This window comes from Mus caroli, unplaced genomic scaffold (assembly GCF_978045245.1).
Source record: "Mus caroli unplaced genomic scaffold, Mus_caroli_1 scaffold_13, whole genome shotgun sequence".
Lineage (NCBI taxonomy): Eukaryota > Metazoa > Chordata > Mammalia > Rodentia > Muridae > Mus > Mus caroli.
Genome location: NW_028227268.1, coordinates 39,043,871 through 39,294,144, shown reverse-complemented (window position 1 = coordinate 39,294,144; position 250,274 = coordinate 39,043,871). Strand labels below are relative to the sequence as shown.

At 43.8% G+C, this 250,274-nt stretch overlaps 8 protein-coding genes, 1 long non-coding RNA gene, 2 other non-coding genes and 1 pseudogene across 23 annotated transcripts; 7 read left to right on the top strand and 5 right to left on the bottom strand.

Moving 5' to 3' along the window:
- Positions 1–7,795: 7,795 nt before the first annotated feature.
- Positions 7,796–7,986, top strand: LOC115032726 (U2 spliceosomal RNA). Its single transcript, XR_003838341.1, has one exon. It is a non-coding gene; the product is annotated as a U2 spliceosomal RNA (small nuclear RNA).
- Positions 7,987–11,958: 3,972 nt separating this feature from the next.
- Positions 11,959–20,082, bottom strand: Slfn14 (schlafen family member 14). The gene is made up of 4 exons (XM_021175409.1): positions 19,056–20,082; positions 17,740–17,871; positions 14,804–15,518; positions 11,959–12,781 (listed from the first exon to the last, which is right to left on the bottom strand). The coding sequence occupies exons 1-4, from the start codon at positions 20,080–20,082 to the stop codon at positions 11,959–11,961; spliced, it is 2,697 nt and encodes an 898-aa protein (XP_021031068.1).
- An 11,416-nt stretch (positions 20,083–31,498) lies between these two features.
- On the top strand, positions 31,499–34,223 carry LOC110306259 (uncharacterized). The gene is made up of 2 exons (XR_002379240.3): positions 31,499–31,848; positions 34,103–34,223. It is a non-coding gene; the product is annotated as an uncharacterized LOC110306259 (long non-coding RNA).
- On the top strand, positions 33,892–33,988 carry LOC115032652 (Z30 small nucleolar RNA). Its single transcript, XR_003838285.1, has one exon. It is a non-coding gene; the product is annotated as a Z30 small nucleolar RNA (small nucleolar RNA).
- A 631-nt stretch (positions 34,224–34,854) lies between the features above and the next one.
- Pex12 (peroxisomal biogenesis factor 12) lies at positions 34,855–38,967 on the bottom strand. 5 transcript variants are annotated; one of them, XM_021178164.2, is made up of 4 exons: positions 38,901–38,967; positions 38,282–38,519; positions 37,454–38,007; positions 34,855–36,221 (listed from the first exon to the last, which is right to left on the bottom strand). In XM_021178164.2, exons 2-4 carry the CDS (start codon positions 38,405–38,407, stop codon positions 35,822–35,824), a joined length of 1,080 nt encoding a protein of 359 aa, XP_021033823.1. In that variant the 5' UTR covers positions 38,408–38,519; positions 38,901–38,967; the 3' UTR covers positions 34,855–35,821. The 5 variants fall into 5 exon arrangements, with proteins under 5 accessions (XP_021033823.1, XP_021033825.1, XP_085685866.1 ...); XM_021178166.3 differs by having other exon boundaries at positions 38,829–38,929; XM_085829740.1 differs by having other exon boundaries at positions 38,282–38,513; positions 38,829–38,926.
- Positions 38,948–146,501, top strand: Ap2b1 (adaptor related protein complex 2 subunit beta 1). Of its 5 annotated transcripts, none has more exons than XM_021178160.3 (22): positions 38,948–39,042; positions 48,449–48,508; positions 56,572–56,677; positions 62,437–62,572; positions 65,065–65,310; positions 73,212–73,402; positions 75,581–75,802; positions 76,557–76,677; positions 76,976–77,071; positions 79,754–79,869; positions 81,752–81,917; positions 83,078–83,176; positions 87,020–87,279; positions 91,368–91,560; positions 105,293–105,334; positions 106,146–106,292; positions 108,354–108,499; positions 109,895–110,024; positions 131,056–131,140; positions 132,299–132,385; positions 139,271–139,425; positions 144,046–146,501. In XM_021178160.3, exons 2-22 carry the CDS (start codon positions 48,472–48,474, stop codon positions 144,118–144,120), a joined length of 2,856 nt encoding a protein of 951 aa, XP_021033819.1. In that variant the 5' UTR covers positions 38,948–39,042; positions 48,449–48,471; the 3' UTR covers positions 144,121–146,501. The 5 variants fall into 5 exon arrangements, with proteins under 5 accessions (XP_021033819.1, XP_021033817.1, XP_021033816.1 ...); XM_021178158.3 differs by having other exon boundaries at positions 38,948–39,051; XM_021178157.3 differs by lacking the exon at positions 38,948–39,042 and adding an exon at positions 42,900–43,063.
- LOC115032708 (small nucleolar RNA SNORA17) lies at positions 107,376–107,465 on the bottom strand (annotated as a pseudogene).
- Positions 146,502–150,669: 4,168 nt separating the features above from the next.
- On the top strand, positions 150,670–162,334 carry Rasl10b (RAS like family 10 member B). Of its 4 annotated transcripts, XM_085829739.1 has the most exons (5): positions 151,112–151,359; positions 153,922–154,278; positions 154,715–154,810; positions 159,154–159,278; positions 159,860–162,334. In XM_085829739.1, exons 2-5 carry the CDS (start codon positions 154,063–154,065, stop codon positions 160,128–160,130), a joined length of 708 nt encoding a protein of 235 aa, XP_085685865.1. In that variant the 5' UTR covers positions 151,112–151,359; positions 153,922–154,062; the 3' UTR covers positions 160,131–162,334. The 4 variants fall into 4 exon arrangements, with proteins under 4 accessions (XP_029340014.1, XP_085685865.1, XP_085685864.1 ...); XM_029484154.2 differs by lacking the exons at positions 151,112–151,359; positions 154,715–154,810 and adding an exon at positions 150,670–150,851; XM_085829738.1 differs by lacking the exon at positions 154,715–154,810 and having other exon boundaries at positions 151,145–151,359; positions 153,927–154,278.
- Positions 162,335–162,511: 177 nt separating this feature from the next.
- On the bottom strand, positions 162,512–171,104 carry Gas2l2 (growth arrest specific 2 like 2). The gene is made up of 6 exons (XM_021178271.2): positions 170,317–171,104; positions 168,557–168,798; positions 167,402–167,509; positions 166,254–166,350; positions 165,439–165,688; positions 162,512–164,712 (listed from the first exon to the last, which is right to left on the bottom strand). The coding sequence occupies exons 1-6, from the start codon at positions 170,699–170,701 to the stop codon at positions 163,215–163,217; spliced, it is 2,580 nt and encodes an 859-aa protein (XP_021033930.1). The 5' UTR covers positions 170,702–171,104; the 3' UTR covers positions 162,512–163,214.
- Positions 171,105–179,672: 8,568 nt separating this feature from the next.
- On the top strand, positions 179,673–182,806 carry Pgbdf (plakoglobin binding and degradation factor). Its single transcript, XM_021177144.3, has 3 exons — positions 179,673–179,767; positions 182,171–182,480; positions 182,560–182,806. Exons 1-3 carry the CDS (start codon positions 179,755–179,757, stop codon positions 182,804–182,806), a joined length of 570 nt encoding a protein of 189 aa, XP_021032803.1. The 5' UTR covers positions 179,673–179,754.
- Positions 182,807–182,938: 132 nt separating this feature from the next.
- Mmp28 (matrix metallopeptidase 28) lies at positions 182,939–204,923 on the bottom strand. 2 transcript variants are annotated; one of them, XM_021177141.2, is made up of 8 exons: positions 204,666–204,923; positions 193,528–193,607; positions 193,254–193,441; positions 189,447–189,671; positions 186,724–186,969; positions 186,125–186,274; positions 185,687–185,854; positions 182,939–184,862 (listed from the first exon to the last, which is right to left on the bottom strand). In XM_021177141.2, the coding sequence occupies exons 1-8, from the start codon at positions 204,774–204,776 to the stop codon at positions 184,468–184,470; spliced, it is 1,563 nt and encodes a 520-aa protein (XP_021032800.1). In that variant the 5' UTR covers positions 204,777–204,923; the 3' UTR covers positions 182,939–184,467. The 2 variants fall into 2 exon arrangements, with proteins under 2 accessions (XP_021032800.1, XP_085685863.1); XM_085829737.1 differs by lacking the exon at positions 186,125–186,274.
- A 10,108-nt stretch (positions 204,924–215,031) lies between these two features.
- Positions 215,032–249,848, top strand: Taf15 (TATA-box binding protein associated factor 15). The gene is made up of 16 exons (XM_021177614.3): positions 215,032–215,222; positions 223,427–223,466; positions 226,058–226,109; positions 226,222–226,306; positions 226,389–226,491; positions 228,511–228,701; positions 230,162–230,282; positions 240,177–240,211; positions 240,810–240,842; positions 241,974–242,083; positions 243,962–244,091; positions 245,615–245,707; positions 247,111–247,192; positions 247,293–247,381; positions 247,507–248,050; positions 249,522–249,848. The coding sequence occupies exons 1-16, from the start codon at positions 215,216–215,218 to the stop codon at positions 249,559–249,561; spliced, it is 1,755 nt and encodes a 584-aa protein (XP_021033273.2). The 5' UTR covers positions 215,032–215,215; the 3' UTR covers positions 249,562–249,848.
- Positions 249,849–250,274: the final 426 nt, after the last annotated feature.

The window sequence follows — 250,274 nt, the reverse complement described above, 5'->3', positions numbered from 1 at the left end:
AGCTTCCAAAGACCTCAAACAAAAAGTCAGAAGCAAAGTTGATGTGTTGTTGATGGTGAGGTTTTCCAATCTCATGACCCTCTTTCTTATTAATTGGTATTAAATTGCACTGAATTAAGTGCTTCAATGTGATATTATCATCTGTGGAATGACCTTTGGTCATGGGGCTCCTCTTTACCCTCCCTTGTCCCTTCACCCATGTGAGGGACATAAGTCTCTTCCTACATAAGTCTCCCTTGTGCTTTCTCCCTTTAAAAGCTATATGATGGGGCTGGAAGAATGGCTCAGTAGTTAAGAACACTGACTGCTCTTCCAAAGGATCCCAATTTACTTCCCAGCATCCACATGGAAGCTCACAACAGTCTGTAACTCCTGTTCTAGGGGATTTGACTCCCTCGCACATGCAGGCAAAACACCAATGATGTCCACAGAATAAAAATAAAATTTAAAAAAATCTTTCCAAAAAGCTGTATACCGCATGTGAGAGTAAATACCCAATACTTGTCTTTCTGTATGACTTCATGACATATAATTCTCAGTTCCACTCATTTTCCTGTAATGATGCATTTCATTCTTCCTTATGGATGAGTAAACTCTCAGTTCAGGCTGAGCATGCAGGGAGCTTAATTGTGCACATGCTATGATTTCCTCATCCACTTACCTGCTCAAGGGCCCCTTGCTTATTTCTACAAGTATCAGTAGTTAACTTTGTGAAGAATGTCATAAATTGTGATTTATATGAAAAATTACTATGGTATGGTAATATTTTTACATATGTGACAGTCTTTTCTGATTCTAAACTAACTCTAAAGAAAATATCAAAAGTGTGTCTTTGAATAACTACACAGCAACAAAAACCAAAATGTGGGAAAGGGAGGGCAACGATAAAACATGGTTTTGAAAACGTGTCCCTGGGGCTGGAGAGATGGCTCAGTGGTTAAGAGCATTGACTGCTCTTCCGAAGGCCCTGAGTTCAAATCCCAGCAACCACATGGTGGCTCACAACCATCCATAATGAGATCTGATGCCCTCTTCTGGTGCATCTGGAGACAGCTACAGAGTACTTACATATAATAATAAATAAATTTAAGAAAGAAAGAAAGAAAGAAAGAAAGAGAGAGAGAGAGAGAGAGAGAGAGAGAGAGAGAGAGAGAAAGAAAGAAAGAAAGAAAGAAAGAAAGAAAGAAAGAAAGAAAGAAAGAAAGAAAGAAAGAAAGAAAGAAAATGTGTCCCTGAGCTGGGCATGTGGTCCATGACCTTAATCCCAGTACTTGGAGAGAGGCTGACCATTCCTGTCCATGTAGAGAGTTCTGGGAGAGCCAGGGCTATGCAAAGGACTCTATCTCAAAGCATGCAAACAAACAAGTAAAAGCCAAGAGTCTCTATCTATCTACCACCACCACCCCTGCAGCCAGTCCTTCTCACTGATGAAATCCATGGTGCCTTTAAGGCATGGAAGAAATTCTTTCTAGAAAAGTTCACAGAGTGAATGATGAAGTAAGCAGTATGGTAAGGCAATGTTGTCATGGTGCTGCTGCTCAGCCCTGTGTGCTACTGCTGCTAAACCTGTGGTTTGTATTTTATAACCTGAAGAAGGACTTTACACGTGTCCAAAATCACAGAGGCAAGGTTCTGATTGTGTCAAAATTAAGTGGAGGGCCCCCAGTGGAGGAGCTAGAGAAAATACCCAAGGAGCTGAAGAGGTCTGCAACTCTATAGGTGGAACAACAATATGAACTAACCAGTACCCCCAGAGCTTGTGTCTCTAGCTGCATATGTAGCAGAAGATGGCCTGGTCGGCCATTACTGGAAGAGAGGCCCCTTGGACTTGAAAACTTTATATGCCTCAGTACAGGGGAATGCCAGGGCCAAGAAGTGAGAGTGGATGAGTAGGGGAGCAGGGGGGAGGGTATAGGGGACTTTCGAGATAGCATTTGAAATGCAAATGAAGTAAATACCTAATAAAAAATTGGAAAAACAAGTGGAGACTGCTTACAATGGTATATATTAAATATGGGAAGTTTCCAAAAAGGTCAAAGAAAGACACTAGAAAATAAATACATTTGTTTTCTGCAAGTAGAGTATGTTCTGTGTCTTCAAGAAAAACCTATTTTCTGTTTTAATCTATTTCTTTAATTTACATGTTATATATATTCAATTTACATGTTAATATGTATATATATATGATTTACATGTTGCATATATACACATATATGTATATACATGATTTACATGTTATATACATACATTGAGTCACTGTACTGTAGATTAATACCTACCTGTAAGGGTATTTACAGCATTGAGTTTACATGTGAGTATTTTGCATTAATTGAAATGTTGGTATTCCCTTCATAAAGGATGTAGTGTCCTCATTGTACATCTATATTTGTGAAGGATAAAATTTCCCAACATTTGGCCCTTAGGGTTGATTTTATATATATTCAGTGGTAACCTGTTGTGACTTTTAATGAAACTCATCAAAAGACTGGTTGCCCTTCACTAGAGTTCTGATGATGGGGGCTATGAGCTGGGTTCTCACAGGCGCCAATCACCCTTAGTCATGTTTTCTCTTTTGACCTATTTCTTTATCAATCCGATTTATCTTTAAAATCTACTTCATTTTTCATCTAATCTGTTCTCAGATCTGTGTCTATATGAATACAATCCTTCTGCTTGTATCTTTCTTTGATGAAGCTTCATTGTTCTATTTGGGAAGGTATACTAACCAAAATTTGGATGCCAAAAAAAGGTTCTGCCATTTTAATATGTTTCTAAAATAAATGATCTTTACAAAACATCATCAAATTCTCTTAAAGAATTCGTAGTGGGTTTCCAGAGTAATGTGTCCAGGCCTTGGGGTTTTGATGACTTGGGATTGTGGTTTTCAGAGTTGTGGCTTAGACCTTTGAAGACCAAGGAAGTGAGAAGACACATTACCATAGCTGCATGAGCACCCCGTGACACCTGTCACAGTAGCTGGACTAGAGGACATCCTATCATTGTTCCTCCACACAGCAGCCACTGGGCCTGAGACACATTAGAAACACTTGTAGATGGAGGTGACATCAGTGTAAAGTCATGACAGTCGTGGGGTACATCATGGACGACCTAGGAAGTTCTTGCACTCTCAAGGCTGTGGGAACTCACGGGAGGATCATTGGCAGAGAGTTTCAACAAAAGCAGCATATGTCTGCTTAATGACAGCCTCTTTGGGTGATAGGACAGGATCAGTATTAATCTAGGAAAATAGGAAGCAGGAACCCAAATAAAAGATGGCTGTAATTGTGTGAGGGAAGAGAAGTAGAACAGGAGCGGGCCATGGAGTTAGTGGTGATGACATGCTTGGCTGGAGGGTCAGGTTTCCAGGCAAATTGGAAATCCTTAGTTGAAGAATTATGTGTGAGTGATGGTGAGATGGCTCACAGGGTAAAGGTATCTGCCACCTTGCCTGAAGGCCTGAGCTCCAATCCCAGAGATCTACAGAGTCTGACTTCATCTGAGTCTTTCCTTTTGCAAAGCCTGACACATCTGAATGATGATTTCCCATTGGAAACTCTAGGGCTGAATATTTTCTAATCATTGTGGTTGGAAGGGAAGGTGGATGTAGTAGTTAGGGTTTCAGTGTTGTGAAGAGATACCATGTCTTAGTTAGGGTTTTACTGCTGTGAACAGACACCATGACCAAGGCAAGTCTTATAAAAACAACATTTAATCGGGGCTAACTTACAGGTTCAGAGGTTAAGTCCATTATCATCAAGGTGGGAGCATGGCAGTATCCATCCAGGCATGGCGCAGGCAAAGCTGAGAGTTCTACATCTTCATCCAAAGGCTGCTAGTGAAAGACTGACTTCCAGGAAACTAGGGTGAGGATCTTATACCCACACCCACAGTGACACACCCATTCCAACCAGGTCACACCTATTCCAACAAGGCCACACCTTCAGATGGTGCCACTCCCTGGTCCAAGGATATACAAACCATCACATACCATGACCATGGCAACTCTTATAAAGGAAAAAAAAAATACTGACTGGTTTACAGTTCAGAGATTTAGTACATTATCATCAAAGCATGGCAACAGACAGGCAGACATGGTGCAGGAGAAGCTGAGAATTCTACACCTTGATCCTCAGCAGCAAGGAGGAGACTGTGTGCCACACTTAACATAGCTTAAGCATAGGAGACCTCAAAGCCCACCCCCACAGTGAAATACTTTGTCCAAAAAGGCCACACCTACCACAAGGCCACACCTAATAGTTTATTGACTCTTTATCGACCAAGCATTCAAACACATGAATCTATGGTGGTGATTTCTATTCAAAACACCATAGTAGTTTAAGGGAGAGAGGTAAATGGGGAAGGAAGAGAAAAAAAAGAGAAAGAGAGAGAGCAAACAACTGAAGCAAGGAATCTAGGAAAGAAATGGTTGGAGTCTGAAATGGAACATGTCTTAGTTAGGGTTTTACTGCTGTGAACAGACACCATGACCAAGGCAAGTCTTTTTTTTTTTAAGAGGTATGTATGTATGTATTTATTTATTTATTTAATGTATATGGGTACACTGTAGCTGAACAGATGGTTGTGAGCCTTCATGTGGTTGTTGGGAATTGAACTTTTAAGACCTCTGCTCACTCCAGTCAATCCTGCTCGCTCAAGCCCAAAGATTTATTTATTATTATACATAAGTACACTGTAGCTGTCTTCAGATGAGCCAGAAGAGGGTGTCAGATCTCATTACAGGTGGTTGTGAGCCACTATGTGGTTGCTGGGATTTGAACTCAGGACTTTCAGAGGAGTAGTCAGTGCTCTTACCCGCTGAGCCATCTCACCAGCAGCCTAAGCAACTCTTATAAGGACAACATTCAATTGGGACTGGACTGCAGATTCAGAAGTTCAGTCCATTATCATCAAGGTGGAACCCCATTAAGACTCCCAAAATGGAATACAAGCAGAGGTAGTCAGAGTGAACTATTCAGGATGAGAGATATGTGTGTCACAGGTAGGCGGCAGAGGACGTTGAGACTTCAAGGCTCTTAGTGGTGAGTTAAATGTGCTTTCCTTTTGTGAGGCGGACCTGAACTTTGAGGAACTAGAGTAGACTGCTATAGTTTGGACCTTGAGTATCAACAAGACGTTCATGTTATAAAGGTCTGTCCCTCAGAGTGGTGCTAACTAGGAATGGTGGGTTCTTGAAGGTATGTCCCTTGTGGAGACTCTCAAAAAAAAAAAAAAAAAATCCCATAGTACTGCAAACAGAGCACAACAGGAGCTTGTGTGGTCTCAGAAGATCTTGAATGGAATTGGGCAGCTTTGGTCCCTTCGTCAAAGGTGAACTTTGGCCATGAGATGGAGAACCACAGGTTCAATGCCCCCAGGTGCTGCCCCTGAAAGCACCAGGGTCCATAGGATCAGACAGGAACATCCAAAGCTACAGACCTACTCAACTGTGTCTTCTATGGTCACATCAGAGACCACTGTGACAGCAAGCTGAGGGTCACACACAGGGTGGCCGAGAGGAACTCACATGGTTGCTATGTAGAATCTTCTGAGGAAAGAGAAGACAAGAGAAACATGGACTTTTTTTTAAGATTTATTAATTTATTTCATGTATGTGAATAGGCTGTCACTGTCTTCAGACACACCAGAGAAGGACATCACATCCCCCATTACAGATGGCTGTGAACCACTATGTGATTGCTGGGAATTGAACTCAGGACCTCTGGAAGAGCAGCCAGTGCTCTTAACTGCTGAGCCATCATCCCTCCAGCCCTGAGACATGGACTCTTGATGCTATCCATTGGCCATCAATAACTGAGTAAAATGAGGACTAATGATGTTGCCCAAATTTCCAAGAGAAACCCTTCCAACTGAAATCAGAAGGGAGGCCTATTTATATGGAAGAAACTGACCAGTGTGGGAGGAATAACGTCCTAATGTTGTGAGGTAGTCACCAAAGAAGACTGCGCAGATACAGGTGTAAGCCATGTCTTTATTAGTGGACCAGTGACTACACTAGATGTTCAGGATCCCAGTGTAACATCAAGCCTTCTTTAGGGTGATCTTGTAAGCACAAAAGCCAAATCCTGGGTTGACACATTTCAGTTAGCCAGGAACAGTTAGCCAGGAGCAGAAGCTATAAAGCAAGGTTAGTATATTTTTAGACTTTCCCAGAACGATATGGACTTGGAATGATTAGGCCCTTCTTTCCATTTTGGCAGATACTGTCTCCGTGCTGAGTTTTACAGCCTGAATGATATTTCAATCATGAAGTCAGTTGTGCTAAAGTCTGCTAAGGGTGTGTGTGGTGGTTTGAATAGGAACATCCCCCATAGACTCATGTATTTGAACACTTGGCACAGTTAGAAGATGTGGCCTTATTGGAGCAGGTATGGCTTTGTTGGAGGAAGTGTGTCACTGTGGGGGCAGGCTTTGAACTTTCCTATGTTCAAGCTACACCCAGAGTGGCACACAATTGCCTTATGGCTATCTTTGGATCAAGATGTAGGACCCTTAGCTCCTCCAGCACCAAGTCTGCCTGTAGACTTCCATGCTTCCCACCAAGATGATAATGGACTAAACCTCTTAAAACTATATGCCAGCCCCAAATAAATGCTTTTTATAAGAGTTGCCTTGGTTATGGTGTCTCTTCACAGCAATAAAACCTAAGAAAGGAGACCTACTAAAGTCTGGGGTTCTGTTACACTAAGGGTCCTTGAGAGCAAGAGAAAAGAAAAACAGAAAATAACTATGAGGCCTGAGCAATGTCCTTGAATGTATGTGAACTTCACCACATCCTTCCTGCAACTCCCACTGAACATTCACTGAGGAGCCAGGGCTAGCCTGGAACACTGGGTACCCCCATGGACCAGACCGTGGAGTTCATTAAAGGTCCTTGCCATAAAGCCAACCAAAAGTGAATTTCAGTCTTTTTTTTTTTTTTTTTAAAAAGAAAGGAACTGTGTCAGGTGTGATGACCCACACCTTTAGGATGGTGGGGCCAGGAGGATCTCTGAGTTTGAAGCCAGCCTGGTTGACATAGCAAGTTCTGGGATAAAAGGCTACAAAAAGACTGTATCTCAAAATATACAAGAGTGGAAGCCAGCTGTTGAACTAGGCTGAGGCGGAAGGATCGCCGAAAATTCCAGATCAGTCTGGGCTTCATAGGCAAGACGACAAAGAAAGGAATGAACGAAGGGGTCAAGGGTAGAGGGCAAAACCCCAGAGCAATAGTTACAGAAAAGGAGCTTAAATTCAGAGAGTCCATCTCCCAAGACTCTGTCCACCCCTTGAGCAGATCAGAATTTGTCTTCCCAGGAGTCACACTCAGGAAGGGCACCGGCTCCCTCCCCTCTCTCATGAATCTCATTTCAAGGCGAGACTCGATGCAGGATGAACTAGATAACAGCAGGAGTCGGGAGTGGAGAACCTCTTTTGGTGGGTGTTGTCAACTCTAGGTCTGAAAAATTGCGAAGAAGAACCTGGACGCACTGAGGTCCTCAGTCTTGTCTAGCAGCACCGAGATGATATTCCGCAGAGAGAAGGATGATGGCGTGCTGGGCGGGGCATGCAAATGAAACTTGGTCCTGTCTCCCGGAATTCTGGGAAAGAAAAGAGCAACTAAAACTTCTCTTCCTAGTCTTAATTTCACAGAGTTTTCATGGCGTAAAGGATGTGGACATGATAGAAACTGAGAGTTGGTGTCTAGTGCATGTTTATAAGGCCCCTGAGGGTTTGTGACCATAAAGTAAAAGTGTGTGTGTGAGTTAGTGGTGTGAACGTAGCGGCACTGAAAGTTATCGCTTCTCGGCCTTTTGGCTAAGATCAAGTGTAGTATCTGTTCTTATCAGTTTAATATCTGATACGTCCTCTATCTGAGGACAATATATTAAATGGATTTTTGGAGCTAGGAGTTGGAATAGGAGCTTGCTCCGTCCACTCCACGCATCGACCTGGTATTGCAGTACCTCCAGGAACGGTGCACCCCCTTGGGGGTTCCTATGGTTGTTTGAAAAGTAAGGCTTAAGTTTCCTACTTTTTAAGTTAAGGAAAGCTTCGTCAGGCTGATGGTGCAGGGATGCACCTTGGAGAGATTAAGCCACTAAGCACCTTGGAGTGATTAAACTACTCAGCAATTAAAGGAGGCCATTGCTCTTCTAGAAGCCCTGAGTTTAATTCCTAGGACCTAAATCCAGTGGCTCACAACCAATTATAAATATATTCATCTGTAAATACATATACACATAACTAAAAATAAATCTTTTTTAATGAAGTGCTAGGGGTGTGGCTTAAGGTACATCCAATAGAAGATTGTTGACACTATGTGACCAGAGAAGGCGCTGTGCAGCCACACAGAAGGATGCTATGAAGACTGCTGTAACATAGTTGCCCTGCATCCCTCAGTTGCTGCTACAAAACAACCTTGAAATCTCAGTTGTAAAATGATATTTATTTTCCCATCTGTATAGTTACAATCTGTTGGGATCTGGCTGATCTGGTTGGAATGACTTGAATGTGGCTCTGAGCTGAGTGAAGGTTGGTTTCATATGTTTCTTGCTCATCTATGAGTGACCAGCCATCTGGGCCATGCTCTTTCTGTGCCATCAGCAAGAATGCAAAAGAGCAAACGCATGCTGAGAGCACACAGTCAGCCTCTGTGCTGAAATCTGCGTCTGCATCATTTCTATCCCTCCCTTTCCCCACTCCTGAATTCATGATCACCATTTAAAAAAATATATTACCGTTACATGTATACACGTATGTGTATGCATACATATGCACACACACATATTACATATTGAGTTCATTTAGCTTTGCTCATATATGCATGTACTCAGGGCTGACCTCTTGAGGGTAGACAACCTATGTGGCAGTTCATCTCGGGAGGTGACCAATTCTCCCTGTCTTGGCAGCCATTGCCCTCCTTCACCTTGTCTAAGGATAAACCATGTGGACATTGCCCTGTCCCCACTAGCCGGTCAACTGGTGGTGTCATTATGGTGGTCACGTTGAGAGTTCATGAGTGCAGCTTCCCTGTTGTGTCTAGGAGATACAATCTAGATATTTCTCATCTGTGCATTTACTTTTCTGCCCCATCCCCTTTCCATGATTTTCCCTAAGCCTTCGATTTAGGGGTTGTATTGCAGTTATATCAGGTAGGGCTGGCACCTTCAGTTACGTATTACCTGCATTTTGAACAGTTGTAGATCTCTGTAATAGTCCATCTACTTACTGAAAAAAGAAGCCTTTTTGATGAGGGTGAGAACTATGCTTATCTGTATAAGGATAGCTATTGAGAAAACAAATTATGATTTATATTATAGTTAATTATTGGTTTCTGAAAGGAGCAGTAGTAAGTTCTCCTCCCCAGTCTACAACCTCTCTAGCTGTGGGTAGTTGACTAGGTTTACAGTACTAGACACGAGTGCCCTCCTGTTGAGCAGGTCTTAAGTCCAACCAGTTAGACAGATGTTAGTAACCCCCAAATAAAGGAGCCACTACTGCACCATTGTGGGTACCTTGCCAGGCCAGCCATTGCTGTGTACCGTCTACAGCAGGGTAGGACTACCAAATGCATCTCTTTCTTGGCGGCTTCCATAGCATCTTCTGATAGTGTAAGAGCCAGTCATCAGGGAGAAGACTTTGAAGCCAGGTCCAGGTCAGTTCCTCCATGTCCTATGTCTTGAGTGCATGACATCTTCAGCAATTGGGTCAAACCTTCAAATTCTAGGAAGCAACCAAGGGCAACAAGCAATAGCCGATATTGTTTTGGGGGTCTCTTGGGCTCCCCTGAATAACAACTCAAGAGAATTCATATTTCTCATCCATGATCGTGTGTGTGGCGTGTGTTGTGTGTGTGTGTGTGTGTGTGTGTGTGTGTGTGTGTGTGTGTATCAGGAGTATTATCACCCCAAGTAACATAACTTGTTTAAATTATACATCTATTTATGCACATACATGTATATATTACATGTAATTTTAGGTGGGAATAAAATCATGTGGTCTGTATGTTTTATGAAACATTTCAGTGTTATGTATTACCCTCTCTGCACTGTTCTCTTTTCCCCTTCACTAGTTAAAGCCTCACCCCGATTTTCCTGTTTTCTGCTTCACAGCACTATGACCTGCCATTCCCCAATCTGGAGCATCCTGATTTGGCCCTCATATCCTCCCCTGGTTTCTGTGGTTACTCATGTCTAAAGATCCATAGCTACGAACCACAGAGAAAGAGAACATGTGGTACTTGTCTTTCTGGGTCTGGATGACTTCACTCGGTATATGGTCTAACTCTATCCATTTATCACATGTATAATGGTTTCATTATATATTTACTCTTTCATTATCCGTTCAGTTTTGCAGTTCACTTGGGTTGATTCCGTTTCTTAGCTATTGTGAACACAGTGGCAATGAACATGGCTGAGTGAGCTTCTGTGGGGTATGATGGCGAGTCCTTTGAGCCCCAAGAGTGTTTAGCCGGCAGACTTATGTTTACCTCTTTGAGAACTCTCCACATTGATTTCCAGAGTGGGTGCACCAGTTTGTAATATCTGGTGCAGCCACTACTCGCTATACTGCTGGAGTATGCAAACGGTAGAGCTGTAGGTAGATGTGAAGGATTGGGCACAAGAACACTGTGACAATGCTCTGCAAACGTTAAACGGAAGAAGCAGCTGTGTAGAATATAAAATTTATTGCAGAACTTGCAATGTGTGTAAAATATCAAGCAAAAATGAAAAAGAATACACCAGGGTCATGAGATGTTTAGGAGCTTTTTCTTTTTCTATTTCTTAAGCTGGTGTGATAATATTCTGTTGCCCTCCAACAATGTCTTAGGAGCATCGCACCACAAGCAACTCTTTATCTTGATTATTTTATTACACTAGTTGTAGCATTATGGCAGTGTAGCAATACAAGGAGAGAGAAAAAAGAAGAGAAGAGAAAAAGAGGAAGAGAAGGGATAGAGAGGGAGGGAGGGAGGTGGAGGGAGGGAGAGAGAGAGAGAGAGAGAGAGAGAGAGAGAGAGAGAGAGAGAGAGAGAGAGAATACTTGGACTGGCTGGTTGCTTGCCAGGGATTCTTCTATTCGATCCATGCATAGCACAGCAGGCCATAGGTTCAGACTGCCCCTCTAGCTACTCTGTTCACACCACTTGGCTTCCTATGTTCTTGATGAATGTACAAATTAGCAAAACACCCCTAGTCCACTGACTAACAAAGTTCACACTGTAAAGTAACTAAGTGACACGTTCACTCTCATGTTTGCCTTCTGTGACCTGGTTAGCAGAAAGCCAACCCCAAGAGTCTAATCTAGACTTGATGCGAAAAAAGAAAGAAGAAAGAAAGAAAGAGAGAGAGAGAGAGAGAGAGAGAGAGAGAGAGAGAGAGAGAGAAAGAGAAAGAGAACGAGGAAAAACCAAGGGTGTCTCTGCAAAGCTTGAGCCCCACAGCCCACATGAGATGTTAGCCCAGGTACTGCCTTCAAGACACCCAATCCAAGTAGTTGGTCTAAAGGATAGCCTACCATCACTCCCAAAGCAGCTACAGATCAGGGAATGCATTAGAAACGCTGGGAGTCGGGGGTGTGATCAAGGATGGGGTCAGGAGAGGAAGTAGGTACCATGGAGAGCCTCAGAAACGTAGTGCATTTGAGGGCCGCAGGAACTCCCTGGAGCAGAGAATTTCATAAAATTCACATTCTGCTTTAGGCTCTTTGGACAGAATGAAAGCTGGATTGAGTCGGGAAGATTGGAGGCAGAGAATCAGTCATACTTATCTTGTCACTGGGAAAAAGTAGTGGACTGAGCAAAGGGTCCAGCCACACCGCTGGACCAGAAACACATCTCTGAGGCTCCAGGCCATAATGATGCGCCTTCATTCATTCACTTGTCATATTAAAAAGGAGCTACCACCCATTTGGAAGGAGAGTGTTCTTGTTTGGCTTCCTGTATTATTTACAATAGTTTTAAAAAGCCATCCTTCCTCCATACAGCAGGTAGAGGTGTTTAATGGCTTTTGAGGCAAAGCAGAGTTTATGAACGCCTTCTGAGTGCACAGATTCAGGGCTAAGCCCAAACACAATATTCCTTACCATGCCTGAGAACTGTTCTACACTGTCTAAAATGATACCATCAGCACAAACATCAGCAGCGCTGTTGAAGGCGACCTCCGTTGTCCCACGGGCCATTGCTTTTAGCAACACATCCTTATACTGTCCTCTGTCTTCTCGTCTCCTGTACAGAATTGCTATGTCTTGGGGCAGATAGCCTTCATGGAACAGGCTGTGACATTTTTCTGCCACATAGTTGGCTATTTGTTCTGGTGTCAGGTTAGCCTTGATCTCACACACTCCAGGCAGAGACCCGGCACGCATTGCTTCCTCATAGGGAGCCTCCTGGAATGTTGCCAGGGTGTCTGGAAGGCCCATGGAGGGAGGGTTTTCTTGCATCCTCTTCATTTCATCTTTCATGACCTTAGCAATTTCCACAGCACAGTGGATCTCACTGGTGACCATTTTCCGAGGAAACTGAGCAGAAGGAACTGGAAGGCCACTACCATCTGTGTGCCGGACTTGGAAAGGATCCAGAAAAAGCCAGAGGATCCCGTGGTGAGGGTGTTCATTTGCAGCCTCGTTTGCTTTTGGATGGGTGGTGCTCTTAGCCTTCATGTACCAGTCACCATGTCTACTGCAGAAGTTCTCAGTCTCATCCATCACTATGTGTTTAATCTTTGGGAACTCTTCCCTCATGAAGGTCCTGCGGGTCACAGCTCGGCAGGTGACTTGCTGCCTGTAACCAGGAAGGAGAAAACAGGGTGTCAGGCATAGAAACAAAGATAACAGGGTGTCAGGCATAGAAACAAAGATAACGGGAGCTTTTCTTACTCTCTGAATTGGAAATAGAGGCTAATTCTCCTTGGCAGACCAGGTCACTGACAAAGGAAGTACGACCAAAGCACTCTGCGTCCAAGGTGCCTGACAGAATGCAGAGTTTAGAGACTGTTTGGGTAAATAAATTCTTCATGTGAAATTTTACTACAAAGTAGTTAGTTTAGTGGTTTGTACCTATAACTCCGGAGGCTGGGAATCCTGAGTCCAAGGCCAGCCTGGGCTACATAATGACTGTAGGTCAATCTGGCCTACATAGCAATACTTGATTTCAAAAAATGAACAAACTGAAAGTTAGGACACCATGTTATTCCTACTGGTCCAATTGTGATGGTTGGCAGCTAAAGGACATCTCAAAAGTATCTCCTACTCCTTTATCTTGCCCTTTTGAAACAAGGGGACCACCTCCTCCTCCGGGCATTTCAGAATCTATACATGCAGGAAAGGTATGCGTCCATTCAAATCTTGTCTAGAGCAAGTTTTGTTTCTGCCCTAAGTTGGATCCAATTAATAGGGCACATTCACACAGATTTTATGATACAGGTCTGGGGTTTTTCTCTCTGTGCTTTGCCTTAGAACTCCATTCCTTCTCTTCTAGCTTGGCCTGGGTGGCTCTGGAGGACCGGCTCTGATTTTTGGCTGTCTCCATCCCTCCTCACCATAGGGGTTCCATGGATATTTGGTAATTAGGGTTTTAACTGGTGTGTTTTTAAAAATTTAGCCATAGAGCTCACTCATGTGCATGGTCACACTCAGGCGCACAGTTTCCTACCTAATTCAGCATCTATGTGCGCTCCAACATCACCAGTATGCCCACACCCTAGCTCCACTCCAGTTAGATATGTCACCCTTGTTTTCTGGCATCCCTGTCTTTGACCTTGCTGTGCCCTTTGATATGCTGTGCCCTTTGACCTTGCTGTGCCCTCCTCATCTCATTTATTTCTCTTCTGTTCTTTGTGTGCTTGCTTGATTGCTTTTGATATAGAGTCTCAGGGAGTCCAGGCTGGCCTCAAACTCTCAGTCCTCTTCTTCCCAACTGCTGGAATTACCGGCAGGCACTCTCTCACACTTCCTAATGATTTAGGAGTCAAGTCTCCTTTCCTGGAGAGTGAGTAGCCGCTGAGCAACCTCCAGCTGTGTGAGGCAGGCCTTTAGTAGAATACCAGTAACACAGACAGCGCTTGCATTGCTCATTGTTAAAGTTTTCCTTAGTTTTGTTCCTCTGGCACTATATTTAATACCATCTAACAAATATGCTGCTCAATAAGATTTTTTGAATAATTATCACCAAAACAAAAGTGTAAATTTGCCCTCTTTGGTAACTTGTACAATGTCAAATTTATTTACTACACTGACAGCTGGAGGTATCAGCCATACTTGCATTCATAAGTTTTCTAAAATTACTTAAATATTTTTCACTGGATTTTTATATCCAGTGATATTTAATAAACTAAGCCAAATTGTATTTAAATTTAAATTCCTGGTAGATATAGTGACTAACTGGACAACCAAAACACTAATTATCCAGCAAAAAGTTACTTAAAAAAAGAGAAGTTCATTTCTACTTTCCTTGGATCTAAGGCCACAGACTGTGAGCAAATGTTTCTACTTCTATAGAGAGTCACAGCTGGGCCTGGAATCTTAATACTCAGGAAGCTAAGGCAGGAGGATTGAGTTTAAGGCCATCCTGAGCTGAGGAGAAGGACTATCTCAAAAAACCAAAAATGTCAAGTGTCCGGTGGCAAGTTTGGGATTGAACGTGATAAATGACCTATTCTAGACCTCAGCCACATGTGTGGTTAACTGAAGACTCTTAACTTCCACAGTGAAAACGCATTGTAAAACCTTACACTCCAAACACCAATTACTTTTCTGACTGAAAGACATTTTTTTTTTTTTAAAGTTTAGATGGTAAAATTCTCACATCACAAAATCCCTTAGGGAGTCATTTTCACAAACAAAGAGGATCTCTTTTGGTTTGCAGTGGAACGAATCCTTGATTTTCTCCACCATCTTTATGGCAAGAGCTGTCTTCCTGGTTCCAGGAAGGCAATGGATGAACAGTTCCCGGGTTTCCTGGAGGTTCCTGGAGAGTGTGTTGGCTTGCTCTTCTAAGCACTGCTTGAAGAACTCACAGCCAAGCTGGTCACTTAGCACAGATCTGGAACACAGTGAGACCAGCACCAGGCCCTGTAGCAAATCCTCCACTTCAGCTTTGCTGGACAGTGTGTATGGTCGGGGGTAGTACACAGGGGATTGATCAGGTCTGGAACCTCTGCCGGTCAGGTATATCACCCTTGGAATGACACATATTTTGCCTGTGTAGCCTCCAAGAGTTTGTAGCTGCCTCTTTAACTGAAGGGCGGTGTTTTGAGTATAGTCAGATCTTCCAGTCAAACTGGGGTCTGTTAGGATTGTATAGAGTACCAGAGGGCTGCCAACTGCTACCAGGAGTGCATCACATAGGACCTTCTCTTCTCTCATTAAACCAATATCGCCAGCCCAGCTTCTCGAAAATATCACAATGCCGTGAGAACATGGGTGTGTCTGTGCCTTCAGTAAGTCTTCCAGTCCTTCATGATCTGAGAAAAGCTTCTTACAGAGGGATTCTGGCTGAAATTGTAGGTTTTCTTGTGTCACTGAAAATTGAAGGAATAGAAGTTACCAAAACTTTAAAAAGCACGGGGCTACTCTTGTAATCTGGTGGGAAAGTGTGGCTCTAGCCTCGGAACCATGTTTTTTCCCGTTACAAAGAGAACATTACCAAGGTAGTTACTACAGTGTCTCTAGCCTGACTACGCTAGCTCTAGGGGAAGTTGTCAGGGACAGGTCTACAGACAACAGGCTCCTGGTGCCCTTTTCTGGTTCCAGATGTCCACAGCTGCTGGGAAGATGTTTTTTTTTTCCCCCTAAGGGCCTTCTTCGAGGCTTATGCTTTGGGGGAAGTGAGAATCTTCGTTTAGAATAGCAATTCTTTTGTTCGTTTGTTTGTTTGTTTTGTTTTGGTTTAGTTTGGTTTGGTTTTCAAGACAGTGTTTCTCTGTGTAGCCCTGGCTGTCACTCTGTAGACCAGGCTGGCCTCCGAACTCAGAAATCCACCTGCCTCTGCCTCCCAAGTGCTGGGAGTAAAGGCATGTGCCATCACTGCCCAGCTGAGAATAACAATTCCTAACCAAAAGTCTGAAGGCATTTTATTATGTGTATGCATGTGTGTGTACATGTGTGTGTGTACCTGTGTGTGTGTACGTGTGTGTGTACGTGTGTGTATGTGTGTGTGTACATGTGTGCATGTGTGTACCTGTGTGTGTACCTGTGTGTATGTGTGTGTATGTACGTGTGTGTATGTGTGTGTATGTATGTGTGTACATGTGTGTGTACGTGTGTGTGTACATGTGTGTGTACATGTGTGTGTGTACGTGTGTGTGTCTGTGTGTGTCTGTGTGTGTTCAGTATATGTGGAGGTCAGAGGACAACTTTCAAAAGAAGGTTCTCTCCTTCCACCATGTGGGGCCCAGAGATTAAACTCAGGGTAATGAAGCCTGCTGGTAGGCTCTTTTACCCATCCAGCCATCTCACCAGCCAAGACAATGTCTGGAGACTTTTTGATTATTATAACTATAAGGAGGCTTCTGGCATCTCATGAATAGAAGCCAGGGATACAGCCAAGCAATGCATAATTGACAAAACACTCCCTCTGTGATGTGATTCAAATGTTAGTAGTGCTGAAGCCGAAGAAAATTTGCTTGAAAGTGTGTGTGTGTAACCCTCTGACTCCCTCTATATTAAATAAGCATGGAAAGAGAGCAAACTTCAAGGGGATCTCAGCAAAGGAGCAAGAACTACATAACCAGTGAGCTCTACCACCTCACAGCCCAGCTACTGGGGCCAGAGTGGAACAACCTTCAGGAAGGGTTGTAGAGCATAGTGCCGTCCGACCATACAAACTGTCAACTTCTTCAGAGCACCTTGTGACCACTTGGAGGCCACTGTCAAGATCAGACATGACCTCATGGAACCCAAGCTGGCCTTGAACTTGGTATACAATCAAGGATGAACTCAAACATTTGATTCTTCACTTCCTAAGTGCTAGATTCCAGGCGTGTGTTACCATGCTCTGTTTACATGGCGTTAGGAATCGAACCCAGGCCTTTGCGTATTCTAGGAGACACTCCAGCTACCAACTGAGCCATATTCTCTGTTCATGAATTCTCTATATACCTGTCTCTGATCTTCGATGTAATCCTTATGTGAGTAAAAATCCCACATTAAAATTTTTATTTATTTAATAAATAAATAAGCATGACAAAGTTTTCATATGATAGAGACCCAAGGAACTTCAGCACTTTACATTTTGAAGAATAAAAGACATAGGTGGTTAGAACTCAATGCATTTGGAACTGTAATAGAGATTGAGGACGAGAATTTAAGATTCTCTCTCTTTCGAGCTCTCTCTCTCTCTCTTCCACCCCCCCTTCTGTGTGTGTGTGTGTGTGTGTGTGTGTGTGTGTGTGTGTGTAATTGTAGAACCATTATGTCTGCTAAATGTTACATTTGACATTCTCTAAGAAAAAAAAATTGAATTACATGCTATTCATTCCTCCCAGCCTAATTATCTTTTTCCTTTTTCTTTTTCGGTGCTCTTAGCCACTGAGCCATCTCTCCAGCCCCCTAATTATCTTTTTCAATGCTGAGTATCATACTCAGGACCTGGTCCATGCTCTACCACTGAACTATGCTTTATTTCATTAAATGATCTCAGCTAAAACGAGGAGGGAGTTCATGAACCTGGGCTGGGTGACATAGTGAGATCCTGTCTTAAAAAAAAAAAAACAAACAAAAACAAAACAGAGATGTCTGTACCTGGAAAGAAATGGCGCTGCAGAGTCTCCTTATGTTCCAGGACTTTTGTGAGATGCGCTGGTCTTTTTGGTGCAGACAAAGCTGGTGACATCAGGTGAGCACTGTCATTGGTGGTGGGAAAGCCGGAAGGATCTAAACAAGCACACAGAAATTGGCAAAAGTCAGAAGTGAAAAAAACTCTGCCGTTGTTCTTTCTACAGGCATGACACGCAGCTGTGTGTAGCAGTGTGTGGCAGGAAAGGAAGCTGAGACCTGCTCTGTGGGTCTCAAGTATTTTACCCTCCTGGATAATCCATTTCAGACAAGTGTCCTTCTCCTATCTCTCATGAGGTGATGATCCCCGAGTTTACTTCCAACCCTAACTGTTGGATACAGGTTACTGGTAAGAAGTAAGGGAAGGGCGGGGTGGTGTTGACACATGCCTTCAATCCCAGCACTGGGAGGTAGGGGCAGGCACCTCCAGGAGGGACAGAGAAGAGGAGAATGTCCTGGGGGCTGTGAGCAGCCACATGGCCAAAGAGTGCAGCCCAGGCTGTAATGGTGGTTACAGGTGACTGTAGTCTCAGTAAGATGTAATTGAAAGGGGAAGGATCTCGCTGGGGAAACAGGAAATAGAGCAAATTTAGGACAAGACAAAGGATGGTGCATGGAGTCTGTAGTGACTGACGTCATTAGGAGCAGCTGCTCCTGCAAGCAAGTCAGGGAGCTTATTTGTGAGTCTTATTGGCATCACCAAGGCTGACTCTAAACACGTAAAACCACCAGCAGCCCTCCTCCCTCAGGGTGGTTCCCTATCCCAGGATATCTGCTTTCCCTCATTCCCCATGTTGTGGGGTCTCAGGGGCTGACAGCTTAAAATATTTGCTTCTAGATTTACTGAAATGGTACAGATTCGTCACGCACACAGGCCCGCACACAGTCTCCCTGGAAACACATGGTTCGGTGTCATACTTAAATGGTGCTCTCTAAAGACTGCTTTCCCAGTGTAACTATTCCATGTGGACATGGAAAATCAGCCAACTTTTGTCAACAGGGTTTTATAGTGTAAAACAAGGAACTCATGGCTAATGATAAATGATAACTTACTCCCCAAAATCCATTCTTTTTTAATTTCAAAAAAATCAGATTCAGAGTCTTTGTAAATAAGCATATGAGGAAAAAGAACACAGCTGTGGGAGAGTGTTTGTAAACAAGAGCACGTTTCTGGGGTTTGGGTTTTGGTTTTGTTCTTAAACGAAGCTATGTGACTGGAATACCCTCGAAAGGAAAGAAGGCTGTTGCCCTCAACCTCAGCAATGCTTTCCCTTGCCTTTTACCTGACTGCATGTCCAGCATCATTTCCACCCACTGTTGAACCTTCAGCCTTGTGACAATATTGTTCTCCATGATCCAGGAATCTGGGTCCTCTGCAAACACGACACAACAGAAGGGCTCTACTTGAACGACACAGACAAAACCATACAGGGCCTCTTTTTGATAAACTTTCAAAATCTTAGTTGTGAAATTCACCTTGGGCTTTTCACGACAGAAGTGGTATGTGGGCAACTTTTCTATGCAGTTTTTTATTTCTGTTTTTAGTGAGTCGGGGTTCACTTTTTCTTTCTTACATCCAAACACTTCTTTGCTCTTATCATCAACCCCAATAATTATGTATCCCCCCTGAGTATTGGCAAATGCAGAAACATAATGAGCCAGTGTCTCTTTAATCCGAGGGACAATCTTTTTGGTGGTAAACCTTTTAAACTCAACGTGAGTTGACTCTGTGAAGCTAAGCTTCTCCTTAAAATTGAGTTTATCTCTTTTAAAAAATTCCAAGGCACACATCTTAATATCTTCCTCTTCCTGAATGGTTCTGTTGAGGATGTGGTCCTGAGAATGTAGCCTAGGGGTACCTCTTTGGGCTCTAGACTTTTTCTCTCTGAGAAGCTCTAGGGCACCGTTGGCGCACAAGTTGATGGCTGAGGTCACATCTCTCTGATATAAATTGGAGCGTAAGCTGCAAATCTTCAGTGGAAGGCTGGAGGCATCTGGGCTCCATGACTTCACAAAAATCAGGAGGTCGTGGTTCTGCTGCATGTAGTCCAGGTGCTTCTGTGACCCCGATGGGAGGAGCTTTTGAAAGGAAGTTTCCAGATCCTGCCCCAGCCCGTGGCATCGGTAACTGTAGCTTTTGTCATTGATCTCGGCTTTGATCACACCTCCCCCAGAATTCAGCAGTGCGCACACAGCCTGGACGAGACTCGAGTTCTCATGCCTTTTCAAACAACTGTTGGTCATCTTCTTCCTGTTCTCTTCTCCCAGCGTCACCTTGCCCAGATTCACGGTGATCTCTGCGTAGGGCATTTTCTGTACTCCCAAGCAATAACAGAAAGGTGTTCCTAGAATTAACCAGGACAGAGATGTTTTGGTATTAGTGAGAAGTTCAGAGAATGAAATATTTTCTTCAAGGATATACATTTTTTTTTTAAGGATATACATTTTTGGAGCTACATTTTAACATTGGAAATAATCTTTTAGAAGATAGGTAGGTGGCAAGGGGAACTTCCTCATGCTGGGCAAGCGATCTTCCACTGGGTCACATCCTCAGCCTTCTCTTAGCTCAGTGTTTTCAGACAGATCCTACTGTCTCAGACTCCCGAGGAGCAGGGGCTGCAGGCCTTTCCCACTGGCCCCAGCTTGGCTCCCGAGGAGCAGGGCTGCAGGCCTTTCCCACTGGCCCCAGCTTGGCTCCCGAGGAGCAGGGCTGCAGGCCTTTCCCACTGGCCCCAGCTTGGCTCCCGAGGAGCAGGGCTGCAGGCCTTTCCCACTGGCCCCAGCTTGGCTCCCGAGGAGCAGGGCTGCAGGCCTTTCCCACTGGCCCCAGCTTGGCTCCTGAGGAGCAGGGCTGCAGGCCTTTCCCACTGGCCCCAGCTTGGCTCCCGAGGAGCAGGGCTGCAGGCCTTTCCCACTGGCCCCAGCTTGGCTCCTGAGGAGCAGGGCTGCAGGCCTTTCCCACTGGCCCCAGCTTGGCTCCCGAGGAGCAGGGGCTGCAGGCCTTTTCCACTGGCCCCAGCTTGGGAAGTAATCTTTGCTAGCATTGTTTTTGAACAATTTTGCCAAACAGACTTTTCAACAAGAAGAGCCATAGATTAAAACAGGAAGATAATAGTTTCCATAATGGAAAAAAATAAATTACTGAAGAGTCCGTCCCATTTCCGCTTAAAGTTGGGAAGCACCAACACTGAGCTCAGATATAGGGGGAGTGGGGCTTAGCCTAGGAGCTGAGTGAGTTGTTAAAGAGTGTGCAGAACTGGGAGCTGATGTCAGTAACTCTATTCAAAATGCAAACCGCCAAGAAACAAAGCAGTGGAAAACAGAGGAAGTAGAATTTGGGGTTGTGTGTGGTAGCTCTTGCTATGAAAATAAACATCAAGCAGGAGGATTTCTGAGCTCCAGGTCAGCTCCTGGTCTAAAGAGTGAGTTCCAGGACAGCCAAGACTGCACAGAGAAACCCTGTCTCAAAAGAAAGAAGGGAAGGGAAGGGAAGGGAAGGGAAGGGAAGGGAAGGGAAGGGAAGGGAAGGGAAGGGAAGGGAAGGGAAGGGAAGGGAAGGGAAGGGAAGGGAAGGGAAGGGAAGGGAAGGGAAGGGAAGGGAAGGGAAGGGAAGGGAAGGGAAGGGAAGGGAAGGGAAGGGAAGGGAAGGGAAGGGAAGGGAAGGGAAGGGAAGGGAAGGGAAGGGAAGGGAAGGGAAGGGAAGGGAAGGGAAGGGAAGGGAAGGGAAGGGAAGGGAAGGGAAGGGAAGGGAAGGGAAGGGAAGGGAAGGGAAGGGAAGGGAAGGGAAGGGAAGGGAAGGGAAGGGAAGGGAAGGGAAGGGAAGGGAAGGGAAGGGAAGGGAAGGGAAGGGAAGGGAAGGGAAGGGAAGGGAAGGGAAGGGAAGGGAAGGGAAGGGAAGGGAAGGGAAGGGAAGGGAAGGGAAGGGAAGGGAAGGGAAGGGAAGGGAAGGGAAGGGAAGGGAAGGGAAGGGAAGGGAAGGGAAGGGAAGGGAAGGGAAGGGAAGGGAAGGGAAGGGAAGGGAAGGGAAGGGAAGGGAAGGGAAGGGAAGGGAAGGGAAGGGAAGGGAAGGGAAGGGAAGGGAAGGGAAGGGAAGGGAAGGGAAGGGAAGGGAAGGGAAGGGAAGGGAAGGGAAGGGAAGGGAAGGGAAGGGAAGGGAAGGGAAGGGAAGGGAAGGGAAGGGAAGGGAAGGGAAGGGAAGGGAAGGGAAGGGAAGGGAAGGGAAGGGAAGGGAAGGGAAGGGAAGGGAAGGGAAGGGAAGGGAAGGGAAGGGAAGGGAAGGGAAGGGAAGGGAAGGGAAGGGAAGGGAAGGGAAGGGAAGGGAAGGGAAGGGAAGGGAAGGGAAGGGAAGGGAAGGGAAGGGAAGGGAAGGGAAGGGAAGGGAAGGGAAGGGAAGGGAAGGGAAGGGAAGGGAAGGGAAGGGAAGGGAAGGGAAGGGAAGGGAAGGGAAGGGAGAAAAGAAAACAAACATCAAGCTGGGCATGGTAGCACAAGCCTACAATCCTGGTACTCAGGAGGCTGAGACAGGAGGATCAAGACTTTGAGGCCAGATATATGTGTACACATCTGTAATCCCAGCACTCGGGAGGTGGAGGCCCAAGGATCAGCAGCTTCCAGACATCCTTGGCTATAGCAAGTTCAGTGCCAGCCTTGACTACATGAGATCCTGTCTCAGATAAGCAAACCAATCGGAAAGAATATAAACTCATAAAATCTCGCATTTTGGGTGCTATTTATACAGCTTTAAAGATCGTGTTCTACTCTTAAAAGAATGCAATCGATAATCAAATGTAGACATTGCTTTAGCTCTTCTCACATCTACATTCATAGACTGTGGGAATTTGTCACAGACACCGTGATATGAGGCGGGAAGTTTGCCTTCCAATCTAGTTTTGCCTGGTACTACAGAGCCTCTAAGATTAACTGCAAAACAGAACATTTGCTTATTAACTGAAGTCAACGGTCTTTCTTTGGGACAGAGTACCCATGTGCTGTCTGCACACAGAAGCCCTGCAGAGCTTGTTTACAGTCAGAGGAGAGAGCTACTTGCTGCTGGGCCTGTACCCTGACCTGTCACCAGCTCCCTCTTCAGTAGCCTTCCCTCCAGCATGCTAGAATCACCTGGAGCACTGGTTCTTAGTTTGGCAGCCTCTTCTGTGGATACACATACATGTGCTATTTGATGGCTCTTTAGGGAAAGTTCCCTATGTTACCTGCCCCACCCCTCCATGGTCTTTCATTGTTGTTTAACATACAGAGTTTTTCTGTGTAGCCCTGACTATCCTGGAACTAGCTCAATAGACCAGGCTCAACTTGAAAACACAGGATTCCACCTGTCTCTGCCTCCCAAGTGTGGGTGGTATGCCACCAACACCCACCTGGCTTAGAAGGGATTTTAGAGACCTTCTTAATGCAAGTATCTTGCTGGCTCTTAAGTCTCTATGCAATATTCTCACATCCCAAAAACTTCCCACCCATCCCTTGGCTCCCTCCAGTGACTAGTGATCTTCCAAAGCAATTCCATTCCATGATCTAGAGCTCTGTTAGAAATGACTTCCTCTCTTCTGTTTGCCTTCCTGGTGACTTGCGTTGGTGGGATCTATACCACAAATCTAAGTGACTTTGGGCTAGCACCGTGTATGGTCTCATGGCTCCCAAGTCTCATTGATGTTCCTGAGATGCTCACAGCCGCTATGAGACAACAGTGTTCTGAGGTTCTAGGTCCAGCATCCTTTCCACAAGTCTGGGAATGTCTCCCTCATCTTCCTTAACAAACTTCTCATTACAGTTATATACACCAAACCCTTCATACTCTCCAACTTGAACAGTGCCCAAAGTAGTGTTGAAATTTAGAAAAACATTTCTTTACCTGGTGCTCCTGTTTCTTCCTGGTGCTTCAGCTCATCTGGCTCTGGGTGGAATGTTTGTCTTAAGTTGAGGGCCCTGCTGCCCTGTGATATCTGCCTGGGAGGAACAGGAACTCTGCCAGACTCCCTTAGCCTTCATAACATTGACCCACTGAGGAAGGCTGATAAGGACTCAAGAAGAGTCTGTGTCATGGTTGATTAGCAAACTAAGGCCTCCAGGAATGAATCAGGTCCTTGGAGTGAAGAAACAGGGGGGGGGTTTCAAGCAAGCAGCCAGAGTTCAGTTTCCATCTTCTAAAGGGGATGGGCATCCCTTCCACACAAGGATCTCTTTGTTGGCTAAGTTTGTTTGCAAAGGTCTGTGGTCATTTTATTTTAATTTTTTAAAACACAGTCTCACTGCACAGCCATGGATGGCCCAGAACTCTCTATGTAGACCAGGCTGGCCTCAGACTCACAGAGATTTCTCTTGCCACTGTTTCCAGAGTGCTGGAATTAAAGGTCAAGCTGTATTCATTTTAAATTAGGCTATTCTGTAATGTTCATTGTGAGCAATGTTAGATTATTTCATTAGCGGTTCTTGTTGTATAATACTTTTATCTTTTCCTGTTTAAAATGTTTTTAAAGTTTTTATACAGATATATATATAGAACACACTCACTCCTTCTCCCTAGCCTCTTTTTCTTGCCCCTCTACCTTCCTGAAAGCTTTATCTCTACTTTCATATCATATATACATAACTGATTTTATATATTTATAAATAACCTATATATGTACCAGGAATGAGAGAAAACATACAATATTTTTCTGAGACTGGCTTAATTTGCTTAATAGGATTATCTCCAATTATATCCACTTTCCTGAAAATTATATAATGTTGTTCTTTATGAACCAAAAAAATCCACTGTATCTATACACTACACTTTTTAAAATATTATTAATTAAATAGAACCTCATCATTTCCCCCTTCCCTTTCACTTTCCAACCTTTCCCATGTCCCCGTCCCTTTCTCTCTCTCTAATTCATAGCCTTTCTTTGTTTACATACACACCCACCTAAATATAACCTGATCAGTTCATATGATGTTTCTTATTCGTATATGACTTCAGCTCTGACCACTTGGTATTGGATAACGAATCCGGGAGCTCTTCCCTGGGGGAGACTATTGCTCTGGCTCTTAGTATTTCTTAGTTGTCTGTAGTTGCTTGTCTATGGTTGAGGCCCCATGACATTTCCCCCTTCTGTATCAGCCTGTCTGTCCATGCTGTCCTTGTCCCAGCAGTGTGCTGGTGAGACTCCATAGGCAAAGGTTCTCTTACACTTCTGGGAGATACAATCTTACATCCAATTTCCTGTTCTTCTGATTCTTACAGTCTTTCTGCCCCATCTATACCGCTATGAGCACTGAGCCTTAGGTGCAGGGCACTGGATCCCATTACAGATGGTTGTGAGCCACCGTGTGGTTGCTGGGAATTGAACTCAGGACCTTCAGAAGAGCCATCTCTCCAGCTCCTGTTGTTCACCTCTTATTCTTCTGCAATACACTATTGGTGGCAGGTGTGTGTGTGTGTGTGTGTGTGTGTGTGTGTGTGTGGTGTTTCAAATCATTAGAAAGAGTAATAATGGAAAAAGATGAATGAATGGGAATTTCTTTCCTTAAATCTCCTTAGTTTTAAGTCTCCTGGATATAGTTTCTCAGACCAGGGAAGACCTCATATCTCTGCTTTTATATTAGCAAATCAAATGTTCTTGATATAAAACAACTTGAAACCAGGAACTTGGGAAGCATGTTTCCCTAGATGTTAGGTAAATTATCTGATCATGCTGGCGATGATTATGTAAGAACTCGAGTCCTCAGTTTATTCAAGATGTAGTCCTCCTAAATTTCTGCTCATCAACAGCAATAGTTATGGCTCAGCCCACATGCTCAGCAGACAGAGTGTCAGAAGACTCGTGCGCCCTGTCTCCACCTCACCCTTAGCCCATTCAGAGATGCCTGGAACGGAATAAATAGTCCAGTTACCAAGATCAACGGGCCTGGACATTACCTAACTCTGGGTGAAGTTCTTTACATTCATTCTTTCAGACAATAAGCTACTTTGGGGGCACCTAGGGTGTTCAAATCCCAGCTCTGCCATATCCTGGTTAGTAGACTTTGGTTAAGCTTACCTACACATCAGAATAGTTTTGTGAAAATCAAAGTTAATGTTGCCTTCTCTAGTAAATGACAAAGAAGTGAGATGATACATAAAGATTCGTCCATATATGGCCCTGGGCATATAAACTGATTACTACGTTCTAAACACAGCAATCTTTTTTTTTTTTTTTTTTTTTTTTTTTTTTTTTTTTTTTTGGTTTTTCGAGACAGGGTTTCTCTTTATAGCTCTGGCTGTCCTGGAGCTCACTTTGTAGTCCAGGCTGGCCTCGAACTCAGAAATCTGCCTGCCTCTGCCTCCCGAGTGCTGGGATTAAAGGCGTGCGCCATCACGCCCGGCTTAAACACAGCAATCTTTTCGTGCTAAAATAAAAACTTCCATTTAGTGACTGCCTTATTCAGGTCAAATATGTATCCTTTATTCTCTCAGGTCATCCTAATAACTTAAAAAAGACATGGGTTATTTTCATTGTCCTATAAACGACAAAACAGTTTAGCTGTGATGAGCTCAAGGTTACCCATCCTTGGCAGAACTGAGCGGAACTGGGATTTGAACACTGACCTTTCTGAATCCAAAGCCCAACCACTCTAATTCTGCCACCCCACCTTATGGATAGCTAGGAGAATAACACTTGTCCCATCTGTAAGCTACAGAGAGAAATCATGTACTAACTCTCAGACTCAATGAGCACTCAAGGCAGTAGACATCACCCCTCGTTTATCTTATAACCATTCTATGAGTTGGACACTATTTTTTGTTTGTTTTTGCTTTTTAAAGACTTATTTATTCTATGTATGAGAGTACACTGTAGCTGTCTTCAGACACACCAGAAGAGGGCATCAGATCCCATTGCAGATGGTTGTGAGGCACCATGTGGTTGCTTGGGATTGAACTCAGGACTTCTGGAAGAGCAGTCAGAGCTCTTAACCACTGAGCCATCTCTCCAGTTAGACACTATTATTAACCTTTTTTTTCTTTGCGGAAGGGAAACGGATAGATTGAAAGTCTGTTTCTTCTATTAAGGACTGATGCGACCATGTGCAGTGTGGGCTCATGGGTCTGGGTGGGCCCCGTCACTGCCCCCATTGGCCTGTCCACCCTGGCCGCCACCTGTCTCTAGGGTCCAGGGCCAAAGTCCAGCGAGAAGGCACCAGAAGCACCTCCCTGTGGTATGCTAACTGGCCCTCTCCCTCTGGGCGGGGAGAGGTTACAGCTGCTTCAGCCCTAGAGCTGGATGGGATGGCCAGGGCTCAAGTGAGGTGGACAGAGGAACAAGAATCCGGTTTGTTGCTGTGTCCCATGCTGTTCAGAGACATTTAGGGGATTTTAATCTTGGTGACAGGAGAGCCCCTGCTCTCCCGCACCCGCTCCTGAGTGGCGGCTCTTGGCGGGTACCCTGGGAGCGCCTGCCTCATGTGAGCCCTTCTCCTAGCACTTGTCCTTTTAGATGCTTTCCCTCTCCCGCTGTCTGTCACCCTGGCCTGTCCCCTCCCGGCCAGATGCTGGCCATTGCTGCACCATGTCATTTTTTACAACATTCAGCTTCAGCATTTTTACTATTATAATAAGAAACTGTTCCTCCAAATTCAATAAAAATTGCTTTTCAAAAAAAAAAAAAAAAAAGAAAGTCTGTTTCTTAGTATTTCTCTAATCTTGTGTGTGTGTGTGTGTGTGTGTGTGTGTGTGTATACACGTGCGTGCAGGACCAATGTACCCAAGAGTCACTCCAGAAAGCTAGCTATCTATGTGCTGCCCTGATGAGAATCCTAAATGACATGATGTCTGAGCTAGAGTCAAACTGAGAATGGAGACAGAAAGAGGAAGGATAACTCAGGCAGAGAAAATAGCACACACAAAAGAACACTCTCTTCTCTGTCTTTCAACTATGAGGGTTAAGGATGATCTTAGACCATATTTGGATGGTGTATTGGCTGGTTTTACCTGTCAACTTGACACAGGCTGGGGTTATCACAGAGAAAGGAGCTTCAGTTGGGGAAGTGCCTCCATGAGATCCAGCTGTGAGGTATTTTCTCAATTAGTGATCAAGGGGGAAAGGCCCCTTGTGGGTGGGACCATCTCTGGGCTGGTAGTCTTGGGTTCTATAAGAGAGCAGGCTGATAAAGCCAGGGGAAGCAAGCCAGTAAAGAACATCCCTCCATGGCCTCTGCATCAGCTCCTGCTTCCTGACCTGCTTGAGTTCCAGTCCTGACTTCCCTTGGTGATGAACAGCAGTATGGAAGTGTAAGCTGAATAAACTCTTTTCTCCCCAAGTGCTTCTTGGTCATGATGTTTGTGCAGGAATAGAAACCCTGACTAAGACAAATTGGTACCAGCAGAGTGGGGTATTTCTGTGACCACCTGGCCATGTTTTGGGGAGGACTGTGGAAGGACTTTGGAACTTTGGGCTAGAAGATCCATTCACTGTTAAGAGCTCTGTCAGATGTTGTGTAGGAGCTTGGAAGATAATGTTGAGAACAGTGCAGAAAATGGAGGCCTGGCTTGTGAAATTTCAGAGGGAAGATTAAAGACTCTTTTCAGGGCCATTTCTATTTTGATTGTGAAGATTCTGTGGTTCTGGTTAGCTGGGGCTGAAGAATCAGCTGTGATTAACAAGATACCAGAACTACTAAAGTGAAAACTTATCCTTAGTGGGACTATTGATGCTGGTTAGCTGGAGCTAAGAAATTAGCAGTGATTAAGAAGAGACCAGCAGCCGGGCGTGGTGGCGCACACCTTTAATCCCAGCACTTGGGAGGCAGAGGCAGGCGGATTTCTGAGTTCGAGGCCAGCCTGGTCTACAGAGTGAGTTCCAGGACAGCCAGGGCTACACAGAGAAACCCTGACTCGAAAAACCAAAAAAAAAAAAAAAAAAAAAAAAAAAAAAAAAAAAAAAGAGACCAGCATCATTGAGGTGACATCTTCTGGGAAGTGTTTTCTGAGCGCACAGAGGCTGTGTTCCAGAACTAGCCAAGGTTGTATCTTGTGCTGTGGCTGGACTTGGTAATGTATAAGAGTCACCCAGGTGGTACTGGTTTTGAAGGCATGAAGGGGTCATGAAGAGCAGCTGAGGTTTGGTACTGTGAGAGGCCATGGAAGGCCACTGGTGAAGGTGCAGCCTCAGTTGCAATTGATGGCCCAGGACTGAAGGAATCATGCAAAGTTGTTGAGGCTTGGCACCATCAAGAGAGCCTGTGAGAGGCTATTGGTGAAGCCTAGTTACAGCAGAAAACAGCAGCGTTTGGAGATGCCTGTACCATGAATGACCACCAAGAACAGCAGCAGCAGTGGAGTACAGGCAGCTGTAGCCTAGAGGACGAGGTGTGTGCTACAAAGGGCAGAGCTGGAGAAGTCACCCAAGCCCTTGGAGGAATCCAGAAGATTGTGAGTGGATCCCAGATATTGGACAGTTGGAGATTGATTTTGCTTTTCATTGTGACTGTGCCCTGATGCTTTTCCCTATTGAAGGAAGAAAATATTTTAGTGGATCCCACAGTTAAGAGACTTTTAATTGTAAAAAAGACTTTGGATTTTAAAAGATATTGGATATTTTAAAAGGATTGAACTTTTAATATGTAAAAACTGTGGGACTTTTAAAGTTGTTTAGATCTTGGGGATGAATAATAACTAAGGGTTGAGGTTTACTAGTGATGTGTTTGTGTGTCAAGTTGACAAGGGGTCAATTGTACTGGCTGGTTTTGTGTCAACTTGACACAGGCTGGAGTTATCACAGAGAAAGGAGCTTCAGTTGAGGAAATGCCTCCATGAGATCCAACTGTAAGGCATTTTCTCAATTAGTAATCAAGGGGGAAAGGCCCCTTGTGGGTGGGACCATCTCTGGGCTGGTAGTCTTGGGTTCTATAAGAGAGCAGGCTGAGAAAGCCAGGGGAAGCAAGCCAGTAAAGAACATCCCTCCATGGCCTCTGCATCAGCTCCTGCTTCCTGACCTGCTTGAGTTCCAGTCCTGACTTCCCTTGGTGATGAACAGCAGTATGGAAGTGTAAGCTGAATAAACCTTTTTCTCCCCAAGTGCTTCTTGGTCATGATGTTTGTGCAGGAAGAGAAACCCTGACTAAGACAGATGGCCTAGTATAGGGGACACTTTGTTACTTCCTATGCTCCCTTTCATTTCTTTGAGACCCTTTGCCAATCCCCTGTCCTGTCGATCATCACAATCCTTGTTTGCCATCTCTCCATTTCCACTGTCATTATCACTTAAGACTCTTCTTAGCTCTTGAGATCAGTTTTAGAGTGTTTACACTGTCCCACTCTGAACACACGTGTACACTGTTTCCTTAAATATTACTCTGATCACTTCATTACTTGGCCTCTGAAATATTCAGTCTCCCTCTACTCTAAGTATCTTCAAGTTTGTGCTCTTAGCAAAGTCTCAGCCTGTCTTCCTAATACTAACACAGGAGTCCTTAAACTGCAGTGACTCAGAATTGTTCCTGGAGTGCTTGAAGTATTCTACTGGGGCAGTTATGGGTCACAATCAATTTGGAGTTTTTAACTGTTACTTTTTTACACTGGACGACGGACGATTAACAGAGTCTTTGTTTCTAGAGTTCATGGAATTTTGAGAAGCACCCCAACGATGATTTTTAGCTTTGCCATTTGGAAAACTAGATTTTGCCATTTGGAAAACTAGATTTTTCAGCTAACTCATCTTGAGTTTAATAATTTTCTCAATCTTTCTGTCTCTCTCCCCAGGGTCTTTCTCTCTATACTTCTGACTATCCTGGAGCTCCCTATTAAATCAAGGTGGTCTCAAACTCACAGATATGCTTCTGCCTCCTCCTAAGTACTGGGTTTAAAGGTGTGCATCACCACGCCAGTGGGGAATCTCCTAATTCTTTTTTTTTTTTTTTTTTTTTTTTTTAAGATTTATTTATTTTATTATATGTAAGTACGCTGTCTTCAGACATCCCAGAAGAGGGCGCCAGATCTTGTTGCGGATGGTTGTGAGCCACCATGTGGTTGCTGGGATTTGAACTCTGGACCTTCGGAAGAGCAGTCGGGTGCTCTTACCCACTGAGCCATCTCACCAGCCCCGAATCTCCTAATTCTTAAGGCTCTTCAGGACCTAAATGAAATGCCTCTTCTCCCAGGAGATCGTCCGTGCTGGTCTTGACAATTTGATATTTAGCTGCACTTTTCACAGGGCATCTTTATTTAGAATGTCCAACACCAGGGTTTGATTACCGGCACCCACATGGCAGCTCACAAACATCTGTAACTCCAGTTCCATAAGATCTGACACCTGTTTCTGACCTGCGGGCTCTGTGTTGGCATAGTGCACAGACATGAATGCAGGCAAAACACACATATATAATCATAAATAGATCATTTTTAAAATCTGTTTTTAAAAAAAAAAGTGTTCAAGATAGGAGTCTCTCTCCTCTCCCCATTCTCCATCGAAGCAATGGTAAAATCACTATGCCTAACAGTCACCCGGAGTCCGTGAGTAGAGAATTGTAGGAAGAAGAAAACCAGCATCGCTTTCTGAGCAGAAACCACAGGCCTAAGTCGCGGAACCCAGACCCAGACGCCTAGAAAGCCCGGGGAAGCAGCCTCCACCTTTAGGTCAACTCCACCCCTTGCTTTCACTTCATCTTTCGATTGGCTGCTCTTCATGCAGGCACCGCCTTATAGTTGTCACGTGAAGCTCTGGCTGCCGTGGGATTGGCTTACTGACGCGCGCGGGGCTGTGGGATGCAGGCCCGAAGAGGCGGAGGGGAGAGGACGCGGGAAGCCAGTGTGCTCCGGACGCAGTGTCCTAGTGCTCGATTGGGTCATCCTCTGCAGCGCTGATTGTCCCTGTCCAAGACTGCGGAATGAAGAATCCAGGCTGGGAGCCGGTTGAAGCCCCGACTCCGTCCTCAGTCCTCTTTCCCTACCAAGGATGGCTTCAGGCTCCCGAAGTTGGCGGGTTTGGACTTTTATCTCTTTTTTTTGCTTTGAGAACCTGTGTGTAAGCCCTCTCTGGTCAGCAAAGGAATCTGTGCCGAGCGCCATGAATTAGAGGATGGAGGAATGAGTGCTTGAAGATGCCCGAGGTATGGTCCTTATCCGTGTGACATTTGGAGCTAAGCTGGCGTTATAAATTGTGCTCATGCATTTCTAATTAAAAGCCATGGGATTAGGCTTACCGAGGTCACTTAATTGAACCCTTATGTTCCAGGCTGTTAACACTGTTCCCCAGTTCTTTAGGAACTCAGTGAGATGGGGCTGGTGGGAGAGATGGGGGGAAAACTCGTGAACTGGCGCATAGTTGGCACACCAGTTGCCATGGCTGTGAGGCAGAGAACTAGGTACCTGCTGGCATGGCAGGAGCTTGGGATCAGGTACCACCATGTCTGTCTGGATCTTTAAGCTTAATTGGTTTCACACTTTGCTTTTGTAATTCAAAGGGCAGAGCCTTCCTTTGGGATTAATCGAGATAAGGTTTCCTACGTAAAGTGGCAGCAGTATGGAGAGGCAGAGCTGACGAGCAGGAAGGGTTTCTCTGGGGCAGGGGAACACAAGCTCTAATAATAGATTTGAGAACTTTAATAGTCTAGGTCGGGTGGTCTGTAAGACTCGTTAGGATTATGTTATTAACTAGTCAAGGGTTAAATGGGTTATTTTGGGTTTTTTATTTTGTTTTTAAAAGATTTATTTATTTCATGTATATGGGTACACTGTCGCTGTCTTCAGACATACTAGAGGAGGCCCATTACAGATGGTTGTGAGCCACCATGTGGTTGCTGGGAATTGAACTCAGAACCCCTGGAAGAGCAGTCAGTGCTCTTAACCACTGAGCCATCTCTCCAGTCCCTTTATTTTGTTTTAAAGACAGAGTCTGTATAGCTAGCCCACAATGGCCTCAAACTCAGGATTCTTCTGCCCCAGCCTCCCAAAGCAGTAGGATTACAGGTGTAACCACCACAACCCCTGGCTTGATTTTTGTTGTTTTGGAGGTTGTTTGGTTGTGGTGATGGTCGTTCTGGGATTGACCTAAGGCCTCATTCATGGTTTTGAAATCCCTTGAATACCAAAGTGGTTTGTATATTATTTCCTGGGCCATGGGGAGAAAGTGGATGCTTTAGTGACTGAATTACACTTTTATAGGTTTAAAGGTTATATATATATATGTTGGAATCCAGGGAAAACAGAGGCAGAAGACCCACTGAATCACAGTGTTGTGAAACAGATGAGCTTTAAATCAGTTATTGGTCCTCTGCAAGAGCAGCCAGTGCTCTGAACTACTGAGCCATCTCTCCAGTGCCTGTAGTTTCACCTATTATTAGTAAAGGGTGGATGTTGAGAAGTTAGAAGTGGAAAAATAGAAACCTGGTATTCAGACCACAGTCCTCTTCCTAATTCTGCTATTAAGTGGAATAGAGCTTTAGCAGACCCTAACCTTTCAAGAGTTTTTGACTGAAATTAGGAGATTCTGGTAGGAAAATAATTATGATGTAGAGCTTTGCTTGTTCACTGTACACTTTCCTGTGTTGCTCAAGACTCCTTGGCTCCCGTCTTACCCTCTGGAGTAGCTGGAGCTGCAAGCACGAGTCACTGTGCCTGACATTGTGACTATGTTTTTTATCTTCCTTGGCAGTTGAAGTCTATGTTAAATGAGTAATAGTTAGGAAATCTTTTCTACAGCTACTACTTTTTTAGACTATGTGTCTCTTAACAGATATCCCTAAGATTTTGTCAAAATAAATGGAGGTTGGACTCATGTAAATAACAACAAAACCTTTTTGTTGCTGTTTGAGACAGGGTCTTGTTATGTAGCTCTGAGGGCTGTCCTGAAACGCACTGTGTAGAACTCAAACTCACAGAGCTCCTACAGCCTCAGCTTCCCAAGTGCTGAGATTAAAGATGTGCACCACTGTGCTTGGCTCGAAAAACTTTTGAGTGATAAATGCTTCTCCACTCTGTGTTGTGAAAACAAAAAAGCTCTCTACTCACAAAAAACCAAAAACTTTCTTTTATTTTTTTATAGCAGCTATTTACCACATAGTGGAAAGTATTGAAACTCAAAAGTTGAAGCATGTGAGAGTAGCTTTTTGGGTATGTAAGCCTACATTTGACTGGATATGTGAAATGGAGCCATGCAATGATGAGTGAAGTACAGTCTGACCTGGTATTGCCATTGCTTGGGCGCTGGCTCTGACCAGGGTGTGACCCCTTAATCTTCTCTCTGAGCTGATTCTGCTGACCACATTTGGGTATTTGAACCTCTGTGGATCCTGGCTTATAATGTGTAAGAGTATTTCTTTTGTATCCTTTGAATTACTGATACTTTCATGTTTTCCTTCTTAGGTCCAGGTGAGAAATCAGGGTTGAAAACTGCATGGAGGATTCATCATTTCTGCCCTGAATTGGAATCAATTTCTTATTGACTTATTATTACTGTATTAAAAGTGTTTTTAATTAACCATGGTATTTGTTTGGGTAAGATCTTTATTTTGGTAAGTTTTTTGTTTGTTTGTTTTGCAAATTTTTTTTTAATTTATTTTTTATTTTATTTATTTTTTTGGTTTTTCAAGACAGGGTTTCTCTGTGTAGCCCTGGCTGTCCTGGCACTCACTTTGTAGACCAGGCTGGCCTCGAACTCGAAATCCGCCTGCCTCTGCCTCCCGAGTGCTGGGATTAAAGGTGTGGGCCACCAGTTTTTACAAGAGCTTATAAATGATCATATACTCTCCTTCTGGTAAAAGCTTCAATATTTTTAAATCTACAGGATGGATAATCTATTTTAAACTTAGTAAAGTTATATCATCTTCATGGTGCCAGCAATTATGCTCTCAATTGCCAGCATGAATCACAGTAGGCACTTGCAAATTATTTTCATCTAGCTTGCATTAATGATTTTTCAAAAGCTGTTTCTTCACCAGCTTGTCCATCCAATGTCATAAATCTTCCTAAACAAGCAACTAAACTTTTGTTTCTGGCAAACGTTATTTCATACAAGGTGGTATCTGTGTTGTTAGAACAGGATTTTTGTTCTAATTATTGAATTTGTCTTTTTAAAAAGCAAAACTTTAATAGGTACAGAAAAACTTCAAGAAGTCAATGGTGATCTGAATGGAAATTTATTTAAACCCCTGAAGTAATCTTTTGGGTTTCCACATAATCATGACATCATGGAACAATTCTTTCCCAGAATCATGTATTATTAAAATTTGACTTAAATGTTTCATAGAAACTTTCATAATACCTAGCTTGATTCATATCAACTGAGCAAACTGCCAGTTGAGCAAACTCATGAGAGCAAGCAGAAAGCTTCTGCCCCTCATTAAATCTTCACTAGGTAGGCATCAAGTAAACATTAGATAAGTATTTTACTGCATCTCACCATTGCTTGCTAGTTTCCATTCATATTGAAATTCCCAGACTTCTCCCTATAAACAAACCCTATCACAAGACAGACAGGTATGGATCATCAAGGAAATCTTCAAATGCTGTTAAACTGTGGTAGATGTTAGTAAGTCATGACAGATGGAAGGGGCTTTTCTCTAAAGCATTTCTATAAAGAGAAAGTCCATGTCTGATAAAGCCTCTAATTCAAAAGTAGAGAAATGTTTTCTAAAGAGAAGGCCTGCTTCCCAAACCACTTGCTTTATAAGGTCTAACCTGAGGTTTCCTGTGCTATTTTATCCCTCTTAATCAGTCTCTCACTTTCATTTTACTTTTGACAGTCTCCCTATGGTGGCCTTGAACTCAAAATCCTGCCTCCATCTCCAGAGTGTTGATACTATACTACCACATCCAACCTAAAACCTTACTCTTAAGTGAGGTGGTCTTTTATAACTCACCTCCACATTGGCCCTCACACCACCTATAATCCTGATCCTCCTGCTTAACCAGCTTGGTAGAGAGCAAACCAAAAGGTTAGGATTCGAATGGATACATCCTTTTAACTCCTTAAAGTCAACATAGTTATGAATCAGGGAAGTATCACTGTTGTCTGCCATACTAAAACCGACTCGTGGCCTTGGAGTATAGAACTTGAGCGGTGAGATAATGCACTAAGTTCTTTCAGTTCTCTGGAGAGTAGAGTTTAATTAGATGCTGGACTTCTGTTGGATACCCTGTAATGGGACAGGCTTGGTGACTCCTCACATAATTAAACACACAGCGGTAACAGAATACATAGCCAGAGGTGGCAAGAACCGTATCATTCACTCGAGTTTTACGACAGAGTGGGCACACTGTTTTCATTTTGGGTAAGAGGGGAGAATCAGAGTTGTAGTCTAGGTGTACAGGTGGTGGTGGAGTGGGCAGGGCAGTCAGTGATTTGATGGCTTCTTGGTTCTCAGAAGAGTACCACCAGTCAAGAAACTGCAGGAAGAACACACCCACAGAGAGGCCAGTCGAGAGGGATAAGGCAACACCTCCCACAGCTTTCTTCAGAGCTGACTTTATCTTCTCGCCAATGCTGTTGGGAAAGGAGAGCAAGAGGCAAAGAATATAGTTTATTTGTATGTGGTCACAGAGTAACTACTATAGGTACAGTTCCACACTTGATGTGCTAGAGGGTCTGTTGTAAGCCAGTGTATATCTAAACTCTGCTGTTCTGGTTTTTAAAAGATTTATGTTTGTGTCTGCTTGTTTGTACACACACCACATGCATGCAGGTGCCGTCTGGGCCAGTTGTAAGCTGCCACATATGGGTTCTGGGGATTGATCTCTGTTCCTCTGGAAGAGCAGTACATGCCATTTACATAACCACTGTGCCATTTCTCCTGCTGTACCCCCAAACTGGTTTTTTTTTTTTTTTTTTTTTTTGGTTTTTCGAGACAGGGTTTCAGTGTGTAGCCCTGGCCATCCTGGAACTTACTTTGTAGACCAGGCTGGTCTGGAACTCAGAAATCCGCCTGCCTCTGCCTCCCAAGTGCTAGGATTAAAGGCGTGTACCACCACTGCCCGGCCCCCAAGCTGTTTGTTTTTTTTTTTGTTTTTGTTTTGTTTTTTTTTTTTTTTTTTGAGATAGGGTTTCTCTGTGTAGCCCTGGCTGTCCTGGAACTCACTCTGTAGACCAGGCTGGCCTTGAACTCAGAAATCCGCCTGCCTCTGCCTCCCAAGTGCTGGGATTAAAGGCATGCGCCACCACACCCGGCTCCCCAAGCTGTTTTTAACAACAGAAACTTAGGTTTTGATTTGAGAAAGGCATCAGACACTTAACTTTAGAGAATTTTTAAATGGAAGATAGATAATCCATCCAGAAGAAGCAGTTTACCTAAAAAGTAACTTAATCAACACTGGGATGCATACATGTTGAACTTGTGAGAGAATTAACACTCCACAAAGGTAATGTTGCATCCTTAGTAAGAAGTCTTTAGGATTAATTATATCGCTTTGCCTTGAATCTTTGCTCTGCCATCTTCTGGCTAGTGGTTCCCTCAACTGTTAAATGAAGCCACTGCATTTAATTCAGGTTGTGATGAGGCATAAGGTAATGTACACAAAGCAAATACCACGCATGGGGCTCTTACATACACCAAGCATGCACAAAGGTGTGCCTATTATGATGAGAAAGGTCACCGGGATGGTGGCCCATGCTTTATGGATGTGAGGAATAACTTCTGTGATTTAATAGCTAGGGTAAACCGGATGATTAGTACAAAATTTCAAATTTTGTTCATAAAGGGGTTTTAGGAATGGCCTTACCTTCTGACAGGCTCCTGCATTGCACTGGCTTCAACCAGTCTCTGTTTGATAGCTTGCATGTCCTGAGCTGTCAGTCGAGCTAGCCGAACTCCAGCCAGTTTCAGCAGGGGAGAGTGATGCTCAGCTTTCCCCAGGATGTAACGCAGTTGTTGTGTAAGAAACCAGCCTTCCCAGGCCATGTTAACAAAAGGGTAGGCCGCCAGGAAGGCTCTGTAGAATCGTTTCCAGCGAGAAGAAGGGGGGTGAATAGAGTATTCATCTTCTTCTCTCAAGCTAGAAGTCAGCTTCTCCAGCTTCACTTTCAAATAGGGAAGAAGGACAAGGAACATGGCAGATTTCCAGAGGTGTTCCTTGGGAAGACCAGCACTGGCCGGTCTCTGAAGCTGCAGCGAGCTCCCTGCCACAATCCGCTTTAAGCCATAAAAGTGTTCAGAAAATGAGGCACTAGTTCTAGAAAGATAATGCTGCTGGAGCAGGAAGTCTAGCAGAGTGAAGATTTCATCAAACCACCGCCAGAGGAAGCCGTAGTGCGCAGGATTTGATTCTGCAAGAACCTGATGCAAAAACATTTTATTACAGTCTTCAGTTTGTATTCACATCAGCCCTTTCCTTTTAAATTCAATACACCTGGCTTAAGTAATTGGCTTTTGGGGTATAGTCTGAGTTCCTGAGGTCCTAGGAATGGAGTACAGAGCTCTTTGAATGGATGCCCATTAAGTCCTGGATACAAATGACACATGGCGATCATTGCAAACTTAGGGTTACTAGTAAAATGTTTGGAGTTTTATCTAGTCATCCCTGAAACGTTTCAGAGAAGTAATACCTTACCTTGACCACATGCTGAAGAGCGGGTCTCACTGCTGTCATTAAGCTGTCCTGTGCTACCACCTCAAAGATGGATGGCTGGTCGTCCGCCACCGAAGCAGTTGTGATGTGAGCCCCATGCTCAGCCATAGTGTCTTGTGTGAACTGGGATTCACTTTTCCCACGAACACTCTAGTGAGCATGAACTTGTTTTTGTATCAAACGGGTGCTGAGTCTTAGTCCTTCTGCATGGCACCTGAAACTAAAAATTGAATTTTACAGGAGTGAAAAATCAACGGGGGGGGGGGGGTGGGGGTGGGGGGAGGGGGAAGAGAAAGCTTATATGGAGGCGGAGGGGAGGGAGTCTCAAAGTAAGGACTGTTAACTCCGGAGCTGGGGACGTGGCACGTGGGGTCTGGGGAATGACTTGTCAAATGCTGCACCTCACAGGGCAGAGCGTGACTCGGAGGCGGGGGGTGGGCCAAGAAACGTGTCGCTCGAGCCGCAGTCCCGGAGCTGCGAAGCCGGGCTCCGGCGGCTGCCTGAGAAGCGCCCGTCCTTGCTTGCTGACCTCGGGCACCGAGCAGAGGACCCGTGACGCCACCTGCGAAAGGAGGACTCGGCTTTGTGACCGAAACCGTACCCGGAAACAGAAGCTCCGAGGACCTCCACACGGCGGGCGGAAGACAGGCGCTCTAGCATCGAATGTAGCCCTGAGCCGGAACTCGGGAACTCTATGACCAACTGGGACTTCCGTTTCCGCCCCCCTGACGACGAGGCGACGGGTTAGTGCAGTGAGTGCATTCTGTTCCTGGTTAGATCTGAGCGAAGCTTCCTGAGGGCGGTACTCGAGCCTCTGTGCCGAGCTGGGGTCCCTGCCTGACACCGGTTGCCACGGGAGATCAAGCCAGGTCCTTTCTGCCAGGTGGTGTTTAGCTCAAAGTCGGCCACCTTCCCGAGTATTACAGTCAGTTATCAGCAAGTTTTACTAAAATGACAAAAGATACATTCTCCTTGCCTATCAGAATTTAGGACGGTTACTTTTCCTTACAGACAGCTTAACTTGTCATCCATGTGTAAAATTCAGTTATAGCTCTAGGCACATTCTGCTAGATGAAATTGATTCCTGCCCTCCAGCTCAGTAGGTATTAACAGTATCAATACAGTGCAAGGATCGTTATGATTCTCGAACTGAATAGTAGCATTCAGCTCTAGAGGACCTTAGGGTGTAAACGTAGGCAATTGATTTGTATAATGAGAACCTTATAAAGGGATTGGTTTTAGTTTCAATTTCAATTTTGAAGTTTTTTTTTTTTTTTTTTTTTTTTTCGAGACAGGGTTTCTCTGTGTAGCCCTGGCTGTCCTGGAACTCACTCTGTAGACCAGGCTGGCCTCGAACTCAGAAATCCGCCTGCCTCTGCCTCCCGAGTGCTGGGATTAAAGGCGTGCGCCACCAACGCCCGGCTGAAGTTTTTTATAGTTCTAAAATATCCATACTTCACTAAAGTCGCTGTCAGAAGTGCAGTTGTTGAATTTCTAAAAAGTATTAAGGATTTTTTGTTTTGTTTTAAATAATGTTTGTTTCAGCTTGAGTTTTTTGTCTTGTTTGTTTGTTTTTTGTTGTTTTTTCGAAACAGGGTTTCTCTGTGTAGCCCTGGCTGTCCTGGAACTCACTCTGTAGACCAGGCTGACCTCGAACTCAGAAATCCGCCTGCCTCTGCCTCCCGAGTGCTGGGATTAAAGGAGTCTGCCACCACGCCCAGCTTCAGTTTAAGAGTCTTAAGGTTTATGTATATATCCTTGGCTAGCATTCAAATTGGCTTTCAGGCTCAGCCTTGAGTTTTAAGGACCAGAGAACTACATAAAGCATCTGGTAAATACCGCATGCTGACCAATGGGGTCTTAATTTTAGAAAGATTTTTAGGTGTACTAGTATTTGCTGGCACGTATATGTATGTGCCACATGCAGCCTGGTAACTGCAAAGGTCAAAAAAGTATGTTCGATTCTCTGGAACTGGAGTTACAGACCATGTGTGTGCTGGGAACCAAAGTCAGGTCCTCTGCAAGAGCAACCAGTGCTGTTAACCACTGAGCCATCTCTCCAGCCCACTGAGCATCTCTCTAGCAGTTTATGCTTTTAAGTGAATAGCAAAAACACACAGCTAAGAAACAGCTAAAACAGGTAGAAAATGAAACATTTGCATCAATTAAGGTTTTTAGTTGCAAAGAACAGAAGCAGGCTATTTTAAAACAAAAGGAACTTAAACTCTAGGTGGGGAGGCTGGAGAGATGATGGGCAGGTGAGAGCACTTGTTGCTCTTGCAGAGAGCCTGAGTTCAGTTTTCAGCACCCACATTCAGAGGCTCACAACTAACTGTAAGTCCAGCTCCAGGGATACAGTGCTCTCTCTGGTCTCCTGAGGTACCTGCACATACTTGTACAGATTCAACATTTAAATGGAGTAGCTCACAAAATAAGATGGCTCAAAAAGAACAGGACTATATAACTCCCTTAGAGTTCTCTCTAGCAAGAATTAGTAACATTCCATCCAAGTAACCTTGTTACAGTGAATGAGTGTCAAGTGGTCATTGTGTCCACGAATCAGATTCTTCTGACAGAGGTGCTGGCATATATATATATGTAACCCCAGCGCCTGAGGCAGTGGGCTAACTGGCAGTGAGGAAAGGGGCAAAGAGGTGAAAGGGGGAGGAAGGGGGAAAACACCCATTTGAGCAATCTTGGTTTAAAGTTGAGCAATCATGGTTAGTCAGAGGGTCAAAATTTCCTGATTAATGGACCCACAAGACTACTCTATAAAAAGGAAACTGTAATTATTACATGAGAAAAGGAAAAAGTTAAAAATAGTATGTCCTGGTTGGTTATATAACTCAGTGGTAGGACGTGTGTGAAGCCCTAGGATCCTTTCCCAGTTCTGGAAAGAAAAATAGTGCCAGTTTTTAGTCACCAAATAATACATTAAAATTCCCAGTCTCAAATGTGTAGTCTAATAGAAGGCACATGATTAACATTTCTATTAGAAAGCATTAAAGGCTAAGCTTGACCATCAGGTTTGGAGATCTTAAATATATATTAAACGTAAGTTACATAGGAAATTATTTAATATATGCTCAGTAAATAACTTAAATGTAATTGGGTTAAGTCATCTGTTTTGTTTTTCAAAGACAGTTTTTCTGTGTAGTCCAGGCTGTCCAGGAATTCACATTGTAGACCAGGCTGGCCTTGAACTCACAAAGATCAACTTACCTCTGCCTCCTGAGTGCTGAGGTTAAAGGCTTGTGCCACCACACCCAGTTGCCTTGATTTTTTTTTTTTAAAGATTTATTTATTTATTACATGTAAGTACACTGTAGCTGTCTTCAGACACTCCAGAAGAGGGCGCCAGATCTCGTTACGGATGGTTGTGAGCCACCATGTGGTTGCTGGGATTAGAACTCTGGACCTTCGGAAGAGCAGTCGGGTGCTCTTACCCACTGAGCCATCTCACCAGCCCGATTTTTTTTGTTTTTAATATATAAAGTTTTTTTTTGTTGTTGTTTTTTTTTTTTTTATGTACACAAGTACACTGTAGCTGTCTTCAGACACCAGAAGAGGGCATCAGATCCCATTACAGATGGTTGTGACCCACCATGGGATTGCGTGGGAATTGAACTCAAGACCTCTGGAAGAGCAGCCAGTGCTCTTAAACACTGAGTCATCTCTCCAGTCCTGCCATGAGTTTTTTGGTTTTTGTTTTTTAAGTTTCAAATCTGGGGGGCTGGAGAGATGGTTTAGTGGTTAAGATCCCTGGCTGCTCTTTCAAAGGACCTGGATTTAGTTACCAGCTCCCGCATAGCAGCTCACAGCTGTCTGAAATTCCAGTTCCAGGGGAACAAACACTCTCACATACATACATGCAGGCAAAACACCAATGCACATTAAAAAACAAAATGAAAAAAAAAAGTTGTTCAATAGTAGATTGAGAGGAGCCTGCACCACTAAGCCTTGGAGTCCAGGTATATAGATAGAGAAGTTCAAAGTGCTCTAGAGGCAGAAAGAGGCAAGAGGGCTTAGTTTCAGCTTGTCTGAGTTCCATAGCCCGACGTTGGTCTTTCTTTTCTTTTGAAGCTGGACATGGTAACGAAATGCCTGTACCAGTTTAGTTTCCTAATGAAACCTGTATCCACAACCTGTTTTAGGTACCTTATACTGCTCAAGCCTAAGGGCGGGGCAGGAAGGGGGCGCTAATAAGTTCCTCTAGTCTTGTTCAATGTATGGATTTAAACTCAGATCTGAATGTTTCTTAGCCATCTTTGAGTCGCTGTCTCCTAGTTCATCTGTCCGTCTGTAGTCCTGGTTTCTATCACCACTATGGGCTTCTTAACCTTACAAGCAAATTAGCTGAGGTTTGTGTTTGAGCAAATAGGATATCTCACACAGGTTTCACAAAAATCTTGTTCACGGGAATAAATCCCGAAAATACCCACTTATTGAAGATATCCGGTGGGAAAGCAACTGCGAGTCTCCTGAGTGTATAGGCAACTGCCCTATCCCTGAGAAAGGGAAACCTTTCCGTTGCTGAGGCGACAGACACAACCTGGCCGTTTGGTTCTCCCGCGCACCCAGATGACGTCAGGCGGCGAGATTCTCTTACGCCAAAGCTTCCGGCTCACCATCTTTGTCCCTGGCAAATTGGGTTTTGCGCAGTGGCTTAGATCTAGAGAGAATCGTGACGGGCAGGAAACCATTACACCACCACCCCGGCTGTGCTCTCCGTCTGCCGCCGCCGCCACCCCGCCCTTGCCTCCGGTGAGTTCAAGGCGGCTGGCTTTGGGGTGTGCCCCGACTGACTCGCGGTGGTTGTGAGGGAGGGGAGCCCCAAGCCGGGTCATAAGCTCAGGAGGAAAGGAGAGCCGAGGAGCGTGACGGTTGAGGGTGGCAGGAGTCCTCGGGTGTGACCGTTGTGAGGGAGAAGCTGGGAGAAAGTGCCTCCATCGTGGTGGCCTGGGGCTGCGCTCCGGTGGAGCAGCGGGAGTTGGGGGCTTCGGAGCGAAGCAAGGTTCCGAAGACCGGCTTGGGGAGGGCTCAGGCCAGGGGTGTGGTCGCTGGAAGCCGAGGGAGAACCACCCAGCTCTCCCGTTTGGCATCTTTTCATTGAGAAAGAACCTCCGACGTGTCTCCACGACTAGGGAGAAGGGATTCCCGCGACCGATTGGTCACTGAAACCTCTCTTGTCGCACGTATTTGGGGTTTAGAGGCATCTCTCCTTACCTAGTGAAAAATTGGACAGATTTCTTGACCTGGGGAAGTGGTTAAAGAGAATGGGGACTAAATGTACTTCGAGGAAGGAAGGGGAAACCTGCATAATTGAGTCCACCCCCGCCCCCTGTGTAAGAGGGGAAAATAAATCTTAGCGTGGAATTTTGTTTTTCTTTTTTTCCCCCTCCCTATATTCCCTGGGGTTATCAGGAGCAGTCTAGTTTGGGCAAGGCTGTAAATTCTACTAGAAGTGAAAAAAACCTGGAATTTCCTGCTATTTCTTTATTCTTTGAATTCACAGGATGTATAAGCTTTTTGAGCAGCCCTCTGTTTAGGAGAAGGCTCTTATTAAACTCAAGCAATTTAGTTATGAAGCAGTGTGAATGTGTCATGGATGCTTCGCTGAATTTTTTTTACTTTTAGAAGGGAGATTTTTTTTTTTCTTTTATTTTAGTGGCCAAACCTTTTTTTTTTTTTTTTTGCAACCTTTGTGGTTTAAAAGACAAAGAACACACTATAAGCTCAGTAAGGCTAGTGACTAAGAAGGAAGGTGGCCTCAGAGAGGAACAATTTAAATTATTAACTGCTCTCCTGTGCAGTTCACTGCTTAGCCTTAGGGTGCACTTACAAGGTAATAATAGAAAGCGGCAGGTGAAGTAGGTGCAGCCATCGGTAACACATTCCAGTGATGACTAAGTCTGGCGGGCAGGCGGGCGTGTAACTGAGCAGGTGCCTTGCAGGGTAGACTTCCTGAGAAAGAAAGGGGAGTGTGCACTGCAAACAGCTCAGTCAAGTTGTGTGGTAAATTAAAACAGAGTAAATATCCTGATGAATTAAGATCAGAGAGGTCCCTCAAATCCTTTTCTTCTGGAAAAGATCTTTGTTTTCTTCTCATGGCACACGTTTGAACCATGTTAGACAAGGGGCATTCAGAGGAAGGATAGCATCCCCATTTTTCTTCTTTCCTCCTAGGCTTAAGTTTTCCAAAATGTCCTGGCATTTCATAACAGTTGGGTGTAAGACTGTTGGGCTTCTTCCTTTCCGTATAATCCTATATTAATAAATTAACTTGTAGTTATTCAAATAGAAGCCAGAGGTGGATTTAGCTTTTAACGTTTTATTTCTGACAAGCTAAATTAATCTGAAGCTGCTGCTGTCCTTGTGTTATGAACATTTGGCCAGAAATGGTCTTTATACCACTCATCCTTGTAAGCAGAGGTTACTGCACTGACTTTCTGCTTTAGAGTTTACTGAACTCTGGCAGTATTGACTTCATGTGCAAAGGAGGGCGCAGTGGTCTTGCTAGTGCTAACGCTGGCTGCCATTTTCCAGAGAACCATTTGAAATTAAGACCTTATTAATTTTTTTTTTCTGACTGTATTCTACCCAGCCTATTAATCTTGCTTCACTGCTGAGCTGCTCTTTTGGGGAATTGGAGGAAGGGAAGGCTGGAAGGAGAGAAAGGACTTCGACAACCTATATTTGGCAGAAACTAGGTTATATTAATCTAGATATATAACCTTGTATAGGGAGGCCTGTGAAAGGCAGTGGAGCAATACTGTGGGCGAGGACAAGTCCAGGGATCCTTGCTTTGCCCTGTGGCTGCTCTGTCCTTTAACAATGTCCTCAGGCCACACGATAAGTCAGTCAGTGACCTTTCAGGTTTCATGTTGTATAAGGTTGTGTAAGTTCAAATTCCATTGTGGCTTGTTTATTTCTAGGGATTTCCTGAAAAACAAAAATTTGCCCCTGTAAGATTGAGTTTTGAAGCACTAGGCAAGTTGAAGTTGTGTTTTTCCCATTCTCTTGTGGCTTGTGTGTGTGTGTGTGTGTGTGTTCTACTATAGGCATCAGTGTCTATCCAGCAAGTGTAGTGGGGTTTGGATTAAAAAATAGTTATATGTCATTGTGAGTTGAAAGTCACGGGGACATTAAAGTTCTGTCACTACCACCTCTTCTCCTTTTAATTAAATACTTAAAATTCATGCAAGTATATAATGTATTTTGATCCAGGCCATCCCTGCCCCCCATCCTTCCTTTCTACTGTTGCTTTTGTTTAGACTATCTTCATTTTTTCTTGTCCCTCCCACCCCCTTAAAGCAAGGATAGACTGGATACCTTTTTTCTTTGCCTGTATGATGGTGATTATTTCATCACAATTATTGGCTATGGTGTCAGTTAAATGAGTGATATATTTACCTGCTTTTTTTTTTCCCTTCCTCTCCCCCTTTTGATGATGGAGATGTCTTATACCTGCTAGGTAAGCACTTTAGCATTGAGCTATATCCCTGGTCCAAAATGCCACTGAAGATTGAGCACAGGATTTCTCCTATATATAAGCAAGCCCTCTACTACTGGGCCCTTTATTTATTTATTTTATTTTCACATGGGTATTTTGACTGCATGTAAGTCTGTATACCACTTGTGTATTCAGTGGCTTCAGAGGCCAGAAGAGGGCATCTGATCCCCTTGAACTGGAGTTACAGATGATTATGAGTTGCTAAGTGAATGGCAGGACCGGAACCCAGGTCCTCTGGAAGAACAGCTAGTGCTCTTAACTGTTGAGCCATCTCCAGCCTTATTTTATTTTTAAGATAGACTCTCATTAAAATTTCCAGACCTACCTCAGGTTCCCAAGTAGCTGGTTCTCTTTATCTCTTTTTCTTAGAAAGCAGAGACTTTTGATTTAGGATATATGTTGCAGGCTTCTTTTTATTATTTTATTTTCTGTATACGGGTGTTATTTCTGTGTGTTTTTGTCAGTGTACCACACGTATGTGCCCAGGGAGACCAGAGAGTGTTGGATTCCGATGAGTCTCCCTGTTGGGTGCTAGGAATGAAATCACACTCATCATGAATTGTGTAGGCTGCTAATAAAGCCAGGCCTTAAGGTGACGAACAGAGTTAGAATTTCATGTTATCTGGATATGGTGGCACAAGGCAGAACCAGGAGGATCCCATGCGTAGGAAGCCAGCCTGGTCTTTATAGCAGGTTTCAAGCTTGCCAAGACTATATAGTGACGATCCTATCTCAAAGGAAAAAAATAAATACATGTGAATGGGTAGATATGAGAGCTTTAGAAAACAGAATGCTTTCATGCATTTTTCCCAAGTAAGTGGCTGAAAAACTTTCAAACAAATTTTGTCTTTAAATCTTAGGTTTGAAGTTTTGATGATTCGTGGGATTTTAAATGGTATAACAGCGTTCTGTAGAAACAGTAAAGGTTTTAGCCACAGCTGTGGTGCTCCTGCCGGGCCCTAGTAATTGTTTCTGTACTTTAGCGTTTCCATTTGCATATGTAAACTCATAGATAACTTAAGATTTATATTACAAGTCTTTAAAACAGGGTCTTACTATGTAGCTAGCTCTGACTGGCTCCGGAATTCATTATGTAGATCAAGCTGGCCCTAAACTCAGATCTACCTGTTTATGTGAAGAATTCCTAGCTAGGTGTGGTGGCTCATATCTGTAATCCCCCAGCACCTGGCAGGTAGGGACATGAGAAACAGAATTAAAAGTCATCTTTAGGTACATAGCATGTTTGAGACTATCTTGGGCTACATAATACCTGTCTTTAAAAACAAACAAACAAACAAACAAACAGAAAGAACCATGTGTGGTGTTGTTTGTAAACCTAGCACTCTGGACAGAGGCAGAAGAAGCAGACCTTTGCAAAGTTATGGCCAATCTCTTTTATATAGAGTTTCAGGCCAGCCAGGGCTACATAGGGAGATGCTGTCTCAAAAAGCACAGGTATCTCAGGGGTTAAAAGCACTTGCTGCTCTTGTAGAGGCCCAGTTTCAATTCCCAACACTCAGGTCAGGTGGTTCACAACCATTTGTAACTCTAGGCTTCAGGGCTCCAACTCCTTCCTCTGGCCTTAGTACAGGGGCATACACACAGGTGTACACACATACACATATATAAGTCAATAGTAACAAATATTTAAAAACAAAATTTCCCTGATTTGTCTGTGTTTTATTTAATTTATGCTGTGAATGGATTGATTAGAACATTCTCTGAATTTTTGCTAGAAAGACATGAAAACTTTAATGCAAGTCTCCATGTAACAAATATCAAAATGCTTTTTGCATCCTACATGGTATTCTTTTTTTTGTTTTGTTTAAAGATTTATTTATTTATTTTATGTAAGTATACTGTAACTGTCTTCAGACACCCCAGAAGAGATTCAGTTATCATTACAGATGGTTGTGAGCCACCATGTGGTTGCTAGGATTTGAACTTAGGGCCTTTGGAAGAGCAGTCGGTGCTCTTAACCACTGAGCCATCTCTCCAGCCCCCTACATGGTATTCTGATACTTTCATTTCTTTCCTTTCTGTTTTTTGAGACAGCGTCTTTATGTAGTCCAGGTTCACTTCAAAGTCACTGCTGTGTTTAGGAGGAAGATCTTGACCTCTTGGTCTTCCTGTCTCTATCCCTGGTGCTGGGAGTAAGGAGGCTCATTTTTCTGAGAGCCTTTTTGCAAATACTATTTAATAGGTTGGCAGAATTTTTCTGCTTTTGGGTTTAGGCTGCTTTGAAGTCCATGCTTTGAGTCACTCCATGCGGAGGCAGAGAAGTAACTAGACTTTCCTGATTAGAAATCTTTCAAACTAAGCCTTTGTCTTATGTAATGTCTTAAATGTAAGATGTATTTTCAAAGGTGTCAGGCTTGTCCTTGGAGGCTGCAGAGCCATAGGAGTTGAGATTATTGCCCTAGTCCATTGCCCTTCAGACTTTACCCCTTGAAGTTCCTTGAAGCAAGTTGCAGTTCTTATTTCCCGTGATGCTTGAACCACAAATGGCAGTGGCAATGGGAAGAAGCTACTCATTTTGTTTAAAAGCAGAAATTCTTAAATATAGATGTTCTCAAAATTTGATGTCTTGCTGGAGACATGTAATTGGATCACAGCATTCTTTACTCTTGCCCTAGGTTCACGCTAAAGATCCAGAATCATGACTGACTCCAAGTACTTCACAACCAATAAGAAGGGTAAGTAGGGGAACCTTGTGAGACCTTCCGACTGTTCACTTCAGTTGCTGGGTTAGACTCCCCAAGTAGAATGTTCTGACGTTTTTACACATGCGTTTGCAGTCTCACTAGGAATCTGATGTTTCTACAAATAACTGTATTTTAATAAACTTATTGAAGTGTAGGGGATTTTACATGCTTGCTTTCTAGTGCTGGGGACACACCCTGGTGGGTGCTCTGCCATTGAGCTTACACCTCTTGCTCTTGGCTCGATTTATCCCCTTTGTGGTCAGTAATAGAATACTGGCTTTTACTGAGTGTGGGCTTACAAACTAAGGATTCTTCTTGGGAAAATCTAACTTCCCCAATTGTTTCCACATGGCTCATTTCTAGAAGTATGGCTGGTCCTTCTGTGAGAGCTAGGTTAGTGTCACTGTCCTCAGCTTACTACCACCACCACCCCCCCCCCACCCCCCCCCCCCCCGCTCCCCCAGCTTGCTCTGCTTCTCAGAATCAGAAGTGCGTGCTTTTGGACCCAGCAGGTCTTCTGTTTGCTGAAGTATTATGGGCCTGGCACCAACTACTGTGCCATTTATCACTCTTCTTTTTGGTGTCTTGGCCTGCTTTTCTGGTGTATGTGTCCTACTCTCTAGTGGCTAACATGCGACAACTTTTCTGGCATAGAATTTGTCTTTGTTTGCCTTGAAGTATTTCCTGGTGCATTTGTCTTCAGACTTGGCTGAGTCTGAGTGTGTATTGTGCACATTTTGCTTAGTTCTTTAACACCAGTGGAGTTACTGATTAAGTACCCGATTTTCACTTAAATCAGAGTAGGTACACAGGGTTCCAAGTAGTCAATCTTGGTTTCTAAATGACATTTTTCAGCCAGGTGTTGGTGGCAAATGCCTATAATCCCAGCACTTAGAGGCAGAGGCAGGTGGATCTCTGAGAGTTGGAGACCAGACTACAAAGCCAGTTCCAGGACAGCCAGGGATACACAGAGAAACCCTGTCTCAAAAAAAAACAAACCAAACCAAACAAAATGATCAGAGTAATGGATAATAACCTAATGAATATAATCAATACATGTGTGACTATATTTAGTATAAATTATAATTTAGGCAAGAGTCAGGATGCTAAAGTTAGTAAGTGGGAAGTTTGATAAGGGACGGGGCATTGATAGGGTTTCACAATATCTTTCAGCAAATTCCTAATTACAATGCCAGGCGTGGTGGTGCACGCCTTTAACCCCAGCACTCGGGAGGCAGAGGCATGCAGATTTCTGAGTTCAAGGCCAGCCTGGTCTACAGAGTGAGTTCCAGGACAGCCAGGGCTACACAGAGAAACCCTGTCTCAAAAAAAAAAAAAAAAAAAAAAAAGACTAATTACGGAGATGAAACATATTAGGTCTTTAATGTCAGACTCTAGCATTCAGGGAGCTGGAGAGATGGCTCAGCGGTTAGAGCACTTGTGTGTGCAGAGGCCCTTGCTTCGATTCCCAGCATCCACACTGTAGTTCACAACCATTTATAGCTCTGGATCCAGGGAATCTGGCACCCTGTTCTGACATCTGTGGGTACCAAGCAACACATACACACACTTAAAAACCCAACAAAAATGGTATTTAGAACCTTAATTCATTGTTGACATCACTAAAACCAATCAAAGTAACACCATTTGCCTTTTGATGTGATGTTTTATGAAGTTATCTTGCCAACATTTATAACCTTATTGCAATTCAGGAAACCCATGGCAAATTGGAGACGCTTCTCATAATAAGGGCCCTGTACATCTTATCATGACATAGCACTTGGGAGGCAGAGGTGAGTGGATTGCTATGAATTCAGGGCCAGGCTAGTCTACATAGTTTCAGAACAGCCAGGGTTTTTAAGACCCTATCTTAAAAAAAAAACAAAATCTTATTATAAAAATAAATTGCTTTGAGGATATGACAATAAGTGTAATACTTTTTTTTTTTTAGCATTTTTAATTAGTTTTATTTACTCACATTACATCCCAATCGCAGACCCTCCTCTTCCCCCAGTTCCCTCCTCACACGGCCCCTCCCTATTTCCCCCTCCCTTCTCCTGGCACATCAAGTCACTGCAGAGTTCTTAAGCTGAATGCTGCCCCAGAGGTGGGAATGGGATCGGAATCAGGTTGCTATAAAGGGCATTGAACTGGTGGTGGTGATATATTGATGTTTTAATGTTAATTGTTTAATATTAAAATAAGAAAATTTCCTTATCCTTAAAAAAACAAGTTACATATTCAAGGCTAAAGAGGCATAATGTCTGCAACTTATAATGGTATGAAGAAAAAGTTCTGTGTGTATGTAGAGAATTATAAAGCAAATGTCACAAAATCATAACTGGGGAATACATACAGTTTGAAGATTGATTTTCTTTTTTTAAGTGTGTGTTGCTTACAAGGATGTAGAAGGCCCATAGCTGATATTAGAGGATCTCCCTTTAAATTTTTTTTCATTTATTATTTATTTAATGTATATGGGTATTTTACCTGCTTATGTGTCTGTGTACCACATGCATGCCTGGTGCCTATGAAGGCTCGAGGAGGATACCAGAATCCTTGGGAAGTGCAGTTAAAGTTGGTTGCGAACCTACCAAGTCAGTATTGGGGTCTGTACTGGCTAGTTTTGTATGAACTTGATACAGCTGGAGTTATCACAGAGAAAGGAACTTCAGTTGAGGAAATGCCTCCATGAGATCCAACTGTAAGGCATTTTCTCAATTAGTGATCAAGGGGGAAAGGCCCCTTGTGGGTGGGACCATCTCTGGGCTGGCAGTCTTAGTTCTGTAAGAGAGCAGGCTGAGCAAGCCAGGGGAAGCAAGCCAGTAAAGAACATCCCTCCATGGCCTCTGCATCAGCTCCGGCTTCCTGACCTGCTTGAGTTCCAGTCCTGACTTCCTTTGGTGATGAACAGCAGTGTGGAAGTGTAAGCTGAATAAACCCTTTCCTCCCCAAGTGCTTCTTGGTCATGATGTTTGTGCAGGAATAGAAACCCTGACTAAGACAGGGTCAAATTCAGGTCCTTTGGAAGGACAGCCAGTATTCTACCTTCTGGGCCATCTCTCCAGTCCTTGTTCTGACTTTTTCTATCTAATCTATTTTATTTAGTGTTGAGATAGAGTCTTACCATTAATTAGCCAGGTTGTCTTAGAGCGTGTGATGTACTCCAAGTTAGCGTGGAATTCACTCTCCTGACATACTTTCAAGTGCTAGGATTGCAAATATATATCACCATGCTAGACTGAATAGTGAGTTTTTTAAAACTCTACAGATTTTTTAAAAATATGTATCCAACACTGAAAACCAGTCTTAGCTGCTAACAATGCTTAGTAGATTTGACTAGTGAAATGAGTGGGGTTGGGTAATAAAATGTGGCACATGCAAGATTCTTTTCCTAGTATTTGTCTTTTGATTTATCCAGTTTCTTCTCTATCTTTGTTGTTTGCATCTCACAAAAACTATTAGCCTGCTTGTCATGGTGGCGTATGCCTAGAATCTCTGCACTTAGGAGGCTGAGATGCTTGTGAGGCTAGATTGAGCTACATAGCAAGATTCTGTCTTCAGAATCAAATGGCCACCAAAATGGCTCATCCAGTAAAGGTGCTTGCCGGGTAAGCCTGGCAACCAGAGTTTGAGTTCTGCAGCCCATAAAAGGTGGAAAGAAAGAGCCAACTCCTCGAAGTTGTCCTCTACCCTCCATTCATTCTCACCCACACATAGATCTCACACGAACTGCCGTGTACGCAGACACACTAGTAAAGCCACACCGAAAGAGCCATCAACTCCTTGTTAATTTATTCCAGATGTACACTTTCTGTGCTTTGATAACCAACATACTATCTATAATGACATAGAAAGGTTTTGTTGTTTCATTTTTTTGAGACAGGGTTCTTTGGGTGTCCTGGAACTCACTCTGGAGTCTAGGCTGACCTTGAAGATTTTCCTGCCTCTGCTTTCTCTAAGTGCTGGGATTAAAAGCATACACTTGGCCTTTTCCTAAAAGTTGTTTTAAAACTCACCTAATTCATCAAACCCTTTCTTTCAAAGGGTACAAATGACATTTATAAAAGTTTGAGACGTACAAATTAGTCACAACTAATATGCTTTTCAAAAATGGATAGACTGTGTTCCTTTTGCTTCCTGCAACGCCCACCAGACCCGCCTCTGGAGCAGATTCTTTAAATTTATGCTTGGTTCTGGAATAATTTCAGTTACATCCTGTTTCCGTTCTGCAGCTCCCCGTGCTGCTTGCCGTTCAATTCAGACTTGTGAATCCCTGCTGTTTGCCCTTCACTGTTCCAGAAGTAAATGATAGCAGCACACGGCTCAGTAAAAAAGAGACTGACTCTTTGAAGGCTTGGCCTTTCTGCCAGTTATTTTTGTAGTTGTCAATTAAATGGAATAGTGATTTTTTAAAGCAATTTGCTTGCCTACTGGGGATGGATATTGATAAAATAAGCTTTTATGTGCTCCATTTTTATGTCTCTTGTAGATCTACTTCCTGTCGTGGGCTTCAGGGAGATCAAAGAGTGGTCAGAGTGGTGGATGACGTCAGGGTAAAATGATCATTGAGAGCAGTCTGGAAGGTGGTAGGCAAGGAGGCAACAGTAGTCAGGTTTAACAGATAGATGGAAAAATGGTTGAAGTGATTGCATACCTGTAATCCCAGCAGTCTGAAGACAGGCAGGATGGCCTGAGACAAGAGGCCAGCTTAGTCTACATTGTGTATTCCAGGCCCTTCAGGCTTACATAGCAAGGCCCAATTGCAGACAGAACAAACAACAAAAAAGGTTGGGGTATCCACAGAAGGAAGAAACGGGAGTGGGCATGACCATGTATGTGGTGTGGGGAGCCTTCCTTTCATTCGACCCTCCTTCTGTCTGATGAGAGTTGTTGCCTTTTTCTTATGAAAATGATGGTGTGGGGTAGCCCTCCTTCCATTCTCCTCCTCCTTTGTCTGATTAGGCCTTTTTCTTTTATCCCTTGTGTTCTAAAGGCAGATAAGGCTAGACCTGGAGCCTTAAAGTCTTTGACACTTCTTGAGTAGTCGTTCATAACTGGACCCTTAGAAATGTCCCTAGTTTATATCGTTTTAAGCTTCATTCTTCCTCCACCTTTTTGCTTGTTTTCTGAGACAGGATCTCATGTAGCCTCACCTGGCCTGAAACTTGCTAAGTAGACCAGGCTGGCCTTGAACTTATGACAGTCTACCTTCCTGCCTTTGCCTCCTGAATGCTGGGATTACAGACATGTGCTACTGTGCTGGGCCACATTGACTTTCATGGAATTGATTGAGGCTGAGACCTTAAAGCCAGATAACTTATTAAACTTCTCACTAGGGTAGTGCTTTTTTCCCATATTTATTTTATATTCAGTGTGTGTGTGTGTGTGTGCACCCACACACACACATATATGCCGTAGTATATGTGGAAATCAGATGACAACTTTCAAAAGTTGGTTCTGAAGCACCTTTAACCATTTAGATGTCTTACCAGTCCATATATACTTATTGAGAATTTCATACATAAGTAATATATTTTGTTCATATCCAGCACCCACTTCCCTCTCCAGTTCTTCCTATTATGCCCCCTCCCAACTTCATGGCATGTGTGTATTTATTTATTTATTATAATCTACTGAATCTAATTAGTGCCTCCCTCATGCCCATTTGTATGGGACCTTCTAAGAGCTTGGACAATCTGCCAGTGACCACATCACCAAAGAATAATGGCTTTCTTCCTCCCAGCTGCCATCACCTACCATGAGCTCCCAAACTAAGGCTTGAGCCTTGTGAGCCCCTCCCCCGTCCCTGCTTTAATATTGGCTGGCTTGTTATCATGCACATAACCATAGGCACGGTGAGTTAGTGGATGCAAATGGCCACCTCATGTACAGAAACAGCATTTTACAACCCTCCTTCCTACACTCCATGTCACACACTGTCTCCACTACCCCTTACTCTGTGATGGTCTCTGAAACATGGGGCAGGTGAGGTAGTTGATACAGATGTTCCAGTTAGGACTGGGTCACTCACTTATTCTCAGCACTTTGAATAATTTTGACTCTGCATTAACAACTGCCTAATTGGAACAAGCTTTTCTACGGAGGTTGAGAACAACACTAATCTAGGAGTATAAATGTCTATATGTAGAAAGCAGCTGGACACCATGACCATTTAATAACAGTGATAGATTGCCCACCAAGGCCTATAACCTCCTGAGCCATGGGCTCTTGACCAGGTTTCCAGTACTGTATTAGTTTCTTTTCTATTGCTGTGACAAAATAACATGGCCAAGGCAACTTATAGAAAGAAGGGCATAGGAGGAATAGGAGTGCATCCCCATCATGCCATGCAGACATGCAGATGTGGCACATGTGCAGCAGCCGAGAGTTCACATCCAAATCCACAAACAGAAACAGTAGAATGACACCTTTTGAAACCCCAAAGGCCCTCCCTGAGCGACACACTTCTGCCATCAAGACCCTATGTCCTAAGCCATCCCAAACAGTTGTAGCAACTGAGGACCAAGTATTTAAATATGTGAGTCTAGGGGGGCATTTTCATTGAAACCTTCACAAGTACCAAGCATGAATCCCCTCCTGTGAGTGGACTTCCAATCCTGTTAGAAAGTGGATTATTACCCCCCACCAGTCATGCTACTATATACTGGTGATTTCTTTTTCTTTTCTGACTTAACTGTACTTGTACATTAGGATAACCTACGAATTAAGAGCTCTTGACAATCCAGTTCATTTGGCCCTGACTGGATTGATAGTTTTGATCATTTCTTTGTCTAGTAAAATAGCTTAGTAAGAGAAAGTGTTTGCTATCCAAGCCCGACCATCTAGGTTCTATCCCTGGAACCCACATAGTAAAGTTGCATGTGGTGTTGTATGCATCAGTAATCCCATTATTCCTACTTCAGCATGGGATACAGACAGGAGAATCATTCAGAGTTTACAGCACAGCAGCAGAAACAAGACATCTTAACAAGGTGGAAAGAGAACCAACTCCCAAAAGTTGTCCTTTAGAGCAATTATTATTTTTATGTATATGAGTGTTTTTCTGCATGGGTATATTGTGCCTGGTGCTTGCAGAGGCAAGAGGGCATCAGGTTCCCTATAACTAGAGTTATGAACAGTTATAAGCTACCATATGGGTGCTGGGAACTGAAGCCAGGAAGTGAATGCTGGGCCCTGGAGTCACGGCTCAGCAGTTAAGAGCACTTGTTCTTGGAGAGGATCTGAGTTTAGTTCCCAGCACCCACATAGTGACTCACAACTCTCCATAACTTTTCCAGGGCATTCAATACTCTATTCTGCCCTCTGAGGGTACCAGGGATACATGTGGTGTGTATACATGCAGGCAAAAAACTAAAACACGTAAAATAAATAAATCTTGAGAGGGGTGGGGGATGCTAAGCCCAATTTTGTAAGTAATAAACTATGTGATTTTTGAGCCTAATTTATTAGTCTGTTAAGTTGTATCTCTATTAGTTTGTAAACTCTGATTTCCAAGCCAGCTCCCTACTTTCATTTATTTTCTTCTTAGGTCCTTAAAAGTCTGCTATTCCTAAAATACTGATCCTAATGCTGTTGCAGTGAGGTTTTCTTTTTCTTGTTCTTATGCTTTCTAAAGGAGGGTCTGTGTGGCCTTTTCTTTTTTTTTTTTTTTTTTTTTTTTGGTTTTTCGAGACAGGGTTTCTCTGTATAGGCCTGGCTGTCCTGGAACTCACTTTGTAGACCAGGCTGGCCTCGAACTCAGAAATCCACCTGCCTCTGCCTCCCGAGTGCTGGGATTAAAGGCGTGCGCCACCATGCCCGGCTCTGTGTGGCCTTTTAAAGATGATGATTTAAAGGCTTTAGGATGTATTGATGGGGTCTTTGTTGGTGGGTCAGTTAACATTCTGGGGCTTTGGAATTGCACATCTCTTATAAGTTTAAAGTAACCTTACTTCAGTGGTTGCCTTGTCATCCTGATGTTATTTTATATTGCAATATTCTGTCTGTTCTGTAGTCCTGAAACCATCCCTATTTGTTCTCATGTCTTTTAGGAGAAATTTTTGAATTAAAAGCTGAACTCAACAATGAAAAGAAAGAAAAGAGGAAGGAGGCTGTGAAGAAAGTGATTGCTGCTATGACCGTGGGGAAGGATGTGAGGTAGGGATGATTCTTGCCCCCCTGTGGACAGTCAGCCCTTACAGCTTTCCTAGATGCTGCAGGCCCCTGAGGTAGCCACTTGAGAGGCTGAGGCAGGAGGATGGATCACTTGAGCCAGATTTGGACATCTACCCTGGGCAACATAGCACCAATGTCTTGAAAAAACCAAACTTGTGGAACCTGTGGAAATGTGTTGTTGCTCCATTGCAGACATCACAAGGAAAAGTACACACTTTTATATTAGCTCTGACCTAAGTTGCTTGCTTTTTAAATTTTTGTTGCATGCAGGTATAGCAGAAACCATCTCTAGTCCTGGCACTGTTATAAATCTGTTGCCTGAGGTAGTTTTAAAAGATGATAAAAATATGCTGAGCTCACATATTCTTTTCTTTTCTTTTCTTTTATTTTTTTAAGATTAACTTATTTATATGAGTACACTGTCAATGTCTTCAGACACACCAGAAGAGGACATTGGATCCCATTACGGATGGTTGTGAGCCACCATGTGGTTGCTGGGAATTGAACTCAGGACCTCTGAAAGAACACTCAGTGCTCTTAACCTGAGCCATCAGCTCACATACTCTAATTGGTTTAAGTCAGCGCTCTTAGCTTTGCAGCTCTATATTCTGTTGTTGGATTCAAGGTGGGAGCCAACACTGCCGACATTCCTTGGCCATTATTAATTTTTGCTTCTGTGATTAGTGAGCTGTTTAAAGTGCAGGCTCCACAGCCTATAACGCCCTCTCAGATCATGAGATAAAAGCTGTTTTTATAAATCTTGATTCTCTTTTTCCCCTTTACCATTCTGAGCTTTTCAGTGATGGGAAGAATTGCCACCACCTTACCGTGAACCGAGGCAGTGGTGCTGACGGGGAGAGTCATTCTCTTTTTCACTCCCAGAAAAAAAGAAAAGAGCAGTTCATTCAGGACTCTTGTTCATGATGCAGTAAAATTGTATTTCATCAGATAGGTATTTTGTTTATTTATGTTCTTGTGTGTGCCTGTGGAGGTTAGAGGACAGCTCTCGAGTCTGTTCTCTCCTGCCACCTGAGGTCATCTGGCCCATCCTACCAGCAGTTTCCCTATCTTAAAAAAATTGTGTGTGTACATGCGCCTCTCTGTGTGTGTGTGTGTGTGTTTGCCTGCATATGTGCCTGTTTGTGTGTGTGTGTATGCCTGCATATGTGCCTGTTTGTGTGTGTGTGTTTGCCTGCATATGTGCCTGTTTGTGTGTGTGTATGCCTGCATATGTGCCCGTTTTTTTTTTGTGTGTGTGTATGTGTGTGTATGCCTGCATATGTGCCTGTTTGTGTGTGTGTGTATGCCTATGCCTGCACATGTGCCTGTGTGTGTGTGTATGTATGCCTGCATATGTGCCTGTGTGTGTGTGTGTACACATATACTGAAGCTGTGTTTTTATTATACTGTGATTAGGGTACTGGAGAAATGGCTCAGTAGTCAAGAATAATTTGTTGCTCTTGCAAAGGACCTGGGTTCAGTTCCCAGCACCCAGGAGGTCCGGTGCTCTTAGTACCTTCTTCTGACCTCCTCAGGCATCAGGCATATATGTAGTGCACATACATACATGCAAGCAAAACACTACTGCAAATAAGATAAAATAAACATATAGAAAACAATATCCATTTATTTTAAAAAGACACTAAGCTATTTCTTTATTTTCCGAGTCCTATATTTATATGAAGCTGTATTTTCTTCTTACACATCATCTAAAATGTTCCCCAGCAGAGGTAGTGACATGAGAATCCAGCTGTGTCAACTTAAGAAGGTGCTATAGAGACGTATGAGTGTTTAAACAAGGGGCTGATATGGTTGCTCAGTGGGTAAAGTCATTTTCTGCAGAGCCTAATGACCTATTTTAGTCCCCTGAACCCAGCAGAGAAGCACTTCTGTCCTGTCTCAGACCTCCACATACATGTACAAACCTTGAATCAAATGTAAGACATTGCCATCTTCCTCATTGATAAAAATAACACTCACTTTAAAATAACTTATAAGATAGGCTTAAGATTTATTTTATTTTATTTTATCTTATCTTTGAGACAAAGTCTATTATGAAGTCCTGGCTATCCTGGAACTCACTAGGATGGCCTTGAACTCACAGAGATCCATCTGTCTCTGCTCTCCACACGCTGAATTAAAAGTGTGTTACTCTGCCTGGCTTATGCTTGTTAATTTAAGTGGATTCTTGGTCTATTAAGTCTAAAATACTTATTATTTTGGCCTCTTACAAAATTTTATCAACCTTTGAATTCTGCATAGCAGTAGCCTAAGCTAACAAGTAAAACAGGACTAGCAGAAACCCACCTCAGGACATCAGGATCATTGGAGCATCCTGTCCCACTGCTGGTATCTGGGTTTCTGTTGCTTATAGGGACAGCTCTCAGCTTTTTGGTCTCAAAAGCCCTTCCTTCAGCATCCACTTTCCCCCAGATCTCCAGAAAACCTTTATTTATGTGGGTCATACCATTGTCATTCAGAAAGGAAAAACTGAGAAAATTTGGAAGTGTTACTCCACTTAAAGTAATGATCATAGACCTTTGAAATATACTACAATTTCCCCTTGTTGGTACTGGGGGTTGAACCTATGACCTTGCTTATGCTAGGCAAACCCTTTATTACTAAACTCCTTCCCAGCTCTTTTTATTTCAAGAGAGAGTCTCACTAAGTTACTGAGGCCAGCTTTGAACTCTCCATGAAGTACAGACAGGACTTGAGCTGGCATCTTCCTTCCTTAGCCTTCCAGATGTTGGGGTTAAGCACGTACCAGTGTTCCAAGCTTTAGTCTTCTGGTGTGGGCTGTTAGCAGCACTTAGGACTGCTAAGCGTATATTTGATAATGTTTTGTAGTTACTGACTGGTGATGCAGCCACTCTGCATCTGCATGTTCTCTTAGACAAACAAAAGACCCACTTCTGAGAGAGTTTCCGTTATCTCCATGTGTATGAAACTATACCGCTAAGCGAATAATTGCCTACTCTCAGAATAGAAGTCAAGAGGTTCATTGGAGATTTGATGGATTCTTTTTGAATTTGCAGCCCATCTTCCTTTTTGTAAATACTTTCTATTTTTAGAGCAGAGAGATCGCCTAGTCACCTGAAATCAATATCCAGGATCCACATGATTCAAGGGGAGAAGTGACACTCAAAGGTGGTCCTCTGACCTCCACCTGACATGCTGATACACTTAAATAATTAAGAAAACATATCATGTTTAGGACATAAAGCTTAGGTTCTCTATTCTGCTTTTTGTGTGGACAAGACTCATACTATGTGAAATATACTAACATTCATTTGTGTTTTTGTTTTTTTGTTTTTTTTGTAAGATATGTAGAAATATTTAGAATCTTAAAGTATTTTAATAAGGGAAGGCTATTTGCTAACTTTATAGTGAAGTTAACTTCTGGGTTTTTTTTTGGTTTTGTTTTGTGTTTTTGTTTTTGTTTTTTTCCAGACAGGGTTACTCTGTGTAGCCCTGGCTGTCCTGGAACTGACTCTGTAGACCAGGCTGGCCTAGAACTCAGAAATTCATCTGCCTCTGCCTCCCAAGTACTGGGATTAATTCTGTTTTTTTTTTTTTTTAAAGATTTATATATTTATTATATGTAAGTACACTGTAGCTGTCTTCAGACACTCCAGAAGAGGGCGACAGATCTCGTTACGGATGGTTGTGAGCCACCATGTGGTTGCTGGGATTTGAACTCTGGACCTTCGGAAGAGCAGTCAGGTGCTCTTACCCACTGAGCCATCTCACCAGCCCCCAATTCTGTTTTTAAAATATGACTTATTTTAGAATCCAAACTTGGAACTTCAGTCCTTTTATGCTAATGATGCTACTTTGTGAGTGTAGTTAGACATTTCTTTCTTTTCTTTTTTTGAGACAGGGTTTCTCTGTGTAGCCCTGGCTGTCCTGGAACTCATTCTGTAGACCAGGCTGGCCTTGAATTTAGAAATCCGCCTGCCTCTGCCTCTCAAGTGCTGGGATCAAAGGCGTGCCCACCATGCCCGGCTTGGACATTTCTTATAGGGAAATGGTAAATTATGAAAAGATGGCTAGTACTTGGGAAATGAACAGACTGTTTATATTTGACTATGCCCCGTTTCGTAAATGCATAATACTGAATACAAGTAAATATATTCATAAACTCTACTACAAGGAAATCAGACACCTTAGAGAAATGACTGATTCCAGACCTTGATTAAGAATTTCAAACTTGGGCTGGTGAGATGGCTCAGTGGGTAAGAGCACCCGACTGCTCTTCCGAAGGTCCAGAGTTCAAATCCCAGCAACCACATGGTGGCTCACAACCATCCGCAACGAGATCTGGCGCCCTCTTCTGGAGTGTCTGAAGACAGCTACAGTGTACTTACATATAATAAATAAATAAATCTTAAAAAAAAAAAAAAAAAGAATTTCAAACTTGAACATATGAGAAAGCATAGAAACACTTGAAAACATAGGCTCACATCACAAGGACTTGGGACCTACTTAATTCCTCCTGGCCAACAGTGAAGAAAATGTGCATTAAACTGAAATGTGCAGTATAACTGTTGGAATGCTTTGATACCATAGTGAATTGATGTGGAAATTGTAATTTTTGGTGAGGCTGTTGATAAAGCTAATTATTTTTCTTAGAGTATGCCTAAATGATTATAGATGAAACAACATACTAGAAGTTGGCAGTAATGATGCACATCTGAAATCTCAGCGCTTAGGAAGCTGAGTTAGGAGAATAGTGAGTTCAAGGTCTCTTGGCCTACGTAGTAAGTTGTTTCAGGTCAGCATAAACTATACATAGCCTGACCCTGTCTCAGAGCCAAGTGCTAGGCTTGTAGCTCATAAGAAATATACTTTGTATGATTTGTTTTAAAATAATCTTGGGGTTTGAAATATAGCTCAGTGGCAGAGCACTTCCCTAGCATATGTGAGGCCCTGGGCTTTGTCTCTATCACTGGAGAAAGAATCGAGGGCAACTAGACAGGAGGTGGAATGTGGTCTGAAGGCATATGTGAAACAAGGTGGGGCCTGTGCCAGTATCTGTTGGGCTCCTTCCATTGCTCTCAGACTTTTTGTTTTGTTTTGTTTTGTTTTGTTTTGTTTTGTTTTCCAAAACAGGGTTTCTCTGTGTAGCCCTGACTGTCCTGGAACTCACTTTGTAGACCAGACTGCCTCCAACTCAGAAATCCACCTGCCTCTGCCTCCCAAGTGCTGGGATTAAAGGCGTGCGCCACCACTGCCCGGCTCAGTTTTTTTTTTTTTTTTTTAAAGATTTATTTATTATATGTAAGTACACTGTAGCTGTCTTCAGACACCCCAGAAGAGGGCATCAGATCTCATTACGGATGGTTGTGAGCCACCATGTAGTTGCTGGGATTTGAACTCAGGACCTTTAGAAGAGCAGTCAGTGCTTTTAACTGCTAAGCCATTCTCAAGCCCTGGCTCAGATTTTTTTCTAACAGTTTTTTTTTTCCTCCCACAAAAACTATTGTGAGGGCTGAAGATACAGCTTAGTAGTAAAATGCTTGCCTACTGCACACAAGGCCCTGACCTATACACTACAAAACAGAGCAATTTAGAGAGTTGGCAGCCACTAATACTTTTTATTTTTTATTTTTTTAGTTCCTCATTTCCATGAAAATAAATTATCAGCACTGAAATCATCCTGGAAGCCAACACTGTCATCTGTATAACAGCTTAGCACTGATACTGTTTCACTCAATTCCCTTTTCCTCTCTCCTCAGCTCTCTCTTCCCAGATGTGGTGAACTGCATGCAGACTGACAACCTGGAACTAAAGAAGCTCGTGTACCTCTATCTGATGAACTATGCCAAGAGTCAGCCAGACATGGCCATCATGGCTGTCAACAGCTTTGTGAAGGTAGTTTCCCCAGGACCAAGTCTTTTCTATCTGGTGTAACCTTTTCAGAGGTGACGTTTGATGTAGCTTGTCTCTGCGTTGCAGATAAGCAGCTTGTGTTTCAAGGGATGAACTCGTGGCGGTGAGCAACAATGTTCATGTTGTAAGCATTCTGTACACTAGGGAAACCATATGGCAAGCCTTCTCTTGGAGGGCTCAGTATATCCGTCCTTGCCAGATGAAACCTCATGTTTACCCTCCTAGGCTAACAGAGGTTAGGTGTTTCAGCATATTATTCGTTGCTTGCTGATAAAGAGTGGACATGCTGTCATATTGTTACCTGAGGAGTTGTTTTGTCTTTGGTTCAGCAGGCTTTACAGCAGTGAAACCAACATACATGATTTGTTTTGTTGTTCTGTGTATGTGTGTGAGTGTCGAGGCCAAAAGATGAATTGGATCCCCTGGAGCTGGAGTTACAGGCTGTAAACCGCAGACATGGGTGCTGGGAACTGAACCAGATCCTCTAGGAAAGCAGCACGTGCTTGTAACCTCCGAGCCTCCTTTCACCCTGGGATTCAGGATTTTTTTATTATGGAAATTTAAAAATATTCATGTAGAGGAAGTAGTATAAAAAATACTCATCTTGTGATTTTTAAACAGTTACTGATACATGGCCACTTGTTTAATTTATATTCTCTGAACATAAAACACTCTGACCCCATTCCCCTTTCTCAGCCTCATTCTCATGCTTATTTTTGTTAGAATAAGATCTGTAGGATCTCAATCCCTCCTGCTCTCTGCCCTCAAAGAGGGTCTTACTCTCTATCCCAGGCTGACCCTGAATGCACAGTCCTTTGGCTTCCTCATTCTGCTCCAACTACCCATGTACTAGACTTAGAGACATGTGCTGCAACCCCTGGCTAAGATCTGTCTTTAAAAACACTGACCTACCACTACTGTGACTTCTTTAAAAACTGACAGAGCCACACTTGGTGAGTTGAAGCCAGCCTAATAACCTGACTCTGTCCAAAAAACCCAAATAAAGAAGCACTAATCCGAAGTCTCCATACTGCAACTGAGTGGTCAGAGCTCTCTGTCACTGGCTGTGCTGAGAGTGGCCATTCATATTCATACCCTTTCTGTTACTGACTGTGGTAAGGGTGATAGTGGGCTGTTCATATTCATACCCCTTTCTGTTTGAAACATACTCTGCCCTTAAAAACATCAGACAGTTCCAAAATTAACTTGTTTGAATTTTGAAAAATAAATATTGTAGGATTTTTTTCAAAGTGGTTTTTTTTCCGCTTTCTTCTTTTGAGACAAAGTCTCATTGTTCAGCCCTGGCTATCCTATAACTTGCTGTATAGACCTCAAACTCACAGAGATCCATCTATCTTTGTCTCCATGCTTCTGAGATTAAAGGCATGCACTATCACTGCCTGCCTGCCTTCCCTCCCTTCCTTCCTTCCTTCCTTCCTTCCTTCCTTCCTTCCTTCCTTCCTTCCTTCCTTCCTTCCTTCCTTTTGGGGTTTGTTTGTCTTTAAAAATTTGTTGTTGTTGTTGTTGTTTTGTTTGAGCCAGGATCTCACTATGTAGCCTTGGCTCTCCTGGAACTCACTATTAGATCAGGATGGCTTCAATCACAGAGATCCACCTGCAGGCATGCACCACCATGTCCAGGCTGAATTCATTTTTGATATAGGTATTTGAAGGGCGTATTCTTTGTCAGTGTTCTGTCTGTACTGTGTGTGTGTGTATATATATATATATATATATATTTTTTTTTTTTTTTCCCTGACCAAGAATAGAAGAAAAATGTCTTTTGTGTTCTTAGGGCAAATTCACTAGTTCTCGGGATGGCCATGCCAACTTACTAGGCTTTTGCCCAACCCAAGATCTAAGCCTATTGAACCTTTCCTCATTGTGTTTATACAGCACTTAAAAGATTTTTTCTCTGGAGCTGCAGAGATAGCTCAGTGGTTCAAAGCACTTGCTGCTTTTGCAGAAGTTCTATTCCCAGGTTGAACCTGGGATAATTCATAACCCCTTATAACTACAGCTTCAGGTTCTCTGACACCCTTTTCTGGCCTCCGTGGGCATGGGTACACAAATAAGCACATAATACTGCATACACTTATAAATCTCTTACTTAATGTGTGTGTGTTGTTTGCATCTGTGTCATTTGATGCCCATGGAGATCTGAAGAAGACATCAGAGTCCCTGGAACCAGAGTTATGGGTGGTTGTGAGCTGCCATGTGGGTGCTTGGAATCAAACCTGAGTCCTCTCTAGCCACCTCCCTAGTCCTGATAAGTTTCTTTAAAGAAAAAAAAAAATTCCTTCTAGGCTCTTGAGTAGACAACTAAAACCTTTAGGAAAGGAAAGAATGCCGTGAGAGATTGGATTCTCATGTAGAATATACTAGAAGCTTATGGTTTATGTCAGCTGGAATGTTTGCTTGTAATCACCTTGTATTCATATGGTTGGTTATTTTGTTGTTTTTGTTTTTGGTAGGATTGTGAAGATCCCAATCCTTTGATTCGAGCCTTGGCAGTTAGAACCATGGGATGCATCCGGGTGGACAAGATTACAGAGTATCTCTGTGAACCCCTCCGCAAGTGCTTGAAGGATGAAGACCCCTACGTTCGGAAAACGGCAGCAGTATGCGTGGCAAAACTCCATGATATCAATGCCCAGATGGTGGAAGATCAGGGATTTCTGGATTCTCTGCGGGATCTCATAGCAGATTCAAACCCAATGGTAATACTTTGTGCTTTTACAAAGAGAGAAGCATTGAAAGTGAGCCCGTTCCAAGGCATGCTTAGCACAAGCATTGTCTTGGAGACATGACTACAGGGTAGTCGTAGGCAATAGTTTTGTGTAATGTATAGGTTGTATACTTCATATCCCTAGGTAATTTTGTTTTGTTTTTAGGATTAATTTTTTTCAGGTAGTTGTTTGTGGTCATTTCTTCTATGAAAAAAACTGGGTCAAAGTAATGTTTATTGACCAACTATTGTAATGAATTCTCAAAGAACTCTAGGGTAGAAAATGATTCTGTTCTGTGTACTTAGCAGCCAGAGCATAACACTTACAAGTTTTAGTTTTGCATTCCTTTGTTTATGTCGGTCTGAGGATTAAACCCAGAGCCTTGTGTAAGTATGCTGTTCCTGAGCTACTTTCCTGCTTTGTGTGAATTTATTTCCTTCTTGACATCTTAAAAGTTTGGGAACTGGAGAGGTGGCTCAGTGGTTAAGAGCACTGTCTGCTCTTTCAGAAGTCATGAGTTCAATTCCCAGCAACCACATGGAGGCTCACAACCATCTGTAATTTGATCTGATACCCTCCTCTGGTGTATCAGCAACAGGATGCTCATACAACATTAAATAATTTTTTTTTAAAGTTTGTTCATATGATAAAAGGATCCCAAGTGATTATTAAATTAAACTCATTTAAATTGAGTGATTGGTACTGAGAACATGGAGGATTACTGCCCACTTTCTTTAAGGTGCATCCCCCAACATTCTGTCTCTCTGTGTTGAAATAAGGTTTCATGTATTTAGGATGACTTCTGACTTGTTATGGGGCTGGCCTTGAACTCCTATTTCCTTGCCTTCATCTCTTAAGTGCTGGGATTACAGGCATTTGCCATCACTTGGCTTTTTATTTTTGTGAGACAAGATTTTGCTGTCTTGCCTCAGCATAGGCGTGGGTCACCACACCCTGCTAAGTAATTTTTGTCTGGTACAGTATTTCTTTGAACATGAATTATACTAAAAGACAGTAGTGAGTAACATTAAATTATTTTTTGTTGTTGAATTTTTATAAATAGAATTTGTTTGACACAGGTATCATCTTTTCCTGGCAAAAAGTCTCCTCAGCTCTGCTCTTTGAAGTGGTACTTGTTCATCTTTCCATGGCTTTCGCTTTGTTATCCTTCTAGTGTAGCAGAAAGGCAAAGGAATTTCAGCAACTTTGTAAGATAAGACATAGATGTAGAAGGGCAATAACTTCTGATTAAATATCATCAAATGGATTAGAAGATGAATTTACCCCCTCCCTTTTTTATTTATTTATTTTTTTTAATTTTCAAAACAGGGTGTCTCTGTGTAGCCCTCTTTTAACCCTGGAAGATCTCTCTCAGATCATCTGAGAGCATGCATGCCTGGTCTGTTCTAAGCTTCCCTGCAGATGAAAGATGTGATATTTTTATGCAGAGCATATACTTTTCAAACAAATGTAATAATGGACTTTATTTATCATTGCCAGATTCAATAACTTATCAGTATATTCTAAACTTGTTTCCTCACTGCCTGGCATTGAAGGCATTAGTGGATGATTTCTATTCAAGTTTTAATATATCAACTTGGTAGGTTTATGATAAACTCACAACATACTGTGTGGTCTCTCTCCCACTGAGACTTGCTCTTCATACCCCACTAGACCATTTTACTGTCTGTTTATTGTAGCTTTCCCTAGAGCACGTGTCAGCATTAGAGACCAAATGTGGCACCTCCCTGCTAAACAGAAAGTCTGCCTTCTTGGGAGACTTCTCAGTAGTGATGAACTTTTCTCGGCTGTTCAGGTTACTGCTGTAGAGGAGCCCAGAGTGCAGAGTTGTTCGAGGCATCCTTAGGTAGCCAATGAACACACAGATTCCTCCTTCTGATCTGGAACCCCTAGGTTTTACCCTAACTGTATCCTTTACTCTTTTTTTTTAAGATTTATTTTTAGTTACATGCATACACTGTCACTATTTTTAGACACACCAGAAGAAGGCATCAGATCCCATTACAGATGGTTGTGAGCCACCATGTGGTTGCTGGGAATTGAACTCAGGACCTCTGGAAGAGCAGTCAGTGCTCTTAACTGCTGAGCCATCTCTTCAGCCCTACTTTTTAATCTTAAACACAGTATTACAATTACTGAAAAGTAACCTCAAGTAAAATGCTATCATTGGCCCCCTAGTTCTTCTCTCACAGTGAGATCAGATGCTGGTAACAGGTGGACCAAGTGCACAAGTCACCGGGAACATCAGCGGTCCAGTGTCGCAGCCCTTCTGTACCAGCTCAACTCTACAGACGCTCCAAAGGCTGACTATGGTTCTGTGTTGCCTGAGAAGAGAAATTTAATTTGCAATGCCTGTATGCTAGGCCCATCTCACTTAGTTTCCACGTCTGTCTGAAGTAGCAACTCTTCCATCTCACAGTTTAAGACATGCACTCAGAGACTGAACTGTCTCAATGTGATGCAGCTATTTGTGCGACAGCCAGGATTCCAGCCTGGCTCGGAGGCCCAATCCTGTTCATGATCATGGATTTAAATAAATTAAGTCCTTAATTTAAATTAAGGAATTAAGTGTCTGCATACCCCGCACACTTAGGTCTGTTTAATTTTAATTTTTTCAAAATAGTGTAGATTTTGAATACATAAAAGTCTTTAACTATCTGTACACTGTTGCTGTGAAGTATCCATCTTTCTCTAAAGATGGGTATGAGATCTTATTCTTCACTTGAATGATTTTTGTTCCACTTTTTCTCAGGCTGTCCCACAAGGTGGCAGCACTGCACTGACAGAGACCTTGTCTTAAAGGACTTGAGTACTCTGAGGGATCCTGCTGTAGTGTTCTTACAGTCCTCAGTTCAGAAGGGCTCCCTAGAGAGGAAACAGCGGAACATTTGCAGAAATGGCTTCAGAATCTTCTGATATGAGAATAAAATGTCAACCAAGAGCTGACAACCCTTGGAGTTATGTGGGTCGAGACTAGCATTGGTGTGCCTTGCTACAAGTAATAATAGAACTTCTTTTTCTCTTCTGTCATTTTTGGGGTTACTACTCACCTCATTTTCCTGTAGTTAGTTTCACTGCTGTATTTAAAGCTGACTCAGAGTGTCCTAGTCAACAGAGGAAAGACTAGCTTTGAGCTAAAAGCTCCTTGTCTGTTTAATACTGGCTCTATGCTAATGCTGCTTAGTCTTCCTGTTTCCTCTTCTGACAGTGAGAGACACTGCCTTCAAGAGATGGGAGCATACAGGCTACAGAGTACTCAGTGTTAAGAGTGCACTGCTCTTTCTAGTTCAGCAGCGTCTACATCATAACTGCTTGTAATTCCAGCTCAGGGACTCCCACACCCCTTTCTTGCCTCTGAGGACCCTCCCACCCCCACCCTTTGTGAGTGCGTGTGCGCACACACACACACACACACACACACACGCTTAAAAATAAAACAAATGCTTATATAAAAAGTTAGACCAAGCCTGGTTAACGCACACCTTTAACCAAAGCACTTAGGAAGCAGAGATAAGTGAATTTCTATGAGTTTAAGATCACCTTTGTCTGTATAGACAGTTCCAGGACAGACACTGCTACATAGGGAGACCTTTTTGGTTTTTTTTTGTTTTTTGTTGTTGTTGTTGTTGTTGTTTTGTTTTACTGTTAGAGAAAACTTCCTTAAGATTTGTTTTTCTTATATGCTCTTTATTTTTCTGAAAGTTTCGTAGTGTTCCTAAGAAAAAGGATAATTTCCTAGGGAGGAAGTATTAGTCTTGTCTTAACAGTTTGGATTCACAGTGACACTGAGTAAGCACCTTTGCGTCACTGCTGGGATGCTAGCATGTTTGTTGCCAGGATTGAGCTTGCTCTTAGGGGACTTTTCCCTAAGTCCCTACACTGATGTTGTATTGTTCTTTGGGGAAGGTTCTTTAGGAAGAAGGGAACTCTTAATTTACCACTTTATCTTAATTTATCAGAGGCCTGGTGAACACCAGCTGCCCATTTGCCCACTTGAACTTTTTCTTCGGCTGCCTCAGATGCAGTGTAACTGACTTCAAGTTCATCACAGTGTGGGAAGCACAATTTACTGACCATGAGAATATAAAACACTCCATCTTACCTTGGATGATTTCTGGAAACCCAAGAGTCTGAATTGATTGGAAGATGACAGCGGAGGGGTAGAAGCAACCTTGGGGAGCTTTAGAGGCCAAGAATCCTGCTGCAGGGTGGGAGAGTGAACGGCTCATCTACCCTGTCACTTGGTTGGTGATCTGACTGGTGATGTCTTCTTCCCTCAGGCTTTGTTCAACACGGTTCTCTGATCTGATCTTTCTGTGTATATTTACTGGACTGACTCTTCAGTGTTTGCTTTCTTGTTTAATATGATATAATTACACGTTGCCTATTTAAGCATCAGAGCTTACACTTCATTAGCTGCATTACACACTTGCTTTAATTTCTAATCGCCTGTAATGGTAACAGGGGATTCTAATTCCTCAGTGTGTTGAGTATCCTGTTCTTTCTGTGTCTCTGCCTCCTTCAGTGCTCATGTTTTCTACATTTTCTATTACCAAATTTAACTTTAAACAACACACACACACACATCCACACACACACACACACACAAAGAGACAGGGGGATACATTAACAGAAATGGTTATTATGGTAGGAGGTTTATTTTAGACTGATAACCAAGATGGAATGCATTGAGGGAGCAGTCAAAATAAGCGGTGGACATATGACATTTTGATTTTTTTACTCTAAAATAAAGTTAATCAAGCATGCTATACATGGGAAAGTAAATGTTTCCCCTGCATGTCAAGTATCTGGGAATGGTTATTGTTTTTGTTTGTGGGCTGCTGTTGTTTTCAGGCAGGGTCTCATGTACCCCAGACCAGCCTCAGACTTCTTACATGACTGGAGATGACTTTGAACCACTGCTCCTTCTGCCTCCTCCTCCCGTGCTGGGGTCACAGACATTGTTTCATTCTTCATGCATTCTAGTGTTCCTGAATCTCATGTGTGATTATGGAGTGAGCAAAGGCCTTTGAGAAGAAGCTCGTGTGTATTGTCACAGATGATATATAGGTCTGATTTGTTTTGTGGCAGCATAGTGTCTAATAATATTTACTAAATAAGTCTGATTCTTTTAATCTGGCACTTTTTTGTTCTGATCACCAAAGGAATTCTGTTTCTGACATCTTTGTCTTCTACCTAATGATGGGTATTGCTAAATTATACTGTGTATTAAATCACTGTCTCCTAGATACTTGCTTTCCGTGTTCACTGTCATGATTAGTATACTCTGCAGATTACCTTGGCAATATGATCAATAAAACTGGTATCTAGGTTATAGCCATTATGTTTTTCTCTTGCTAACTGTAAAACTTAGTTTCTTAAGCTTTTGTCAGGGGACTTTAGTAGGAATCAACTATGAATTAAGATTCTTGGAGGATTTTTTATTTAAGTGTATAATCGTTGAAGCTTGCTTCTTCATACCCATTGTTTAGCTAATAAAATATTTATAGTCAGCCTTATCATGCTAATCTTAACATCTGATCTTTGCTGTAAAACATATTTTAAAACATAACTGTACAGAGTCATAGAATAGTGTTTTCATTATGGTATTTGTTTCTGAGTGCTTTTGAAAAAAATTTTTTTAAAGATTTATTTATTATGTATACAATATTCTGCCTGGATGAATGCCTGCAAGCCAGAAGAGGGCACCAGATCTTATTACAGATGAATGTGAGCCACCATGTGCTTGTTGAGAATTGAACTCAGGATCTCTGGAAGAACAACCAGTGCTCTTGACCTCTGAGCCATCTCTCTAGCCCATACTTTTGAAATCTTAAAAAACCTTAAATATTGTCAATTATACTAAAAATAGTCTGTAATTTTGATTTAAAATATTGACCTTGTTTGTAGCTGTACAATTCCCATATCAGAGGATTAAGGTACAAGTGTACTTTCTTGTCCAGGGTAGCAGTTTTTTCCCTTTCTATCTCAGAGAGGATGCATTTGAAAACCATATTTCATGAATGTAGAATTTTATTAACTATAATATATATGATTACTTTCTGTATCCTTATGAAAGGCATCCTCTACTAAAGTGGAAGTTATTGGGGGCTGGAGAAGTGGCTTAACTGTTAAGAACAGTTGTTGTTCTTCAGAGGACCCAAGTTCAGTTCTTATCAACCACAGTTCCAGGGACCCAATGCTTCCTCTGGCCTTCAAGAGCACATGGTGTATAGATGTAAATATAGGCAAAACGTGCGTGCCCAGGAAAAATGTCATGATTGATTATAAATGCATTTAGAGATTTAAGTGCAGAAAAAATGTGCAGTTTTTACTTGATGAATTACAGTAATATTACGACCTTACATTTGTATAGGATTTATGATTTTGGGTTTTTTGAGACAAGGTTACTCTGTATAACTCTGACTGCCCTGGAACTTAGTAGACCAGGTTGGCCACAAACTCTGCCTCTCAATTACTGGGATTAAAGACATGCACCACCATCATGCCTAACATTGGAACTTTTTAAAAATATTTTTCTTTTTTTAATGATTTAATTTATTTTATGTGCTTTGGTATTTTGCCTGGATGTATGTCTGTGTGAGGGTGTCATGCCCCCTACAACTAAAGTTAAAGATAATTGTGGGCTGCCATGTGGGTGCTGGGAATTGAAATAGTGTCCTCTGGAAGAGCAGCCAGTGCTCTTAACTGCTGAGCCACCTCTCCAGCCCAGTAAACATTTGTTTTTGTTTTTAAATATTTAATTTTATTTTATGTGAATTTAGGTGAGGGTGTCAGGTCCCCTAGAACTAGAGTTATAGACAGTTGTGAGCTGCCATATGGGTGTTGGGAAATGAACCTGGGTCCTCTAGAAAAGCAGTGTTCTTAACCACTGAGCCATCTAGCCTCCCACCCGCCCCCCCACTCCCAAAATAAAGATTTCTTAATGCATAACATTATTGAACTTGCACTCTCAAGCTAAAATTAATCTATGAAGTAAATTAAATTTTCCTTGGTTTTTCAGATGAGCAAACTGAATGGTACAAAGATTAAGTGTTCCCCTAGCATTGTGTACTAATGAGTTCTGGTTTCAAGTCCATTTACCTTACTCTGAGCTGTGCGATAATACTGAATAATTGAGAGTGTCACCTCCCTGCTGTCCATATGCATATATAATTTGACCTGGACTTTTCTCTGTTATATAATGCAAATATTTATTGAGATTTTACTTTTTAATGTTTTTGGTTTTTTTGTGAGCTCTCATTCTATAGTCCAGGCTGGACTGGAGCTTTTACTTTCTAGCTAGTCCATGATAGCCCCAAACTTGAAAGGGCCTGGGATTAACAGTATGCTAACATACCCAGTTTAGCTTCAGTTTTTATTATATGTAAGTACACTGTAGCTGTCTTCAGACGCACCAGAAGAGGGCATCAAATCTCATTACAGGTGGTTGTAAGCCACCATGTGGTTGCTGGGATTTGAACTTCGGACCTTTTGGAAGAGCAGTCGGGTGCTCTTACCCACTGAGCCATCTCACCAGCCCTTAGCTTCAGTTTTTATAACTGTTGATGTGTCTTGATTTTAGTGACAGTTTTGAGTGTTGCTGTAGTGGTGAATGTTTCAGTTTGTGATTCATCCGTGACTGCTAATATACGAATGACTTCAATTCTGGAGTGCCTCACTACTTGGAAGCTGTCTATGCTATCATTGCTGGCTTAGTACCTGTTTTGAAAGCAGCCCATCTATTTCTGTCTAACTGGGTAGAGTGCTTAGGAGTGACTTGAGATCTGTGAGGTGATCCTAGAAGATGGTTTGTGTGTCAGAGTTTGGTTTTCTGAGTGTACCAACACGATTCTCTGTTTCTTTCCCAGGTGGTGGCTAATGCTGTAGCAGCATTGTCTGAGATCAGTGAGTCTCACCCAAACAGCAACTTACTTGATCTGAACCCTCAGAATATCAATAAGCTGCTCACAGCCCTTAATGAATGCACTGAATGGGGCCAGATTTTCATCCTGGACTGCCTGTCTAATTACAACCCTAAAGATGACCGGGAAGCTCAGAGGTCAGTCTACCTATGTGGGTGCAGCTGATGGTCTTGCCTGACTGAATAATGTCTAATGTCTGCTCTTAATATGAAAGGCTGTCATACTAAGGCAGAAACTTAGGGGGACATTGCTATCCCTAGCGTATTTTCTCATTGCACTTAGGAACACTGTAACTGCTAAACCACACAAAAAATGCTTCAGTTGTTTCTATGAATAGTTCTGCTAAAGCCTCCCTCATGTTGTCGCCCGTCTCCCAGTTCCCAATCATTTGGGAAACAAAAATTATAAATGTGTGTTCTTGTAATAACATACTATCTCTTCTGTTAGATTCTTCATACTAATTATTGAGTTGAACACTGCCTATAATTCACTACTAGAATAAGTATATTAAAGTTAGCAACATATATTCATCTTGCCATTGTATATAGAAGTCATGTTAGACTACATATAAGGCTTTTGAGAGCATGATCTGCTCAGCCCTTTACCACTTACATGTTGCAAATTTTCTCTGACTGTCAGAATGTCATTAACACATACATACATAAGTACATTTCACTTTACAAAGTTGGAGTTCCCACCAATTTTTAAATTGAGCATGCTGTATTTAAAAGCTCTGTACTAGGCAAAGTACTTCTGAAGAATTGCTGGCTCTTCATTAAAGTTGACATATTTTAATTATGGTAGATAAGAACCTTCCTTGCCTGGCTGGAGCTGATTTCCAAGCTACTAGAATGTAAGTTCTCTTCACTTGTCTGGGAAGTAATTCCTTCTGGACTTAACTAATGTGGCTGGTAGTTTCTTTCCACCAGTGAAAGTACATTTATATTCTGGAGAGAACTTTACCAAGAATTTTATTTTCTGTTGGCCATTGATACTGCACTCATTAATTCACTGAATTAATAATTAATTCAGCAAATATTTCCTAAGCCCATTCTATGTCCTAGGCTCTGTTCTAGGTTGGGAGTAAACAGTGAACAGACAAAAATCATGGTCCTCCTGCATCATTTATTCTGAAGGGTTGGGGTAGGGCTATATGCAATATCGATATTCAGTAAAATATACAATAGGTCATATTTCATTACTGCTAACATAATGTAAGGCTCTAAGAAATGACAGATATTTTAGAGTAAGATTATAAAGAGAATGCCCTCCACCCCCGTAGTTTTTGTTTATTTTGAATCAGGGTCTATGCTGTATAGCATGAGCTGGCCACAAACTTGTGATTCTTCTGCCTCTATATTTGTTTTTTTTGTTTATTTGTTTGTTGAGACAGGCCTCAACTATATATATTCCATGGCCTTTAGCTCAGAAATCCATCTGCTACTGCTTCCGATGAGCTATAATTGGAGCTGTACACACCACACCCGGCAAGATTTCATTTTATTTTTTGAAATCATACTTTTTAAAAAAACAATAACGAATCAGGTGTCTGTAAGAGTGTGGATCTTGTTTTAAAGGCCTGGTGGAAGTCAGGAGTCACATGGCCATAGGAAGAGAGTGAGCAGCTACTTACCTTGTATCCCTAAGAGTCATGCAGGGTGTCGCCCAAGAGCTAGCAAAGTTAGCTTGATTTCAGAGAACACTGCATGTGTGAACATGAGTCTAAGCTTGGGAGTAGGACTAGAAGAATAATTGGGGGAACATTGGAATAATAGTGATATAAAAAACCAAACCTAAACCAAACCAAACCCTCACCTCTTTCTGAGTCTTTCTTATTAGCCTGAAAGCAAGGGGTTGTGTAGTTTTTCCTGCCATGTAATTTCCTCCCCACATTCCAGGTGGTTGACACCTTTCGCTATGATTAATTTTTAGGATGCTTGGTTTGACTTTCTATAGGTGAGATGAGCTGTGAGGCAGGACACTCTAACGTTTTGTGGGAGACAGAGGACTAAAAACAAGAAGGAAACTGGTGTGAGTGTAGGTGTTGGGGATTGCTAGTCTCCTCCTGGTTTGGATCTCCCTGTTGCTGGCTTCTAGAGTCTGCTGAGGTCCCTGTGCTGCCTGTAGTTTGCTGAACATGAGGCTTCTGCGGTGTTGGATCCCATTTTGACCTACGCATGGAGCTTTGACTTTTCTAACTGAATCTTTGGTTTATATTAATACTTGAGCCATGAAACTCTGAAGCCTTACTTGATAGACTGAATCAAGCAAAGGTACTATAATCCTGAATGCTAATTTTCCCTTTCTGCCCTCAGCATCTGTGAGCGAGTCACGCCTCGGCTATCCCATGCCAACTCTGCAGTGGTGCTTTCAGCGGTAAAAGTCCTAATGAAGTTTCTAGAATTGTTGCCCAAGGACTCTGACTACTACAATATGCTGCTAAAGAAGTTAGCACCTCCACTTGTCACGTTGCTGTCTGGGGAGCCAGAAGTGCAGTACGTCGCCCTGAGGAACATCAACCTAATTGTCCAGAAAAGGTGGGAAATGGTGATTTGGTGATTTTTAAAATGGTTGTGATCTTGAAGTGAAGCTTCAGATAATTGCTCCATAGACTGTCGCTCTTTCGTTCTTCACTGTGTGGAAGTGGAATGTTATGTAGCAGCTCTTGCCCAGGAGTAACCGCTTACAGCTATTACCCTTCTCTCCATAGTGACTATGTGCAGTTCAGGGCTGTTTGGGTTTTGTTTTTTTTAAACAGACTCTCACTATGTAGACTAGGCTGACCTCCATCTCACAGAAATCCTCCTGCCCCAACCTCCCAAGTGCTGGGCTTAAGGGTGGCGGTTCCGCTTCCAGCCAGCTTGCTTTGTAAGTGCGTCTTTTGGATGTGTTCCCCATGGAAAGCTTTAGTTGAGAACTGGGTGGTTCTGCCTCAGCAGTTCTCTGTGGTAGCACACACCCTCATACTTCTAAAGGATGCAAGTCAGCTGCCAGATGGAGCTGATGAGAGTAGATGGGCTGAGAGTGTGGTTCATGACAAAACGTTTGTCTAGAATGTGCTAAGTGCTGAGCTTGGCACCCAGCTTGATTTTGTGGAAACGAAAATGTTACATAGTACTGTGACTGCCATACTGGGGGTGGGAGGGAGGCCCAGTGGAGGCTTAGGCGGGACATTTACGAGGGTTTTCCGCCTGAAGAGGGCTGGCAGAAAGACTGATTTGATACAGGCCAAGGAGGGCATGCCAGTAAATGCATTCCATCACCTTCCTTTCTTGTGTTTTTGTATCACAGGCCTGAAATCTTGAAGCAGGAAATCAAGGTCTTCTTTGTGAAGTACAATGATCCTATCTATGTTAAACTAGAGAAGTTAGACATCATGATTCGTCTTGCATCCCAAGCCAACATTGCTCAGGTCAGACCTTAAGCTATCCTAAGTTTGTGCCGGCTGAGAGCTTAAGATCTGGCATTTAGAAGGCCATGGAATTGCTGTTGAAACTCTTTAAAGGGGGCTGACGAGATGGCTCAGTTCTCTTCCAAAGGTACAGAGTTCAAATCCCAGCAACCACATGGTGGCTCACAACCACCCATAATGAGATCTTACGCCCTCTTCTGGCACGTCTGAAGATAGCTACAGTGTGCTTATGTATAATAATAAATAAATCTTTAAAAAAAAATCTTTAAAGGTTATTCACTTCTTGGATATTTGACAGGTTCTGGCGGAGCTGAAGGAATATGCCACTGAAGTTGATGTGGACTTTGTTCGCAAAGCTGTGAGGGCCATTGGACGGTGTGCCATCAAAGTGGAGGTAAGGCCCCACAGGAGATGAGATCACACATATGGGATTCTGAGTGTTCATTATTTTACAGTGTGTATACATTGAGGTTTGTAAACATGCTTAATGAGTAAAATAATTTTTAAAAATTTATTTAATGTACATGGGTGTTTTGTCTGCATTATGTCTGCATCTTGTGTGTGTCAACTACCTGTGTAGGCCAGAAGGGGTTTTTGTACCCCCTGGAACTAGAATTCAGATGGTAGGTTATGGACCACCATGTGGGTTCTGGGACTCTAATCCAGGACCTCTGGAAGAGCAGCCATTGCTCTTAATCCCTAGGCCTTCACAGGCTCAGATTAAAGAATTTTTAACAAAACATCACTGCCCCTGTTTCCTTCCCTTCTTTACTAGATCCACTTGCCAAAAGGATGACTTTTAACTCTTTTGTATTATTTTTATTTTTTTATTTTTTTGTATTATTTGATTATTTTGATACTTCCATATCTATAAATAATTTTGTTATTATTTATTGATTTCTTAGTTATAGATTTTTATCTTTTCAGCATACCCCCTTCCCCCCAAGCATTTTGGGGTGCTCATTGGTTTTACTTTTTAAGACAGAGTCTTACTATGTAGCCCAGGCTAGCCCCAAACTCACATTCCCTCGGCCTCAGTCTCCCAAATGTGGGATTCCAGACATAAGCCTCTACGCATCTGCACCTGGCTTTTATTTTGCTTTCTTTTCCATACATAGCTTTTGGTTAATATGTGTCCTTAGGTATTGTATTTTGTTTTGATTTTCATTTTTTTTTGATGCTACCTATTTATTTTATATATTTATTGTTTGAGGAGGCAGCATGAGCCAAGGTCCATATGTGGAGGTCAGAGGACAGTTTGTAGGAATTGATTCTCTCCTTCCACCATGAGGTTCCTGGAGATCAGTCTCAGGTCATTAGGCCTGGTGGCTAGTGCCTTTATCTGATGATCCATCTGGCTGGCCCTAATACAGTACCACTTACTGATTGTTTTTTAGACTTACAGACTTTCCCAGAGTCTAGATTGGATCTCATACCTCTGTCCCCTTTAGATGACTAAATCTGGAGGCTTGTGACAGTCAAAAGTTTTAGATGATGTTGTGTGGTTCCTTTTGAATTGTGACAAGAGGCACACAATTTAATGACCTGTAATAGTTCAGAGGGATAATTGTTCAGACTTGCCATTGAGTTTTGGGAACTTTTCTCACAATCCTATCCTTAAAAAAAAAAAAAATCACAGTATCAAGAAATCTATTTTATCAGTTTGTATTATATATTCAATTAATAAAAGATGAATAGGAGCCAGATGTGGTGGCACATGCCTTTAATCCCAGCACATGGGAGCCAGAGGCAGGCAGATCTCAAACTCAACCTGGTTGATCTACAGAGAAAGTTCTAGGGCAGCCAGGACTGTACAGAAAAGCCCTGTCTAGAGCCGGGTGTGGTGGCACATGCCTTTAATCCCAGTACTTGGGAGGCAGAGGCAGGCAGATTTCTGAGTTCGAGGCCAGCCTGGTCTATAGAGTGAGTTCCAGGACAGCCAGGGCTACACAGAGAAACCCTGTATCCAAAAAAAAAAAAAAAAAAAAAAAAAGAAAGAAAGAAAGAAAAGAAAAAGAAAAGCCCTGTCTTAAAAACAAAAACCAAAAAGAAAAAAACAATAAACAAAATCTCCTAGAATATTTTGAGCCATAGATAAATGAAAAAAAAAATTGTAAGTCCATACAAAATTCCTAGGAGGTTTAGATACACGCTGTGCTGGAGGCCAGAGAGACGGCTCCGTGGTTGAGTATTTGCTGATCTGTCATAAGGACCAGAGAGAGAGAGAGAGAGAGAGAGAGAGAGAGAGAGAGAGAGAGAGAGAGAGAGAGAGAGAGAGAGAGAAGAGGAGAGGAGAGAGAGCACACATACACACACCCCTACCTACTTCACAGAGAGGGAGAGAAGGAGGGAAGAAAAGGAGAGGGAAGGAAAGGAGAGAGGGGAGGGTGGGAGGAAGGTGGAAGGAAGAGAGAGGCCAGTAAAGAAACGCCAAAAACACCCTATTCAGTGTCTGTTCACTTAAGAATTCCAGTAAGGATCCCCAATGTTGATGTGTTCTTCAGTTATCTTCCTTTCTTCTCTTCCTGGCTTTTGTTTGTTTGGTTTTTTAAATGTTTTCCCCGTTGTCCAGGTTACTGTTCACTCGTTTAACAGAGTTATGTGGAAGATAGAGATCGCTTGCTCAGTGCAGAGCTCTTGACTAGCCAGTGGGAGGCGCGAGGTTTGCTCCTAGCAAAACACACAAAACCAAACCCAAAACTGTTTTCAATGTGTTTGCTAATGAATAAAATCTGGCATATTCCTAGAATTTTTTTTTTTTTTTTTTGGTTTTTTCGAGACAGGGTTTCTCTGTATAGCCCTGGCTGTCCTGGAACTCACTTTGTAGACCAGGCTGGCCTCGAACTCAGAAATCCACCTGCCTCTGCCTCCCAAGTGCTGGGATTAAAGGCGTGCGCCACCACGCCGGGCCCCATTCCTAGAATTGTTAATGCTGATATACATTGTATCATTTAGCCTCTAGTAGCTTTAGCAGAGTCAGTGCCTGTCTGACTCAGGCAATGTACTTGTATGTTTCCTTTTCTGTGTTGAGATAGTGTTTTTGGATTGACTTAAGTGTTGATGTTTCTTTCCCTAGCAATCAGCAGAACGATGTGTAAGCACACTGCTTGATCTAATCCAGACCAAAGTAAATTATGTGGTCCAAGAGGCAATTGTTGTCATCAGGGACATCTTCCGAAAATACCCCAACAAGTATGTCAAAATTCATGTAATCTTCTTTCTCAGATCATTTGGGAAACGTATAAGTAAGGCACTTTGAAATTGACTCGGTAAGAATTATTTTTCTTAATATAACTGGTCATAGTAGATTTTTTTTTTTAATGAAGTCAGAGATACATAAGTGGGTATCAAACAGACACTAAAACTTCTCATTTAAATATGGGAATGGAGTTTTAAGTTGGCCCCATGTGCTGGGATTACAGGCATGAGCCACCATAGCAGCTGATCATTATTTTTGTAGAAATGAGGCTTAGCTTAAGTATATACTTAGCATAGACTAAATCAAACACATAAGATTGTTTGTTGTGTCAGAGTTACCATTACACAGGAGACCTATTTATCCCTAGTTGTCTTGATACACTCACTGCATGCCAGACCAATGATTATGTACTTCCTCCTCTCAGAATGGCTTGCTTGTAAGGTCACTGTTCCAGCCGCCATGCTGTTTGCTCAGCATGGGGCCCCACTGCCTTGTGGGAGCAGCAGAGTGCATTCAATAAGTTACTCCCCTGCCTCTGCTGACACGCCCGCAGGGGCTGCTCCCACGGGGATCATTTACTTCACAAAGTTTTCAATGGGGCTCTTAGTTCATAAAACAAAATACTTTGATTCTGAGACTTGCAGTCCAGAATTAGTGCAGGATTTGGGTTTTTGTGAGATTTTTTTTTGTTTTGTCTTGAGAAGTGTTATTTTTAGAAAGAGGACCACCACCTTTTACTCAACTCCCCCCAAAAGTGAAGGATCAAGTTTCTAAACTGTTACAGGTTAAGGAAAAAAAAGATCAATAGAGAAATGTGTAAAACTTGTGTAAATAAGGGGTTATGACAGTTTAATTTCAAGAAAATAGTCAAAGTCTGGTTTAATAAGTAGGAATAGGGCAGATACTTGGCCTAGTATACTATTTATCCACATTAATATATTCTGTTTCAGTCTAATGTTGAAAATCACATTAGCCAGCTAGATGTGATGACATGGGCCTATAATCTCAGCTATTCAGGAGGCCAAGACAGGACATGTACAAGCTCAAGCCAACCCTTGCAACCTAGCAAGACCCTGCTTTAAACGAGAGGAGAGCAGTAGGCTGAGAATACTGCTCATAGGAAAGAGTTTGCCTAGTATGTGTTGGATCTTAGGTTCAGTCTTCAGTAATAAAATTTTAAATTATGTTAGTTAAGGACATATAGATTCAGCATGGTGAATATGTAGTTATAAGAAAGGTTGATTTTAAACACAAGATAATGGTATTTTCTTATACCACAGGTTAATTTATTCCCTCGTGAACATGTCTGTCTCATGAGCTCTTGTACAAGTTTAAAGCTTAGTTACTAAAACATAATTGAACTGGCTTTGGTGGCACACACCTTTAGTCCCATCACTCAGGAGGCAGAGGTAGATGGATCTCTGTGAGTTCAAGGCCAGCCTGGTCTACAGAGTGAATCATAGGACAGCAGGGTCTACATAGAAAGTCCCTGTCTCAAAAACAAAATGAGTAAGCAAACAAAACACAACAAACCATAATTGAAGAACAGTGGTTCACAGTCATCTGTAACTCCACTCCCAGGGGATCCAACACTGCCTTCTGACCTCTGCAAGTACCAGGCCTTCATGTGATACACACACATACATGCAAGCTAAACACTCATATATGCAAATTTATAAAATTGTACATAAAAAAATATTTTAAAGCATATTTGAAGAAAAATTTAAGCCATGCACTTTTGACTTACTACATTCTGTTGACTAAAAACCTTTGCAGCTTGGAATCCCTTGTGTATGGTTTTTTTTACTTTAGCTTCTACTGTTAAATACAGTTCTTAGTTTTGGCCTTAGTAACTAATCCATTTGTTATTAACAGGTATGAAAGTATTATTGCCACGCTCTGTGAAAACTTGGACTCACTGGATGAACCCGATGCCCGAGCAGCTATGATTTGGATTGTAGGAGAATATGCTGAAAGAATCGATAACGCAGATGAATTACTAGAGAGCTTCCTGGAAGGTTTTCATGACGAAAGCACCCAGGTAAGTCTCTTCCATCCCGTGTTCTTGATCTCTTCAGAACAAGAACTGAGAAGGTGAAGTGTTAGCTAGTTTTTTGTGTATGTTTGTTTGTCATGGTTTCTTCGTCTCAAAAGGGATGATCATTTTGGTCGGTACTGTTTTCTGGATAACAGAGCTGCAGCGCTTAGAGCAGTGGTCATAGACTATGATGGGCATTGGAACATTTGGGGGCTGAGGAGACACAGAGAGCGAGAAGCACCTACACAGTCAGTTCTCACCTGCTGCGGTGCTGCTCCAGAAGAGAGCGAATTTCCCTGCAGTGATGTTGAGCAGTAATCAGGTTCTTATTTTCTGTCACTTAAGGATGATTACAAATTGTCCTTGGTATTTGCTGTTGCTCATTATAGTGCAGCATAGCGAGGTTTGAAAAGATTCTATATAGATGATTAGATTTCTTCCCATCTGTCCCTCTCTCCAACTAAAATTAGAGTCAAAGGCTCAGAGAGGCAGTCAGATTATTAAGCCCTTTCTCCCTGGCATTTGTGCTCATAGCAAATAGAAGTTTGTGTATGTAATCCATTATAGTAATTTAATAGGCCTAATATTAATAGTGGCACAGCAGGCTCCCTCTAATTGGCTCTAATCTGACACAATTCTGTTTTGGCTCCTATCCCAGTATGGCAAATGATGTCATGAGTCCTTCAGACTCGTAAGCTTTGGTCAAAATAAATAATACACGGTTTGGTCAAGAGCCAGTCTTACTACTTTATGTATGTACTATAAAAATACATTTAAAGGCTGGCTCAGAGGACAAGCCTGGCAACCTGGGTTTGGTCCCTGGAACTTGTGTAAAGGTAAAAGGAGAGAACTCACTCCACAGAGTTGAGCTCCGTGTGTGCACACATGCACTCACACACATCACGAATCCAGACACATCATCATCATCATCATTTTTTTTTATTAAAATAAAGAACAGTTGAAAATCTGGCCCAGAAACAAACCACTTTTTATACCAAAAGAGCACCTGGAAAATGAGAGGCTGGTGCATGGTCAATGATTGCTGTGTCCTGCAGAGACTGCTTTCGGCTGCTGTTTGTCACACTGGCTGAGCTTTAACCACCATCAGTGATTCATAGTTGAGGAAATATGAGTTAGAGATGATGTTGAATTTTGTTTTTTAGGTGCAGCTCACACTGCTCACCGCCATAGTGAAGCTGTTTCTCAAGAAGCCATCAGAAACACAGGAGCTGGTCCAACAGGTCTTGAGCTTAGCCACACAGGTGAGAGAGCTGAGAGCATCCGCCACGCTGATTTGAGCTGCTCCCAATGGTTAGACTCGATGGTATTTCTTATGTCATTCAAGGCTGCTGCTGCTATAGTTAACTCCAGAATGAAGAACAACATGGGGAATAAAGGCTTTATTGGTTGCATGTCCTGAACCATAGTCCATTGAGGGAAGCCAGCACAGGAACTCAACCCAGTAGGAACCTGGAGGCAGGAGCTGATGCATATGCCATGGAGGAGTGCTGCCTACAGGCTTGCTCCTTGTGGCTTCCTCAACCTGCCTTCTTAGAGAACCCAGACCACTGGTTGGCCTTTTTCGTAATCAGCTGGGCCTTCTCCCACCAATCAGTATTTAAGAAAATCCGTGCCTAAGTCTGGTCTGGTGGAGGCATTTTCTCAATTGAGTTTCTCTCTCAGATGACTCGAGTTTGTGTCAAGTTGAAATAAAACTAGCCAGAACATTTCCCAAGAAGGTTCACCTGGGGCAGGGTTTAGTTCTGAAAATACTAAAATGATGCCTCAAAGCAGATTCTGCTCAATTGTATCTGGCCAATACAGATTTTAGCTCATCTGACTGAGGCTGGAGAGGTGGCTCAGCAGTTCAGAGAATTTGTTTTCACAGAGAACCCAGTTTTGGTTCTTTCTTAGCACCCACATGGTGGCTCCCAGTTCTATAGGATCCCTCACCTCTTCTTGATCTGTGCAGGCTCCTGTACACATGTGGTACATATACATAAACTCATGAAGACACATAGACACATAAAATAAATTTTAAAATAAAAAAAATTTATACTGGATGGCCTCAGCTTTTGTGATAATTTTGAAATTTTGATTTTGATTACATATTGTTAATATGTGAAAATATGTGAGAGGAAAAACCTACATATGTGAAAATAACACTGAATCTGGTATCTGTGGGTGACTTCAGCTTTCATATGAAGTACTGTGTGTGTACTTGATCTGCCTTTCAAAGTGGTGTCTTTCTCATAGAGATCACTTCAAAGTGCTTATGCAATTTCCTTAAATGTTTTGATATTTGAATTATATGATGCTTATTTCTTTTCTTGTTACTGTGGTGAATACTCTGACAAGCGACTTCAGGAAGAGAGGGCTTATTCTGACTCACAGTTCACATTCTAGTCCAACATGGCTGGAAGGCACAGGAACAGGAGCATAGGGCAGCTGGTCACAGTGCATCTGCAGCCTGGAGCAAAGAGCTGAGCTTCCATGTGTGCTGCTCAGGTTCCCCTCTCCATCTGTATCATCAGGATCCCCCACCAGTGATTAAAATGGGTCTTTTACATATATCAGTTATCATAATCCTGTATCTCCCTTCCCAGCATGCCCAGAGACCTATCTCAGGTAATTTTGTATACTGTCAAGTTAACAGGTAACCCTAACCATCACATAACATTTCTGGTCAGAAGAAAAAAGTGAATTCTAATTTGGGAATGTGGCCATTGACCTTTCATAACAGGTCACAACCAGACCTGGTAGCACAGGCCTGAAATCTCAAATGTTGGGGAGGCTAAGTCAGGCGTATAAAAAGTTCAAGGTCAGCCTGGGAAACTTAGTGAGACCCTGTCTCAAAATAAATTTACAAACAATTGTTAAAGTGCTGGGAAATATACCCAATCATAATATAGCACTTGCCTAGAATGAATCATGTCACCATTCAGATTCATAAAACTCAAAATAATTTTTTTATTTATAGTGTAACTAACATGATGATGAGTCCATCAGATTTAGCAATGTCTTGAATTGAATTTGAGAATAGGCTGGCTTGAACAGGATTGTCAGTTAAGATGTGTATCTCACATGGAATCTGATTCATGGATTAACCATTTTCCTGTCTGTCTCTTCTGTTTCTAATGCTATAGTATGAAAATTTCAACCTCTTCTATATTATTTTGCCAGTTCTGAGCTCTCATTTTCCTATTACTAATTACTTGTTAAAAAGTCACTTATATGTGCTCTTGGAAATATTTTTTAATTTTATTTTAATTTTTATTATGTGTATGAAAGTAGCTTATGGAGCAGTGTGTATAATATGAAACCGGTTCCTATGCCAAAAGCGTGTGTGCTCCTCAAGGCAGACGCATGCAGCCTGCTAGTAATGGTTATTGGAGTGGAGAGTAGAGGTCAGGAAGGGATTAGAAAATTGCCAAGGATTTTCTTTTATTTTATACCCTTATAAATCTTTGTGTGGCATGATTATAATTTGTATGCTTGCTTTTGTTTTTCTTTTCAGGACAGGGTCTCATCTTAGTATGTAGTCTGGGCTGGCCTCGACCTTAGTGAAATCTGCCTGTTTCTGTCTTCTGGATGCTGGGATTAAAGGTGTGTGCTGCTACGCTCAGCAGGTTATAATTTTTTAAGCTATGAATATGCATAAAATCATTTTAAAACTATAACAAAAGAGCACTAAATTCAAGTGTTACTCCTTTTGAAAGCACATACATTTGTATGTTCTTTAATGCTTTGTTGTTGGGTTTTTGGTGTTGCTATTATTTGTTTTAATTTGTTGTACCTTTGTGAACTTTTGAGTCAGGCACTGTGTGTAGTCTCTTTCTATTGCTGGGACTTAGCCAGTGTCTCCATAGGAGATGCATGTAGTAGGTAGTTGAACCGAGAAGGAAGTTACATGGCTAGAGAGATGATGTAGTGGTTAAGAGCAGTTACTGCTCTTGTAAAGGATCTAGATTCAATTCCCAGTACCTTTATGGGGGCTCACAATATCTGTAACTCCAGTTCCAGGGAATCTGATGCAACCATCTGATTTCCATAGGCTCTGAAGTAGACATATACTCATAAGTAAAATTTTTAAAAATTTTTAAGGAATGTTTTAGGAAAACAGAAGTAAGGTATAATATGTATCAAGAAAATTCCTGCTAATTTTCATGGCCATGTTTATTAATTTTTATTAACTAATTAATTTAGAGAGGGTGTCTTGCTATATAGCCCTAACTTGCTCAGTACTCAGTACATATCCTGAGCTGCCCTCAAATTCGTGCAGTCCCCCTGCCTCAGTATCCTGAGTATTGAAATTAGAAGTGTGGACCTCCACATATGGCTTATGTAGCAATTTTGGTTTTTTGTTTACGCTTACACATGAGAGTAGGGAGATGAACTCAGTGGCTAAGAGTACTTACTGTTCTTGCAGATGTCCCCAGTTCATTTCCAGCACCAACATAGTTGCTTATGTAATTCTAGTTCCAAGGGCTTTGACACCCTTCTCTAAGCTCTGTGGGTACTGCATATTCATAGTGCACTTACATATATGCAGGTAAAACACTGGTACAAGTAAAATAAAAAAATATTTTTTAAAGGCTGACACATTTTTATTTATCGCACACGTCATAGTGTGCTTATAGAAGTTAGTTGACAATTTGTGGGGAGTCATTTCTCTCTCCTCCTATCATAAGTCACAGAGGTTGAACTCAGCTCACAAGACTCAGCAGCAGCTAGCTGCCTTACCCACTGAGCTAGCTCATCAGACCTTAATGTCATTATTTAAAATACTATTTTTATTTCTCAAAGCCATTTAACTATTGCTGGATTGATGTGGTTTTTTTCTTCTCTTCTTGCTTTGGAATTTGTGTCTGGGCAAATATCAATATATGTTCTAAGTTCCCTGCCCACATCAATCTATATTTTAAGTTCCTTGAAACATTAGGCTATAGAATTGTAACTATAGACTATTATTAAGTCTTGGTAAAATATCATTTAGTAGCTAATCTGCATAAGTCGCTACCACAGTGCCATGACAGTAAGTCTGGCACCTTGGTGTCTCTGGAAAAGGGATCGATCTAAATCACCTTGCCTTTGCTTTCCTTTAGGACTCCGATAACCCTGACCTTCGAGATCGGGGTTATATATATTGGCGCCTTCTTTCAACTGACCCTGTGACAGCCAAAGAAGTGGTGTTGTCTGAGAAGCCATTGATCTCTGAGGAGACGGACCTCATTGAGCCTACCCTCCTGGATGAGCTCATCTGCCACATTGGTTCTTTGGCCTCTGTGTACCACAAACCTCCAAATGCTTTTGTGGAAGGGAGTCATGGGATTCATCGCAAACACTTGCCAATTCATCATGGGAGGTAAGCAGGTGGGTGGAGGTCTCTTCAGCGAGAAGTGACTTGCTGTTTAGGCACTTTGTCTTCCTTCTGCTCAGTACTGGAAAAGAGCTCGCTGTGCATTCCACACTCTTGCTTCTCTGAAGAGCTTCTTTCTCTGAGTTCCGGTCTAGGAGTACAATAAAACTATAGATAATTGCGATGAATATTATCTGTATTGATAAAGTTTGGAAGTTGCTTAAGTCCCTGGAATCATATTAGATACTAGGACAAGGAGATAGCTCAGTTGGTAAAAGGAATTTGATATACAGAACCCAAGTGGAAAAAAAGCTAGACCTGGTAGTGAGTACTTGTAGTGAACACTGGGGAGGGGGAAACTGGGAAGTTGTTGGGTCTCACTGGCTAGCCAAACTAATCAATAAGCCATAGGTCTCAATGAGAGATGCTGTCTCGCCGGGCGTGGTGTCGCACGCCTTTAATCCCAGCACTCAGGAGGCAGAGGCAGGCGGATTTCTGAGTTCGAGGCCAGCCTGGTCTACAAAGTGAGTTCCAGCCAGAGAACCCTGAGAACCCAGATAACCCTCATACAGAGAAACCCTGTCTCGAAAAACCAAAAAAAAAAAAAAAACAAAACAAAACGAGAGAGATGCTGTCTCAAAAAGCAAGGCAACGTGAGCTGGAGAGACACTCAGTGGTTCAGCATTGTTGGTGCTCTTCCGCAGGACCAGAGTTCAGTTCCCTATGCTACACTGAGTGACTTAGAACTACCTGTAACTCCAGCTCCAGATGATCAGCATCTGGTCTCCTTGGATATGGAACACATGCATCATACACTTAAATACAGACAAGTGAAATGCACATAGATATAGCTTTCCATTATGTATGCCTAGTTTGTGTTGTTGTCACCAAATTAGGCTAGTGAGATCAGTAAGGAAAGTGTATTTGGAGTAGAGCACAGGAAACATGCAACTTTCTACCTCCCTCAGTTTTATTATCAGGAAAGAGGAACACTAATAAATTCTTTTTGGTTTTGTTTTTCTAAGACAGGGTCTTATGTGCTTGAGGCTGGCCAGAACTCATTGTGCAGCCTAGAAGGCTCTTCATGAAGCTAGGACTGCAGGCAGGCCTGGACTATAGGCTCTGGCTTTATACATAGGTCCTTATCAAAGCCCCTTATCCATTCATACTTATTTTTGTCTTCAAAGACTGATAAAAGAGAAATACCCTTTTGTATAAATGGGGATGATGGTTTAGGAATATACTTCAGTTGTAGAGTGCTTGCCTAGTACCTGTAAAGGCCCCTACATTGAAACCCCAGCACCCCAACCCATCCAAAACTATAAGATGTATGTGTGTGATGAATTGCTGAAAATGACATGTCTGTATGGTCCTTCCCTAAATCTTCTGGAAAAGTTAGTAAGTACTGTATTTGTGACATAAAATAAGGCAACCCTTGAAAGCTTGAGCCTGCCTCTTGCAGCGGTTCAAAGGTGGCATTACTGGGCCTTTCAGAAGCACTTGGCAAAGAGTGAAGTGCTGTCTAAGTGCTTATTGTGCTCAGCATTTGCCACTGCTTTACGGAGGTGATGTGAAGAGCTGTCTGACTTAAGACAAGACAACCCTTGAGAGTTTCTTTGATGATATTTGTGCAGTTACTTTACATGACTTCACTGACTACTTGGGAAAAACTGGATATTGAATTTCTTGGGTGTATACTCATGATTTGTTCTTCCATATTTCTCTTGAATCTACAGGACTATATATATCTTGTCCTCTGACCGTATGTACCCTCTTAGAATAGTCTTTCATTGTAGTGAGGAAAACTATGCATTTTTACCTTCTATTTTGAGATACTAATAAATGCACATATTCTGTCATAGTTCTTTGATGGCTCATGTTGTAAGTTGGTGGAATTTCACATGTAAAGATTAGCCTATGTGTTCATGTATTTCTTACTTCATCTCCTTCTGCTCTTATTTGTCCCTTCTTGACATGACTTTACTGAGACTTCTCCTGAGGCATCTTTCATAGATTCTCTTTAATCTCTGTAATCCCATGTTGTTTCAGTTAGTTTTCATGTGATAACTTCTGACAAACACCTTCAGGGAAAAGCGAATAGAAGGGACCTCATCATTTAGGAACTGTCCTTTCATCCCTATGTAGTATGTTATTTGGCCTTAGGTTTCAGAGGGATTTCAGTCCATTTTAATGGAAAAGACCTGGCACCAGGAGTGCTCTATTCATGCAGTAGGAGTGAGAGGCAGCTGCTTGGTCATGTGGTGGCAGATGAAGCAGAGGAGAGCAGGTTAGTACCAGAGGCAAATGTAACTTTCAGCAGCTCTCTCCTAATGGTCTACTTCCAACAACTGTGGAAACAAGCCTCGGGGCATGTCCATGGAGATTGTCTGGATTGGGTAATTTACTTGGAAAGGCCCACCCAAAATGTGGGCTGTACTATGACATAGGCTGTGGTCCCCAACTGAATACAGAGGAGAAAGTAGAGCTGAGCACACTTGTTCATTGCTCTGTGCTTCCTGATTGGGCAGAGTGTTACCAGTTGTCTCCTGCTCTTGCCACCCCACATCTTCCCTGCCATGATGAGCCAGTCTTCCAGCTGTAAGCCAAAGAAACATTTTTAATGACTTTTATTAGGAATTTTGTTATAGCAGTGAGGCAAGTAACTGGCACATTTATCTTATTACGGTGGCAAAATAGGTCACAGAAATATGCCCATGGTCTCCAGGGTTTTCTCTGTCATAGCAGAGAAGTTATGGAGACAGGAACATCCCTAATCAGGGCAGCAGGAGTTTGAGCCAGCAGCTTGCTCTCCTAGAAGAAACAGGAAGCAGATATAACTTTCCAAAGCTTGCCTCTAGTGATCTTCTTCTGCCTGCCAGGCCCTATATTCCCTGAATACTCCACAACTGTCAGAACAGTGTGACAGGCGAGGGACTGCTTATTCAAACTGTAAACCTGTAGGGGACATTCCAGAGTCAAGTCATAACACCTGTTCCATCTTAATCTGACTACTAGCCTTGGTTAATTCAAAAGGTCTGTCTGAACTTTAACAGTGCTTCTCTTCATACTCTGCACTTCATACTTAGGGACCTTAGGGACCAACCATAGTCACTGCTAATAACACCACAAGACTCTACCACTTAACGTTATGCTTTTGTTGGAGCCTCACTTTGAAAGCCTGGCTTGGGTGGTATTGTTTACATTCGCTTGACTAAGAAACTTGGTCGTAAGTTGTCACCGTAGTTAACACTATATGAAGCCTACACTTGATCTTAGATGTCTGATTCTAGATCCCCTGCTCTTACCAACACAACTTCCGCTGGCCATTTACCCTAAGCTATGTGTATACATTTCTGTCCAAGTTTTTTTGTGTAGCTCGGACTGCCAGTTTGACTGCTGGGCTTCTGTAGTTATTTTTCTACATAAGAAAGATAACGCAAAAGAGAATTAAACATCTTGAAGCTGTGGTTGTAGAATGAGTTTTTAGCAACAAAACCAAAACAGACCAAAACCTAAGTGTCTTCTATTTCTCTTTCTATTTCTCTTTACCCTTCCGCTTCCCCATTGGCAGCCTCACTCATCTTTTTCTTTTTCTTTTTTGTTTTTTGTTTTTTTCGAGACAGGGTTTCTCTGTGTAGCCCTGGCTGTCCTGGAACTCACTTTGTAGACCAGGCTGGCCTCGAACTCAGAAATCCGCCTGCCTTTGCCTCCCAAGTGCTGGGATTAAAGGTGTGAGCCACCATGCCTGGCCACTCATCTTTTTCTTAATGCTTGCTTAATCCTATGTTCCTTACTACCCCATGTTCAAGTCTGGTCAAAGGTTCCTTAGGTTTTTTGTTTTAACTTATATTTGTTTGCTACATGTGTGTACACATGTCTCACAGAAGACAGCTTGTGAGCGAGACTTCTCTCCTGCCATGTGTAGATTCTGGGGATTAATCTTGGTGTTACCAGTGGAGCTACCTTGGCCCTGTTTAACCCCTTGATTAGCTTTTCAGTGTTTTATGACCATGCCCCCGGCAGTCACGCGCTGCTTTGTTGCATTATGGATAAAGATGGGTTTTCTCATGCCTTCTCTGTGTGGTTGCTTGCAGCACTGATGCAGGTGATAGCCCTGTTGGCACCACCACTACAACCAACCTGGAACAGCCTCAGGTCATTCCCTCTCAAGGTGACCTTCTGGGGGATCTTTTGAATCTTGACCTGGGTCCCCCAGTGAATGTCCCGCAAGTGTCCTCCATGCAGATGGGAGCAGTGGATCTTTTAGGAGGAGGACTGGATAGCCTGGTAAGCATCTTTGTTTCTCTGGGTTATTTTTACTTCTTGGTAGACTAGAGAACTTGATTTGGCTTTCCTTGATGAGCATTAATGTCCTTTGTAAAGGACAGAATTATCTATCTTTAGAGAGTTCATTACTATTCTGTTTAATACGATGCAGTATGTCTGCACATGCATAGGTTTATCATGTTGGCCTGCTTATAATAGAACTTCTGGTATTTAGCCAACATGTTATTTGACAGTCTTAATTATTAATGTCCTTACCAGAGTTCATTATTTTTCTAAGCTTCTTACAAGTTTTCCTTTGGTCCTGAATATCATTAAAGTGGCTTCATAATGGTCATCCTCTTTTAGGCTTTTAAGCCTCTGCCTTGTTGGGTGTGGTAGCACATACCTATAATCCCATCACTTGGGAGGACAGGCAGGAGGACCAGGAGTTCAAGGTCAACCTCAGCTACAAAGTGAGTTCGAGGCAGACCTGAGCTAAATGAGACTCTGCTTCAGTGTTCACATACCCTAAAAAATACCCTTTATCTTTTAAATATTTATTGGTTTGTGCCTTTTACACATGAGGCAGTTATTTGAGCATTTTGTCTAAAATGTACCTTTGTCACAATTGGAAAGAACTGCTCGACTTTTTCCCCTTCCCCTCACTTCTACCTTTGTCATACTTCCAATTTAATTAGCTTCCAGGATTCTAATAATAAAAGGCTCCAAAGTTCAGAATGTCTGTGGACATGTGCCACCAGTTTCATTGTTGTACAAGATGGAGAACTAACAAATGCAACCGTCAGTGTTTGGGGGAAAGACTAGGAAAACGATAGGTCGCACGGCTCCCTGTAGATTTTACTTAACCTTGGAACTACAGTGTAGGTGTCCTATACTCTGATGACCGTCCAGATGCCTGACAAGTTGACATATTTCCCAGCAACATTGGAAGGCACACACCTTAGGTAGGAAATATAATTTTAGAGATGATAGAAACCATGCTCCTGTTCTCATCTGTATATTACAGGTTTTCTCATAAACTTTATAAGGATCATTGTGTCTGTGGGTTATCCATGTCAGTACAGGTGCATTTAAGCTTTGGCAGAGAATCCACTAAGGTGGAGTCAGACCTCTGTGAGTTGTTCAGTGTATCCAGAATCTAGTCACAGGCCATGCAGGGGACTCCAGCTTGTTGGCACAAGTTGAACACCCCTATTGTGTTTCTTTTGAATATAGGATTTGGGATTGACTGGTTGTAGAAGGAGAATAGTATCTTGGTGATGTCATTCTACATTGTTCTATATATATATATAGCCTCTTCAGACTAAAGGTAGACAAACAATATCATGGAGCTGCCCAAGAAATGGAAGCAGCTCTTGTTGTATTGCCATATCAACTACAGGTTGAGCACTACATCCTGAGGTTTATGCTTTAACTTCCTTTCTGCTTTCCCTGGTCTCATTGAACCTAAGAGGGTAAACACGTTTACAAATGGAGGTGGAAAGGGGGCCCTGGTTTTGATATTTCCAGGGCCACAATATAAACAGGTAGATAGATATTAATATGTAAAGATGAAACTCTATAAATACTGCTTCATATAAAAAGGCTGCTGGAGGAGCTGGGGAGATGGCTAAGTCTTGAAGCATGAGAACCTGAGTTTGGTTCCCAACACCCACATTAAATAAAAAACAAAACAAAACAGGTAGTGGCTGAGCAGTGGTGGTGCACAACTATAATCCCGGCACTTGGAAGGCAGAGGCAGGCAGATCTCTGAGTTTCTGGACAGCTTGCTTTACAGTGAGTTCCAGGAGAGCCAGGGCTACAAAGAAAAACTCCCATCTCCCTGGGGGAAAAAGAAAAAGAAAACAAAAACAACCAAAGAACTAAAAAACAGGTAATGGTGGTACATGTTTGTAAGCCCAGTACTCACAGGCATAGACAGGTAGATCCCTGGGGCTTGCTGACTGGCCAGCATAGCCTAATTAGTGACTGTAAAGGCTCTAAGAACCTGCTTCAGAATAGGAATAGTGGCCTTTAATCCTAGCATTTGGGAGTCAGAGGCAGGGGGATTTCTGTAGTTTGAGGCCAGTCTGGTCTTCATAGGAAATTCCAGGCCAGTTAGGGCTACAACATAAGACCCTTGTTTCAAAAAAGAAAAAGAAAAAGAAAAGAAAAGGTGTGCATCATACTTTTCTTTTTTAGTTAATTAATTGAATGTTTATGGGTGCTTTGTCTTCATTTTATGTGTATGTACCACATGCATGCTTGGAGACCAAAAGAGGGCATCATATCTTCTAGGACTGGAGCTACAGCTAGTTGTGAGCCACCATGTGGGTGCTGGCAGCTTTTACTTTTACTCTGGATCTGTATGTAGTTTAATATATTCACTCAGAGACCCTAAATTCCATTTATGAGAATATCACAAGAGAAGCCTAAATCTGACTGTGTGGAAAATGAGTTTCCAGACATCAGTGGACTGGGCTACTTTTAAAATTGCTTTTCAGGTTATCTAAAGAGGAAAATTAATTAATGTACATAAATAATGCCATTTCTTAAATGAATCCTTGCTTTATAGAACCATTTCACAAGCCTATATAATAATGTATATAAACATCTTGTACAGGAGAGATCCGGATGTAGTTAGGCTCTGTGGCATTTGGGGTTTTCATGTTTGTTTTGTTTTGGTTGTGTTTCTTAGTCTTTGTGTGGAGGTTGGTGTCCACACACACGTGTGGATGTTAGAATTTGCATGCGTGTGGATGGTACGGGATGACTTTAGGTGTTGGTCCTTTGCCTTCCAACTTGTTTTTGAGGCAGTGCTTTTGTTGTTTTTTGGGTTTTGTTTTGTTTTGTTTTGGGCAAGTTCTTCTTATGTAGCCTAAGGTAGTCTCAGATTGACAACTCTACTGCCTCAGCCTCCCTAGTGCTGAAGATTGCAGGCATATATCACAGAGCCCAGCATTAATGTTGGGTTTTAATTAAACCTCAACCTGTGGAGGTCAGTGCTGTCCTGCTAATGAGCTTTATTAGCCTGCCAGATCTTTACCTTTTTATGTTTCTCATTCTAGCTGCCATCTAAAATTACTAGCAGTACTATTTATATATAGTAAGAAGAGCAAGTAAACAAAATGTCTGCAAAGTAGGATCTTTTTTGAGACAGGGTCTCCCTGGCTGGCTTGGGAACTCACTGTATAGACCCGCACTGTATAGAACCAGCTGGCTTTGAACTCAGACATCCGCCTGCCTCTCTGGGATTAAAGGCGTGCACCACCAAGCCTGGCCCCCAAATACTCTGTTTTTATGTTTGTTTGCTTTGTTTTGTTTTTAAGTTGTCCAAGCTATTTTAGGATTGAGAACATTGAGCCAAATAAAATTCCAAAATGGAATTAGGTAGCTGATCTCATATGCCAAGCAGTGACTTCTTCCAAAAAAAAAAGTTTTCTGACAAGTCAATTTGACACATGTTACAGGGACAGACATCTTGGGCAAGTGAAGACCTGAGTTCAGTCCCTAGAGTCCAAGGTGAAAGACGGAGAGAACAACTCCTCAAGGTTGTCCCTTGATCTCCGCACACTAATGCACACTGATAAAGTAAATATCAAATCAGGGTTTTACAACTAGACATCTCTGAGTTCACCTTTGTTTTTTTCTTTTCATTGTGATTTTTTTGGGTTTTTTATTGTTTGTTTTTGTTTTTTTGAGTGGTTTAGTTGTTTGATTGGTCTGTTGGTTGGCTTTTTTTAGACAGGGTTTCTCTTTACACAACTGTCCTGGAACTCACTCTGTAGACCAGGCTGGCCTCAAACTCATGAGAGATGTACCTTTCTTTGCCTCCCAAGTGCTAGCTGGGATCAAAAGGGAGCGCCACCACCTGGCTTCCATTGTGATTTTAAGAGATTCAATCTATCTTGGCTAGAAGTTAACTTTGCTCAAATACACAGATACTGGAGACTGAAACAACTGAGTTTTCATATTGTTTATTTGGGGTTGCTTATCCTTTTAGTCAAGATCTCACTGTATCCTGTTTGTCCTCAGCCCCCAGCAGGCTGGGCTGGAAGCTGTGCACCCGCATGCCCAGCTTTATTGGCTCGGGTTTTTTTGGAAAGTTTATATCCTCTGCTAGGTATTTTCAGGCTTCTTTTTTTAGATCCTTCTGGTCCTCCAGTTTGCCCTTTTTTTACCTTCTTTCATCTCCATACTTTCGAAATTTTGCAATTCAGTGACCTTTTCCGAGAGCTGCCACATTAGGAAAGACTAATTAATTTACTAATCACACCTGAATAAAGCCCCTTTTCCATTGATGAGAGTGATTGAGAATCTGTTGCTGTGATACGGAGAAGCACCCGCACATGCTCCTGAAGCTTGGTCTGGTTTCTTTTAAGGGGACAGTTTAGACACGGAATGCCTTTTTAGTGCAAAACTTGAATCTAAACGACTCCCTAGCTGTTCCTGTAGTCTTACTGCCGCTTCTATTTTTGTTGCCCTTCAGCAATCTTCTCCTTTTGCTTGTACTCTACAGATAAGGTCTTGCTTCTGTTACTGTAAACTCAACTGTCAGCTTGTGGAGAATTCAAGTGAAATGTAACTAAGCGGTTCATCTGTTCAACAGGCAAAGCCTGGGGCATTCAGTCCAGAGTAGGCTTACATAGGAGTTACCTGGACATCTCATTTCTTTGAATTAGAATCCATGTTAATGGCATTCATAATCAGTTTATAAAACTGCCTGTTCTGGACTAGGTGTGATTTTTCTCACAGTGCATATCCTTCTGGTTTCATGTAATATAGGAGATGACCTGAGGGCCATGTGTGTAACTCTGGCCTGTGTGTTATAGTGTGTATTCAAGAGGTTGACTGTGGGAGTAACCATTTAATATCAGTTATTTGTTGCCTTGACTTTTAATCTGTTAACAGAAGCCTTGGCTAAATTGGTGTTTTGTTCCCTCTAAGATGCTGTGTGTTCTGTTTAAATGGTGCTGTTGAATACCAAAAATGATAAAGAAAATATTATTCCAAGTGTCCTTTATGCAGAGGAAGGACTATATACTAAAGAAATATTCTGTTCCCAGTTGGAGTCAGAGCAGCATCTAGGAGAAGCTGCATTTTTGTAAGTCCTAGTGTGTGCTTTTCAAAGCCTCCCACGCTGTTCCCTGCAGATCTTTACCTTGTAGTTTGTTTGTCATGTGCTACTTTATTCATGTTTTGAGTGCTTAGCCCACAGGAAATTCCGCATGAATTCCAGTTTTGTCATTTCTCTTTTGCAGTGACTTAAGAGCTGAATTTTAAGTTTATTATTATGTAGAGAAATCTGTTAAGTTTTTGTCTCATTTTTCCCATTACATTTTTTCAGTGTGAAGACCTTTGTCAATGCAGAGGTTTAATTAAGGGCTGGCCTCATTTTGCTAGTCACCTTTATCACTGTAAGCAAACCCCAAGATACTCAACCTGTGAAGAGAAAGGGTTATCTTGGCTCCTAGTTTGGGTGGCCTTAGAGCATGAATACTTAGTTCAATTGCTTTGGAGTCTTTGGGTGACTAATCTTGATCGTTAACTTGACTAATCTGGAATTCACTAAAATCCAAGCTGCCGTAGGTGGTTCTTAATCTGATTATTTGAGGCAGGAAGACCCACCCCACCTCTGGCCCACACTATCTGGTGGTAGCCCAGATAAAGAAACAAAGAAGATGGAGGGAAAGCAAAGAAATTCCGCTTTTCGTCTGCTTGCCCTCACACTTGCTGGCACGTTCATCCATTCTGTTGGTATTGAATCCTACTTCTTCAAGATTCCAGTGTAGACTGAAAACAAGCCCCTCTCCAGGAATCCTGTAGGACTCTGGAGCCAGATTGGGACTGCATAGACAACACTTAGGGTGAGGTGGCACAGTATGTAGCAAGAGTTCATGGTGGACCAAGTCCACTCTCTTCGTGCCTAGGAAGTAAAGTGTGAGGAGAGTCACGGGCACCCTTTCGTAGTGGCCAGGATGATTCCCCTTGAGCTTCTGCTGCTTCCCATGCTACCACAACCTTTGTCTGGACCAGACCTTTAACACTCGGACTGTTTGGAAACACTTACCCAAACTATAGCAGGCAATTTAGAAAAAATTTACCAATTTTTTATTGTTGATCCTTGTGCTAGGACTTGTACAGTTTTTAATCCTCACAGTTTATCACCATCTTGTGATTCCTCTGTTTGTTTGTAATGACCATTTTCTAGAATAGAGTTCAAGTGTTTTCCTCTCAGGATCCCCTTCCACCCAATAAATTTTTATGCAACCCTCAATATATATTCATGTAAAATAAGTATAAAAATCAACCATTTCCTGACAGCAAGTCAGACTATACAGAGAAACCCTGTCTCGAACACCACCACCCCCAAATAAATAAATAAAATGATTTATTTATTTTTATGTGTTACATGTATGGTTTGCCTGCATGAATGTAAGTGCACTGTTGTACATACCTGCAGAGGCCAGAAGAGGGCTCTGGATCCCCTAAGATATAGATGGTTATAAGCATACATACAAATGCGGGGATCCAAACCTGAATCCTCTTAAAGTACAACAAATATTCTTAACTGCTTGCACCTCTCTAGCTCAGATTTCAGTTTCTTAATGATCAAAGAAAATTCGCATGATAATGAGATGGATATTGTTTATTCTTGCATAAAATGATACTCTTGGTAGAATACTTGATACTTCAGCTTTACTGTTTTTCAGAATTGATAATTACTTACATTTTATAGCTGTTAATGCTCAGAATGTTGTTTTCTCATAAATACATAGTACAAAAATGGCAGAAGTGTGTTTTGTGGGGAGGGCTACTCCATGTTGGAAATTCTATCTTAATTCCAAGCCAAATTCATTTAGTGGTTTGTTTTTTTTTAAATAAAACTCAGCACAGCAACTCACCACAGCAATTTTTAAAAAGTAGACATTCTAACACATTAATTTGATATTTTTGTAGTAAAGAACCAGGTGGGAAAATGTTCAAGTTTTTATTTTGCATAATTAAGCTGTGATGTTTCGATAGGAGCAGGAAACTTTGTGGAGTTCATAGCAAACAGTCATACTCAGTCTGAGCCAAGTGACCGACCTCAGGAGCCTTCCTGGCTGGGCAGGAGCAGGAAGCAGGCCAGGTACCTGAAGGAGCGCTGTGAAGCTCAGGGGCTGCTTTTTCAGAACATAGATTCATTACATGTTTGGTTTTGATTTAATTGTTGGTCATCAAGTGTTCAGAGAACTTTTACTGTTTCTAAAACTTACATGATCATATATTCAATTACATGATTCAAAATTTGTGTTCCAGAGTAGAGTCCAGTCTTACTTTGGTTGATGTCCTTTGGACTACAGAGGACATGAGTGACATGGCTGATTTCTCATCTTACAGTGTCAGTCTTGCTTAATGGTGATTAATGAAAATCCAGAACAAACTGACATGCTAGAGCACAATGTAGATTGTGTGACTGAGAGATCTGACTTCTCTGGGATATCTCTATGCTGCACCTCTTGTGTTCTGTGGACATATGTGTCTAGGTTAATGTGTTATTAGGAGGTGCATAAGCATTGGAGAATGGGAAAACTGTATTCATTTGTGAAAATAAAAAATGGCGCTAGGCTTGGTGGCGCACGCCTTTAATCCCAGCAGAGGCAGGTGGATTTCTGAGTTCAAGGCCAGCCTGGACTACAGAGTGAGTTCCAGGACAGCCAGGGCTATACAGAGAAACCTTGTCCTGAAAAACCAAAAAAAAAAAAAAAAATGGCTAAGGTTACACTCTTTTAGGTGGACTGACAAAATCCCACCTTTTCATCTGCTTGGCATTGGTTCACAGTAAAGTATAGGTGCCTTCCAAGCAGCTAAATGACATGCAGGCACTCTTCTATACCAAAATCATACAGGTGCTGGGTGTGTAAGCTCGATGAGGCTGAAGTAGGAGGGCCTTTGGTTTGAGACTAGCGCAGGCTATGATAGAAAGTAAATGGCCATCTGCATCCACATATCAACATTCTGTCTCAAAACAAACACAAACCAAAGCATGCAGGTAGTACCTTTCTAGCAAAGTGTTTGGCCTGGAGAGTTCATTTTACTTGGCTCTTTCATATGTGCTGATAGTATTAATGTTGGCAATGGCTCTAGGCCAGTTAGTCGATAGTTCGTTGGCTTCCATCATTTTGGTGATTATTTTCTCCACTAAAATGATTCATTGCAAAATTGACTCCTAAAAACTATTGCCAGTAGATGTACTTCCATGGTCACTAGAACACTGGTTCGTTTAATAAATACATATTGAATGGCTACCATATATCAGGCTTTATTCCAAGTACTAAGAATAAAGTTGTGAGCAAGCCAGTTCTTACAGGCTTCTCCTCTAGTGGAGGGAAAAGTGGTGAATTCCATGTAGAGAGGCAGTGCTGCTGTGAAGAGCAATGGGGCAGAATGCAGTTTCTCGTGTGAACTTACCATATCCCATGTACGGCTTCTGTCTCTGACTTGTGGGTCCTTCTATAGCAGGCTTTGAGGGAACTTGTGAACTCCTCATCAGGATGCAGTAAAGCTTCCTGCTTTCTCTTCCAAGGAGGCTGTGATGAGTCAATGTGTTCTCAGCTATCAGTTTGTGTCTTGGCTTATTATGGATACAGAATCTCCTTGTGTATTTACTGGTTGTGTTTAATGATACTTCTTTGCATAGCTTTGAACATGCATATTCTCTACCCAGCAGCTGGAAACCATATTTTCACTTTGTGATGAGGATTGTTGTGAGGAACAGAGCTATTGGCAAACTGTGCGGGTTGGTGCGTTCCTTAGAGTCACTTCCCTTTGATGATTTCTAGAAAGCATTACATAGACGAGATAAGGGTCTAGACAAGTGTAGAAATGTTGAGCTTACGGTCTGTTCCTATGATTAAGAAAATACCTTCAGGTACCTGGACAGCTCCAGTTTTAGAAGCAGGTATTTGTACTTTGGACAAAAGGGGCCCAGCCTAGACCAGTCACTAGTACTATGTAGAATTTTTTCCTTTAAGTCAGTGGCCATCTCTGTTAATATTCTTTCTTTTCTAGTATAGAATAGAGTTTATTTAGGGCATGGGGAGGGGAGTTAAGAGAGTAGCAGAGGCAGAGAGAAAAATATTCTTTTGTTAGCTTTTCTTTTCCCTTAGAGTTGAGTAGATTTCTTCTTTAATAGAATTTCTCTCTTCAGTTCTCTCTGTGTGTCAGTCTTTTATAGTATGAGGCCATTCATGCTGAGCTGACATTTCCCTTCACTATCTGGAGCTTACTTGTGGCTCAGACTTTTGGCTTTGCCTAGTTCTGCTGCAGAGTTCATGTAATGTGCCTAAATCTTTTCAGCTCATAAATTATAGCGGTCACCATGGACTCACTACTTTCTGCCCAGTTCCTAGATTAGTTCTGCAATGACCTAATCACTGTGTAGTCCAGTGTTAATCCCAGTGCTCTGGTTAAACATTACTTTAGTTATGGTGGAATGACTACTCTTTGATGGTAGACAAATGTTAAGTTCTATTCTAAGTACCATTTAATGACAGTGAATCCTGTGATTTAGATTGGAATAGGGAATTACACTCCTCATTGGAAGTATCAGCTAAATACCTTTAGAAAAACCCTGTTTTCAGCATTTGAAATACTGCATAGTCATGCATTGTTGGCTCATGCCTATAGTCCCAGGATATAGGAGACTAAGGCAAAAGGATTCTCAGTTCAAGACTATCCTAAGATATATAACAAGGCCCTGTCTCAAAACAAAAGCTACCCCCCACATGCCCCAAAATTGACCCCCCTCCTTCCTCCTTCTTGTATTCTGACTTAGTTGTCCTGTAGTTCTTTTCTTCCTGAGGAAACATGAAGCTCAGTAAGGCAGTCCTGCGATGGTAGGGTGTGACATGTGACACTGACGGATTAGACACCTAAGAGGAGGACACGAGTGTTTCACTCCTGCCTTCCATAGCTCACTGGATAACAGACAGAAACCTGAATTGTAAAAGCCCTAATGTGGTTGATTTAGTTAGTATAGGACCCTTATAAGTATGGGCTCTCGGAATACTCTCTACTAGATAAACCTCATACCAGCAGTCGAGCTGCAGATGTCTCGTGAAGACTGATGACTTTTCTAGGTGTTTTTCTTGGTTATCTGCTGCATTACATTTGTCAGAGTGGTGGAGAGCTAAACGTCATTGCCTCTCACCAACATTTACATATTGTCAAAGAAGAGGATCATCTCCCTTGAAATCTTCTGTAGTCAAGAGGAAAGATTCAAAATAAAGCCTGAATAAGCTACAGTCTAGTTTTGCTACCTGGGAAACATTGGCTTTATTCTTTTCCTTTACTTGGGCCATAGCACAGTTAAGTTAACCTTTATTCTTCTAACTGCGTCTCATATCCTTTGGGTCTCATGTGTGTCGGGTTCTAGCTGAATTACATGTTCTTGATTCTAAATTGTTGGTAATATAAAAAAAGGAGCACCAGGATTGTTTTTCTTTTCTTTTTTTAACATATATTTTAATTTACTTAATTTTATGTGCATGGGCATTTGCCTGCATGTATGTCTATGCCTCACATTCATACCCAAAAGAGGTGATAGATCCCCTAGGACTGGAGTTATAGACAATTGTGAGCCACCATGTGGGTGCTGGGAATTGAGCCCTTGTTCTCTGGAAGAACAACCCAGTGTTCTTAACCACTGAGCCATCTCTACAACCCCGAAGATTGTTTCTTCTGTGGTTTCAAATAAAATTGATCAGTAGTATGGGGAAAGATTGTGTTTAGACATTTTCCAGCTGATAGTCTCATAATATTCAAGAAATGAGAATAAAAATCTAAGGGGGGGGGAAGAGAATTAAAATGATCTAGGCATGGTGGTGCACACCTTGCCAATACTTGGGAGGCAGAGGCAGAGGCAGGCAGATCTCTATAATTCCAGGCCAACCTGGTCTACATAGTGAGTTCCAGGCCAGCCTGGGACCCTGAAACCCTGTCTCAAAACAAGAACTACAACTGAGTTTCGTGTGAATTCTCGCATCACTGTGATATATACAATCCCTGTTTTGTTCATGGCAGCTGGAGTATTTGGTAGAGGCCCCTCCATCTTGATAGATCAGGAAGCAGAAAGCAGGACAACACCACCAGCTAAGGACTCAAACATAGGAACCTAAAAGTGACATTTCAATCCAAGCCACAGTAGGCGTTACTTCCTTTAATTTAAATATCACCAATAGCTACCTCTTCTTAGTGCTTTTTATTGAATATTTAGTAAAACTGTTACTTTTTAAATGTTTTTCTTCTAAGCATATGCCAACCAATTTGATTAAAAAAAAAAAAAAAAAAAAAAAAAGTCTTTCAAGCTTGGGTTTCAAACCTGGCCAGAAGAGGGGCTTGTTCAGGAATGTAGAGGTAAGTCTAATAGGAAGTCACAAACTTAGGATGAATGAGATGTTTTGCAGACACACACACCCCACCCCCCAAGGGGATTGTATTTGGTTTTCCTTTCTTCCTTAGAAAGGGTTTCTCCTCAAATTCTGAAGTCATTTTTAACATAAGAATCTTCTCTGGTTCCAAATTATTCTCTACTGTGGTTTTTCAACTCTGGCTGTGTACATTAGAAGTAAGTGAAGTGGAAGAACTATTGCACAATGCCCAGAAGATACCTCAGAAAAGTAAATCGTTGACTCTGAGCATGAGAGTGGCAGTAGCAGCTTTTAAAGCTCATGTGCACACACAGATGGTTGATTCCGCTTGGTACCTAGGTAGAAAGTAATCATCGTTACTGGCATATAACTAAAGTAGTTACTAGTACTATTTAAAAGTTGGAATATTAGTCTCAGAAAACACCAGATCTTGTTAAGAGGAAAATGAAAAGATGTTAGCAAGTTAAATTAATTTGTCTTTGTAAGCTTTTTGTTGTTGTTGTTCAACTTTTAAAAACAAAATAAGTATTTGCCCATGGTTCAGTCTAACTGATGCACTCCTTCCTGGTCGTGCTTTAACCTTGTTTCCAGCCCTTGTGGATGCTGTTGAGAAAGGACCCTGCACCTTTTACTTTTTTTTTTTTTTTTTTTTTTAAATTTGAATTTACCCTGCCTTTGGATCTTCACTTCATTATCCTCTGGGTAGAGGGGGGTTGTTCCAGAGTTTCCTTTTATGCTTTGTTGTCTATATGGGTTTGCATTATTCTTTCTATCTCATGGGAGCTTGTAAAGCCTGCCTTGATTAATCTGTGGTCCCTTTGTTGCTTGGCTTCTTTTTGTGTCTCACATGCAGGAAATGTTACATAGTTGTTTGTCTGAGTACAAAAATGCCATGCTACGGATCTGTATCATTCTATCCAGGAAGAGGGGATGTGCAGCATCTCTTCTACTGACTTTGCCACCTTTTTAGTTACTCAACCTCTTGGCTGCAGTGACCTTTTGATTTGGATAACTATTTGGCTACATCCAATGACATGATTAAGTGGCCTTTGAGAACCGCATTCTAGAAATGTTGGCTTGGTTAAAGCACCTGCTAGGATTAATTTTCTAACTTAAAGGAAATAGAATTTTGGCATAAGGCCTCACTATTTCTGAGTATAGATTGAATTTAGGGTTTTGCAATATTTATATATTACTATTAGTTCATAAGTCACTATTCCCAAATAATAAAGATACAGTATAACCTTGTTTTTACTACCATCCCAACATGATATCTAAATTATTACCACTAGACAAAATTATTGAAAAACGTTTAGATGTTTAGTATGTTTTTAGAACAAACCATTTGGTGATTCACAGATGCTGTAGATATGGTGAAAGCTAGGGAGGACACAAATACAGGGCTGACTGCAGGCATCACCCCACCAAGAAATCCTGCCTTTGTAAATAGTACCATTAGAGTGTGTGAATATGTGTGTGTGTGTTGGGGGGGGGGGGCGGGATATGACCACCTAAAGCCAAACAGCTCCAGTTTTTCTTCGTTGGTCTTGTCTTGGAAAACAAGACTTCCTTCAGGGTGAATTGTGTCTGTTATCAGGCCCCAAGGGGAAAGAAACAAGACCTAGTAAGAACCTGTGGAATTGCTTTCCTGACAACTTAACAGTCGCATGCTCTTCTTTGCCTCCTTTAAATGACTTGAGCCCTAAATAAATTACCACAGCGCTCTTCAGAGGCAGTAACTGTGGGAGGTGTGGAGCATGCATTCCACCTCTCTGTACTAGCTGTTTTCCCCCAGGAGTATTCTCCACTGAACTGGTAATTTTTGAAGCTAGAAGTTGCCACTCAATATTGGTTTGGTTCCCATCACTTGAATAAGGCAGCAGGTCTGGTAGGCTAAAGCATTTTTAGTCTTCCTTTGCTTTTTCCTCCTGCCTTAAATTTCTTTGTAAAGGAAAAATGCTGCTGCCTGGGCATAGCGCTTCATAGAGTATACAAACACTTAAATGATTTTTAGTCAAATACAATAAGATTGTCAGACTCTTATTTGGCTTTGTGCCAATGAATTGGGTAGGCAAACAGGATCCGAAACGTCGCTATGGTATGCTAGCTCTGTTTTCCTACTTTTTGCAAAACTCTCCCACCCTTCCACTACCACTGCTCAGTTCCCCAGGACATGTTTCTTGGCAATTTAGAAGCCCTTACTTAGGCTTTGGGAGACAAGTCAAATGGCATGCGTTTCCAATGACTTGGTAGAACAATTTACAGAATCTATATGGGCATCTAGTACTTAGCTAAATGAACTCTACCTCTCTCTCCTCTCTCTCCTTTCTCTCTTTCAGCTTGGCAGTGACCTTGGCGGGGGCATTGGAGGAAGTCCGGCAGTAAGTGCCATCTGTTTTTTTCACCATGGGAAGCTCTGCCCTGTTTGATGCTTTCCTTCACACGAGTTGTCAGAGCCACCGCTGCTCTCCAGCACTGCACGCCACAAGCTTGGTGGCAGTGTGTGAGGGTAGAGAGTGCAGGGTTCCTTGCAATCTTGGGGTCACATACCACATGTGGTCTAGGGACATCTTTAGGGAATGATGCTGTGCTGCCTGTAGAGATCTTTGTGTTTCTGACATTAAAGAGCTGAAGAAAATGGAACCTCCAGTCTTGACTACAGAATGCTTTTATGCCCTGGTGTCCAGAAAGACCTTGAGAGAGTTTGCTGGGTGCACAAAGACACTTTTCTCATAGATGAGTTTCTACGAAGTGTGAATATCAGCTCCCTCATTAGAACTTCCTACTAGAATCTAATGCCCAAATGGGAAGTGAGACTTAGCCAAACCCAAGTGGAAGTGGAACTATTTCAGTTGGATGCTTCTCCCTCGTTCTATAGACACAAACTCCTCTTTTGTTAGGGTACCTGTAGGCCTTTTGCACAGAATCATGGAAGCTAAAATTGGAAACAAACCAGACAAAATCCTGGATCACTGTGTTCTTGCATCCTACCTGTGCCTTGACAAAGCCTCTAAAGCACGAGTACATTTATCAGTGGTGGCAGAAAGCCACAGAGACGTTATGCTGATTTGTTTCTCGCAAACCCTGTAACTGCAGTGTTTTCTAACTGGTTTACCAGTGCTGTTAAAACAAGGTAACATTTTAAGGACAACTAATGTATTCTTTCTCATCTCTGTCTGCTTTTCCCCAAAGGTAGGACAGTCCTTCATCCCATCATCAGTGCCTGCGACCTTCGCTCCTTCACCTACTCCTGCCGTGGTCAGCAGTGGTCTGAATGACCTGTTTGAGCTTTCCACTGGGATAGGCATGGCACCTGGCGGATATGTGGCTCCTAAGGCGGTAAGTAGGTAGCTGAACAACACTTTTTCAGTGGACAAACCCTAGATAACTTATAATAAGAGTTACTTCCACTAACACAGAGGGTCCATGAGGAAGACAAAGGGTAGCATCCATCTTAGCCATAGGAAACACCATTAACATCCCCCTTAAACATTTAGGCTTAAAATTGGAAACATTAAATATTTGAGTTTGGGCCTCGTGTTTAGAGACATCCAATTTGTCAGCATTAAAGTACAGCTAGTAATGGTTCATCATTTTATAGTACATCAGAAAGGACACGTACAGTAGAGAAAGTGGCAGGGTTTTTGTTGTTGTTGTTGTTTTTTTTCTGTTTTGTTTTAACTTCTGTTCATTCCCCCTCCTCATTGGTACTAGGTAAGGATTCTAGAGTACAGTCTCTCAAATTTGACTTTCATAGGTTTTAGTACACCTCGTTTCTTTTGTAGCCCAAGCTCTAACTCAAGGTCCTTTGCATCAGCTTACTAGGTGCTAGCATTATAGTGGTGTGCCACTGTTCTATACAGAGAATGACCTGTGACAGCCACCTATGACCTATGAGTGAATGTTTTAATATGTAGCAGGCAGAAGTGAAAGAACAGATCAGAGCTGCAGATAGACAGCAAAGTGTCATCAGATCAGGTCCTCAGATCACAAGCACCTTGTGGACACATCTGGGGTCGCCCGATGGCGAGAGCAACAAAAGAGCATCATCAAGTGAGGTGCTCACGACAGCAGAACTGATTAGAGATCTGAGGCTGGACTTCCTAACTGAGAGCACTCTAGGCAAGCAGAGAGTTTTCTCTGGATGAATTTCCCAAGGCAGATACTTTTAGCTAAAAGTAGACTGAGAACTGAGCCATAGTGTTTAGGCACAGATTTGTAGCTTTGTTGTAAGATGCCCCATGCTGGTATCCAAGGGTGGGATTCTTCTAGTCTCTGTCTCTCTCTCTGTCTCTCCCTCTCCCCTATTTCTATCCTCTGTCCTGGGAGCCCATCTGGGCATACCTGATACCTCAGGCTAGCTCCCTTTCTGGATCTTCCTGGCATCAGATTGGTGGTTGTCTCAGGCTCACTTTTTTCAGAAATATTAGGGTACTGAACACTAAGCATAGACATAGCTTCTCTCTTCTCTGCCACCTACTGTTGCACACCTACAATTCCTCTACAGGCAGACTGGGATGGTTTTCTAAGGGTATCTTACAGGGTAACTTTGCAGTTGGCTTCATTATTTCACATTTAAAACAGACATTACCAATCTGCCCTCTGAAAAAGTGATGTCAGGTTGCTGCCCCCAAACCATAAAGAATACCAAGTCTCCCATATTCTAACTTACTCCAGGTATCACTGGGTATTTGGGGTTTTTTGTTTCTTTTAGTTTGCTTTTTGACTCTCATAAGTAAAAAGCAATATCTTATGTTTCTGTTTTTTTTCATTTCAGTGTGACTGAGTAAATCATGATTATTCACTATTCATAAACTTTTTAGCTAGGTTTATAATGGCTCACAAATTTGATTATTATTTAAATAGCATGAATCAGGGATATCATAGATTCTGGGAACAAGGATACATAATCAATAATATATTTTTAAAAAAGCATTCAGATTATATAATGTAACATGGTGGTTCTTGCAACTAATGGGATGTTGGGAATGTTAGAAATGTCTTGAAAGATTGTAGACATGCAGTTTGCATTAGTAGATTCAACTTCTTTCATGGAAGTCTTTTTTTCAGGCCTAACAGAAACATGGTACTCATCGGAATGTCTTTTTCTTGTATAAGCATTTGGCAACAGTACTTAAAACAGTAAAATGACCAAGTTGAACAGAAGATAGAAAAGAAGCCAATTGCTCATAGACTTTTATTTTAAATTGGTTCTTAAATAGTTGAGCATGATCTCAAAATTAAAAAAAAATACTTTATTCAGACCTTTTTACATGGACTTAGTATTTGTTGTGCAAAAATCACCATAATTTTCTGAAGAGATGTGACTTCCTCTTTGCATGCTGGGAAAGAGTTCCAGGGTAAATCATCTCTCCTGGGCTTTGTGCTGTGTCTCATCAGGTCTGGCTACCTGCAGTAAAGGCTAAAGGCTTGGAGATTTCGGGGACATTTACTCACCGCCAAGGGCACATCTATATGGAAATGAACTTCACCAACAAAGCTCTGCAGCATATGACAGACTTTGCCATCCAGTTTAACAAGAATAGGTAAGAAGCAACATCCTGGGTTTGACGTTGAACGGTTGTGTGTCTTGTAATGAATGTGCTCCAGTCAACTCAGGGTAAACACTCAAGCTGGCAAGTCCTGAGTGTAGAGTAAGTTTGGCTCTTGTAAGTTTGTTCAGCTGTCAGCCTTGACTCTGGAGAACAGGACAAAGTTATGGGCTCAGTGGAAAAGCATTCACTTAGCATACACAAACTTTGGGCTAGATTTCCAACACTACAGATAGACAGACACAGAGACACACACAAAAACGGGAAAAGAGAGAGAAAGGCAAAATGGTTTTTGTTATTATTGTTTGGTGATTTCAGGGCAGGATTTCCAGCCTGGCTGTCCTAGAATTCGTTCTGTAAACCAGGCTGGCCTCAAACTCAGAGATCTACCTGCCTCTGTCTCCCTATGACTGGGATTAAAGGCATGTACCACCATGCCCAGCCAATAATAGTTTTAGAAAATCAATCTTGCAGTCAAGTAGAGGCATCACAGCACATGCTTGTAGTCCCTATATTCATGGGAGGAAGCAGGAGAATCAGGAGTTCAAGATAATCCTTGACTACACACTAAATTCAAAGCCAGTCTCTGGCTTATATGAAACCTTGTCTAACAAAACAAAAACAAAACCAAACAACAAAAAAACACTATTCGGTTAATAGGCTAATAAACTGACTGAACATACAGTTTTCCAAAGATGAAAAAGAGACAAAAATAGTCATATCCACTGGGGACAAGTAAATACTCATTGTATGAGTCTGTCTCATGCAGTCAGAATGGCTATCCTATCAAGACAATGACTGGCAAAGAAAAGGTGCCTTCTTCACTGCGCTGTGGGAGTGGAAACTCATCCATCTGGAAGAATGAAAACAATAAACTGTACCTTTATACTGACCACATAGATTAGGAAGCTAGCGACATTAACTTTTCATACTTTTGTTTATAAAGTAAACATTCCTTGTCATTCTCCTGTCATAGACTCACAGACAAGAGGGAGAGTCTTAAATCTTTTTCCAAAGGATTATTTACAGAAAAAAAAATTATATATATATATATATATATATATATATGTATGTATGTATATTAGTGAGAGAGAGAGAGATACTCATTGAATCTGTCCCTCCAGCAGTATAATACACAGAAGAATCTCTCAAAATCCTAGCATCAGCAATAGTTGCTGCCTATAAACAACTTCTCCCTCTTCTAATCCATGTAATGGAAGCGGTTAGAAGTTCTGACATAGGTGGTGTTGGAGCAGGTCAATACTGCTTCCTGCTGTTCCTTCCATTTAGTTGTCTAAGTTACTTCACTGTGGTAAAAGCTGTACAAACTCACAGGTGTGTGACTCCTGCCTCTTGACGAGTGTCTGGGTGTTCCTCCTCTCTCTCTAGCTTCGGTGTCATCCCAAGCACTCCCTTGGCCATACATACTCCACTGATGCCAAACCAGAGCATTGATGTCTCTCTGCCTCTCAACACCTTGGGCCCAGTCATGAAGATGGAACCCCTGAATAACTTGCAGGTCAGTTTCCCTTCACTTGGGGAGTGTTTGTTAATGTGTTGCTGATTTCTCCTTATGTGTAAAGTGATCCCTCTGCAGTAGCTCCTTTTCCATTGCTACAACACAATACCCACGTAAAGAGGCTTATTTAGCTTACAGTTTGGGATGTGTACGTGTGTGGTATCAACATTTAATCACTCTGATGAGGATGCTTTGGCTTCCTTGTATCATGCTTAGAATTGTGGTAGATGATCTGTGACAGGGAAAAATCATAATGGCAACATTGGGGAAAAGGGGAGGCAGAAACAGTGATTCTTTAAATAAAAGCTTCTAAGACAGGCTCTGGAAAGAACTACTGTATGTCTACAAAAGGCCAGCATTCCCAGTGACCTTACCACTTCCCACCAGGCCACTCCCTCTTCTCAACTTCAGCATGGGAAGGACACCCACCCCACCCCACACATACACAGTTAATACATGAAACCTCTATGGAAAAACCTCTTTTCTTGTGATAAAGTTGGAAACAAAATAGTTGGAAATAACTGTGATGAAGCGTTTTTATTTGATTTTAATTAAAAAAAAAACCAACAACAACAACAAAGCTGTGCAGTTACTTAGAGAATTACTTGCTTAATAAACATTTTAAAGCTTATTTGTTTTTTGAGATGATCTTATTTAACCAAACTTGGCATCTCCCCAAGGAGCTGAAAATGACTTTGAGCTTCTGATCCTCCAGGCCCTACCCCCTCTCAGTGTAGGTTATAGGCATGCACCACCAAGCCTGGGCTAAGACTTCTTCTAAGACTTCCAGCTGGCCGGGCAGTGGTGGCGCATGCCTTTAATCCCAGCACTTGGGAGGCAGAGGCAGGCGGATTTCTGAGTTCGAGGCCAGCCTGGTCTACAGAGTGAGTTCCAGGACAGCCAGGGCTACACAGAGAAACCCTGTCTTGAAAAAAAAGAAAAAAGACTTCCAGCTGAAGAAACACAGTGGTTAAGAGCACTGGCTACATTTGACAGAGGTCCAGGACTCAGTTCTCAGCACCCACATAGCAGCTTACAGCTGTCTGTAACTCCAGTTCCAGTGGATCAGACATCACCGTCTTCTGTCTTCTGCAGGCACTGCACACTTGGTACACATACACACATGTATGCAGGTAAATGCTCACACACATAGACTCCCAGCTGAAAAGAAAATATGTTGAGGGGCTGGTGAGATGGCTCAGTGGGTAAGAGCACCCGACTGCTCTTCCAAAGGTCCGGAGTTCAAATCCCAGCAACCACATGGTGGCTCACAACCATCCGTAACGAGATCTGGTGCCCTCTTCTGGAGTGTCTGAAGACAGCTACAGTGTACTTACATATAATAAATAAATAAATAAATAAATAAATAAATAAATAAATAAATCTTTAAAAAAAAAAGAAAATATGTTGATAATGAAATGAGCTTGCACTTGATGAAACATGAAAATAAGAAAAGAGAGAAGAGGTAAGGATTAGCAGAGGATTATTATTCTCTGCCTGGAAATTGAAATGATAGAATAGTTTGAATGAGACCGTGAAATATATTTAACATGGTGAAACAAAAATATTAACCATGTGCTTTCCAGTCCACAAAACCAGACCACATTGCTAGAGATACCAACGCGAGATATGACTGCTGGTAAAACAAAATACTATGTTGAACTTAGAACTGAACATTTTCCAGTACTCTAGATACCAACACAATTGTCTGCCGCTTCACTGACTACCTTGTTGCCACAGTGGTTAATTGCTGATTTTCTTAGCACTGAATAAGAATTTTTGAGACTAGACAAGTGAGTCAGAGTGTAACTTGGCTGAGACTAGAAAGAGAAATGTAGGGTTCTCCGTAGATAGAACTGGCTGTTTCTGCGAGGAAAGTCCTATGCTAAGGAGCGCTTCCAGCTCACAGCTTTCAAGTAGCTAACCCAGATCTGCATCTGTTCTCTTTTCCTGGAGGCTAACCTCCCATTGGCCCATTCAGCCCCAAGCATGGTGTCTGGGATGGTTGGCATGCATGAATGCTTTCCTGCAGAAGTAGGAAGGATATTTGGGTCACAGAAACTAGGACAAGTTTTCAGTTCTTAAAACAAAAGAAAAGACTGTTAGTTTACTTTCCTGTCTGCATTTCTAATTTACTGAGTCCCAGAGAGGGCCCCTCCTAAAAGAAGGTGGATCTTATTCTAAAGCCCTCCCTTGAAGATACTGATATACAATATTGGGTCTAATAAGTTAGTTTTCTCACGTGTGCTGTTGTAAAAATCAGTCTGTAGGGGCTGGTGAGGTGGCTCAGCGGTTAAGAGCACTGACTGTTCTTCCAGAGAACCAGATTCAATTCCCAGCACCCACATGGCAGCTCACAACCATCTTTAACTCAAGTTCCAGGGGAATCTGACACCTTCGTGCCAATACACATAAAATTAAATGCATTTTTTGTTTTGTTTTGTTTTTTAAGAAGTAGTCTGAAAACATTGTGTCTGAAGAGATTGGGACTATCACTTGCCTAGCAAGCACAACCTACCCCACCCCTAATTTCATCTATCGTCAACTACTGGTTCTTCAAGTTTTCCTCTCGGGCTCTTTTTTCTCAGGAATAGCATAATCGTGACTCTCTTATTAATTGGCATTTCTCAGTGGTAAAGATAAATAAATCCTTAAAAAGAGAAAAGCTTTTATCCTTCTGAACACTGAATTAATGTCTGCTGGGAGAAGGAAACAAATAAATAGCTGAAGCAAGGAAAGGACCACAAAGCCTAGAACTCCTATTCCTCCCCTGTCCCCGATGGGAACAAGAATCAGAATTTAACTTAGATTAGACTAGATAGCCCAAACTATAATATAATGTTGCTATGACAGTTTTCATTAAAATACATATTAAATTATCATTTGTTATAGTATAAAATAGTATAAGTTAAAAATACAACACCACTTCTTCACATGTCTTTGAACATGGTGGATCCATATATGCATACGTGTGTGCACATGGATATGGAGGCCAGTTAGTTAGCATCTATCCACCTTATCTTTTGAGATAGGATCTTACCTGGAGTTTGTTAATTCAGCTGGTTTTTTTGTCTAGTGAGCTCCAGGTATTGCTCTTCTTTGCTTTCAAAGTACTGGAGTTATAGATACATGCCACCATAACTGGCATTTTTATGTGGCTGCTAAGACTTAAACTCAGGAACTCATACACATCAGGCACTTTACTAACTGAACCATCTCCTAGGCCTACTGTTCCTGTATGTGTGTTGGCCTGGAGTTCACTAAGCAGACTAAGTTAGGTGACCAGCGAGCCCTAGGGATCTGCCTCTCTTTGCCTGTCTCCCCACTGCTGGTATTAAAAGCATTTTCCACCATTTTTGTTTTTGTTTTAATGTAAGCTTTGTAAGTCATGCTTTCAAAGCAAGACTTTATTGACTGAGCTGTCTCCCCAGCCCGTTTTCTTAAAATAGAAAGCAGATTATGCTGCGGATAGAGAAATGAAATCTCTAGTAGAGATCTGAACCTAAAATGGTTTTACTGTCCTACCAATGTTGATCAGAGAAGCTTTTGGGAGGCTGCGAAAACAGCTTAGTGGCACAGTGCTTGCCTGCAGTGCGTAGAGGTCTAGATTTGACCCACAGCAACACACACATACCAGCTTATAAATCCAGCTTGTACGTAGCATACAGAGTAAAATTTGCTGCATTGTGGAATTCTTTTGAGTTTATTCATATCAGATAATTATATTACTAAAAGGGGAAAATTATTCCCTCTATTTAAATAAAACAAAACCTTAACAAGGATCTAAATAAATTTTCCCTAAATATGTTTAATTGACTCCAGTGTCATTGTTTTTCATTTCATGTTGTTAGTTGCTTAGAAACATTTTCTCAGAATACTCACTGGCAAGTAACTGCTTCAAGTCAGAGCCTGCGCAGAGACAGTTGGGTTCCCATAGCAGCATGCTTCCTTTTTCTCTGTTCTATACATAAGACTATTGATAACATCATCCTTCCAGGATGCTTTTTACCAGAGATTTATAAGTATAGCTTACAGAGTCATCTGGGCTTGGGCATGATGACTATAATCCCAGCTCTGGTGAGAGAATTAGGCAGAAGGGTTGCAGCAAGTGTAGGACCAGCTTGGGCTGCGTAGTGAGCTTCAGATTAGTTTGGCCCAAAGTGCTTGAATCCTACGGGAAAAACTCAGATCTGGCCTTCTCTTATAGAGGGTAATTGCTATTTCTTTAAGCCTCTTTGCTGTGTTGTTTGTTGTGTTTGGGGAGTGATCAAACTGAGAATTTATACCATGCTAAGACAGTGCTGTAGGACGGAGCCACATCCCCAACCCTCATTAGCTGTGCTGTTATAATATCGTAACCATTAGCCTACATGTGGTTGTATAAACTGGGATTAAAATTAGATAAACATTTCCATTTCTCTACTACATGCAAAACCACGTGTGGCTAATAGTTACTAGGCTGGGTGGTGCGGAAAGTGTCTGTACGACCTCCTGCCCACCCCACCCTCTGTCTCATACTCATGTGACCTGGAGCACAGAGAGCCTCTGGAATTGTGAGCTAATATTTTTCTCAAATTTGGAAAAGTTCTGTCTTACTCTTTACTTATTCCTCTGCCCTGTTTGGCTTTTCTCTCCGAGAACTCTAATTATGCCTCTGAAGTCATCTCTCAGGTCATTGAGGCGTTGTTGCAGGAAGGGCTTGGTTTTCTTTTGCTGTTCTTAAAATTAAAAACGATGTCCTTTTTCTTGAACTTCTTGATTCTTTGTTAAAAGTCCTTACATAAAATGAGAGTACTATAAAGACTCTGCGAACCGTTTGGAAGCTGGGAACTTGGGAAAGGCGAGAGAGTGAGTAAGCGTCTTAGCATTTGGTCTGTGTGAGGTCACTGAACCTACCAACCCTCAACTGCTTTATCCTCTTTAAAGGAATTAATCTTCCGTTTTACACAGAGGTAACATCTACCAGTATGGAAAGAAATGGAAATCTAGACCTACTGATAGCATCTTAATCCTTTTTTGTTATTGTTGTTTGTTTTGAGGGGTTTTGTGTTTTGGGCTGGGTTAGTTTAGTTTTTTGGCTTTTTTTTTTGAGACTGGGTCTCTCTGTGTAGCCCTGGCTGTCCTGGAACTGACTCTGTAGACCTGGCTGGCCTGGAACTCAGAGATCCACCTACCTCTGTCTTTGCTGTGATTGAAGGCATGCACCACTTCCTGCCCAGCATTCTCTTTCCTTTATTTAATAGAGCTTTGCTGTGGGTTGAACTCAGAGCCTTGCGCTGGCAGGCAGACTGCATTCCCACCCTCTCCATCTTCATCTCCTCTTTTAAATGGCCATACAAGCCCAGGGTGCTGCAAGTCCTAAGCACTTAGAAATCCTATGGTATTTTTGCCAATCTGTGTATTTTCCATTAAGAGTTTACTACTCTTAGGTTTTCCCTTCCTTTGTGGATCTATGGCTGTAAAATGTTTTATTGTCCTAGCCGTGTTCATGTGGTTCAGACTGACTTCTAGCTATGTAGCTGAAGATGACCTTGCACGTCTGGATTTACAGGCTTCTGCTACCACTTCTTTGTGTGGTGCTGAGAATTGAATCCAGGGCTTTGAGAATCTGAGGCAAATACTCTGCCTACTCAATCACATCCTCAGCCTTAATGTAATTGATATTTCTGTCTTTGCTTCAAAGACTGGAAACACCTTCTTAAAAATTCTTTGTGAGCCAGCAAGATGGTTCAGCCAGTAAAGGTACTTGAAGCCTCCAGACAAACCTAAGCTTGGTCCTAGAACCCACCAAAAGGAGAAGAGAACAAACTCCTGCCAGTGCCTCTGCCCTCCACACATATACTGTGGTACATGGGCATAAATACACACACATGCAAAGACAAATAAGTAAATGAAATTTTGTAAGTTCTTGTTTTTCTTCTATATAGACTCACCTTTGAGATGAATCTGTGGCTAAAGAACTAGTCAGAAAGTTTCTGTTTACAGTTTTATCTTTTTACCTGTTGTCTCTTAATTTTAAACTGTTAGATAAGAGGCTAAAAGCGTTGATTAGGGAAAGAAATGGATGTGTGTCTCTTGATTCTTTTTCCTTGCGTGTCCTAAAATAAGACAGCATCCATTACCTGTGATAAGGGAAGAAAGTGTGGACCACGAGCTACAGAGGACACCACTTCTGACCCTTGTCTTTAAGACTTCATCAGGTTTTTGTTACTATATTGTCCTAAGAGAATTCTGTCCCCTGTCACTCCTCCATTATAGTCACAGCTTCTAAGACATCAGTTGCAGTGGCACCTGTCCCTGGTATTTCTTGTCTCCCATCTGTCCATTCATATTCAGAAAGCCCACAGCTGTAGCTGTTGTACCAGAAAGACTGGTGGGCGCTCCCAAGTGAAAGAAAGGCCTTTGCAGCAGCTTGCCTTGGATGAAGCAGGCCGGCCTGGCGTTTTCAGTTTTTTCCCCACTGATACACAGTGCAAACAAGTTCAGAGTTAAAGCTTTGTTGGCTTTTCATGATCCATAGTTGGGGATTCCATGTGGCCTTCATGGGTGCTGCTTGTTCCATGTACTGGGTCCTTAGGAGTGGCTAGCATAGGCACAGTGCATACGCCCTGGTCACATAAATAGATGCAATGTTATATACCCTCAAACAGTCCTAACAAGTCTCAGAAGCATCATGTAAGGAAATGGGGTCTTAATTATAAAAAATTAAAAATACTTTCCTAACCAATAGTTAATTTCTGTGGCTTGTTCAGTACATTTTTTCTGTCACATCAGGACTATACACATGTTCTTCCGTTTCTTTGGGGGGGGGGCGCGGGGGGAGGGTTGGTTTTTTGAGACGGTTTCTCTGTAACCCTGGCTGTCCTGGAACTCACTTTGTAGGCCAGGCTGGCCTTCAACTCAGAAATCCGCCTGCCTCTGCCTCCCAAGTGCTGGGATTAAAGGCGTGCGCCACCACGCCCAGCACTCTTCAGTTTCATCAGAGAAATTTGGTGTCTTAACAGGATAACTGAGATTCAGGTTAAAGATGGACTTTAGTGCTGTAATGCCTGCCTAATGTACATGGACTCTGAGCTTGATCCCTAGCATCTATACTCTCTTCCCTCAGAGAAGATAAACAGTCAACAGTCCTGGTTTGGTTTAGTTTGGTTTCCTAACCAATACCCTACCACTAGATTGTTGTGAGAACATGTCTGTAGTTAGAATTTCTACGGGTGTTATAAAACACCAAAATGAAAAGCAACTTGGGGAAGAAAGGATTGATTTCAGCCTGCGATTCCATAGCACAGTCCATCACTGGAACTTGGAGGCAGGAGCTGATGGAGAGGCCATAGAGGGCCTGTTCCCCATGGCTTGCTCAGCCTGCTTTTTTTTTTTTTTTTGGTTTTTGGTTTTTGGTTTTTTTCGAGACAGGGTTTCTCTGTATAGCCCTGGCTGTCCTGGAACTCACTTTGTAGACCAGGCTGGCCTCGAACTCAGAAATCAGCCTGCTTTCATATAGGAACCCAGGACACCAGCATAGAGGTAGCACTGCCCATCATGAGCTACAATCTCCTGTACCAATTATCAGTCAAGAAAATGCACCACAGGCTTGCCCATAAATCAGTCTGGTGGAAACATTTTCTCGATTGAGTTTCCTTTTTTCCAAAATGACTCTAGCTGTGTTAAGTTGACATAAGACTAAGCAGCACATGGAAAATAAGGTTCATTTTGGCTTACAGTTCCTTATCACAGTTTGTCATTGAAAGAAGTAGGAGCAGAACCTAGAGGTGGGAACTAAAGCAGAAGCCCATGGTGGAAGGCTGCCGACTGGCTTCTTCCCTCATGCCTTGCTCGACTTGCTCAGCCTGCTTTCTTTGCTGCCACCGCTTTCTCCTCCACCTCCTCCTCCTCTTCTTTTTCTCTCTCTTTCCTTCCTTCCTTCTTTTTCTTTTCTTTTCTTTTCTTTTCTTTTCTTTTCTTTTCTTTTCTTTTCTTTTCTTTTCTTTTTTCCTTCTTCCCTCCCTTGAGACAGTCTCACTATATAGCCCTGGTTGTCTTAGAACTCCCTAGTAGACAAGTAGCCTCGGATTCATAGAGATCCTCCTGCACTCTGCCTCCCAAGTACTGGGATTAGAGGTGTACACTACCACCACCTCTGTCCTATTAGCCTGATTTCTTATATTCCCAGGACCACCTGCCCAGGGATAGCATAACCCATAATGAGATAGGTTCTCCCACTTCAATCACTAATTAAGAAAATGCCCCACTGGTCTGCCCACAGGCCACTCTTATGGAGGCATGTTCTTAACTGTTGTTCTCTCTTCTCAGATATGTCTAGGTTTGTGTCAGATTGACAAAACCCAAGCAGCACATGTGTTACAGCAGTTTACCCATGATGACTGCATGTGAGCAATAGGCAGTAACGCTATATTCTCATGAGTCCAGGCACTCTACTAGATTAGAAATCTGCCAGCAGTGTGAGGAGTCAGTTGTTGCTGAATATAGAGCTCAGTTCTCAGAACACCAAGCTCAAGCAATGAGGAAGCTCCTTGTGAGGCAGAGCCAAAGCTAAGACCTGGAGCAAAGGATAAGGAATTCTTTTTCAAAATTAAAAAAAATCTACACTAGTAGTAATCTATAGTAGACGTTTGCTTGTTATAATCATACCATCTTCCGTCATAAGTTACGAGTGAATGATATTAAATGAAATCCAATTGAATTGTCTCGTTTGTTGCATAGTTGGAAATAGCTTTAACTATACCATCCGTATGCATCTAGAGAACTTTGAAGTTTCAGTACAAAGCAGGTAACCTCTTTATAGTCCCAACCTCTGTTCTTGTTATTCTGAAAAATCTTCACCCACACAAAGCTTTAGTGTACATTAGAGGTTCCAGTTCAAGAAAATGTTGGGATTTTCCTGAGCTGGACTGAGTCTGTTTTAGAGTTAGAGTCGCAGAGACACTTGGGTTTACTTACTCCACTCTCTTATGTTTTTCTCCAGCATTATGTTTTATAAGATAAGAATTTTTTTTTTTACTTTTTGAATGCATGGGTTATGCAGGCTTCATAATATGAAAATCATTATATGTTGAGATAAAACTTGAGGGCTCGGGGTATAGCCTATTGGTATAACTCTGCCTATCTCATTTGAGACATGGGGTTAAATTTCCACCCCTTCAAAACAAATAAAAACAAAACCTACACATAGAACAAGTAAAAGATGCTTAGAAAAGCCCTGTGAACCGCATGTTTAAAGACTGTACAGTTGTGTGGCTTGGGCTGTATCTCAGTAGCAGAGCTCTTGTCTAACATGCACAAACCCAGGTTCCTTTCATAGTGAGAATATAACATCTTAGAGTTGGAAGAATAGCTTTTACTCTTTTCTGTTTCAAAGCTTGTCTGTTTCTGGTAGAATTCATACTGCACTGGCAGTGGTTGAGGAATCCATCAGTGTTTATTATCCTAAAATGTTCTGCTTCTGTCTTTGTGAAATTCTGTAAGAAAGATAGCTGGATTATTGTTTGTTTGAAATATATCTTCCTTTAGCATCTCTATAGGTACCAACTGTAGATTTTATAGAGTAAGTTTTTTTCTAAATCAAGGTACATGGAGTGAGAATCATGGGAGCATGTAATGAAACTGTGCCTGGTCTGAACTCTCTCTGTTACTCCCAGTCCTACCTGAGTGTCCTGAGTAGCTGGGGTTACAGTTGTGCATCACTGCCCCTGCCTTTGTTGCCCCTCTTGTTCCATTTCAGGAAAGCCTGGTTTAAGAGAAAGTGTTGATAAAGTTAGTCGTCAGTCTTAGAATTTTAAGAAGAAAACCTAGTTAGAACTGTAGCTGGTGTTATTGAAACTTCTGAGTAGTTTATTTTAGGTATATTTAAGCACAGCACAATTTGGTGAAAACTTTACTGGTAATAACTCAATCCCATGTGCACAATTAAGCATACATAAATCTTGAGGAACAAAGTGAGCTAAATAAAGATCAGATAGGACTATATCAAAACCACATGTGACACTTTCTATAAAGATAGGTTCTCTAGATTGACTGAGAAAAAAAGCTCCTGGTAAGGGGTTGAGGAAGATCTAATATGGCCACACAGATAGCACAAAGGTCACCAGGCTATTAACTCTGTTGGCTGTCAGCCTTCTGTGCGGACGGCAGGTTATGCATTCCCTTTGAAGGAACATGTGTGTTTAACATTCCTGGTTCTCCTGGTGCTTATCTGTGAGCACAGGAACCTTTTTATTTTCTACAGTATGAATGTGCAGTACACGTGGAGGGATCTGAAAACAATTTGCACAAGTTGGTTATCTCCTTTTACCATGTGGGTCTGGAGACTTAACGCAGGTTGTGTATGGCAGGTGTCCTTATTCGCTGCACCATCTGCTAGCCCCTGTTTTAAAGTTTAACAGCAGCTGGGGGGTGTGGCTTACTGGTAGAACTCTTACCAAGCATGAATAAAGCCCCTGGGTTCAACACTAGCTCTTGCAGCAGGCAGCAGGTGGGAGACAGGAGGTTCCCTTCCTCCATCCCTAAGCATTAGTGTTGTGATAGTTAAGATGTGACAGTTACAGTCTCCCAGTGCTGCCAGGGTGTGGATAGCTGTCATTGAAAGAAGAGAGTGATGCCTGTGGTGTGTGTGTTTGTTGTATAGGATTTGAAGAACTGCTAAGGTAAGAGGTTAGCATTTAGATAAGGGTTGGAGAGATGGCACAGTACTTAAAAAGCACTAGTGGCTCTGCAAAGGACCTGGATTCAGTTCTCAGCCCCCACTGGAGGCTCACAACAGTCCATAACCCAGTCCCAGGGAATCTGACGCCCTCTTTTGGCTTCTGTGAGCACCATGCACCCATGTGGTACATGCAAAACACTCATACACGTAGAATAAAAATAAATCATATTAAGTTTAGCATATGGAGAAGTGACCTGTCTTTAGACTGAAAGGCCTGTGAAATTACTGATGGCTATTTTTGGCCATCAATACTATAATGGCCAAATGATACTATATAAAGGGATTTTATTAAAGGCTAGCTAGAGGAAGAAAAAAGTGAATGTTTGTAATGAGGGTGTCTGGAGGGTCACTGGGTTGATCAGTGTTGTAGTTTCACTTGTTAGTCATATTTTGGCAGAAAGAAGTCACATAAATTCCTAATTTATTTTCTTTCCATAAATGAGGACATGGGACTGAGTATATAGCTCAGTGGTGGAGCACAGGCCCTGGGTTTAATCTGCAGCACCACTCTGAGGGCTGGAGAGGGGAGCTACTTGGAGCAAGAAGAGAGACATATATCTTGACATTTTTTTTCTCTTGACTTGAAGCTCCTTGTAAGGCATGCAGCTCATAGGACTGAGCCTGCCATGGTGAACCTTGATTGTCTGTTGTTAAACCACAAACCCTCTTTCTTTAAACTCACAGTTCCAGTCTGAAAGAATGTACATTTATAATTGTCTATGCTGAGAAGCTGAAGTCCTGACAGAACCCTCTGTATCCTAGCCACGTCCTTCTCTCCTCTTACCCCATTAACTCCATCTGTTCTTCTGCCCCTTCCCCTACTGTAGGGCTGCCAGGAGGTCCGCTGCTACTCTGAAGCTTTTAAATTGAACATTTTCTTGTTTAGAGTGTGCCTTCCCAACTTCTATCTGCATGGCTTATTTGCTTCATTCAGGCCTCTGCCAAAAGTAGATTCTTTTAAGTAAGGTCTTACTCTACCTCTCCCCCAGTCCCTTGACCTTTTTCTTCCTATGCCACTTACCACATTTTAAATACATGATTTTCGCTTTTACCTCCTTCCCCACTCTGACGGGAGCAAACTGTAGAAGAGCAGCAGTTACTGCCCCCATACTCACAGCACCTCAGTGCCTAGAACCGTGTCAAACAACAGAGAGTAGTAAATATTCATCACATGGGCCTTCTTTCCATTTAGAAATGTCAGAGTTCTCTAGTTCTTCAACAGTATTCAGCAAAACCAACTCTTCATCTGAGCAGGGTATATCCCCCACTGTAACTAACATCTGCCTGCTGTTGCTCGGTAGTCCAACAGCCATTTTTGGAGGGGAGGTGATCCTAAGCCTAAATTTAATCTCAGATCAACAATCACAGGTTCCTTTCCTGTTTTCAAGTCAGTGTTTGTAATGAGGGTGTCTGGAGGGTCACTGGGTTAATCAGTGTTGTAGTTTCACTTGTTAGTCATATTTTGGCAGAAGGAAGTCACATAAATTCCTAATTTATTTTCCTTCCATAAATGAGGACATGGGGCTGAGTATATAGTAAAAGTAAGGTGAGCAAGATAGCTCTTGCCTAGAATCCCAACACTGAGGAGGCTGAAGTGAGAGGACCAAGGAGAGGCCAGCCTGGACAGCTCAGACTCCAAATCTAGAACTAAGTTAAAATAAAATGACACAATGTTCACTTTATCTGCCCATTCATTTATTTGCTTTCAAGACAGTTTGCTTGTGAGGATTTCAGAGCTGGGCATGGTGGCACACACCTTTAATCCTAGCACTTGGGGAGCAGAGAGGAGGATCACTGTGAGTTTGAAGCTGACCTGGTTCTACATAGGGAGTTTCAGGCCAGTTAGGGATGAATAGAAAAGAAAACCATTTCTTCAGATAATGATCAAGCAGTCTGTCTACCTTTTGCCTTTAAATAAAAATTCTGATTCCAGGTTTGACTTTGTATGCAATCAGAAAGTTTACATTGGTAGGAAAAAATGGGTATGATTACAAATTAGGAGATAAGGGACGCAAAGATTGAAATTTCTAAGCTGAACTTCACTTTGGGAATGAATTGTCACCTAGCTGGCTGCTCGTACACTCCTGCTTGTGTTGAGACTTTGAGGGTGTTAGTTTAGCCTGTTCCCTGCAGTTCAGAGAGCTTCTGTAATGACTATAGGTAGGCTTCTTGGATCTGATTAAAACCGCAATAAGAATTACAGAACTTGGCTTGAGACGCAGCTCAGCGGTTCAGAGTGCTTGCCCTGCTTCTTCAGAGAACCAAAGTTTGGTTTCCAGAACCCAAACCAGGAGGCTCACAACCACCTGTAACTTCAGCTCTGGGGGGGTCCAACACTCTCTCCCAGGCCCTAGAGGCATCTGTATACATGTGCACATATACACACAAGTAAAAAAATTAAAGATAAATCTTTAAGGGTTGTCGAACTTGATTCTAATAGCTCTCATGGTCCTGTGCTTTGGGCTTCTTTCATAAACAGCCTTGAATTCATTCTTGTGTGCCTCTACCCAAATCAGAATTCTGACCATTTAATCTCTCATTGAAACCAATGTCTGTCTATTTTACAGCCTTAATCTACTTGTTGGTGTTTTTTTGGAATCTAATCTAACCATGGTGTGAATGACTTGAGCGCCTTTGAGAATAGATTAAGACGCTCGCTGTCCTGGCAGAACGGTGACTTAGAGGAGTCACATCTGTCTTTACCTCCTCTTCAAACAAGGCCGAAAAAGAGATTGGCTCCTAGGAATTTGTTGTATTTTTAAAGTCCAGTAATAATTTGTCCTACTAGAGGATTTCGAGTGCTAGGAGCCACGAGAGAGTTAGTAGTACTCAAAGCTTTCCGTTTCTATCAAAATTACCAGTGCTGAAGTGCATTTTGTTGCCCACAGGGGCTTTTACTCAGGGACTGGAACACTGTCTGTCAAGAGAGGGAGCTGACATACTGCCCTGTGTGGGGTTCCTGTTCACATATTCTTGACAGTGGGTAATACCCCAGCATCTTCAGAGAACCACCAAGGAGCCTTTAACTAGGACACCCAGCAGTTTGGTTTGAGCCCTGCTCGACTCATGTGAGTCCTCCTCACCCAGCAGATGGTCAGACAAAGAATCGAGAAGAACCGTCTGCAGCTCAGGATTGGACTAAGGATGATTAGGGTTGGATGAGAAGTAAGCTGCTCTTTTCTGTGGAGAGCTTCATATTCCTGCTATATTTTTTATTGTGCTCAGATAATGTCAGATGAGCCAGATAGCTCTGTTTCATCTGTTTTATCTCTGAGAATCCCCCATAATTGATTGATCAGCAGGCTTTGACATGGAAGGCAATATTTAAACTTAAGGTAGAAGATAAGTTTGGCAGTAATTAAGAATGAAGAAAGCTGCAGGTCAATTGAACTACAGCTAACAGAAAGGGCCATTTCTGCCTAAGTCTCAGGTGCTATTTATCACACTTAGAGTCTGAGCCATTAACAACCTGTCACTCAGAGCCATTCCCCTAGGATCTGTTGACTAGGTTGTGTGGTACTTTAAAACCGCATCTGAATCATCATTCCTCAGAGAACTGGAAATGGTTGGCGTCACTGCTTGGTCCTAACTTGGACCAGTCTGCAAATAATCTCTCCAAAAGCTAAATATGGAAAAAGAATAAAAAGAGAAATTATTCTCCAGAGACTTGGAAAGGTCACTTGTGGCGTCATAGGAGAGTAAATGAGATAATCTGGAAGGTGAGCCCTGTACTGTCACTTGGTTTTGGTTTGGGTTGTGGCAATGCCTCCTTTGGTTACCTGTGGTGAGGGGTGTGGTAAGAGGCTTCATCTGCCAGAGTTCAGACTGAGTTCATTTCAGACCTTTTTATAGTGCTTTTAAATACACTGGAGCGCAGTTAGAATATTAATTTAGCCTGTTCATCTCCAGCTGTGCCACCATAAAGAGGCTGCAGCTACTGCAGCAGGCTTCCTATACTAGGGAAAGAAAGTAATTGCTGGGTACAGGCTGACGCTGACAGGCTGCTCTTTCCCCAGCAGCCCCTAAAAGTAACTTTAAAAAAACATTATTATTGTTATTAAGCGTTTTTAGCTCACTTTTGTGTTTCAGAGAGCCTTATAATAATCATTTCTATTTACTCTTCCTATTGATGTCCTGAGAAGGAAGCAGGTTCATGGTGTTATGGCCACATGTTACACATTGTACATGCCAGAGCAGCGGGCAGCCCCTCTCCTCGTGCATCTGTGACCTGCTCTGGGCAGGCTTGAGGCTGAGGCTGAAGCAGGCATTCTGTTCCTTTGTTCAATGTATCCATTAAAAAAAAAACAAAAATAAAAAAAAATTTTATTTGGGAGTATGAGTATTGTGAGTTTTATACTCTTTTTAAAACTGAATTTTATATCATGCACATTTACATAGGTGAAATGAACATTAAATATTACTGCTTATGAGTTTTGTATCATATGCATTTTTTTAAGGCATGGTCTTGCTGTGTAGCCCAGTCTGGCCTCTGGCCTTGTGATCCTTCTGCTCCCACCTCTTGAGGAGTGGGATTATAGGCATGCTACGTTATATCTGTTTTTGACATTTTTAACTGGATCTTGCTATCTTTCTATTCCGCCTATGGTAGCCTCATACTTACTGCCCCAGCACCCCAAGTCCTGGGATTATAAGCATGTGCCAACATATATGGCCACAAAGATAACTTCTGTTTTATTTGTATCTATTTTTATGCCAATTTCAACTCATTCAACTTTAAGAACTGTAAGATTTGTGGTAGCTCAAAATGACCACGATTGTAAGAAGTTAAGTAAATGTGTACTTTTCCCAGAATTTGCCTCACTGCAAGGTGTGCCAAAAGATAGTTCTCTGATTGTATAGAAAAGCCCACACAATGTCTCCGGTCCTTAAGTCTTCCTCTTAATGTCACTAAAGGTTACCCAATGATAAACTGCTCCCCCCCCCCCCCAAAATGTATAAAAGATGTGTGCTTTAGCTACTCGGGGTCGCTTCTATCCCGATTTCAGAACGACCCCAGCATGCTGGATTAATAAACCTCTTGCTCTTTGCATCGATCTCTGTCTCTACGTCTCTGTGAGTAGGACATCCCGGACATAAGGCTTTTCGGGTCTTACAGAACCGTCAGTTGGCCTTGCTAAGGATACTTGACTTCTGTTTTGTTTTTTTGAGACAGGGTCTTTCTATGTAGCCTTGGTTGTTCTGGAACTTGCTATGTTGGCCAATCCCTACCTCTGTCTCCTGAATTGTAGGGTTAAAGGTATTTATCATCATGCCTAGCACTAAGGATACTTAAAAGCTAAAGACTATATACAATGAAGTACTTAGGAGCCAGAAACAAGCAGATCTCTCTTGAGTTCAAGGTCAATAAGTCTTAGGCCAGGCAAGGTTACACAGTAAGATACTGCCTTAAAGACAGATGATAGATAGTTAGATAGATAGATAGATAGATAGATAGATAGATAGATATTAAAACATATGAATGTATTATGAAACTTATTCAATAGAACTTCAAAGGAATTTCATCCTTATCATAGGCTAATTCATATTAAAATAATTCTGGTCTTTGTATTTTCTCTTAGTAAGCATGCATTCTTTCCCCCTCTGTTAAGGAACATACACAGGAAACTAAGAAGTACTCTACTTGTAGAACCTTTAAACTAAGTTCTTATCTTGTCTAAACCCAAAGCCTTTGGTAGAGGGGTAGAAATTAGCCCAGCAGTTGAAAGCCCTGGGGTTCTTGTAGAGGACCTGAGTTCAGTTCCCAACACCCACATCTGGCAGCTCACACCTGCATCTCATAAGTGCCTCTGTGGGCACCTGTTCTAATGTGGCAGCACACAGGCGCGTGCACACACACACACACACACACACACAACTTGTTAAATCATGATAATTTTTATAATCATTCTTATGTAGCACCTACTAGACACTCCTATGGACCCTGGCCATGTGCTGGTCAGAGTGAGACGCCCTGTACTCTCAGCTCACTGTATCAGTAGTGGCCCTGAGTAAATAGGTTAGTATTCTACACTGTAATAGTAGTATGTGCAGTGGGTGCTGTGAGGGCCCTTTTAGGGCTTTCTGAAAATTTAAGACTGAGCTAGTCTTACAGTTAAATAAAGCTTAAGGAAAAGAACGTATCGAGCAGAAAGAACAGAAGTGAGAACTACAGAGCTGTGAGTTTCAGTATTGGGGAACAAGAAGTGATTTGGATATAGTTGAAATGAAGGAACTAGCCGGGAGAGGTAGGCGGGAGGCAGATCCGAGAGAACACTGACTCCTGAGATGACACACTTCTACCCCATGGTAAGAGTTTGAAAACTGCAAAGTACAGATTTTTTTAAAAGCTAATATAAAAGAGATTAAAACATTTCCCCTGAAAGTAACCTGTGCAGTTGCTCCCAAAAGATGGTCTCTTACCAAGCCACGGTTGAAAGAAGCATTTGCCTTAAGCAAACAGCTTGCCAGTAAGCTTAGTAAGCTTTTGAAAATTCAGATCCCTATGTAGCATAATAGTAATATTAAAATCTTGGGTAATCCAATGTTGTTATCCTTAATTACTTAAAAAAAAACTCAAAAGAGGAGATGGATATAGTGAAATCGGTTTCTTATTGTCATGTGTTCACCATAGTGCTTGAGAGTTAGCATTCTGTATGCTCAGCAAATATGAACTCATCTGTGTGACAGCCCTGTGAATAACGCCTCTGAGCTCTTTGTGGACAGGAAATTAATCTGAATACTACTTGCCCCTAAGTCACACAGCAAGCACATGTCAAAGTTAGAATTTGAAATCAGTAGTTCTGGCTCCCAAGACTCTGACAGCACTGTCTGCTGCCTTTGATTAGAGGCAGAATATTTCACATTCAAGAGCAGACATTTTAGGGCAGTCTTCAAGGAAGAGGAGAACCATGTAAGGTATGTCAAAGTGTCTGTCAGGGAATTCCTGGCTTTTTTATGAAGTCTAGACTTTAGCCAGCTAAACTCCAGGAACATTTCATGGACTTTCATTGCTGTCAGGCTGTGATGGACTAGGCATCTCAGACAAATGTTTATGGACTCACTCAGCCTTCTTAGAAGGCACTGCTGTAAATTAGTGTCCATTCTATATGCTGTTTCCAGATGGAGAGGTTGTAATTCTTTCATATAGAGTGGATCCCTGGTGTCTCCATTGTGAAGAACCTGTCCTGATGGTTCTGGTCAAAACTTTTGGTTAAGAACCGCCATCCCTGTGGAGATAAGCATCTTATTTTCTCTATTTTCAGTTTTATCACAAAAGCTTGGAATGTGATGAGCACCAGTGAATGTTTAAACTGGTGGCGCTTTGTGAGATCTGACTGCTTTATATTCAGAATGAGGGCAATGATAGTCATTAGTGTTCACGGGACCCTCGGCGACCAGCCAGCTCCATTTCCCCAGTCCTCACTTGGAAATGTCCTTTACAGAGCCCAACTTGAAGTAAGCGTTTCCTCTTCTCTAATTCTTCTGCCAAGAGTCTGGGGAAGTATAGCTCGCTTCCAGAAGCCCACAGCTGGGTTAACTCTCTGAAAGTGGTGCTTCAGCTGTGCTGTAGAGAGCCTCACATCCCTTTCCTGACATTTCTTACCCCGCTTTAACCTACCAGTCTAGTCTCTGAGACTCGGGCTGTGTCAGAAACTTCTGTGCTTGGGAATTGGAAGGCTAGAAGCACAGCTTAACAAGAAAGTAATTGAAAGGATTCTGAGAGATCAGAGAGGCTGTTATCAAGGAAGCAACCTTCAGAAAAATGAGCTGGTGGGAAATGTGGGGACTGCAGAGGAGTTTCCTCGATCACATACCCACAGTTTTGATGAAGAGATGGGTACATAGTTGGATAGGAAAGAAGGGCGGATGGTCTGCCCACATCAGACAAGCTTTGTGCAGTAGATGGGAATTAAGACAGAGAGCTGCAACCAGTGTGCAGAGAGTGAGAGCACTCGGCCCTAAATGGGATATCTCCATCAAATCCCTCCCCTCAAGGATCAGGGGTCTATGTGGAAGAGGAGGCAGAATTGTAAGATCCTACACTACTGGATGACTAAGGATACAGTATCTTCCACACACCATAGGATTAGTGCATGTATGAACTCACAGGATGTGACATTCGTGCACAAGACTTGCACAGGTTCAAGCCGTTACGGTTCCCAGCAGTTTCGGGTAAATGGACCAGAGTTGTTCTCCTAGTCAAAAGGCTATATGCAAAAGGGGAAAGTTAGTTTTCTCCAGTGGAATGCCATTGGATCTATCAGCCACACTCCAAGGCAGGCCCATGATCAGGAGTAGTCAGTGGACATACAGCTCTGGTATTTTTGTGGGCTTTTGTTTCATTTTGCTTTGTTTTGGCTTTTTTTGGGTGGGTGGGTGAGTGGAGCTTATTGGTCTTTTGCTTATTTGTTTTGATTTTCATTTTTGTGGGGTTTTTGTTTCTTGGCTTTTGTTTTATTTTCTCCTCCCCACCCCACCCCCCGCCCCTTTCCCCAAGACAGGGTTTGTCTGTGTAGCCCCAGCTGTCCTGGAACTCACTCTGTAGACCAGGCTGCCTTGAACTCAGAAATCTGCCTGCCTCTGCCTCCCGAGTGCTTTGATTAAAAGCATGCGTCACCACTGCCCAGTTTTTATTTTTGTTTCTTATTTGTTTTGTTGTTGTGTTTGTTTTGTTTTTTGAAAGAGAAAGAACAAAGTTGGGTAGGTAGTTGGAAGGCTCTAGATATCGATACACTTTTTTTTTTTTTTGGCTCTGCTTTCTCATTTGTTTGGTTTGGCCTTTGAGACAGGGTCTACACAGCACTGGCTGGCTTGAACTCACAGCATCCCTTCTACGTCAGCACCCTGAGTGCAGGATTATAGGCATCAGTCACCTCTGCCAGTTTCTTTTACTTTTTTTTTTTTTTTTGGCTTTTCGAGACAGGGTTTCTCTGTGTAGTCGTGGCTGTCCTGAAACTCACTCTGTAGCCCAGGCTGGCCTCGAACTCAGAAATCCGCCTGCCTCTGCCTCCCGAGTGCAAGTGGGAAGGAAATAGGCACAGATGGTGATCATAGACCTTGCCCAGAGGACCCCTGCCGCAGTGCAGGGAACATGGTGAGGGCGTCACTGGGGACAGCAGTGGAGTTGGAGGAGCTCCCTCTCCTTGCACCTTGCGTGCTCAGGACTTGGCCTGTGCGTGCATTAGTGCTGTATCTGCTGTAGCCACACCATGGTAAGCCCATAGCCCAGAAGTTTGTATTATGAGAAGAAAACTCATTTATTGCCTTGAAAGCTTTTCCTTATAAACCCCCAGCTTTACCAGTGCTTAAGCCTGCAGTACGCTCGCTTTCTTTGTGGTAGGACCAGGGAAATAGGTTTATGAAACCCATCTCTTAGAAATTTGAAGCATCTATGTCCTTTAATTTTTGTGAAGAAAAAAAAAAAAACATAATCAAGATTGATTTAAAAGCAGACAAATTTGAGTTTGAATCCTGGCGTAGTCTTTATGATCTGGCTGTTCCATTTCCTTTCTTAGTTTTCTTATCTATAAAACAAGAAGGGAATGATACCTACTTTGTTAGAATAGTTATGGAAAAGAATAGAAATGTCATTGCAGAGGAGGGCTGCAGGGCCTGAATCCCATCCTCAGAACCTGTGTAGAAACTCGCGGTGTTGTGGTACATTCATCAGGAAAGTGGAGCCAGCCAGCCAGCCAGCGTCGCCTAATTGGTGAGCTCTAAACCAATGAGAGACCCTGTAGGAAGTAGACAGTGTTCTGAGTATGATACCCAAAAATTGCCCTCTGACCTCTGCATAATCATCATAGTTTCCATGTGCACACAGAAGCACTCAAGAGTTTAAAGTAATTTTTTAAAGTTGAAAAGACATCTACAGAGATTATCCTTTGCCTAGAACAGTGGTTCTCGACCTTCCTAATGCTGCGACTTTTACTATAGTTTCTGATGACCTGAACCATAAAAGTATTTTCATTGCTACATCAGAACTATTATTTTGCTACTGTTATGAATAGTAATGTAAAGCCCTGTAAAAGGGCCATCCAGCCTCCAAAGGGGTGGAGACCTACAAACTGAGGATCACTGGTCTGGAGGGTATGCCATAGTCTTCTAGAGAAAGACTTCTTACAAGTGGTCACAGTTAGATGTTGGTGAGTGGGGAGGGATGTAGTTGGCAGTCTGTGGGCTGTCGTGTGTTGATTGAGAGGCCTGCACTGGCTGACATAGGAAGTAGATTTCTAGATACACACCTGTCTCCTCTCCTCCTACCTGGCTCCTCATTGATGTCCACATTTTTCCACTTTGCTTTCCTGCCAGGTGGCTGTTAAAAACAATATTGATGTCTTCTACTTCAGCTGCCTCATCCCACTCAATGTGCTTTTTGTAGAAGATGGCAAAATGGGTAAGTGTGTCCTCCTGTCCTGCTAAATATACCTGTGGCCATCATCTCAGTGGCAGGCACAGCATAGCCCTAGAAGTACAGACCATTTTGAAATTTTAAAATGAGATTAGTATATTCTAGTGCCCCAATAAGTAGTTGATCATTGGTCATTTGCCAGTCACTATTTTTACTCTGCCACCTCAAATCTCAGCACCACTTACTTACCTGACTGACGCAGCCACCTCGCCTGTACACAAGGTGAGGGGGTTAGGGACAGCATTAATTCGGCTTTGCTATGATTATCTGTGTGGTTATAGGCAAGATGCTTAGACGATGTGTTTTAGTTTCTACATTTACAAAGTGGAAGTCATTTGTGTAATGAATTAGTGAGGTGGTGTGTACATTTAGCACTTATTCTACACTAAGTTCAGACTGAGATAAGTGTCAGTAATTTGTAGTAACCATTAGACTCCTGTCTTACCCCAAGGTAGCTATTGACTTTTCCCTTTCCTTACTTAAGAAGCCGCCAGCCAGCCAGGATGCCTTTACTCCCAGCACTCAAGGCAGAGGCAGGCAAATCTCTTGAGTTTGAGGCCAGCCTGGTCTATAGAGTGAGTTCCAGGACAGCCAGGGCTACACAGAGAAACCCTGTCTCAAAGGGAAAAAAAGAAAAAGAAAAAGAAAAAAGAAAGGTCACAAGATGTGTCCAAAATCACCCATAGGAATATAAAGAGCCAAAACTAAACTCTTTTTTTTTTCCATTTTTTTATTACGTATTTTCCTCATTTACATTTCCAATGCTATACCAAAAGTCCCCCATACCCCCCCACTCCCCTACCCACCCACTCCCCCTTTTTGGCCCTGGTGTTCCCCTGTACTGGGGCATATAAAGTTTGCAAGTCCAATGGGCCTCTCTTTCAAGTGATGGCCTATTAGGCCATAGAGTCAAGAGCTCCGGGGTACTGGTTAGTTCATATTGTTGTTAAAACTAAACTCTTAACTGCATGCTTTTTCCAGTGTGTATTCTAGTTCGATCCAGAAAGGCCTAGTAAGTATCTCCTTTGCACATCAAACTCTTGGCTCCATTCCTAGTCCACTCCTAGCATGTCAGACGAAAACTAGCAGAAGGCATCAGGAGACAGAATACTGACACATCACCCTTCTCCCCTCCCCATATAGAGCGCCAGGTCTTCCTTGCAACGTGGAAGGATATTCCCAATGAAAATGAACTCCAGTTTCAGATTAAGGAATGTCATTTAAATGCTGGTAAGTAATAACTGCATTAATTTTCATCTTAGTAAGTGAAATTAAATATTTAAAGTGTTTCTTTCCTGTGCCTACTTCTTTTCACATTTAACATGATTGTGGTGGGTCACATGTTAAATGCATTACTTTGCAAATCTCTCTAAGGCACACCCCTGTAATCTAACTACTCAGGACACTGAGGCATGAGAATTACAAATTCCAGGCCAGTTTTGCATATATATGAGCCCATCTCTTTTAAACATACACACACACAGTGGTACATGCCTTTAATTCCAGCACTTGAGTCAGAGGCAGGCAGATTTCTGTGAGTTCAAATCCAGCTTTGCTATATCTATATAGCAAGTTCCCGGCTAGCAAGCACTATACATTGAGACCTTTTCTCTCTCAATACAAAGGAAAACAAAAAACAAGAAATGGGATAGTTTGATGCAAGGCACTAAATTACTTACAGGCTACAAGAACTAATAAATTAAAAATAAAATGAGCAAATAAATAAACTGTCCCTAACTTGCACAAAAGCCTTGGTTTGCTCTCAGCATCACAAAATGTAGAAAAATATGAAACAACCATAAGCCTATGTAACCTACTGGTCCTTCAGTAGTAGAAGTAACTGTCAATCATATTAAATATCCTCAGCATCAAGTAATTGAAGTGATAACTGAGGATAGTCACCCTCCTAAGACTTGAAAGATTGTGTCATCTCTTTTATCAGCATTTGGCATTGGAGGAAATGCTATCGTTAGAATTCTGTTTATAAATAAAGCACATATCATGGTTGATTAGAGCCTAGCTGATAGATAACCTTTATTGTTACTCCCTTTTGTTGGCTTTCATATAATACTAACCTTTTTAATCCACATTAATTCCTAAACCGTTTTGTAGTTAGGAATGTGCCGATCCAGTCAGGCCTCCATCTGAAGCATTGAGGAGGCTAAATGCTTGCTTGAAGCCTCAGACATAAAAGACAGCCTGTCATGCTTTGAGGAAAGATACTTTAGACAGAGCTTGCCTATGATGAGGGTTACCTCACATCTCCTCCATCCTGGGAAAAGAGGTTTGAGGAAAGACTCTTACAGTTTCTGTTACTATTAATGAGCTATTATTCTGTTACTATTGATGATTGTCCTCATCTTGTGGATTTTAAATGGCCAGTGGTGCTCTCTGTCCCTTCCTCTGAAGTTCACTGGTCAGTTAACAGTGAACTGTATTTGGTGAGCACAGCTTTCCACAGAACAGACCATTGCTCTGGAAGTGGGAAGCCTCTGCCATAGAGTCTGTGTGCTGGTAGCTAAATCCAGTGTGTGCCCCTTGAGGGAACACACTTTGTTCAACTTTGTACCCCATTTTAACAGAGACTTGCCCTGGGCTAACCACCATCCCCTCCCTGCCAGTTGATCCAACAGTGTATACCTGAGAATACCTGTTAATTAATAAAAGGGGGAAGTTTCCCTGTAGTGATTAAAGTTAGAAAATGGCATATGGTATGCCTGTGTATTCACACACTGAAAACTCTATAAATCCCATTTATAGATTAGGAAAACCTGTCTGACTCAGTGGTGAATGAACTTACTGGCATGTAGATCACAGTGCTTGCTGTTAACACCCAGTGGAATGCCGCTGTTCCTTTCCTACAGAGAGTAGGAAATAGCCAGAGTAATTGGGGAACAGTTTTGGTTTCAGGGATCCTGTGTGAAAAGGACAAAAACGGAATTTGGTTGACCAAGGACTTTGTCTGGTTTGCCACAATACTAGAAAGAAAGGAATTCTTACTGCGCCAAAGCATGTGGTTTTCCTCCCAGGGAGGCCGTCTCCTCTGATGGAGTCTTTACAGCTGACTCAGGTTTGAAAACCGCCATGGCTTCCTGGTGGCACATATCATGGCAGTCGGGGACATGGAGCATAAGAAACAGCCACTTTGTCTTCTCTCAATGACCAAGGCTGAATCACTGCTAATTTTGCAAGACCACTTTCTTTGACTAATCCTTTCTAACTCTTCCTTGTCTCCACCCTGAGGTCTGGAGTGCCTTGGCCTTTCCATCTCCTCCCAGTCTTGAGGACTCTGCTAACAGGAGCCTTTGCAGGTTTAGTGCCTTCTGATTCAACACCCTGTGTCTCGCTGAGAGCTAAAAATACCGTCCTTTCCAGCTGATCTTCCCTAATCACAATAGCACCAACACTTAAAATAGCTCTTCTGTGCTAGCAAAGACATTTGACAGATGGAAGGAACACTCTGGGCTTCAGGAAGTCACAGCCTTAAAGGACTCACCAACATAGCAGTGAGCTTTTCTGTTTGTTCTCTGAGCTTTCTAGAGAAGGAAAAGAACTGTGCAAGTCTTAATAATCTTACCATAATAAAGATGTGTATGGTGTGGGTGTTGATGGTGCTGCTGTTTGTCATAAATACTAGAAAGGCATCAACAAGAATCCTGCTTCCCAGCAGCAGACACTTCTAAAGGTGTCTTGTGGTGGTAGTGTTTTGTTGTGTTGTGTTTTGTTTTGTTTTTATTCGGGGTTTCACTGTGTAGCCCTGGCTGTCCTATAGACCATGCTAGCCTCTAACTCACAGAAACTTATGCCTCCTGAGTGCTAGGATTAAAGGTCTGCCACCACACCTGGGCCTCTTTAATATCATACCTTTTAGCTACGTTTGGGATTATTATGAATCTTGAAGCATATCTACCACCTTAAGTGCACAAGCGGTAGATACATTTCCATCTGTATCTAAAGTGAGGTACTTGTGGCAAGCACTTTTACAAGCCTGTTATTTGTTTACTCAGAAAGCTCAGACACGCCTGGCAGTGGTGGCACACGCCTTTAATCCCAGCACTTGGGAGGCAGAGGCAGGCAGATTTCTGAGTTGGAGACCAGCCTGGTCTACAGAGTGAGTTCCAGGACAGCCAGGGCTACACAGAGAAACCCTGCCTTGAAAAACAAAAAACAAAAAAAAAAAAAAAAAGAAAAGAAAAGAAAAAGAAAGACACACACACAAATTAAATTAAATTAATAAAATAAGAAAGCTCAGACACCTCGTTCAGATCCGTACTTGTTTGGCACTGTAGTAAATGAAAAGAGTTGTTTCTTTAGACATGGGCGCTAAGAATGAGTTAGATTTCGGTTTTATTGTGGCTTTCCTATGCTTTCTTACTCTTCAAAAATGGAAGATTCCTAACTAGCACTAACTGTCGTTCTTTACCCGGAAAGATTTTTTTCAGTCATTGTCAGCAGTATTTTTCTGAAATGCACTTTATAGATTAGCAATTTTGAACTTGCTAATGAATGTCCCAAAAGAACTCAGATACCCAGATCACAGAGCCAGGTTTGTGGGAGGAAGAAAGTGAATGAGAAGAAGTCACATCTCAAAGTGCAATCATATTTGACCATTATCCTCCCTTGGGACAGGTCTCAGTATCTTCCCCCCTGAGCTAGCATCTGAGTAGCCACTGAAGCGTCTGATATCACACATTCTCAGAATCTCTCAACTTCGAGAGACTGTCCTGTATGCCAGGAGCTCAAGGATGTAAAACAAACGAACAATGATGTTTTACTAAGAAAAATGTGTCCCAGTGTGGCTGGATGCTGCCTCACATCTGACTCTCACTAGATCTTTTCCTGCCTCAGCCTCCTGGGTGGAGGTTGTGGGTATGCATCACCAGGATTTGCCATCCCTGATTGCTACACTTAAAGTAAATATTCTTCAGCCCTTAAAATGTCAAGCTCAAACCTAACACTATAAAATGTATAAGGCTCAGGCCTTTGATATATTCAAGGCACTGGGTTCAGTGTGTTACACTGCAAAAATTACATTTAAAAAATAGGTCAGATGTGGTGATAAGTAATAATAGGCTTTAAAAAAATAAATAAAAACAAAAAACATACTTTGCTATAAAACCCTCCTTCCAGCCGGGTGTAGTGGCGCACGCCTTTAATCCCAGCACTCTGGAGGCAAAGGCAGGTGGATTTCTGAGTTCAAGGTCAGCCTGGTCTACAAAGTGAGTGCCAGGACAGCCAGGGCTACACAGAGAACCCTGTCTTGAAAAAAAAAACAAAAAAACAAACAAAAAAAAAACCCTCCTTCCATTGAACCTTCTGATAGAAATCCCAGTACATGCATTCAGCCCAAGCAGCCCTGTTCCCTCCCTATCATCTGTTACACAAACGGTGAAATCCTATGCCTGCAGACATCTGGGCCTCGATATATGGATAAAACACATGTGTGCCTTTGCAACAAGAAGACTGTTCAACAAAGGCACCTGCCCTGCATGATTTCTGCAGCTCTGGAAAATAGGCAAGCACCTTGAAAGTTAGGAAAAGCTTTTGCAACTTAAAGCAGCTCCCTGTGTGTTAAAGACAGCCCTTTCAGAAAGCCTTAGCCAGACTCCAGCTGGAAGTGTTGCTTAGCAACCCATTAACTTGCAAGAGCACTTCACTGTAGGAACCAGAGTGACAGCAAGAGCTGTCTGCCCCTCCAAGAGATGACTGACAGCAAAGAACTATCTGCCCCCGACCCCCACGAGATGGTTGCAGAGTTTATTGAGGCTCTTTCCTCCAGCAGTGTTGTATAGAGGCACTTTTTGGGTGTGGGATAAAACCACCTCTCTCTGTTTTATGAGGATTGTGTCTTGCCTGTCTATAAGTCTGTGCACCACATGCATGCCTTATGCCCTTAGAGGCCAGCAGTTCTCAACCTGTGAGTTGCAATCCCTTTGGAAGTTGAATTTCCCTTTCACAAGGATCACACATCAGGTATCCTGCATATCAGATATTTATATTATGATTCATAAGGGTAGCAAAATTAGTTATGAAGTAACAACAAAATAAATGGCCAGCTAATGCTGGCTCATGCCTTTAATCCCAGCACTCCAGAGGCAGAGGCAGGTGAATCTCTTAAATTTCATAGATGGGGCATCACTACAACACAAGGAACTGTATTAAAAGGTCACAGCATTAGAAAGATTGAGAACCACTGCCCTAGACAGTTGTGAGCTGAGAGTCGACTCCAGATCCTCTGGCAGAGCAAAAGTATTTTTCACTGCTAAACCATCTCTCTATCAAAGTTGTAACTACTTTGATATTAATGAAAAGGCAAAAAAAAATTTAAGTAATAACTAACTGTGATTAAAAATACTTAATGAATGAGACCATAGTGCTGCATCCTCAGCGCTGCCTGGTTTGGGTGTGGACTATAATAGCAGCTTTCATTCAAACAGATGCTTAACCCTGTGGCTTTAGTAGCATCTCTAGCGCCAGATCAACACAAAATTCAAATACATATTTATAGGTGCTGATGACATACATCAGGGAAAGTGAGAAAGCCAGTGATAAAACCCTGAGGTTTCGTGTGCGGAGATCTTACCACGGGGTGAAGGCCAACATGCTTCCTTTCCTAGAGACCACACCAGGATATACTTTTTTGTGAGAGTTTAGTTCTGGATTAGGCTGAGTAATGTGAGTACTCATCTGAAGCTAATTAATAAGGAGCTAACAAAGAAGCTGTGTTTATCATCATCTCTAGGCCTTTTTTTTTTTCTCCTTAAGACAGGGTTTCTCTGTGTAGCCCTGGGTGTCCTGGAACTCATTTTGTAGATCAGGCTGGCCACAAATTCAGAGATCTGCCTGCCTCTGTCTGCCCCTGCCCCTGCCCCTGCCCCTGCCCCCTGAGTACTGGGATTAAAGACACTAACACACCTGGCATATCATCTCTACTCTTCAAAGTTTGTTTCTGACACTGCAGCATCTCAGACAGAGACATGACCTTTAATTAACTCTGGAGCATCGTGTCTCTTGATGCTGTAGTCACTGGAGCACCAGCTTGTTGTTGCCCTGAGCTCGGGAGTGCAGAGGCATCACCCGAATGGCAGTTGGGATCTGAGCACACAACAGTCATTTCACATAGCTTCAGGCCTCTCTGTGTCTTCCATTAAAATAATTTGTTTCCTTGTGTGTTTGAAAGCATGGTTTCCTCTAGCATCTAAAAAATTTGTTTGCCTGCTTTAAAAAAGAAATTTAAGTATCTAGTTTAATAAATCTGACTTGAAAAGACCTGTGCAGCTCTGTCCTTTTCTAAAGCTGTGAAACTGAGGCCCATGTGGCTCACAGTGCAGTGGTAGTGACTTGGGGAGTGCACATCTGATCATCAGTGTAACTTTCCTGGATGGGGAGCAGTGTTCCAGAAATGAGCATCAACTGGAGTCTGAATGGGGACTCCCACAAATCCACCTTTGTCCCCATCAGAGTATTTGTGCCTGTCTACCATTGTGATGCTTAATATTGTCAATTTCACAGGGTCTAGAACCTAGAAGGCAAGCCTCTAGACACACCTGTGAGTGATTATCTAAATGAGGTTAGCCTCTGGGGGTCCCTGTGTGGCTCCCTTCCTTGGGTGGAGTCCTGACCTGAAGGAACAAGGGAAAACAAGTTAACACTAGAATTGTCTTGTGCTACCTGGATGCAGTGTTGAACAGCTGCCCCTCACTCCTGCTGCCATGATTTCCACCATGATGGGCTGTACCCCAGGACTGTAAGCCAAAATGACCCTTCGTTTTTTATGTCACTTTGGCCAGGGAACTTTGTTACTGCAGTGGGAAAAGTAATTAACCCGAGAACTTAGTTTGTTCTTAGTAAACCTGAGGCCTGTCTATCTATTGTAGACCCTCCTTAGGTAACTCATAAACTCCAGTGTTAGTGCACCTTCCTGTTTTCTGTCTGATACCATGATGGGCAGGCCCTTCATTTTGTCTGCCTGTATCAGAAGCATCTCTGGACATGTGAATGTGCTGGAATTGATTGGGAACTCGAGGAGATGTGAAGTTCACAAGAGGGGCAGAGATGAATGTGTGCATTGGAGACTTTAACTGAAAGTCTTAAGTCTCGGATCTCTATTTCTAGACACAGTTTCCAGCAAGTTGCAAAACAACAATGTTTACACTATTGCCAAGAGGAACGTGGAAGGGCAGGACATGCTGTACCAGTCCCTGAAGCTCACTAATGGCATTTGGATTTTGGCAGAGCTGCGGATCCAGCCAGGAAACCCCAATTATACGGTAAGGCCTTTCCCAGAATGTGTAAGATGGGTTAGAATCCAGAGGTAAGAGCCCATACATTTAAAAATTCTTTAGTGTACTCCAGAGACCTGGAGAAGTACTTCTGGCCAAGATACCAAAAAACAAGCACTCAGTAAGGGAGTCCTGTGTTGCAATCATGAAATGTCTTCCCTCCTCACTGTGGTCTTCTGACTTACAAGGCATGGTGCTGGGGACAGACCAGGGTAGACCACCTGCCTCTGACAGTTACATTGCTTCGCTGGCACACAGAGATGGCTCCTCCTTGGCATGCATTTGGTACTAGAGTAAACTGTTAAGAGGAGTGTTTCTAGCTGGCATCATGGTCACACCTGTAGTCCTAGGAAAAGAAAGGTGGATAGCTGCGGATTGGAGGCTAGCCAGAACTTCATAGTTGAGACCCTGCTTCAAAAAAGAAAGTGTTTCTGGGGCTAAGAGATGGTAAGGATGCTTGCTGTACAAACAGAAGGGCCTGGGTTCAGACCCTCAGCACCCACATCAAAGCAGGCATAACCACATATGCTGGAAGCCCAGCGTTGCACTTAGAGGAGGCAAGAGGATCACTGGAGCTTGCTGACCAGACAGCCTCACCAGGTTCAGTGAGAGACCTGTCTCAGGGGGACGTGATAGAAAGGATAGAGCAGAGTGCCCAGCACACTCCAACCAAAAGACAAAAACAAAAAACATTTCCCACCTGATTACACTGGACCTTGTTTACTTTCAGAGTTCTTGGCCTTAAGGATGTCTAGACCTATACACAACTACTACCACCAAGCCATGATTTGAACAAGTCACTAATTAATCATTCTTAACCATGGTTTCCTTAACAGGGAGAGAAGTCTCCACCCTATAGGTTTCCCCTGTAGATTGAGAAACCTCCTCCAGTATCTCCCTGAACGGAAGTAAAAGTTATTGGATGGCTTTGCACAGGAAAAAAACCACTGTTTTGCTTGGCAGTAAAGACTGGTCCCCGAGGCCCTGAGCTCTGGTGCTGATGTCAAATGTGGTCTTCCAACATGAGATGGGGAAGTACCTTATTCTCGTGTTAGGTTGTTTGAAGGCAGGGGAAGAAGATTCAATAGTGACTGGTTCTGAGGAAGGTGAAAAATCAGACTCAGAGAGCCGTTTATTCTGTGACCCCATTCCCTAGTGTTGACAGCTGTTGTTTATGCTGTCATGCATCAAAGAAGTAGTACCATCCAAACAGAAATTCTTAGTCTTCTCCCTGCTGTACGCTGGAATGCCAAGTGTATGCCTGCTGCTGAGTCCAGTCAACTTGGGCTTTCCCAGGAAGCATCTGGGAGATTTCCCTCCCTTCTATCTCTGCTACTTTTTTGTTTCTGTTTCAGGTTTCTGAAACAGGGTCTCAAAATGTAGCCCTGGCCATCCGAGAATAATTCTTTCAACCAGGCAGGTTCAAACAAAAATCCATTTGCCTCAGCCTCCCAAGTACTGAAATTAAAATGAGTTCTGGGATTGAAGGCTTGTACCACCAAGCCAGACTCATGTCTTGTCTTTTTCAGAGAGTAAGAATCGACTCTGTCATTTACCTTAAGTTCCCCAGAACAGGAAAACCCTCTGTACTCTTCCTAAAAGGAGAGGGTGTCACTAAGAAATCCAGGTCTGGTGAGATACTTCCATTTAGTTACTTTTCTAGACACCTGTGCATGTTTCTTATAAACTCACCATTCATTAGTATATACATTGTCCCATCTTTGCTAAGTTAAGGAAGCATATTAGTCCCAGGTTGTAGACCAGGGAATTGTGGTTAAAAAGATTGGAGAGGGGCCAATGGGATGGCGCAGTAGACAAAGCTACTTGCCACCAAGCCTGATAAACTGATGAAGAGAATTGGCTCCCTCCAGCTGTCCTCTAACTAGCACAAGTACCGTGACACATACCCACACAAATAAATGAAATAAATATAATTTCTTTTTTTCTTTTTTTTAAAGAATGATTAATGAGACTAGACCCTAGTGACACAGACCTGTGATCCCACCTGTGTGGGATGCTCAGGCAAGAAGATGGAAAATTTAAGGCCAGACTGGGCAACTCAGAGACTCAGTCTCAAAGGAAAAAGTAAAACTCGGGCTGGGGAGTATCACTTGATGGCAGAGCGCCTGTCAGCCGGGCCCTGCCCTAGGTCCAACCCCAAGTATCAAAAGTGTGAAAATGATTAATGATTTGTTCAAAATCATGTGGGATTGGGGGGGGGGCGTGTTAATAGGCAAATGATGTTTAAGGTTCAGATGTTATTAATGGGTCCTAATGCACATTGTCTGAGATGGACTGTTCATTCTCTTAGATATAACTAATACTTATAAAATACATTTTTTGAGAGTACTCACAAGATTTTTAATGGGACTTTTTCTTTTAACCCAGTTTTTCGTATTGCTACTATCTTACTTTCAAGACTAGAAAATAACAACTATAACTACAGACATAAATAAGACTGTACGGGAGGAGGATATAGGGGACTTTAGGATAGCATTTGAAATGTAAATGAAAAAATATCTAATAAAAAAATTAAAGTAAAAAAAAAGACTGTACATTACATACTCTCTTAGGGTAGGACAGAATGACCCGGTTTTCTTTATAGTTTGCTTTAGCTTTTTTGTTTTGTTTTTGTTGTTGTTGTTTTCTGGAGTCAGGTGTATGTTTGTTTGTTTTTGAGACAAGGTTTCACCATGTAGCCCTAGCTGGCCTAGAATTCATTATATAGTCCAGGCTGGCCTCAAACTCAGAGATTGAGCTGCTTCTGCCTCCTAGGTGCTAGAATTTAACCTAGCCCTGGCAAGCACTCATTGGTTCTCCTACAATTACATCATTTTGAGAATGTTATAGAAAATAAATCATCACATAGTTTTTTGTTCACATGTGTTCATGTGGTCTATGCATGTATGTTCATATGTATTAGTGCACATTTGTATCTTAGTCTTCTGTTACTGTGAACCATGCCACATGACCACAGCAAATCTTATAAAGAGAGAAAGACCAGGCCTGGCTTAAGTATCTGAAATCCCAAAGCCCACTCCCTGTGGCACACTTCCTCCAACAAGGTCATACCTTCTGCAACAAGGCTACACCTCCAAACATGCCACTGCCTGTGAGCCTATAGGGGCCACTTTCATTTAAGCCACCAAAGAAACCTTACCCAAAGCCTCTTTTCTGCCAAAGCATCCCCCCAGTAGCTACATCTTAGACCTAGGAAGGAAGAAGGCAAAGGGGAATAAACTCCATTTAGTGGTCACATAGGGTCAAATGAATGTGAGCAACTGCACTTTAAAGCCCTAGTGGCTTTTGTTTATTTATGCCTACAAATACATGATAAAAAGTTTCTGTAAAGGTCATGTTTATATTCAAATTAAGTGAAGCTCCACCCTTTTTATATCATCACATCAGCAAACTGTTTTCCTATGCTGGGGCTGACAGGTCCAGACAGATATAGGAGGCTTCCTTGGCAGGTCTCTAGGTAAAGTTGAAGACAAGATGGCTGAGGGTCAATGTCATCCCTTTGTAGTCCCCTGGGTAAGTGGCAAGTCCCATCCTCTAGAAGGCTCCATCTCACTAGTCACATCCACTAGTAAATCTTATACCCAATTTTTAATAATAATAATAAAAGCAACAAAAATATCAATGTCCTAGGAGTAAATTTAGTACACTAAAGTATAAATAAAAGAATAAAAAGGGTTGGACCCTGGTGTACTGGCATACACCTCTAATCCTTTATAGCTCTCAGGAGCTAGAAGCAGGCAGATCTCCATAGAGAGTTCCAGAGCAGTCAGGGCAATATAGTAAGACCCTGTCTCCAAAAGAAAAAAGAATGAAGTTTTTGTCCCTGTGGAACACTTTTTAAGCTATATCCACCTTCCATTTACCCATACGCCTTTCTGTTGTTGCTGCATTCTTGGTAGGTCTTGATGGGCAGTGTTGCTAAATGGTTGATATCAATGCTATTATCAGTGGTTATCACATAAAAATGCCCAGCTTTTTTACATGGGTACTATGGATCCAAATTGTGTGTTCATGTTTATACACCAACTACTTTACCTGCTGAACTACCTCCCCAGCTCCATGTTTTGTTTTTTATAAGATAGCGGCTCAGTCACAGCAATGTACTGTGGAGGGTAATTTTGTTACTTTTCCCACTTACAGAAGAGAAATGACAGCCATACACACATACAATGTTCTACGTATAAGATATATTTTGCATGCTTTACTGTTATTACTAGTGATATTTTGTTTAACCTTAATATAGTTAAAATTTGGGCTTATTTTTTGTCCTTTCCCGTGAGAATCTTTTTTATGTTGATGTTTAGTGTAAGCACTGGTTCCCCTAGGGTCAGAGGCTTTGTTTTTAGCATGGGTCATTATCATACTTTGTTCGGAAAGCCACACAAGCTGTAGGTAGACATACAGCACAACTTGGGACCAACCAAGTTGGAGTTCTGAAATGCATGGTTTGTATTAATGTGAGCTCTCTCTTTGGCTGCTCCAGTCATAGAGTGTCAGAATGTCAGAAACTGTCTTGATGTGAATGCTTAGATGCCTTTAGAGCCAATGCTGCCTCCATGCTAATTTCCTTTCTCCTCCTCTTCACAGCTGTCGCTGAAGTGTAGAGCCCCTGAAGTCTCTCAGTACATCTATCAGGTCTACGACAGCATTTTGAAAAACTAATAAATGGGTCCAGTCAGCCTGTAATCGGTGCAAGCCAAGAACTCTTAACTGGAAGACGTTGTACTGTTGTGTAGAGCCTGAACCCAAACCCTGCGGTACCCACCCCGGTAGTGGCCAGTCATCTTGTGCTGACATTAGCATTCACCCTGTTGGATAGGTTAGCTTCCCGAGACATCTCCTTCCACCATTCCCCACTTCTGCCACCTGCTGCTCTTCTCTGTCCTTAGTTGTGAGCTTCTCCATGCTGTGCCAATGGCTAGCCTTTTCTACACCCTCTTTTGAGTGTAGTTTGATATTTTGTAATCAAAAGCTCATTTCACAAGCAGAAAAAGGCGACAAATTAATTAAAGCAAGGAAAAGTGTCACTGAAACATAAACTGCACCTTATTGTTTTATATTTTTGTACAGATGAGAAGTTGAGGTAGAACACTTGAGTAGAAAGGGCGACTGACCCTCATCAAACACAATCTTAGTGGAGATCCACTGATGGCCCTGGCCCCTGCCGGGGCGGGGCGGGAGGCAGCCCTGCTCCTGGCCTTTTGCATTGTCATTCCGCCCCTCTGTCCAGGTCTTTCCTTGGCTAAGCCTTCGAGCTCCCTTATGCCCATGCTATCTGGTTTGAGGATTCCATATATGGCAGTGGTGGTCTTCATTGATGGTTGCGAGTGCAGGGACACTGGACATGTGGGCTCAGCGCTGAGAGATGGCAGAGCTGTGCTCCTGCCCACAGTGCTAGCCCAGGAATCCTGGGGAGGCTGAGTAGACATGAGTAAGAACAGGGCGCTGCCTCCCCGCTCCCCACCCCACCCCTCCACCTCCTTCCCTGTGCTTTTCAGGGCTCATTCAAAGTTAAAACAGAGTCTCAGAATTAAAACAGACTTTAATGACTTATCCAACCCTGTTTTTCTAAAAAGAAAGGTAACAGGCAAAAAGTGTGTTGCCTAGGCCTTTTGGCTCTTGAGTAGCAGAGCTGAGAGTGGCTCCCTGATGCTCCCTCCGTCAGCTTCCCTATGTGGCTGGCTCGTTATTATTTTCCTCAAAGCCTTCTGTCTTTCCTGTGCCTGCCTGTGACTCTTTGCACACTCCATACTGAGTTTGGTGCTCCACCCATTCACTGGGGTCAGGTGGCAGTTGACATCTCGATTATAAGTATGCATCCAGGTAACAAGAGTGAAAGCAGAGCTGACATTTGCCAGGCTTTCCTGGAGCAGGCCAGTGAGTGTAGATGTGTGTAAAGATGTCGCCAGTTCTCACTGTCCGTCAGCTCACTGAGCTGCCCTTCATCCATGGTCCTTGAGCTCCAGAGCAGAGGGAGATCCTTTCAGCAGGCCCCTCTCACGAAGGCTGGGGATGTGAACACATTGGTGTGAGTCATCAGAAACCCCGTACTCATGGCCCTGCTCAGGGCTGCTGTTCACTCTGCTTGAGAGGTGGCACTTGTTGCACAGCCTGGCACCTGGTATCCAGGGTCCATTTAGAGTCCTCTGCTCAGGCCAGAAGCATGCCGGGGTCCAACGACCTCATGCAGGACTCAGACCTGACCCACTGGATCCCGAGGAGAGACTGAAAAAATGAGAGTAGAAACCAGCAACATTTACGAGTGTGTCTGGAGTAATCCTGTTTCCTCCCAGCTGCAAAGCTTCTCTCAAGTCCCTTAATCCTTGAGAATCTTAAGAGGCCTGCTGGCCGGTGAAAAAGAAATACACCCTCCCTCCGTCACCATGGGGGTGTAGGAAACCCTGTGGGCTTGTGTGGGAGGCAGATAGGTGGTGGTTTGCTGGGTGGAAAAACAAGTTGACCAAGTTTCCTTGTCGACGCTGATTCCTGGAGTCAGTTGGTTATGAGTAGGATAAGGGATTCCCACTACAAATGCAGTGTTCCCATCTCAAAGCAAACTGTAGTTCCCAAAAGATGTGTCAGGGCAAGCAGAAAGGAAAGTTTATGCCAGAATGTGGCCATCCCAGAAACTGAGGCCTCTCTCAGCCTCACCAGTGACAGAGAACAGCTGTGGTTCTCTGCTGGCCTCAGCTGTCTGACTCCCCGGGGAGAGTTAGGAAGATGCAAGGACCTCTCCTCAAGAGACTCTGTTGCCTGCCCCCGAAGCTTCCGGTCAGGCTCATGCAGAGCTTGACCAGATTGGGAGAACTGGGCTCAGTTTAACCTGTACCCGCTCTCCTTATGCATCTGTCGAAAGCTGAAGTACAGAGGGCAGGGAAGCAAACACACCAGAGCTCTTTCTGGTCAGATTCCCCAGGTGTTTGTCCCCAGCCAAGCCTGGTCCGTATTGTGAAGCTTGGGATGCTGGAGCCAATGCTGTCCCAAGAAGGCTTACTTTGCTGTTCTTGCTGGGATCTGTTGTTGGGGAGGGTGGGGTTTGGGGAGCCTTTACCTTGTGTACTCATCAATAAACTCATTTACACAAAATAAAGTTTGTGGTATGGACTTTGTTCCCAGGACAATACATAGCTGACTAGAGAAAGGACCTTAGTAACCATTCTTATTCTTTTTTTTTTTTTTTTTTTTTGTAAATGGCCCTAGCCCTCCCAAGGGGTTCAGCCAGTTGAAATTAGAATTCAGAAAAAAGTATTTATATCAGGAAGCCACCTGTTGTTCAGGTCTCAAGTCCCATAACTTCAGGAAGGTATGCATGGGGAGAGTCACTCTGGGCAGTTCCCAGGACACTAGGTAGAATGGCAGTGCCCTTCAGGTCCCCTGGGGTTGTCAGTATCTGCCAGCACAACCAAGGACAGAGCATAGCTAAGCTGCTACTCAGTACCTGTGCAAAAGCCTTTTGAACCCAGGGCCTGCATGTTCCCAAGCAAACAGGATAGCCACTGCCTTAAAGCAAGCATCCCAAGGAGTCTATAACTACTTGTATTGCTTGGGGCACCTGTGTGGTTTGCTCAATAACAGGATTGGTGTCTCCCACAGCCTGCACCTAGGGGAAGAGCATAGAGGAACATCAAGCCCTTGGGCAAGTCCTTGCACATCTCAAGTATAGAGAAGAGTTTGGGGTCTACAGCACTTGGGCTGTAGTTGATGCTTCTGGTGTCTAGACTCTGAATGAACTGCCCTAGGCAACTCTCGGCTCTCTGCTGGGATTCCAAGCTGTAGTGGAAACCTTGGAAAAGAAAGGAGTCAGGCACCTGAAGAGCATTCTTGAAGTCTGTCTGTGAGACGGTCAAACATGGAGCCAGCTCAGGTGCACAAGTCACATGGAGAGCTTTCAAAAAGGACTCTGTCATGTTTAATGAGTGAGTCACAGGGAGGGAGAGATGGCTCAGTGGTAAAGGCACCTAGATATCTGATTTACATCTTCAGAACCCAAATGTATGCTGATAATGGGAGGAGAGAACCAACTCCCAAAAGGTGCCCTCTGACCTATACAACACACACACACCATGGCATTCCTGGGTCCCCCGAGGTTAATATTGAGCAGTTAGGCCTCACTGGCAAGGAGAGGTTTGTGCCTGTTCATCTGCACTCATCCAGAGTAATGCTGTGCGTTGTTACGGTAGAATGGTAAAGCACTCAGTGCCACGACACTTGCTTGTCTTGTTCCCCTGCCCATCTGAATTCAGCAGCCCCTGCTTTTCAGGGGAGATGAGGCACCACATCCAACTACAATGCCAGTTTCCTCTTCACTCCATAAAAGGTTCTCCCTCCTACTCACTACATCGACCTTTGCTAAGTCCTGAGGTAGCCATATGCTCTGAGCAGCTGACCCCTCACACGCCCCCCAGACTTAAACCTGAGATTACATTGTTTTCTAACCCTAGAATGGGTATGTTGTTTTTCAGCACTCTCTAGTCTGGGCCTTCCTCCCGCTGCATGCCTTAGTACTTCCGGTCTTGCTTGGACCCAGATTTTTCCCTGCCACCCTCAGCTTTAAGAAGCAAGAGCCTGTTTATTTTAATAGCTGGTATGGCACTTGGGAAAGATCACACCTCCCCCGTTGTTACCCATTTCTCTCTTCTGAACACTAATCCTAGAATCCCAGCCAGCCCCCAGACATGGTATTAGCAGCAAGGATGTTTCTTGAAAAGTTTCAAGTTGGCTTTGAACTTGCCTTCTCAGTTCTCATTTAGCTTTTGCTCTGCTGTTCTTGATGCTGCCAGCAAGGGAAAGCCTCAATTGGGGGTTGGGGAGGGGGCGGGGAGACCTAGATTCTTAGTTGGAGAAGTAGCTCTGGAGAGCTGTTGTTTCTGTGAGCATTGTTTGGGAACAAGACTGCCATCTCTAGGATCAGATCCTCCAGGCAGAACCCCAACACCTGAATTAAGAAAGTGTGACTCCCATCCCCCACTGTTAGTAGGTATAGCGGTATAGCATATGGGAGGGTGAAGGCTCAGTATCAGCTGGCTGTCCTTCCACTCACAACCTACACACAGCCAGCCTCTGATATCCCTGTGAGGGCCCTCAGTTCTGATAGGACAGGGATGGGCCTGGCCCTTGTCTCATTCCAGGCCCTGGCTCCAGGTGTTACAGAGGGGCACACACAATTGCCCTCCCAGAACCTGAATTTGTGAACCTGCATCTCAGCCACTAGGTATCCTTAGCTGAACCACAGCCAGAAGAGGCTCAAGGCTAGACAGATCAAAGGACCAAACCCTTTGAACTTTCCCAGCAAGGTTATTTCTAGTGACAGAGGAGAATGAACAGGCCCAAATCAGCTCTCAGCAAAGCAAAATGAGTTAACTTCGGGCAAATGTACCATTTTATAAAGTACTACTTTATAGCAATGCTTTACATGACATACCACTGAAGGCTAGTATGAGGTTTCATAATCTGTAGGGGAGAGCCTTGCTAGGTTTCTTATTTCTAGTCCCCCTCAAGCTGAAATGGACCTATGTCCTGAGGGAAGAACAGTATCCTCAGGCAAGATGAGGATGAAAGTTTTTTGAACGCAGTAGGAAAGAGTGTCCTGGATGATTTAATCAAGCTAAGAGGGTGTCAGTGGCTCCTCTGGAATCCCTTGGGTCCAGTCATATCTGATTCCCACCCAGCCCCAAAGTAGTCCTCTGAGAGAGGGCCCCTGACCTTCCCAGTCCTAATCTTGTTCCAGCATTTGCTCTGGTCCTTCTCAAATCCACATCTCAACTCTTGGCCCCACCTAGAATAAATGGAAATGCTTTCCCACAGTGCTGTTCATCCTGAGAGAGATGACCACACACTGGAGCTCCATGCCAAGTACTGTGAAGACGTCACACACCGAGGCTCATTTAAGTCCTGCCTGCACCAGTGATGCAAAGGACTAGAATCTATTTCAACAGGCACAGGTCTTGCCTCAATCACATAGTACCGGGCAGGACTGGAGTCAAATATGGGCTGTCTGGCCCGGAAGCACAGTCGTATGACCACCATGCTTTCTGCACAGCAGAGATGGGGACAAGAGTTGGAAAAATGCCCAAAACGCAGAGCCCAAAGGGAAAAGGGAAGTGGGTTCTGTGAAATAGCTGGAACCCATGGTAATAGTTTGGAGGATTCAGTTCCATGCGGAAAACCCTTGGTGGATGGATACCGGGCTTGTTTCTCCCCACCACTCTAAAGGCATTGAATGCCCAGCTGTGGTGCACTGTTTCAGGGGCCCTTGTCCATCCAGTACAGGACTGAGGACACTCCTGGCAGTTTGGGTCTCTGAGAGCGAATCATCCTTGTCAACGTCACCCGAGTTGAAGCCATCTTGGAAACACATCTTTGGGCGTGTCATTGTGTTTCCAGGGAAGTTTAACTGAAGGGGTATTCCACCTGCATCTCAGGCAGCACCATCCCACGGACGGATGGACTAAAAAGGCAAAAGGGGAAACTGAAATTTGAGCTTAACGCTAGCGTGCATCTCTGCTTCCAGGCTGCACGCACACAGTGCCAGGGACCTCACATTCTCACCACTTTGCCTTCTGGCTACAATAGATGTATCTATTGTGATGAGCCAAAACTAAGTCGCTTTTGTCAGGTACTTGCCACACCAACAAGAAAGGTAAAACGGGGGTCTTTGAGACCCTTTTAGGGGAACAAGAAGCAGTCAAGGTCGTAACCTCTCTCAGCCTCTTCTGACCCCATTCTTCCAGCCTGAAGCATTCTGTCAGGTCTCTGGACTCTCAGTTGCTCCTAGCCTCACCTGACCTCTCTGAAGTGGCCCACCTGATTTGCCCTCTAAGACACCTTTTGACTTCACAAAGGAATTTGTCTGTGGCCTCTCCACTGGACTATGTGAGCACTCTGCTGAGCTTTTCCGAAGCAAAGCTGCCCAGCTAGTGACACAGCCTTAGTATTCCATTTTGCATTTAAGTAAAAGTAGTTACGCATCCTTTCTCAGCCTCAGTTATCTCATCTGTAAAATGGGGTAAACAACCTCCTTCGTGGAATGTTCTGGGAATTTAACTTGAGGATTTAGGCAAAGCTCTTATCACATTGGAATGTTACCTACTGATAAAAATATGTTGGTGAGGACTATTTTAGATTAAATACAAGAGGAACTGCATCCTCAAGCCCTGCAAATGCTAGGATCTCAAAGGAGAGGGATCTGCAGCCTTAGAGGAGTGGAGGTCATGCTTTGGCAGGGGACCAGCTTTGCTTGGCGCTAGCCTGGCCTGCTGTTCCCTGCCGCAGTGAAGGGTGAGAGTGACCACCCTCTACTCCGTCCTTCAGGGGTGGAAGAGCAAGAATCTGGATGCCAGCAACCAGGGCAGGACACACGCTGGGCATCTGCCAGTCACTGACTGACTGTATCGGTAAGGGTCAAAAGGACAGAGCGTGGGGAGGAGGGGACGAGCCCTGCCGAGGGCAGGGTGCGAGGCTGTGTGGGAAGGGAGTCGCAATGAAGGCAGAGGCTCCGGGGCCTTTCTCGTCCCCGCCCCCAACTAGTCCAGGCTCGAGCTAAATTCTCCCAGGGGAGAGTCGCGGGGGTCGGGGGCGTAGGGGAGGATTGAAGGTTGAGGTTAGGGATTGGGGAGCTGGTCCCGCGGCGCCCCAGTGAATCCGTCGGGCTCGGGGACCCAGCGGAACCCCCCGCGCCCGCCTCCCCCTCCGCCGGCGCGAGTGGGGCGGCGCGCTCCGCAGGGCGAGCAGCTGAGCGACCCTCGGTGCTGCGGCCCCCCGCGCCCCAGCCCGCCGCGCCCGGGCCGCGGGCGGCGCCCCTCATCCTCCCCCCGGGCGGGGGAGCCCAAGGCAGCGCCGGAGCCCGGGGGGAGCGCGGCCGCGCCGGCCAGGGCAGGGGGCAGGCAGCCGGGACGGCCCCGGGTAAGCGGGAGGAGGAGGAGGAGGAGCGGGGCGACCGCGGGGTGAGGGGCAGCCCGGGGAGGGGGCAGCGGGCAAGCGGGAGTGAAGCTGGAGCCGGCAGCCAGCGGGGCTCCTGCAGCCCCCACACCTGCCACCGATCGGGTCACTGGGAGCCCGGCATCCGCCGGCGCCCCCACCCCCACGCGGACGTGGTAGGGACACACCACCTTAGGATCCTCAGAACCCCCGACCTTCCCAGTGTGAGGTAGAGACCCAAGATGTCCAGACCGGGGAAGGGACTAAAAAGAGACTGTGGCCCAAGTGTGTGACCCCTGTCTCTTGCCGGGAGCTGTCTGCAGACTCACTGCAGAATGCAGGCCCTGGGGAAGCTCAGGGGGCCTGGGCCCTGCTTCCTGGGACAGACCTTTCACCCCCACATAACCAGGCATGTGGGCTTAGTAAACTGCTTAGACCCAGGACTTGTGCCTGGGAAGAACTGAAGGGGCATCTGTTCCCTCTGAGTTGGGGACAGGGCCACACTTAGGCCTGGTAGCTCCAGAGGCTGGCCAGTGCATAGGGGGCTGTTCTTGGACCCACTTCTTGACTCCCAGACTGTACCTGGTTTTCGTTTCTGCTACTACTCAAAAAGAGTTGGTTTGGGGGCTTGAGAATCTGCAGATAGGATATATCCTGAAACCTCTGCCACACCCAGAGTGAGTCCGTATTCTTCTTTCTTGCTCTTTGCCCTCTGGAAGGCCCAGGACTCCCCCATCCCCACCTGCTCGTGCTGTTATGTAATTAACCCAGCTGAGTCTCTTTGCTAAGCTGGCAGCATCCAGGGATGCCCCAGAGGCCTAGGGACCTGAAGGGTTGTGCGTGGTGGGAAGGTTAGTTTTGTCTCCGTAGGAAGCAGGCTCGGAGGAGCACCTGTTGGGGAAGGGACATGCATGAGGCAGGCACAAGAGAGATTCGAGTCCTAGTCTTAGCTAAGGTTGCTTCCTTCCCTAAGTCTCTGGGTCTTGATTTATTGGTGATGGATTTTTGTTCTTCAATAAAATGAAAGGCATTATATATACATGCATATGGACATATGAATGCCCAGGTACACACACTGCAAGTTTATGAGCCCATGCAACTGTAGATAGTGACCCATTCCTAGATTGCCAGGAGGTTCAATTGAGTGTCTGGGAAAACCTTAGAGGACCAGTAGCCACCGTTCATTGCAATACCTTCTCTGTGCCAGGCACTGGGCTTTCCGTGGACAACCTCACAGTACCTATGAAGTTTCTTGGCCAAGCTCTCCCTTTAAATCCTTTAAATAAATGGCAGAGCTGGGAGTCTAACCTTGATGGTTCTTGCTCCAAACCCTGCCCTTTATTTACCATTGTGCACATATACATACATAATCGTAGGTTGAGTGTTGTGAACCAGGACAGCCTGGGGGGAAGCATTCGCCTATGAACCATGCATATATAAAAACACACACATGAAAACATGACATGATGGAAACCATCAGGGCCCAGGAAACCACCTCTCTGCACCCACTTACTAGGGAGGGGGGCATTCATCATTCAGCCCAGGTTTTCCTCCTTCCAGCTAAGAGGTTTACTGAGGCTGTCTTGGGGGCTATTGGCTTTGCTCTACACACGTGCAGAGCATGAGTCCAAAGCAGACGTTTTACTCACAAACCTACAGCTAAAATTCATCAAAGCTAGGGTTTGTGTTCAAGCTCTAAAAGTCACAGGAACTGAGCCAGCGAAAAGGTAATGAATTCATCGCCAGAGTCCAGCCCCTTCCTGGGCAGCAGCTGTGTGCTGCCAGGCCCTCTGAGCGCCAAGGGACATCATAGACTCAGACCCGGCTTTTAGCTTGTCACTGTTTAGAATTACTAAGCTTAAACACGAGAAGCACCACAGAAAGTAGCTGAGGTTCCAAGCTATGTGGTTTGGAGCGCACAGAACTTCTCTGAAGTGCAAATAGGAATACTTCTCCCTTAGGGGCATTGTATTGACCGAGGATAACTGTGTGGGCAGGCTAGCAGCCAGTGCTCTAATGTATTACTCTCTAGAGTCAATGCAGTCATCTAGTTCAGTGGGACTTTGGGAAATACTGGGGGCATTTTAGGTCATTTTGGTAACTGGAGGCTGGTGTGGGCACTTACCTCCTGAGAGTTTCAAAATTAAGATGTCCAGAATATGAGAGCAGTTCTGTACAGAAAGGAGTTTCCTCCCCTGAGGATGCCGAGAGGGCATCCATTAAAATGCATTTGTTCTTCAGGATGAGATGGAGAGAGGCTGATGTTTGTCTGAAGTTTAAATGCAAGTCTAGTTAGTGCTCTCTCTGCTGTGCAGTGAAGTATGCTTTGGTGGAGAGGAATCAGACCCCGTAAAGAATCAAGGGTTTCAAACAAAAAGAGTGGATAAGAAAGAACTTGGGGATAGATAGAGATAGAGGGTCTAGAAAAAGAATGCTTTCCAAGTGGCAATGGTAGCTTCAGCAATGATGTAGGTGGTGGGAAAGTTCAGTACGGTCCAGGGATAAGCCAGAGCACTGAGCCATCCCCCTCCACCTCTTGTCCCCCAGTCTAGGTGGTGGCCACAGAGGGCCAGAGGCAAGCAGAGGGAGCAATGGTTGGTCCTGACGGTGGCTGAGCCCCCAGCCCCTGGAATATGCAGCCCGGAGGAGCCCCAGGCAAGGACGCGGTGGCGGAGTGGGGCGGGAGGCATGGTCTCCACCTACCGGGTGGCCGTGCTGGGGGCTCGAGGTGTGGGCAAGAGTGCCATCGTGCGCCAATTCTTATACAACGAGTTCAGCGAGGTCTGTGTGCCCACCACCACCCGCCGCCTCTACCTGCCTGCTGTGGTCATGAATGGCCATGTGCACGACCTGCAGATCCTGGACTTCCCACCCATCAACGCCTTCCCTGTCAACACACTGCAGGTAAGCTCCCTTGGGCAACAGGCAACTGGGAAGGGGAGGCTACACTCTACCTCCCCAGCTCTGGCCGCAGCACCGTCAGGAGCTCTATGCTACACCCTGGGCCTCCCTCCTTAAAGCCATCATAAGAAGGTACTCATTGTGTGCTAGTGAATTCAGAAGACGTCTGATGAGTGTTTAATGTGTGTCGGCCCCTGCACTGGGCACCAGGACCGAATGGTCAGCAAAATCAGATATGGAAATTTGCTTTCAAGGAACTCATAGTCTGGCGAGAAAAAACTAATGTAACAGGCAGTTATTATACAATGTAATGAATGTTGCCTTTGGAGGAGATGGAGCTGAAGCATCAGGGAGTATGGGGTCATGGAAGGTGATGTCTTACAAAGTAGGAGCAGGAGAAGAGAACACTAACTGCCTGTTCATACTCCGCTCTGCTAGCCATGGCCTCATGGACAGACTGAGACCTGAGAAAGAGTGTTCTCAGCAACTCTGGCGACCCCAATCAGATCTTTTGCCCCAGGGCTTTTTCTTCCAGGTACCCTATTCCCCAGCCTCAGGACTGCTTCTAGTCCCCTTGCAGTTAAATGTAAAGGTCCCTGTTACCTGCATCCCCCAGGTACCTTCCCCCCAGCTTTTAGAACCAGGGCCTCTATCCCTCTCTCTGACTGGCTTGAGAGATAATTGACTGCAGCGGAAGCTGAGCTGAGTTTTGTTCACTGCAGAGTCCTCTGGCCAGAGTATGCAGAGACCCTGGCTAGCTGTAACAGAAAATTCAGCCATCTCAGGCTGGGGGCCTGCAGGAGCTCAGCAGAGTCTGAGCAACCCCAACAGGAGGACCTTCCATCTATCCTATTGAAAATGCTTGAGTCTGATCCGAGCATGGGAGCATGCGTTCCACAGTGTGCCTGAGAGGTCAGGGCAGTGAGTATCAGTCCAGAACCTTCTGCTTCCCACGTGAAAATGTTGATGAAACCTGGCTCTAAGCTCAAGTTACTCTTTTTACGTTCAGTTGTGTATTTAACCTTTACTAATCTTAGAATGGGCAAGGTGTAGTTGAGATGGCCTCGAGCAGTATGTCCTGTCTCTGCTCCTTCACCCTCTGCTTGCTCTCCCTACCCAGTGTCTCTGATCGTTCGTTGACACTCAAGTAAGAAGCTATGTTCTCATTCCACCCTCCTTTTACATTAAAATCAACCCCACAATGTTCTATGTCTTGTTTCGGTTGTCCTTTGCTGCCTAGAATAGAACCCAGGGTCTCCACTAATTAAGTCAACGCACCACCACTCAGCTTCTACTTTGTTTTTATTAAGAGGCACGCTCTTGCTCGGTTGCCCAGGCTGGCCTTGAACTCTTGCGTAGTCTCCAGAGTAGCCAGGATAACAGGCATGCACCTCCAAGCCTGGCCATTGCTTCTTCAGCTTACCATTTGTTTTTTGCTGGTTTTGTTTTGGTGGTGGTGGTGGTGGTGGTGGTGGTGGTGGTTTTGAGACGGGGTCTTCCTATGTAGCTCTGAATGTCCTGGAACTCACTATGTAGGCCAGGCTCAAAGAGATCTATCTGCTTCTGTCTCCCGAAGTGTGGGATTAAAGGTGTGTGGCAAATACGCTTAAAATTATAACTAAAGCTACGATTTCCTGTCCCATTGGAGGGCATCGTCATTCTCGTGACTACTCAAAACTCCACTGCAAAGAGGTTTCCTCTTTTACTGGACGACTGGGTGTTTTCCAGTCTTATACCAGTTGGGTCAGTGCCAAGTGAATAAACAGTCTTTGCACAAGTATTTACAGGATCAGTTCCTGGAGTGGACGGGCTTTGAAAGGTGGCTCCAGAGACCCTTCTCTAAAAGTTGTGTGTCTTAGAAAACTTTTCCATTTTCGACACTAGGACAGCTGTTCTCAGCCTGTGGCTTGTGACCTCTTTGGGAGAGTCACATATCAGATATCCTGAATATCTAAATTGTGATTTAAATTTAAATTATAATTTAGTATAGTAGCAAAGTCACAGTTATGAAGAACAAAATAACGTAATGGTTGGGGGTCACCACAGCATGGGGAACTGTACTAAGGGGTTGAAGCGTTAGGAAGGTTGAGAAGCGCTGCTCTAGAATATGAGAGAGGATGCTCTTAGTGTGATCTGTAGTTTGCAGTCCCGACTGTAAGTGAAGTTGTGCATTTTTCTATATATTTAAGGCTTTCTTTTGTGTTTCTGTGTCGTCCTCCCCCCCCCACACACACATACCTCCAGAACTACTAATATCATTTGCCTGATTTGGATTCTTATTATTTGGGGGTTTGTATTTATTTTTGAGTCTCAAATTTTTTTCTAAAGCCAAGGATGACCTTGAACCCCTAAACCTCCAGCCTCCACTTCCCAAGTGTTAGGATTAAAGGCTTGCAGTACCATGCTTGTGCGACTCCGTCTCCTCTTCTTCCTCTTCCTCTTCTTCCTCCTCTTCTTTTTGTTTTTTGTTTTGTTTTTTGTTTGTTTTGTTTTGTTTTTTTGAGATAGGTCTCTCTACATGCATGGCTCTTGATAGCCTGGAGCTGGCCTCCAACTCAGAAATCTGCCTGCCTCTGCCTCCCAAGTACTAGGATTAAAGGTGTATGTCACAACACCTAGTGACCTTTTCTTTCTTGATTGGCCCTTATAGTTGCTCTGATCTCAAAGATTTCACTCCTGGAGCATGGCTAAGGAAGGGGCTTTGAGTACAGAAGTCCTAAGAAGGGACCTCAAAAACTACAATCAAACATAAACCTTAAGGATCTTGGTGGCCACTTTCTAGTAATGCAGGCTTGAGTCTAAGACTGTTACCTTCCACAGTACCGTCTTTTCCAGAGCAGGGAGCAGAAGTTAGAGGGCAACCTGCCGAAGGAGATGCCCAAGGACACATGGCTGAGGCCAGGCAACTGAGACCCTGTGGCTGTCCTCAACTTTATTTCTTCTCCTCTGTCTCTGTCTTTGTCAGCTCGGGGCTGAACCTAGGACTTTGTGCATGAAACACAGTCCTCAGCAGTCCATCCCCTGACTCAGTTCAGTCCAAAGATGACCTCTAGGGGAACAAATCAGAACCCTATGTGGACCACACTGGCAGGAAGGCTGAGCTTTCTCCATCCCTCTCTCCAGCTAAGGAGTAGAGGGACAGCCTACTCAATCTGGAGCTTTCTGCTCTTCTCTTTTAGGAGCCTCCTGAGAGGAGTGAGTGGGAGGCATCCTGGGGTCCCCTTGAGGAGGCAGTGGGTTGGAGGAGGGGAGGGACTGTCACCCTCAAAGTCTGGCAGCCCAGAAGAGAGCTTACAGCATGGAACCTATCCTCTCTCCCTCTCCTGAGGATCTCCATTCCTCTTATGGGGTGAGAGGGGAGTTGCAGAAATGTGCAGGCCCCTGCCCTCCCCACATCCCCACGCCGAGGTAATGGGTGTCCCACTGAACATAGTGTTCTCTGGTCTAGGAGGAAGCAGGTTTGTGATTTTCTACATTCTTAGATCTCTGTATCCTGCCTCTGCACCAAAAATGAAAACTTCAGCACAAAGATGCCACATCATCTCCCCAGGGATACCCACTGCAGCATCTCCCGAGCCTTTGTGTTAGAGGTGCTCTTCCAACTCCACACTCCACAGCTGCCACCCAAGTCTGCCCCTTCTACCTCCCCTGAAACTCTTACCTCGACCGTGCAAGCTGGGGCTAGAGACGTGTTTCTGCCTCCGTCTGGTCTTCTGTGTGGACTGGAGGTGCAACCCAGGGCCTCTGGCATGCCAGGCCATACTTTGCGACTGCAGTGCACCCCTTTCCTCCCCTTCTAGTCTCATCTTTGGGTCTCATGAGTGGAGCCCTTGTTTTCCTTTGCCTTCCAAGGTCCCTGTCCCAAAGCTTCGGGGACCTCCTTTCTGCACGCTGCCTTCCTGAACAGACTTTCGCAATTACATCTGTTGGCAGACTAACTAGCTAATTAATCTCTTAGGGAACCTTCTCGTTAACACATTTAGCCTTTCCACGAGCCTATTCATCTTGAGCTGCAGCTCCACAAGCCCCACCATGAAAAGTTCTCTCAGACAAAAATATTTTAAAATACTCAAATAGTCAAGCCAGGCGTGATGATGCATGCTTTTGATCCTAGCATTTGAAAGGCAGAGGCAGGAGGATCAAGAGTACTATGTCTCTCCCTCTCCCCACCCGCTTAACATCTAGTTTCAATCTTTTTCATGCTTGCATTCAGACAGCAACCTGAGGGCTGTGTCAGGGGTAGATAGGACTTAGCTTGTTTGGGCTTGCGGGGACTGAGGCTTCAGCACCATGGAGAGAGCTTATCGGCGCAATTGCTGCTATTAGAAAGCTAAAGACTCACTAACAAGGAACAAAGGGGGTAGTGCGTAACATGAAAATAACTGGGATCTGACCCTCTTGGGTGCTCACTGCAGTTGAGGAACCGGAAATAGGACAGTTGTAACCAGAGTACAATCCATGGCCTCAGACACAGGAGATGGTGGTTATAGTCCTCTGCTTGCAGGAAAAGTGGTAAATCGGAGCTTCGGCTAAGCCTTGGAACATATTATTGTAGATACAACCATTAGGTCAGGGCTGTGCTGTTAGGGGAATTTATAAATGCACTTTGAACAAATGACTGGATGGATGGATCAGACAGATCCAACCCACAAATCCTCACAAAATAGTGTGGCGGGCCAGGAAGTCAACTAGCTTGTGGCTTGCTCTATCTATCTGACAGGGGAGGGGGAGTTCCAGCTCTGAGGTCCTAGGGCCTGATCCTCTGGGGTTGGGGGTACAGGATAGATAGGACCGGTTTGGTGTAGGTTTGACAGGGTGCCTGGAGGCTGGGAGGCCTCATGGCTGCTCTGACTGTGGTACTTGCCGGGGGTGTTGCAGGAGTGGGCAGATGCCTGCTGCAGGGGACTCCGAAGCGTCCACGCCTACATCCTGGTCTATGACATCTGCTGCTTTGACAGCTTTGAGTACGTCAAGACTATCCGTCAGCAGATCCTGGAGACGAGGTGAGGAGTTCTGACAATCTATTGCTACCTCAGTGGATGCCCTGATGCTAGCCTGTCTCCAAAAGAGGGGTACATGGATGGGGTTGCTGGAGGAGGGGTCACAAGTGAAATGTATTGAGTTTTCTGGTTCCCACGAGTCCCCACCCCCTTTTTTTCTTCTCTCTCTCTCTCTCTCTCTCTCTCTCTCTCTCTCTCTCGACAGGGTTTCACTATGTTGCTAGGCCGGTTTTGAACTCAAAATACCCCTACCTCAGGCCTCCCAAATGCTGTAATTACAGGTGTGGGTCACATACCCCACTTCTATTGACTCCTTTAGGATCCCGACTTATGACGTTGGCTATACTAATAGTGAAGAGCAGGGGCTGGGAGTGTATGGTCGCGGATCAGTTTTGACAGTTAAGCCTCAGTTTTCTTGTCTGTAAAATAGGCAGAACAATAGTGTCGACCTTTTTGGATATGTTCTTTAAAGATGTAACCTTCCTCAAGTGGTTGGGGCTGCACCTGGAACAGAGCCCACGCTAGCGCGGAGCCCAGTGGTTGCGAGACTGGCAGCGCCCCCAAATTTCTGCCTCAACCCGCAGGGTGATCGGCACCTCGGAGACGCCCATCATCATCGTGGGCAACAAGCGCGACCTGCAACGCGGACGCGTGATTCCACGCTGGAACGTGTCGCACTTGGTGCGCAAGACCTGGAAGTGCGGCTACGTGGAGTGCTCGGCCAAGTACAACTGGCACATCCTGCTGCTCTTCAGCGAGCTGCTCAAGAGTGTGGGCTGCGCCCGCTGCAAACACGTGCACGCTGCCCTGCGCTTCCAGGGAGCGCTGCGCCGCAACCGCTGCGCCATCATGTGACGCCGCGTGCGCCCTGCAGCAGCACTGTCCTAGCGAAAGGCAGGGCAGGGCGGGGCCAGCCTCCCGCGGGATACCAGGGCCAGAGCAGGAAACCCCCGGAGGAGAACTCTGGGCTCCTGGCCTGAAGCACCCCTACAGCCACACACCTTCCCCACGAGAATCAGAGGGCGAGAGGGAGCCTCCCCGCCACTCCCCAGTCCTCCCCTCCCACCTGGGTCTCCCAGGGTCAGTCACCTTCAGTGCTGTAGTGTAGTGCCCGGCCCCAGGAGGGGCCACAACCTGTGGGCCAAGGGGTGAGCTTGTGAAATGGAGGGTGGGGTGAGGAGGTGCTGTCTTGGCCAGGCCCCTGCCCATCTTCTCCACAGTGTGTCCGTCTTTACCCCATGTCCCCCTTTCCAATGTCTGTCCTCTCAGGTGTCTGCCAGTCCTCATTTATCCTGTCTGCCTTCCGGTGTTTCTCCCTGCTCCCCAGCTCCGCTCACAGGGCTCTCATTTTGTCCGTCCCCTTGTCGCGGATCCTGGCAGCTTTTTGATGCCAGGCCTTCTCCCCGGCAGCGCCACCGGCAAAGGGCAGAGAGATGCAAGTGTCCCAAGGACCGAAGCCAAGGGGTTCGAGGGCTGAGGTCCGACAGCCGTCAGGGAGATAAGGCTGAGCTCTCCCTCATCCAGGGAGACCTCCCTGCCCAGCAGCCCCCAGAGACGCAACCACCTACCTTCCAGCCTTAACTCAATGGTCCCTGCCGGGTGCCCCTCACCCCTGACCCCAAAGCCAGATTGCCCCCGGGCTAAAATTATTTTTGTTTTGTTTGACGGTGTGGAGAGGAAACTTCTCAAAGGATCATTTTCTCTCCTTGATGCTAGGTCCCACTTCTCTGTTATCTCCTGCACTAGGATGGGCTGCTACGTTGGGGGATGTGGAGTTTGTGGGGGACTGATGGTGGTGGGGAAGATGGTGCCCGGGAGAGGGTCACGTTATGCTAGTGATGATTCTGTGTCCCTGTCCCCACCACAGTTGAACTGCCTAAGACTCTGCCTCCATCAGGTCTCAGGTTGTCTTGATCAGTCTCTGTAGGGGCAGAGCCAGGAAAAGAATAAGAATGAGGGAGTTGTGCCTGGGAAAGACAGGCGAGCATCCCCACTCATAGGTGGAGGCCTTTAGGATCTGACTGACCCCTTATCCCAACACCAGGTTGGCCCTATGCCCTAACTCACCCACCCCATTTTCCCCGGCTGCCTGGCCGGGTTTCTACCTCTCGTCACCGGAGCTGATCACTGTCAGTTTTGTACCGACTTAGAAATAATAATAATGGAGATTCCAGGAATGGCCCGAGGGATTGCTCGGGGACTTGGAGGGAGGGAGGAAGAAGTGGTTCCATGTCCCCTGCCCCGGCCAAAGAAAGTTCCTGAGGCTGAACCCTCAGCCTCAGCCCTGGTCCAGTTGGGAGCATAAGGACCCTTTGTCAAGAGGGGTACATAGGACGCCTGTACACAGGGGTACATAGCCTTTGCCAAGGCTGCAGTGCACAGACCAGGAAATCAGGTACCCAGAGAGGTGATGGGGAGGAATCTGGGGCAGGGGTGGGATGGGGAATTTATGGTGTTCCCGTGTGGGAGGGAATCTATGATTCTCTCTTCTGCTTCCCTACTGAATCTCACTCCCTCTACCCAGCAGGGGGCACTGCAGTACAACAGCAGCCCTCACTTTGGACAGCCCAGCATTCTGGGTTCTAGTCCTTGCTGTCCTGCACAATTTTGGGCTAGCGATTTGCCCTCTCTGAGCCTCCCTCTGAAACAGAGGCGGTGGCTCCCCTCCCCCACACTTCAGAGTGGTTGGGAGGGTAAGGAGGAGGGGTGCCCACTTTCCTCTCCTGCAGCCCCACCACTGGCTCCTCGGGGTGTGGGGTAAAGATGGCAGCCTCCCATGTGCCCGATCACCCCCTTACTCTGGGACACTCCAGGTGAGGGTGGGGGATCCAGACCTCTGGCTTGCCTCCACTGGGGAGTCATTGGAATGTAGTCCTCTCACCCTTTCCTCTTCACCCCAGGTCTTGGATTTCAGGTCCCTCCACCCTCCATCTGAGTCTCTGTCCTTCCCCTCCCCAACCAGGGTTTCCCACACAGGGTCTGGAAGTGTGTGTGACACCCACTGAGCTGTTATTGGAAGTCAGATTAAAAATCAGGGAGTGTTTTCCCTCGTTTCTCTACTTCAGTGTCAGCTCTGTTGCTCGTGGAGGAAGGAGTGGGTCCCTGCAGAGTGTGTGTGTGTGTGTGTGTGTGTGTGTGTGTGTGCGTGTATGATCACGCGTGCACATGTTATGAGGAAAGAGTGGTGTTCCCCACTCGAAAGCTTGAGGACAACCAAGAGACCTAAGGGAAAAGGTTCAGGATATGACTCTTTCCCTCCAGCTAATCACAGCCACACAGAGGTCACCTGCCTTCAAGACTCAGACAAGACTCAGTCCTAACTGCTTCTACATCTTCCTCTCAGTCAGGGTCAAACTTGGGGCCTCTGAACCATAGCTTCTTAGACACGGAAGTGTGATGGATGCCATCAACCAGCCCGCTGTCATCCGGAGCCATCTTTGTTCTCAGAACCAGGGGCAAATCTTTGAAGTCCACGCCAAAGGTGGACAGCCTTCTGGAGCCTTGCAGAGCTGCCTTTGTCACTGTCCAAGGTCCTGAGCACGTCTGCTATGGAAGCCTCGATTGCTAACAGCTCACCTTGTCCCCATCGCCTCCAGCAGAGTCGACCTTTAAAGTTGTACCACCTCTCTACACTTCTACAGTCTTAGGGGAAAGATCCAAAAAGCTTAGGCTCAAAGCAGACCCACACGTGTTTAATAACTTACAGCTGTGGCAATGTCCAAAGGTTGAGGAGCTGTTCTTGGTGTTCTTCGCGGGCTCTCTATCACCCCTGGCTTGATGCTGGCTTGCGATGGGAGGTATGGGCTGCCCATTCACACAACTGGTGGGCTCTTCAGGCCTTTCCTGTTCAAGACACTGTGCTGAGTGAAGGACTGTACTTTCTTACACATACCGTGCACTGCATACATTTTGCTGTGCTCTTCCCTATCTGAGGGCTCTTCAGACCCAAGATTCCTCCTCGGGTGAAAGTGGGGTTCCACCAAGCTTCAGAGGCTCCCGGCTCTCTGAGGGCTGGATGCTGCTCTCCAAGGAGATGTTGCTTCCTTTCTTTTTCTCTTCCTCCTTTTTACCTGTTCCATTCACCTGGCAGGTGACCCCTCCCTTGCCACCCAATGTAGCTTTTAATAGCCTGCTTCCAGGAGCTGTCCTGGCTAGACCCAGGCAGGAGTAAGGCAGTGGCTTGGGAATTCTGGAAGGTCTCTTCTCAGGTCTGTGGTCTCTACGAGGCCGGATTCTGGGTCTCAGCTTCAGCTTGTAAATGGATGGGATCTTCTGGGGCTTCCGGAGAGTTCTCTTGCCCTTGCCCAGACATACATTGGCTTTGTCAGAACTGGGGTCTGAGCATGAACGTGTGGGAGCCTCCAGGTTGGCAGATACAGGCAGGGTTGAGCACCCCTGCCCTCTTGCAGGTGACATAGTCCTCACTGTGGTAGCTTCAGCATTCGGGCTTGCCTTTATCCTTGTCCCCGTTTCTCTGGAACCTAGCTTCTCTTTGGGGCTTCCTGGCTCCACAATTGGCCTAGGAAGGCATTCAGATCCAACCTTCCAGGATTTCAGATCCACTTTAAGGAGGGGTGGGGGACCCTGAACCAGTTCCTGGATGACTTTATCATAAGGACCCCCAGGCTCAGGCCACCTCCCACCCAGGCTAGGAACATAGACCCCACTTCGAGGGATGGCTTGAGACCTTGTACCCTGAGTATAGGCAGTCCCCACCTCCAGCAGCTTCATGTTGGCCACAACCTCCTCTTTAAGGTTATCATAGAGGACTTGTTCTCTGCTCCTGCCCAGGGTCAAAGAGGTGTGTCTCTCTTTCCACGTCTGTGTACCCAAGCTCCTGGGATCCTCAGTCTCTGAAGTAATCTGGATGTCTGTCTGGTGGTCCCCACTTGCTTCCACAGAGTGATGCTCATGTGTGGATCTATCCAGGTTCCCTTCGAGGGCCCTTGATGAGATGGAGCCTCTCCCCGTGGAGCATCCACCTTCAGTACCCAAAGAGCTTCTTCCTGGAGTTGGGGGTCTGGCAGGGGACAACCGGATAGGGATTTTGGTGAGTCCTTTGCCAGGGGATGGGGATTGAACAGTCATGGGTTCACTGAGCTGTGGGGAGGCACCCTGGTGCAGGATCCAGATAGTGTGAGGACTGGCTAGGCTGGAGGAACGAGGTGGGGGCGATGGTCCCCTTGCTGACGTCCTTTTACTGGTGGCCTCAGGGATTTGGAGCCTCTGTGGTGTGGAAGCCTTGGTGTGTGTTCCTCGACTGCCTGCTTCCTTGTGAACCCACGATGTGGGAGTCCTTCCTCTGGGCAGTTCACCTGGGCATCTGTTTGCTCTCTTCCCAGACAGGGTACTCTGTAGGTCTGGTCCCCTACAAGTAGATGAGAATTGGGGACCAGGTGATGACATCCTCTGAGATGGAGTTGGTTTCTCTTGGGACCTGAAAAGAAAGAAAGAAAGAAAGAAAGAAAGAAAGAAAGAAAGAAAGAAAGAAAGAAAGACAGGCTCAAAAGGGACTCAGGATAATCAGAGGCATTTCCCATGGGAACACTATGGGGGGGCTTAGAGAACCAGTGTTCTTCCCTGGGACAGACCAAGAGACCCCTATGCAGCCATTCTAGAGGCCTGGGCGTCCTTGTTCTCATGCAGCAGATAGAGAGGGGCTTCAGACCATTCAAGGAAAAATTCTAGACCAGAAGACTGATAATAAGAAACTATCCATAGTTGGGGCAGGTCTCAGTCTTAGCTTTATCATGAAATGGAAGAACATTGAGTATGGCCTCAGTCCCCTTGTCTAAAGATGGGTAGGTGTTTGGAGCCACTAGATGATCCTTAGGTCCTGGGTGCTGTTTTGTTTGCAGACACCTGAAGCCTTGTCTTGTTCTGCATCCCTGGGGTGTAGAGTCCAGGGCCTTGTGCATACTAGGGAGCATTGTCCCTATGGGGTATGTGGTTTTTGTGATATGGCCTCCTGAAGTAGCCTGGGAAGGGCCCAAAATCACATCCCTCCTGCCTCAGCTGCCTGGATGCTAGGACTCTAGGCATGTGCCATCATATCCAGCTTATGTGACATTTTGTTGGTGTAAAACATTGTTCCCTTTATCTTGGGGGATGAACTGCTGAGGGTAGACTTATGGGGGGGTACCTCCATGGCCCTCTCTTGTACCTTGGGAGTGGATCCTCTCTGAGGGTTCTGGCCCTCACTGGGGGTTCACCACGGAGTCCGGGAGAGGAAGGTGTGGGAGGTCTCAGCTTTCGGCTGGAAGAGGTGTATGTCTTCCAGTCCACTGGAGGCAGTGGGCTCTGTGAGCGGCTGATGGTCATTGTAGGCTGGGGTTGTGAGGGCCCATCCTGCACCTTCACTTCATGCTGCACCGGTGGTCCTGGGGGCTTCAGGAAGCTGCCTGGCTTGTGGGCTATCACAATGGGCCGCAGAGAAAGCAGAAGAAGGAAGAGTTCAATTCCTGTTTACGAAACTCACCGTTCCACCATGTCAAATTCTCCTTATTCTCCCGTATAGGCACCAGAACCTCCAGTGGCAGACCCAGTTTCTACAAAGGGACTCAGGAGACACAGTTTAGTCAGAGAGCCCAACATTAGGATTTACTGAAAGCTATGTGGCATTGCCGATCTAAAACCTTTATTCAAATTGTATGCTTATTCAGGGTGACTTGAGGTACTGATGAAGATTAGAAAAGGACTGAAAATCCTCAAGCCTTCCTGTGTGGACTCCAAAGCCACATCTGGGCTCTACTGAGACGTACCTTGGACACATTGTTTCTGCGTGCCTTGCGCGCCACCTTGTGGTCACTCTTAGTATTGATCCATGACTGCCCCCCTCGGCCCTCATCCACAGATCCCTGTACAGCAGAGCCCCTGGAAATTAGGCCTATTTGCCCTCCCACAAGTTGCCTCTCAACTAGGAGCTATGTCTATATCTCTCTAACCAGGCCCATAGAGGAAATTTTCTAGGAAACTCACAGAGGGACGTGCACCGGCAGGGGTCATGTTTATCCAGATAATGGCCCAGCGTGTCCCAGCCACCCCCAACACGCACCATCACGTGGCTCCGGAGGATCTGAGGGGGCAAAGGTGAGGTTGAGCTGAGTGGAGAGCCTCCCCTATTCCTGTATACCCCCTTGCACACGCGTGTGATTGGGTGACAGAATATTTTGCTTTTTAGTTTTACCCATGACTGCCATCAGACATCACTTGTCAAGGGTAGGGGCCAAACTGCTAAACAGGAAGTTGCACAGCCACAACTGAACAAGGGAGCACATAGGCATTTGGGCTGCTGGCCAGATCTCAGGACATTCTTGTAGCTCTTCAGGGCCTCGAACGTGTCTCTGCTTGGTATGGGACCATCATGCCCCTGTGATGTGTGACAGAGACAGTGGGAGACCTGCTAAATGCTGTAATAAAACAGGTCCTACAGACTTTCCAAACTTTAATTTCCACAGTTCAAAAGTGGTGCCACAATCCCTGACTCATGCCCACGCCACAAGACTACTTATTGTTTCGGGGTCTGAGGGGGTCTCAGGCTGTTGTCGGCTCTGCTCCCAGGTATGCTCTATGCCCAAGGAAAGGGCTTGACCACGCCCAACTGCTGTCCACATTCCTAAGCACAGAGCATCTCCAGGGAGGTGAAGCCAGACATGGGGAAGGGCTAGTGAGACCCCCCCCCCCGACCTGCAATGCTGTTCACTCTACAGAATGGATGGGTCAGGATCTGAGTGGTTTAGTTTGGGATCCACATGACTGGGGCTGTGCACAGAACACAAAAGCCCAGATTCTTAGGTCCCTCACTCTGACCTATCCTGTGGAGTGGGAAAGTGAGGGTACCTTTTCATATACCCTATTTCTGCCTGGGGGCACCCTGTGGACTCAGCTCTGATGGAGGTGGTGGAGGATGGTGGTACCAGCTGCACTGAGGAGAGGATGGGATAAGCTTGGCAACTTTGGCTGGCATCTTCTGGAAATTTCCAAGGTAAGGGAATGCCTCAAGGCCTGGCGACTCGGGGTGTATGATGGCCGACTTTCTGTCCTCACCCTCAGGCTTAGTCAAGGTTCTATGAAAAGAAACCCCATTTCACTGACCCTGGATGTCCCCCCACCTAAGTCAGACTTACCCGGATGAAGATGAGAGTGTTGGAGTCCCCCACTCTGTACTTCCCCTCAGATATCTTGACCATGGAGAATTGCACTGGGCATGTGCAATGGCTGACGAGGCTCTGCACCTGTGGGTGGTGGTGGCAGAGTCTCAGCTCTCTTCTCTGCCTGAATACCCTAGTCCATTCACATACGGGGTCAAGCCACGGGTGGTGCCTTATGTGCCACCAGGCTAGTGCTGAGATCACAGCCAGGGGCTAAGAGGCAAGTAGGAAGAAGAAGGCTTTTAAAAACACCTGGGCATGGTGGCGCACGCCTTTAATCCCAGCACTTGGGAGGCAGAGGCAGGTGAATTTCTGAGTTTGAGGCCAGCCTGGTCTACAGAGTGAGTTCCAGGACAGCCAGGGCTACACAGAAAACCCCCGTCTCAGAAAAACCAAAAAACCAAAAAACAAAAAAAATCAAAAAACAAAAACAACAACAACAACAAAAAACAATCCAAAAACAAAGCCAAAAACACCTAGGCAGCCCGGCTGTGGTCCACTTCTCCTGCTGATGTTGGGATACCGTGTGCCATGCTATCTGACCAGAGCAGAGCATCCCTCACAGGCCTTCAGCTAAGAAACCATTCTGAAGACGTTTGAGACCACATTTGACACACAACAATGGAAGCGAAAGAGAAGAACAAAGCAGAAAGAGAGGAGATGGGGAAATGGAGGAGAGAAAAATGAAAAAAGGGAGGGAACCCTCCTGGGACCCCATTTTCCACAGTGGTGGGAATTGGGCTAGCCTCAGGAAGTAGCTCCTCTGTGGTGGGGTCCCACTCTTTGTCCCATGCACTTTATGTTGCATTACTAAGTCTCACAGCAGTCCCAGAAAATAAGTACTGTGTTTCCTTACACTACATGCTGGTGAAGGGAAGATCAGAAAGGTTAAATGATTTGCCCGAAGCCATATGGTGGTTGTTAGCTGGTAGCGAAGATACCGTGTTCTCGGCCCCCAGTCCTCAGGGCCAATTGAGAGGTGCAGTGTTGAGCTGGAGCAAAGGCGGGAAGCAGCAATAGCAGCTGATACACGTGGTTGGGGGTGGGGCTCAGAGTGGAGCAGGGCGTGGAGACTGGGAAAGAGGAAGGCAGGGCACATGCTCGGCCTGAGGGCGTGGTCGGGCACCTCACCATCTGGTCCAGGTTATGGAAGTGGCAAGGCCTGCGGGCAGGGGGTACGGGCGGTGGTGGGTCGGGCGATGGCAAGGCCAGGTCGCGCCGCAGCTCCTCATCAATTTCCTCTTCCAGATGCACCAGGGCGGGCGCCGCCACACCGAAGCGCCAAGCGCGGCGACCCAGCTCCAGCAGACACAGTACCACGCTCTTCACGTTCTTGCGGAGCACTAGGTCCTCTGTCTCGAACATCAGCACCTCTGGTGTGGGCCAAGGGAGAGCAGGGGACACGGGGTGGCTTGAGTATCCCTTTGGAACCCATCCCAAGGCAGGGGTAGCGGACACAGGAGGGCTGCTCGGGTCTCAGCATCTCGGGTTGCTGAGGGATCCACACAAGGCAGCCAGGCTAATTGCAGGAGCAGGTGAGTATTTGGAGCCTAGCTAATCCTAAGACCAAAGGAGAGCTCTCCTTATTCCTCTCTCCCGCGATCCACTTAGCCAATGAGAAGATCCCGGGAGCAGAAAGCAGTTTCTCTTGTTATCCATCATCCGGACAACCCTAAACTCAGCTCTAGATAACCAGGCTAACTTGACTATAGACTTTGACTACCTGACCCTATAAGGCTCAGTCCAGGAATCTCCCGTGGCTATGTGACCCCCAAGCTAGTCCCAGAGCCCCAGTGTTCATCTGAAAAAATGTGGGTGTGGTCTATCTCAAATGAAAGCAGCAGTTGTTTGGGGGTATGGTCCTGGGAATGGAACCCAAGGCCGTACATAAGCTGTAACATAAGCTACATCCTTAGCTTTGATTAACCTTTGATCCAGTCCCTCGCCTCCTTCCACCAGCCCTGAGTCCAAACTTGACCCTTTCCCTGTCTCCTCCCACTTACTTTTGGCCTGGAGAATTGTGCAATCACACCTAATCCCATCCCTGGTTTCAAGGCCAAAAGCTGTCACTCTCTGAGCCCTGAGAGTCCCTGCAGGACTATGCCTCTCCCTATAGACCTCCCGCCTTGAGCTTCCTTCCCATCCTTTTAGTCGAGTCAACCTGTGGGTCACAACCCCTGGAGGGTCACCTATCAGATATCCTGCATATTAGATATGTACATTACAATTTATAACAACAGCAAAATTACAGCTATGAAATAGTAATGAACATGAGTTTATGGTTGGGGGGTCACCACAAGATGAGAATCTGTATTAAAGGGTCTCGGTATTAGGAAGGTCGAGAACCACTGTTTCGGTCCTTCCTGCTCTCTGGCCAGCTCGTCCCAGTTATCCACCTACCTTGTACTTTGCCACTGCTCCCTGACTAGTTAATCCCCTCTCCCAAACTTCTCTCTTTAGTTCAAATCTCCTCCCTCTTGTTGCCCTTGCAGACTGATCATTTCCATTCTGGATCCTGTATTGTATATTGTATGTCTTTGAAACACACATCACCCTGGGCTGTAATTTCTTAATCTCCTTAGCTGTCTGCCTTCCTAGACCATGCATTCCTGGGCCCTTGGGCCCTATTCTCTTCAGTTCTAGGAACCCAGCATGCACTGGAAACAGAAGAGGCAATGCATGGATTTCATCATTGGTGGATATCTATTGGTCATCGGCGTGTATTTACTAAGGATTTACTGTGAGGTGGAGAAACTAATGCGCTAACAGAGAAGCTACTGCACGGAAAATCTAGAATACTTCAACTTCTGTCCCCCAGGTCTAACTTAGCTTAAGCCTCTGAGTGATGCGTGCCCCTGTAATAATATAAAGGTCTGAGATCGTTGCGTTACCTTGGATCCCCATCTCCTTGCGACACCACTGGATGAAGTTGGAGATGTTGTCCCTGGCCTGGAAGGTACCCGGCTGAGCAGCCCCATTGCAGAAAACCCCAGCCTGGGGCATGGGAATCTTTTGAGCTCGCTCAGGTGCCTCAGCCAGGAAGGCCAGAGCAGCCTCCGTGACAGTGTTGGCATGCCGGCACAACACCAGGCCAGTCTCCAGCACTCGCAGGAAGTTGGCTGCATCAATGTCCAGCCCGTACAGATCCCGAAGCCACTCAGCCAGGTCTTCCTTCATGGCCTCCAGGTACTGCTCGCTGGATTTGAAGGGCCGGATGCTGCGCACAGGAGGCCCCGGGGTTCTGGGTCTCCTCCCATGTCCCACATGCTGAGACATGACTGGAACTCAAGTGTGGGAGGAAGTAGCAACCTCCTGTCCCCCCACTGTTGTCTCTTTACTTCTGCTACCTGCTAGGTCAAGGTCCTGGCCCAGTTCTCCTTGATTCAATGGGTGCCCCTCTACCCTCTGAGAGCCCAGGGTTTCTGACTCTGCGGCTTGCTGTGGGCTTCAGCCTCTGGGCCAGGCCCAGCCCCCACTGCCCACATTCCTCAATCCCTGCCTGAACCTTTCTTTGATGGCTTGCAGCAACCTCACTCTCAGTTGCCTAGTCCCAGAGTTCAGCGCTTCTGGGACTGGTGGAAGTTGAGGGTACTCCTCTCTTCCCAGGGCAGGTCATCTACTGCCTCCGGACCGCCACCGTCACCGTCCAGGGAGCCCGGAAGGCAAGCATGTAGGCTGCGGCCCGCTGCTCTGCTCTGCTCAGCTTTCCTTCCTCTCCTTGGAGACGCCGCTGCTACAAACACTCCTTGTTAACCCTTCCTTCCTTCCAGCAGCCTGTGTGCCTGAGCACAGGGAGCTGACCAGAGAGGGTGGGACTGGGTTCTCTCTCAGTTGACTCCTTGTGGGGGGACTTGAGGGGAAGCTGAGGGAGAAGTTCCGGGGCTGGGGTTTAAGGATGGGCGAGCACTGGAAATGAGTGAGCGCGGAAGAGACACAGCAATAGAGCCCAAAGACGGGAGTTTTGCCCTACATCCCCTTGGAGGTGGCATGCAAGCCCCGGTCTCTCTGTGCCTTAGTTTGTCAACTGTCAAATGGGAAGGACAATGTCTGTCCTTCTAGGGTGCTGTAAGGAACAAGGGAATAGTGTGTGTATGTATGTGTGAAAACATCAGAACACCCAGCCTGGGTGAGCCCTGGCTCTCACGGGCTCTCCCAGCAACCCTGTCTTAACACCGTGATTCCCATCTGCTCTGGAGAACTTGATCCATCCGTGTGATTCTTCTAGAACAAGCTCACCCCATGGTCACGGCAATGCATTCATTCAACAATGATTTCTTCTCTCTCTTTCTCCCTCCTCCTCCTGTTCCTCCTCCTTTTCCCCTCCTTCTATGTTTTTTTGTTTGTCTGTTTGTTTTTTGGGGGGCAGGAGGGAGAACAGTGTTTCTCTGTGTATCCCTGGCTGTCCTGGAACTCACTCTGTAGACCAGGCTGGCCTCGAACTCAGAGATCTGATCACCTCTGCCTCCAAAGTGATGAAATTAAAGGCACACCCCACCATCGCCTGGCTAACAAAGAGTTCTTAAGCCTCTACTATGTACCAGATGCTATCATGGAGCTTAGAATACAGCAACAAACAAAACCATCACTACCTGAACTCATGGAGGCTACATATATGTTACACGTATGTTACTGGGTGACGGGTGGTAGATGAACAAGGAAGTCTGGTTCAGAGTGCTGGCACACCCCATAATCTCAGTAACTGGGAAGTTGAGGCAGGAGGATTGAGGGTTCAAGGCCAGCCTACATAGCAAACTCAAGTCCAGATTGGCATGCATGGTAAGACTCTGTCTCAAAAATCAAGACAAAACAAATAACAACAGAATAAATGTGTAGTCAATCAGGCAGTGACAAATACCAGGTGGATACAGGAGACGAGAGCGGTGGCTTTCGAGGAGGTGACACCATCTATAAAGGAAAGCCTTGGTGACAAGGTGTCACCTGGACAGAGACCTGAGAGAGAGAGGACATGACCCCTCATGAGGAACAAAAGCCACCAGTGCTGAGGCTTGGAGGCAGGAGCATGCTTGGTATGTTCTAAGAATAGCTGTGCTAAAAAAAAAAAAAAAAAAAAAAAAAAAAAAAAAAAAAAAAAAAAGAAAGGAAGAAAGAATCCCAAAAGGAGGGGGCTGGAGAGATGGTTCGCAGCAGTTAAGAGGGATTGCTGTTTCTCCAGAGGGCCTGGGCTTGGCTCCCTGGACCCACATAATAATTATCTGTGCCGCCTGCCCCAGGGGACCTGATGCCCTCTTCTAGCCTCCATGGGCACCTGCACACCCATGCACACAGACACACATATACACACAAGTTAAAAGAATAAGTGAGGAGGCATAGAGAGACTGCTCAGCACTGAAGAGCATCGGTTGCTCTTGCAGAAGACTTGAGTTCAGCTCCCAGAATGCACGTGGCTGCTCACAGCCACTGGCAACTGCAGTTTCAGGGGATCAAGCACCCTTTTCTGGCCTCTGCTAGCACCAGGCATGCAAATGGTACACACACAGATGTAGGCAAACACTCGTAGAGATAAAATAAAAATAAATCTTTCTTAAGAGAAGAAGAGGAGGGGCTGGTGAGATGGCTCAGCCGGTAAGAGCACTGACTGCTCTTCTGAAGGTCCTGAGTTCAAATCCCAGCAACCACATGGTGACTCACAACCACCCGTAATGAGATCTGATGCCTTCTTCTGGTGCGCCTGAAGTCAGCTACAGTGTACTTATGTATAATAATAAATAAGTCTTTGGGCTGGAGCAAGCAAGGACTGAGCGAGCAGAGCCAACCAGAATGGGGTTGACCGGAGCAAGCAGAGGTCCTAAAAAAATTTCAATTCCCAACAACTAACATGAAGGCTCATAGCCATTTGCACAACTACAGTGTACTCACATAAATAAATAGATAAACAAACAAATATATAAACCTTTAAAGAGAGAGAGAGAAGAGGAGGAGGAAGAGGAGGATGAAGAGAAAGAGGAGGAGGAAGGTTGAGGGATGTCTCAGAGGTTGAGAGCTCTCTGGCTGCCCTTCCAGAGGATCTGGGTTTGATTCCCAGCACCACAGCTGTCTGTAACTCCAGCTGCAGGGGATGCAACACCCTCTTCTGGCCTCCATGGGCAACAGGCCAAGAACGCATATGTTATACAGAGCATGGTATAGCAGCAAGCACATTAAATAAATAAAATTTGAAAAAAAAAAAAACAGTAAAGAGAGGACAGACATGAGACAGAAAAAAAATGAGGCCCCAAGTCAGCCAGGCCTGACAGGGGGATGCCTTTCTCCTAGTGAAATGGCGAGTGTACTATAGAGCTGAGGGCAGGGACATGCCCTTACTCAAGCAGCTGTGTAGAGAGACTGCAGGACCACAGGAATAACTGGACAACATTTGGAATACCAACACCATCTAAGGATGGCAATGGTAGCTTAGCCCAGGCGATGACAAGTAGCCACATTCCATGTTGCTCCTGCAGAGTTTATAGGATTGGCCTAAAACAGTGTAGTGTGTTCAGCCTTGACACTCTGAGGCCCTGGTTAGCTAGCTCTTTATTGTAGAGGACTGTCCTGAGCACTGTGGGACATTTGTCAGAATGCCTGCCCTCTACCCACCAAATGCCCATAGTATACACCCCAGATTGTTACATCATCTTAGGACATCTCTCGCTATTGCCACATGTGTTCTGAATGGCAAAAATCTTCCCCTTTTCACCTCAGAAGCTTCTCATCTAGGTGACCATATGACCCAGGATCATCCACACAGAGCCCTCTCTGTGATTTAAAAAAAAAAAACTATAAAATTTTGTTTTTATTTATCTAATGTCTGTCAATGTTTTGTTTTCATGAATGACTGTGCACCACGTGCATACCTAGTGCCCTTGAAGCTGAAGAGGGCATTGAATTCCCTTGAACTGGAGAGTGTGAGTCACCATGAGAGTGCTAGAAATTGAACTCAGGTCCTCTGAAAGAGCAGCCAGACATCTCCCCAGGCCCCTTTTTCTGTGGCTTCTGAATTGGAGCTACAAGGAGAAGTGCTTCTACCAATTGGATGTTAGGGTTTTAGCTAGACAGTTGTGAAGCCATGTTCCCCGTACACATAGAGAAGAGAAGAATTGGCATACAAACACAGAGATAAAGGGACAGAGGACCTTGGGGTACACAAGACCTTTGGGTACAGGGGACTTTAGGTACTAGAGTTCTTATTTTTGTCTAATGGCCAACCACTTGTCTGCCTGTCTACCTGTCAGATGGACAAAAAACAAAAAGACCACCTAAAACAGAAGAAAATATTACACACACACACATACACACACACACACACACACCACCACCTCAAAGCTCAAGTGGTTCTAGGTAGAAGGATGGCTCTGTTCATGACATTGCCCAGTGATTTTTTTTCTATCTGTGGCTCCCTCCAGATATTATCATCATTTACAGAATGCATCCTGGCTCCCCAGGACTTTGTCTTCCCTAAATTTGTGAAGATGCAGAGAGTGTGTGGGCTCTGACGGCTTCCCTTAAGGAGGTGAAGTGTAAGTTATATACGTAACTTTTTTTCACATGAGTTTCACCAAGGTTTAGGCATCTGGCCCCACATAGCTGGTGAAACTATAGCTGGTGGCCATGTGCCCTGTCAATGTTCAGAGATGGTTCTTAACTAAAAGGAAGAAGGGGGAAGTGGAGACAGAGACAAATTATAGTCCCAACCATACAAGAGTCCCACAAACAAAATCTTTATAAGTCTTGACTTTATAGTTTGTGTAAAGAATCAGGTAGTATGGAGAGATGGCTCAGCAGTTAAGAGCACTGACTGTTGTTCTTCTGAAGGTCCTGAGTTCAAATCCCAGCAACCACATGGTGGCTCACAACCATCCTTAAGAGATCTGATGCCCTCTTCTGGTATATCTGAAAACAGCTACAGTGTACCTACATATAATAAATTAAAACAAATTAAAAAAAAAAAAAAGGAGAATCAGGTAGCAAATTTTTTGGCTTTTGGTGCCATATACTGAGTTACATATTATTCTTTGTTTTTTTTTTTTACAACGCAATTAACATGTAGTGCAACATCCATACAAAGTCAGACTGTGTACTGTGTGTACATATGGAATCTAACCTGCCAACCCTTAAGTTATGTAAACTACAGTTTAAAAGATCTCTAGTCCTTTTTAGTTAAATACAACTTTTACTTTAACATGCATGCATATGTATGTGCACATCACAGCATGCATGCAGAAGGCAGAGGGAAACTTGCAGGGGTCAGTTCTATTCCTCCAACATGTGGGCCCTAGGGATTCAACTCAGGTCCCCAGGCTTGGCCAAAAGTTTTTTACCTCTGAGCTATGCGGCATCTTGCTGACCCACCCTCAGAGGTTTAAACCTCCACATGAAACAGTAGAGGATTGTAATAGAGATTTAGTTAGGTCTGGAAGGGAATTGGGGAGACTTGTGTTCTAACTGGAAAGACTTAATGTTGTAAATAAAATGTGAGGACCAGAAAGGTGGCTCAGGGGTTAAAGGCACTTGTTGCTCTTGTAGAGGACCTCGGTTCAGTTCCCAGCACCGACATATTGGCTTATAAGCATCCATATCTCTAGAGCTAGGGGAACTAACACTGTCTTCTGGCTTCTATGTGCACCAGGCATGCATATATACATGTAGGTAAAACACCCATACATATAAAATAAAAATAAGAAGTAACTTTTTTATTTAAAAAAAGAAAGAGATGAGAAATTCTGTGTTCATATTTTCTTAGGTCAGAGAATGTGTTAATGAACAGAAATTAAGGGGATTTAGGCACAGAGCTGCGTCTGTGACAAAGGAAGAGTGCATTCACCCATTTGTCTTGTTAGTGTGAGTTGGTCTGCTGTCACTTACAGGCGAAATGACTTTGGAAAGCCACAAGTCCACTAGTCGATAAAGTAGTGTTTGTCCTCCCTATGCAGAGCTGACTGGGAAGAACCGTGAATTTTACAGCCTGAGTCAGGCTGCCGGCTTTTCTGGTGTGTTCCCTCCCTACCCAGAAGGCATCTGGTTCTATCTTTGAGAGTTTGATGGGCCCCAGTCCCTTTTGGTTAGCTTGTGACCTTGGTTAGAATCTATTGGGCTCACCAATGTGGGCCATGAAATGGGGCCATTGGTACCCAGAAGCAGTGAAGAACTCATTCTTAGGGCAGCTGTGGTGACATATACATATATGTGGTGACATATATTCCTGGAGTCATAGGGGCAACGCTTCACAATTTGTGCTCTGTGGTAGAAATTTAGCTGTGGTGCCAGGCCCCAAAATCTCCTTCACCCCAACGGCTCAGTGGTTCTATGGTCTCCCCCATAACCAGGGAAATCTTTCCCACTTAGCTTTGGCCAGGCCTGTTTTCTTTTGTTTATGGCTAAGATGCCTACAGACAGGCACAGACATCCTTCAAGCCCAGAAAACTGCTCTGCCCTGGATCTCTTTCCTGATGTGCCCCTAGAAGCCACATGCTCTTCTCTCCGCACTTCTAACTCTATTGTCAGGGACAGCTGACAGGTGACTTTGGTGCAGCTCCACCCCAGGATCAGAGAGATATCTGGCTGGGCTGAAATCACAGGCCTTCTGAACTGTCGAACAGGGAGCGTGTGCTGTTTCCTAGGGCACTGGTTTCCACTGGTTTGGGGAAGGGCGGAGAGATAATGTCTCAGATTTTGCTCAGTGAGTTCTGAAGGCAAAGGCTTGGGGCAGGAAAGCTAGCAGGTTCCTAGGGACTGTGGAGAGAATGGGTACCTCCCAGAATTCAGCAAAATCTAGTTCTAAGGAAATGCCTCGATTGGGGAACAGAAGGATGGAGGCCAGTGCTGGCCAGCTGAGGGGGAGGGAAGGCAGGAGAAGGGAGAGAGAGGAAACAGTATCTGGTACCCACACCAGCCGGTGGCTTCAGTGACAGAGAATTCTCATCACAAGCCATAGAGTCAGATGATGCCTGTGGCCATTAATAATGTCATCAGGACATTGAACCAGTCCTGCATCCCCTACCTTTTGGCTTATTGGGTGAATACGTGGTATGAAGTTGGGACCATTGCTATTAGACATTTTAATCTTTGACCAGCCAGATACACTTGAGCTGACCTATGTTCAACCTTCCAAAGCCCTGCTCCCTTTATCTACACAAGCTAGGATGTTCCAGAATGTCCCAACAGAGACACATATGGATGATTTAAAGTCATCTGTATTGCCAAAAAAGATGGATCTTGTACCAATCCATTTTTCTCTCCCTCTGTCCTTCCCTCCCTCCTTCCCTCCCTCCCTCTCTCCCTCCTTCCCTTTTCTCCTCCCCTCCCCTCCTCCCCTTCCCTCTCCTCCCCTCTCCTCTCCTCTCTCTCTCCCCTCTCTCTTCTCTCTCTTTCCTCTCCCCTCTCTCCCCTCCCCTCTCTCCCCTCCCCTCTCCTCCCCTCCCCTCCTCTCCCCTCTCCTCTCTTCCCCTCCCCTCCTCTCCCCTCTCCTCTCCTCCCCCCTCTCCCCCCTCTCCTCCCCTCTCCTCCTCCCTCCTCCCCCCTCCTCCCCCTCCTCCCCCTTCTCTTCCCTCTCCCCTCTCTCCCCTCCCCTCCCCTCTCCTCCCCTCCCCTCCTCTCTCCTCTCCTCTCCTCCCCCCTCCTCCCCCTTCTCTTCCCTCTCCCCTCTCCCCTCTCTTCCCTCCCCTCCCCTCCCCTCCTCTTCCCTCCCTCCCTCCCTTCCTCTAGGATCTCATTTATAGCCCAGGCTGGCCTCAAACTCACAATCACCAATCACCTATCTCAGATTCGCAAATACTGGAAGACAGGCATGCATCACCTTTTGGTATCAGGCTTCACCTTGTTCTCTGGGCATGTTCTATGAACAGCGGGAAGCAGTGCTTGGGCTTGCTAATAAATGCAGCTCATTCTTTTCCGATGCTGAACCCTCTCTTTGGGTGAGAAACATTCCATTCCAAGCTTTCACACATTCTCAGTGGGGTCCCCTCTCCAGGGGGTTCCTGGAGAGCATGTAAGTGCAGCAGGCATGTTGCCCATATTCCAGTAAGATTGTGTGTTTATAGAGCTGGAGAGATGGCTCAGCGGTTAAGAGCACTGACTGCTCTTCCAAAGATCCTCAGTTCAAATCCCAGCAACCACACGGTGACTCACAACCATCTGTAATGAGATCTGACGCCCTCTTCTGGTGTGTCTGAAGACAGCTACAGTGTACTTATTATATAATAATAAATAAACCTTTAAAAAAAAGATTATGTGTTCAAGTTTTCACTGAAAGCTGGTTTTATTCCCTGACCTTTTATTCTGTGAGAACAAATCTTTATGTAATCTCATGCTAGTGGGTTTTTTTGGTTTTTTTTTTTTTTTTTTTTTTTTTTTTGGTTTTTTCGAGACAGGGTTTTTCTGTATAGTCCTGGCTGTCCTGGAACTCACTTTGTAGACCAGGCTGGCCTCAAACTCAGAAATCCGCCTGCCTCTGCCTCCCGAGTGCTGGGATTAAAGGCGTGCGCCACCACGCCCGGCTCTCATGCTATTGTTATTTTTATGACACTACAATTTTTTTAAAAAAAAGATTTCTTTATCTTATGTATGTGTGTTTTGCCTGCACACATGTGTGTGAGCCATGTGCTTGCCTGGTGTCTACAGAGGCCAGAAGATGGTGCCAGATCCCCTGGAACTGGCGTGGTAGACAGTTGTGAGCCATCATATTGGTGCTGGGAGCCAAACAGTGTCCTCTGCAAAAGCATTAAGTGCTTTTACCTGCTGAAACATCTCTTCAGCGTTCAACACACACTGAAATTCCATAAACCCCCAAATTACCCTAAGAAAAGTAAAGGACAAAGGGCTGGTGGGTAGATCGAGCCTGGGGAGGCAGCTGAGATGAACAGCTGGAACATTTGGGTCTCAATTTCCTAAGCTTTGTTGGCTTAAGTGTGTCTGTCAAGGGATAGTGGGACTTAGGGAATGACTCAAGGATATGACTCCGGGTGCCCACATCTAGGTATCACCCCCAGCAATGGCCTAACTGAATAACTGTCCCTGTAAAATGACTGTGCTGAAGTTCTGATAGGTTTTATATTTATGTGGAAGAGCTGGGATTCGAACCCAGCCTACCGGGGCCAAAGCTATCCTCACTGGAATCTTCTCTGGGGTAAGGCAGGGGACATGTGGGGTTTGTTTGAATCTGGAGATTCTAGAAAAGGCATCGGTCTCTAAGCAGAGCCTATGGGCAGCTGAGATTCTAGTCCCACCCCCTGTGATCTAACAGATGCCCTAGAAACCATGTGGAGTTCTATAGGCACTGGGCATCCCCACATCCCAGTCCCTGACCAGAGGGAACAGGCAGTACAGCATTGGGAAGAATGGATAAACACGGTGAGTGGGGCTAGAAAGGGCGTGGACCAAGATAGGACCACTTGACCCATCTCAAGCAACCAGCCCACCGCCATGGTGATGCTAGAAAAATTGAACTTTTCCCAGTCTCCCATCTGTGCTTCTACAAGCCCTCGGCTTTCTCCTCCCTAAATATTCTTGTCGTCCTCCATCAGTTCTCCTATCTTTACTTGTTCAGACCTCTCTGTCTCCTCTGGCCTGCATGCTAAGGATCTTTTTCAGAGGGGGGTGGGCAAGACAGGCATGGTAACACTCAGGAGCAGAGGCAGGTGGATCTCTGTGAGTTTGAGGCTAGCCTGGTCTACATAATGAGTTTACAGGACAGCCAGAGCTACAAACAAACAAACAAACAAACAAACAAACAAACAAACAAGAAAATTCCACTCCCCAAAACAAAATTAGAGTGGAGGGGGTTTAGACAGGACTCAGATTGTAGCCCAGGAACAATGGGCTGGAACCTATTACATAGCACAGGATGCTGGCCTGAGCTCTCAGCAATCCTCCTGCTGCAGCCTTTCTTGTGCTGAGTCCATTAGCATGAGCCACCACCTATTTCTGCAATGATTTTTGTTTCTTTGTTTGTTTTGTTTTTGTTTTTTGAGACAGGGTTTCTCTGTGTAGCTCTGGCTATCCTGGAACTAACTCTGTAGACCAGGCTGGCCTTGAACTCAGAAATCCGCCTGCCTCTGCCTCTGCCTCCTGAGTGCTGGAATTAAAGGTGTGTGCAACCACTGCCCAGCTTCTGCAAAGATTCTTGAAGTCCCCTGTCCTGTTGGAGGGAACATGCTACAATACAGACTGCGCATGCGTGGCTTCCCATTCCTGACAATCGGCTTCAAGCCCTAACCTCTTTTCCAACTTTATTCCCTCTTCCACTTCTTCCCAAAATGTCTCCCAGCACCTCTTTCGGCTGTGTTAGGTATGGCCTTCGCTACCAGTACTCTTGATCACATTTAGAGACCCTCTCTGAGGCCCGCCCCCTCACCCCCATGAAAGGTGCCAGAATGAAGCAGCACCATGAAAAAGCGAGTTGAACACATGGTACCTAGCGGTCAGTTGCTTGTCTCCTTGCTATGACAAATCCCTGACAGAAGCAGCTTAAAGAAGGAAACAGTTAGTCTGGCTCGCCACCGTTGAGGGTGCAGTCTATTGTGATGGCAAAATCCTGGTGGCAATGCGAGAGGTCATATGGCATCTGCACGCAGGATACAGGGCATCTTGCTTTCTCTTTTGTACTCAGCCCCAGACTCCAACCTGTGGGATGATGTCATTCATAGTCACGATGGGTCTTCCCACATCACTAAACCAAACCAGAAACTCCTTCACAAAAACTCTTAGGTTTTTTTTTTTTTTTTTTTTTTTTTTTTTTTTTTTGCAATTTTTAACTATTACAGTCACACACGCGCGCACGCGCGCCTTTTTGTCCATTACTATTATTCTGCTCAATTCTCAACTTGGGAAACGGATGGATGGGTCTACGGATATTGTCCTGGATCTTTCCAGGGCAAAGCCCAAGCCCTCCTCCACCCCCGTGCTCCCTTCTTTGCACTATAAATCTAGCTGTCCCAGGGCTGCTTGTGTGCTAGAGGAGTATCTACTGAGGGAATGATGAATACCTCCCAGGAGGGCCTGCTTATTTTCTGTGTCAGCTGAGGGACTTGCCTCAGGCCCTCATCTATTATTAGAAGTTGCGTGTGAGCTGACAAAAGTGTTGGGTAGAGGGTTGGTGTGGCCGAAACCCACTTGCATTTGGTCAAGTCTGAGACCTATTTTTGGTTTAGTCAGCTATGCCTGTCCACCCCACCTCCAGTGATACTGGGCTTCCTGCCACCAGGGAAAGCCACACTTAGAAACAAACATACTCAGGAGGCTCTTTGTGAGTTCGAGGCCAGCCTGGTCTATATAGTGAGTTTCCTTTTCAGCTAGAACAACATAGTGAGACTGTATCAATAATTATTAATAATACACAACTAATTCATTTAAAAAACAACCCATAAATGACCACCTATTGAAATGACAATTGGTTTATTAATGTTGGGTAACCCTCCTCCTTCCGGGTTGGCAATATATGTTCGTTGATTGCTTGCCCAACGCCAAGCAGGAAACTGCTTTACCCACATACTATCTAAAGTCAGCCTCACAGACACTCTTGAGGTAGATGCGACTTTTCCCGCTTCAGAGACTGGGGAAAAAAATGGAGCTTGATGGAAGCGAGGTGACTTGCTTGGAATCCTTAGCAAGGACGCTCAAGAGGGTAGGAACTCGGCAGCAGTCCGGGAATCTGGGACTCCGAAGCCCTTTGGCAGGTAGCAGCCGGCAGGAGGCATCTCCCCCCACGCAAGCAGACAGGGCAGCGGGCTGCATTGACCCTGTCCCCACCTACAGGCGTGAAGACTCCTTTGTGGAGGAAGGAGGTGGAGGATCCCGAGGCCAAGGAGGAGGATCTGGAGGACGATTCATCGTCGTCCTCGTCCTCGTCGTCGGTGGAAGAGAGGTCGGACCCCGAGAGCGCGACCGAGACGGAGGAGGACTCCCGAGACGCGGATGAGCGCGAGGCCCGCTCTGTGTCCTACAGTCCGCTGCGCCAGGAGTCCAGCAGCCAGCAGGTGGCGCTGCTGCGACGCTCAGACAGCAGCTTCTGGGGTTGGCTCAGCCCGTTCGCTCTGCTGGGTGGCCTGGCAGCTCCGGCGGACAGGTGAGACGGAAAGAACCTGGGACCGAGCCTTAGGGAGGAGGGTCTCCGGGTTCTGAGCACTCACGTCCCCGGCCCGCAGGAAGCGGGGTGCCCCGGAGGAACCGTGTGTGTTGGAGACGCGGCGGCGGCCACCGCGCCGGGGTGGCTGTGCGCGCTGTGAGATCCTTTTCTGCAAGAAATGCAAGACTCTGCACAGCCACCCGGCCTATGTGGAGCACTGTATTCTTGAGCACCCTGACCTGGGTAAGGCAGAGGCCACCGGCAACTCTGAGCTCATTGACTCCCAGCCTCTGAGCCCGCAATGCTCCAAACTCTTCTATCTCTAGTGAGTTCCACAGAACTGTCCCTTCAAGCCGCCATCCTTAGCGCCTCCTACCGGTGAGAAGGCCCACTATCGGTTCACGGTTCCATCTGTCTTGCGGAACTATAGAAGAAACTAGGCACTCCTCCCCAGACAGTACCCAGCACCCACAGCCCTCCTGACCCTCACGCCTTCAACACAACCTTGCCTGCTTCGTTTTCAGGTCCTCTAGCCTCTCTCCGGGCTTACCCTGGAGAAAGATAGCCTCGGGGTGTCCTCAGCCCTCTTAATAAATTGCCTCTTTCCCTCTAATCAACAATAAAGTCTCCAATCAGAGTCGCTTGAGGTGGAATAGAGTGATAAAGATGAGACTCTCCTTTCTCTCCCGCTGGGTACAACCCAGACAGCAGTGGGCTAGCAGGGAGGTTCCTCCATGTTTTCCCTGGGACAGGGCAGTACAAAGCACTTGCATCCAAGAGCAGTCAAAGGCCATTCTGTCCACTGCACAGAGAAGAAAGGAGGGCGCGTGGCCAGCAATGCCTCTGGGGAACTTCGGGCTGCTCTCTTGCCGAATTCTCCCCTCCCTGAGAGCTGGCTGTTGGTGGTCATTGTGCGTGCGTGTGTGTGTGTGTGTGTGTGTGTGTGTGTGTGTGCACTGGTAGGTGGAGAGGGAGGAGAGAGGGCTGGAGATCCAGATGCTAAAATTAATACTGAGACAGGCTGAGACAAAAGGGGAAGGCAGGGAGCTGGTTCCTTCTCCAGGAATCCCAGCTATTCTTGCTAGACTGCATGAGCTTCAGAATGCTGCCTGTGTGGCCTTGGAGAACGGGGCCATTGCGGGCAAACGGGCTTCACACAGCCTGAAGATAGCAATGGAGGCTACATCTTGAGTGAACCCCCCAAGGGCCCTCTTTCATCTTCCTGATGCTCAAGATGTCCAACTTGGAGGCAAATGGGGTGAAAATGTCCTGAATTTTGAAGAGAGGTTCACCCTGTCTCTCCATGATAACCATACACAGCTGGCTGTCCCTGGGTTGGATGTAAGCGCATGGTCCTTGTGTTTCCAGCACCAGGTACCCATGTGCTTCTATTGAGAAGGGTAGACAATTCTATCTAGGGAAGTCTGCTGCACCTCTACGTTGACCAGCTGGGGGGTGCTTCTTCATTAGCCCAGACAATGTCAGGCCCAGAAGGAACACAGTCCCTCCTGCTCTGCCTCCTGAACCAACAGAGAGCCTCTGACAGTGGGGGATCCTCAAGGCTTCACTACATCCCAGCTTGCTGAGGGTAGGGACTGGAGTGAAGTCTCGGATGAAATAGCAGGTGATTCCCCAAGAACTGAGCCTGAAAGGCACTGAAAGGGAGGGTCCTGCAGACACAGTCTCCAACCTCAGCTGAGTTTTGATCTTCCCGGGACTCAGCACTGTGGGCATGGTACAACATCTTCACCAGATCCTTCATCTTCACCACCTTCCCACATACACACACTAGTGGGAAGGAAAAAGGTCTTTGAGGGAAAAAGGCTATGGGAACCCTAGTTCTCTTTCCATCCCGGAGAACAAATGCTGATTGATTTCCTGCTTGGAGTCCTTACTGCTCAAGAGGTTCTTGCAAAGTCCAGGGGCTTCCTAGACAGGCTCCACCCTCAGGAGGCGCAACCACGGTTCATTCAGTGATGGGGAGCCTTCAGAACAGGGCACCTCCTGAGTTGGCATTCCAACAGCCCATCCAGGACAGCTCGGTGGCCCAGCGACCGGAGCTGGTCACCCGCAGTTTGGCTTGATCCAAATGCCAATAGTGGTCATCTCTGAAGAAGATAATGGAGCCATCCGGCCTTGGCAGGGCGCCGCTGACCTCCTCAGGGACACCGGCCCAGTCTCGCAGGCTGCGGGGATAGTAGGGCTCCACTTGCATCCCTCCTCGAGCTAGCACGTAGTAGCGGGAACCCTTGAAGAGGACTAGGCGGCGCAGAGGTGGGAAGAAGAGAGCTGCGTCCGGGTGTCGGGGTAGACCACCTGACCGGCAGAGTTGTGCGAACCCCCACACGGACTTCGTGCCCTGGAACCTCCAACAACGATTCCCTGTGGGGCATTGAGAACCATAGTGAGCTGGAGGCGTTCACTCGTTCACTCATTGGCTCTCCACCCCATCTCTCTCACCCTGGTCCCTACTCTTTTCTATTCCGAGACCTAGACAGGCTCCTTGGAGCCAGTTGTAGTTTATACATCGTTCAGCAGATGTCAGCAGAGAGCAGAGAATACTCAATGAACCCAATCCCCGGCTGGGGAAGGTAGGAGGAGGCTGAGGATGGGGATGGGAGGTGGAAAACAGACTTCCCTGCCTGGGTGTGGAATGGAAGATTGGGAAAGCTTGAACTTTTCTTCAGTCTCCAACTACTAATAATTCCCTGAGGGAAAAGGTGTTTGTCCCCGGTCCTTCCTTCTTCCTGTTCCTAGGACACAAGGAACTCAGCGTTGGTTGAAGGAATGGATGCGGCTCAGAACAGTATTACCACATGTCCAGTCCACCCTTCAGTCGTTGCATGTTATCCGGCTTCCTCATCACACCTGAGTATTACACTCCCTATCCAAGAAATACAAGTTCTAAAAGCTAAGTGACATGCCAACCTCACACTGCCAGGGTGCCAGGGTGCCAGGGCAGACGCGGCCAGTCTTTCTGCTGATTCAGACTGGAGAGCAGTCCTCTTGCTACAATCTCTACACGGAACACCCTGGACACTGGATGCTCCCCATTCTATCTCTGAAAGGAGTCTTTCTGGGCCACAGGTTCAACTTGAGGTGGCGAGTTCACCAGGGACTCATTGTTGGGGACCCTCCCCCTCCTTTCTCCTCAGGCAGGATACCCACCCACCACGTCTTAATCTTAGCTGACTCAGGGCTGGTACCTTTGAAGAAGTAGAAGTCTCCATCTTCCAAAGACACTGCAGCAGCCTCAATACCAGGCGGCAGTCCTGGCCATCTTTTCTGTAGTGGACGAGGCTCTGAAACATTGCCATCAGCTGTGACTTCCCAGAAGTAACTCCCTTTGAAGACGTACAGTCGCCATTGCCCATCTATCCCGAGACAAGAGACATGAGGAAAGGCTACTGGCCTCCTGATGATTTGTGGGGGAGGGTCTGCCCTAAACCCAGTTTCCCAGACAAGCGGAAGGTAGAATGCAGGGGGCGTGGAGAGGGCGGGGCTGAGGGAATGCTGGGCCTGAGTGGTTTTAGGATTTCTATATCCTAGATCGCCCCATTCCTCACACCTTGTAATTCAGCTCTGGACCCCTGGAGATGTGGAGGACAGAAGACAGACACCAGGCATGGCTGGGACCATCTTACCTACAGTGATGGCATCAAAGGAAGAGTGGCAGTATTTAGGACCTCTGGTTTCCGGGCGTCTGCTCTGGGAGTTGTGGGGGTCCCAGGCCTCAAAGTCAGTGAACACCTTTCCGGGGAGTTGGGTGGCTACTAAGCGTCCCAGAGGCTTTCCTTACGATCCAAGAAGGGAGAGAGAGGACATGGGTAGGAGCATATGGGAAGGGGGGAGGGGGTGAGGTCAAGACCCTTCCTTCTGCTCCGCCTATGATCTGAGACATGCTGAAGGAAAGAGTAAGGGGTATGTATAGCCCTGGTTGTTGGTTTTATCCAAGTGCTCAACTATCCCCAGAAATCTCTCCCACTCAACAGCCCAGGAAAGAGTGACCTTCTGAGATAATGTGAGAGTGGGAGACCGAAGGGTTTTGAGCTAAGGGCAGAGGTTTGCTCTTATGGATGGCTTGGACCTGATGGAGAGAGAAAGCAGGACTCGCGGATATTCAGATTTCAAGGGAGCTTAGGGGCTTCAGGATAAGGAAGGACCGGGAGCATGGAACTGAAGAGGGGTGGAGGTGGGGATATCCTATTTGAGGAGCCAGAGTCTGAAGACCCCAGAGGCTCACCGTACAGGCTCTGCACCGCCAGCACATCGTCCCAACTGAGCAAGGCGTCGCGGCCCAGCTTCTTGTAGTAGGGCGCCATGAGCGCCCGTGGCGCGGGCGAGTGCGTGAGACCAAGCGTGTGGCCGATCTCGTGCGCCAGCACCACGAACAAGTTGCGCCCACGGCGGCGGCTCAGAGACCAGCGCTCGTCTCCGTCGAAATGCGCTTCGCCCCGCCGGGGCAGAAAGGCGTGTGCCAGGGCACCCCCTGAGAATAATAATGTGGAGGGTCCGGGTGATTCAAGACCCAGAACTCCCTCCCGCAGGCATCAACTCCAACGTTGGGGGTGTGGTCTACTAGTTTCCATCTCTGTAGTGTCTGATGGACGCTGGGTTGCGGGCAGGTGAGCAGGTGACTAAATATCAGAGTCTTAAGAGGAACTTCCTCTTCTACACTATAGATTCCGCTAGGGGCCAAACTGCTTGAGTTCCAATACTAGATTTACTTTTTACTGTGTGACGTTGGACAGATAGCTTAACCTCTCTGATAAGATTCCTGATCTGAAGCTGGGCGGTTGGTGGCGCACACCTTTAATCCCAGCACTTGGGAGGCAGAGGCAGGTGGATTTCTGAGTTCGAGGCTTCCTAACCTTGGCATAGAACTTGGTGTGTTCTGTTCAGGAATCTGCAGATTTAACAATGTGCTTCTATGTGTGGAGTTCAAGGCCATCAGGGGCTACATTAGAGAGACTCTGGATCTTTGTTTGTTTGTTTAATTGTTTTAAGTGTGTCAGATGTGCCATGTGGGGATCAGAAGACAACCCGAGGAACTCAATTCTCATCTTCTACCGTGTGGATCCCAGGGATCAAACTTAGGTCTGCAGGGTTGGCAGCAAGGACAAGCACCTTCACCCATACCCATGAGTCATACCACCACCAGCCTTTATTTGGACAGGGTCTTATTATGCTGTTTGTGTGTGTATGAATGCATGTATGTTGCATGTATGCTCACCTATGTATGCAAGCCAGAGGCTGATGCTGGGATGTCTTGTCTCAGTCACTTTTCTAACTTAATCCCCCCTCCCTTTTTTGTTTTGTGTGTGTGTGTGTGTGTGTGTGTGTGTGTGTGTGTGTGTGTGTGTGTGTGTGACAGGGTTTCTCTGTATAGCCCTGGCTGTCCTGGAACTCACTTTGTAGACCAGGCTGGCCTCGAACTCAAAAATCTGCCTGCCTCTGCCTTCCGAGTGCTGGAATTAAAGATGTGTGTCACCACGCCTGGCTTCTTCTTCTCCTTTTTTTTAATCTTTTGAGACAATGTCTTTATACAGCTCTGGGTTGCCTGGAGCTCAGAGCTCTTCCAGTCCCTGCCTCCCAAGTGCTAGAATTAAAGGTAGGGGTCCCTAGATCCCCCCATTAAATTTTCTAATTGATTGTATTTTGTCTGCATGTGTGTCTGTGTGTACCACGTGTGCCTGTTGCCCTCAGAAACCAAGAGGGTGTGGGATTACCTGGAGCTGGTGTTATGATTGTGAGCCACTGTGAATGAACCAAAGTCAGGTTTTTCAAAGAAGCTGCTGGCACTTGTAAACACTGAGCCACCTCTCCAGCCCCTTCCACTATCGTATCAGTGTTATTATCAATTTAGACAGGGGCCTTGCACTGAACCTGAAGCTTGCCATTCTGTGAGCCCCCAAGGTTTTCCTGTCTCCATCCCCCAGTGCTGGGGTTACATGCATGCTGAGAACCTGAACCCAGGTCCTCACACTTGCACAGCACTGAGCCGTCTCCCCAGTTTCATGGCCATCGTAGTGCTGGGATTCCAGGTGTGTGCCATATATCTGGCTGATATATCTAGTTTCCTGTAAAAATGTGTCTTCCCCCTGTCAGGGCTCCTCTAGGCCTCTCACCCTGCTCATTGTAGTGGTGAGCAGAGACAGTCAGCTCTTCAGTGATTGTCACAGGTACGTCTGGGTCCCCACAGAAATAACTAGATGTGGCTTCTAGGTCGTGGCCCTCATATACACCTTCCACTGAGGCAGGTGACCCTGACAGAGGTTAGCAAATGGTACTGTGACAATGTTAGCTCATCAAGAGTCCTTTCAGCATTGTCTTCTAGGAGCCCAGGTCGGCAGGGACTGACAAGGGCAGGAGGAACATCAGCTGTCTCCTGCACTGCTCAGCCTGCTCAGCTCTCACAGAGGAGCGCAAATAGTGCATAGCCAGATTCGGAAGGCCAGTGCGGAGCAGAATGGGAGAATGGCTCACACTGCAGAGGAAACCTTCGGGCTGGGGACAAATAAATGGACCCGGCTGTGGCTATGATCTCTGAAGCACTTCTGTGAATGTAGGGTAAAGGCTCCTGGTTATCAGGGAACAGGGGAGGAAGGGGCTGATGGGGGACTCGGGATATCTTATGAAAGCCGACTCTGGAGAACAGCAGCAGCACAGGCCTGTCTAGAAGCAGGAATTGACAGGATTCCTGAATGTTCTCCAAGAACCCAGCATACTCTAGAGTTAGCAAAGTGCTTTCTACACCAAACCTTATCTGGCTGTCCTTTCAGCCATGTGGTACACCGTGGGCAGGGCCTGTTGTTCTTATTTTACAGATGAAGTGATAGGTGGTCCTTTGGAGGAGAACCTGGTTTGGCTGTGCTTTCAAGAATAGAAACTCCACTGCCACCCTCAGGCTGCCTTTCCTAGGCAGGCAACCCCCTTGTTGTGTGGAAGAAGGCTTTGTGACCGCACCTGGGCCATCGAAGGCGTTGGCCAGCCCATCATTGTGGTCTCCTTGGAAGAAGGTGAGGCGGATGTCGGCAGGGCCTGTGGCTGGGGCCTCCCAGAACTCCAGTGCTGACACATTACTCCACAGCTGGAAGGCAGCGCGTACGGCCCCTCGAACCGCTGGCTCGGGCAGGCGCTCAGGCCAGTTCACCAGGCGGTAGGAAAGATGCTGCTTGTACCATTTGTTACCTGTCACCCAGAAAGGCCATGTGAGTCATATGTGCTGCTGAGGCTGGTCCCCACAGGCCCAGTAGGATAGGTTGGCCCTGCCCCAGGGAGACCTTTTATCTGATAGGGAACACTCAGCTCTTGCCTTGAGCAGCCAGCCTCCCATTTGATAGGCAGAAAGATATGTCACTACTGAAGGGAGCTCTCACGCTGGGCAGACCACCCTTCTCCAGGAGAGTCTCCAATTTATTGGTCTGGGAGGTCTGCTGATAGAGATGTAGCTTCTTCCAGGAAAAGACCCCCTTCAAGGATCAGTCTGAACCCCTGGTGTCCAGTCTCACTTTTTTCCACAGCCTAGGCTGAGTCTGAGGAAGCTACACGCCTCTTGCTGACTGTCACTCTGTGAGGCCCAACCTCAGTGTCCGGATGGAGAGACAGTAGGGGTCACTGAGGTCACAGCTGTGCCTGCCTCAGGCGCTCTATCCACCCTCACAGTCTCCTGCCACCTCCCAGAGGCTCCACTCTGGACTTGCCAGAATCTAGGGCCAGCAGCTGGCCAACAATCAAAAAAAAAAAAACCATATATGCAAGTTCCTTGACCTCCTTCCCGCTTCTCTGGGGACTCTGGAGAGCTCCCGAGTTGAAGACAAATAAGAACAAAGGGTGTGTTTTGTCACAGGCCCAAATAAGTTTTCCATCTCTTCTTTCTTAAGTTGCTTTCCCTTTGGCCCAAGCCTCAGATCCTCCCTGAAGGCTGGGACTCTGGCCTCTGCTGCAGCCCTAGGTCATTCATTTACATTGGACCCATCTGCGTTTGCCGTGCAGCCAGGAGCAGAGTAGCTGGAACGTCTGGCTTCTGGGTTTGACAGGAATGGCCCCTGGGCCCTATACCTCAGAGTCTGAAATCCCAAATGGAAGCCTCATCACTTTCAGGCAAGATTCCTGGGGTCCAGACTTGGATGCCCATGACCCCGGGAGGATGAGGCCTACCCACAGCTGCAGAGTGAGATAGGAACTGAGTTGGACACCCCCTCCCTGCACCCGCTCCCCGGCCCAGGACTCCTACTGTACCACATAGATAAGCAAGCAACCCTCTCGGCAGAGATGCCAGGCCTATACATCTGCCTAAACATCACTTGGTGGGTCAAAGCTTAGCAAGGACTGAGATTTCCCTAGATGGAGAGGGGGTGGGGTGTGCCCCACTCTATTCAAAGCAATGCTTCTCCTTGAGCTTGTTTGGCCTGGCAGCCACCCAACCACTGCCTCTCAAGCCAGTGACCAGTCCTTAGGGTGTGAAGAGGGAATTATTTTGAGGGAGAGAGGGGGACAGGGAAGGTGAAAGCAAGGCTGGGGTCCTGAGGTGTCTACCTAGGACAGGTCCATTCTTTCCTAAGAACAATCTGCTGCTTGCTTTAAGTCCCCTCGGGGCACAGAGTAGCTGCACTAGGCTTTCTTACATCCTGTTGTGACTCTTAGACTCTCCCAGACCACCATCACCAAACCTTTAACCCTCTAGCAAATGGTACCAGGTGGCTCCTTCTGCGGTCATTCCCTCTCCACCCCCAGCAGGAAAGAGGGGGGGGGTGGTAGTTATCTTAATGGCCAATGAAGGTTATAGGTCTCCAGAAAAGAATCCTCTGTGAAGTGGGGTGGGGGAAGGGTAGGGAGAATGACTAGGAGCAGGAATTGGGGGAGGGGGAGAAGAGTGCTCTCCTTGGGAGGGGCCAGGAAGGAAGGAACTGCCCGTGTGCTGGTAGGCTGGAACCCTGTCCTCTTCGACCTTGGCCCCGAGGAGATCCTGCCAGTTTGAGGTCCTAGTCTCACGTCCTGCCTGGCCACGGCTGTTTTTTCATAACCCCAGGCCCTCTGCATGTGGTATTGCCTGCTGCACCCTCTCTTCAGGGTCCCAAAAGGGACTAGAGAAGGGCAGGAGCTACGGAGGGCAGGAATGGGGAAGCTAGAAGTTTGGGGGCGGGAAGGATAGTGGAGTCCTGAGTCCCAGCAGGCAACTGATGATTGGAAGGGTTCTAGGCTGAAATTGTAGTCCTGCACAAGCAAGCTCCCAGGAATTGGTGGAATCTCTCCAAGCCTCAGTTTCCACCTCTGTACAGTGGTGTTGTTAAGGCTTACCTTTTGGAATGGCATCAGGAAACTGCCTGAAGTGTGGCGAGGGCTTAGCAAACACCCACTCGCTTTGATTTCCCTTTCCAACTCGGATGTACCACCCCATCCTCACCCCACCAACGCTGAGAAGGAAAGGCAAACTTCCCAGCTCTGTGAACTAGAAACCAGCCCTGCGTGCACAGAGAGGAGCAGGGGCTTGGGCCCGAGGGTCCAGAGGCAGCACAGATGAATCTAGTATGCCCAGTAAAATTTGAACATGAAAATACAAATACAGTTCCTTATTACTCATCTGAGTTCAATTTTATCTAGGCATCCCGCATTTCTCTGACAATCAGGTATTCCAAACTGCTAGCTATGAATGCACTAAGTTAGCTCCTACCTTGGGGGCAGGAGAAGGTAAGACCCAGCCAGAAAGAAACAACCCCAGAACTTAGGCTCAAGTGTTTCTGGGCCTGCTCACTTCCCACTGCATGCCCACGGGTTATCTAGCACTTGGTAGTCCAGAATGGCTCTCCTTTGCAACCCAGGAAGGACTGACCCTTGTGTGAGGGAGGAGGAAGGATCAGAACTGAGTACCATGACTTGGTTGTGACAACTGACAACTGATATTTGAGCCTCAAGCTTCAGACTCCAGTGTCCTCTCTGCTCTGGCCTGCTGCGGGAGAGGGAGAGGAAAAAGGAGAGGAGGGAAAGGAGGAAGGAGAAGAGAGAAGGACTGTGATATAGGTTAGAAGCATCACTCATGACTCTGGTTTCAAATCCCCCTCTGGAAAGGAAGTAGCAGGAAGGGGAGAGAACACAGGGCAGCTTCCAACAGGAGAAACTGGGCTGAGTACACAATGGGCTGTGATGAAATGTTCAAAATAAACAGACCCCCCCCCAGACAGAAAACAGATTAGTGGGTGCCAGGGCTGGCAGCAGGGCACAATGGGGAGCTAACTGCTAATGGGCATGGTATTTCTTCAGAGGAAAACTAAACGTTCTGGAAGGAGGGATTAGCTTGTGGTAATGGTTGGACAATTCTACAAATATACTAAACTGCATTGAATTGGATACTTTAAATGGATGAATTGCTTGGTGTGTTAATTCTAAATAAGACTAGTTGTTTTATTTGTTTTAAATAATGCTATGAACAAAATAAAAGTGGATCACATCTTGGTTGATAAGTGTTAGAAGAAGAATAGACTCTTCCGGAGATAACGGCAACAAGATATAATCGAAAACTACAAACTGCCCTGCATAGGAAACTGACCAGAGAATTGACTGGGCTAGATGAGGCTTAATCTGGAGAATATATGTACAATGAAAATTCATCAACGCAGCTATAATTATAGTTAAATATCTGTATTCGTGATTATGATCCTTAAATCCAATAATCTGCTCTGAGGGAAGAGAGGCTTCTCTCAGAGTTCTGTCTCAGATCAGCCACTTTTTTTGGCCCTGGACTTTTCTGCCTAGGTTGGATTTCAATGCACTCACCTGGCTTTGCAAAGCGTTTCTTACGCCTCATTTTGGCTCCGTGTCCAGCAAGCAGGGTACTGATCCTCTCTGTCCAAGTGGCATGACTGTCAGTATCTGCAACCCCACAGCGCGGGCGGGTCATCTGGCGCAGTGTGGCCTGGTCCAGCACACCACTGAGGGGCAGCTGGGATATCCACTGGAACTCTCTGCCAGAAGGAAGTGAGAGAAAGGACTGCAGAGGAGGGTCTGGGGGAGCTCGTATCTTGCACCCCCTTACATCCCTCTGTCATACCTGATGGCGTTCCTGAACTGTGCGGAGGCTGGGGCTTTGGAGTCCTGCTCACTGAGGTATCCATACTTCTCCAGAAATGCCTAGGGGAGAGAGGACCATCAGCTCTTCTCACCATGCAGCATCCTTGTCTCCTCTTGTACAAGGGTCTGAGGCACATACATCCACACCAGTTTCCCTTCCCTGTCCCAAGAAGATTTGTAAATGACAGCAGAGAAAGCTCTGGCATTAATGCCAGAAGGCCATCACCGACTAGCTGGAGGGTCGAAGACAAACTACTCAAACTATCTGACCATCCAGCCTTCCTATAATCCGGCATTGTCGGAAATCTAGCAGGGTATGCTGGGCAGGGATGGGCTTTGGAGGCAGGCTGGTCTGGGTTTGAATTCAAGCTTTCAAGTTACTCCTCTAAGCTACATGTTTCTCAGCTACAGAGCAGTTGTTATTAAGAACTTTTTTTTTTTTATGAGAACTGGTCACAAAAGCATGGCTCCTGTCACAGGGGGCACCCCATGCCGAGCAAATGGAGTACCTGTTATGCACATATACAGCATCCACATGCATCACATTATGCACATAGACAGCATCCATGTGCATTGCATTTGCTTTGAAACATCTAAGCACTCTAGGAGCTGATCAGGTCCTGGCTCCGCCCTGCTTGGTCTTGCATAAAGTTACCCTTTGATTTCAGCTCTATTTAATTCTCTTCTCCTAAAGAGCAAGGATGTTAAAGCCCTTTGACATTAAATGTGCTTACTTATACCAACTTTTTACCTAATATAGAAATATGACTTTCTAGAGAAGTATATTTTGAATTAGAAATCCACAACTTCTCCTTCGAGAACCTCTAGGAAAGTGAACAATTAGAGAATGCTTCATGGTCCCCGGCCTTTTATGGCCTGCACACCCTCACATAGATGGAAGACAGTCACCTAGTCGCCAAGTTCTTGGTGTCAGCTGAGAAAAGAGGGTGACTCATTACCTCACCCATCACCAGATCTAACCTCTGGGGAGCTGGTGCAGTTGGCTTCCTGTTTGCCGGGAGTATTGATAAAGCCCCATAAACCACACCTTGGATATGGAAGGAAAAAGTCCCTTCTCCCTCACTCTCATTTTCTTCCTTCTTGGGTTTCATTCATCCCAGGCTGGCCCTGAGCTCCCTATGTAGGCAAGAATGACCTTGAATAAAGATAAGTGGCCTCATTTCCTACCTTTCTCTTCTAAACACTGGAATTACAGACACTCACCACTGTGAATGATCTTTGTGGTGTTGAAGATTGAATACAGTCCATTGTTCATGTTAAGCAAGCATTCTACCAACTGAGTAGAAGCAGCCCTTTAGCTGCTAGACTGAGGCAGGGTCTCACTATGAAGCTCTGGCTGACCTAGAACTTAAGTAGACCGGGCTGGCCTTGAATTTACACAGATCTGGCTGTCTCTGCCTCCTGGGTGCTGGGATTAAGGGAGTGTGCCATCATGACCAGCCCCAATGTCTTCTTTGTTGGCTTATCTATATAGGAATAATTTTCCATTTCTTCCTTCTCTTACCTTTACCTTTCTTTGCTATATTTACCAACTCAAAGTAATTCCAGTCATAGCTGCTGCCTCAGGTCACACACACAGCTGGAAAAGAGGCCAGACTCACAAAGGACTGGCAGGTCTCCCCTTCACTGATTTCACTTATATCCATTTTGTATTTTCAATTTCAGTGCAGCCCCGAGAGCCCAGCAGTTGGGAATCAAGGGAAGAAGCTCAGAAACATAGCAAGTTTGAGGTTAGCATGGGCTGTATTAGACTCTGTCTTGAAAAAACAAGCAAGGGCTGGAGAGATGGCTCAGGATTCAGAGAACATATTGCTCTTGCAGAGGACCCAGGTTCTGTCCCCAGTGCCCACATGATGGTCCACAAACACCTATAACTCTAGTTCCAGGGACCTGACACCCTCTTCTGACCTCCGTGGGCTCCTGCAGGTACGTGGTAAACAGGCACGTGCATACACATACAAGAAATCAGTATTTTTTAAAAAACGAAAGCAAACCCGGTGGTGGTGCTGGCACACACCTTTAATCCCAGACTTCAGGAGGCAGAGGCAGGCAGATTTCTGAGTTCGAGGCCAGCCGGGTCTACAGTGTGTGTTCCAGGACATCCAGGGCTATACAGAGAAACCCTGTCTCAAAAGTCCAAGATGGATAAAGAAATAAATAATAAAAAATAATTAAAAAAAAAACCAAACCAAACAAAGCAAGCCAAACATTCCCATCCATCTTTGGTACCCTAACCTCAACTGTCAGACTTCCACCAGACACTTCCCATAGGAGCATCATGCTGGACAGCAGACCACTTCCCAACCCAGCCTTGCCGTTTCTCAGACGGTTTGATTATTAGTGTCTCAGCACTCTTGTTTTCTTCTTTCCCTCTGTAATGCACATCATTTTCAGACAAATATCGGAGTAAAGGAGACCGAGGGTCTCAGTCAGCGAGGTCATGTATTGCTCGCCAGACTTGACGATAAAGCATGTTTCTAACCTTGACTCTAGTAGGTGACAGGACACTATTTCTTCGAGCTTTAGTTTTGGTTCTTTTGTTTTGTTTTCCTACAATGTGAAAATAAGATGAACCCCACAGGATCCTCAGGACTACAGACAATGCGTACGGCGTGCGATGGTACATGCCTGTGATCACAATACTCAGGAAGACGAAGCCAGGGGGTCTTTGGCTCAAGATCAGCTTGGCATAGTGAGTTCAAAGCCACACTGTAAGATGCTATCTTAAAAAAAATAATAATAAAGCCATGCACATCTGGCAGAGTGACAGACACAATCAAATGCCCAGCAAGTGCTGATTCCACCAGTTTTCTTTAGCAGGGAAAATTAACTGTAGGCTTGGAACACAGCCCACCTGGACCTTGGTGCTCTGTTCAGGGACTGCTACCTGGTACTTGCTTCACTTCAGCCAGGCTTGGGCTCTCCTCCTTGCCCCTTCCCCTTTCTTTGATGTGACTGGAAAGAGGAATTTACAAGGAAGTCCTTTAGCTGGACCAGTGCCTGTCAGGAGACCAGGCCACAGGTCAGCCTGGATGGCACTCCCTTGTGTCGCTCCCCACAAACCCACCCAGACTTTATCAGGGAGTTGGCTGAAGTTCTGGGACAGGGGGGAGGAGGGGAAATTGTGTTGTGGGGCCTCCGGTTTCCTGGCTGGGCTGCACTGTTTGGTACTCTGGCAACAAGTTGGGGCAGAGGAGGGTTCAGGGGTCGTTAGAGGGGGAAATGCTGGCCTCTGCAGTGGCTTTGCTGAGCTGAATTCCCATTAAGGAGAAAGAACACACGCCCAGGACACCAGCCAAGCTGAGGCACCAGAGAATGAGAAAAATGCATTTTAAGAATTTGACATTTATATTTCCATAACAGCACTCAAGTATTATAATGGAGATCATCCAGATTTATGGACGTTCATGCTTATGCATAACAATACATATTTAGACATTTAAAATGACATACAGGAAGGGGCCCCTTGCGACTGTTAGTACTCTGAAGTTCTGGGCAGTAGAGGAAAGAGGCGATAGATAAATATGCAGACTTCTGCCCCTGGAACTGTCCTAACCCTCTCTGCTATGTTTCTGTGACTCAGTCTCTCTGCCAGGATTAGAGAAATGCCCAACCTTACATAGGAGAAAGACTGGCAATAAGGTGGGTAGATAACCGCTCGACAGTGGGGAACGAAGGAGTCCCACAAGACCCAGACTGGTGGATGAACACTGGGCCTCATTCTTGCTCCTTTGGGGTCTGAATCTCTCCTCCTGGCTTCCATTTTCTGAGGCTTGGCTTGTGGGTCTTAGGGACTCTGAGGTCTCTCCAGGGTTATCACTTCCCCCACTTTCTGAAGGTGGTGTCCGGCAGCTCCTCCCTACCTGGAAGTTCAAGCAACTGTTTGTCTCTCTTCCTCGGTCTCTGCTTGCCTGTTCTCTCTCTCCTAGGTAGCCCAAGGCTCCATCTAAAGGGAAAGGAAGCTGAGGGCCTTGCCCTTTAGGTGATTCACTCTGTTTTAGCCTAAAACCTTGTGCCAACATGCCTGGCCTGTCTTGTGTAAGGATGGTGCCACTTTTCTGGGGAGTCATTTCTGAATGTCCTTGGGAGTGGCAGTGGTGCCTGGGTAAAATGAGCACGCTCAAAGGCTGGGTGGGACCGCCACTCTAGAGGATCTCCAGTATGGGTCCCTACTTGTCATGAAAGGGTGTGTGTCTAGCTCAGCCTGTTTGGAAGGGGGAAATTCTGGCCATTTCTGAGCTCACTAATGAGGCAGAGTCAAGAACTGAGTCACTGGACTGAGCGTCGCTCTGAGTCCCTGCTGCTGCTCTGTCCTCGGGCCTGTTATTCTCTAGACCTCAGATTCCCCTAACAAACAGTAGGACTGGATTAGAGCCCTAGAGCTATCCCAACCCTAGCTGTCATTGCAGATAAACGACCCGTGTGTATACTCTGACAGAACTGCCTAACCACTCTGCCCCAGTAGACATCAGTTGGGAGACCACTGCCTGACCACAAACTTGAGTGAGATGCTCTGGGGAAGCTTGAGGGACATCGTCCCACTAAGAACGGAATTTTAACTTCTGTGGCCACAGGGCTTTATTGGCAGAAGGGACCTTTGCCAGGGCACTCTAGTCATCAGCCTTTTAAACACTCTCTGCATCAATTTCAGAAACAAAAATAAAGCAAAGAGGCTGGCAAGATGTCCCAGCGGGTAGACACTCACCACTGAACCGGACCCGAGTCTGATCCCCAGGACCCAAGTAATGGGTAGAGAGAGAATCGGCTCCTGCAGGCTATCCTTTGACCCCTGCAGGTGCATAGTATCACAATGGCACGAGCACACATTCACACACACACAGGAATGTGCACATGCACATGCATATACACACACCCATACACATATGCAAGTGGATGCACACACACACACATACGCAGCATTTTAAAATTGCAAAATGACAGATTCATGCAGAAACCATATTGTTTTACTCATGTGCTAGGCCATCTACTTTTCTTCCTTTTCTTTCTCTTGTCAAAAGGGGGTGCTTCTCGAGGTGCTGGTTGGCCTGGAACTTGCAGCAATCTTCCTGCCTCTGACTCCTGAGTGCTAGGACCACAGATGTGGACCGCCACACTGGGCTCCATGTCATATTCTACTTCATGGTTTCTGTTTCCACACAGGCACATACGTGGTGGGTGCCACTTATCCTGCACGTGTACCTCTAGGTACTAGCCAAGTTAAGATGTAAGGACAGCAGCTGGTGTTCTGCCTTGACCTCTATAAAGAGGGTCTCTCATGACCAGGAGCCCAAGCAGTCCTTCAAACCTGCAGAGCTTTCTAGACGTTATGCCTCCTCTGAACCTTGTAGCCACCTTGCAGGAAGATAGCAAGTACAGGTGAACTTACTCCTATGTTAAAGGACAGTCAGGGGAGCAGGCATCGTGTCGAAGTAACTCTACCTAATGAGGGGTAGAACCAATAGTTGAATCCAGACCCCTGAGAACTAGCCCAGGGGTTTTGTTGACATCTGCATTAGTGATCCTGCAGCTTCTATGTGGGGGTGTGGAGGATTGAGGTAAGCAGCTCTCCCAACCTGGACCTGGGAGTAGTGGCTCTCAGAGATACTAGAGGTGAAGCTGAGGTTTTCTTCTGCAGGGAAGTCGGGCAGACAGGAGGAGCTGCTTGGACAGTGGACTCCATTGTTGTCAGATGGAGCCCAGGACAATCTTCTGTGCACACCCTAACAGATCATTTGACAAGCCACAGGTTCCCAACAGTACTGGACCGTGTTCTTCAAAACCGCCAATGTCTGCTTCAAGAATGTTCTGTTTCCCTGGCTCCTCCTGCCTGGCCTTGGAGAGGGCAGGGTGCAGGGGGAGGGGGATCAGCCCAGCCTTCTCCTGTGAATTGGACCTAGGCTTTTCCCTCCCATCTGACTGACTCCTCTCCTTGACCCAGTCCTGCCATTCACAAGGTTCTGTCCAGGTGTAGCCTAGATAACACCTGAAGGAGTTTTTCATTTTTGTCCTTAGGCAAGATGGAAATTATTGGCTGGCTAATCTCCATCGAGATTCAATCTTATTCCATCCCTTTCTTTAGGGACAAAGTCTAACTCTGTAGCTAGGCAGGCCTTGAACTATAAATCCTCTTGCCTAAGCCCCCAAAGGGTTAGGATTACACTCTTTCTAATGTAGAACTGCCTTTTATGTAGATGTGGTTCTTACTAGGTTTGCAGGGCTAAGCTCAGGGCGCCCTAGAGAATGCCCTAGTCATGCCTGCGTTTAAAGAGAAGCTCAACAGACTCTCCTCACTGGGGTCCTGCTTCCACTCCACAACTTTTTGATTTTTTTTCTCAAGCTGGGCTGGTAAATGCTTTTCCATCGACTTGTGGTCCTCTGTGATCCTTTGGGACCTCTTCTTGCATTTCTATTTACCCTTTATTCATGAGTCACTATGCTGAGCTCCTGGGACTGGTTTCCACGCCCAGGCTTCTAGTTTCTGACTCACAAAAGTCAAATGAATGGCTCTGGGGTATGAGAAAGACACTACATCTTGGCGTCAACACTCTACAGAAGCCTAAGAAAGTCTCCGGAGAAATAAACAGTCCAGCTTCTTGTACTGCACACTGGGGGTTGCTGTGCAGATATGGGGAGGTCACTGTGTGGAAGGCGGGTCATGAGATCACTTAGTAGTCTGGTTGTTGTAAAAAAAGATCCAAACAAAGCTAAGGGTAGATAGATCCCTTGGGAGAGTTTGTCGCCTAACATAGGACAGAACCTGGCTGGGAATGGGGGCCAGGGAGGTGATGTCATTCATTAACCCAGTCTTGCAACTCAGCGCTGGGTACCCTTCCTACTTAGGAGTATTGTGCGTAGCTCCAGTTTTCCTAACTGGACAACAATGAACTTGTTCATAACGTTTTCAAAGCAGTAAATCTCCTCCCAGGCAAAGCCCACTCTGGAAAGCCCTTAGCTTTATTGCTCTGTGTGCACACAGGGAAACAGACACAGACACACCGGATACAGGAACAGATGTGACAGACACATTCAAGTGGACATGACCTACAATCCCAACACTGGGAGGTTAGAGCAGGAGGATCACAAGCTTAAGGCTAGTCTGAGCTACAAAGCAAGACCCTGTCTCAATAAAAACGAAACAAAACCTCCAAGTTAAACAAAAACTATAGACACAGATATGGCTACACAGGCAGGTGCTTGTACACACACACACACACACACACACACACACACACATGTACATGCACCTACCGCCTCCCCCCCCCCCCCAGAGATGCACAGTCACACAGGCACAGACAAACAGATAAAACAGATAAACCCCAGGATCTCCTACCTACATATTAGACAAGCACTTTACCACTGCGCAAAAAACCCAGCTGCTTTTGTTACGTATTTATTTATTTAATCTTTGAGACTTTTTTTGAGAGTTCTCTTGTAGCTTTGGCAGTCCGTCCTTGAACAAGTTATGTGCCACCAGGAGACCATTGGTGGTTGTTTTTTTGGGGGGAGGAGGTTCGAGCCCTGGCTGTCCTGGAACTCACTTTTGTAGACTAGGCTGGCCTCGAACTCAGAAATCCCCCTGCCTCTGCCTCCCAAGTGCTGGGATTAAAGGCATATGCTACCACCGCCCGGCTGGTGGTTGTTTTTAATGTATATTTATTCTGCTCTTTGTTTTGTTTGGGTTTCTTTTTTCTTTTCTTTTCTTTTTTTTTTTTCAGACAGGGTTTGACTGTGTAGTCCTGGCTGCCCTGGACTCTCTCTGTAGACCAGGCTAGCCATGAACTCAGAGATCTGCCTGCCTCTGCCTCTTAAATGCTGGGATTAAACGTGTGTGCCACCATGGCTGGCTTTGTTCTACTCTTTATTGGGTTAGAAATGTTCAAACTCCCCAACTCTCCACAAATACCACATTTTAGACTGGGAATTCTGGTTTATGCTTGTAGTCCCAGCTTTGGGGAGACTAAGCCAAAAGTCTAGGCAAACTTCAGAGTGAATCTGAAGGTAGCCTGGAGCTACAGAGAGAGACTTTGTCCTAAAATTAAAAAAGCCCTCAATTCCCATCCCACCACATTTTATATGATTTCATTTCTACAGAATGTTCAGAATATGTAAATATGTAGAGGCAGATCTTTGCAAGGCTTGATTTTGTTCTGGGCGTATGTATTACTTCCTTAATCCATCTCAGTACATCCTTAAGCCTATTTTAGTCTACTTACAGTTACTATTACACCAATATAACACTTCCCACTTGACACATTCCGTTTTCTACTTCACACCAGGCACTTCCAATTCAGTAACGACAGCATAATTATTTTTCCTACCCTACCCCCTCGTTTCTTGTTCTATTGTCAAACATCTTGCATGTGGTGTTACAGAGTCCAGTGTGCTGGGTTATTTAGTCCGTTGTCTTTTAAGGAAATTCCAGTAAGGGACAATGTATTCTATGTCCACCCAGTTCTAAGCTTTGGTCTCACTAGACCATCTTCGACACTAACGCACTGTATCACTGCAGCCTTGCATGGACACCTGGGGAATTAAACTGTTGTTTATTTTGTCTGAGCTGGACCTCTAATATCCTCCAGACCTGCTCAATTTCCAAATCTTTGTTTTCTGTCTCCAGTCATATTCCAGTTGTCCTCTGGTAAGCCCTGAATTGTCTGAACTTGCACATGCCAGGAAGTCCTCAGGCCCAGGCCTACCGTGAACCCATACAGACTTACTGCACCCCCTTGAGCCTAGCTCCCTTCCTGGTGACACACTGCTCTGAGCACTCCAGCCGTTTCCACAGCTCTAAACTCTGGATTTTACCACCGCAGTTCAGCTGGACTCTGGGCTCTGCCTTTGCTCTACTTCCCTGCGCTGCAGTCATGGAACTGTGTCCAAGCCAAGAACCGGGGGATGTGGTGGGCTCACCCTCTGAGCTCCCATCTGTGAGGGCTGTATCTCCCTCAGCGACCCAGTACTCTGGTTGAGAGCCAGGGTGTGAGACAATGTCCCCAGACATTTTGGAGTTGGGGAGAAGCTTCCCTGGTGTGCCTTATCTGAAAATTTGATCTATAGATTCTTCGAACTTAATAAGTACTACTTTATTTTACTAAATCTTAAATGGTTTGGTTTTGTTTTAGTTTGGTTTGGTTTGGTTTTGATTTTTTGATACAGGACTTCATGTATCCCAGGCTGGCCTCAAGTTCACTAGGTAGCCAAGGATGACCTAGACTTTCTGATCCTCCTGCTTGGGCCTCCCAGATGCAGGGATTACAGGTGTGCGTCATGGTGCCTGCTTTTTATGAGACACAATTTGTCGTAGCCATAGTTATTGCAACGCTATTAGAAGCTGCAAGTCCTCTGCTGCCTGTTGGAAATTTTATTCTGTGCTGCTGTTGGAGAGCCAGACTCCAGGCCATGAGCTCCAAAGCGGAAGCTCCATGCTCTAAGATAACAATACAGATAATTCTAACATCAACAACACTGAGAACAACTTCTTTGCACAGATTCCTTTCTATGTACTGGTAGTGCGGTGAGTGTTTCAGATACATAATTTCAATGATACCATACATCAATCTTGTGAAACAGGCATTATGGGTGCTTGCTGGTTAAGTGACACAGATAGACTCTGTGTTCTTGCACAGACACACAGAGATGCACACTATACATTTCCAGAGCATGTATACTTTTTTTTGTTGTTGTTGTTTTTTCCAGACAGGGTTTCTCTGTGTAGTCTTGGCTGTCCTGGAACTCACTCTGTAGACCAGGCTGGCCTCGAACTCAGATATCCGCCTGCCTCTGCCTCCCAAGTGCTGGGATTAAAGGCGTGCACCACCACGCCCGGCGCATGTATACTTTTAAAACTTTTTTTTCCCCAGAGCTTAAAATCCCCTTCCCCCAATTTATGTTAAACAGATAGAAAGGGACTCCTCAGTCTGCTAGATACTAAGTTTCCCAAGCACACCCCAAGATGAAATTCTCACCATCTGGGGCCACCACAGGCATGGGCAGCAGAGATATGGTCTCTATTCCTCTGCCAGGAATTGCCTAAGGGGAAGAGGGGTGGGACTCATAGCAAGACTTGGCTTTGTAGGCAGAAGCCTTCTCCTGGGACCTTAGGACTCTTGATGCTGTAAGAGTAAATCCAGAGAGACAAGCAAATCCTTATATGTGAAAGGAGAGCGTTGCCTCCTCTATTGCAAAGGGAAGAGCTGAATGAGTCCAAGACAGGATTACCTGTCAAGACAAGGTCATTTCCAGATATTCCCCAGCAGTAATGGGAGCTAGTGAAAATAGGAGAAGCAGGGCAGGGGAGCAAGTGTGGGCACAGAAGCTGGACTCAAATGTTGAAAGCTTATTCCCATCTCTTCTTACAATAGTGGAGACCTAGGTCCCATTCTTGAGAAACGAAACAGATGCTTCTTGGTGTGTCTTTCTGTCTGTCTGTCTGTCTGTCTGTCTGTCTGTCTGTCTGTCTGTCTGTCTGTGTGTATGCACGCACACGTGAAATTGTTGTTAGTGCAATCACAAAGTGGAAAACACACCGGTTACACCAACCTCACTTCACCTCACAAAGGTTCCACTGTGCTACCCGCGCCAAGCAGAACCGAGGAAAGTGAAATGAGAAATCTTTTGAGGTTCACCTGTCTCTTCTTCTTTTCTCACTTTTCGTCCAAAACCACTATTTAAAGCTCCCTAATACTCGCCTCTGCAGTCCCGTGTGACAGATCGAACTAGTTTTGAGCAGTTTAAAAGGCTTGCTTTCAATAGAAGGAAAGCGCAAGCCAGGAGGCCACAGTCACTCTGGTCAGGCAGCAGTGCCCTCTGCACAGCACTCAAGGTGTGGGGACATTTGATGGGTGAGCAGCTTGTCACCTCAGCTTAGCGGTGAAGGTGGGGTTCTCTCCGGGCTCTAGCCTGCCCGTCCTGTCTGGTAGCTGTGTCCTGACCCTGCTAGTTAATGCGGGGTTGCAGGCCTGTGTGGTCCCAACAACTCTGGCTTAGGGAGTAACTCTGTCCCGTCTCTTTGTAAGCTTGTCAGAGCAAAGGGACACAAATGGTCGCTTAGAGGGGACCGCGGGTGATGTCCCCCTCTCCGCTAGGCACACCCGGTACCTCTGCCTCCTGGCGCAGCTCCGGGAGTCCGTGCTGGGTGGGCTGTGCGTCCTGGCAGCCCCACAGCAGCAGCGGCAGGGCGCGCAGCAGGAGACTCACGCCAGCCACCATCGCAGCGAGCTGCTGGGGGGTGGTGGTCAGCTGTGCCCGACTCCCACGGATGCCAGTTCGTCGCGGCCCGCGTGCGGACCCACCAGGTCCCCAGGGTCTCCAGCGCCTGGTTCCACCGCCGCCCGAGGTTGTCCGGCACCCGCGATGCCTGCCTGCGGGTCAGTCAGCGGGAGGATCGAGGGGGCGGAGAGGGGCGGGAGTGCCGGCCGCCGCCCCACCCACCAACCCGGCTGCCAGCCCTAGCCTCTTCCGCCAGCGGTGTAGCCGCTCCCGGCTCCTGCCGCAACTCTGCTTGGTCCCAGTTTCCCAAAAAGGGCGCGGGAGGATAGGACTCCTAGTCCTTCAGTTATTTAAGATTTTGGTAAAGAGGGGTCCTGGCCTATTCGAGGCCTATTTCAGTCAAGCGAGGGGGGAGACACTTGACTGCAGGAAGAGAAGTCAGTACTGGGGTCAGGGAGCTGGGGCTTGAGTTTGAGAAGGGCTCCTTTGGAAAAGCTCTGAGTCAAATGCTCTGCGACCCAGCCACCAGAAGGCTGTGTGGTCTTGTCACCTTTTCTGAACCTTCTATCACGGGGAAATGGGGATAATACATACCTAGATCTTGGCGTTTGAGGGAAGATTCAATGAGATCATGCCTGTACATTAGTAAGCATGCATGATGCCTGGTATCAATCAGAACACAAACAGCAGGGCGCAGTGGTGCCACCCATGGTAAAGGATCATCGACTTCAAGTGTTGCTTTCTTCATCAGTAGGAGAGTATCTGGCATTTAGTTCCCAGAATAGCATGGACATGAAAGGCACACAGAGCAAAAGACTATATAGCCTATACAGTGTGTAAGAACGGAGTGGAAAGATTTCTCTGACAGCCTATGCTCCACACATACTGAGCAAAAGTCTTATCTTGGAGAGTGAGCACAGGTTGCTATCTCAGTCAACTCATATGTAAAATGCAAATGAACCCAGGACACTTGGACTTCATCTTTCTGGGATCGGATGAGGGTTGTAAAAATAATCTGGACTCTATTAAATGCTAAACAAAAAAAAGTAATGCAGTGTTATACAACCTGAGGCCCAGGGCCTCACCTACCCTCAAAGTCTTGTGCTATTAGAAAGACGCAACTGGGGTAGAGGAATTGGAAAAAAGTCTTTGCCTACACATCCCCATCTTTATAAACAGGCGTTCCCTGCGGCAATAATGGGAAACAGCACCCTCTTTCCTCATAGCTTCCAACTAACCAATGAAAAGGGGGCACCCATCTCTGGGGAGATTGATTAGAGGCAAGGGCAGACAATCCCTGTGCCAGAGGTGGCTGGGAGCAGAGTTGGAGATGGGTTTGCTTAACTATGCAGTGGGGGAGTCTCCTCAGAAGTGATGCCTGGGGCTTGAGCCTTGTCCTCTGAGAGCTTTCAGTCTACCTACATGGCCTACAATGTAAATCCTCAGTAGGAACAAGACAAAATGTGGACACGCTTTGGTGGCCCATAGAAGAGATTCTGAAGGAGAGTGGGAGGGAGTCGCTAGAGAGAGCCAATAAAAGTACAGTCCTCAACTAAACTTCAGTATCACATCAACAGTTGTCCAACATGGGTGGATGTCATATGGTGTGTGGGACAGGCATACTAAACGTGATCAATTGAGACAAAGTTCAGCTGGGCATCTTATAATTTAACTGGCAACTTTAGGGTATGTATATGAGTTATGGGTATGGCAACAGCACATGGTAGCCTAGCCTAATGGGTGGATTCTAACAGGCTCAAAAACACTTCTTTGGCTCAGGGAGCTTTGGGCAAGTGTCAGTAAGGGATTCCTATCTGAGAGGAGACTCCAAGCTGAAGTCCAATCTGGGCTTGCCAATTCTTTCTCCAGTTAGGTTCTCTCCATCTTCTCTGGCACATTTCAGAGAGTCCATTTCGGTTACACTAATAAGAAAGGGGGGAGGGGGAGCTGTGGGTCTCTAGATAACTAGGCATCTGGAAGAATGTAGGCATGGATTTCTATGAATGCCCGGTTAATCCCACCCATGGACCTTTTACCCTAGCACCACGGCTGGGTTTAGTATCTACCTTGTTCCACTTTACCTTGTCTCCTCAGTTATGCTACTAGGGGAAAAACAAACAAACAAACAAACAACAACACCCCCCCCCCCCATCACACGTATCAGATGCTAGAGTGATTGCTCAGTGGTTAGTGCACTGGTTGCTCTTGCCAAGGACAGTACTGGATGACTCACAACTGCCTGCAACCAAAGCTCCAGGAGCTCAGATGCACTCTTCCGATCTTTGCGGGCCATAGCATCCATGTGCACACACTCTCACCTGTACACACACCCCTAAAAATTAAATATTTAAAAATGAAGATTTACTTTTAAAATTGTATGTGTGTGTATGTATGCATGCATGCATGCATGTATGTATGTATGTATGTGTACCACACGTGTGCAAAGTCCTTGGAGGGCAGAAGCATCAGATCACCTAGAACTGGAGTTACAAACAATTGTCAGCTGCCACATGGGTGCAGGAAACCCAACCCAGTCCTCTGGCAAGAGAAACTACTGCTTTTAACTGTGGAGCCATCTTTCCAGCCCCTAAAAGATATCTTTAAGGGGTGGGGGAAGCCAGATGTGGTGGCATATGCCTTTAATTTCAGCACTTGGGAAAGTGAAGCAAGCAGCAGGCTGGTCCACAGAGCCAGTTCCAGGTCAGCCGGGGCTACACAGAAAGCCCCTGTTACACCCTTATGAGAAAGCTACAATTCTCTGCATTCTTTCTTTCTTTCTTTCTTTCTTTCTTTCTTTCTTTCTTTCTTTCTTTCTTTCTTTCTTTCTTTCTTTCTTTCTTTTTTTTTAAAGATGAGGCACCCGAGGCTTGGAGATTCCATCATTTGCCTAACGTCACAGTTCTAGTGATGGAGGCAGGATTCTAGAACAACCAACTATCAAACATCAAGTGAAATGCAGACAATGTGGCTCTTAGGTCCTCCACAGAAGCACTTATTAAAAATTCTGATTCTTGGGCTGGGCTACGTCTCAGAGGTTGACTGTTTTTCTAGCAAGCACAAAGCCCCAGGTCCAGTTTCCAGAACACTCCCTTCTCCCTTTCAGAAACCTTCAGATTCCTGAGCCTTGCTGCAGTCTTAACAAAACACTAAATACTAAGATGTCCAAGTGGAAATCAGCTTTGAGTTTTCCAGTGGTCTCATTTTCATCTTCCTTCCTACCCCATCTCTGCTGAGTGGTTCCTGACTGACCCAGCAGTGCTGGCAACACCCACCATGTGTCCTCTTCAAAGCCTCCCCTCCCTTCCTCCTTCAGAAATTAGGGTTTGGCTTAGCGCCTTAGAGCCTTCCAATCATCCCAGAGTGGACCAAACTCTGGAACTCGTGCCAGGCCTGGGCATGCTGTATGCCAAGGGGAGCGGCTGTCAGCAGCCATTCCTCCTGGTCTGGCAGAAAGTCACAGCAGGTCCCTGAATCAGGCAAGACAATTAAACTGGAACAAGGAACCTCTAGGCCTCAGTTTCTCTCTGGATAGTAACAGGAACAATCAGCTTTGTCTTCGCCTTTCCTCCTCCCCAGGAAGTATGCAGAACACAAAGTAGATTCTCTGAGAAAAAATTCTGGGCTCCCAAGAACGACATTCACAGGAGGACCAGCCTCAAGGAAACCCAAGAATAGGGGAAATCTGAGGAATAAGGACAGGAGAGGAGCTGGAGTGATCTGGAGAGCCTTGCCCTGGGGTCGTGAGGGCTTTAGTGGAGATATTCAGCTCCTCTCAGGCAGTGGCCTCTGAGCTTTTAGTGATGCAATTCCCCACTTTCTAGCAATCACCTCTGCCTATCACAGAGGGAAGCTACCCTGCTCCAGCATAAAGGATATAGCCTTCCCCGCTTGGAGCACCTTCACAAGTTCACCTGCCTAGATTCTCTTGGCCCTCTGCCTCTGCCTCCATCTCTCTCTAGGATCTGGAAAAACAAGACATTTGGAATAAGACAGACCTGGGTTTGAATGGTGGCTTTTTCAACTTGTGTGACCCACCCTGAGTGTCTGCTGTTTCTCAAGTAGGACAAAGAGAAGTCTTGTCCCTTTTCCATGCCCTTGACATTCAATGAGAAGTGAGCGAGATATTTAGTATCCTGAATCCTGTCAAGTCCTGACTACGAGTTGCATAGACACAAGTGTTCACCCATGTACTGTGCAGTTTCCTCACCTGGGCTGGCTCCTATTCCAGAGGACACACTGCAGAACAATCACAGTACCTACTCACTGAGCAGAGCTCAGCCCCGAGCAGCCCTACTACCTTATCCTCATCACCACAGCTTAACAAAAACGATCAGCCTCTTCTGGGTTTGTTTTTTACTCACACCAGGACCCTGGGGACGTGCGAGGAACACAATAAAACCTGGGCCAAACCTGGCACTGTGCCCCACTTCCCTTCCACATGAAGGCTGTCTGCCCGCCAGGCATCTGGCCGGCAAGACTGGGCTGTGACTTGCTCAGCATCTGCTGCTTTGCTTAAGAGACCTGCTAACAGGAAAAGTGTCTGGTTCCTTTCCACCCCAAACAGGAAGAGCCTGCCATGGTGGGAGAACTGGGTAAGCCTGGTCATTTATAAGGAATCTCCTGTGGCAGCTGGGAGGCCTGCTCTCTAGGAAGGCTGGAGGAACTGGGCCCCAGGATCATCTCCCTTGGAGAGGGTGGAGTGTTGACAATGGCTACACGCTGCCTGTGGCACTTGGCACAGAGCAGCTGCCATTCTTTCAGCAAACACTCACGGGACACTCACTTGTGCCCCCGTGGGAGACATAGGACAGTTCTAGATAAGCTCTTCAAGTTGGAGGAGTTGTACACAAGCCAGAAAGTCAGGCCATTTCTGTGTGGTGGAATTCTTATCTATGCATTCATTACACACAGGTTTCCCCCATCTCTCATATATATATCTCATATATCCATGTGTGTATGTATGTATGTATATATATATATATATATATATATATATATATATATATATATGGCATACTGTTGGGGCTAGATGGGTGGATTAGTGGTTAAGAGTACTTGTTGCACTTCCACAGGACCTGGTTTCAGTTCTCAGCACCCACACTGGTAGCTCCCAATCATCTGTAATTCCCCAGGTCCAGGGAATCTAATGCCCTCTTCTGACCTCTGCAGGCATCAGGCATGTATGTGATGCACAAGCATATATGCAGGCAAAACACTCAATATATATCAAATAAGAATAAATATGCTTACATTTTTTATGACTACTGTTTTAAGTATTGGGGTGGGTGCTGTAGGTTCAGAGAGAGAGAGATGCCATATATTCACATAACAAACTAAAAAACTGGAAAGCCTTGAAAGCCACAGCTTCTCACTGTGGCCTGGGTTTGACCATGCTTTGAGAAATTACTTTGCTTGGCGTTTCCTCATGAGTCCTGTAGTGCACTGTGTTCTCAAAACAGCAGCCAGAGAAATCCTGGTCGAAAAGGTCACACCTCAAGCAGCTCTCTCCACCAGCTTCTCCTCTCATTCTACTTAAATCTAGTCCTTACTACGTCCTTGCAAGGTTTGCATCAGTGGTGGAAGAGTTGGGGAGCTGACCTGGCAGTGGAGGCAACCCCATCATAACGGGGTTATACCACACATGAACCAGAAGGACAAAGGGAAGGGATGGTTAATAGAGCCAGGTGTCAGGGGCTCTGAACATTGTCCACCTTCAGGAGGCAAGTGCTAGAGCCCAGGTCACCAGTGGACCTGAAGCTCTTCTCACTCCCTGACTTCCATTTCTTCTTGTGTTTCTCCTCTCGTCTGATTTCCTGTCAGGTTTCCCGCTGACAAACTCTGGGTTCTTTGTTTGTGTGTCCATGTTTTGTATGTGTATTTAACTATGTCTATGCAGATGCATGTGTATATGTGGAGGTATTGTGTGACAGACTTTTCCTGGGAAGACACAACATACACATCTACTCACCCTAGGAAGCAAGTACAGACCAATGCATGGATACACCAAAGTCCAACTTGGTGAACCAATGCATTCTACTGGGATTACTTACAGGAATAGTGAGGTGGGGTTATGACTAATAGGAACAGAGAAATGACTCAAAGACAGCTGCATCACCAAAGCCTACTCTAACATGGGTGGCAGCTCACAAAAACTGGAAACCTGGCACACAGTGCATAGTTTGTAGGCAGCTCAACAGCCTGGAGTGTGACTTTTCCTGGTGTCTCAGTTAGAGCCTTTTCCAGGCAGCTGGGCTTGTCTGAGACCAACTCTCAGGAGTCTTCATTGCTCGTATGCTCTAAGGGAAGAAAGGACTGGTGAATCTGCTCAGTTTCAGGGACTTCCTGAAGTTTGGAATTCTTGACTTCCTGTCTTAAGAACTTTATCTGCAGGTAGAATGTTTCAGCCTCTGAGAAAAATGACACACAAGGAGGCCAGAGTTTGTTTAAGTCAGATATCTTCTTCCTTTGCTTTCCATTTGATTTATGGAAGGAGAGTCTCTCTTTGAACCCAGAGCTCACTTGACTAGTCTAGCCAGCCAGCTTGCCCTGGGGATCCCCTTACCCCATCAAGTGCTGGGACTCCAGATAGTCTAACATGATCACTAAGCACTGACATAGGTGATGGGGATCTTAACTCTGATCCTCATGCTTCCCTCTCCAGCCCCTAACTTACCAATTCCAGTGGGAGTAAATAAGCGACTTTTAATTTAGAAGAATTTTTGCCTGGTTGAGGATTAAAACCCAGGGCCTAATAGCTAGCTGGGCAAACAGCCAACCCAATACTCACCCCTAATGGGTTGAGGTGAGGTAAGGGGTCATTTCTGAACTGAAACAACACGATTTGCAGAGTCTAGATTCTCCTATGACGTCATGGGAAATGGATCAGAGACAAACTGGCCCAGAAATATTCTGCTAAAGCTGTTGAGTTAAATGTTCCTGCTCTTGGGCTGGAAAGATGGCCCAGCAGTTAAGAGCACTGACTGCTCTTTCAGAGGTCATGAGTTCAATTCCCAGCAACCACATGGTGGCTCACAAACATCTGTAATGGGACCTGATGCTCTCTTTTGGTGTGTCTGAAGTGACAGTGTACTCACATACATGAAATAAATAAATAAATCTTAAAAACAAACAAACAAACAAAAAAAACAATGTTCTTGCTCTCTTCTCTCAGTGTGTAGACTAGGGCCAATTGAGTGGACATCACAGGAGCAGGAGAAGGCAGCACAAAGCACAAGTGGGTAAAGATGGAAGCTTGTTGCCGAGATCATCATGGCCCACTGGATTCATCGATGAGGCGAAAGCATGGGAGGCAGAAGGCACAGGGCTCAATCTGTGACTCTACCTTTGGTAGAGGATGACCAGGAACAGTATAGACATGGGAGGAGTTTCAAGTTTGGAGGTCAGGAACACTGTGCGCAGGTCACTGACCTCGGTTCAAAGGCTGGGAGGAGCACTGCGTCTATCCCCACTTAGCCATGTGTCCTTGATAAAAGTGCTCACCTCTCTGGGTTTTGGGGTTATCATCTACAAAATTTAGACTCTTTATTTCACAAGCCTGCCCAGAAAATGAGAGATGATGGATATAGAAAACTAATTGTCATTCCTAAATTAACTTCCTCAGAAGCTTCCACTTTTCTTATTTGTTCGTTTATTTAACTTATTTATGCATGTGGAGGTCAGGGGACAACGTGCAAGAGTCAATTCTCTCTTACTGTGCAGGCCCCAAGGATAGAACTTAGGTTGTCAGGTATGACAGTAACTGACTACCTGATGAGACATTGCGCTAGCCCCGGAGTTCCCATTTAAAAAATTTTAGTATTCAAAATCCTCCATAAAGCATACGAGGCCTTTCAGGAAGTAGCCTGTCCCCCACCTGCTTCTCTCTAGGGTTTTTGTCATCCAAGCTGGCCTCAAACTTAGGATCCTCCTGCCTCAGCCTTCGGCTGGCTTGGATTACGCACATGCATCTCCACGTCCAAATGCCCACTTCTGTCCCCCCATTTCTATCACCCATCATCCCTGAACCCCACTGACAACCCAGTCAGGGGTACTTATATTACCTAAAGTGCTCTATCACAGCCGCTGGCCTTGGAGAACCTATTGGCTAGTTCCTGATCTTTCTTCATAGCTCAGATCAGGCAGCACCTCATGCAGGAGACTTTCCTTCATAAGGCTACCTTCCTATGGATGAAGTGTCCTATTTTTAGAACACTTTCCACCCCTAGAACATTCAAGTCTGGTAGGGACCACAGGCCTGCACCCTGCCTATTATGTGACTGCAGTTTCTGAGACCAGCAGGCTGGCTTTCTTTCTCTATCTCTAGGGCTTCCCAGGTTCTACACACAGAGTAGATCTTAGCAAAGGGAAACTGTGATAATGATATAAACTTACACTGTCAAAGATGAGCAATACTCTGTAAATCTTTCTTAAAAATAAAAACGAAAACAAAATTAGAACCCAGAAGATCTTTCTTCCTCCTATAGCCTGGTTCTCTACTACAATTGCATAAGCTCTTCTCTGGGTTCCTCTCCTCGATACAGATGCTAAAGTACCATGGTTCATAGTCATGAAAGAACTTTTTATTTCTTTATTTCTTTAGCCTTGCCTTTTGGTCCTGTCTAAAGGTTCCTAGAATCCTCTGTCTATACAGACGCAATGAGGAGAAAGGACCTCATGCTCTTTTCAGACCTGAAGGCATCAATTCTGAACTTACCCCTTTCTTTGCTCCATTCTAGTCTTTTCCTCTTGGTCCCTGTCACAGTGCAGGACACCTCTATCTGGCCATTCCTTGCATAGGCTTTCATGGCCTCCTAAGTGTCTGTGACTTCTGCGCTTCCCTCTGCAGTTACTTTATAAGTCCAGTGCACTGCGATCTCTCTCACTAGCACTATTGTGTCAGCCACTCAAGTGATTTTCCTGCTTAAAATATTTTGTTTTGAGACAAAAATAAAAAAGGCCCTCTGCAGTCCTGTGTGTCCTGGAACTCACTATGTATACCAGTTTGGCCTCAAATTCAGAGGTCCTCCTGATTCCGCTTTCTAGTACTGGGATTATTAAGGGGCTTGCTACCTCAATTGGTTTTAAAAATTATCAGTGCTGGGAATTGAGCCCAGGGACTCAAGCATGTTAGGCCAGGCTTGGATCACTGAGCAAAATTCTTAGTCTTGCTTCTCTCTCCCACTTTTAGGCACCTCGCAACTCCAACCTGTTCTCCATTCTACAGCTGGAAAATACATATCTAATCTCCACCTTTTGAAGTTCTCTAGTGGGTGGATCCATCACCTTCAGGACAAAGTTCAAACTAAGAGGCCTCAGCTATATACCCTCCTACTTTTCTGGCAAGTTCAACTTTTCTCCCCTGGAGGCTACACTCCAAACATATCAAATTACTTGTTCTACAACAAGTCTGGACAGATCTTTTGCCCAACTCAACTTTATTAACTCATCACCCAGGCCTTGGTTCAGGTGTCACTCACTCGGGAAAATGTCCTTGCAGATTCTCGAGTTTTCCAAGCCCTTTCCCCAACTGAGTTTACTCTACCGCTTTCCGGTAAAACCCCTTAGCAACAGGGTCTGGTTACCAGGCTTCAAAATTCCACCTTTGCCCTTGGTTAGCCTCAGGCTATCCGGCTGTATCTGCAACCGGGGGAAACTATTTCATCAGTCTGTTGTGCGAATTAAATGAGATGATGTAAGGCGCTGACAATTTAAGAGTTAGCTGTTACAAAGGACTAAGAAAGATCCACTCCCGTGTCTCCTTATTCCCGGAGCCAGTTATGCGCGTGATTTTGATTGAAGTCACATGTTTGTTCTGGTCTCACCTCGATTTTTTATTGGACAAGGTGGTTATAACAAGCCCCGGAGGCGATCAGGTACGGAGCTTGTCACGACTTTCGTTCCGCTCGCTGCCCCCAGACTCGGAACGCCCCCAAGTGGTTCAAGTTCTGCAGCAAGAGCCCGAGCGAGGCTGACCACACCATTCCCGATTTTAAAGGAAGAATCGACTTTTCCAGGCATTAAGTTCTTATTTATAAAAGGGGAGCCTCGTCTTTCGCTTCATAGCTTCAAAGTCTACCAGACCCGGTAAAACTAGAACTGGGGTTATGAATGGGGCGGAGCGAGCTGGCTCGCTTTCCTCCCCTAGCCCCACGAGGGCATTGGTACTTTCCTCTCTCAATTCCCTCTCAATAATGGTACGGTCGCGGAGGGGAGATCCGGGAGGACTCTAAGGCTCGGCGGAACGGAGTGGCGTGGGATCACCCCTCCGGCTTCGGCGCGGTGGTATCGCCCGCCGCGCGCTGATTGGCTGCCGAGGGCCCGCAGTCGGCCTCAGCCCGCCGCGCCGCCCTCAGAGCAGCTCCAGCAGCCGCGCCGCCTGGCTTTTCGTTTTCCTTGTTCTCCGCGGGCCGTGGCGGGGCTCCGCGCCGCGGCTGTTAGTCATGTCGGGTAGGTGACTCCGTCAGCGAGCAGCGGCAGCGGCGAGAAGGGGTCCGGCGGGTTCTGGCCGTCTTCCCGCCCACCGGAGGGCCGCGAGGGAAAGTCTCCGGCCTGAGGGAGGCTCGGGGGGGGGGGGGGCGTCGCCGCCATGTTGGACCGGAGGCACGCACGCTCCCAACGCTCCCTGGCTACAAATCACGGCGGGAGCGCCCCGGAGCTCTTTTGATCCTGCCCTTGGAACCTGGGGAGACGAACAGCTCCCCGGGGAGGGTGTGTGTGAGTTGGGGGGGGGGAGGCCCGTCTACGCCATCGTAAGGGCTGGGGGAGTGGAGATCTGAGCATCAGCCTGAGGACTGAGGGCTTCGGGTCCTCCGCTCCGCCTCAGATCTCTCAGCGAGGCCTCCGGCCGGTCGTCTCGCCGCCTCGTTCCTCTGTTTTCCCATCCGAGAAGTGGAGCTGGGCCTTCCTGACTCACCCATTCATCAGGTGGGGGTCTGACGCTCTGGGAGCCCTTTTCGAAGCACGTTGCCTTCCCCGAAGTCGCGCTTACGGTCATTCCCTCTGCTGTAACCTTTGGGGTTGCGGGGCGGTGTTTGTTTATTGGGCTTCACCTTTGTACTCCCTCCTCCACTTGTTAATCTCCTGAACTTAGAATTAAGCCTTGGCGGTTACTGACGAGCACTTTTAGGTCTTCGTGGCGTTTCCCTTAAGACTTTAGAGACCAAGGACAGCGTCTTCCTCAAATTTGTATTTATAGAGGCCACTGCTATGTGGAAGTGAGGCTTTCCCCCCTCCGGACAGGCAGTCTGGGTCCTGTTAAACCAGCACTTACAAGTCCTCTGAATTCTAACAGTTCCAGTTGACCACACAAGGTCCTTTATTTGGGCTACATTTACAGGTGGCAAAGACAGACCCAGAACGAGAGTTCTTTACTTCTGAGGAAAACATTGTCTAAAGCCATATGGCTGAGATGACATAATGACTTTGGTAGTTTTTCACCTATTTATGGGAGAAAGGATCTCATTAGGTATCCTTGGCTCGACTGGAACTCCAGGAGTCCAGGCTGGCCCCAAACTCACAAATCCACCTAATCGCTGCCACCCAAGTGCTGGCACTAAAGGTGTGCACCACTATGCTTGGAAGATTTGCCCTTTTATTAATTAATTGGCAATCCTTTTCTAAAGGTTTTCCCAGTCCACCTGGAGGGATGTGTATGATCAAATCTGCAATTGGAGAAGATTCCAAAGGAGCGAGAAAGACGGGGCAGAATGATGGTCCTCCCTCAGATTAGCAATGATACTGAGGAGTTAGAAAGCTCATCTTTTTGGGTAGGGTACCTGTATGGTGGAAAAAGCTAAGCCTAAGTGAAGTTAGCTCTTTTTAAATTCTGTTTCTTGTTCAAACAAGGGATTATTATTTTATATTATATATTATTATATATTCCAAAGGAGAAATTGGCGTATTTTTTCCAGGTAAAGGTCCAGAAAAGGATGTACAAGTGCATCCTTAGGAAGGGTATATGTAGGTTAAGCATGACTTAAAAAATTAAATTTCTCTCTTCATGTAGGAATTACCAAGATTCAGTGTAAGCAGTGCTCAGGGATTGTTTGGACAGGATCTTCCAGTGTATCCTAGGCTGGCTTTGAACTCATCATCTTTTAACAGCTTCCTGAGTGGCATTGCAAGCTTGCTACATTTGGTCCACACTGTTGGGTTTTTATTGTAATTATTCATATAAGACATTTTTATAGGACTGAGTAATTTCAATGAAAGATTTAAATTTAGAGGCTTAAGTTAGGATTTTTCCTTACTGTTATATACAACTTAATATGTTTTGTGATGTATATGAAATACCTTGACTTTTGTATAAGTGACTTGTTTGATGTGTGTTTAAATTAATAAATTTAACAGAATAAATCCCCCCTGTAAGTAACTAGTATCATTAATAAGCTACATCCTTTAAACATTCCAGACTACACTTGAAATTTAATTGACTTATTTAGATGTTTGCTGTGGCAGAAAGAGCCATGGTAAAAATGTAGAAGCCAGTGAGTGTGCTATGCACAAAGCTATTTTGGCAGTTAACTTACAGAGAGTATAGGTCTTGCAAATCTAAGGACAAGTGAATCTTTCAACTGTTAGCCAGATAATGAAAACTGAAACCCTTATAAATCTTGGTTTTACAGATTATAGATTTGAAGGACTATCAGTGAAGGAATGAACAAAGGGAAAAGTCGTAGTGTGTGCAGTAACCAGGAAGCTTAGACACTGAGTAGAATCTTACAGTTCGTAACCTGGAACCTTTTACTTTTATTACTCATTTAGCCTTTAGGAAACCACAAAATATTATAATATAAAACTTTAAAAAGTCTGGGCTAATTAATGTTTTTGGGTTCCTGGTTGGAAATAAATGAAAAACTTACGGAGGAATTAGGTCCAAAGAATCTGAGAGACTCCAAATTTTTCAAAAGGTGAGTTCATGGTAAATATTGAACTAGGAGCAGCTGTCAACGAGTCAAACAACAAACAGGATTAGGAAAAATGTTTTTAGGTTGAAGATTTAAAACAAAAAAGCAAACAAAAAACCCCCCAACAATATATTATATGGAAAGGCCACATAGATTTGAAGAAAAGGAACAAAATATAATTTTCTAAAATTGCATTAGCATGTGGGTGGGCTGTGGTGTACCTGTGGAAGTCAGGACAACCTTAGGCGTTTTCTTTCACCATGTAGGAACCAGATGCTAGACTCAGGTGCCAAGCTTATGTCAGGTATCTTTACCTGATGATCTGTCTCACTCTTCCCTTCCCCCAGATATAATTTACAAAAGTGGTAAGTGAAAGAGCAAACTTAGGAGAATTTTAGATGTAGTTGCAGTCTGTCTTACAAAACTCAACTTAGAAGGGTAGAGAAGAAACTAAAATTTTGGTGGGTATTGCTGTACACACTTGTCACCAGTGCTCAGGGAGCTGAGTTGGGAAGAGTTCTAGTTTTAAACCAGCATGAGCTACATAGGAAACTCCTGGGGTTTTTTTGTTTTTTGTTTTTTTTTAAAGATTTATTTATTTCATTTATATGAGTACAATGTCACTGTCTTTATGTCTTCAGACACCAGAAGAGGGCATCAGAGGATCCTATTACAGATGGTTGTGAGCCACCATATGGTTGTTGGGAATTGAACTCAGGAACTGGAAGAGTAAGCAGCCAGTGCTCTTAACTGCTGAACCATCTCTCCAGCCCGGAAACTCTTGTCTTTAAAAAGAAAAAAATCTAGAAAAGTTAAATTGTTCTTATTTGTGAGACATGGTCTCACTAGCTCTAGATGGCCAGGAACTCACAGAAAAACCTGCCTCATGTGTGCCGGGCTTAAAAGTGTTCATCAAGCCTCAGTGAGTTGAAGTTTTTAATCAAGCATTAGTTGAAACATGATGCCTAGGAATAATTTCGAGCAATCTATGAAATTACAGATTATAAAATAATAACCCATAGAAAACAATTTTAGGAGGGGCCCTGGAGCTATGGCTACTGCTCTTGGCACAGACAACCAGAGTTGGCTACCAGCACTAACATCTTACAGCCCACAGTCACCTGGAATCGCCAGCTTCAGTGTATCTTACATCTTCCTTCTCTCTTGCATGCATGTGTGCATGCTTTTACATGGATGAAAACTAAAAATGTAAAAAGAATAAATAATGAGTTTAGTCGGAAAATAATGATCTTGATATCAAATAAACTCATAAAGTCATACTGGACTTTGCTAAAAGAATTAATTTATAGAAAGGAAGAGGAGTAAAAATTGTAAGGAAAATAAAGGCAAAGGCTTTGGTTGACATTAAGATAGTAAAGTATGTTTTAATGGAGGTTGGTAATTTTAAATTTTGCCAGGAAAGATGCAAAAATTTAGTTATGAGGCCACAGAAATAAAATATAAATAATAGTAAAATTGTGGATAAAGAAAATGTAATAGATAGTAGGAAAGGAGTTAAAAGGAAAAGAAAACCTACGGTAGATAGAAAATTCTAATTTAAGATGTTAGGTACATGTAAAAACAAAAACAGTCCACTTACAGCACAAAGGTGTTCATAATGTTAAAGTACCTAGATAAATGCTGCTCAGCAGTTGAGGACATTAAACACATGTTGGAGGGTAAGATGGAAAGAGTAACCAGGCAAACATCACCTAAAATGGAGTAGTGTGCGTGCAGCTAGTGTGTATGATTAAAGAAAATTCATAAGTCAGGATTTGTGGCTCATGCCTATAATTCCAGTGCTTGGATCACAAGTTGGACACACTTGGTTGTTTGTCTTAGAATCACTGTTGCTGTGATGAAACACCAGGACTAAAGCAACTTGGGGAGTAAAGGGTTTGTTTGGCTTATACTTCCATTAATGTTCATCATGGAAAAAGTCAGGACAGGAACTCAAACAACAAGGAACTTGGAGACATAGCTAATGCAAAGGCTATGAATGGGTGCTGTTTACTTGCTTGCCTAGAATTCAGAACCACCAGCCCAGGAATGGTACCATCCACAATGAGCTGGACTCTCCTCTATCAATCACTGATTACAAAAATGTCCTGCAGCTGAATCTTAGGGAGGCAGTTTTCTTAATTGAGGTTCCTTTCTGATGACTCTGTGTCAAGTTGACATAGAACTATCCAGGACAAATAACCCCTTGTCAGTTTAACACGCAAAACTGTTAAGCTACAACTTTTCTTGTTCATTCCTAAAATCACACAATAACATCATCACCATAAAACATTTTACAAACTTTTAAAAAGTCCCAGTCTTTGCAAATTCAAAGAGTTAAAATTTAGTATCTTTACAAATCTAACATCTCTTTTAAAACCTAAAATATCTTTTAAAAATTTATTCTCTTAACTGGGCTCCTATAAAATAGAAAGTATGTTAACTACTTTCTACAAGAGAAAGAACCAAGGCACAGTTACAGTCTGAATATAGCAAAACCAAACTCCAGCTGAAATAATTCAGTATCCAGTGTCTTTGGTGTTTACTCATGATCTTCCTGACTCCTACAAAAGGCTTAGGTCAATTCTCTTGCTCTGTCCTCTGCAGCACACACAGCTTGTCTTCTAGGCTCCAGCTTCCTGGTTGCTGCTTGTTCTTGTTGGTCATCCTGTGGTACTGGCATTTCAAATTCTTGTGCCTCACTGTACTAGGCTGCACCTTTACCAATATCCTCTCTTGCTCTCTGTTCATGGTGCCAAGCCTCGGCTTCTCTTCATTGACCCCTTCATTCCTAGGGCTCAACTGCTACCGAGGCTTCACCTTCACCTGTGGCCTCATAGTGCCAAAGCCTCAGTTATTCTCCATGACTCCTTTATGCCTTAAACTGGAGACTCTTACACAATACCAAGTTTGGCTGCCAACACAAAAGATACAACCTAGCCTCCTTTAGAACATAATTTCCCTGTGTTAACTCTCAGAAACCACCTCCTATTTGGTCTTATAATCACTTAGATCACATAATTTCTTAGATGATCAGCATCAATTGTCTCAGTAAAGCAATGGTCTACTTTATGGTTCTGGTCGTTTGTTAATCACTGCTGACTGTTTAGCCCCAGCTGACCAGAACCACAGATTCTTCACACAAAAGGCTCAGTAAAGTCTTTGCTCCTCCCAGGAACTTCCCAAGCCAGGCCTCCAAGATCTGCATTGCCCTCAACACAATTATTTTTCAAGCTCCTGCAAAAATGCTCAGTGAGCTCTTACATTCAATTTCTACTACTACTACTACTACTACTACTTTTTTTTCAATTTCTACTTCTTAACACTCTTTTCTACTCTAAAATTCCACCAAAGCCCTTCCTATTCTCCCAAAAAGACACAGTCAAGCCTGTCACAGCAATACCCCACTGTCTTGTCTTAGGATTAGTATTGCTGTGTTGAAATACCATGTCCAAAGTTACATGGGGAAGGAGTATTTGGCTTATTTTTCCATATCTGCTCATCGAATGAAGTCATGACAGGAACTCAACCAGGGCAGGCAACTTTTGGAGGCAGGATGAGGAGGCCATGGAAGGATGAAGCTTTCTGGCTTGTTCCTCATGACTTGCTCAGCCTACTTTCTTTATAAAATCCAGGACTGCCCACCCACAGTGGGCTGGACCCTTTCTTCAATTATCAATTTAAAAAATGCCCTATAACTGGATCTTAGGGAGGCATTTAGCTCAATTGAGGTTTCTGCCTTCAGATGACTAGCTGGTGTCAAGTTGACATAAAATAGCCAGTACACTGGTACACTTTGGTAACTTAGAAGTACTTCTAAATAATGAACATGTCTAGGCACAAGGCTCAAGTGTCAGGTAATTTTAACAAGGACCTATTTGAGTTGCTTTGCCTAAATGGCCTTTATAAACCCCCTTTTAACTGAAAAAAAAAAAAAAACCCTGCATTTTTATTATTGAAATCTATTTTCTGGTAGTTATGTTTATTTGTGTATTCCGAAGTTTTAATTCAGCTGAAGTTGGATTTATAATTTCAGAGAACTAATTACTTAGGCTAACATTAAGTACATAAATATTAGATTTTAAGAGGTCATAAGATCTAAGTGCTATATAGTTAAATGGTTTTCTCTGAACCAGAAGGAAACATTGAGATATTAGAGGTCAGTGGAAGAATGAATGCATATATTCTCAAGTTGTTGCCTCCCTCCCCCCAACTGTTTTGACTCTGATTTGGGTGACTTTCTTTTGCTATTTGATAGGTATACTTATGTCCAGTAGAGTCTTCCTGCACCGCCCCCCCCCGCCCCCCCAATTTTCCTTCGGTTGGTAGCAATTAAGTTGCAGAAATAGTGACATTTAAGGTTAGTCCCGTCTCCCCCCCATTTCAGGTCTCCTTGTGTCCTTAATTTCATAGAAATAATTTATCAGATCTCATTTAATAGTCTTCAGGATTTTAAAAAGAAACATCAGATTGGAGATATTTACAGTAGAATGGTGGCAAACTTACGTCACCTGCTTAACCAACCTGTAGTGTTATATGATAACGATATAAATTGGCAGAAAAGAGATGCTATTGTTTTCACTTGAATTGATCATTAAAGATTTTAGGATTAGTAAGGTTGGCCATATGATCAGTTTGACACTCCTGTTTTGTAGTTGTAATATTTTAGATAACATTTGTCTTACTTATAACAAACTGTTCATTTGACATTGACTACACACCTAAAGGGTGGAGAGAGCCTCCTCAACAATTTTTGTTATGACTTACACTTTGAACTATGGAAAAAAGCTTATAGTCTTTCTTTTCCTTTTTACTTGACATGTTTATTTAGGCAGGTATTGTTGATTTAATGTCATTAATTGGCTAATTACTTGAAAACTTGGTAAAATCATTAGCTTTTCTTAGCAAGTCTCTGGAGACTTATTGATGCTGACAGCTACAGTAGACCCAATATAGAACAGTGTATGTGTTGATATGGTAGAGATAAGTGAGTGTGATTCTGTAGATTTATCATGTCAGAATGCATGTTTCTTCCTTTTCTGGCTCTGATTAGTTTAAACATACTTTTTGTTTTTATTAATGTAAAATAAAAAAATACATATATGTAACTGGAACTTTTGAGGGGTGTGGGTTGTATTTTCCTTTCAAGCAAGTCTTACTGTAGTTCATCCAGCCTGGTCTGGAAGTCTGTATACGTATCCTAGGCTGCTCTTGAGCTTGTGGCAATCCTTTTGCCTCAGTTTGCCAAGTGCATGAGCCACCACACATGGTTAAATTTTTTTTGTTTTTGTTTTTAAAGGATGAATTTTTACTGATTTCATATGTATTCCCCTTCTTGTGACCACTAGCACATCTTTTGGAACAATGGTTTTTAACGGTGTTGTTAACTTTAAAAAAAGTAGTTAACTTTTTAAAGAAAATACTTTGTAGATTTCCCCATGCACAGGTTATTTTCTAGGTTTTCTTTTTTGTTTTGAGTGCGTGTGTGTGTGTGTGTATGTGTGTGTGTGTGCGCTTTATTATTATTTTGAGACAAGGCCTCACTGCAGCTCTGGCTGGTCTTGAACTCAGAAATCTGCCTGCCTCTGCCTTCGGACTGCTGGAATTGAAGGTGTGTGCCACCAGTCCTGGCTTCTAGTTTTTCTTAATGTAATTTTTGATAGTTTCTAGCTGTATATTCATTTGTGTGAACTAAAGTTAGTCTTAGGGGAAAACATAATTTAAAATTCTTTTTATGTCTTTTAGATTCTGGAAGTTACAGTCAGTCTGGGGGTGAGCAGCAAAGGTAAAGTATACATGTTTTCATAATCTCATGAAAGACTGAAACGGAAAAAAAGATGATACAGTTTTCTCTCTGAAATTCGTTATTTATTTGGATGGATGTAGTAGTTCAGGCTTGTAATCTTGCACTTAGGACCTAAAGGTAGGATTGTTACAAATTTGAGGCCAGCCTGGGCTACATACAAAGACGGTATCTCTTTTTTAAAGGGGGGTGAGAGAAACTAATTATAACTTGTTAAATGGCGAGAGCTTGCCTTTATAAATAGGTGTCATGCAAACATTTCTTCCTTTTTCCCCCTTCTAAATAGTTTGTTTGAATAATAAATACATCTTAAAAATAGATAAAAGACAGAAATTGTAAAGATTTTTTTCTTGAGCAATTTTTTTGAGAAATTAAGAGATTTTTCTTTTAAGAATTAAAAAAATATTGTTATTTTTAAATAATGTATGTATATATGAGTACCAGTGCCTGTGGAGACCAGAGATGTCAGATCCTCTGGAGATGGAGTTACAGATGATAATGATTTGTCTGATCTAAGTGCTGGGAGTTGAACCTAGGACTTCTGGAAGAGCAGGCAATGCTCTTAACCCCTGAGAGATCCCTTTGCCTACAGAATTTCTTAAAATTAGCATCAAACAAGTTCTTAGAAAAAATTTTACTTTTTGATGATATAAAATACGCTTTGATTTAAAGAAAAAAAAAGAGTATGGGTGTTCAGTTTGCATGTATATCTGTGTTATGCAGTGCTCTTGGGAGCCAGAAGAGGGTGTTGGATCCTTTTGGAGCTGGGGTCAGAGGTGGTTGGTTGTTAGTTAGTAGGAATGCTGGGACTCAAACTCAGGACATCTGGTAGACCAGGAAGTGTTCTTAACCACTGAGCCATCTCTCAACAGCCCTTAGAGCAGATTTTCTTTCTTTTCTTTTTTTTAAATTAAAGCATCCATTTAACAATGAGGACAACTGAACCCTACCATCCTCTGTCAGTTGCTCTCCAATTGCAGTGGAACTTGAGCGAGCCAGAAAATACCCAGAGCTAGAGCAGATTTTCCTAAACCACTATAATATAGTGTTTAGCAGTTCTCACGGTTCTAATATGCCCACAGTGAAGTTTGTTTTTATGTCCAAATCATGGTAGGCTGTTCTTGCTTACCAAAAGTAACAACTTTCAACCTAACACTGCAGCTCTTTTTGGAGCCTCAAAATTAAGCCTCCAAATTAAGAAGCATATCAGAAACAAAATCGATGTGATTTTATTCTTGTAAGATAGTATCTCGTAAGTACTTGGCAAGTATTTATTGGTTGTATATTTAAAAGTTATGGATTCTGAAAAAAATAGTTGAGGAATTTTAATATTTGTTACCTCTAAACCAGAAGATTTTATTTTGAGGTTATTTGGGGTATTAGAGCCATATATTCAGAGAGTTGGTTGTTAGTACTTGCATGATGCAGTTTTAAAAATTTAAATCGTAGGAAGGTAGTAACATTCAGTCACGTTTATCAGACTGCATGTCAGTTTTGATACAATATAATTTCATTTGATATTGGTGCCATATATGTTTGTGTGTGAGAGTGAGACTGTGCGTATACATACACACAAACACACACACATATATATATGCTTCTAATTACCTTGGCATTTAAGTTGGACTTTGTTCCATATTGTACTTGGGAAGTTGAAGACATTCAATTGAAACAAGTAGTACAAAGAAGTTAGTATGAAAAGTTATATTTTTAAACAAGGTGTGCTAGCACATGCATGCCTTTAACCCCAGTACTCAAGGGCATCTCCGAGTTGGATGCCACCTTAGTCTACAAAGTGAGGACAGCCAAGGGTACACAGAGAAACCCTGCTTCAAAAAAACAAACAAAAAAAGTTATCTTTTTTTTCTTCTTCCGATAATTACTATGGGTCTCTCCATGCAGTTTTTTGGAAATAACACATTCTTAGAAATGTTCGGTTGTTTTTGTTTTGAGACAGGGTCTTACTGTGTAGCTTTGGGTACTTGGAACTTGTTATGTAGACCAGGCTAGCCTTAAACTCATAGACATCTGCCTGATTCTGTCTTGTGAGTGCTGGGATTAAAGACCTGGGTCACCATGCGATTGTTAGAATGGTTATTTGTATAAACATTGTTTGCATTGTGCAAACAACTATATGCATGATATTAAATAAAAACCTGTCTATGGCCTGATACTGTTCAGTGCCTTTCTCTGTTTTGTTATTTATTCCAAAGCATCATTTTCTTACTTTTGCAGCTCTGGTGAAATATTTGTGAGAATTTTTCACAGCAACGCTTTAGATATTGATGTTCAACAGGTCTGGGAATGACTTCATTTATGTCTTTAGTTGTTGGTCATGAATTTAAAGTCTAAGAGACAGGCAGAATTGTCGTTTAAATGTAAGCAGTCTTATTTTAACTCATTTATTTAAGTGTAACCAAAATTTTTTAACCTTAAGGAAATGCAAGAATTAGTATCCAAAAAACAATTCAGATAAGGAAAACACTATGCTCTGTTGAAAGCAAAGTTTTGTATTTAAGTTTTAAAATTTCTTAAAGCATATTTGTTTCAAGTATTACAATTTTCTTTTACAGTTATTCTTCTTATGGAAATCAAGGCAGTCAAGGCTATGGACAAACACCACAAGTATGTAAAAAATCAGTTGTCTTTATTTTATTTTATTTAATAAGTAATAACATTTATAAATAGTTATTTTATCTAGTAAGTAATAAAGTTTGAGTGTTTACCTGAATTTCAGGGTTATTCTGGCTATGGGCAAACGACTGATTCTTCGTATGGACAAAACTATGGTGGTTACTCCGGTTATGGACAAAATCAATCAGGTTGGACTGGTTTGTTAAATTACTACTTGAGAGAGTCAGAAATCAGAGCCTTCACTAACTAGTATTCTTACTTAATTTTTAGGTTATTCACAGTCGTATGGTAGTTATGAGAATCAAAAGCAGAGTTCATATGGCCAGCAATCATACAATAACCAGGGACAACAAAACACGGAGTCATCAGGAGGGTAAGGAAACAGTGAACTATTGAAATTGTGTCGAGCATATCTGCCTTTTTAATTTCTATTTAATTATTTTGTGGTGCTGGTAGTAGAGCCCAGGACTTTGGGTATGCTATGTAACTACTCTGAGCTATGTGCCCAAATCCTTTATTTTGCTTTTGAGCTACTTGATGCATTTACCTTTAAAAGAGAATATATTTTTCCTTTATGGGTATTATGTGCGTATATGTACCATGTATGTGCTTGATGCCCACAGAGGCTAGAGGTGGAGAGTGGAGGCTAGAAAAAGGCATTGGATCTCCCAGAGCTGGAGTTGCAGGTGTTGTGAGCTACTGTCTGGATGTTGGGAATTAATTCTGGGTCCTCTGCAAAAACAAGTGTTCTTAAACACTGAGCCATCTTTCTAGCCCTCTCTCCCCTTTTTTATTTAAAATAGTATTTCACTATGTAGCCATGGCTGGCCAATACTGTGTAGGCCTCTATAAATGAAAATAACTAACTAGTATTATTTCATAATGGGGCTTTTATTGTGCTTTGTTTGATGGACTTATTCCATATTCCCTTATATAATTGATCCTCAGACACCACTATGAAACAGTATTAGTAGTAATTTCCATTTTATAGACATAATGAAGGTTAAAAGAATATAGACTGAAGTCTCCAGTGGTTTCTGGCTGCAGTGACAAGTATTTTAAGTGAAATTTAAATGGCACTGGAGAAAGAGTTGTGAGGTCAAATTATTGGTCTTATAGACAAGAGTGCTCTGAAAAGTAGAAAGTACATATAGAAGAATAATATCTGGAAACCATGCTGCATTAGGAAAAACACCAAGCCTTTATTGATAAGTGTAATCCAAAGGAAAGTGCTTTTATAAAGGCTATATATATTTGATAGCATGAAATACATGTAAAAGCAGAGAGAAATGTCTTTGGTTTTGTTTTGTTTTTTAATGTGTTTTTCAAAGAGACAGGGTTTCTCTGTGTATCCCTGACTGTCCTGGAACTTACTTTATAGACCAGGCTGGCCTCTAAGTAAGAGATCTGCTGGTCTCTGCCTCCTAATTCCTCTGCTGAGAGTAAAGGCATATACCACCATCACCTGGTGAAGAAATGCTTCTTTTGATCACTTAAATAAAGAGTTAATGTTCACCAGGCGTGGTGGCACATGCCCCAGGACAGCCAGGGCTATACAGAGAAAAAAACCAAAAAAAAAAAAAAAAAAAAGAGTTAATGTTCACACTATAGTTTTGTGGTGGTTTGATTGGGAGTCGGAATAGATTGTTGTGGTATTCTGTAGAATTAGGAATAACTGTTAAGAATGGAGACAGCTCTGCCTAAGCTCCCTTTTTTGAGACCCCATGGTCTTCATAGCTTAGGTTGGCCTTAAGGTCATTATGTTCATATCTTTCTGGTACCAAGAGAATAGCCATCATGCCTGGCTACTAATAAAGACATGATGTTGAAAGGAAGTGACATAGACCCTTTCAGTATAACTAGTAAGAGAGCTCATCACTTAATGACCATGTTTGTAGAAGAGTCATACAGATCATTGGTCTTTTGGTAGTTATCCTATGTTTTTCTTTTAACTCAGAGAAGTAAAAACTAGTTACTTTGTTAATAGTATCTAAAGGTCCTTGTTTCTGTTTTTATTGTTGTTTTTCCTCAGTGTAACAACTTCAGTTTTCCCTTTTGGCATCTTTTTAGTGATAGTGAAATTGTCGTTGGAAGGCATTCCATTGGTAATTACCATGAGAAATAGTAGTAGATACTGCTGAGGTTTTGTTGTATAGTGTTCCTTTTTATTTTTTTATTCTTTTTTTAATGTGCATTGGTGTTTTGGCTGTATGTATGTCTGTGAGAATAGTAAATCTTAGAGTTACAGACAGTTGAGCTGACGAGTTGGTGCTGGGATTTGTTTTCTTAACTCCTGAGCCATCTCTCCAGCTCAATATTAGTAGTGTTCTTTAACTTGCTTCAGCAAACATAATTCTGTAATTTCTCATGTTCTTTCTTGATTTCTGTTTAGTCAAGGTGGAAGAGCACCTTCATATGGCCAGTCAGACTATGGTCAGCAAGATTCTTATGACCAGCAGTCAGGTTATGATCAGCATCAAGGCTCATATGATGAGCAGTCCAATTATCAGCAACATGATTCCTATAATCAAAACCAGCAGTCTTACCATTCACAAAGGGAAAACTACAGCCACCACACACAAGGTAAGATAATGACCTCTTTTTCATCATTCCTTCACAGAATTATCATTGGATTAAAACACCCTTAGACTTTTACTTGGTGATAAAAATTTGGCATGACTGAAAATAGATTTCTCATGGGCAACGAAACTATTACTAGGACTGGGAGATGGTAATGCTCTTCCGAAGGTCCTGAGTTCAAATCCCAGCAACCATATCATGGCGGTTCACAACCACCTGTAATGAAATCTGATGCCCTCTTCTGGTCTGAAGTCAGCTACAGCGTACTCATATATAATAAATAAATCTCGGGGAAAAAAACTATTATTAGATTTTTCTTTTTAACTTTTTGGAGATGGTCAAAAGGTTGTGTGGTGACTTTCGGTTACTGATTACATTTCTCTTAAATTGATGCTTTCTCTTAAACTGAGCAGTTGACAATGCTATTGTCGGGGTTTTTTTGGTGATGGTATACTTGATTTAGGAAAGTTAACCTATCTAGTCTTCTCTAATCTCTTGTAAGAAGAAACAGTCATTAATCTTTCTTGTTCCATAGCACTTTATATACATTACTGATACATAGGACTCAGACCACACCATGAAAGTCAGTGATTCAAGGGCAAAGTCTTTTTGTTTTGTTTTTTTTTAAATGCCTTCACTGTCTACATAGGACTTGGCTCCTAGTAGGTGGTCATGAAACATTTTTGCTGGAAAAAAATTTATTTTGATGATGCTAGGAATTGAATCCCATGATCTTTCTATGTGTAGGGTAAACATTTCACCACTGAGTTATGTTCCTAGCCATATTGATAATAGAGTAAATGAGTAAAAATCATTTCTGGATATCTTTTCGTGGTTTGAAAAGTGTGTAGTGTCTGTGGTTTTGCAGGCCTGACCTGTGCTTGAATTATTTTTAATATCTTTGAGGTGAAGGAAATAAAATTAGAATTCTGTCTTTAATTTATTAATCCAGATTTTTAGTTTTGCTTAAGTAATGTAATTCTTTTTTTTTTTTTTTTTTGGTTTTTGGGTTTCTCTGTATAGCTCTTGCTGTCTGGAACTCACTTTGTAGACCAGGCTGGCCTCGAACTCAGAAATCCGCCTGCCTCTGCCTCCCGAGTGCTGGGATTAAAGGCATATGCCACCACGCCTGGCTTGTAGATGTAATTCTTAAGCACATTGAATTCCAGAATGTTATGCGATGGCTTGCATTTTGGTGTATTTCTTTCTTTCCCTGAAGGACATTCTACGTGTCTCAGGGAGCCATTTACAGTGACACTGTTTGAAACATTTAATCAGAAATGACAATAGTTGCTGGGTATGGGGACATGCAGCATAATTCCTGTATGGGAGCTGGACAGGAGAATTGCTACCTAAGCTCAAGAATTCAAGATCAGTCTAATAATGTAGGGAGACATTTGTTGTAACAAAAAAAAAAATAATCAAAGTGACAATTTTTGTGTGTTACATTTTTCATTTTGTAGATGACCGTCGTGATGTGAGTAGGTATGGAGAAGATAATAGAGGATATGGCGGGTCACAGGGAGGAGGTAGAGGGCGTGGGGGATATGACAAGGATGGAAGAGGTCCTATGACAGGATCAAGGTAAGTATTTAGATTACATTTTCTCTCTTAGTGTTTTCCTTATTTTATTCTGCCATTTAAGAGGCTTTTAGAGATTATTGTAGAAAGAACAGAAATTAAAACTTTATTTTCTGGCTTTTTTATGTCATAAATCATTTCATAAGAGGCTATATTGATAAATACTGAAAACTGTTAAAAAAAAGGCTATATTGATACTATTTTAAATGGTGTGTGTTAATTTAAACACCTTTAAAGCTCCTTATCTTTGTTATGATTAGCTTAAATTACTTGATTGGTTTTCCTGTTGGAGCTGGACTCAAAACTCCTTTAAAAGATACCTTTGGAAATTTAGTGTCTTAACCAATACAAAGGTAAATTAATCTATATGAAAAACAAATAGTTCCCTTGGGTGGGGAAAGTATTAGATATAGACTATAGAAAGGTCAGATAGACATGTAAGAAAGCTTTAATACATGTCTCTCCTTAAACATAATTAATGAAATAATTGATATATAATATTCTATAATTTTTCTGTTTGTAGCTGTGGTATGTGAGGCTTTTAATTTCTTGTTGCTATTTTTAAAGTATTGATGTTGGTTTCATTTGTTTATGACAGGTTATAAAAGCTGATTTTAGCATAATTTAAAATAATCCGTAGTTAGTGCTTTGGTCTTGAAAATGGAATGAAAAACCAGTTGGCCAATGTTCTGAGATGAGATTCATAGATTGTAAATTTGTACACAAGCTTTAAAATAATTTATGTTTACTGAGAATTGAAAGTGTTGGTGGCCTGCTGCTGATATTTTATGATACAGCAGTAGCAGTTCAGTTCTGTGATATGAAAAACAACTAATGCACAACCATTTTAAGTGCTCCCCAAATTTGCTTATATATCTGTTTTAATATACTATATGCTTTAATATTATGGAAATGCTAAAGTTTGATAATTTTGAAAAATTTTGTAAGAGTTTAAAGGTTTTTGAAAAATTTGACATTAGTTTTTTGATTGGTAGTCATTTTACCAAGATTTGCGATATTGTACATATCTTCATTAGTTGGCATTAGTTTTTTGATTGGTAGTTAATTTACTTTACGAAGATACTGTATTTTCATTATCAAAAGAGCAGTGTGCCACCAGTAAAGTGAAATGGTACTTACTTTTTATCTAGCCTCTCCCCAACCTAAAATCCCTGAAATAACAAAAGGTAGATACTTAACTTTCTAATGAAGTTGTTTTAGATAACTGGCTGCCTGTAATCCTATAAATGTTACATGTGTCTTTTAAGTTTAATTTCTGCATAAAGGAAGTTACAATCTAATACATCATGTATTAAAACTGTGACTGTTGCTGGGTGTGGTGGTGCACATCTTTAATCCCAGAACTAAGGAGTCAGAGTCAGGTGGTCTCTGAGTTTGAGGCCATCCTGGTCTACAAAACATGTCCAGGACAGCCAGGACTATTACACAGAGAAACCCTGTCTCAAAAACAAAACAAAAAAAACCTGTGACTGACTGAATAATGGAATTCCACTTTTTAGGAGGGATTAGGTAGGGAGTCTATAAATAACATTAGTTTGTGAGTACCCATCTTAGAACCCCAGGGTTGAAAGGGTGTTATTGATTCTTCCCTAATGAGGAAAACAGCCTGGGTTCCTTTTATTTTTTTTTTAAGATTTATTTATTTTATTTATATAAGTACACTTTAGCTTTCTTCAGACACCAGAAGAAGGCATCAGATCCCATTACAGATGGCTGTGAGCCATCATATATTGCTGGGAATTGAACTCAGGACCTCTGGAAGAGCAGCCAGTGCTTTTAACCATTGAGCCATCTCTCCAGCCCCCTCCCCCCTTTTTTGAGAACAACGTAATTTCCTTGGCAATATATCTGAGTTTAATTTGTAGCTCAGATACTACTAGCTGACAAACTTCAGTTTTTTTTTTTAATTTTTAATATTTTTTATTACATATTTTCCTCAATTACATTTCCAATGCTATCCCAAAAGTCCCCCATAGCGCCCCCCACTTCCCTACCCACCCATTCCCATTCTTTTGGCCCTGGCATTCCCCTATATTGGGGCATATAAAGTTTGCAAGTCCAATGGGCCTCTCTTTCCAGTGATGGCCGACTAGGCCATCTTTCGATACATATGCAGCTAGAGACAAGAGCTCCGGGGTACTGGTTAGTTCATCATGTTGTTCCAACTATAGGGTTGCAGATCCCTTTAGCTCCTTGGGTACTTTCTCTAGCTTCTCCATTGGGAGCCCTGTGATACATCCAATAGCTGACTGTGAGCATCCACTCCTGTGTTTGCTAGGCCCAAACTCAGTTTTTATTTTTAAATCTTTTTTATGCAAAGAAACTTCTTATACAAAGAGTTTGTGCAGAAGCCTGCTATTTATTAGGTCAAAATGATGCTGATGTTTAAGTGGTGGTAAAAAAAAGAGATGGAGCGATTTTAGTCTTAACTACTTCCTTGTCTCCCATTATATTAGGTTTTTACATAAAACCTGTTTAGAAATCTGGGCAGCTATTCTTTGTATTGAGTTGTCAAGGTTTGATTGTTCTTTTGGTGAAAGGCAGATGGTGAGTGTTTTAGGCTTCAGCCTTGTCCTTGGTGCACCAAAGTAGGCATAAATGAATGTAAACAAACTTGTCTCTGTCCTTATAAAACTTTATGAATACTGAAATTAGATCTCTGTGCTGGGTGTGATGGTGCATGCCTTTAATGTCAGCACTCCAGAGGCAGGCACACCTGTGAGTTTAAGGCCAAGCCTGGTCTACACAGAGTTTCTGGACTTCTCTTTCTCTCTCTCTGGGGGTCGGGTCGGGGAGGTGGGCCCAAATAAACAAAAAATAAAAATTTCATGTACTACAATATTTTTTTAAAGATTTATTTATTTTGTTTTTGTGTGTGAGTACACTGTCGATCTCTTCGGAGAGCACCACAAGAGGGCATCAGATCACATTACAGATGATTGTGAACCACCATGTGGTTGCTGGAAATTGAACTTGGGACTTGTATCTAGAAGCACAGTCTGTGCTCTTAACCGCTGATCCATCTCTCCAGCCCCGTGCTATTACATCTTTAAGATGTACCTTTTAGCTTATCATTAGGGTATTAGCATTGTGAATTTGACTATAAATGCCCAGTTTCAAGATTGATTGATTGATTGATTTCTTTCTTTTTTTCTTTCTTTCTTTCTTTCTTTCTTTCTTTCTTTCTTTCTTTCTTTCTTTCTTTCTTTCTTTCTTTCTTTCTTTCTTCCTTCCTTCCTTCCTTCCTTCCTTCCTTCCTTCCTTTCTTCCTTTCTTTCTTTCTTTCTTTCTTTCTTTCTTTCTTTCTTTCTTAAAACACACTTGGTTTTGTGCTTAAATACCAAAATACACAGAAATTGTAGTCTTCAGCACCACTATTTGTGTTTCTAATCATCTTACTCAGGTTAAAACTTTTAACTGTGGGGTGTAGAAGGCTAGGAGGGACACAATGGTTTGAAGAGTACCTGGCGTTAAATAGATTAAAAGAGGGTCATAGTTTGAGAGTGAAGGTTGGGTATGAGTGCGGTAAAGAATGGGTTGTTCTTATTCTATGACTGGTTGGCTGGAGGAAGGCTTAATACAAAAAAAGAAACCATTGACTTAATTTGGAGAGAGATATGTGAAGTTCATAGGAACTACAGGAAATGCAATTGTTGAAAAGAATACTGAGTTTCTTACTGTCCTCTGACATTGACATCTTAGTGGGCTAGAAGCTAAGATAAAAAATGACTCAGTGCCTTTTAGTTTTAGCAATTATTACTCTCTTGTAGAATATCTCTTTTTCATTGTTTGTATATGATAGAGTTAAATGATTCAAGCTCTTAAATGTGTATTCTAAAATTCTGCAATTTTGAGTATTTTCTCCTTTTTGCAAGATAATCTAATTAGCTCTTAAAAATATGTATATGTACAGCCAGGTGTGGTGGTAGTGTCTGCCTTTAATCCCAGCACCTGGGAGGCAGAGGTAGGAGTGGAACTACATACAGAAACTGTCTCAAACAAAATATGTGTGTTTCCTGAGTTGGAGGTATGTAAAGTGATAAAGTAGAAACTATGCTTTAGCATGGTTAAAACAGTGAATTCTAGCCAGGCTGTGGTGGCACACCTTTAACTGCAGCACTCTGGAGGCAGAGGCAAGTAGGTCATTATGCGTTCAAGTCCAGCCTGATCTACAAAGTGAGTTCCAGGACAGCCAGGGCTACACAGAGAAACCCTGTCTCCAAAAAATCAAAACAGCAACAAAAGTCATAGTCTATTCCTAGTACCTGGACATGATAGAGTTGTAAATATGTTCTAGTTGTAGTGTAAAATAGCACTGTTCCATAGAAAAACAACGTGGGTCATAAATTTGAACTATGTATATAGTTTTAAATTTTCTAGTAGCCACATTGAAAACAGCCCAAGGCTATAGCTCACTTTGTGCTAGTTTCTTGCATTCAGCTCTTAGAACTGCAAAAGAAAGAGGAAACAAATAACAGTAAAAACAATTTTATTAATATACTTTAACTCAGTACATTTAACATAGTTTTTATGTAAATAGGTAAGCTATAATACTAGAACTAGAAATTTACTCATAGCCAGGCAGTGGTGGCACACTCCTTTAATCCCAGCACTTGGGAGTCAGAGGCAGGCGGATTTCTGAGTTCAAGGACAGCCAGGGCTACACAGAGAAACCCTGTCTCAAAAAAACAAAAAACAAACAAAAAAAAATTAATTCGCTCATTTTTGACATTTAGAGCTATCATTTTTGTCTACTTATATTTTAAACACTCATGCAAATACTAACTATATATTGGATAGTGTAGCTCTAGAAAGAGATTCTTGTCTTCCTGAAGTTAATTGATAAATCTTGATTCTGAAAGTCTTTTTGTCATATATATACAACATGGAGGGAAGTAAACCATCCTGTTGAAAATGATGTTCAAATTGATTGAATCATTCACATACGCCATTGTTGGTCATTTCCTCTCATTCCCAAAATGTGTGTTCTGGATTTATTAGTATAAAAACTCAAGCACAGAGCAAGGTTTTAAGGTAATCCTGCACTTTATGTGAGTTCTAGGATAAAAGATTCCAACAGAATTAGAGCTTGAGCAAAAGTTGCACTGGTCCTGGGCTCACCATATAAGGTGTTGGTGTGGTGTATGACTGCATCATCCTGTGACTACCTAGGAATTCAGTCCTTCAGTAGAGACATGTTGGGTTCTTTGTGTGTTTGTTTTAATTATCAGTTGAAAGCTGAATGTGAGCACTTGGGAGAATTGCAGTGAGTTTGAGGCCAGTTTGGGGTCCCTTGTACCAGGCCTGCTGCCCAAGTTATATATAAAATGAAAGACTGTCTACAAACAAGAAAAACACACAAGCCTCTAAAACAAAAACTCAAAGGAATAGTATGCTTAAGAAATTTTCTTTTTAGCACTCGGGAGGCAGAGGCAGGCGGATTTCTGAGTTCGAGGCCAGCCTGGTCTACAAAGTGAGTGCCAGGACAGCCAGGGCTACACAGAGAAACCCTGTCTCGAAAAACCAAAAAAAAAAAAAAAAAGAAATTTTCTTTTTTAACTTTTTATTTTTTATAACTATCTGGGTATTCATTCTTCTTGTATGTAAGTTTGTATACAATATGCATGCATTGCCCATGAAGGCCAGAAGAGGACATTGGATCCACTAGGACTGCAGTTCTAGGCTGTGGGCCCTGTGGATGATGAAAATTGAATATGAATTCTCTGGAAGAGCAAGGCAGTGCTCTTAACCATTGAGTTATCTTTCCTGCCTCCAAAATTTCCTTTATATTGAATATGTCTTTTCTAAGTATATTATGATATCACATTGAAACTTCCAGTCTACCCTAGAGTCCTCTTTTCATTGTGGTTTTGAATTTGGAAGACCTATATCTTCATATTTTTTAAGTTTCTTTATGTAGGGATACTCAGCCAATTAAGTTGAAATACCTATGTGTCTTAAATATCCCTATTATTTTACCTTAAAATGTTCTTGGGGAATTCTTTATGTGTACTTATTTGCTTCTGTGTCTGGGATTGAAAACAAATTTGCAACATTTTGACATAGTTGTTGAAATATTCTTCTGTCTTAATTTGCTAGCGAGGCCTTAATATGTAGAAGAAATGACTTTGACTTAACTGCAAGTTTGAAGGAAAGACTATCCACAAGAATATCTCCCTTACTCCTTGAAGTCTATTTCTGTAGTTAATACAGTAAATTTCCTAATAAAGGAATTGTAATATAGTTAATATAAAGCTTACTTAGGGAGTGAGAATGAGTGAGTGACATTTGAATGTACAGGTAAATATTAGGATGGTATTTCTTTTTCTTTTTTTTTTTTCCAAAGGCGGCAGTGGTACATGTCTTTTTTTTTTTCTTTTTTTAAGATTTATTTATTTATTATATGTAAGTACACTGTAACTGTCTTCAGACACTCCAGAAGAGGGCGTCAGATCTCATTACAGATGGTTGTGAGCCACCATGTGGTTGCTGGGATTTGAACTGGGGACCTTTGGAAGAGCAGTCAGTGCTCTTAACCGCTGAGCCATCTCACCAGCCCCAGGATGGTATTTCTTAGACTTAAATATATATAATGTGTTACATGGGGCTCTTACTGAAATACAAATTACCGTTTTCTGCGAAGCTGTTGGGCTATGTTTATACTTATACTTACCTTTTGAATAGTAAAGGGATAGGACTGAGTTTTGTAAAAAAGGAAACTCAGCCTTAATGTTATATATCCTTTTAGAGGATGCATCTTTTAAAAAATACTTTTACTTATGTGTATTTATTTTGTTTGTAACTATTTGCCATGTGGTGGTGCCCACAGACAGAATAGGGTATTGGATCCTTTGGAGCTAGAATTATAGGCAGTTTTATTGTAACCACTGAGCATGGGTGCTGGGAAACTGAACTTGGATCTTCTGAACAAGCAGCAAGATAACCATTGAGTCATCTCTCTCTCTCTCTTTTTTTTTCCCCTTTTAAATAGTTCAGCCAGGTCACATAGTAGTCCTCGCCTTTAATCCCAGCACTTGGGAGGCAGAGGCAGGTGGATTTCTGAGTTCGAGGCCAGCCTGGTCTACAAAGTAAGTTCCAGGACAGCCAGAGCTACACAGAGAAATCCTGTCTAGAAAAAAACCGGAAAAAAAAAAAAGTCTCCCTTACATACAACACTGTATATTTTTCTTTTATTGTGGGCCAGATCAACTGTTTTGTTGACAACAAAGCAATTAGGGTATAACACCCCCCCCCCACACACACACACACAGGGTTTCTTTGTGTAGCCCTAGCTGTCCTGGAACTCACTCTGTAGACCAGGCAGACCTTGAACTCAGAAATCCACCTGCCTCTGATTCCAAGGTGCTAGGATTAAAGGCGTGCGCCACCCCTGTCCAGCCAGGGTGTATCTTATGAACACATTGCTTCTAGATTCCTTGTAAAAAACCTTTCTTCCTCTTAAACACTTTAACCTCCTAAAATGGGTGTGATGACACATGCCTGTAGTCCCAGTGCTGGGAAGAGGAGACGTGAGGATCCTAGGGGCTCAGTAGCCGGGCTCATTCATGAGCTTTAGGTTCAGTGGGCCTCAAGAAATTAAAAGAGAAGGTCGAAAATAGCAGAAGACTTCTGATAAATCTGGCCTCCACCTGCAGGAGTAGCTGCATATATATACACTCATACCCATGCATGCACCATATATAAGGAAAAAATTTTAAGAAATGTGGGCTTGATATTTTAATTCTTGTCTGTCACTGGGGTTCTAAGGTTCATTTTTGAAGGAACCTTGGTTTCCAATACAATGTTCAAGGGGCTTGGAAGATAGACCATTTAAACAAGCATGAGACCCCAGTACTGAAAAAGAAGGGGAACTTTTTATTTTCAACAATTTAACCTCTGCTTGTTTATGACAAATGTACTTTAGAGGAGGAAGTAAAAGCGTTGTTGTAAACTTTATTTGGGGGTTTCTACCCTACCTTAACCATTTAGTTCCAAATAAAACAGACACAAAACCTTTATGTTTATAATAAGCCTTAAAGCATTAGAACTGGGCAGATATCAACCCTCTGTGCTCTTTTGTCTACTTTCCTGTCAGTAACATCTCCCCCGCTGTGTCCCCACATACCATTTGCCATGTTACACCTGGGCCACTCCTACTGCCAACAGGTGGGCCTTCATGGCTATGCAGCTCAAGTTATACTTACCCCATGGTGCCTTCTGCCTTCTTCCTGCTCACTCCTAGTGGACTCTGTCTCAGAGGAACCTAAGCCTACTACTACCTCTTTTCTACACTGCTACAGGCTGTAAGCATCATTATTCACAAAGTAATTTTGAGGAGCAAGATTTGCATAACAAAAGCTGGTATTCTTGAGAATTCACTTGTGTTGAGGCAATGACCTTGGGATACAGAATTTAGCAGTGTCTTACATAGCAAAAGGCCAACCTCAACACAAAAGGATCAGGCACTCAAGTTCATCTTTATCTAAGATAGCAAATTCAGGACCATCATTACCCTGTCTCAAGAAATTAAAACCAAAATAGTAATGAGTAGCTTCTCTTTCTTAAAGAGGTAGCAGTGATAGACCTGTCAGTTAAAGTATTGGGAAGGTTTAGGTACTGTGCTAAAACAGTAATTTTAAATACAAAGTTGTACTTATGAAGGACTTCAGTTTAGTATTGTCTACATAGCCTTGAATGAGCCTTATTCTCCTGCTAGAAAGAAGGGTTTTCTGGGACTTATACAATTTAAAAGCAAATTAAAACACTTGTGTCTGTACCTAAGTTGATTGCAAAGCAAAATGTTTTTATAATGTTTGTAGCGTAATTAAAAAGAGAAAGCTTTCTCATTTAGTTAGTTTTAATTGGACAATTCAGAAAAGCCATCTAGAGTTGGGTAGTCACAGAGCAGAGGTTTGTAAGCAGATAATAAATAGGTTAGCGGCTAGGATCGTGATACATGAGCAGCAACTCAGAGATAATCTGAAAACTGTTAGTTCCTTATTAGCACTTGTGTTATAGAAGGCATTTCACTCAAGAGAATTTGGGGTTTAGTTAGTTTGATAGTTTGTTTGGTTGGTTGGTTTTTTAATTATTTGATTAGTATGAGCTGCTTAGATTTGTTACATAAAACCTTATGTGTACAAGGATCATTGACTTAACTGATAATATAAATTTGCCAAATAAAGTTATTCTGTGGCTTTGCATCTTTCACATATTTTGTTGGTTTGGTATTTAGACCATTTGGCAGCTTGAACCTCTGCTGTGATAGGAAAAGATCTCATATTAAAGTGGATCATGGAGAGAAGTTTTGAGTTTAGCTTTTTTTATCAGTCTTCTTAAGTTTAAAGTTTTAAGACTATCTTTATTCAGACTCATTTTTTAAAAAAAATTTATCCCATTAAAAATTAATAAAATCCATTATTTAATATCACAGCAGAATCTGTCTTCAAGTTTTTACCTTCTCTGTTCTGCTATCAAAGTCTAACTTTGCTTTTTATTCCTCTAGTCTTAGTTTTTTCTTTATTATATTTAAAAATAGTCCTAGTACTCTAATTTCACATTTTTCATGCTGTGCCTGCAGCTTTAAGTTATGGTTTGAGTAGTAATCTTTTGGCTTGGGTTGGGAAGATACATTTTTTTTTAACATGAAAAGTATATTAGATGTGTTATAAATGTGAGAAGACAGCTTGTGGAAATCAATCCTTGGGAAAGCACTTAGATTGAATTATTGAACTCTGAAATGGATTTACTGGAAAGTTAGTGGTGCTACTATTTTCCTAGGCACTCTACTTGTGACAGTTAAGTGTAGATTGAGCCCAGGGCTCAGCACATTAGAGACTTAAGGAAGAAATCATTTCTTCAATTTTTCCTCTGCAGTGGTGGTGACCGCGGTGGCTTCAAAAATTTTGGTGGTAAGTGCTGAGTATCCCAAAATGTTTCAGTGGAAATGCTATATAAATCTAAAAGCCACCAATATCCCGCAGATGCAGTCTAAGCCCTTCTTACTCTGTCGAGGCTCGTGTGTCGTGTGCATTACAAAGTACTCTCTGTATACACTCTTATATCAAAGTACATATTAAAAGCCAAATCTGATCTGAAGTAGTCCAATGCGTTCTCTACACAGTGTATTGCATGAAAGAGTCTGTGACCAATGAATGAGGACTTCACTGGGTTTTGACAATAGGGTTTTTTTTTCCTTTTATAAAGGTAGCTGACGTGGTGTTTTAAATTATTAGGGGTTTCCAATCAGCCTTACAGCAGTGCTTGACAGAAGTGATACTAGAATAATAACAAAAGTGGGTGCTGTCTTGGACAAGGCTAAAGAGATGTTGGCATTCGTCTTGATTTCCTACACTTTAAATAGTAAACATTTATGTAATTAATTTTAAACCTGTGATGGTTGACTTTCAAGGATATGAAGTACTGACTTTACATGCTTTGGTTATTACCGTTTCCTTTTTAATTTTAAATAAGTTGTCTTAGACAGCCTTTCCTTTTCTTCTCCCATAGGTCACAGGGATTATGGACCCAGACCAGATGCTGGTAAGATTCTTTCTTGATAGTTTGGTTTTCTACCTCTGGAAGAGGAATTAATGTGTTTGGAGGGAGGTTTAATTTAATTTAATGGTGCTGCCAGATCTGGGGAATTTGACATAAAATAATTCAGTGGTCGGATTAGAAAGCTTGCTAGAGAAACTGCTATGTTTGTGCTTTGTTGTTTGAAGAAACATTCAGATTTTTACTGCTAATAAGCATTAATGCAGTCTAAAGAGAAATTTGTTATCTTAGCAATGTAGAGGTAAAAAAACTGTTTAAATCTTTCATTGAATTGGTAGTTTTAGTGGGCATAAGAAAGTTGTTCATGTACAAGGGAATTGTCTTTCTCTGGGTAGAAGTCACTAATTTTATGTGGCTTTTCATTTTTAGATGAATTAAAGGCTATAGACTTGCTTTTGGAGCCTTTTGAAAGTTAGGATTTAGAGGTTAAAATCTATTTGAGTAAAAATATTTAATATATATTGAAATCAGAACTTTTGTTTTTATTAAGATGCCAAAGTATTCTATATGGATGGCAATTTCTGAATTATCCCTTGATGGACTGAATTTTTATACAACTTTCTTACTTTGTTGTACTAATCCAAAAGTGTGCGTGTAAGGTAAGGTGTGTGTACCAGGTGCTCTTACCTTCTGATATATACAAGGCTTTTTGCAGTGAATGGGAAACCAGCAACTCTGCTTGGCTGGCTGGCTTGAGTGTCAAGTGTCCAATTTGGGGGAATTGTATACTAGAAAGCCTTTTAAAAGTATTGATTTGTCAGACGTATGACTATAAAATTGAAAGTTCTTCAGAGAAAGGTATGCTAATTAACTTTCTTCATCTCTTCATGAGCTTTAGTCCTGGATCTGAAGAGTGATATTTTTAACATCGCCCTTTATTGGCCTATATGTATTTCAGAGTAACCTGCACTTTACCTGTAGTTTTGTTGTAAGAATTGATCTTCCATATAACTACTGTGAATACTTTGCATGTTTATATAAGGCTATATGTTGGTCCTTATATTTGGTGCTTAGAAGCAGTCCGTTACTAGTCAATAAATTGTTTTTGATTACAGAACAGGATGTAGTAATTTAAGGGATATGTTTATGAAATTGACCATAACTTTTCCTCCTTAGATTCAGAGTCTGATAATTCAGATAACAACACAATCTTTGTGCAAGGACTTGGGGAGGGAGTGTCTACAGATCAAGTGGGAGAGTTCTTTAAGCAAATAGGAATTATCAAGGTAAGTCATAATTGTTAATATTCATATAAGATACATACATTGCATTGTAAGTCTGTATACCCTAGTAAGCATTATCTAAATTCTTTAATGCGTAAGTACAAAGTGTGTAGGCCTTTGCTAAGTGTCTTGTTTAGCTTTCTATTGCTGTTATAGACTATTGTGGCCAAAAGAAGCTTGAGGAGGAAAGGGTTTCTTTTATTTGGCTTATTTTAGTCGTTGAAGGAAGTCAGGGCATAACTGAAGCAGAGACCATGGAGGAACACTCTGACTTGCTTGTTCCTCGTGGTTTGCTCAGCCTGCTTTCTCAGACCATGCAGGATCATCTCTTCAGAGGTGGCACCACGTCAGTCATCAGCCAATCTGGTGGAAGCATTTTCTCAATTGCTGTCCTCTTTCCAGATGATTTTAGCTAAAGTCAAGTTTACAAAAAAACTGAGGAGCATACTAAGTATTTAAAGTACATGAAAGTTTTATTTCTTGCTCATGTTTATCCTTGTTCCTGTGCTTAAGCTTTATTCTTGGATTCTGAAATGCAAATATATGTAAACTAAAGTTATTACTAACAACTTCTTACGCTTAATGTCTGCACTGCATTATTCCACTATCTTGTGATTGTTCTGTTGTTGTTCATTTAATTTCATGCATGTACTTCCTATCTTTAACTGAAAAGCAGCCTGTAGAGCAGGGCTAAGGAAACAGTGGTCGGTCGGTGTTACTGTGTTCACTGGTCCTTGTTTTGGTATTTGTGAAATTACTTTTTTTTTCTTTATTGGCGAATTCCTGGGTTTTTTGTTTGCTTGCTTTTTTTTTTTTTTGTTTTTGTTTTTTTTTGTTTTTTTTTTTTTAATTTATACCTGAACCACACACAAGTTGAGAGCTTTTCTTTGTTTTGAGATTAGGGGCTCCCACTGTGCCTGGGTTAGCCTCAAACTCAAAATCTTGCTGCCTTAGCCTCCTGAGTGCTGGGATTAGAGGGATAAGACACCATGGGGCTGGCCACATATTTTTAATAAAGTAGAACTGTCTTCTACATTCATCCCAGCCAAAGCCCAATGGCTATCTTAATAATAATGCATTGATTTTTATTGAAAGATTCTTCCTAGCCTTTAAATGTTTTACAAAATACGTATTTTTTTTAACATTATCTACATTTGGTTTTTATGGGTTTAACTAAATTACACATAAATAGCATGCCATTTTTTAGGATTTTTGTTTTTTGGGTCATTGTTAACTGTTTTTGGTGGCTCTGGAGGTTGAATCCAGACCTTCAAATATGCTAGCTCTTAATAGATTTAAAAAAAAAAAAGTTCTGGCTATCCTGGAACTCACTATGTAAGACCAAGCTGGCCTCAGAATATTTAAGATGAACCTTACTTTTGCCTCCAGAGTACTGGGGTTAAAGGCATGTTCCATTACTGCTGACTCCTGACAGAATTTTTATAGTTTGTTTTTCTCATGTTTTTCTCTTACTTCAGTATGTAAAGTTTTCAATATATCCACACCTATAGGTAATTTCATTTTTATATTAAATATATACTGTTGGTAATATGGATGTATGGATCCCTTTAAAAAAAAAGCTTTACCTGGCGGGATAGGTGGCTCCACTGTAGAGAGCATGTACTGTTTCAGAGGATCTGAGTTCAGTTTTCAGTTCCCATGTTGGGCTGTTTACCACCGGCCTGTTTACCAGCTACAGGGAATCTGACGGTTCTGGTTTTCTAAGGGGACTTGAACTCACGTGCACACCATATACATACATACATACATATATGCAAATAATTAAAAATAATAACTTTTTGAAAAAATTTTTACCTGAATAATGCATGGTTACTTATTCCTGAAATGCAACATCAATTTGGTCTTTTTTTTTTTTTTTAGACTAACAAAAAGACTGGAAAACCAATGATAAATCTTTACACAGACAAAGACACAGGAAAGCCAAAAGGGGAAGCAACAGTGTCATTTGATGACCCTCCATCAGCTAAGGCAGCCATTGATTGGTTTGATGGTATGCTCCATTCCTATATTTAAATTCATGTATGTGTTTGGGTGTTTTGCCTTCATGTATGTCTATGCATGATTTGTGCAGCTGGTGCCTTTGGAGGCCAGGAGAGGATATCACATCCCCTGGAAATGGAGGCATAGGTGGTTGTGAGCTGTCATGTAGGTGTTGGGAATCAAACTTGGCTCCTAGAAAATAACCCAGTGCTCCTAACAGCTAGCTATCTTTCTAGCTCTTTTTGTACACTTTGAAGAAATGTTTTCTAGCCTGGAAGGCAAAACATATTCTGAGGGGTAGTGGTTATTTTCCTGTTTAATAGTGGCCAAGAATACAACAAGCTTGTGCTTCTATGTAGATATAAAATGAAGTATATCTTTGTTTGTGTTTCCTTTATCTTACTTGTACATAATTCTAACCCTGATAAAGGTATAGAAAGTTGGCTTGGTTAACATCTGCCAGCTAGGAATCTTGTTCAAAACATGCTGCAACCTTCCAAAAACAGTGTTACCAGATGAGGACCAAGTATTGAAGCATGATCTTGTTTGGGACAATTTTACAACTAAATCTGAATCCCAGCCTTGCTTACCCCTCCCCCTTTGTTTATTCTAAACTATAAACACACTGGGAAGCCCATATGTATGTATAAACATATGTATGGAGGTATCTAAATATCTCTATATATTTATATATAGAGATATCTATATATATATTTGCATTAGGCCTTGGGTTCAGTCCTCAAGACTAGAAAACAAACTTTTATCTACACTTAATTATTTTTTTCAAAAGATTTATTTATTTTTTTATTTATTTAATTTTATGTATATGAGTACACTGTAGCTGTACAGATGTGTACAGATGATTGTGAGCTTTTTGTGGTTGTTGGGAATTGTATTTAGGACCTCTGCTCACTCATGTCAACTCCACTCCATCAGTTTCTGCTTGCTCTGACTCAAAGAACACTGTAGCTGACTTCAGATGCACCAGAAGAGAGCATCAGATCTCGTTACAGATGGTTGTGAGCCACCATGTGGTTGCTGGGATTTGAGCTCGGGACCTTTGGAAGAGCAGTCAGTGCTCTTAACCACTGAGCCATCTCGCTGCCCTTTATCTACACTAATATTAGATGTTTTCTTCTTTGTCTTTAAACTTAGTAAGAAATAACTATCTCCCCATGGAAGGTCTGTTCTGTTGTGTAGGTTATGGGTTATAGTTAGCATTGTTTAACTGTTTGGAATGCAAAGCACTAGTATGTTTAAATACTACGGGGATGTGTTCATTATTCTTCTGAAAGTAAAAAGAGCCAAAGACAGTAATGGTTTTGTTGGGAGGTAGAGGTACAGAGTGTCATTGTAGCATTCATTTAAAACCCTCTCCTCTTCCCTTCCCTTTTTGGTGAAAAGGTCTTAGTGTTTAGCTGAAGCTGGGGCCTCAAAATCTCAGTGATCCTCTTACCTCTCAGCCTTTTGAGTGTTGAGGTTATAGGTGTGCACCACTTTGCTCTGCCTCAAAACTGTTTTTTTTCTTCTTAGGAAAAGAATTCCATGGAAACATAATTAAAGTGTCATTTGCCACTAGAAGGCCTGAATTTATGAGAGGTGGTGGAAGTGGAGGTGGACGCCGAGGTAGGATATTTACATTGATCCCCAGCACTATGTAAAGAAATAAAAAGGCCCAAATGCTACAGAGTTTGAATAAGTCTGTGTTTTGTCCTTGCTTACATATAATTGCTTAAAAATATTACGTATTTTATGTATGAGCGTTCTGCGTGCACACCTGCATACCAGAAGAGGGCATCAGATCCCATTATAGATTCTGTTCTGTTATCCTGTGTGGTTGCTAGGAATTGAACTCAGGACCTCTTGAACAGCCAATGCTCTTAACTGCTGAGCCATCTCTCCAGCCCCATAAATCTTACTTTATTTTCTGTTTTTTCATGACAGAGTTTCTCTGTATAGTCCTGGCTATCCTGGAACTTGCTCTGTAGATTAGTGTGGCCTCAACTCAGAGATTACCACTCCCCATACCCCCCAAACACACACAGAGAAGTGCTGGCATTAATGGTGTATGCCATCACCAGCTACTACCTACCCTTTGTTCCCTAGGTTTATTTACCTTTCATCTTTTTTTGTAAATATATTTATTTAATGTGCATGAATGTTTTGCTTGTATGTATATACTGTATGAATGCCTGGTGCCCAAGGATGCCTGAAGGGGCTGTTGGATCCTCTAGAACTGGAGTTACAGATGGTTGTAAGCCACCAAATGGGTGCTGGGAATTAAACCCTGGTCTTCTGCAAGAGCAGCTTGTGCTTTTAACCACTGAGGCATCTCTCCAAATGGTCCTACATTTCATCTTAAAATGAGAATGTTCCAGTAGCTAAGCAAGTGGTAGGAGAGGTTATAGAAATGACTTTGTAGTGCTCTTACAGCAGTGGTAAAGGAGCTCTGAATCATTTGTTTAAATAAAGCCTACTTAGGTAGTTGGTCTAACTTTTTAACAGCATTTATTTGTGTGAGCACATGCATGCCATGGTGTGTATGTGGGGTTCAGAGCACAACTTTGCTAAGTTAATTGCTCTTTCCACTGGGTGGGTGCCAGGCATCACAGTCAGTTTGTAAGACTTAGAACAAGTTCTATGCTTGCTGAGTTGTCTTACTGCCAGAGCTGACCCAATTTTTAAGATCCCCATTGTAGCTTCTTGATTTTGTAAAAAAATTGGTCCATTTCCTCAAGTTTGGAATTTACCTTACTACTTAGACTTAATTTTTATAACCGAGATTCTCAAACTGTATAGAATATTATAAAAAGCAGGCTGATATATTGTAATACATATGAAGTCCATTAATGTTTGCTATATTTCTTAAGTGAAATCAAGAATGACAGTCTTGTTATAGCAGGAATTAATTTGGAAGGAGTCTGTCTAGGTATTAAACGGCACTTTAATTTTTCATCTGATGCTCTTAAATATCAATAGTGTCTACTGCTGGTTTTTCACTTCTACCTTATCCCTTTCCTCCCTGCTAGGCCGTGGAGGATATAGAGGCCGTGGAGGTTTTCAGGGGCGAGGTGGAGACCCCAAGAATGGGGACTGGGTTTGCCCTAATCCGTAAGTATGCTGTTTACTTTGGTGGGTGAAGAGATGGTTGGAGGGTATAAGGAAGGATTCTGGGTTTATTGGAGACTTAGGAACATTTTATTTTCTTCAGGTCATGTGGAAATATGAACTTTGCTCGAAGAAACTCCTGTAATCAGTGCAATGAGCCTAGACCAGAGGACTCACGTCCCTCAGGGGGAGGTAGGCCAGCTCTTTATCTTGTTAGTCCTTTCGTTGCTTGTATAATGTGCTTGTCTTCTAACTAGCCTTGGGGAGGCTTTGCATTATTAATGCTGGCCTTATTGGTTTGTAATTTTATTTTGCAGATTTCCGGGGGAGAGGCTACGGTGGAGAAAGGGGCTACAGAGGTCGTGGGGGCAGAGGTGGAGACCGAGGTGGCTATGGTGGAGACAGAAGTGGGGGAGGTTATGGTGGAGACAGGAGTGGTGGTAGCTATGGTGGAGACAGAAGTGGGGGTGGTTATGGTGGAGACAGGAGTGGGGGTGGCTATGGCGGGGAGAGAGGAGGTAGCTATGGAGGAGACAGAGGTGGTTATGGTGGGGACCGAGGAGGCAGCTATGGAGGAGACCGAGGTGGCTATGGAGGAGACCGAGGTGGCTATGGAGGTGATCGAGGAGGCTATGGAGGTGATCGAGGTGGATATGGAGGAGACCGCAGCCGGGGGGCATATGGAGGAGACCGTGGTGGTGGTGGTGGTGGTGGCAGTGGAGGCTACGGTGGAGACAGAAGTGGAGGCTATGGTGGAGACCGAAGTGGTGGCTATGGAGGAGACAGAAGTGGGGGTTATGGAGGCGACAGAGGTGGCTATGGAGGAGACCGAGGTGGCTATGGAGGCAAAATGGGAGGAAGGTGAGTATTCAGATACATTTGTGAACCTTTTTGCCTCAATCTCTATTTTTTTTTTAAGACTTATATTTATATGAGTATGCTGTAGCTGTCTTCAGACACACCAGAAGAGGGCATTAGATCCCATTACAGATGGCTGTAGCCACCATGTGGCTGCTGGGAGTTGAACTAAGGACCTGGAAGAACAGTTATTGCTCTTAATTGCTGAGTTCTCTCCAGCCTCAGCCCCACTACTTTGTAGGCAACCATTTTTGACTCTTTTTTTTTTTTTTCTTTTTTAATCCCATTAACATCTTTCAGGAAGATTTGTAGTTGCTTATTTCCAAGTTTTTCTTTTATTTTGCAAATTAATAAATTTTTATATTTGTTACTTTCTACTTGTGGCTATAGAAAATTGGGATTGAGAGATAACTTGACAGTGTTTAAATTACAAGTTCTTGGAGGATTTTCAAACCCTGCATTTGTTCTTTATACAAGTTGCTCTATTTCCTGGAGGTAGTGAAAGCTAGTGAGGATTATAGTATTTACATATTGGAGTGGCTTCTGTTCCACATCTTAACGAGACCTTGGGCAAGTTATATAACCCTTTAAAGCATTAATAGTCTCTTCTGAACAATGGAGCAAATAATACCCAATATGTAGAATTTGATGAGATTGTAATAGTGGTTTGCCCATAGAAAGCAGTGTATAATTGTTTGGTATTAGTAATAGCTTCATCACCATGTACTAAACTTATATGTTGCAAGTACTGTACAGTAGTATCTATACAAGTTTAGTTATGGTTCCTTTGTTGGTCTCTATAACAGTAACTTTTCTGAGATTATATACATAGTAATTGACAGATAAAGAATTTATACATGAAATGTAAATTTTAAATTTGTTTATTCTACTATGCCAAGGTTCTGTCTGGACAGTAGACTTGGCATAGTACTTGCAAGTATTTACAGTGTTCTTGTAGTCCTTGGTTTAGGTGGAAAATAACTATAGTGATGGGTAGCAAAGCCTCTTAGAAACTTTGTAAGTCTTAAAGCTGGTGAATTAGATTTATTTTATTTTTTATTTTTTTATTATTTTGTTTTTTTCGAGACAGGGTTTCACTGTATAGCCCTGGCTGTCCTGGAACTCACTTTGTAGACCAGGCTGGCCTCGAACTCAGAAATCCACCTGCCTCTGCCTCCCGAGTGCTGGGATTAAAGGCGTGCGCCACCACACCCGGCGAATTAGATTTATTAAGAATATTTTTTTGAGTTTAAAGCCTGCCTGGTCTACATAGTGAGTTCTGGGACCAGCTGGGGCTGTATAGAGACCCTGTCCCAAAAGAATAGTACTTTATTGGGATACAGAAATAAGATGTCACCTTTTATAGAAAATATCTAGCTGGTACAGGTTATCAGCAGTCTTAGGAAATGTACCATGTTCCCTTGTTAAAATCCTAGAACTTACTTTGGTTCTTTTTTTTTTTTTTCATCCCTAGAAACGACTACAGAAATGATCAGCGCAACCGACCGTACTGATGACTGTTTCAGATACTCCTTTGTCTCTGACATGATCCGTAGGGAATTGTCAGAGTGTGCCTGCTGCTTTCCTCATGGCCTCTTGGGTAGTGAAATTGACATTTGGGTTTTTATTTGGGTGGGAGGGCTGGGAGCAGTTTTCCTTTTAGAAATGCCCATTAAAAAAAATCCCCTTTTAGTTTCCCACCTTCTCTTTCCCAACCCTTAAAGCTAAGTGCGTTGTAAAATATTGCCAAAATGGAAAGTGTTTTGTAATACTGCAATAAAAGCTGCTTGTTTTTTGTGGACATTGAGTGCATTATTTGTCACACTTAGGACTCAGTTACAGCTAACAAACCCTACAGAATTAGAACATTAATATTAACCTAGGTAAATTTAAATGTTATTTCTAGCTGTTCTTTATTGAGCTCCTATGACTGAGAGCTTGGTGGGTATAAAGAGTCAGTTCTAGGAATGTCTGTTTAGACTTATTGTATCGCCACGCTATCAGATTTCTATTTCCAGTCCTGGCTGGTGCCCTTCAAGCCTCCCTACTCCTAAATCCTTAACCTTTCCACTTAGATGAAAAATAGGTGCATAAAAATCTTAACATGTACTGAATAGAACATTTAATCTCCTAGATCACTTTCTTCTTATTCCTAACCTGAAGTCTTTACCAACCCACCCAGGTTAGATCAGGTCAAATTTCTAGATTTACATTCATTGTATACATA

Excerpts from the sequence above, each read along its gene's own strand:
- Slfn14 (XM_021175409.1), bottom strand. The coding sequence starts at position 20,082 with ATGCCCTACGCAGAGATCACCGTGAATCTGGGCAAGGTGACGCTGGGA. Across the intron at positions 17,872-19,055 it reads GATGCTGGACATGCAGTCAG|ATCCTTCCGGCTTTCCCACC; the intron begins GTAAAAGGCAAG and ends GTGCTTGTTTAG. Across the intron at positions 12,782-14,803 it reads TCCCTAAGGGATTTTGTGAT|GCAGCAAGTCACCTGCCGAG; the intron begins GTGAGAATTTTA and ends TCCTGGTTACAG.
- Pex12 (XM_021178164.2), bottom strand. The coding sequence starts at position 38,407 with ATGGCTGAGCATGGGGCTCACATCACAACTGCTTCGGTGGCGGACGAC. Across the intron at positions 38,008-38,281 it reads CTCTTCAGCATGTGGTCAAG|GTTCTTGCAGAATCAAATCC; the intron begins GTAAGGTATTAC and ends TTTTTGCATCAG. Across the intron at positions 36,222-37,453 it reads ATGCAGGAGCCTGTCAGAAG|CATTGGCGAGAAGATAAAGT; the intron begins GTAAGGCCATTC and ends CTTTCCCAACAG.
- Ap2b1 (XM_021178160.3), top strand. The coding sequence starts at position 48,472 with ATGACTGACTCCAAGTACTTCACAACCAATAAGAAGG. Across the intron at positions 62,573-65,064 it reads CTGTCAACAGCTTTGTGAAG|GATTGTGAAGATCCCAATCC; the intron begins GTAGTTTCCCCA and ends TGTTTTTGGTAG. Across the intron at positions 110,025-131,055 it reads AACCCCTGAATAACTTGCAG|GTGGCTGTTAAAAACAATAT; the intron begins GTCAGTTTCCCT and ends CTTTCCTGCCAG.
- Rasl10b (XM_085829739.1), top strand. The coding sequence starts at position 154,063 with ATGGTCTCCACCTACCGGGTGGCCGTGCTGGGGGCTCGAGGTGTGGGC. Across the intron at positions 154,279-154,714 it reads TCCCTGTCAACACACTGCAG|CATGGCCTCATGGACAGACT; the intron begins GTAAGCTCCCTT and ends CGCTCTGCTAGC. Across the intron at positions 159,279-159,859 it reads CAGCAGATCCTGGAGACGAG|GGTGATCGGCACCTCGGAGA; the intron begins GTGAGGAGTTCT and ends CTCAACCCGCAG.
- Gas2l2 (XM_021178271.2), bottom strand. The coding sequence starts at position 170,701 with ATGTCTCAGCATGTGGGACATGGGAGGAGACCCAGAACCCCGGGGCCT. Across the intron at positions 166,351-167,401 it reads ACACTCTCATCTTCATCCGG|ATCCTCCGGAGCCACGTGAT; the intron begins GTAAGTCTGACT and ends TTGCCCCCTCAG. Across the intron at positions 165,689-166,253 it reads CTGCCGGTGCACGTCCCTCT|CCCACAAGCCAGGCAGCTTC; the intron begins GTGAGTTTCCTA and ends CCATTGTGATAG.
- Pgbdf (XM_021177144.3), top strand. Across the intron at positions 182,481-182,559 it reads CTGGCAGCTCCGGCGGACAG|GAAGCGGGGTGCCCCGGAGG; the intron begins GTGAGACGGAAA and ends CCCGGCCCGCAG.
- Mmp28 (XM_021177141.2), bottom strand. The coding sequence starts at position 204,776 with ATGGTGGCTGGCGTGAGTCTCCTGCTGCGCGCCCTGCCGCTGCTGCTG. Across the intron at positions 193,608-204,665 it reads AGCTGCGCCAGGAGGCAGAG|GCATTTCTGGAGAAGTATGG; the intron begins GTACCGGGTGTG and ends TCTCTCCCCTAG. Across the intron at positions 193,442-193,527 it reads CAGTTCAGGAACGCCATCAG|AGAGTTCCAGTGGATATCCC; the intron begins GTATGACAGAGG and ends TCCTTCTGGCAG.
- Taf15 (XM_021177614.3), top strand. Across the intron at positions 245,708-247,110 it reads AAGTGGAGGTGGACGCCGAG|GCCGTGGAGGATATAGAGGC; the intron begins GTAGGATATTTA and ends CCTCCCTGCTAG. Across the intron at positions 247,382-247,506 it reads CTCACGTCCCTCAGGGGGAG|ATTTCCGGGGGAGAGGCTAC; the intron begins GTAGGCCAGCTC and ends TTTATTTTGCAG.